Source organism: Lagopus leucura, unplaced genomic scaffold, assembly GCF_019238085.1.
Source record: "Lagopus leucura isolate 7727_CA_CO unplaced genomic scaffold, USGS_WTPT01 Super-Scaffold_100015, whole genome shotgun sequence".
Lineage (NCBI taxonomy): Eukaryota > Metazoa > Chordata > Aves > Galliformes > Phasianidae > Lagopus > Lagopus leucura.
In genome coordinates this window covers 1,564,097-1,778,836 of record NW_024962269.1, presented here as the reverse complement: position 1 = coordinate 1,778,836, position 214,740 = coordinate 1,564,097, and the positions used below count along the sequence as shown (strand labels likewise).

The window sequence follows — 214,740 nt, the reverse complement described above, 5'->3', positions numbered from 1 at the left end:
TAGTCCTATCACCAGTTACACGAGAGAAGAGGTCAACCCCCAGCTCACTACAACCTCCCTTCAGGTAGTTACAGAGAGCAATGAGGTCTCCCCTGAGCCTCCTCCAGATTGAACAATCCCAGCTCCTTCAGCCACTCCTCATAAGGCCTCTCACCAGCTTTGTTGCCCTTCTTTGAACCCGCTCCAGGGCTTCAGAGTCTCTTGCAGTGAGGGGCCCAAAACTGAACACAGTACTCAAGGTGCAGCCTTACCAGAGCTGAGTACAGGGGAGCAATCACTTCCCCGTTCCTGCTGGCAACACTGTTCCTGATGCAAGCCAGGATGCCATTGGCCTTCTTGGCCACCTGGGCACACTGCTGGCTCCTGTTCAGCCGAGCATCCAGGTCCATTTCCTTGCACGGTCTTCCAGCCACTCTGCCCCAAAGCCTGTAGCATTGCCTGGGGTTGTTGTGGCCAAGGGCAGGACCAGGCATCTGGTCATGTTGAACCTCATCCCATTGGCTTCAGCCCAGCTATCCAGCCTGTCCAGATCCCTCTGTAGGGCCTTGCTACCCCCAAGTGCTGCTTCAGAAAGCTGATAAAAACATTGTGGAGACGAATGCAAGGGTGTTTTAAGAAACAACCGCTAAAGGAGCAAGTTTTTGCAAACTGATAAAAGTCTATGAGCAGCTGTAGAAGAGGTGGATCTGAAGGGTTGTGTGTAGTTATCTCCATTGTGCAGGAGGCACGAATGTGAGGTCACCCCTGTATGTATGGATCTGTTAAATCAGCATGTTCAGTAAAGCATACGGCCAGCCCAGAGCAAACGACAGCACAAGAAGATTCCTTATTTAGTGCTGTACCTCAATGTGTGCCACATCTGTACATTGCTAGGATGCTTAAATGCTTAAGTTTTCCACAAGCATTTTTCAACGTTTAAAGCGTGAGGCAGAACATTGCGCCACTAAGACCAAAGTTCAGATCTGCAGTGGTTCCTAAACACTTGATCCATGTTGATCAACAACTTGTTGATCCATGTGATTGGGTGGGAGAAGTTGTATGGCAGAATGCTGGAGACACGTGGAAATTGTGGAAGGGTTCATCAGTGGGAAGTTTCACCCTTGTATACCTGTAGGCACCCACTGGTGAGCACCAAGAGCTCACTGAATGCCTTTTCCCTTGCACTTACTGTGGCAGTTCTTGGACAAGAGCTGTCAGATGCTTTATTAAAATTTATTAATCAAAATCATCTGTGTATGCAGCATTCTGGGCCTTTTGCAAGGCTGGTTAACGCCTGTATGTGGATAAATTTGTTTTAAATTGAGTCATTAGTGCCATTTTTGTTCTTTCAAAGAAGTCTACCTGTGTCAAGCCAGAGGTGATTCCAAGGACCTCCCAACTAAACACGTGATGATATCTGACATGATTACTGTAACAGATGAGATTTTTTGTTAGAGAGTGGCATTCAAGTACCACATTCTTGTGCTATGCTCTGTTTAGCTTCAGACAGGAAGAAAAAATTCTAATTATTTAATTTATAGAAACTACAGAAGGTGACAATTATTTTTGTACTTCTTCCATGCAGTGCTGTCTGTGCAGAGCCATTTGTGCCCTTGGGAAGCATCAGTGCAAGAAAACAAGGTAGGAAATTGTGTGCAGAGCTTCTGCTGTCATTCTGATCGGTAACAAACTTTCATTTGTGATTATTACAATAAAACTTTAAAAGGGCTTTGCTTATTGTGCTTTGTATATATAAACTGTGGCTGAATAACTAAGCTTTGAGCAAAAGCTAATCAGTGACAGCTCATCCTCTTATTGTATATAAATTTAAGAGCAATTGTGCAAATCAGTGGCACTAAATGTTCTCTATAACAATTATATAATATAAACAGGATGATAAAACCATTTTCTTTGCTTCTCGTAACAGCTGTATTGATTTCTGCACAGAAAATTCTGCAGAGATCAGTTTATCACAACTATAAATTGTTGGATAACAGGTGAAAACAGCGTTTACGTGGTCAAATCATTTTCTAATTAACCAAAATGATTTTTGAAAATCATCTTGTTATAGCATGCAGTTGAGTAAATGAAATTTCTGTTGTTGTTTACAAACATGCTTTCCTAACAAACACAAATATGTGGCCTAGTGGATCAAAAATTGCTCCCAAAATAATGTGATTTCACCTGGCACTGAACTCCCAGAAAGCCCAGTCTGTGTCAGGTATCTTGTTTCAGTAAAATCTGCATGTATTTCAAAAGCAAAACAGAAGGAATACAGAGTGGAATTATGAATGGGCAAGCTATGAAGAAGGCAGTTACATAGATATTTTATTGTACTGTAGACATACATGCAGTTTCTTTTAAGCACTGAGATTTCTGAAATAACAGATTCAGAACAGAAACATTGGTGTTTGCTTACCATTCACTGAAAGCACAGATAACGTTCGTTCACTGCAAGGAAGAACCTATGCATTCTGCCCATTTTTTTCTAAATACCAACGTTGAATAGGCATTATTGGTTTGATAAATATGAATAGATTCAGTAGCTTAACTCAGCTGAAAGTCCTCAAAACCATGTTTCTTGTGTACTATGGTAGCACTTCTTATTTCCTAAAAGGAGCCATAAACACAGCACTGTAACACTTAACGTTGTGTTTTACTAATTATATGGCAAGATTTGCTCAGGTCCCTCTGGTAGAACTTCCTGAAGAGCAAAGCTTGAAAGAATGGGAAATCTGCACAGAAAGTATTGGTTTCAATTTTTAGTTTTATGAACAGAAATACACATTGTAACAACAAATTTTTTTTGGTGTTGCCTGTTACAGTCTTGCACACATAAATAAATAAATATCACAGCATAAAACTAATTTGAGGTGGGTACATGGATTGATCACTTAACCCAGTTTTCTTCTCATCTTTTACTGCATTAATATTACAAAATCTCCAGCTCCTACCATCTGACTGTTGGCAAGTGAACAGATGGCAAATTTTATCCACTATACCTCAGAAAACAGAGAGCATGCCTGTTAGCAGTTGGGAAATCAGCCAAGTAATGTAGCATCGGCTCTCCTCATCACAAAGCCTCCAGGGATTAGAGGACTTTGTGATGAGTTAGATCAGGTTGCCAAGAGTCTTGTCCATACAAGTTTTGAAAATGTCCAAAAATGGATACACCAGAGCTTTGCTGAGTATCCTGTTCTTTATCCACCCGAATTCTGAGAGGTTTTTCACTCCTTTTAGGTGCTGAGAATCTCCTGTTAAATAATGTCTTATTGTAGCATTCTCAGAAGACATAACTTTATATTTAAGACATACATAGATTTTAGACTTAATGGATGCAACAAGTCAGTATTGATAATTTTGCCATCCTTCTTTTTCTAAAAGTGGTAATGACAATAATAATAACCCTGGGGAATTAATACTATTTTATGTTGTTGCTGGGTCTATGATTTTTATTTTATACTGTATTTTTCACTGTTTTTAGTCTTTCTTCTAAGTAGTGCACAGGAGATTTTGTTCATAGTGAATGCCTTTACAGAAAATAAGGGAAAACAAAAGATGGCTTAACACTTTTACATCAACTGCTAAAATGAAGGATGAAAACCACCCAAATTGACTTGTATAAACTACATAAAACTGCTAAGTAGTAATATCCTGAGATCAGTGTTGGGAACTCTTGCAATACTTGTTTCAAATACATCAGCAATCACTAAATCAATTGATTTGGACATATTTAGATGGCTGAAACACTAAGGAGATGTCAACATAAAGCAGTAATCTGCTATTCCTTTCCCTTGTGACAGCTGGAGTCTCACAGTTCTCAATGGAGAGCCATGGAGAACTCATATTGATACTGTTTCACTGTGTCTTTTTCCCTCTCTGTGACAGAATAATAAAGTATAAAAGATTTCTAGGCACAGAAAATATAAGAACTAATTGGTAATTAAATGAAAGTGTGTCAGTATATGAAGACAACATTAACTTCATCTGCTACATTAAGGCATAGTCATTTTACAAAGGGAAGAAGTTTGTCCTTAATAATAAAAATAACTTCATCCATCTAGAGAAACCCCAGTTTTGTTTCTCCAGATAATTTAAACTAGATATATTGTCCAAAATCTAGTGCAATTGCTGGATTTATTCCTCTATATAGGATGCCACCTCTGTTTCTGAATAAATAGATATTCTACTTTTCCCATTATTCTCCAGGACAAGCTTCACTTCGACTGTGAATAAGTTTTCAGATAAATCTGGATTAAAAAATGGCATTCCTGCAGACTGTACTTCATTCAAAGCCAAGACTCAAAAATCTTCATAGCTTTCATGTGTTTACTAAAGAACAAATACTGCATAAATACCACATGGTAAGAAATAACACTGTATCTGTACAATCTTACTGTGACAGGTAATTTTCAAGGGAATCATAGAATCATAGAATGGCCTGGATTGAAAAGGATCACAGTGATCATCTGGCTTCAACCCACTGCTTTGTGCAGAGTCACCAACCAGCAGACCAGGCTGCCCAGAGCCACATCCAGCCTGGCCTTGAATGCCTCCAGGGATGGGGCATCCACAGCCTCCTTGGGCAACCTGTTCCAGTGCCTCACCACCCTCTGGGTGAAAAACTTCCTCCTAATATCCAACCTAAACCCCCCCGTCTCAGTGTAAAACCATTCCCCCTTGTCCTATCACTATCCACCCTCATAAATAGTGGTTTCCCTCCTGTTTATATGCCCCTTTCAAATATTGGAAGTCCACAATGAGGCCTCCCTGCAGCCTTCTCTTCTCCAAGCTGAACAAGCCCATTTCCCTCAACCTTTCTTCACAAGAGGTGTTCCAGCCCTCTGATCATCTAAGGGAGTTCAAGGCATCGTTTCCTTTACCAGCTGTATCTTATTTGTGTCTAGGAGATTTCTTATTTAGAACTGCATTTTTGCATGAAATTTCTAAGCCAAAAGGCTTGGTCTCTCTGGTTAGTATTGATCACATGTATGTCATACCAACTGAGATTTGAATTATAAATTACTTCAATATCTTTAAGTTGTAACATGAAATAATCTGACTTAATTTTTTATGAGGACTTTATTTGATAGTATTTCTGGAAATCATAGATTTTTTTCTTCAGTGATGAGCTGTGAAGATGAAAAAGCCACTAGCTATATAAGAAAATTGCTTGATATGAAAATGAACTTGGTTCAGTGGATAAATTGCCTTTGAGTGGGGAAAAAAGAAATAATATTCTAATCTGTATAAGTGTATTTTTATTCACTTGACAGGAATTTTTTACTTATCCATTGTGAAAGCATATGTGAATATCTATTAATCCAAAGCCAAATAATTTAACTTGATAACATTAAATTAACTCCTTGCCCAAGGAGGTTGTGGATGCCCCATCCCTGCAGGCATTCAAGGCCAGGCTGAATGTGGCTCTGGGCAGCCTGGGCTGCTGGTTGGCAACCCTGCACACATCAGGGGGTTGAAAGTGGATGAGCATTGTGGTCCTCTTCAACCCAAGCCATTCTGTGATTCTATGATTCTATGATAAAAATGTCAGTTATTTTCATATTCACTTGGATGTTTTAACAGTTTTCCAGCAAAACTCAAAATGATGATGATAGAATTGTACAAATAAAAATTTATGGGTGGCTTTTTTGGCAAATTACTGACTGATTTTGAAGCGATGGGATGCTGAAAGGTTGCATGTTCACTTATTTATTATCAGCTGAAGTTTGCTTCTTAAATGACTAAGAGAAGAACAGAAGGATGTTGCAGTAATAACACCTATTGTTTACTAAAAATTCCAAATGTCACTTAATATAAACTCAAAAGAGTTTCTTCTCACAGAAGTCTCCCGTCAGACATTGCTGTACTAGACTATTGCTTTTGGTTAAACGAAAGATTTCTCTTAACAACAGGAAGTACAAAATTTTTACTATCACCTACTTTTTACAATGTTTATTTATGAGATATCCTAAGATGTTCAGGATCTTACTTGAGGCTGAAAATATGTGATTCCTTATTTGGTAATGCAATACACCAGTTGGAGGGTCAGACGGAAGTAACAAGCACCGAGGTTAACTGAAAAGTAAGAATTGTGGTTCAGATGCCTGTTTGTTGAATGTTCCCCAGAAAGCTTGGAAATGCAGTCCATGAGACTTATTCATGAAAATATACTGAGCATAGCAACAGTGACAGTCCTAACATGTCTTACTTACCTGAAGGCTTGTAAGCTCTCACAGATGGAAGGGACTTATGGGCATACCAAAACTATGCATTTGTTATTTCTCATTGTATAACATGCATAATTTTGCCAAGATGTCTTAAAAAGTCTGTAAGCAAAAGCCAACTGAAAAAAGAAAAATGGTAGTTAAACGACATAATAAATTGTCAGTTAGGTCATTCTCAATGAAAAGGAGAAGGATACAACCTGATCTCCCATATTTCTATGTTATTATCTAGTTCTAACAACAGGAAATGAAGAACAGGCAAGTCAGAGGCAAGGCAGGGTGGGGGAGCAGAAAAAAATATTTCCTTACAAGGAAGAAGGTCGCCATATCAGTTGTTCCTTTGACAGAAAAAGCAAGAAAAACACAGCTAGAAAACTGCAAAAATATGTGGATTTCAACATAGATGATTTGCTACATCAGTCATTCCAACAGGTTGAGGCACTGGTGCATCAAAGGAGGAATCCTGTCATTAGCTATAGTACTGTTGGTACAAGTAGCACATTTTTGTATATTTATTTTCTTATTTCTTCTGTTATTGCAAATCTACACTGCTTGATGCAAATGTGCTCTTTTTCTCCTTTACTCTTAATCATGATATTGATCCAGGGCTCATCTTGCACACAGTGTGTGTGCACAGTCAGGGTGCTCCGTGGGCTGCAAAAACCTTTATTCAAAGGTGAACTTTGCTAAACTTCTCCCCAGTGGGTCAGAAGACACTGCAAGGGCATACTCAAGACCAGGTAGGCTGCTAATTTTGGATGGGATCTCTACTGTGATCTCTCGTTACAGAAGAACATGGCCTTTATTTTTTTTTTTTCCATTTCAGTGTTGAGACCAAATAGTCATATGAGAAGAAGCCTTTGAGAAGTATTTTGAAAGCCTAGCTGATTTCAGGATTTATAATATTTAAATTTCCATGATGGTAAATATGCTTATCAATCCAATTTTACTGTTTCATATTCCTAATATAGATGTACATTATGCTGTGATTCTCACATAGTAAGTGTGTGTGTATGTGAATAAAAGTGGCAAGTTATCAGGTATTTCGCAAGTGAGGCACTCAGAGGTTAGGTTTCAACCTATAATATTGAAATGCAGTACTCCAATTAAAATATATATATATATCTGCCTTTACCTTCTTTATCTTTTAGTTCTACTTAACTGAGAAGGAGAACTGAGCAGCCCAGGCCCGATTTTGAAAGCAGAGTCTGCCTTTTAACTTTCACTCTTCTATTCATACTTCCCTATCCTACACTATTCACCAAGAATGACGGCTATTTTCCAAAGTCCTGCACAGCCAACATCCCACTGCCAGATTCATATAAGTAATGATAATGATGTAGTGAAATCTAAACTTTATTTATTTTGGTAATTTTAATAATGATAGTTCATAATGTTGTAGATGTCAAGTTTGGCACTTAGATTGTGCTAAATCCAAAGCTTTAAATTCAGTGCTGTAATTTTACTCTGCCAAAAGTGAAGGTAGGGCAGGTGGATTGAGTGTCATGATTTGAAAATTTGTACAATGCTTTTGAGTGCCTGAGCACCTTCGGATAGTGCTGAGTTCAGCTTCTGAAACTCTTCCCTGTTTTTGACATCTGAGAACTAAACTAAAACCAAACTAGAATTCACTGTTTTGTTTTTTTTTTTTTTTTTATGAGGTTATGAAATGAGTAAATTCTGTTGTGATAGAATATAAACGTTGTAACAAATCCAGTTGCAGATAGACACTATTGTATAGAATGGCTTTGCTGTTGAAGCCAAGAATAGTCAATAAGATTAAAAACTGATAAAGTTGTCACGCTCCAGATAAAAGACCTGCTTTGCTTTGTCTTTTGCTCCCCAAAAGCTTGCAGAGTTTATTGTATCTCTGCAGATACTGTTAGCACAACCTTCACCTTTCATCAAACTGTTCTATGACCTCATCCAGAGATCTGTAGCTGCAGTGTGATTAAGTCACGTGCCAGTGTAATGTGACTGAAGGAAGAATCCTGTTTCCTTGTCCTGTGGTTGGGAGAGGAAGCATTTCACTATACAAGAACTGTCAGACATAATAAACTGAGCTACGCAGGTCATACTGAAAGTAATGTCTCCTATTTATTTCCATGGAAACTACAACAGATGCAAAGAGCACAGTAACACTGCTCGATAGAGCAAATTCTCAGTTACAAAACACTGTTTTTCAACAATTTTTCAAGAAGCATGTCAATGGCTGCAATTCTTTTTCCATGTGAAGGAGTTCATTTCCACCTTTTTGCTTCGTCCACACTTCCATGTCAGGTGCCATTCTGTCAGACTGCTCCTCTGCTGCCATCTGTCAACAACAACAAAATGTAACAGAATATTTGTGGGAATGAGTAAGTACTGCCGTTCCACCAACATCTGCCTCTGATGTCAGGGACCAACACAGTAAAATAAGAGGCAATACTTTTTGAGCATCCCTCATACAGTAGCTGAAACTCCATAGAGCTGACTTTTTTTGTACAGGGACTGGAGTAGTAGGTGATCACATACAGAAGTGATTGTGGCAATGTAACTGCAGGCCAAACTCCATAGGAAAGCTTCACTCCAGATTTTGGTAAGGACAGTGAATGATAGGCAGGAGAATGCTGAAGTATGGTAGGCAAAAAGTGCAGAGAAATAGAAATAACAGTTTTTCAGGAAGAGCTGAGATTTGAGCTGTTCCTTGTTATCACCTTAACAGAATATTGAAAGACCCCGCACACAAAAGAATAAATCCTGTGGCAATGATTTTTAGTTACACTGTCAGTTCAAATGTGTATCTCAGAGCTGTACAGTACCAAAATGCAGCAGTGATATGATCAGATAGAGTGCCTGCAGAATTGAACTCTGCTCTATGGAAAATCGTAGAATCTAGCAAATGGAGGCTAGGGAGGAGATTAGGCAGCAGATTCAATGTAAATATCCAAAGAAGTTAATCCTGTGTCACCAGACTGAAATAATTTGCCGCATAGATTTATCAAAAGATCTTGTCATACCAGTTGCTGTCTTTCTTAACTAGCTCCACTGACCAAAAGAATTCAATAGAACTAATTTAAGAAGATTTAGACAGTGCATTTGATACAGTGTCTAGTGGCAAATCACTATTTTTGAAATATTAAGTTCAGTTATTCTTTAAAAAAATTGAATTATTTTAAAATCATTGTATTAAAATAGAGAGGGAAAGAATATGTGTAAGTATCACATGGCTAAAGATGAGATTGTAACAGGTTATCCTCAAAGAAAAATTCTGAATATGGAAAAGGAATCCATCACATGGATTCCTGTTCTTCATGTACTGCTGTTGATGTCTGATATGTTTTGTATTTAAAAATAAGTAGAGCAGAAATCCCAGATCAACCTGAGTTCTTATGAAATGTGCAGATAAAACAACACAGGACAGTATGACCAACAGCACTAATGGCTACTTTATCATTCAGGAAGCATCAGACAGTGTTGTGGTCTGGATAGATTGATGTCCTTTTAATCAGCAATCCTTAAACTGAACAGTCTCATTATTGAGTATACCAGTGTAAACCACAGTACTCATCATTGATCCCAGTGATTGCTATAAGAAAGTATAGTATCCCAAAAGACAGAATCTCCCAGATCTATGCTTCAGTGGTCCCAAAGAGACCAAATAAAGGCACACAGCAGCCTCTGCTTTCCCTCATCAACCACTGGAATCAGTCCACTGTCATAGAAGGAAGTCAGCTGTCATGTTCCTACTTTATTATGTGCCTTCAGATCATCACACCACATCACCAGGGCCAGAGGTAGCACAAGGAAATCACCTGCTCTGTTCCCTTCCTTTGTTGCTCTCAGCAGAGTGGGTCCTTCTTTATTACAGTTCTAAAAATCAATGCCACTTCCTTTTCCTTGCCCTTCATTATGATACAGATAAAAAGCTTTCCATACGAAGACAAAATAAGAAAGAACCGAGTTTCTTTGGCAACATCTGATTCAAGTTTGGGTTTTTTTTTGACAATTCTAGCTGTACTGTAGCCTTCCTGACTGTTTAGCAGATTGCTGTATAGCCTCCTGCATCCTACTTAGGAAGCAGTAACGGCAGCCTGGAATAAACTGGAATAATTATTAATTATTTGTAGGAAATACTAGGAAACACAAACTCTTCTTCTACTATATATTCCACAGCCCTAATCACCAGCATCCAGTAATCAACCTATTTATAGATTTAGCCTTACTTCATAAGTTGGATTTTCTCATGAGACCATTACCCCCTGAACAGTCAGCATACGTGACTTCTTATGGATAAGAATTGTATTGTAAGTTGTTGTACGTATTTTAAGCTGTCCCTTATCAGAAGTGAGTAAAAGCTTTTTAATAATAACATAAAAAGTTACAACATATCGACTCTCTTTTCCAGATATTTTTTTTAGGTGAAAGGTTGTTCTTGGCATATGAGAAAGGAATTAACAGCCTCTGCTAGTTGTGCTTCTACTTTTTTTTTTTTTTGACAGCAGCAAACCATATGTACTTTTTCCTGTTGTTACTTTAACAAAGAAACGCTCTGTTAAATATTAAACACATACATGAATGAAGCACTTGCATGCTGTGCTGCTGGAGACTGTAGAAATCGGTGTGATGATCTAATCTACTTGAATGACAAATCTCCTGACTTGCAGATTTTAAGAATTCAGTGTAGTAATTCTGAACTACAGGCACGCATCAAATGCCCTGTTGTCCTACACTTTATACAAAATCCTTGTCCCGTAGATGAATTAACTGCAGAGGTGCACGGTCCATCTGAATTCCATAGCTGGATTAGGAGCCTCTCATATTCAAACGTTTCACTATTGACATCTCAGTTTAAAAGTCACTTAAAATATCAAACTTAATATTTTTCCTCTAGGTTGAAACCTCTGAAGGAGTACTGTCACACACAGATGTCCTGTCTTCCTCTCCACATTGCATTTGTTTAACTCTCATTCACCTTCGTGTAATGCCAAGTTATGCTCTGGTTAGATACCTATGTATTTTGCCCGAATAAACATTTATTTCTCCTGCAACTCTGAGAATTAGTCAATCACTATAGTTTCAATGTTTTTTTTTTTAATATTTGCTCTCCTCTAAAATACACAAGCTAAATCTGCACTGGATTTAAATTAGACACTGAGTTGTTCTAAAAACGTTTTCCCTGTTAAGTGGGAAGCAACTAGTAATGGTAGAACAGCCAGTCCCCACTGTAAATACTAAGGACTGACAAATGTGGCAGACATCTTATTATCCTCTGAACTGAACTGATTTTTTTATTTGCTTGTACTTTCTCATAGAATAATTGGAGTCAGTGTGAAAACTCAGCCTTTTGGCAAAGTTGAACTCATAAGCTGGCAAACAGCTTCAGGAGACAGTGGACTCCAATTAGAATCAAGGAGTTGGCTGCATGTAAGTAGCATATAATTGGCCATGTAATACACGCTGTCTGTAGTTTATCCACTTTCACTTTATGAGAAGAGAGATGATGGGAGCACTTGCCCTTATGCTAACTAGCAGATCTTATTCTGGTGTAACATACACGCCATAACTGTAGTGTTGGCTTTGTTTAATTTGCAATGAAGTTTAGTCCCTATAGAGTCTGTGGGGCCTCTGAAACTGACAACTGCTATCAGAGTTTTAAAAGTTCTTTACACTATCCTAAACTTCATGTCCACACTATGTGTGTATCTCTGCCATTAAAATAATCAAAACTGAAGATGATGATACTTCTCTTGAGAACAAGAAAAGTATTTAAAATAACTTGAGTCCTAACTTTATAGAACATGATCATTTTGCCCATAAACGCATCACATTTACCTACTTTGGGTGTATACAGTTTAGAGAACTACTGTTTTAAATTGAAACAGTCTTCAAGGTAGAGCTGTCCAGAAGTAGAAAAAAAGGTTCCTTTGGCACTTAGATAGTAAAGGTGGTAGGCACTGAAGCTTCCTGTCACCTGGATCCCTGAACTCTAGCTGACGTTTGCCAACATAGATATCATATGATAGAACTAACATCAGCTGATCTCCAATTTCATTATAACAAGGCAGTCTGTAAGAGCAGACATATTTCTTGCCTAATACCCTCAGTCAGCAGCTTGTACCACTGAGGTAATAGTTATGCAGGAAGGAAAACACTGAGCAGATGGGTATGTTTACTGGGGAGCAAAACTGTGTGCAGAAGCAGAACTTACAATATTTCTGGGAATTAATGTAGTCAGGAAAGGATAAAAGCATATTATAATTAATAACTGCATCCATCAGCTTAATTACAAATTAGGTTGTGAGGCTGTGACTGGGAAACTAAATTTTTTCCATTTTTATCTTTCATAATTAATGCTATTGAACTGTATATAAATGCATTTTTTTATTTATGAGATACTTCTAAAAACATTTCTATGAAGCATGCCAATGAATTTTTGCTACAGCATTACAATCTCTGCAGTTCTTCAAGATGAGCTAAATAAATCTTCTCTTGTAGGCAACGTCTTTTGCTCTGTGAATCCTGGTCAGCTCCAGGTTGCTAAAGTCCTCCATTACAGATAGATCTTTACCATAAGGAAATAACTTCTCTTTCGATCATCTGCTGCAAAATTAACACACAGCAAATCTTCTCTTTGTTGGACACACACTTTGATTACACACTGCACTAACTTTATGATTTCATAAACTAATGAACTAAGCCAATATAACTGGTAACACACTGATCTAATCTCAGTTGCCATTTTGGTTTGATTATAACATTCAGTAGTTGAGCCTATGTAGTGTGCTTCTGTGATGTTAATATTTACCTTTGTATTTAAAATAATAAAATCAGAAAAAGCACACATAACTAGATTATGCCTTCATATTTAATAGCCTTTTACAGATCCCTCATGTAACACAAATGAGGGCTTTAAAAACATATGCCTTTATTAGAAAAAATCACCCCAGAAAAAGATGAATTCAAACTTATCTGCTTGCGTGATCAGAGAACAGGTAAGTGTATCTCCTGCATATTCTACAGGAGAAGAATAAAAGAGCTGGACTTGGGTAGCCAGCAAATTGGAGGGTGATAAAGACACAGCTTTTCTTCATAGATGTCACAAGTGCTATGGAGGCAGGAGAGCTAATGAGGCCATGCTGTCAGCTGTCAAAGGCTGACTGTGGCTGAAGATAAAGGAGCATATTCATTAAAGACTAAGGCTCTAGTCAAAGTTTATAGTAGGTCAAGTCCAAAAAATCTGAAAAGTGGGACTACTCTACAACTGAGATGCAAATTTCTATGTCTGGTATTTCTGAATTTATTAGCAATGCAGGTTTTTTTCGCTATTGATTGTTAGTGTTGTGCACCTGGCGCAGCCATAAATCCCTGGAGATATCAGATAAATTGTCATGCTTTTATATTAACTTGATTCAAAAATTTTAGAAGGCTTGCTCTGTCACCAAGCAAGATTAAAAATTGTTTCTTTTCCCTAGAAGCAGATCAAAGGCTTTTTGAAAGAAAGGGATTATTTCCTGAATGCTTCAAGTGCATAGCAACATGATGTAATTCGTAACATAAATGCAATTCCTGGATGTTCCTCTTATCCAGAAGCTTGACAGGATGTGCAGCTACTATGAATGGAGTAAGTCCTCTTATAAAGATACAGTGTTTTGACTAAACAGTGAATAAGACTTTTTAAGGGCATGACTGATAATAAGTCTTAAAGTAAAATATTTTTACATGTTTTCAGGATAGAAGGATGACCACAAGTGCCAGATATGCTGTTACCTCTAAGAATTTCTACTTGTTTTGGGCCAAGGCTAGCAGGCACAGAGCAGCCATGAAGCATGACAAAAAATGGAATGTAGTAATTGCAGGCAGTCTGCTATCTGATCATCCAGTCATCAGCTAATGCTGAGAACTGTGTGACCCTGACAGTTCCATATAGTTCAGTCTATGGACGTGCTTTGAGAGGTATTGCCTCTGGACAATACAGTTTGAGATAGATTCTTTGGCCCAGTCTCTACAAAGAAAGAATTTTCATGCAGGATCCTCCATTAATTCTACCTCTGCCATACAACCTGATTTATTTTTAAGAGTTTTTCATACAACTTTTTGTTTCATGAGCAATCTTGTGTATACTGTTTCCTCAATGAATGCTGTAGAACTTCTGGCAGCTTTATTACTTTAGATCCATTAGAGGGATTTTTATTAGTTCTTAAGACTTCTTTTTTGGGGCAAGTTAATTCTAAAACCAGAGCTTGTGCTCTTTCTGTGGTTTGAACATTATTTTTGAAGGATGTTTGTTCATTTTGACAAGGCTCCATTTCCTGTTTAGCCGTACACTTTCTTGTGATTTGATCTTTCTGAAAGCATGTTAGACAAGGCTGTACCTTCAAACTTCAGGTAGGAGTTCTTTAAATGCTCCCTGCACAGTCTCAATTAAATTTCCTTTTCTCAAGCCTCCTCATTTGTCTGCAGCTATGTATTAACATAGTAGTTCTGTTTATTCCTCCTATGGCCTTTACTGTGAATCTATTCATTGTTATGGATCTTGTAGAGTGACCTAATGTATATCAGAATTGGCTTGTCATGCTGTGGGTCTCTGACCACTTGAAGAACAAGGCACTTACTCTGTTGTGTCCTTGAAAGGCATTCACTCAATATGTCAGGCAGTTTGAATTTTTCAGTCTCTCACATCTGTTTTCAGTTTATGATCTCTATTCAAGTTTTATGACTGATGTCACTTCAGCTACCTTCCCTTCAAGCACAGTATTCCAATTCATAGGATTTCATTGCTGATATATTTAATATTTTTCTAAAAAGTCAGATTTTATAACACAGAACTAGAGTTTGAAATACGTGGCGTTGACTCATACTCATCTTGCATCTTCATCAGGTTTGTTATGTCCTCTGATTGCCTTTCCTTCACTGCAAGGTCAGGTTTGTCCCTAGGTTTCGGTGCTTTTTATGAAGACCTGTTCTCTGCTGCATTAGGATTGGTGAATGTGCACTTTCCTGGGAGGTACTTATGAGTAACTCTTTTGCTAATGCAAGCAGACTGTCTAGTGGCAGGTGGTTGTTTTTTAGACCCTGATAAACAGAACTGCCTCAACATGAGGCAATTGAGAGAACTATTTTTGGCCTTCAGTAACAATACTCTGTTTCTGTACACTAACACCTAGTCCTAGTTCTGTGCTGTTAGATCTAGGCCAGTACAATACTTGGGGGGAATGTGCCAGATTTCCCAGACCACTACAGAACCAGGGTGTTGGGGAATTTCATGGCTATGCCTTCACAGTTACCTTCCTCCTTTTGGCTCAGCTCTCTGTAATCCCAGGCTCTGTTTTGCATGGCACAGCAGTGTAATCTGGACTCAGGCACATGAGAAAATCACCATGTTTTGAATATGAAAGCTCAGCTAGAGCTGGGCAAGATAAGAAAAGCAAAAGCAGAGGCAGAATTGTTGAAATGGCTGAAGTCAGCAGCTCAGTGATGTAGGAGGAAAATCACTTACCTGGAAAGGTGTGGAGCCCTGAAGAAAAAATCAAGGGTGATAACAAATCTCAGGGTGTGCCTCTGCTAGGGAACAAGGGAAGCCCACAGTCCCCTGCCCTTTCCTGCCTGCTTCCTTTGTCTAAGAACTTGTTAGTCCCAGCCTGTCGTCTTTGTGCATAAGGCAACAAATAATTGCTTTGTACCTTGAAGGTGTATCTATGGTGCTTGTCTGTGTGTGGTAAAAGTTGTCCAAGCCAAGTGACACAGAAAGAGGAGGATACCAATACCACCAGTGTGCCAAAAGCACCAGCATGGAAAGGCTGCCTGATGATATTTCTCTGAATGACAGATAGTTCATATTCAACATGAAAGCAAAAGAGAAAACTGTCGATTCTTTGTGACATAATTTGTCTCTTGATGGAAAAAAGCAAAAGCTGTTCACTTACATTAAATGTTTAAGGGAAAAAAAGGGAAAGCAAAAACACCACTTTGTCACCATTCACATCTATGTACATCTGAATATCAAGCTTTATGGCTTACCACTTAACCAAGGCTGTTGTGCCAGCAAGTTACCCTCTCCTCATAGTTGTCAGCACAAGATATGGAAGCACAGTATAGGAATGCTACTGCAGCAGCCACAAGGTTAAACTGATAGCAACCATTCTGAGGTGTATTTGGTGGCTACAAGCTTGCTTTATTTATAAAGCTCCTTAACTTACTGGTGTAGCTGTGAAAAGTTTGCCACATCTATCCACAAGCCAAAGGGAAATAGGGATTGATGTTTCATGACAGACAGAAGCTGAATCATTGCCTAAAGCAACATAAATCACAGCTCTATAATCTCTCAGTAAATTAGTTCTACCTTTTCACTGCATGAGGAAATGCCAATAGGCTTAGAGACAGGAATCTAAAATAAAGGCACTGGCACAACCATATCATTTCTTTAACATAGGAGGAAATAAAATTCAAGAACTACTAGCAGCTGTAATTTAATCATTTTTCCTTCACTTTTATCCATAATTTAGATTTAAGAAATTTTTAAATGAGCGTGTTACCTGATGTATTCACTGCTAACACCAACAATCTTCAGAAATAATGTGGGAAACTTATGTCCCCGGGAAGACCTGGATGCGTTCTACTGTGATTGAAATCATGCTATAGTTAATACTATTCGTTTGAAATAGCTTGCTTTAGAACTTAACTTTCATGGAATACATTAAAAATATGTATATGTATTCACTTGGAACATTTTATCCTCAAAACTAGTAAACTGTTTTTGCTGCTTGAAAAACTTCCACTATTCTGTTTGTTACCCTGCCTTGACCATTGCTGATGTGGACCCTCCCTAATCTCTCTTGCTTTGATTCTTCTCTCAGTTTGTCTCTCTACTCTGTTCCTCCTCTCTTGTTTTGTCTTCTCTGAATCCAGGTCTTTGAGCTGCTGAATACTTGGCCAGCTCTGCTGGTCCCCCCAGCCACCACCATCATAACAATGTCATCTACAGCTCCTGCAGGGTCTGTCATATCCCACCACTTTCCCAAGACAGCCTAACAGCTTGCTTCCCTTTCCTCAGCCTTCACTCCTCCTTCTTCACATCCATTCAGTCCTAGCAGGAGGATCAGTGCGAGCTCTGAAAAGACAAGCACTGTGCTGGGGCCAGCACAGCTTTGTTGTGGAGTGTCTGACTCTACTTGTACCTGTGAGCTGAGTCATGGCTCTCTCATATGCAGCTTTATAAAAGATAAGAAACTTTAATTCTGTCAAACATGCACAAACCATACAAGAAGTACTGACATTTTAGCAAATAAGATGAAAGTCTGCATGAATCATATGCAAATTACAATTTATCAAGGCTTTCTAGCTTTCATGAGAACATCGAGAGGTCTGGCCCTGTTACAAGACCCTGTTACAGCAATGCTGTATTTGAATCATTTTCCCAAACCCTTGGAGATGAGAGTTAAAAACCAAGATCTTATTCTTAAACTTGATCCTTAGAGAAGGCTGTGCCTTTTGATCAATGTTTCTTGCTAAAATGCAGCCTTGAGGTTAGCATTCAGGCTAGAAAACTTGAGGCCAAACACTTATAAATTGGCAGAGTTACAAATGACTGAAATCCAGCTCTGATGACAGGAAGCGTCAAGCAACGTGAATAACCGGTGTTATGAGATGCACTTGTAATCAGCTTCCTAATGTTTCTGGTATCAGTACATCACCTTTGCAGCTCTGAGGCCGTTTTTCAAGCAAAGTTATAAAAGGAATCTGTTTTCCTAGGTTATATTTATGCATTGTAATCATGGCTGTTTAGAGCATTATACGTTCACTTGGTGAAAGGGCATTAAATGAGCTTCACAAATATTTAATCAAGCTGCAGAATGACTTAAGTTTACTTCTCTCTTTCTGTAGAGAGCTAATAGCCATGCCTGGTGGTTGCTGTAGTTACCACTTACTGGAAAAGCAACTAGGCTGTTCTTCCTTTTGGGTCTGAGATTTCCTGCATGAAGCTTTGTGTCAACTAAAACACTAAATACAGCTTTCTAGAGAGTAAATCTACTCCATTCAGGCCATTTCACTGACAGGTATTTTGCAAAGCTGTTTTGATTTGGTTTGGTGTTTTTTCCTAATGTTACCACAGAGTGCTGAAGTAAATCCATAAAGTTAACATTTATTATCGTATGTAAAACTGAAATGAAAGCTTGCAGACTTTGTGTAATGGGAGATGTGTTTTTCCCTTGTATTTTGTTTTGTGAATTCTGTTAGAGCTGGTCGAAAACAAATTGGAAGAAATTTAAGTACTGCATGTTGTTCCTGAAATAGCTTTCCTGGGTCTTTCCCAGAAATGCTGTGGGTTTTGGTTTTTGTCTGTGTTGTTTTTTTTTAATTTTTTGTTTTGTATTGTTTTGTTTCTAGCAATGACCAAAGAAGGAGGGACGATCAGTTGTTTTTTAGGTTGTAAGGTATCAAGTTTCTCCCCTTGTTCAGCCTTAATTGAACATTGTTGAATATGGCTCTCTGGCTATTTGCATTAGTGTGACTGAAAACGATCTCTCTTCTCCAACAGCTGGTGGTATTTCAGCAGGGAGGCAGTGTTCCACTGAGCAGCACCAGCCCTGTAACGCTGAAGATGTGCCAGACTTGGGCAATAAAAGGGACCTTGTTCTGCTTCAGCTCCAGCCTTGTCCAGCATCATGCAGTGACACTTGGAGATCTTCCAAGAACTTGTGTCAAGGCTCTGCTGGAGCAGAGAACAAAGTAAGCTAACTACTACCCAGCTTTGTGCTGTACCAAAGCTGTTCCCATGTGTGCCAGTTTAGAAAGTTACAACTGAATATAAAAACATTTTAAAGCATCTCTATCCAAAGACATATATGAAATGCAAGCTGCTGGTTTTTTCCACTACAAAATTTAAATGAAGATTCCAAACAGCAGATGAAATTTGGTTTAAGAGAGTACCAAGGAAGGAGGAAAAGGTAAGCAGCACCTAATAGATATGAAATGCTTGTTGAACTGTTTTAAACAGCCACTTTACTTCATTAAGCCTAGCCATATCTGTTCTCATAGATCATTCCAGAAGCTACAGACAGCAACTTCTAAACGAGTCACATGGGGCTGGAGACTCCATTCATTGAACTGTAGCCATGAGACTCCAACTGCAGGGCCATGGCACTACCTGCTGCACAAGTTCTGAAAATAATGAGATAGATAGGTATGTAAAGAATATTCATGGGGCAATAGAGAAAATATGATAAAGTTAGGTATGCAACTCCTTCCACACCAAAAATAGTATAGAGCTCCTCAGCCTGGAAAAAACAACAGATGATAGAATAATCTTTAAAAAATCACAGAAAACAGTGAATAAGGAACTATTGTTCACTGTTTCTTCCAATGCAAGTCCTGCAGATCATCAAATAATGTTAATAGCAAGCTCTAATGAAAGTGAGGCACTTCTTCCATGAAACAATTTGCTACAGGAAACTGTGAATACTGAATGCTTACATCAATTTCAAAAGCCCTGCAACAAATTCATAGAGGAGAAACCTGTTAGGCACTATTAAACACAAGGAAACTGGCTGCAGGTCAGGAAGCCCTGGAGCAGTCTCAGCTGTGTAATCTGTGCCACATCACGTGAGCTGCTCTCACATTCCTTCTTAGCCAGCCCCTATTGCAATATGCTACATCAACACAATACTGTCATAGAAGAGCCTTGGAGTTGGTCAGATGTGGCCATTTCTGTTTCTGGCACAGCAGCTTTGCCTGCACAACCATAACTGTTCATGGGCCACTCGGCTACTTGTGCTGGTAACACAGCAAGAGCACATCATCACCCTGCTGTTGGGCTCCCCGTATGATAGAAACTAGTTTGCACATGCTTTGAGCCCACTATAGCTAAAGAGATGGAGAGACAAGCTGAATCTAACTGCTGTTTATGTTTATTTACAGCAATTTGCTCAAACATGGACTTTCACCATTAAAACGTAACAGCATAAATATGCATATAGTAAATCCCAGTCAAAAAGTAAATTAGCAAGATGCCAGCTACCTTATCTCTCCTCTTCATTTACATCGTGACTTATCGCAGTTGACATTTCAGTAAGCCTGTAGTAGCTGCTCTGAATTTGAACATTCATAAGAAGAAGATGCAATACACTGGCTTTGATGTCAGTAGAATGTCAGTCTCTACCTACTTTGTTCAGTCTGAACTTAATTGCAGGAACTGCATTAATAGTCAACATAAGCCATCTGTTTAAACATGTGTGTTTTGGAAAGAAGTGCCGTGTACAATAAACACACTCACTGTAATGACTCATATATCTGTTTATGTGAAATGAGGATTTGGCAATTTCCCTCACAAAAACATTAAATTACAGGCTAAAAGCAGTTTTATATCAATTTCATTTGTTTACGTGGCAGGTCTGATGGTTTGACAGTTTTGATGCAGTCTGAGAAGTATGTGAGCCATGAGGCTGCTGAACCTCACTGTTTTACCAGCCTTCACTCAAGAACCTGTTTGATAAGTCAGAGCTGCCCCGAGAAATGTCAGCAGTTCATGGAGTTCAGTGGCTGAGAGACACACAGAGGTACATTCACAAAATGTTCTTCAATGCCTTTGGCCAGGGTGCACAGGGAGGAAAGGCACTGCTGTCCAGGTCTGATAGAGTGGTTAACAGCAAAACATCCCAAGTAAGCATGGTGTGACTGGCAGCCTCGCTAGGCAGTGCATGTAACCACTGCAGACCCATGAATGACCTACTTTCATAAGCATTACACTGAAGTTCAATCACTGATTTTGCACGAGGTGAAGCTGTTCCCCTCTCCTTCACAAACTGAAGCTTCCTCAAACAGGGAAAAATCAGAAATATGCCACCTCTCATTTTATCAGACTACCACAGGAAAGCAGGTTTTAATTTCCCTTTTCTTCCTTGTAAATGCATATAAGGTGTTACTGTTAAGAATGAAACAACATGCCATTAGATATCTTTTCTGGTGTCATTTCTAAGTAAGCTTTGTTAAATTAATCATGATGATGCACTGGTGCCTCAGTCTCCTCAGCAGCAGCATAAATCATGAATTGTCTACTTTTATACACACTGATGGAGAGTCTGGCTGCCTGCTTCCCACTCGCTTGTCCAGAGTAGACTTCTGTTACATTTATCACTCACAGACAAACAAAACATACATGGGTGACAGCTTAGAGCAGAGGCTCAGAAACTGCTGGAGAGGAAACATATAGTAAAGGCAAATGGTAAATTAGCAACTATTACCTTTTCTCCCCTGAGAAGTTAGTCTGACATTAGTATAGCCCTGCTTTTTTTCTTTTTTTTTCTGGAATGATTTTAAATTCATGAGAGATACAAGAAGCCCTCATTTTGTTTCCTTAATCTTGCTGTTGCCCAGCCTGCTTGGTCCAATGGGCTGTAGTGTTGCATTAAATGAGATCAGTGATGTTTTAAGATGTACTCTAATATCAGCAGTTTCCTCTTTTGTTTTTCCTACTTTATATATCTGAGGGGATTCTACACAGTAGATAATGTTTATATTTCTGTGACTTTGAAGTGGACATGGTCTCAAGAAACCTGCAGGACTCAGTTTTAAGTAAGATTTTCTTATATCTCCTGTTTTGTGGTTTACAGAATGTTTGGTAGCAGAGGCCTGTATTCATTTAACTGTATTTATGTAGCTAGCAGAAATATCCCACCCTAATCTATGTATGAAACCATTGCCCCCTTTGACTGCTTATTGGCTCCTAACAGTGTTTTATTGAAATTCTGTACCCCACCTTATCCTTTCAACAGACAGTCCTCCCATCACACATACTGAATATTTACACCCATCAGAAGTTCCTAGCATGGAGAAACATGCATCCAACCTGCCCCATATCAGCACTTCAGATGCACTAAGCTCTTAGAGCATCTTGGTGACACATTTATTTTTATGAACAAATTCAGCTCATCACTAGAAACATCTGCGTTCACAGCTTTAAAGATTTTGTATCTGCGAAACACGATCAATCCAAATAGCTTGAGATTTTTGTTGGATTTTCTATACATAATGCAAACAAACATCAACAATCACAAATATACCAAAGAAATGGTGATTTTTTCAGCAGTCATGAAACCTATTCTCAAATTCCTTTATCAGAATGGAAAGCATGGCTGCATTTGTCATTGTTCAGAGGACTGTATTTAGCCAATGTAACAAAATGCATAAAATTATTTGCCACAGCTTGATTTAGCACTGCACAGAGCCCTCTGCTCATGCTGGTTTCAGCCCTGACTGCTGTCTTGGTGCTGAGCAATGGGTGCATACCAAGGGTCAGGCCAAGCCACTTGGCAGGGAACAGCCACCAAAATGGCACAGGGCAGGGAACGCAGGATGCACTGTGCAGGAATGCATGTGGCCCATGGCCCAGAGGTCCAGGACATGTCCAGGTCATCTCCTGAGGTCCCTACCAGCATCAACTATCCTGTGATTATGAAGTTGACCGAAAGTCATGGACCAATGTCCTAACAAGGGCTGATTTTCATTAGAAATAAGAGTTTAAACTGCTACTAAGTTCTTATCAAGAAAAAGTGAACTATGAGTAGTATCTGGTCTTGAAACAGTATTTATTTACAACAAAGAACAATGAGTGGAAATACAAATAAGTGAAGCAGATTAGCTCTGTGTTGATAATCCTAGCTCCACATTTTGTTTTTAAACTTTATCAGTTTCTCCTCCAGTAACTTCTCTCAGATTGTGCTGGATTTTGACCTTTAAAAGGTCCCACAAATCAAGTATCTCTTTTTTTTCTGTTTACATTTGTGCAGTTCCCAAGTTTTCTGCCATCTGGCTGTTCTGTGTTAATGTCCTGTCTTCTGGTCTCAGGTGGTAACCTGCTAGCATGCCGGATCATTCACTGCCATCTGGGACATGCTATTGCCCAGTAACTTCCATCCAGTCCCATTCCTGAGGCAACCTTAGCACATTCATTCCTACAGGTATTTTTAAAGCAGATGGTTAAATGAAACCATCTGCATTTTCAGAACAATACAGAAATGTGCTTCACGTAATCCATTTGGCATGCATTTACTGAATGTGCCCATTCCTTTCCGCTAAAAATGTTCAGGATAAATCTTAGAAGTCTCACTACTGAATTGATTTGTACTCAAGTTTTACACAGATTTGGATCATGTCTAGTGCTTCCAGTGGGAATAGCTCTGTTTTACCAGTATTTTCATATTAATTTTAATGTTTATGTTTAATGTTTAATGTTTTAGATTTCTCTTACAAAGCTGGAGAATAGTTTAGGGAATATTCTAAACGGAAATCAGAAGTTTTGTCTTCATGAGAAAGATGTAAAATGATTTCTCAGCTGCATTGCATCCTCTGTCAGGGCATGGGAATAATCACCCTCTCTGAGAAAATGTTTCTGCAGCCAGTTGTAGCGACTTAGATATTCTTTACATAACCCCACAAGACAACACCTCCACCTGCCATCACAAATGGACTACACGTGGCATGATTCTTCCCCCTGGCTGTGCCAAGTACTTTGTTGTCTTGTTGCTAACATGGTTAGCTATTGCTTCACAGCTCTTTTCCTGGAAGAAGAAACTGGTTACATCTGGGAGAGAGAAGACAAAGAGGTGTTTACGTAGGAACCAGAGAATCTCAGAATGGTTTGGGTTGGAAGGGACTTACAGCCCATCCAGCCTCAGCCATGGGCAGAGTTCCCACCCACCAGATCAGGCTGCCCATGGCCCCATCCAGCCTGGCCATGATTGCCTCCAGGTTATTTGGAAGCACAATTTACACAGTGGTGTGTATATATCCTTTTCCCAATGATTCCACTGCGTGTAGTTTCTCATAACTTAATAATATAGCTAACAATGCAGTTAATAATACAGTTTTGTAATATACTATAGTTAATAATGCAGCTTCCTAACAGTGGTTTTAACTTTAGCCAAACCAGCCTGTGCTATTGAAGAAGTTTAATTTCAAAAAGTCAGTTACACCCTTCATATGAGTTCAGGAAAGCACACTGTTTAGCAGATAACCTTTACACAAAGCAAAAGCAGATACTGGACAAACAGTATATCTCAGAGCCCTGTAAGTGCACCTTGCAACTATGGGTTATATTTAGCTCTAACCTTGTTTTGAGAACAAGGTCAATCAGATCTCATGTTTGGGAAATTCAGGACACAGTTCTTGCAGGTGGCACCGTCTGAGCCCCTCTGAAATGGACACTCACTGCTAGAGCTCACATTCACTTCCACCAGCCCTATGCCCTGAGAGCAGACCAGGGGCATGAGTCCCAGGCGTAACTCACTTATGGCATGTAATGAGGCAGTCTTGCACTGCTCAACTATTAAATGAAGCTCTCCTTATGCTCAGCAAAGAGCAAGAGATCATTATACAGTGAGCTGGTATTACCAGCTGTAGGTTTGTGGCTACAGCCTATGGGGCAGACAGAATATGTCACCATTCTCGTTGCTGATTTGTGTTGCCTGTACACTCCTACATTGATTTGAGACTGCAGAGCTGAATTACTGGCTTGAAGAAGCTTCAACACATGAGGCAAAATAATTAGGGGTGTGAGAGTCATTGTTGATCATAAGCACTATTTCATCACCAGTGACACTGCTCTTACCAACACTCAGGATGAGCCATTTGCCTAGGTGATATCCCTATATAGGTTTCAACTCTAAGTCAGCATCAGCTTCAGCACAGCTTACCAATCCCTAGAGGCTAGGCAGCTGTTCTTGTGAAGCCTGTTTTTAATGTCTAGGCTTTGCCGCTCTGTTTTAAGGATGTCAGAACAGTGCTGGGGTCCCCGCTCTAGCTCTAGCATCCAGCACAGCAAAAGCCAGCTGTGCCCAACTGATCCCCAAAATCTGATGGTTGGATCCCAGCAAAAAGAAAATCTGGCAAATACAGTTCTGCTGTAGGCACTGGACTAAAGCTAATGTGCACTCAACCAGAGTTTCATTTACAATCACAGTTATATAGATCAAATAATCTGCTGAAGTCAGAGAAACATCAGACAAACTTAGGCTGGCTCTGTCATTTCAAGACAGCAGTTATTTTTACTGAAATGATAAATTCAAGTTAATTGCTCACTGGGAGTGGCTACTGGTTAGGACAGGAAGGTTTTGTGCACACACAATGAACAGAGCAAGGATTGAAGTTAAATGGTTAAGTGTGACAACTTAATAAACTGTATTTTGGTAAGGGGAAGATAGAAATAATCACGGGAATTTGAGCAGTGCCACTCAGCCACTGTAGCTCATCCTTGAGATGTGAGAAAGCAAGCATCTTTAGTATGAGGCTTTTATTCAAGTGCTCTTCTCAGTGTGTTTCTTGCCTATTATGTGAAGGCAAAAGGGAACTCTTCAGGCAACTGAGGAACATCATGAGACAAAGCCACACAGCCACGTAAAACCAACAGCAATGAGGAATGTGCAAGCACTGGAGAACTATACTTGTGTGACCTCCTGGACGTCACAGCAGCAGTTTAAACACACAGGCTGTGACCTGTTTCCCTGTACATGGCTCCCCAGCTAAGCAATCTAATGAAGACCCAGAACTTTGGCTGGTTATCTTACTTTAGAAAACAAAAAGGCACTCGATTTCTTTTGTTATCAACCCTGTCACTCACCTTATGGTCTTCCACATGCCTCCTGAGTTTGCTCTGAAAAGGGTGAGAAATGCAAGTAGAAAAGTCATTAAGCTTCAACAGGAAGGAAGTGAACTGGAAAATCTTGTTCAGTGTTTTTCTGTCTAGTACATGCGATGCTTGGCAAGGTCAAGTTCTCACTGTACCACTCAGGACAGATAATTTTGCAACATTGCAACATTTATGACTAGAAATAGAAAAGGAATAACAGAGGGAATTAAAAAAAAATGGAAATCCAAAGACATAGCTGTCTGGTGACCTGTGATGGTATCAAGGCAAAAAGAGGCTGTCATTTCTTATCATCTGTTGTCTTATCATGGTCTTATCATCAGCTGTTTGTTGGATCCTCTTCTCATCTTTGGCACTGTGCTCAATTATCAATTGTTAAACACCACCAGTGGTTTAGCAGTAGCCATTTCTGTTCCTCACAGGAGCAAAGACCCGCTGGAAGCTCTTTTCCTTGTAAATCCCTTAAATACAAAGAAACTGGCGGCATAAAGCATGACTCCCTTAAGTGATGCAAACACAGAGGAAGTAGCTCTTCTTCCCCACTCCACTGTCTGTGTGATGCTGTGCACAGTCCAGGCTGAGAGCTAGTTTCAGGCATCTGAAGTCCACCAATTCCTGCCACCTGCATTTTCTATCAGTCAGTTTTCTGCACAGAAGGTTAGTTCACGGACACTCTGGAACGTTCAACTTCCTTTTACCTTCACTATGAGGAAAGATAATCCAGAAGGATTTTAAAAGAATGAAAGATTGGTTTTCTTCTAACACGCTATTAATAATGTTAATATTTCTAGAGTGCATTTTAGTGGCACTCCTCAGCATTAAGTCTGTATTGAATACCATCTTATTTAAAAATGCATGTGAATTTTACGTGGCTCTGTGCGTGTGTGTTCGGAATACGTGGTAATGGAAGATAGATAGCATTTAATTATGCCATTTGTTTCATCAGCGTAAGGCTACTGTTTGTTTTAACCAAACATCCTGCTACAAAAAGCCATCAATAGATGTGACTCATTACCTTTCCTACCTTGACCAAATATCATGCCCAACAATTCAGCCCCCTGTGCAAGCTGAAGACCTCTAATCTAGATGCAGGACAGGCAGGAGACTGAAGCAGGCAGTAGTTACTGGAGAGCACAAGGATGGCCCAGTGAACACGTGGCCTGTGGCACTCCTAGGGATTTCTCCAGGACAGCTTTCCTGGCCTGAGGCAAATACCCTGGTGTCCCAAATGCAGGTTTTCCACAAATTTGTACATTTGTCTAGCTTTTTGTCCCCCTGCTTTCTGAGTTACGTTCTATCAAATCCAAAGAAATTTTCCCACAACACTTTCAGTTTTCCCCTGCATCCTCTACAGTGGCCATCCTCTTTCAAGAGCTCCTTCCCAGGATGGGCTCAGAGACAACAGGGGTGCCATTTTCAGCACTGCCTTTTCAGAGCTGGTCTGAAAAAATAGGAGCAGCTTGGAACAAGTGGTGCCATAGATGGAATGTGATACTGCAGTAACTGTGTCTCCTAATCCCTGATCTGCACATCTGTGCACTCAGGCTTTTGTAATAGGTATATTATAGGTATATTATAGGTATAAAATAGGTATTTCCTTCCCATGGTGCTATTGCTGATATTTACATGAAAAGTAGCACAGTTACAGGAACTGCATTTTACACTGCATAGTGCTATCTGCACAGGTTTGTTTCTGATCTAATAATCAGGAAAATGGCATCAAAATAGGGAAGTACTTGCTTTTTGCAGTAATGTTTGTCCACAACCATCTGAAGAGGCATGACTAAAATAACTCTGTTTCAAAAGGCCAGCACAATGAGTACATCCAGTGCAGCAGAAACAGACAATGTTTGCGTAGCAAAACAAGAGCATGGGATCTCAGCAGAAAGAACTTATTTTCTCAAATATTTGTCACTGTTTTTAAAGCATGCTGTTACCAGGTGATTCTTTGGCCAGTGAGCACCACTGAGCACCTCTGATCACACTTTTGTTTGAGAGAGCAATGTAGCGTATCACCTTTTCATATATGGCATTTTAAAAGTTAGAAAACTTCTGATCAGGACCTGCTTAACTCTGAGAAGCTGTTTTTGAGTGCTAGCAGGTGGATTTTCTTCTTGCTGTTGACTCACACTAGCACTGAAGCATCACGACTTTTTTCAGGTTGACGTATCCGGTTGCATTCTTGTTTGCTCATGCAGGTGTTTTACGTACAGCCCCAACACAACTGACGCTACTGGAAAGCAGCTGCAGCATAGGCAGCATTGTAGGAATTCACCACTTCAGTCTAGTTCAGCTCTGAGCTCACAAGAAAATAAACCCAAGTCATCCCTTAGCAGGCAAGCCTATCATCAAACTTCTGTAAGAAAACTTGCTCAGGAATAAGTCGTTTTCAAAGAACATTAGAAAGAGCTCAATTCTCTTTCAGCTGACCAGAGGTGAAGGTTTTCCTCTCCAAACACCTGACCACATGAGCCCAGCTGGAAACTTATTTCCCTATTACAGGAATGAAGGACTTTCTCCAAGTACTTCATTCCATCCCTGCGTGATGAAAGATAAAAGTTTACAACCACCTGCCACCTGTTTCTGATGCTAGAAAATACATTATGCCCTTTGGCATGGTGAAGAGAACATGCAGGAAAGATCCCGTAATTGTGTACGAATGGCTGATGGGGAGCAATAAAAGGGACACTGCTCTCAGCAGCATTCGTGCAGTGGAGCCTCCAGAGCAGCTTCCCACCTCAGCTGTTCCACCTTTTTGTCCCCACGGTACAGCAGTGGCACAGCACGGGGACATGCACTGTGGTGTGAGTGAAGTGAACCTCTGACACCACAAATGTTGTCTTCTGTATTACATCAGCCTGCTTCTCCATGTGGGTATACCTGTGAAGGAACTTCAAGTTCCAAGGACTAAAAATGTCATCTGCCTGAGGAAGAAGCACTTGATTTCCTCTGGGGAATTCAATACAAGAAAAGCAGGAAGAAATGGCTCATTTGTAAGCCAGTCTGTCATACAGTGAGTGTTTAAAAAGGCTTTGTTTCTTTTGCAGCTGTACTGATTCTTCCTTGGAGTTCTGCTTCTTAATTTCACTTCTCCCCACTGGCTTTGCGTGTTCTCCAGTAGCCAGTTTGCCCAGACTCAAGGATTCAGGTGTCAGTGTATCACCTCCTGCTGTGCAAATATGTATCAGGACATTTAATTCTCTGCTTTAGCACCAAGGGATTATTATTACATTTGATTTTAATCATCTTCTGGAATATACCCAGCCCTTTCCCTGTGCAAGTTATGCTTTGTACAGAGAGTGTTTTAAGAAGTTTTCACGTGAGATGGACCAAGGGCTAGCACTGAGCACTCACCATCACAATCAACATCTCTTGGGCTTTTTCTGCTATTCCAAGGAAGAAAATCCTTCTTGGGGTAGTTAAGCCCGAAAGAGAATTAAATACTTTGGTGGCCAGGCAGTACCACAGCCTCCCATGAACAGGCCCATGGATTGCACACAGTTGTACTCGTGCCAGAATGGAGCAGGGAGAGGATCTGCTAGAAATCTATTTGAAAGAGCTTTTAAGCTGTAGATTTGGCATAAGCAAAGCCCTGTTTTTACAGTCTCATAATGAACTCTGAAAAAAACCTTTTCCTTTGGCCCCGTTCCTATCTACCTGTAATTTAATCAAGGGGGGGCAGCAGCAGTCCTGGACTTTCAAGACAATTTCTGCCTCCTCGCACTTGCGCAGCCCACCTCAGCAGAGAAAAAAAATGGGAAAAAAAGGGAAGGAGGAGGTGCCTCAAGAATGCAGCTTTAAAGTTCTTATGACATTAAATCCAGCACCTCAGCCACTGGATGTTTGCTGATACAGTACAGAAAAAGGTGATCCTTATTTTATCCTAATGCCTTGAAGAAGGTACACGGCAAGTTTGTAGCTGAAGCAGGGATTCCCTGCAGAGATCCCAAGCCATCTTTTGTCCGTCCAGCATTGATCTGTCTGCCTTAGTTTATGAAGGGATGCAGAAGCTCAGTTGCTGAGAGCTAGAGCTCCAGGGTACATTCCTGATCAAAGCACAATTACGTGGCAGCTTCACCCAGGCAGCTGTGAAATCAACCATGGAAGGGAAGGGTGAATGAAGATGCTAACTGCGCTAACAGCAGTCAGCCTCTCCATAGTGACGCAAAGCAGGAGTCACCTGCATAATGTGACAGCACAGGTCTGTGTGAGAGAGAACTGAGCCTGCACACCGCAGCACGTAGCTGCTGCTCAGCAGAAGCTGATTGCGTTATTCTCAAAACAAGGAAAACTGTTAACACCTGCTTTGGAAATCCAAATCCTCCCCCCACGTTCTGGAAGGGGGAATTACCAAATGAACCATCTCTCTCACTCCCCAAACATAAGGCACATTAAAATGTTCCTTTCTGTAAATATGGGTGCTGTTAAAACGGTCTATTTAACTGATGCATTACCTGGGTGCTGCCAGAGTTTAGTGCCTGCTGCATGCACATGCTGAGTACGGGCTTTAGGGATCAGAGGAGATGAAAAACAACCCTTTTTCCTCCTCAGAACCATAAACTTGGTAACTGCTTAACACTTGATCCTAAGGCAAACCAGCCCTTCTCCTTTCTTCTTCACCTTCACAGGCAGCTCTGCTCCACAGCCACCATGGAATTTAGCAACAAATGCCTTACGGAGCTCAAAGTGTTAAGGCACACTGGCATGAAAACAATACCAAATGACACAGTGTTTTCAAGTATTCTATAAGAAAAAGAAACCAAAACTTTATTTAGTAGAAAACTTTCAGAATACAAAGTGGGTCTGTTTGTAGTATTACAAGGACAACATACTCATTAAAGACAATTCCTGTTCTCCTAAGGTGTAGTCCCGTTTCATGCTGCACCCTTTATTTGTTGCTTTCATCCTCACAGAGTGGCTGAGCAGTTCTTCTTCTGCAATGCCATCAAAAAAGAAGTCCTCATTGAAGATGGGATTCCTGCTTCTCTTTATAACAGTGCTTCTCTGTTTCTGTGTTTTCCCTGGCACCAGGGAGAGGGTAATGCAGCAGTTTATGTTTTTGGGCTCTACAGAGTCATCATATAAACCCTCTGCACTGATCAGACGGATCCTCAGCCTTTCATTTTCTGAGCAGTATTCAGCTGACAGTCTCAACATGCCCCCCTTGTCCATGACTACGGTGCTCTCTCCCACCAGTCTCTGCCGGCCTTGGGCAAAGTCCAGGGGAAAGAGGGGAGAACAAGACACACTGCAGCTCCGTGCAGCGAGCCGCCCCTCCGAGGCCCGCCTGATGGCACTGGGGCTGTTATCAGTGGAGCTGCTCTCTTCTGTAGACAGAGAATTATTCCTGGACATGCCAGATTTGTTCTTGGCCTTCAGTGCTCGGCAGAGCAATCCTTCCTGACTTCGTGCCTTGATCAAGGAGCAGGATCTGGGAGGCGATCTGCTGAGAAGTGGGGAGCTGAAAGGAGAGGAGTCGCTGGAGGAGGCAGTGTCACTGTCACAAGCACCCTGCCTGTGCAGGTGCCTGGGAGGCAGCCTTACCGAAGTGAAGCTGATAGCAATGGGATTGGACGTGTTCCCTTTGCCACCGAACGTGTTAGCTCTGGATCGAGGCAGCGTCAGGCTGGGCAGAGCCCCGCACGTGTCACCGTGGAAGATCGATTCCTTTCTCCTGGTGTGGGGACTCTCCAGCAAGGTGCAGAAGCCGTAGGAAGTGGGAGCTCTGGGGAAGTGAGGCAGGGAGAGCGCGGCTTGGGACTGCGGGTCTGAGTTGGTGCCTTCTTCCTCCAGCGCTGGGAACTCTTCAGCACTTTCCACCTGGATGAAGTGCGGCAAAGAATAACCGGAGCTGTGGTCAGAGGAACTGAGACGTGCATCCTCTGAACCGTGGTGCTGGCGGGAGCCGGGACCCTGAGCAGGAGCAGCGGTGCTCAGCCGGGGGGGGATGCAGAACTCCGGGATTCTGTCCGGGGTGAGCACGTTGGGGAAAGCAGCAGCCCCCAGGCGGGCTTTTTCCAGCAGATGTTGGCCGGGTGGCAGGCCCAGGAAGGAGGCACACGGGAGGTTCCTGCTGCCCTGCGGCGGTCTGATCTTGTCCAAGAACCACATCGCTGCACCCAGACGGGAGGTCCACAAAGGAGAAGAGCCGAGAAGGCAAATCTACCTGTAGACACAGAAATGCAAAACTACATTAACGTGCTTCCCAGGCACGCTGCAACAAGGCAAAGCACTGAGGATGCCGAGAACAGCGGGACCGGCACAAATTTAGTCCGCACGTCCAAACGAGCAGCCTCTGCTCGAAATGCTGCCGTCAGTAAAGTCTCATGGATTTTGCCGCAAGGACAAAATGAAGCCACCAGAAGAGAGGCTCAATGACATCGAGTCGCTACCCTCCCCGAGCGACCCCTCCGTGCTCCCCCGGAGCCGAGCCGATCCCAGGCCCTACCTGCCGGCTTCCAGCGGCGCTCCACTCCGGTGTCTCCGCGGCTGCCGGTCCTTTTCTAGCGGCGCCGGGCGCCTCCCACAGGAAGGGAGGGACGGAGGCAGCGGGGGGGCTGCGGGGCCGGGACGTCCCCTGTGCCACCGCGCTCTGAACCGAACCTGGAACGGTCACAGAACGAGCACGTGGCGAAAAAGCCCTTCTCGATTTGCGCCTGGCGCCCTCGCAGAGCAGCGCCCGGCTGGGGAGGGCTAACCCTGAGCCACAGCCGCCCCTGCGGGAGGAAGCCCCTCGTCCTCACCGTTTCCAGCTGCTTTTCATTCGCGGCCGCTTTCGAGATTATCTATCAAACGCAGTACAAAGGCAGAATTGTCTCGGTGCTTCCTTTCTTCTTGAGAGCCTGGCTGTTTTCCAAACCAAGAGCAGTAGGAAGTGTTGAGCGCGATTTTCCCACCTCATTTGAAAAAGACGTGGCTGCTTTTCTGCATCGGGCTGCGTGTCCCCTCGCCGTGCTATCCACAGAGCGTGAGACAAATAAGCCCCGAGGCAGCACCTGTCAGTAACACAGAGCAACGGTGCAACCAGAATGTGGACGAAATAAGTAGAAAGGGGGCAAAGAAACGCTTTTGCAAGTCACCTTGACAAGGAGCATCTTAAAAATGCAGGCATGCATGTCCCTTATGGGACGTCGCACAGAGCACGGTGGGATCCGTGAGCTTTCCCAGCACAGCTCTGCAATGCAGCAGAACACAAATGGAGCTCTGCACACTTTATGATCGTGCTAAAGGCTGCTAAGAGAAACCTTCACTGCACACCTGTGAAAGGTTAGCTGAAGCTCAGCTGAAGCTGAATGCCTGTAACACAGTGCCAGGAACAATTTTGTCTTTCCTTTCCTCCCTGAAGAGCTAAAGTTCATGTTTACTTGGCTTGAAATAGACTGGATGTGCTCAGAGGAAACAGATCAAGTGGGTTTCAGGGGCAGGGAACATTTTGAACCTGCTGAAAGGTTCAGCTAGGAACACACGTGTCCTGGGGCTCAGCCCTGCCTCACTGCCGCTCATTTTACAAGCTTCACTTTCGTAATCATCCTCTAGGGGGTTAAATAAGACACAATCAAAATGCCCGAAAGCGCTCTGCAAGCTAATGCAGAGGGGTCTGGAGGGGGATCCTGCACCTTCCCCAGCACTTGGGAACACGCTCCTTTGGGCAGCAGAGCTGCACGGCACACACTGCATGGCACACACTACAGCGGCACTGGATGGTAGCACCGCAACCTGTACTGCATAGCACAGAACTTCCACAGAGTAAGGGAGCTTCATCCCATGCCTCTGCCTTTAATATCAAAGAAAGATTGGCCTCTACAAATGGAGAAAAGTGAAGAAACTGGGGGCTTTCTAGTGGGAAGCTTATTATTTCTAGTGACAGTTCACAGATGTTGCCCAGAGCTGGCCATCATGGCACGGTGTGATAAAGCAGTTACCCTGCTTTAGGTGCACCATTTCCATTTGGCCTTCATCTACACTTAGCAAAAAAATCACTAGAGATTCCCCAAATCCCCTCATCTGTCACCCCCCCTCCTTCCAGTGACTGAGGGCAAACAGGTGCCTAATGGTGGGCGCTGTGAACCCCCCTGCCAGCCACGCTGTGGCCACTTACAGACAGCTGCTGTGCTGGCAGCTCAGCGGCCCTGGAGTACTTGTACAGCTCCCTGGGAACAGGCACTCCAGCGCACGATTAGCTGCTTAGCTTCCTGCCTTCAAAAGAATTGCTCTTTTCCTCTAGTAGTTTCAGAGCGTAATTAAAAAGCAAGTAAGCTTCCTGTTGCTATAAAAACGCCTGCAATAAGCCTCTTCTGAACGGGAAGGGCTACAACTCGTGGATGAGGCTTTCCCACCTCCCCATACCAAACATCGGGAGGAACTCCACGACCGGTGCTGGACGAGCCGGGGCAGCGGGAAGCCCCCAGCCGGGTGACGCGGGGCCGGCCGAGCCCAGCCGCTGTTAGGCGACCCCGCGCCGCTTTCGTTCCCGGAGCCGCGGAGCAGCGGCGGCCCACTGGCGCCCCCTGCCGGCCGCGTGCTGCGGCTCCCGGAGCTGCGCCGGCCTCGAGCGTCTCGAGGCTTCATCCACCGGAAGTTCTTGATTCAGGGTTTAGTTTAGAAATGATTTCATTCTCCCGCAAACAAAGCAATGCCCTGCTTATTTGTTAAAGAAACACGGGTAGCTCCACAAGCTGCCGAGCATGAAGATAATATGCATGTACACCCCACACCCAACCCCTGCAAGCTATTTCTGTGATGGAAGGAGAGCATCCTTAGCCTGTACAACTGCACAGCTTGTCCAGTGCAGCTGTTTTGGTAGAAGACATCTCTATTTACACTAATCCAGAGGTGTGCTCCAGTTATTCATCTATCATAGAATGGCTTAGGCCAAAAGATACCTTAAAGCCCACCCACCCGCTGCAGTGGGTTGGCTGTCTCCCAGCAGATCAGGCTGCTCAGGATCCCATCCAACTTGGCTCTGAACACCTCCAGAGATGGGGCGCCCACAGTTTCTCTGGGCATCTGTGCCAGTGCCTCACCACCCTCTGAGTAAAGAACTTCTTCCTGACGTCTAACCTAGATGTCTCCTCTTTCAATTTAAAGCAATTCCCCTTGTCCCATAATTAGCAGGCTGTGTAAAAAGTTGATTGCCTTCCTGTTTGTAACCTTTCTTCAAGTACTGGAAGGCCACAGTGAGGTTTCCCTGCAGCCTTCTCTTCTCCAAGCTGAACAAGCCCAGCTCCCTCAACCTTTCATAATAGGAGAGGTACTCCAGCCCGTTGGTCATTTATGGCAGTGGTTGGCTCAAGGGACTGGAAGGAAACCCAGGGGAAAGCCTTTCACCGTGGGTGACAGTGGTCCTGAGGTGCAGACACACAGCACAGGAGCTCCCCACCCCCAGCTCAGGGCACATCACCTCCCCTAGGGCTTGGCAGTCTCAGAGTCCCCTGGAAGAAGCTCAGACTCTACCCTTCCTGCCTGGGACTTCCAGCCAAGATGAGCGACAGAAAAAGAAAACTTTCTTGGAGTGTCAACTGTATAGGGAGTAATAGGGAACTTGCAAGGAGAGCAGGGATGAGGTGCAAAGACTTCCAACAGTCATTCAGTTGTAGTTTCCTGAAAAAACATCAATAGACTGAGAGGCATTTGGACTTTTTTTTTGTTAGGTATCAATATTGTAAGCAAATATTTAGCACACTGATTCATTCCTGTCATTTGGACAGAGGTCTCATAGCAGCCTGCTCACCACTTCCAGCCTAGATCAGTCATTTGTGTAGCGCGCTCAGTAGTTGCAGAGATCCAGCAAATCTAATCTGAAAACTTTCTTATGCTATTTCATATCGTGTAGCAGCTGGTATTTTATCTCATCAGCAGAGGCCAATTCCTGTGCAATTTTGTAAGTGTACTTGCTCCTCTGAACGAATGAAAGAACTGAAGAATGAATGCTGCTTGGCAGCATGAGCACGTGAGTAGCAGGGCCTTTCAGGCACACTTAGGCTTTATGCAGAGCGTATCAAGTGCCTCTGGCCCACCAGGTTGATCTGAAGAATTCCTTCTTTGAAGTGTATTATATGGTCCTGTGACAAGAAGCTGACACTTGCCATTCAAAACCCAAAGAGATTATGCTGTCCTAATTCCACTGCCACTGAACTCAGCAAAACCAGTCTGGTCTCAGTCTGAAGTATGGTACTGCAGAAGCATCTTGCCATATGTTTCTTTAAATGCTTCTCCATGTTTAAAATGGAGATATACCCAATCCCAGGCAGTATCTCCTTCATATCTATTTCAAACGTGACATTTACAGCATTTATACTATTTCCCCTTCCACACTCACACACTGTCCTCCAAAGAGCACAGACCAGAAACAACCTTAAACAGAAGGAAGGAAAGGTTAGTTCTCTACTGCACCTCAAACACAGGCTGTTGAGCCTTCCTGGCTGGCTGCAGTGTGTCCTGCAGGTACAGTACGTATAAAGCTTAAGTGCACTAGGTGACGTTGCTGTGTTGAAGTAACAACCTGCTAGTACAAACAGCACTCATGGGAATGAATGAGGCAGCAAGCCAAGGCCATTTCAAAAAGGATGATTTACCTTGTCAGAACATGCCATGTCTTAATTCAGATAGTTAAATGTTTTAAAAACAGGTGTGTTGACAGACATCACTTCCCTCCCATGTCAAAGACGGGGGTGTCAGTGAACAAGGAGAGTTTCTTGGCTCACCCATGATAACATTAACTGCAGCTGCCTGCAGGCCACAGTGTTCTGTGAGAGCCTGTGAATCTGACAGCTCCAAGGAGCCAAGTCTCCCCTGCTCAGCTGCACACCATGACAGCAGGCATCAAGGAGCCACTGCCCATTTTGGGAGTTCTGCTGTCAGATAGAGGGCTCCTAATGTGCACATGCAGGAGTGCGTGCCTGAAAAGCTGCCTCCAGGAGCACGTGAGAATGTGCTTCAGAGTCTGCTGGTATAAAAGCTATTGTTGTTACAGAATACTAATTGCATCAGTATTTTGTGCTCTCCAGATATACAGCTAGAGTACTTCTCAAGGACAAACACCAAGTTGGTCATCTATTTAAAACTTGATATAAATGTTTGGTGAGTAGTTAAAAAAAAAATCTACAATGCAGAGCTGATTCCCTCCTCCTCATCACATGGTGAACCCCTATTTGTTTATATCAGCTGATCCCTAGACTCTGTTTGATCTGAGATTTGACTTGGAGATATTCCTGCTTTGCAGTAAGGTAAGGCAGCCACTGCCAGTCCAGGCAGCTCCACTCAGACTCACAAGTATAACATTAAGAAGCAATTTGATGAATCAGAAGAGGATTTCCTACAAGTATTACAATTTAATCGAACGTTTTGTCTTTATAAAGAAAGTGACACACTGATAGGACTGGCTTCAGCATCTTGGTGGATAGGAAAAAAATCATGCAAGCGCAATCCATTTCAGAGTGGCATCGCTAGTCAGCAGCACCTAATAAACAAAAAAGGTTGCTTTTGGTACAGTGCAAAGCTTTGCTTCAAATGACATTTGAAAATCACCATCTACTCCTAGCCCTGACACTTGCTGGTGTTCATCTATATCCTGCCTCCAGATCTGACTGGCCTCTCCCTCATGGAAAATGCCCAAGATAGAAAAATTATGCAAAGATTATACTTGGATTTCTTTCCAAACTGATGGGAATCCAATGCAAGGAGGAATCGAAGTATTTCCTCAGACCTACAGCATGTAGCCCTCCAGATCTAGACTATGATCCTGCTTGCTAACTCTGCATTTTGCAGCAAATGGCCCGTCACCAGAATACTCCTAATTCTAGAAAAGGAGAAGCAGAAAGGTGATACATCCTTGCCATGGAGTGTCTGATGACAAACCCTCATTGTGCTGACAGTATCAGCCCCATCCGAGATCTGTATTGCTTTTGGTTTTCCTTTTCTGTATGGGCTACAGAACATCATCTGGCAGCAAAGGTGAACAGTGAACAACCATTTCACCATGATGTGACCTGGTAGGAAAGAAGAAAATTGTTCATGCAATAGATCTTCAAATCCAACATGACCACCTACAAGCTTCTGAAATGTATTTTACCGTCTGATATGGAACTCCACAGCCTTTGACACAGGTGTACAAAAACTGACTGGCTTAAATTCTTCATCTGATCTGTGGCCTGTCCTTTTGCAGTAGCTGTGTGCCACAGCTTGAAGCTTTAGTCCAGCACAAGCTGTTGATATTTTACCAGAGCTCTATCCTCCTTTGTCTCTAGGTATTTTTCTGTATAATCCTTTTCTTCCCAACCTCTCTACATGAGCAGTTAGACGGAGCCTGGACAAATATTAATTGTTGAAAATACAGCATAAACCAGGCAAACAACACAGATAGCAGAGTTCTGCTCTTTACAGTGTTAACATCCTTTTACAAACTATTTTTTTTCTCCCCATAGCATCTCAACAAGCTTTCTGCCATCTGAGCGAACACGGCACTTGCACAGATTCAGAAGGCTGACAGTTGCTACCAAAACCAGTGCCTTTTTATTTGTTCCCAGTAGATCTGTTGTCTTAAGGGTAAAGTTCTCACTGGCAGATTCCCTGCTCTTTTGGAGACCTTTACAACTCCACCCTCCATCCTCAGACTGTCCTCAGCATTTCCCCGCTCAGGACAGTTCTATTTTAGAAGCACCCAGGTGCATTCAGCAGCTGTACACAAGTTTTCTGTCCACCAAGTTGTTGTGTTTCTGTGCAAGTATTTTTGAAATGAAAGTGTTCTGCGTTTTTCACTTTCTATTTAAAAAGCAGGCACTGTTAAGCTCTTGACCCTGTAAATGTTCATATAGATAATCCATGGTTACCTCACTTATGCCAGAGCTCCTTATGCCTGCAGATTACTTGGAAAACACAGGTCATTTTGAGTATCAATAGTAGGAAAAGAAGCAGCCTATCAGTGAAACTGCTACCAGCATTGATTTCAGGAGATGTTGTGAAGAGCCCTATAGACTTCTGGTGACTTTAGGAATAGGCTTGGGATCTTACAGAAGTGCTACTTATAGTGCTAGGAAATAGAAGGGAACAGATAGTGACAGTTTTGTTACCTGAAAGAAATTGTTTGTCACAAATTTCATTTAAAACAAATTAGACAAAAAGTCACATACTCTGGGACAAAGGAATTTTGCAGCACCCCCTGCTCTCCTCTCAAATCCCAGTGCTGAATATCTGCCATTAATGGTTTACAACCAGAAAAGTAGCAAACTGGGTTAAAAACACATACAGAACAACAGCAGTTCAAAACAGTGAACAGCAAAAGCGTGAGAAAAGCAAGGACTTTCTCTGACAAAATCACTTCCAAGTCAGGGAATCCACTGGCATGAGAAAACAAACAGCTTTACTACTGCTCCCAAACACACAGAGTTTAAACATATGGCTACAAGATATTACTATATAAAGAAAACCAAATTGAAGTGATTGCGGTCATATACACAGTGCTACAGGGAAAAGCAGAAATAGGCTCGTGTGACTGCATGAGATTCCCCGGCACTTTGTAGAAATCGCAACATGGTTAGGAACTTCAGTTAAGAGGGGAGGAGGAAACAAAACCCTTAGTTCTTTAGCTGCCTCAGCCTCTCTTATTCCCTGAAGCGAGCTCCAAGCCTGATCCCAGTCTGAGCCTCCCTCCCCGGCCCCTTGGGGCTGGCAGCCTCCCTGCTGGAGGCTGGGAGCAGCCGATGTGTTACACATGGCACTGGTGTGCTGGGAGCCTTTCCTCTCCACCCCAAATGCTTAAATGGAAATAAGCTACAATCTGCTTGCCATGCATGTTCCACTTGATGTCTTGCACTACCCAAAAGCATGGCAGAATAAAATATGTGAGCACTTGAGATGTGTTTTTTGCTATCCATACAAGGAAATTAAAGGATAATTTCCTCTGCTTTGTAGCACTCAGAGGCATCTCTTGCCACTTTTTCAGTCTGTCAGTAAAAATAACATGCAGTGAAAGCTCTGAAAAATGGCTTCCCAGCACTGGTTTTATAAGAGGCTGCACAGACAAGGTCGTTGAGAAGAAAGATGAGATAGCAGGGAATACCATTTCCATCCTGTAGCTACGGGAAGCACAGCTCTTCCTTTGTGACCAGCAGCACTTGGAGCTGAGCGTGAAACCAGACTGGTGATTGGGAAGGTTTTTGTTTTCCTCCCATCTGAGTAAGTGTTGCAGGAGCCTTCCTGGGCTGTGGCTCTGTACTCTCTTATCTACTCCTAGGTAGACGCTCAGGCATGGATGTGTGTGTGTGAATATAGGGATGGTAGGGCAGCCCCTCCTTGAAGTCTTTGGGACTGGAAAGACTTGGAAGCTGTTGATTCACTGCAAAAGAAGAAAAACCTCTGGCCTTCAGAGTCAGCAGGTGTACAGGCATGGCTCTGGCTTCTGATATTTGTAATGTTGAGCTACATAACAACAGCACTCTCACTCTGTGTTGTTTGCTTTATTTGCTATTTACTCTGATTAGGAAGCACAACTGATCTTTACTAATTAAAATATTATACTCACTGATTCGCTGCTCAACAATTCTCCTACAGTATCAAAGCAGGGGGGTTGGACTCGATGATCTCTGGAGGTCCCTTCCAACCCCTACAATTCTGTGATTCTGTGATTCAACAGCAGATAAAGTGGCAGTCAGGCCAGGGCAGCTTCAGCCCCAACATAGCTGGGTAGCACTGCCCTGCAGAGACCAGCCTTTTCAGGCAATCTGAAGTCATTAACAGCTGCCCCACTTCACCTGTCAGCAACTCAGCCCCCTTGAGTTGTCAAATCCTCTTTAGAACAACCCATCTCAGCTCTTACAATGTCATTAAAATCTCTTCTACTTTCTGTTCGACCAAAGGCCCTCAGAAATCAGATAGAATCCTGTCATTACAGGTCATTACAGAACACTGCTTAGGCCACTGTTCTGAAGAAAAATTGCTAAATAAAATAGAGGCTTGTGGATGTCTTGTTAGCCATACTCCTGATACTCCATTCCACTGACTTCTTAAAGTACTGCACTATTTAACAGGTCCCTTCAAGGACTGTTTCAATGGTAAATAATCCTACTGGACTGTACAAGACCAAATTTCACCCAGTTTGAAATGCTCTTGGGCTTGTGCTATTATACAGGATACTTTGATTTAAGTATTTTTGAGAAGTATCTGCAGAGTGCTGCCCAGTGGAAGTGTGAAAAACCATTTCATAAGTCAGTTTAAGTTAGCAGCACTTCATGTCCTCCAGGCAAAGAAATACTTTATAGTTTATCTACATGATAAAGTATCATTAAAAGAAAGAATTAACGGAAGATTGCTATCAGTGAATGACTGACAACAAGATGAAAGATTGATTTGATCACAGGAAATGCAAACAAATTATACCTCCAGGGGCTCAGTGAAAAATGGGGCAGAAACTGACAGTTTATGTGATTAAAATAAATCACCATCAGTCCTGAAGACGGAGCAGCTGGGAGTCAGCTCTCCCCTCAGTTGTGCTGAGTTTACCTTTGTGTAATGCTTCACAACCTGAGAAGAGAATCACGTGCCAAATGCACGCTGTGCTCCCATCAACCTTCGCAACAGTGACTCCAGAGTGTCCATCAGTAATATTCCTATCCAGCAGGTCATTTTTCCCAGGGCACTGGAGCTTCATGGAAAACAATGCAGCAACATGAGGTTTCTTACCAGCTCTTGTACACAGGAACTGCTGGAATTCTCTGGCTGATTTTATTGTGCATTTCTTTTCAATCAGCATCTCACCAGCAATCTGTAACATCAAAAGCAGCAACAGTTTTCTTTCTTCAGCGCTCCCAAAGTAGAGTGTGTGTCTTTTCCATTTTACTGTATTTTTTCCTATATCAGTCCTTTCACAGAGCACAGTCCCCATGCCACCCTTTTATCTCTCCATCTAGGCCATTGGTGAAACCATTTGTCAAATAGTGGTCCTCATTCACATTTCAATGCCATTGAAAAAAACGTATTAACCAAAGAAGACCAATCTGGTAGGATTAGAGCACTTCATCTCATAAAACATGAAAAAATATTACATAGCATTGCCTTTCCGATCTGTTATGTCTTTTCTCCTGCCTCAGGTTACATTGTACTCAAGCTCCACTTTCTTCTTCCCCTAGAAATTAAGTGCCTGTCAGGTTTCTGCCATTTCCAAATCCAGCTCTGTTTAACATACCAAATCCATTTTCTAAACTCACTCCTAAAGGTTGTGCAGACATTTGATTGCAGAAGAAGCAGCTATGACAATGCCTTCCCTGCAGCATGACCACTCTAGACATCCCTCTAGTGTTACCAGCAACTCTACTGTTGACATTAGAGTTTCTTTGAAGACTATTTATACAGGGCAGATTTGCAGAGTAGGCCATTTTTGGATAAGGAATGCAGAGCTGGAAGGGATCTCCTAGGTTGCTGAACATGATCCCCTGCTATTGCAGACACCACATTATTCAATTCCCCATCATGAACCTACACTGCATTGTGAAAAGTCGGGTTTCAGTACTGTTTCTCCCAGAGGAAAATCATTCCAGAATCCAATCACTGCAGATAAACTTCATGTTCTTTGGGTTTTCTCTTGTGCAAGAGACTAGTCCCATCCTTCCCCGCAGTAGGAGCACTCACTAGGTGTTTTATATCAAAGAAGGAATATTTATTGTATCTATGGGAAATGTACATCCTAATACATGCCTCTTTCACAACCACTTTACACTAACTGCTCATGGTGACTCGTGGTTGACTTATACCTGAACCATTATCCCCAGTGTCTGACCAGTGACATCGTGGAGGGTTTTGTTCTTTCTCCTAACTGCAAGACTACGCATTTTAAAGCTCTGAATTTCCTCCTGTTTCTTTTACTTCATCCCTGTGGACAAGTTCTCTTTCTCTTGTGTTAGAGGAACAAGAATTTCTCCATCTTTGTCAAAATCCTCCCCCACAGGATGTCACACGTAAAGGCTTTCTTTGTTTGAGGGAATAAGCAGAGAATGTTGGTAATCAGAAATCCAAACAAACAATACTTCCTGGACAGAGGCCAAGGGAAAGCTGCAGAGAAATATTCTACTCAGAGTTGAAATGGATTACCATCAGGACTGTTCAGGTGAAAATATATGCTCATTTCACTGCTCCTTCTAAGCGCAGGTGTGAGCAGGCACATGTAGGAGATTCACTGTGTGCAATATAAGCTCCTTAAGAGTACATATCAGTGCTTTGCAATCTGTGGACTATGAGCTCCATGTCACTGTGATGGACTGTCGATCAGTCAGGTTTACTTGCAGTGAACCCTGCAGTGAACATGCAATTATATCAGCAGTATGCTTGGCAGCTATAGCCAGTTCCTCTAGATAGTGACTAGTCAGAAAACAAAAACAACAACATTTCAAGCAAGAAGAATGCATCTAACTGCTCCTAGCTACTCTCTCCTAGGTTACTCTCATCTATAAATGCGGTAATTTCCTGAGGCAAAACTTCCAGTTTCTCACTCTCTTTGCTGTTTGGTAACCAAATAGCAGATGGCTGGACTACAATTAGACATACATACATGGTACCACCTGCTAGATACACTTTTTTATTCACACTGGAACAGCTGTTATTCTCCAATTTTGCAAATTCAGAGTGAAGGAGAAGAGTAATTTTTTAATTTTTTCTTTGGCAGATGCTTTAATTCTCTGCAGGGTATGACAGTACAAACTCAGATTTAAGATTATAGGTGATCATAATGTTTTGCAACAGCTTTGCAAGTCAAACAGTGGATGTTTAGTAAGTTAACTTAAGGAGTCCCATAACCAAACAACATCGAGCCTCAGCCACGTACGTTTTTTTTTTTCCCATAAAGAATCTTCTTCTATGTTTAGTAACACAAACTCAGCTAAGCTATTGAAAGTTTCCTAACACAGTGAATAGGATATTCAGCAATAAAGCCACCGATGCACCAAAAACCTACCAGAAGATAAGATAGAAAGTGTTATCACTTCATCTTTAATGCCTCGTTTAAAAATGAGGGACACAAAGAAATACATACAGTGCATCACTTCCATGTTTTCCAGCTCAATGGTCCATAAGTCAGTCCTTTAACCTATCAATAACACGGCATGATTTTCTCAGAGGCACTGATACAGATGAACTTCATTTTAGCATGGTGTATCAGGCATGGTGGTGATGGGTCAACAGCTGGACTAGATCTTAGAGGTCTTTTCCAGCTTTAATAATTCTGTTAAAAAGCACAGAGCTGATAGATCTTACTGAAGTAATGGCTCTTCCTCCTTGGGAAAACAGGGAGTTTCCAGCTTGACCAACCTCATCTCGTGCTATGACTGAGTGACTCCCTGGTGGATGAGAGAAACACCATGGGCATAGTCTACCTAGGCTTTAGCAAAGCCCAGAGAGCAATGATGAATGGAGTTAAATCCAGCTGCAACCAGTTGCAAGTGGTGTTCCCCAGGAGCCAGCATTGGGGCCCATCCTCTTTAATACCTTTATTGACAGCCTGGATGAGTGCACTCCCAGTAAGTTTGCAGATAACACCAAGCTGGGGGGAAGTGAGGATAGGAAGGTCCTACAGAGGGATCTGGATAGGCTGGATCAATGGCTTCCATGAATATGCAGGCTTACTTGAAAGATATGAGCTGGGCTACAGGTAGCAGAATCTAGTTTACACTGGTGTTAAAGTTGTCACAAAAACTTGCGCTGATCACTGTTAACATGGTTCCCACTCACAGGTACAAACAAAACACGCCTTACTTTGCTGGAGTCGTTATTTTTAGTGATTGCTTTCCCCTCAAAGGCTCCACATTTAAAAACCAAGTCCAAGTGGTCAATCAGCAAGCATCACTACTTTCTTGAAGTGGCTGTACTTCAGTGCTGGGTAGAAGAAAACTTATTGAATTGCTGGGCAGAAGCAGTGTCTAGGAACACAAGAAACATCTGCAAAATCTGACAGAGAGCCAGGAAAGGATTTAGAATTTAGACTGGTAGGCACTGTTGCCATGTAGCCAAGTTCCCTGAGGCAGAATAAATTTCCCCACAGTACTACAAAGCTGTAACTCCCTCCACAGTCACTAATACCTAGTGCCTTGCTAATATCTAATGCCTTGCTCTCTTTCTTTCCCCCACCCCCTTGTCTAGTAGCTTTGTTTTTCAAACCATTTTCAAGCCATTACCAGTTGGCACCTTTAGCCAGCACTCCCTGCCACTGAACACCTCTAGCCACAGATGCACCCTCAGAGCATTTCCACCCAGCAGAGCACCTTGTGACAGGCTGCATGTGTGCCACACTGCTGGGGCCTCCTCACCACGGCAGGATGGATGAGCAGCATAGAGTGAGGGTTTGACCCCTGGGTGCAAGTTCTGTTCTGCTTCAGAAAATTTCCATGGGTGTCCAGCCTTTAGGCTTGCCTGAGCCACACTGAGAGAACAGAAAGAGTCCTGAGCCACATATAAAATATATGATATGGTTAACATATGCAAGTATTGAAACTTATTACAGCATTAAAAAAAAGAGGGCAACAAAAACATAGAACTAGCAGGTTGGACACATGGTTTAGGCCATGATGAGAGGTGCGTGTGCTTGTTGTCAAGGAGGCAAGACATACAGCAGCTGTGTAGTGCCAACGTTGCAGGTGCATTTAAGGATGTAGGCAGATGCATGATTGACTGCTAAGATGTGCCTTGCATTTGTAGCTCAGGTGCTCTTACACTCTGGTGGATATCTACCTGCATTCCCAGGAAGTTGCATGCCTTTGCCAGTTTAGCTCCTTATCAGCAGCTCAGCCATCTGTAAGGCCTACAGGAAAACATACATGGATTTCAGCTGCACGCCATGCCCAAATAACCAGCTGTCCCTTACCAGGGCCACACCTCAAACAACCTCCTATAGCTCTGAGTTCCGTCAGTTATAGAACCATCATTGCTTACTGAAATGATGCCACATCCTAACAAGTCAGTGCTAATTCCAACCACTGACCAGGAAGTAGGAAAAGCCACAAGGTTCCCAGCAGCTACACCTTGGCTCCATTGGTATGCCAACACCACAACCTTCAGCATGTCATCATTCAGTCCTGTGCTTGCACACGTAGCCTCTGGTGACTTGGGAAGAGATTGAAAGGGGCTGTCTCTGTTAAAGCCTGTTACTCTACTACTGTGCCACATCCTGCCCAGAAGCAGAGGGAAGGGCTGATCAGATTTGCAAATGAGAAATGTGACAGTGTCATTTCCCACACATCTCCACCTTAAATTCTAGTCAAGAAATTGATTATTGACATGGAACATCAGAGAGATGAACAAAACTAAAAACTTCGTGGAGAAATTACAAGTTATTCCATTGGTCAATTTTTTTAATTTCCATTAATTTTAATGAAATGTAACATCCTGGAATCCCATTTCCCCTACTAACACTAGTCATACACATTCAGAGTTTCATTCAGAGAAACCTTTTCTTTGAAAATCTGCAAAATCCTGAAGCATTGTAATTTTAACTTTTTTCCCCCTAAGAAAACATATTTCTTCCTCCGCTCAGTTTGTTCTAGAAATTGGACATACAGCTTATTGGCTTTTTTACTTTTTACTTCTTTTGGATAATTGAAAAGCAAGTCCCATTGAAGCCCTGATGTACAGCCTGTTCCTTGGGATGGAGAATGAAGCAGTACATCATCTAAGATGGCCATATGAAAGCACACTACCAACTTCACAGCAAAAAAAGAACAGCAATCCCTTGTTTAATGAGGCAGGCTCCTGGGCTGAGCCCTTGCTGCATTTCCCTCAATTTTCTGGCACTCATTGGAACACTCAGATGAGGACTGTACGTATTCCTTGCTTCCTGAGAGGTGTTTTCTTACTTCAGAATCATTCTCCATTTTCCCAGTACTGCCTCAACGTGAGAGCACCAAGATCATGCAAAAAGGTACATTCCCCAATTCCGTGTTGCTCCTATTAGTTCCCAAGAGCTTGCAGTCTCAGCTTTGGGGAGCTTTTATCTGAGGGGAAGCACAGCTGAAAGTCTGCTCCATAACTGCAGGAGTGAAACTCCCTTTTCCCTACGTAGTTTAGAAATATTTAACCACTTCATTTTTATGACCGTAAATGAATATGAAGTAAAATTCATGTAGAACCATTAGAGTAAATTAATTTTAGAATAAAATTGAATCAAGTAATTGAGGGCTACAAAACACTCCTGTGCAAGCTGCACTTCTAATTTGCATGGTAACCCTGGTTTGGCAATTATGCTGTATTGAAATAATGCTGAAACCAATCCTGAGGCAGAACGGGTACCAGACAGTGCTATTAAATGTAACACCTGTCATATTCCTGCAGCTGCATGATGACATAACAAGGCCAGGCACACCCAGCAGCACACAGCATCACATGGGTTGCAGTCCCCGGCTCTCTAGAAACATGTGCACTAGCAGCTAATTAATCCAGCAAAGTAGCTGTTGCTTCAGCACTGCAACGTCCATTTTTAAGATTCATTAAGTGCAAGTGCTAGGAAAGCAAGGATACAAGGCCCGCAAGCAAGCCATGGCAAGGCCTAATACCCCCCTGGGTGTATCACTGGGTGATATACATCATAAAGAATGGATTTTACAGATACTGAGTGCAGATAGGCAAATCATGCTATTTCCAAAAACAAAGGCCTATCAGGTAAGAACTACCAAAAAAATTATTCCTTATTTTTTAAATGCTTTTTCCAACAAGGAGAAGGTTACCATTATATCAGCCTAGCTGCCCTTACTCTTTTGTTATTGCCACACTAATAGCTGGATTACAATACTATTTCAGACATTCAGCCTTTATTCTAGCTGCTGAATCTGGGTAATTGCATTTTGAATTGAAAAAGAAAAAAAGAAGGAAAGAAGGGCATGATGCCTTATTCAAGTGGTAGAAAAAATACAATGAAAAGAAACGAGAGTCAGGAAAAGGACATGAAAGTGCCAATAGTTACTGCAAACCTGGGAGGGAACACGTGAGCAAGTGGACCTCAGAGTTGTAACAGATCAGTTCAGTACATATTTAATTACATGGATTAGTTATCTGCAGACAGTGAGCATGGAACGTGTAGCACTTGTGTCATTCTCCAAAGAGCAATAGCAATGAAAACTTCTCTTCTGCATGCCAACGTTCTATCCCAAGTCTTCTATTTTTGCATTCTGTAGAGGTGGCTCCATCTAAAATCGTGCAAATAAACTTGGTTTGTGAATCTCTGTTGTATTTAAACAACAAAGAATCTGCAGACTGGACTCCTGCAGAGAAATCCAGATCTCTGGCCAGTCTGAGGCCACAAGAGAGAACACACTTCTATACAAGGGAAGAATATTCCATCAGAGAAAGCCTGGAAGACAGAAGTAGCTGGGTGCGAGCCGCTAAGGAAACTTATCCACTGGATTCAGCAACAATTGGAGACATTACTGCAGTTCTTTCTGGATAGAATTGTGGCAAAGTAAAAACAACACCTCTTAATGAGATTATTCATAGATTATCTTTATCCCACCCTTCCTCCCATGAAAGAGAATTGGCTGCTCCTAGGTCCTTTCACAAAGCCTCACAACTTATGCTTTCTCTACAGCTTGGACAGAATTCTCCTGTATTTCCTCATCTCACCTCTTTTTCTATCTTCAGACTTTGTAACCATTCAGATTGCTGCTCTGCTGGCACAACCAGGTTTTCCCTCAGTTGTTCTACTAATATTTTGTGTTTCATTCCATGTAGTTCCAAATACTTCCAAGACTTGTGTGTCTGCCATAATGATGTAACAGTTCCACTTCAAGGGTTGGCTTTATTTTTTGTTTAAAAAGATCAGATTTGCATAAAATTGCTGGTGAATGATTTTACTTACTTAATTTGGAAGGCTCAGTAAATGCAAGTTGATGACCAGAGCTGGCTCCAGACGTCTTATCAGCATAAAGAAAGTTTCCTGCCTGAGGATGAAGAATCTAGGTTACACTTGAAAATAGCTGCTTCTGTCACAGGCAAGTGACTAGGATGAGAGGCCTGTGTACACCCTGTGTTCCAGAAGTAGCTGCTGTTTTATTCATTCTCATCCTCCCTCCTGGCAGCAGCAGCCGCCAGCCTGGCTTCCAGAGCTCCTCCAACACCCATCTTGGCATCCCCATTGCTGCCTTCTTGTGCCTAGAGCTAGTTCTGCCAAGCACCAGATTAACCACACTCAAAAATAAAAAATTCTGAACAACTCTGCCTATGCTTTCTACCTATAAATATCTGATGAGATGTAGTTATATTCGTGAGTCAAAAAGTCTTGCCTGCAAACTGGAAATAAGAAAATCTGTCCATCTTTATATCCAGTATGAGCCAGGCTCCATCTCACCCGGATTTTAAATCTTACATATAGAACACTATGTTCAAAAATCCTCCACCCGAGCTGCCAAAGTCAGCACTGTTCATCACATTTCCAATAACTAGAGAGGGTAGGCATACACACACACATTTGCACAGATGCTGATCAATTGTAGCAAGGAGTAGAAAAAATACAAACTATGAAGCTAGATATACACAACATAGGGTACAGAATGGTACATAAGGGCTAAAGTCTGTGCCAATTTCCTGTTTGAGCACGTGCCCCAGCAAAGTGTGAGCTCTTGTTTCAACATTAAGGAAGGTTCACTATACTTTAAAGACCCCACAGCATACTTAGGAGCACGAAGCGTGGCAGCACTCCTCTGCTCTTCCTTAAGAGCTCAAGATGAAATAGGTAACAGCATTTCTGTGTGATATATTCAAGCAATGAAAGCACTAGGGATTTAACCACACAGAACTTGCTCAGCTGACATTTTTGCTATCCTCTCATTCCTCTTCCTCCAATGTGAAGGTGGCAGGCACACGTACAGAGCACCCATTCTGGAAGGAATGCAAGGCTGCTCTGAAACTGTAAAATTTGCCCTTGAAAGAATAAATGTGATCAAGGAAGAACAGATCATCACAGAAGTTAATGCAATTGCAAAAAGAAATCCATGTATCTGTTTTCAGCCATTAGGAAAAGCATGTCAGGTCCAACTCTACAAAGCTCTGTCAGCACTGGAAAGGAAAGGGTGGCTTGGCAGAAGTGGTAAAGCTGATTAGGGAATAAGGGAGAACTGCCAAAAACACAAGTCCTGATTACAATTAGTAGATTTAATCGATTTCTCTGCCATGAGATATTTAAAATGAAGATTAGGAACATCCAGCCTTGTTCTAATGCACACAATGTAGTTGTGTCTACACACATTAAATGCTTCATGGCACCCCACTTCATCTGTATTACACAAAACACAGAAAAGGAGTAGAAACAGCTCCTCCAGGGACTAATGAGTGGAGAATGGGCTTCATGTCTGGGACAGGGTTGGCAGCAAGGCTTCCCAAAGCGATACAAGGGACAAGTGTTTAAAACAGTGAGAACGGGAGAAGAATCAATGCCAGCTCAGCCTGTCCAGCAAGAGGTACAGGCATTTGAATGCAACCAGGCCCTGAATGTAACCAAAATGTCCTGAGAAGAACACAAAGGTGTCTTACAGCTAAGCATAGAATAAAGGAAGTCTCACAACTACCCTTCTGTTTCCTGCAGACCTGAGACTTGCCAGAAGAAGTATAGTTCTCATTAACAACTGCTCTTAAATCATTACTGATTTAACAGATCAACAGGAGACCACAACAGTCAAGACGTTTTTTGGTGAAGTCATAGAAAAGGCAGCTTACTTTTGAAGAAGCGGCGCAAAAGAAGGGTGTGTGAGAAACACAAGATGCACTGATCTATTTTTACAAAATTATTCCCATCTAAGTTGTATTTTGTAATAATTATGTGCTGTCAGTGATTTCATATGAAGAGTGAATTTTTCATTTTGTTGAGGGGAGTTCTAATATGCTATTCCTATGGGTGCAAAGCTGATTGTGTATGAATCTGATATTCAGAAATTATTAATTACTTGATTGCAAATGTTAATTTTAAAATCCTGGTTGAGCATGCATCAACAAGAGTAGACATCTCAGGTTAGGAAGCGGCAGAAATAAGTACACTACCACCAGTATCCATTCATTGCATCAGCAGAAAGGAAAATAGCGGAAGATCAAAACACCAAGTAAAATATTAAGTACAGGTCATTCTGTTATGCTCAGAGACGACACAGGTAGAGGTTACTTGCTCAGAACTAATAGGCAGGGACTCCACTTCCACATTTATCCATAGGATATGTTCTGCGTATGTAATGTATAATTATACTTTCCCACTTAGTGTTAGCAACAACTCATTTCTTTCCCACGTGGTCTCTGTAGAAGCTAATCTACTTTAGTTTTGTTTGTTGGGTTTTTTTGTTTGTTTTTAAGTAAGTAACACATTCTTCATCCATTTCAATAGAGCTGGATAAGCATTTAAGACAAGTGTAGAAAAAAGTCTACAAAGAACCTAGCACCCTGCCCTCTTTATAGTAACTCCTTTGTCCCCCTAGGTCACTGACAGTCTAGTTCTATGTAGCCACTTGGCCTCTGGAGTGAAATTCCATCCATCAGTATCTTAAAAAGCTCTTAAGATTACTCAAAGTACTGCACCAGCAGTAACTTTCCCTACCCTTCCACAGCCTCCCACAACATGGAGTATTCCAGGTCAGCAGTACAGCAAGATATTATAAGCAAATACACTAGCAAAATAACCAGTATTTGTATGTAGACAATGCATATCACTAAGAAAAAAAAAAAAGAATACTGTCTAGCCTTTTGTATTTCCTGCTTGAGGTCTCATGGTTTGCCTTGCATAAATAAAAGCACAGGTAAGAAAGCAGATCTGGAGACCTAGATGCAAACAAGATTTCCTCAATATTTTGGGTAGAGCTATTAAGGCCTGCAACCTGATACCACAGAAGTAAGCATCCAGCACAACTCCCTTCTTGTTGTGGAAAAGGCTCTACAAAATATACAAGCCCATGCTCACAGCTCCATGCACATACCCCCTTCCAGTCACTACGCAACCACTGAGGCATGAGGGATAGGAACAAAAACAGAGAATGGAGAAGGGACAGAGGAACAAACATAGGCAACAGCCCATCAACCGAGATGCTGGAGGCCTTCCTGTGCTCTGCCCTGCACTTTACCCTAGAGGTGGCCATCCCTCAGCACAGCTCATTTTCCCATGATTTCATTCCTTGGCTCTCCAGTGGAGCTCTGTAATTGCAGCAGTGCCAACTGCCTGCAGAAGCCTAGGGCCATGCCGTGGGAATCCCTGTGTGGCCATAAAGAAAAGAGTGTAACCGAATGGGAGCTGCAGGAAATAAAGCTTACCTAACACTTCAGTTCCACATGAACCCGCAGTCATGCTAAGAGCAGCGTGTGGCCCCAGCATCCTGGGATGTTTTTCTGCTTGACTAAGAGGTCTGCAAATCAATATTCATTTTGAAGAATGCTATGCTGTTTGTACACACAGAGTTTACCCTGTGGGTCCAGATGTTAGTGCTTTATTAAGCATAAAAATTATAGGAGATTTACAATAAAAAATACTGTGACTGCTGCCAATTTTTCTTTGGCAAATGTCCAGTAGGAAATATTCCTGTGTCAGCTGTAGCTCTCTCCTTTGGTATCACACAGACTCAGACAATGCATTTGTTGGATTCATTTAAGTATCTCCAAGAGCGTTTCATTGTTTTAAAGCATCAAAGAATTTTGCAGCTATAAATCATAACAAATAATCAGTAATCCCAAACAATGAAACCACATGAGAGAAATGAGGTGCAGATGTTGCCAGTCATTGAAGGAGATTGTAAAAAGGAAAGGAAACAGTTGTGTACATTATAGCACTTGTTATGTGAGTGATTCATTTGAAGAAAGAGTTTTAAGGTGAAGACTTTTCCAAAACACTGAATCACTACACTTAAAGAAATACAGCAAAAAACCCTTTCTATTACAGCAGCAAGCTTAATGCACTGTGACATCTGGAGAGCCGTGGAAGTAGCAATCAATTCCCTAAAATATGTGGCATCACTCCAGTGCTTTACCAGCATCTGTGCAGTACAAGCAAATGGAAAAAAAAGACACTAATTGCTGCATGGTATGAATTTCAGACAAAGTAAAAATTCAATATAATTCTATTTTGAAGAAGTACGAGACAAGTAGTATCTGATTTAGGGCTGTGGGGTACTCAAGCTGCTTAGAAGACTAAATCCTATTTGGAAGCTCGTCTAGTATTTCCTGATGTACTTCTCACAGCAAATGTTATGTTCAACCTTTGGCTATGGGAAAGAAAAGCAAAGGGTTGAACTCTGGAAAAATAAGCACTTGTGTAGCTGGTACCTTTAAAAACAACCACAAAGTGTGTATATTTATTCTCCAGAGTATCTGGAGCCCAAACATTGTTATTCACTGTTCACACTGAGAATTATCACTTAGCTGCACATGAGTTTGCAGACAGCAATCACAGCGCATGTTCTCCAACTCTTCCCACAACAGTTCTGAAAACCTGGAAGTGTTCAGCAGATCAGAATGTAGTTCAGCCACAAACACTGATGCTAAAGTGTATTTGTCAGAAGCCGTAGGGAGCTTACAAACAAAAGGCCCTCTGAGGGACAGCGTTACAGAGCATACCACTGCTGTGGCATTTGTTTCTCTGATGGTACAGATGCTGTGCATGAGGGCAGGCAGACTGCTGGGGCACCCATTTGTGACCCTTTCAGTCTGAGTACTATGCAAGATGCAACTCAGAGGGGACCAGCTTTGCTCTCAGTCTCCTGACCTCACACATTGCCAAATCTGTGTCCCATTAACTTCATTGGGACTGACATATTCTGTGGGAACCAGAGCTGAATAACAACCCTATTCTTCATGCTTTTTGAGCTTCTGAAGCTGCTCTTCCCCTTAGATTAGGTACCAAACATGTTCTTTATTTTATGCAGTCTTTGTCTTCAGTATTCCTTGCTAAGGATATTAACTCTGTAAACGAATTCTCTAATTGAGAAGTGGCTGAATTTTTTTTGTTTTATTTTGTGCTTTTTTTGTTGTTTTGGTTTCCCCTAGATATAAGGACAAGTGAAAAGAAAAAACATAAGAAGGGCCATCCCAGATTTTGAAAATTATACATGAAGCAGTAGCAGTACAAACGGGAGTACAGAGAATTAACAGGCTTTTCAGGAATACCTAAGACTTTTGCTGTAGTAAAGGCAGAATGAGATAATAGTTACAAAAGGTATTAAGTTACTGTTACAGTAACCATACAGCCAGAACCACGATTTAATTCGTTACTAATAACAAAAGAAATACAGATAGAAGTCGATTAAATTAGCACTAAGACCTGGACGAAGTCCTTAAAGAAGCCTCCTACTGCAGCTGGTAGAATATCAACACCAGCAGTACGAAGACATTAGCTAAAATCATTAGGACAGGAAATAATGCTACAACAATCTCAAGAAACCTATGCACCTGTATGGGAACGGCTGAATCACAGCCTGAACCCCTCATTGATCACCTGAGGAGAGCAATGAGTCAGCAATGAGGAGCACAGGTGAAGGCAACTCACCTGTGCTGCAGGAAGGATGGAGCCTGGCTGCACCTCTCCTAGAGCCATTTAAGAGCTGACTGCCAGTGGGGAAGGATCTCTTCTGGAGATCTACTTTGCTGGAGTTTTGTAAGCAAGCCCAGGATATAGGTGAGCATCCTATCTTTTCTGCTTTGCTGTAATAACTGTGTAGCTGAGCTCTCTGATATACCTCATAACTATAAAATCTGTACATTCATTGATTGTATAGCACCTTACAGTAGCAGGGTCCCAAAAGTTGTTTTTTTAGGCTTCTTTCAAGCTACCTTTTTTTAAATAGCTGTACAATTAATTACTACCAGAGATGTTATAATGAACGCTTCATGTACCTTTGAAGGAATTTACACAGTCACCTTCATGTGCTTTTAAGAGTCTTCTTCCCAGCAACACTTAAAAATAATCAGTGATGCCTTCATCTACTGACAGATACAAATGAGAGTATGGAAGCCAAACTACTAAGGTACTACTTCTATTCATCTTTCACGCTCCAGAGTACCACTACAGAGTTCAGTAGCAAGCTCTTGAAAGAAAAGACAGTCATTTTACTGTTGGTTAGAAGTCAAATTCAAGCCAAAAACCAAACAATTAAACAATATCAGTACAGCAACACACTTACCACAACAAGGGAGAAACAAAGGTCCTGTAAGCTGGGTTCTACAGGCATTTCTCCTCTAATGATGTTTTTAACAACATGCTGATTTTGGCCGACTCACCAACAGTGAGTTGGACTCCATATAAATGCTGTTGTTTTTCAGCTATTCCTCGTTAGTTCATCTTTCTAAGCCTTCTAATGCAGTTCTTGCTCTGGTCACATCTTAGCCCCAACATCTGCTAGCTGCTTGGCTGGTTAGTGCTGTTATTTATTTTTGCCCAGTCAGTTTATCCTGCAGGGATCATGCTTCCTGAGCCTTGTAAGTGATGTCATTTCCATGGAGGCGCTTGAAGTGTCTTGCTAAGTGGCAGAACGCTCATTTTTAAAATGGAAGATTATTTTATCACTGTCAGTTTTCTCAGTCTGCCACACCACAGTGGAAATGCATATGCTCATTGACATAGTAATACACACACTCTAATTTACATGCTCGAGTATGATTTGTGCTGCATTTTAATGGACGTGTTCTGAGACAGATTTAAAATGTATCTGGGATGGGAGCTTAGGACATTGCTCGCAGCACACAGCAGAGGAAGCCCTGCACGCACACCTAAGCTACGGTGTGCCTGAAGCATCACTGAATTGCTGTCCTCCATGGGCTATTTTAAGTAGTAGAATCCTAAAATATTTTCAATAGAAGGATGAATGCAGGGCTCTGAACAAGCAAGACAGCACTTATAGATGGTTTACGTAGCTGTTTCATTCCTATGGGTTTGAGGGCTGGTTAATGTCTGCCTCCCAGGCTGGATGTATGCCCCTGGCCTTGCTGTCCCACCTCACACTGCTGGAGAACACCCCTGGCACCACTGCCAGTCCCAACCACATCCCAGGAGCACAGCAGGCTGCACTCTCGCTCTGACAAAGCACACTTACCACAAAGGCTCTGCAATTTTGCAGCTAGGGAAATGGAAGAACAAAATGTTGGAATGGTGTTAGAATGTTTCAGTTTTAAAATGTCATCTGGGAAGAAAAAAGAAAAAGTGATTTTTTTCCACCCTGTTACAAACTGAAAAAATTGCCAGTCATGTAACTATGGCCAGATTCAGCCTCAGAGATTACTGTGTCCGCAGATACTCAGGTCTCATAAAGCACAGCTGGCAGAAGGGCCTGATGGTTATAGCTTACGTGTGCTTGTCAGTATATAAGTGGTGATGCCAAGAGGATGGGTGCTTGGGGCTCAGCAACAGGGCAAGGGGCAGTGAGCACAAATTGGAACACAGGAAGTTCTATTTGTATGTGAGAAATACTTTGCTTTTAGGGTTACAGAGCACTAGAACAGGCAGCCCAGAGAGGTGGTGGGGTCTGCTGCTCTGAAGATACTCCAAGCCCACCTGGATGCTTTCCTATGTAACGTGCTGTAGGGAACCTGCTTTGGGGTGGGGTGTGCTCATGGCTGTGTGATTCTGTGCTCCAGGAGCCTGGTAGGAACTGGATAGAACCAAAAGGCCAAAAGATTTGCAGGGAATGCTGAAGAGGTGTTGGATGATACAAGAACCTGGCTGTGAGTCTGTTTGGGTTCATCTATATGGGTGCTGCTCTTTTCCAGAAGAAATGTGTCCACCCGCAAGTTTCAGGGAGCTGAAGTGATGTGAGGCAGCCAGCAATCTGTCTGTGTGTGCTCTGGGTTTGTTGCCACTCAAGTATGGCTGTTTCTCATGGCTCAAATAACAAATACTGGTTCCTGGAAGGGCCAGTTGATAGACCTCTGTTATTGTTACAATATTGTTGTTATATTGGTGTGTGTTATGATGTTCTCATGAATTGCTACAGCACTGTGCAATGCAAACAGAACAAAACCACTCAGCTCGTGCCTCTGAGCAGCTCAGTTTCTTCTGAAGGCCCAACAGCTGCCGGCTGGCTCTTTGCTTTGGTTGCAGAGACAGGTTTGATGCTGTGCTCCAGCTGCACCGCGTTCTGTTACTTGGGTGCGTGATTTTGAAGGGCAGCTGCGCTGGCAGAGCCCTCATCTGCATGCAGGTATTTCACATAAAGGACTTCATTTGCAAAGCCATCCCGTTTCTCCTGTCAATACAGGCGTCTTGGCACGCCAACCACCGGCACAGCAGCGGAGGCACGCTGAGGGACCTCTGGGCTTCGCCGGCTCCCGCAGCAACGCGGCTGGGAGCGGCGGTGCCACGCGCCGGGGCGGTGCGGGCGGGAAGCGCAGAGCCGCGGGCGGGAGGCGCCTCACGGCTCCTGAGGGGAGCGGCGGCGCGCGGGTCTGCCGCCTCCCCGGGCCCGGTTCGGTCCTCGCCGCTCGGTTTTGTTTTTTTCTCGTTCCTCCCGGCCCTTCTCGTTCTCCTTTAGGAGCCGCCGCTCGCCCCCGATAACCGCGGATCCGGACGGGCGCGCGCGAGAGGCGCCGCCGCATCTCCTCGGCGAGGGCCACGCTCAGCCCGCTGTCTCGCGCCCAGGTACGGGCTGGGCCCCGCGCGCTCGGCGGAGGGAACGGCCGCGTTCCGCGGGGGCGAGAGGGAGAGCCGCCCGGGCTGCCCGCGCCGAGAGCCGGGCGGAGGGCGTCGGAGCGGTCCCGGAGTGATGACGCGCTTCCTGTCCTCCCGGCGGGGGTCTGCGCTGGAGTCCGCGGCGGCGGCGGCTGCGGAGCCGGCGGGAGCGGGGGGAAGAAGGGGAGGGAGGAAGGAAGGGAGGAAGGAGACGAGCGGCGGCGGGGCGAGGCGAGGCGAGGCGATGCTGCAGTAACGCCCTTGTCGGTAGGAGCCCCGTCGGACCCCCGTCCTGACCGCTGCGCGGAACGCCGGTCCGCGCTGCGCCGCGGAGACCGGGGGAAGGGGGGGGGGGGGGGGAGAGGTCCGCGCCGTGCCGCCTCCGGCGTGCGGAGCTCGGCCTCTCCAGGCTCGGCGCTGCGGTGCCGGCGGAGCCGCACGGAACGCCGCCCGCACAACAAGTTGGAGCGCCGCGGCTGCCGGGAGAGCCGAGCCCCGGGAGGGAACGAGCGGCTCCGCCTCGCCGGGAGCGGGACCGGGCGCGAGGGAAACGCCGGCTCCTTCAGGATCTTCCCCGCGGCGGGAGGCGCAGCCCCCCATAGCGGGTGGGCGCGCGGAGCCGTCCGCCTCCGTGCGCCGTGATAGAGGAAAATCCTCGCGGTGCGAAGCGGCGACCTCCCAAGGACGGCCGTATCTCGCTGTACGCGCCCGTGTCCGTCGCGGTGCGGCCGCGCGAGTGTGCACGTGCCCGTTCCCGCAGGCCGGGGCGCGGAGGCGGGGCGGGGGCCGCTCCGGCGGGCAGGGGAGCAGGGCGGCCCGGCTCGGGGTGCTGCCCGCCAGAGCTCTGCTCTTGCCCCGCCGGCACGGGCTGTGCGCTGCCCGCCTCGTGCCTGCGCTCCTGCGTGCCCGGGGGGCCTGCTGCCCTCTCTTGCTGCCTCTTCCCCTTCTCCATTCTCCCCCCCCTCTCGCTGCCCCCCTACACCCCTGTAGCCCTTCTATTCGCTTGGTTTGCTCCACGTGGTTTGTTGTGTGTTAAAACCCTGCCGCTGCATAGTGTGTATCTGAGAAGATAATAGGAACGTTCATTCAAAAACTCCGACTTGTTTAAAAGCTTATGTTACAGACCCGTGTCTTAGAGCCAACTCCGAGCCTGTTAAGTTTCAAGCCGGCTCAAAGTTTGAAAGCACGGCACGGTACTTCAGGGCATCGGGAGGTCTGTGTGGTTGAGAGCCCATTAGCTATGGAAAATGTCCGTGTGATTAAATACAAACGCACAACAGGTCTGGCAGATTGCTCTTGCTTAAGTAAAACAACGTTTATTTTCAGTTGTATGGCCATGTGTATGTTCTAAGTACGAGTGAAAGCTCCAGTGTTAGGCAGGAATACCTTACAAATGGCAGGATGTGGAAAGCTTTCTCGTTTGAAGTAATGGTCAGAGGCTCTGCAATCAGTGCAGCTGTTAGCTAGGTTAGCAGTGAATGAAGCTGTCCAAACTACTTCCCCTCTAGCCTTCAATGTATGAAATCTTTGAGGCAGTGCCTTGAGATTGAAGGTTACCACAGAGCTGGGAAAAGGCTTCTTTCCTCTGAGAAGTGCATTTCATGTGAACTTCACGACAGCTTCTTTAACTGCTGACTGCTGAAGGGCTGAATTTTTCTCCCAGCTTATCTGCTGGTAGCAAAATCACTGAGCTGAAGTAAGATAAAAGCACTTGTTTCTGGTTGTCATTGGAGCCTCTGGGTTACTGTGACAAAGTTGGTCAGTATTTAAGTTCTGAATCTTTGTGTAAAACTTGATGAAGAACATGGCAATTTTTAATGGGATACCCATACATTTTATCATCCAAATAGTGGCTCTTTCCCTGGAGTACTTCTGCATAATTGTCCTGTGTGTTCGGAGTGTAACATCTGTTGCGTGATATCATGTAATGGAATGCGGTACGGCTTAATTTAAGTTGATTTGAAATGTTGCCATTGGACTGTAGTAGTGCCTCAGAGGGTGAGAGGTCTTTTGGAGTGCGTGATGGATGCATAGTTGTTCAGCAGTAGAAGATACTGGGAAAGACGAATTTGCATTTGGACTGCAAAGAATTAAGTACTTTAACTCTGAGCTTGGTTTGCTATGCAGTTTTACTTAGACTTCTTTCATCATATGCCAACGCGTTTAATCACCAAATTCTGCTTAGATTAGAAAAGGCATTTGCAGTTAAAAATATAACTGAATAGCATAAAACAGCACTGCAGTCTATTTGATTCTTTTTTTATCTTTATTCTTGGAGAGAGAGATGTGGGCTTGAGAGATGGATCTGGCTGTGGCATCCTGAGATCTCTGTAGTCTTCCTGATGACTTAGTTTTTGCTGTGGAAACTTTTTCTTGTTTGATATGGTTTCTGCAAAAAGTCAACTCAGCATAGCAAGGATGATCTGAAGCATTAGTGTTTGGACTGTGTTAATCTATATGCTTACCTATCCAATATGTATCTATAAAATCTGTGCAAATGCAAGATCTGGGCAGCTTCCAAAAATGCTAGATCTTAATTAGTCATCACAGCTCAACAGTAGTACAGGCAGCCACCTCCGTCCCTTACTGTGGCATTTCAGTGTCAGATAGCTGCTGTGATAGCAGTATTGCATGTTTGTGATAAAGTGCAGGCAGTGCCATTTGCTGCAGCATAGCGTGGAAGCATAGAATGTCCTGAGTTGGGAAGGACCCACGCTGGAGCATCGTTCCAATCCGCTGTGTTAGCATTAAGGTACCAAAGCTGCTGTTGGGAGCAGTTCTCAGCTCCTCGTCTCTCCCAGCCTTGGAGTTTTGAAATTGCCAGCTATGTGGATGTCCTGATGTGTTTAAATAAAGGTTATTTCTTGTGAAGAAGTTCTTATCCAGATGCTGCATTTGCGCTGGAATATAATTAGCAAAGGGAGAGATGTGTGAGAGCTCTGTATTCAGCTTTCAAAAGTTCTTTTTTTTTCCTCTGCTCATGAATCCTGTCAAGATTTGGCAAGTCTGTTTATACATGTTTTTGCAGACAATAGAGAGCTGATGCAAATTGAGAACAGCAAACAGAACAGTTGTGTGTTGTTGGAAATGGAGGGAGGCGGTCCCAGTGTGCAGTGCTTTGCATGTTAGGTTTTGTTTCTGAGTTACAGTATGTTAGTTGGAACAAATGTTACTGCTGTATGGCTGGACATGGCTTCAGATAGCCCTGTGTCTGTACTTGAAGGGGAATGCAGGGTTTTGCTTCTGGGATTTTCTTTTTGACCACACACAGTGATAAGAATGTGAAGTAAATTGAAGAACGTTAAGTGGCAGGGAAATGCAAATGAGATAGAAGAGGGTTTTTTTTGTTTGCTTGTTTTTCCTTTGGACTAACCCAGTTCCTGAGTACAAAGCTATGCGAAGCACAATATCTCAGCCATTGCAACTCTGTGCACATGGTTGTTATGGGTATGAACATCACGTTGCTTTTAAGCTTTTTTTTATTGCTGCCATTAAGTAATGTATTCCTTTCTCAGGAAAAAAAAAAAAAAATAAGAATTGGGGAAAGAAAAAAAAGAGAAAAAATCTGGGTGTGTTGAAAGGAGCCCAAGCCACTGGCAGCTCACGACCTGCAAGGCCCGGGCCAGCCCACATGGTGTTGCAGTCCTGGGTCTGATCAAGAGTTAGAGAATTGTGTCCTTCCATCTCTGTGTGTAATAAGCAGATGCCTTTTGAGTGAGGCTTGGGAATGAGGTGGTGGCCATGAGCCCGTGGTTACGCTTGGTGCCAAACTTGTCACTGTGAACATTGAACGTTCTAGATTGCTGTCCCTGCTAATGCTGCTGAAAACCCGTTTCATGGTTGTGTCAGAGCCGTTTCCCCGGCTGTGCTGTGTGCACACATGCTTATCTTGGAATTGAGTTTGAATTAGCTTGCATACTTGAAGCAATTGTGATAACATTTTGATGTTTTCCACTTCCAGCTGCAAGCTGGGATTCCATCCCCAGAGATCCACCCCCTCGATTCTCAAAGCTCCAGTACTTCTTTTTTTGTTTGTTTTTAGCCAGAAAACACCCTGACTGACTTTACAGGCTGAGGGTGATCGTACAATAATATGGTGCCTTAAAATATCTGTACAGTACTATAATGTTGGCTTCTTACTTAGAGTCCCTTTTCTTGGCAGCAACCAGTTGAATTTGTGCCAGGATGGGTCAGCCTGGCACTTGGAACTGCCTCGCTGGCATTCTCAGTGGGTAGCTCAGCTTTCTGCGTTTGGGCAGCAGGAAGCGATGGGAGCTGAAGGGAATGGCAAATGGACCATGTGTCTTTCTATTTGGCAGCTTTTGCAAGATTGAGATTTTATTTCCATTGAGAAGTGACATTTAACACAGGAAGAAGCCGTGAGGGTCCCACTCTTCTAGACACAGCGAATAACAGTTGAGATGATAAAGAATCAATGGTATTACATGGGCCATTTAGTTTTTCAAGGTGAATAACAATTTACGTTTTTAACAGCTGAGAGAGAGGTGCTTGTTACTGGAGGGTATTCCTGCTGAGTGATGTGAGAGCCTATTACATAACGGGGTTGTCCTCAGTGTAGGAAGGCCTTCTGTGCTGCACAGTGCTTCCCTCAGTGCATGCTTGTATGTCGACAGATTTCTTGCCTTTTCTGGGAGCTGGTATCTGTGAGATGGCGAATCTCCCTTTGTTTCAGGTGGAATCTAGCTGTTGGCAGAGGTGGAAAAGCTGTGGTTTTTTTTTCTGGAGAGTTTGAATGTACATGAAATACGTAAGCATGAAACAGTTTGGAAGACTTACTGGTGCTAAAAATCAGGCTTGAATGTGTACCAGTGAATACCTTAATTGTCCTTAAGGGCACCGGTGGCAGCTACCTCTGACTGTCCAATTAAAATAAGCCAAATACTGCCTAAGGGGAAACAGCGAGGTGGTAATTGGCAGAGGGAAAGAGGAGAATGAATTGATGGCCCCGATGAAGAAAAGACCTGTAGTAATCTCATGGGAAGAATGGCAAGAGGAATGCGATTGTGGTGTGGAATGGAAGCAATAATCTAGACAAGGTAAAAACATTGAAGTAATAGGAAATAATGTAAATTCATGAACAAGGTTGTAAATGAATTTATAAATAAATGAGATCAGGAATCAGAAGTCAGATGCTGCAGTTCCCGGTAGCCTGCAAGTTCTGCAATTCCTTGCGATTTTCCTATTTTTTATTACAAAATTATCTTGTATTAATTAAGTTCACAGTGTAAAGACTCATCTCCCATTAGCAGGAGGTATCTGAGCTATCTGAGGAAGGGATCAAGTGGTCACCGCTGCTGCACAGCAGGACTGCGGGGGCAGAGCAGAAGGAACCAGTGGCAAACTTCCTAAGTTAGGATATCTCTGAAGGCAGTGTTACAGAGAGGGAGAGAGAAATGCCCAGCTTCGTTCTAAAAAGGCAAAGGCTGTGGAAAATGAGATCGCTTTGTTTTGGTGTTTATAGTACACCTGGGAAATGTTACGTGCGTTCGCTGGGGATCTACAGACCCTAAAGGAGAACCCAAGGTCTTCTATGTACCCACCCTCTGGAAAATTGTAGACTTGAACAAGTAACAAGTAAAGTTTTGTTGTTTGCAGTTGGAAGTAATTGTCCAAGTCAGTGTAACTGGAAGTGAATTATGTGCTCAGGGAGATCCTAACCAGATCTAAAAGCAGCTGAAGGGGACCAGAGAAGCGTAACTGAAGAGAAGACTGAAACCTGTGAAGAAAGTGGTAAACTAAATTTTGCATGTGGTATTGGACAGGCCAGACTACAAATTTAGTACTGCAAACCCAGGTATTAAGAGGAGAGGAGGAGAATTGCCGAGTCTAATGGTCCTTATCTGAGGCCATTGCATGAAGAGGATATGGTCATGTATGGGATCGGTTCAGATGGATTAACACGTGCTGTGTTGGTGAGTGATGTTTTTGTCCTTAGAGAGACCTGTTTACCATTCTTAGTTGTCTGTTATCTTGTCTTCCTTGGCTCTATGAGGCATTTACTTCTATCACTGCTGACAGCCTGGTAATGACATGCCAGAGCCCATCTGCATGGATCTAGTTTCTGGGTTTCACTGTCTTGCAGCTAGGTAAGGTCTCTTGCTGATTCTTAATGTCTTCACTTTAGTCTGTAATTCTGGGGGCCTCCTCCTTGCTCTGCATGCTCTACACCTGAACAATGTAGCCCTGTTTTTATTTTTGTCTTACTTATTGTGTGAACCAGATCTGTGTGTTATATGACCGGTTTCCTCACCTGGGAACTGGAGAGCTACCGGTGAGGCCACGAGTGGTGGTGGTGTTTGTATTCAACTGCAGGTGATCAAAGCAGGGCAGGGATTTGAAGTCTGTTTGCTCAGATGTTGAATTGATGCGTTCAGTGTCCTTGAACAACTGTATGTTAGAAAAAAGTTGTCAGTTTTGCCATGATTGTAGCAGTTAACGTGTGTGGATTTTGAAGGAAAACTGAAATCTTCCCTAGTCTCTGTACATGAAATGCATAATAGCACTTCTTGGGGCCAGAGTGGAGCTGGGTTGGGCGAGATGACAGCTACAGAGGGCCCTAAACCACTGGTGCATTTCCCTGGTTAGAATTCCTTGTCTTTGCTGACCTCACATTCCTGTATTTAAAAGGTAGTGTTTGGTAATGTGACCTCTGTGTGTTGTGACAACATTCTAAGTTTAATGAGCACCCCTTTGTGAAGTGTGGCCTCGGGTCACACCAGGTAAACTTGTAGAAATAAGCATTCTTAAGTGATTGTAGTCTTTTGTTTGTTTGTTTTCTTTTGTTTGGGACTTCTAAGAAGCCACAGCAATTCTTATTCAGTTTGTTTAGCAGGCACTACAGTGTAGTTTTCATCCTGAAGCTACAGAACTTCCCTTAAAGATAAATTTCAAGTACCTGCTAAACGTCTGCTATCAGGCTCCAATACTGTCGTGGTACCCACCCAAAAAGTGTATCTCCGTGTACAGCTCTGTTCTGTAGCTGTTATGTGGGTCGTCAGGAATGGAATGCAACTTCAGCCCCTGAAGAGGATGCAGAAACCAGGTGGGATTGTAGATAACGGGCCTTCAGTAAAAAGGGAAGGCTAAATAGGTGGTTTCTTTTTCAGTTGTTTACAAGGAACTTCTTAAAACCAAAGGCAAAATGTAGAATGAGCACAGAAATTACATGGACAAAAGGAAAAATGAGAAGTAGGTTTTTTTACCTGTAGTTACGGCTTTGTAAAGACTGAAGAGTTACAGTAGTGAGATACAGACTGATCTTTTTCTTGACTAAACTCTTAAAAATTCTTGCTCAAGGAGTACCTCATTATTTAAAATAGTGTTGCTGCCTGTGAAGTGGTCTTTGTACTAGCATGGCAAGGCACAGTAAGCACCCATCTCTACGTAGAAGCAGACCTCAAGAAGCTCTGACTATAAGGTTACCAACATTTATTTCTGTGTGGTTTACAGTTAGGTTTTTTTTCTTTTGGAGTGAATTTCCTTTGTAAGAAGTGTCTCCAATTTAGCTTGTCTTGCCTTTATTTGTGATTTTTATCTTTGAGACCTAACTCCTTTTGGGACAGGAATAAATGGCAGGAAGCAGCAATGGGTGCCGCTTTGCATGGCAATGGAGGTGCTGGGGACAAGCTGAGCAACTGAGGCTTTATCTTCTGTGCCTCTGGCAATGAGTAGAGGCCTTGTGCTTGAGGGGGATTTGCTGCTGGAGACTCTAGAGATTCATTTTTAAGGTATCTCCAAGTGGCTTAGAATTGTGGATGCACGTGTGCACACATAGAACAGCTGCTGAAGTTTGTGTTATGATACAGAACTTTGCAAAGTAACTTTATAGAAAGTTTATGAAAACTTTAAAAAACAGTTGGATAGGGAGGCTATGGTATTGATTTGAATGCTCCAGTGTGGCCATTACAAGTCAGTGGCAAGAGGGCTATTATTTGTGCATAAGCTGCTAAAGTGTTCACAAGTGAATTGTGTTCTGGCACTGTTTTTTTGCAGTAAACCTTTACACAGAATTATCACATCCTGTATCAGTGAATTACTGGCATCAATTGTTTCTGTGTTCTCATTCTCTCCCTATGGGAAAAGTAGGGTTGGTAGTTTATCCCCATATGACACTGCATTCTCTTCTTATAGCCTGTAGCCCATCTGTGGGCTCTGGGACTGTTTTGGGGATCAAAGCTGGGGTAGCCATGTGGGCAGCACAGTAGGGTCCTTCAGCACAGTTAAGGTTGAGACTCTTCAGGGAGCAGTTATTTTCCTTGCATTGGATATGTAGTGTTGGCTGAGTGATGACTGTTCTTCCCTTCTCAGGAGCATCATAGATATGTGTTTGTTCTGTCAAAAGTGAAGGCAGAGACTTTGGTGGTTGACAGAGAAGTAATTATGTAATTATGCCATAGCAAATTAGTTTCTAAGCCCAAATATCAGGTATGGATCTGAAATATTGACTCTGAAGGCAGATATTGACCTGTACCTTGAGTTTGAAGCTTTATTAAGCTTGTATGTCCCTAACCCTTTATATATTCACTGAACATAATGACAAGTCTGAATTGCTGTATTCTGATGACATGAGAAGCCTAGAGAACAGATTTTGCTCGTCAGCATTAATTTTAAAACTCTCCTTAATCTGCAGAAGTATGCCTTTTCTCAGGAAACCTAATAGTGCATAAAGAGCCCAACAGTTTCTGGATTGCCCTATCAGGATTTATTGATGGTGGGTGTTACTTTAAGCATATTCAACAAATGGCAAGCCTAATCTTACTGTAGTAGGGAATCTGTTTCCTTTACAGATGGCACTCAGAATCCAGTGCTGTTCAGGGCATCACTGAATAGCAAATAACAAAATCATAATTCAAATGTAGCAACATATTTTCATGAATTTACTGTTTAGCAAGCTAAACAAACAGCATAGGTGAACACGACTATTGTATTAAACACTGGTGTTATATGTGAAGTATGTGAAGTGTTTCCTATTATTGGCTTGGGTTTGGAATGTACTGGCATAATAATCTGAAAACCATTATTTCAAAAACGTATTTTGCTGAAATGCTTTCTGATGATAAATTTTGGTTATTTTTGATAGGGAAGTGCAGCTTTTGACCTTCATAAGTGAGTTACTATTGCTAACAGTGAATATTAAAAATCCACCTTGGTCATACTGAGCTACGTTACACACCTGATGATATTTTGTCTTGATAGCCAGCAGTTCAGGAAAGGTCAGAAGTGTATTCAGGCCATTTTACCTGGGAATACACCTTTTTTTTTAATATATGTTAATAGGAATAAAACTGATCTCATCTTGCAGTGAATTGTAACTACAAGTTTCTTTCAGCTTCCTGAGCATTAATGTCACTTTGACTCAATAACCTAAATGAGGTTTTTTAGCTTCTGGCTTGCTCTCCACTTGTGCCTCATTTAGGATTTTGTATGTTGCTAATTCAGTTTAAAGGTAGGTAAGAAGAACTGCTAAGTGTGTGCTTCTGAGTTTCTTGCTTCTCTTTAGTGGTAAAAAGGAGGAAAATACAAGATTTTGTTGGTTGATTGTCAGTTATTCTTTGTTACTACTTAGCACAACATTCAAAAAGAAATTTCTTGGATTTTGGTGTTTAACTTTGTCCTTAAATACCTGCATCTGTTATTTGTGGAGTTCATGTATGCAGTGTAAATGTGTATGTATGTTTTCCTCTTTTTTTTTTTCCTCTTTCTATTTCTCTGCCTTCCCAAACTGTTCAGCACTGCTGAAATGTTTAGTAGGTTCACGTTGAAGTACAGCTTGTGAAAACAAAGGGGTCATTCCTTGGGAAATGAGTGCCTGCATGCATGCCTGGTGAGCACAACTGAAGTTAGAAACCTGCTTTGGAAAGAGCTAATCCTGCTGCAGTGAAACTTGTGGTGGTTGTGTCTCTTTAGCTAGGTGACAGTTTTAAGACTTGAGATGAAAATCATTGGGAAAACCCACAAAAATTCAGTGTCCAGTTAGCAAGCTTGGAGCACTGAGCTCCATGGAAAGCAGTTCTTTCTTTTGTGAGTTGACCACTCACAGCATGGGTACCTGCTCTTCTTTGGTTCTGCCTTAGCTGTGCTTTCTAGAGAGCATTTGTTTCAATTGCTTGGTGCTGATACTAAAAACTTGTGGCGTTGGTTGAGTATGGTTTGCGATAAATAACTCCTTCCAAATGCTGGTGAGAAATGCTTACTACCAAGCAGCACAGATTGAATAATTGTCACTGATGCAATTTTCGTCTCAGTTTATTATGTTCTGTGTAAGGGTAGGGATTTTATTTGTGGATTGACAGGTATTGAATCACGTAGAGAAGTTGCTATAAATTCTTACTGACGTTTAGGGATGAGTCTTGTTTGCTGCCTGGTGAGCAGTCCCACCTTGGCAGAGTTGAAGATGTGTTTAATCTCGCGCTCCCTTTCTAGGTTGGGCTGGAGACTCCCTTTGAAAGAATGTTCCCAACTACTGAAGCCTGCTTTCTAAAGGACACTTGAAGTCTAACAGAAGTTTCAAATAAACCCAACCAATAAAGAATGTATTCTTTCTTACTGCTGATAAGGAAACTAGTGTTAGTTTTACTACTTTACTCCTCATTTCCATGCCAGATACTTTAGAATTCATTGCGTTTGACATTAAAACAACGCACAGAACCCCAAGTACTGACTTGGTCGCTAGTGTCTTTTAGGTAGTCAGTGTCATTTGTCCTACAAAGTTTATGAATAGCTTATCAAGCTTACTACTTGTTGCCTTGAGGCATTTTGTTTGAAATACGTGTAACTTTTGTTACTTTCTCCCTCTCCAGCAGAAGCTGCTCTGAGAACTGAGTGTTAAATTGGAAATGACCTTACTTGCCTTCAGTTATAAATAGAAGTGAGAAAGAAGGGGATTCCCCTGCAACTCCCTCCCTCATTCATGGCTTTCGTGTTCAAACTCTGTCTTACAGTGCTGTGTGCCTTCCTGCCAACAAGCTGTACTCCAAAACCAGTATACTTTGAGCTGTATATTTGAGCTGGTAAAGTTACTAGCACTCCCCTGATCATGATGCTTGTATCTCTGGATTTTGCAGCGATTAAGTGTTAGTTTGTCGGACGCACTGCCACTGGAATATGAGTCCTAAGTCAGTGATTTCTGGTGCACAGAATGAAAAGCACGAGTCCTGTATTGCAGTGTAAAATGTGTTGTACCAGGTAGGTGGGTAATACAGCAAAATCAGTAACTGCCAGTATTTTGTGCATGGTGTCATTCGGTTTTTGAAGGGAAAATGTGGTTAAGCTCGGTTTCTGGCTGAACTGAAGGGATAATGAAACAAATCTGACAAGTATTTGTTCTGTATCATTTCCCAAATTAAGGTAGTGAAGCTGTGAGAGAAATTAGAATTAGCCTGAAAAAGGTGAGCTGCAAGTAGGCTCTTGCCAGTCCTTCTCTGTCCTTTTATCTTTTCAGAGAAGATGAAATCAGATTTGTCTGATTTGGGCTCTCCATGACTGGCACAATCAGGTCATCGTGAGCAGTGATTGCTTTTGCAGCATCTCCTTCACTTGTGCCCCACCTCTCCACACCCATCCCTTGGGTCATTATATTGTAATTCTCTCTTAGACATTTGAGATTTTGTGATTTTACAGCTTTGGGCTTTCTTATGTTTGCCTTTTAAGTCAAAATGCTGGAGCTAAAACCGCTGCAACAACTAATGATAACTCATCCTTTGGATGTGTTCACTGTTTTATCACTGGTTTCAGTGCTCATTCCTTGTCTGTGCATGCAGAACTATTCCTAGGTGATCACGGTGTCAGTGGTAATAGGCAGAATAATTTTCTCCCCCAAGGTACATTGGCAACAACTTCCTATTCTGCTCCTTCTAGGGGAAAACTCTTGATCCAAATTACTACTTTATTTCAGTTTCAGATGTTGAAAACTGCCTTCTGTCGGAGAGGTTATTCCATCTGTTTAGTAGGCTTAACACTTAATTCTTTCTATGCTATCATGTTAACTAGTGCATAGATCTCGTTTTCCTGATAGTTTTAGAGTACCACTGATGGAATGCCATTTTTCATTATGGTTACACTGTATATTTTTTTCAGAACTGTGTAACCTTTGTTTGTTTGTTTTGTTTTTTTGGTTTTTTTGTGTGTGTGTTTTTCCTCTAATGCTAAAGAGAAGCAATGGACAGAGATTATGGTGCCAGATGTGAGAACATCTATTGTACCCACTGGTAAAGTTACAGAAGCGGCAATGCAGTTTATTTTGATGTGTTTGCTGTTGGTGGGCGAGGTCCCAGCATCAGGCAGTGACAGACAAGCAGTTCTAGTAATGAGTCCAGGGCTTTGGATTAGGATGATTACATGTAGTACTTCTGGTTCCTCTGCCTTCTCCCTTTCCTTTGCTGAAAATGCCCACCTGGGTGAGCTGCTCTGCTTCCCCTGACGCAGGTCACCAATAGAAGATGGAGGTGAGGTCCAGAGTCTGCTCATCTGATTTGTCATCAGATCTAAATTCTCACTTGGAATGTGAGGAAAACACAGACGAATGAGGCTACTTTACTTTGAGTTCAGTTCTGTGGTTATGAACTTCTTTACAGAGACAGCTATTGGTCACAAACTTTGAGATGGCTGAAATATTAAACATAGGGGTTTTGGTTGAATAGCAGCCTTTGTTTTCAAAAAGGATTACAGAAACTTGAATCACCCCCATAGCCTTCAGCACAAAGATTGATATCCAAAACTTTCCCTCAAGACTGACGTCTCCTCTGCTAACTACAGCTCCTGTTTGCATAGATGTTTCCCATTAAGCCATAACTGTTACTTTCATTTGCCACTTCCCGACAGTTATTTGCTAAATGAAACTAATCTCTCTTCTCTTCATACTTCTCCTTAGCCAATTCTTTTCTCTCCCCCATAATATTTTTTTTCTTCATCTTTGCAAGAAAGCATTCTACGTTTTAAAGTTATAAAAGAACCCCTGCACTCATATCTTGTCTGTGGAAAACAAGAAATGGTTAACAGTCATTATCTCCACTTTAATTAAATGCATTTGAATATGGTGCTTCTGTGAAAATTGAAACTGTTGGTTCTCCTGACCATATATTTGGGCATTTCCCTTAACAATGTCTAGCATGTAGAGCTGGTGTTAGTAACAGTGACCACTTGGAGTACTGCAGTCACATGCCTTCCATGCTTACAGAAAGCATGTCTCAGATTTGGAGTATCACCTTTTTCAGTTATACTTCTTGCAGAACAGCATTTCTTCGGGAAATTTTAGTGGGAGTTCTGAAATGGTCAGAGGAAACAAGATTACAGTCCTTAAATCTTAAGTTATAATCAGAATAAGATAGGGGGAAAAGGTACAATGCAACCTTTTATGAGTATGCATGTCTTTCTGATTCTTTGCAGTGCCATGGAAGTTGCTGGTCTCAGTGTGTGTTTGAATATGTGAGCAATTATCTGACAGTCAAGTAGACTAAAAGCATCTGTTATATGCTGTTTGTACGTATGTTTGTGGTATATACGGTGCTTTTTAATGAGGAGTAGGGGTAATCCATTAAGTCTTCAGCTTTGACAAGTTAATAACAAATTTGTATTTTGTAAATGTGAAGCCACTAACAGTTGAAGACCTTTATGCTGTTGCATTCCAGTTTGCTTGCACAAATGTGTGGGGTGGGCCTTCTTTCTGTTCTTCAAACATGGAAACAAAGCCCCTATTTATTGCAGCTAAATGAAGTAGGCTGCAGTAGTTGTATCTGTGGCATTTATCAGGAGCTAAGGCTTAAACGAGAGCTGGGAGGAGGACAAAGCCTGCTATCATTCCAGAGCAGCAGTGTTCCTGGTTTTGCTGTAAGCCAGGCTGTTTCCTTGTGTTCATGAAGGTCTGTGCTGTGTAATTACCTGTGCTAAAACTGATGCTGATGAAGACCTTTGGCACTGATAGTGTCTGAGGCAAGAAGACAGGTTCATATGTTTACAGCGAACCTGCATGTACAGTGCTCCTTTAGCTGTGAGAGAACATCTTGATAAGATGTGAAAAATCCAGTTTTCAGTCACACTCGAGCTACTTCAAAAATTTGAGTTATGTCAACATTGGGAACACTTGGTATCCAGTTCTTTAAGGATGGCATGGTGAATGTTTTGCTGCTGTACACTTTACGTACGTTTCTTTAGCTACCAATATAGAAGGAATCTATTTTCTCTGGTTACATTTCTGCAGCTGAGAAATAGCATACTGTCACACTGTGGAGAATTGTTGTTGGTTACGAATGTAGAAAGTGGAGGCAGCTGTCATATCCAATTTATTAAGAAAACATTTTTTTCCTCCCCACATGTGTCTTGAGGTTTTCCATAAGCATTGCAATGAGTTATCTGACATCCCTTATATAAATTATTCATGAATCCACTTTCATTACATTAAGTCTTACAGTGTAGAAGGCTTGAGCTGAAATCGGTGAAATGAGTGAATTTTGGGAGGAAGAGAGAATTATGATTTGTTTAAAGGAAGAGAGAAACTTGTGCCATTTGCCTTTTGTGGAAGTTTCCATGAATGCTCTTCATAGCTAGGAGTGTGAATGTAACGCTGATTGTGTTGTGAAGCTGTGATGGTGCAGTCAGCTAGGCAGATCTATACGAACCTTTGACAGAAAAAGCTCAATGTAATGTGCAGTACCATGCATGTGAGTTCACCTTTTCCTGTACAGTTGACAGCAGTGAAAGGAATAGCCTAACTTTGAACTTCCTTGTTGATCGTAGGCTTGAATGATGACCATATCTGATAGCAAGAAATGTCTCCAAGTGTTTCTCTATTTCTGGAGCACATTTGCTTGAGTATTTCGTCATTAAAGGCGTAAAGGCTGGGTTAGCACTGTGGGCCTTGTGGGTACCTTGGATACAGCCAGGTGAAGTGAAGGATAGGACTGGGGCAGTGCCAACTGAGGAGAACTGAATCCCCCAGGGAATCTATTCCTCTTCATAGGAGTGCTCTGCTTCTCAAGTGTGGATAGCTGTGTCCTCCAGCATTATGAGCTTCCAGTTCTAACTGGTGAAATGAGTTACTTCTGGAGATGAAATGTGCTGTAGACCTTCAGCTGGGTTCAGGTTACGCAGCTTCACGTTTGTAAAACTGGTATCATCCTGCTCTTCTGTGTGAGTTATTAATCCGATATGTCTCCTTCATTTCAGAAGGAAATAGTTATTTGAGCAGAATTCAGTATACACTGTTCAGTTTCTTCTGTGATTGTTTTAAAACATGTTGTCATATACAATTTAGCACTTGTAGTGGTCAGTTTACTGTTGATGTGTTTCCTGATACTTATTTCTGTCTCTCCTAAAATTTGGTTGAGAGGGGATAGGTTTAAAACAAAAAATCTAGTTGGGTGCTAATACATTGTGGGGAGACTTGTTCTTTCTTAGCCATCCCTGTCTCTTCTTTAAGATGTTTAAAATAATTAACATGTTTTTTTTCCCTGTATATCACTGTTGTTTGTTTTTAATGTATCGTTGTTTCATTTTTGTCTTCTCCTGACTTTCCAATGAACATAGCAAAAGATAGAGGAAAAGAAGGTAAATATGTTTTCTGCTGAAGAAAAGCTTGCTATTTCAAAGGTTAGAAAGCTTTCTTATCCATTTTGTACATTTTGGCCAGTTTCACTAAGAGAAAAACAGCCACCTCTCAAATGTCATCCGTTGCTGTGGGTAAGCCATCTTTCACTGGCTTGCTGACCTACACTGGGTGGTATGGGTGTTGTAACAGTGATGAATGTTCTTGTCACAGCTTATATGAGAAGCAAAGCAAATGATTTTTCAGTAACGGTATCTAAAACCATCTAGATGGCAGACTTTGGAAGCTGTGAGGGCTGTTCTGAGAATGTCTGTGCTTTTTACCTCCATCACGTTGGAGCTGAAGGGAGCAGATGGGAGAAGAAGGTGGGAAGGATGGACTTCAAGCATCCATTTTAAGTGCAGATACAACTGACTCAGCAGTCGTCAGAGTTATGCAGGGCTTTCCACATTCATGGTTTTGACAGAAGTAATTTTTAAATACCATTTGGTGATTTGTTAATTGAGACACTGAGCTGTTACGTTGGCTGAGTTAACCTTTATATGCATAAGGGAAAATGGATATGAAGCAAGCTAAGAACCCTGTGTTTTAAAGACTTTGAGTCATAGCCAAGTCAACGTGAGAAGAATGGTGCAAATGTGGAAATGTTGTGCTATTATGCACTGTAGAGTGAAATTGTCTGCTCCAGAGAGAAGTGAGCAAGATGATGTTGGATCAATTTCCAGAACTGCAGAAGGGTGGGAGAAGAAGCTGCGAGAGAAACAGAGTTAGCATTTACAGAGAGCATTTGAAACCTACCAGTCTTGAATGTTAACTGAGCCTGTAGAAGGAATAGCAGGTCTTGCATTGATTCTGCAGACCTTTCCTCTGGGAGTGTGAAAGATTGGAGTTAGCTTTATTGCTCTTGGGAGTTCCTGGTTGCTTAAAGTTATGCTGCAGAGGAAGATTGTTGTTAATGCACCTACTTCAGGGAACTTGACTTTGAAGACTTGATTCTTTGAATCTTTTTGTGAAGTTTATTCCAAATGTGCTCCTGAAGAGCACGACGATGCTTCTGAAAGGAGCTTCACTGCATGGACTCAGGCTGGTCACTGGCAGGGAAGCTGGCTAAGCATTTTTAAGAACTGTTTAGATGGACTACTCTGTATGCTGCTGGTATTGTTAAGGTACCGATTACAGCTTAGCCTTCTGATTTAGACAGTTTTAGAAATGGTAGTTTAAATATTGATTAAATGACATGATAGTTCTGCACTTAGTTAATTGCGGTTGGCATACTTGGTAGGATCAGCGGATACAGCTTTTACAGCTGGCATAGTGCATCAGAATTGGAAAGGCTGAACACTTCAAGCAACTGTAATTCCAGCCAGCTAGCATTTCTTTTTATCTGAGGTTAGAATTTGTTTGTTTGAGGTTTGTTAGCTCAGCTGATGCTTGTTCATAGGCAGGACGCTCTATTTGACTTAACTTTCTCTCACTTGTATTGTAGAGCCAGACAGGTGTGTAATAACATGGATTGCTGCAATTGCTATGCATTGTACTGCAATTCGTTGGGGCATGCATGCAGATGGACTTTTATTCTGTTGAAATTATTTTAATCAACCAGTGTCCTAATTAAGTTTTCTCAATTGAATGTCCATTAAGCTTTACTTTACATATTTCAGAGAGCCAGTTCTGTGTAAGAGGTCCTAGAATTAATTATCCCTGTTATTTTTATATGCAAGCATACATACTTCTAGCACAAGGCTTAGGTCAGTAAAAGAAACAAACTATGCAGTATTGATCACTACCAGTAAGTACCCTTTCTTTTAACACAAGTAATCCACTGGAGGCTGACATGCTTTATGGGAAGCTTCATTAATGCCAGTACACTTTGAAGTGCATGTTAATAACCCTGCATTCACTGGATGACAGCTTGCCAAGTTGATCCTAAATGTCTGTGTTCATGTAATGAGGGGTGTAAAGGCTTGACTATTTTTCTTGGTATGAACTGCCCAGGTCTGTTGTTATTCTTTGAATCATGGTGGAAAAGTTGAAATGATGGCAGGAAATCTACCTAAAGTATCTCTCAAAGCTTTATGATTTCTAAGAAGTTTTCATTTAGCTCCAAACCTTTCCCAGGCAGTTGTGGTTTTTTTGGTGTTGGTTTTCTTTTTTGGTATTGTGTTCTAACAATGCTGGCTGTGCTTGCTGGCCATGAGATTGCATGTGACTGTCCTAGAAAGTCTTGGAACCACACAGTCAACCCTGTTATACTGATAGAAGGGTATTGTCCAAGTCTGTAGCATACTTGTATTCTGTATTTCAAGGATCGTTGCATCGTGTATGAAATGGCATAATTTTATAGAGTGCTAGACTTCTAGACTTGCTATTAAGATAGATATCTGTCTCTTAATCTCCAAAATGATGTCATGTAGTATGGAAATAATTACTTAGTAATTATAAAAAAAACTTATGTATAGTTTTGCAGACAGAAGTTACATAGTGTATGGGAACTGCTGAGTCCTGGCCTGCCCCACTGATGGAGACCTGTGGGAAGGACCCGGTCAGCCCTGGGAGCACAGGTGAAGGCAATGCAGCTGTGTGAGCAGGAGTGGAGCCTGGCTGCTCCTCTCTCAGACCCCATTGAAGGGCTGACTGCCACTGGGGAAGGATCTCTTCCTGGAGATCCTCCTTGGTGGAGCTTTCCCTTGTGAACCTGGAATCTCCTGGTATGGGTGAGCAATTTTCTTCCCTTCCTTTATAGCACCTTTCTATTGTGCTGATCCTTCTGTCATCACACCTTTTCCTTTGTATTGATCTGCCTGATTTCTACAGGTAGCCAAACACAAGGGGCTGGAAAACAGTGGAAGGTACAAAAGCCAGAATGTATTACACTAAATGAGTAATAAGAATTGGAGGTGGTGAGACTGACCCCTAAGTTACAGGAAGAGATATGGCAGGGGCATCTGGTTTTTGTTAAGGATTGCTGGGAAAGTAGGACAGCTGAAATCTACATCTTTTAGGTAACTGCTCCTGGTTGAGAGAAACTGTGCTGCTACCTGCTTCTTAGAAAGTAAGGTGGAAGGGAAGGATGCAGGGTCAGGAGGAGCTGCAGTGAAGCAGCCACCTACCTGCTGCAGTGCCTGTCTTCAGGTGTGCAGGTGATGTGCTCGCCTGTTACTGGTAAAGCTAAACAATACGCATGTAAATAGCTGAACTTTGTGTGAGTTATGCCTTCAGAAACACTTCAGAACTGCTCGTGATGGTAACTTTAAGAGGGAAACACCGATATGCCATTTTTAACTGTTTTATTTTAGACTTGTGTTTACTGACTAGTGCGAATACAGTACAGAGATTAGACTGAAGATAGGAGTGTGCTGCTGCTGAGTCTAGCTTTTCCTTTTGTGTCAGCTGCTGCTGGATGGAAACATGATCTGAATTCTCCCTCTCCAAGCTGTTTGTAGGGATGCAATCATAAAGCTGTTTTGTGTTTAGCTGGCTAACACTGGTTGTCCAAACAGCATGCTTGGACTAGCTAAGATTTTCATAATGTGAAAGAGTGAAATACATCAATTTTAGGATGTCTCAGTAAGGCATTTGCAAAGACAAATGAAAACTGTGCCTTTTCAGAAGTACAAGCTATTTGCTGTTCATCTATTCAGAAGATGCTGTGGTGAGAAGGTGCTTTGTGTAAGCTTATGCATCTCAGGAGTTTTGAATAGCTCATGGTGATAATTTTACTTGTAATGGATGTATGCAGAGGAAGCAGGGGGAAGTGGTATCAGCAGAAAACAGCTATGATTGCATACTAAGCCCTCTGTTTCCTTCATTTCAATATGAATCAAATGTTTAGATAGCCCTAAAGGAGTCAAGTTTTAATTTTTACCATTCATTTTTAACGTGTCCCCTTCCAAGTTATTCCCTTCTGTAATCATTATTTGTAACACTGGAAACTTATGGGGTATTTCTTTTCTATCTTTTTTTTCCACCACTCTTCTTCCCAAGCTGCACTGCAGAATGTCTTATCTTGAGGTTTAATAACATAGTTCTTTAAAAAAAAAATCCTGGAATTCTTAAACACTGTTATTGATAATGACAGTTTAGTGATGACAACTTAGCAGTTTTTAGCTGTTATTGGAGAAAACGTGACATCTGAAAATTTTCCATTTTTGTATGCCTTTGAAATGGATGATGCTCTTTGAATAATGATCATGCCTTTGGCTTAACGTTTCGTGGCTTTTGGGTGTGTGTGCTGAATATGAAATTATACTATCTGGTAACTTCTGAATCTTTCTAAATGATTTTTTTTTCCCCTCATTATTCATCTTTATGGATCCTAATGAATAAGGAAACAACATTTTCAAGTCAGTTCTGAGAAAACTAAGGGGAGGAAACAAATGTATGGTGTGTTTGGTTGTGATAAAACAGTGAGAGTGTGTTGATAATGACTTATCTGCTGTCGGATGACAAGCAAGCAATATGAGAGTTAAGAGTTGCTTTCTTAGATTGAACTTTTAATACAGTGAGAAAGTTGATCATTTCTCATAGGCTGATACTCACTTCTTTCCTATGCAAGTGATAAAGTGGAAGCCTTCTTATGCCCTTTGTCAAATGACATCTCATGTCCTTAAGGCTGGTAGTACTGGTATTACAAAGTAGCCAAGATAAATTGCAGCAAACCTCTGTTATTAATGTTAAAAGGAAGCTGTTGAAAGTGAACATCTGTCACCTGGTTATGAGGAGTCTGCAGAGTAGTTTTTCCATGCTGAATGATGTTTCTTTCAGATAATTTTCAGCGCTTCCAGGTAGAAGCTTTCATGCTGTTAGTTTCAATAAGTATGCTTACTCAAGTTGATTGATGGCACATTGTGAGTTCACTGATTGAAATAAATGACTCTGCTTCTAGGTGAGATGCTTTTGCTGCTTTACATCGTCAGCCTGGTGGCAGAGGGTATAGAGCTGTGTCTTAGTGCTTGCATGAGTTAAGTAGAGACATGAGGAAGGATGTTTCTGTCTTAAACATCTAAATGATATGTGAGGAAATGATGCCGCTCCATGAGCTGTGTGTTGATCTCTAGTTAGCTTTCCTCTAGCAGACAAATCACATGCAGTTTTCTGTTACAGCTGCAAATGTTTGATTAGTTGATGAGTCAAAGTTTTAGACTTTCTCAATGTCAACCTGTATTTTTTATTTGGAGCCATGGAACAGACAGAACTGGGGGAGAAGGAAATAAAGTAAGGTTTTAGTCTTGTATCAGGAACGGTATGATAGTTCCAGTAAGGATTAAAGGTAAACTAAAAGTTGGCTGTAATATACGTTTGCTTTGAATCCCCAGTTATTTCTGGTGTGCCTTCAGCTTTCTTAACTGAAACTGTTACTGCCCTCATCTGTAAAGACATAAGATGAAATGGCTTTTAGTTCATCCATCTTTGTCTGTGAAGCACCTTCCTCTGCTGAGCCTTAAAACTGAAAGGCCCTTTCAGGTATTATAATCAAAGGGGGAAAGGTAGTATCTTACATTACTTTCTTGGCTTTGCAGGTTACTGTGAGTAGCTCTAGAATAGTGGAATCTGATCCTCTTCTATGTTGGACACTCAGCAATCAGACACTCATGCTGTGAATGACTGCCTTCTGTAATGCCCAGCTTTACTACACAGATGAGCAGCAATTGTAAAGTGAATAGTAATGACGGCTGCTATAGTTTCAAGACAAACAAATGACTTCATTTTAGATCTTTTTGTGAAAAGCTAACCGCTTGTAAAATAATCCTTGGAGCCTCAAACTGTGTGCAGCCTGTTTGTAACTGGGAGTAATGAAGCCAATGAGGAATGAAAGGTACACTGTTATGCATATGTACATGCATATATGTGGTTGCATGTGTATCTGCATCACTGGCTTCTAAGACATTGAAACACTGCAAGTAATCCTTAAAAGCTTAATGTGTTACAAGTTTCAAAGCCCATTATTGATATTAGAAAAGTTCTTTGTTAGACCCATGTAATCTGGATTTCAGCAATGTGAAAGGGAGATGAAGTCCATGAAAAAGCACCTCAGCTGTAGATGTTGCATTTCTCACCAAGTTAACACCACAGCATCAATGCTCAAACACTTGTAGGCTGAAAGTATTTCTTTTCATCGCACTGTGTATTCCTTTAGTGCTCCAGTGTAATTTTTTGCTTAGTTCACTTATGTTAAGTTCTAACCCAAGTCTGTTAATGTCAAATGGCTGAGTTGTGTGAGAGTAAAATATAGCCTTTTAAAAAAGCTTCTAAAATACAGCATTTTTAAATGGTATTCTGTTATGACTTGGCCAAAACATTGTGGATTTTGACTACCTTGAAGTTTATGATCTATCTGTCAGATATCAGCAAGGAAAAATGGCTGGTGTTTAAAGGAAGCTGGATTCACAAACAACTTTGAGGTGCCTGAAGACTTGCAGATTTCCTGTAGTTTATCACAGTCGTATTAAAAATAATGATAATTTGCTTCCCCACAAGCATTGAGTGATATAAATAGTGACACTGCAGATCCTAAAATTACTATCTGTCGAGTTTCCTCCTTCTGTTCTCATCTCCGCTCCCAGGAGCGTTGATCAAACCCTGTCTATTCGCAATTCCTTGTATGTGCTTGGTAGCAGTTGCTGCTGTTAGGTCTCTATCCCTGGTTTGCTAATAATTTATCTTTGAAGAACTAGAGCATGGGTCATTTTACTGCCATATTTCAAGGGTTGTTTTTTTTCCTTTGTTATGTGGCTTGCTGTGCCTGTAACAGAGGCATGTTCCAGAGAGCAATGACATAACTTGCTGTTGCTTTCATTTACCTCCTCATTTAGAATATTTAAAATGGTCTTTTTAGACCATTTTAAGCTGCTTTGTTGGCTTGGTTTATTTTGGGGGGCTGAAAGAGAAGGGGTGATGGTGGTCCCTCCAACAGTGCGGTGCCACTGGATGATGTCAATTCTTGCTCGCTGCTGGACTGTTCTGTTGATCCATTCCAGTATTCTGAGATCTCAGATTGGCTCAAAAGAACCTGTAAGTACTGTGGTATGGGGGAATACTTTGCTTTCACTTAAAGCTCTGCATCCTGTAAGGAAAGGCTGTAGACTTAGCATGTTAAGTTTAAGCTAACTGAATATAGTAGGATGTAATTTGATAATCTGAAGTTACGTGTTATGAATTTTTGTCTCTGGCAGGGTATTGTGTAGTATGCATGATGTTTCACTTCATGCCTATGCACTTAACATGTGTGTTATACAGTGATGCATGATAAAAGCATGGGAGGATTTTGTTTGTAATTTATTTTATTGCAGTTGCCTAGTTTGGAAACAACTCTAGCAGTCCAAGCAGTGTTGTTTCTGAATGACCAAGAAGTGCCACATTAGATGAAATATTTCTGTCAGTATGTCAAGGCTGGCTTCAGAAACTGAAGCGTTGTAGCAGTTGACTTGGTTCCCTCACTGATCTCATGCTCAGCAAGCTCTCTTGCTTTGTTCTTCACTGGTTCCCTTTCTGGACATCTCTGTAGCTGGAGTTTTAGCAGACATTTCAAAGGTCGTTTTAGATTAGGCAGTCAAGTGTGTCATCTCCTGCGTATGTTTGCTTCAGTGAACAGCTGAACGTAATGTTTCATGTCTGTTATTTCAGACAACTTCTTATGGGTCCCTAAAATAAGTAGGAGGCTGTTGGGTCCCCATGACACACCTTTGCTGTTTTACTTTGGTGTGTTGCAAAGTGTAACAACTACATTTGAACACACATTCTGGCAGAAATGGTGCATTACCCATAGGGAAGTGGAGAATTCAAGTAATGGGTGCTAAATTAAATATTCTAGCAAGAATACTGGAAAATAAAGAAGTGTCTCTACTATTATCTTTGGTATTGTCTCTAAGGTGTTCCTTAGTGGGAATGCCATACCAACCACTGCATAGTCTTTCAAACAACAGTCATCCTGCAATATTCAGGTTGTAGAGAAACATTTGAACAAGAAAAAAAGCATTGTTGCAAGAATTTCATACTGTGGCAGTTTAGAAATAGGAAATTCTGGATGATGTTTGCCATTGTAAAGTCAGTAAGTATGCAGAAGTTAGGCTTAGTAAGGTTATCACGGTGGAAAGATAAAAATAAATGAAAATGCTCACCGGTGTTGTAGGCTTGCAGTAAACTCCATAAGGAGCAATCTCCAGAGAGAGATCCCTCCTCAGTGGCAGTCAGTCCTTAAATGGGAATTAGGAGAGGTGCAGCCAGGCTCCATCCCTTCCTGGTAGCACAGGTGAATTGCCTGTGCTATGGCTGGGGCCTCAGGTGGTCAATCTGAGGTTCAGGCTGTGATCGACAGTTCCCATACAGCCATCAATTGTATGATGGCAGGAGGAGGGAACATGAAAGCATTTTAGTCCAAATGTGCTTTGCGTGTGACTGGGAACTGCTGTTCTCCAACTAGTGCTTTCAGAATGTAATCCCTTCACATGAATCTGTCAGTGTCTTCATCCGTTATGCCAATCTGTAAACGGCATTCCTTCATCATCTAACAGTGCTTTGAATTTTCTTTAATGAAGAGTAGTGTTACTAGTGTTTTATTGGAGATTATTTCTGTGCACAACAATATTTGTGTGTGAATGGAACTGTCTCTTATTCTCCACTGTCATTCCTCTCTCCTTTGACATGACTTTGTGTCGGTACAGTTGATTCTTAATATAAGTTTTGCTTATTGTTTTGAATGCTAGCTTGAGTTTGAGGACCAACTTGATTATGAAGTATGACCACTCAGTCTTGTCTGGGATTTGCTCTGCTGAAGATTGCTTCATGTCCTTACTGCTGTACTGATATTTATTGTCTTCTGTCTGTGACTGTTTATGTGCTGATAAGCACCGCTCTTGCAGGGAGCGTTTGGCTGTTCTATACCAGAGCATGGAAGCACATATTCAAAAGTGCTTAATGTTGGACAGTGAAATTTAAAAACAAAAGTGAGTTGGGATTGCAGATCTTGCCTGTTAATGAACTTTGCCATGTTATCCTTTTATTCTGGATAAATGACTATGTCCCATGATGTGTGCACATGTTAAACTCAAAATTCTGGCTCTTACAGAGATTTTATGTAAAGAATGATTTATTTGATTGAAGTTTTCCACAGTTCATTCTGCAGATGGATGCTAAATTATCATCAGGTGTTGATATTTACTGCACAAGTAACTTAAACAGTTTGAGTTTTAAACTGAATTGGACTCATGGATTAAAACTCTTGACTTCTAAATATTCTGAACAGAGGCACTGAGACTTTCCAAAGTTGAAGACAATGAAAATGCTGCAGAGGAATGAAAACGTAATCTTTTATTCTTCTATTTGTAATACATACTACCATTTTTCTTTCTCTTTTTTTTTTTTTTTTTTTTTTTTTTTAAAGCAGCTTTTTGGGGAGCAGATAAGTTATCAAGTGGTGTCTTCTACAGAAGACTGTGGTTCAGACTCCTGTGGCTTAAGATACTCCGTATCTTCAAGTGAGGCTGCCACAAACTGTCTTTTCAAATGTATTATGCGGAAGGAAGAACTGCTGTCAAACTCTTTCCAGTGTCTTTCTCCTTCAGCCTACTGTTTTCTTTTTGGCTTTCAGATCAAATGTGTTACTGGTGCTTGCTGAGGCTGCACATTTCCTGCCTTACCATATCCATAGAATGAATACTGCTGAACCGCTCTGACTTCTGAGCTTTACAGTGTTAGGCTGGGTAAGATTTCTTGGTTTGGGCATACGAAGTGAATACCCGATTCTGATCCTTTCTCTTCTGTGATTTGTGTGGATCATTGTGGATAAAGGACTTGGAAAGAAAGCTGAGCCTGTGAGAGGAGAGTAAGTTATGTCTATTTCTATCTGCCTGTTTTGGAAAGGCTATTCCCCAGTAATGAGGGGAGCTATTCATCTCTTCTAGTCATAAATAGTGAAATTAGTCTGCAAGTACTTTTTGAGAGATGAAAAGTGTGATAAACTAGTTACTGAAGTCCTCCTCTGTAATGCCTAAGCTTTATGTGTACATATGGGTTAACCTAGTCCACACAAACTTTTCCGTAGGGCTTGCATGTTTACTCTTAACAGCTTTATGATCACATGTTGCTTTTAAACTTACGTAGTAGTGTAATCTGAGTTGAGAGCTACAGTACAGCAGCTAAATATATCCTAGAAGCAATGCTGATAAGTTCAGCATTCAGAAATTAACTTTCCAAATAACGATGGCCTCAATCTTCTCACAGCTATGGCAAGAAAGCAGTCATTTTTTGTGAGGTCATGTTATGTGTGCACTCTGATTCTATTCTACTGAAATTCAGTTTGTTCTTGTGCTTGACTGAGACCCTGTTAGGTGCATAACTGTGAGTATGACAGCGTTAATGTGAAGCAAATCAATTTAGAATAACAGTAGTGTTTAGTTTACAGTAGATATGCAAAAGCTTAAGTAATAAGGGGTCAGATGGAGTATAAGTGGTTGTAGGTGGCCAACACGTTATTTGTCATAATACCAATGCAGGCAACAGATGTTTCATCTTGCTTCATTTAATGATAGAGATGGCGGCAGTTGAGTTAAATCTTCCGCAGTGGAATGTGTTAATTGAATGCTAATGTGGAAATGCATGGTGAGTGTGGATTGTGGTATAATTGCTGCATAAAATTTTACCTATTAATTAAGCAGTTCAATTTTGTCTAGTTATAAAACGTGGAATGAGGGAAAAGCCATCTCTTGACATCTCTTGTCTGTGGTGGCAATTGAGTGTCACGGATTGTACAGCGCTATGGAGAGAAGTGCTACTCTTTAGGCTCTACTCTTCATCAGAGTTTTCTCTGTGAACTTCCAACAGTTAATCTGGTACTGTATTCCAGAGCTAGGGTGGTGACTTGTGTTCCTGGCAGCTGAATTACACTCAGATTTTAAACCAGATCAGTTTTCATATAGGAGTCTCCTCAATGACTCTGAGAGCATTAAATGTTGTACTGAGGAGAGAGAGAGAGATAGAAAGTAAGGTAGTTTTGCAATCGGAATTTCACAGGTGAGTCTTTAGGCAGTTACATAGCAACCTCCACATTTCATTGCTTTTCCCTGCATAGCAGATACTTAGATCATGTATTTATGCTGACTGGAAATGGTGTTGTGTATATACAAAAAAGAAAAGTAGGTTTTGTTTTTTTTTTTTTTTGCAATCTTGAATCTTGTTTTCAAATTCCTTTATCACAGGTGGAAGTTTGGGCTGCTGCTGCTGAGTGATGAGTATGTGCCAGCTGCCACCATGATGGCATGGGGCGGGGGGTGGCTGCATGTGGGCCTCTGGTTGGATGTGTCTCTTCAGGAGGTAATGCCCTCAATGATTCGCTTTAGTTTTTGGTTAGCTCTGAAGTTCTCAGGCAACTGGACCAGGTGGTCTTTGTAGGCCCCTTCCAGGTCAAATAAGGCCATCATATTCTAACGCGTGTTAATTGCAAACCAACATTCACAAAATGGACCTGGATGTCAGGCCACTTTCTTGACAGTTGTAGCAAAGTTAGAGATGTTTATATCAAACTGTGGGCTCTTAGAAGTGACCTCGTCTCTGTGAGGCAGCAAATAGGAAATGAACAGGATGCCTGCTGCTTAAAACATTTCAGTCGCTTTTGGTTTTCTGTACAGTAACGGAAGTGTTTCAAGAACTGCTATTTGTAGTCCTCAATATTTATCAGGTAGGTTCAAGTAACCCTCTTCATTTCTATGTCTTTTTAGAAAAGCCACAAGAGTGCTGATGTGGCCTTGAGGTGACTTGGTGTGTAACATGGCAGTTTCTGCTCTGAACAAGTTGACTCTTAAGAGGTGTAAAAAATGTGGTGTTTCTGATGCTTGATATTGCAAATAAGTACAAAGGCTTCCTAGAGTGTGGAGGAGCTGCTTTGCTTTTTAGGACAGCAAAGAACACTTGTGTAGGAACAGTTTCTCCAGCATTTCTCAAAAACTACCTGAAAAACTGTTTCAGTGTAGTGGTAAGAGATGAGCACAAATGTCAGCCTTACTAAATTGTACTGAAGGTTCCTTAAGAGTGCCTGGCTTCTCCTGAGCTCAAACACATGATGCTCAGTCTGATACTTAGCAAATCAAACTAAAATCTTTGGTTAAAACTGATGAAATGAGGATTTCTAATAGCTGTCCAGTGACCTGCTAAGTGAATCTGAATGTATGCTAACTGAGCATGTGTAGTGTATAGAAGATAAAAGGTGCACCTAGCAGTGCAGATCCTTACCAAGTATGCATATAAGCTGATGCATCTTGCTTGATGCATGCAGACTAAATCTTGAGCTAACCTGATTGGTTTTTAGATTATTATTAATTATTATTATTTTTTGCATGAAAGACATTGCTTTCACTGGTGCTTTAAGCACGCCCTTCCCCAAACAGCAAAATCTAAAAGCACTCAAAGCTTTTAGGTCATTGTGTTGACCAGTCTAACATTGTGTATTCTTAAGAAGTAAATGAGAGAAATGCTGTGGTGACTAATTTGTTTAGTAAAAGAAATTACATTTCTGATTATTTTTAGCATGTATTTTATAGCACAGTAAGTACTTAACTGGCAATTTCTACTTTTGTTTTAAAAACTTTATTTTTGTTTGTAAACTTAATTACTTGTTGATTAACATTGTGATGTATTGTCTACAGATCTTGTTTTCAGTTGAAGAAAATCTAGGATAACATCCATTTTGAACATCTTTCAAACTTGCAGTTGTGTGGGAGGAGGAATTCTGTGGGAGACTGGATGATGTTAGTCCACTGAGCTGTTTTGCAAGTTATGTTTCATTTTTGGAGATTTGTTGTTGCTACAGTATTTAATATTGAGCAAGCACCCTTTGAATACTTTCTTTTTTGAGTTAATAGCCACAGAATCATGGATTTCATTCTCTGGGATAATTCAAGTACTGTGTGAACTAGTTTTGCATTACCAACATTTGGTAAACTAAGGTCACAGCTGTAATTTTCACTGTGGCTGAAATGTGCTACAGTTATTGAGGCCTTTTCTCGTTGTTCTCAAACTCTTCCCAGTGTGCCCAGCATCTTCAGTGGGAAAGAAAGGCTCAGGAATTGCAGTGCAAGTTTGTTCTGGAGAACCTGAAATAAAGCAGGGCTTTTGGAACCAAAAAGGAAGATGTGAAAGTAGAATGCAACTTTTCTAAATTTTTGCAGCTGTCATGTAATCACTGTCAGTGTTCAGCTTTATTTTGCAGTGAGTAGTATTGCTTGGTTGTTACTATGCTGTCCTCTTTGAAAGGTAATTTGAGGCCAGGGCATCTCTGTAATTACTGGAGCTTCTTAGGACTGACAGCTTAGTAATAGTAGTCCCCAGAGGGGTCATGTTATGTGACTGTGTGCAGAAATTAGTAAAAAATGGACTGCACGACAGCAGCAACTGCTTATTTCCTGGATCACTGGCAAAGCTGGGTGAGTTTAAGTCCCAGTGGAGAGTAAGGGAGAGTCTTGGAAGATGTAGTGAGTTGGTATTTCAAAGCAGAATCTGGTGGGTGGAACTGGAAAGCAGTTGTGGAGCAGTTCCTGCTGTAAATGAAAGTTAAGGGGAAAACCTCTGCAACTTGAAGAGGAAAAGTTCAGCAAAACTATGTTTCCAGGAGAAGGAGTGCCCAGGTCTCTGGGAGACCGATAAGCTGCCTCACAGCCTGCATCACACTGCCGGGTGCTTCTGTCACCTCTACAGTGGAAAAGCCTAATATTGTTCTGGTTTCTTTTATGCTGTTCTTCTTCTGAGCTCAGCGCATTGCAGGCCTCATTTCCTTCCATCTCTGAAATTCTTTGTTCCTCAGCCCATCTGTGGGTCTCTTTAAGCTACTTTAGGGCTATATTTCATTTGGTTTTCTCTGTTGCCCCTCTTAAATGCAGGCTGCACTTAGGTCAAGGCCACATGCCAGAGGGAAATATGTCAACCAGAGATCTAGTTCTTGCTTCATGGCCCTCCTCAGTCTTGTCACTCAAGAAGCAAGGCTCAGCTTTGATATTCTTGGCTTGAGTTGCTTTTAAAAGCTTGTTGGCCATCTATCTGTACGGCAAAGCACTATCTGACTAGCCAGTAACCCCTGGTGACAGGAGACTTGAGTGCTCATCCTTCATGAGAGCAGCTGGAGTGAAAATCAACTCAGAAAATAATGGTGAATGATGTTAAACTGATGCTGAAGGACGTTCTGCAGCTGTCTTCTGCTTTCAGTAACTTGATAAAATGTAGTTGGTTTTAAGAAACACTGTTGTAGTCTTGTGCTGTCTAGTTTCAAGTCAGACGCTTGAAAACGCTTGCACACTAAATATTGCTTCAGTGACTGTTTTAGTCATAGGCAGGCAATTATCTAATTCCAGTCTCAGTAGTAGCTCAGTTTTGTTGCTGGCTTCTCGCTTTGTCTGCACAGCATCCTTTACTTGGACTGCTCTGAATTTTCCGCCAAGTCAGGGGCTTTGCTTTTAAGCATGATGTGACAGAAGTGGGTTAATCAGGAGCACTTTAAATTTTTCATGACAAAATCCATGTAGGAACTGATGCACAGGGTTAGAAACAGCAGCAGAGATGGAATTTCAGTTCTGACCATGCTGTTTGTCCTGTTGACCTGCTAAATTCTGTCTACCAAAAGATGGTTGCATAACATTGCCATTTCTTCATGGACATGCTCAGCTCCTCTGTTCATTCAAATGATTTATGCCTAGCTTCATGGTAATCATTTACTAAATGTTGGTTCTTACATTCCTGTAGTGTATGGAGAAAGTTAATGTTCCCAAACAGGTATTTTAGTTGTTGTGTTCAACAAAGCCAGTTATATTCTCAGTAGATTACTGTATGTTAACTTTATGGCCTGTGACTTCAGGGAGGGAAAGCCATCTGGGTAAATTCCTGATTTTTTTGCAGCCTGACTGGTGTCTGTGCTCTGATAACTAGGATCAGGCTGGTAGCTGGTGCTGAATCTGCAGCTGTGGAGATTTTGTACATCAGCTTCATTTATCATTAACTTGAGCAGGTCTCTGTGTTGGCTGTTGCACTTGTTTGACTTTAGTTGTGTTTCTGGGGCAGCGAAATCAGTTTTTACCTGTGTGTTACCTTGATATGATAAAGCCATAAAGTGCAGAATTGGGTGCTAGTCATGGTTATCAGATTTTATGCTTACTGCAAATTCTGAATGTAGTGTTTCAGATGCTTGATTAGGAAGCAGTATGTGCAGCAGCTGATGTTCCCAAATATTTTGCACGTATTTGAAGCGAACTGCAATGGAAGTGCTGTTATGTTCCTCTTTCTTATTACATGAATTGTATTGCCCAAGACTTGAATATGAGCTTTTATATACTTGGAAAATTATTGCACAGGAAATGTATTTAATCTGAAGTAAGACTCTGGGATGAAAACCAGAGAGCTTTTAGCAGGGCTTTTAAGACAACCCAGCTGAGTTATAACAGTAATTTCTCCTTTCAAAATCTGGAAGCGATAGGCAGTTCAGATGTGCTTTCAGAATGCAGGGGAATCAATCCCTTGGGCAAATGGTGTATGAACAAATATTGGAATTTGGACAGCAACTGTGTAATATTCTGAAGATGCTGCAATGCTATGGTATACTGGGGAGTAAGAGTGCAATGGTTTTGTCTTTTTCTCTCTTAGGACTAAGTTCTGTGCAGATTGTGAAGGGGTCACAGTGACACATCGACAATTTTCAAGAAGACCAGGCAGTAAATTACTTGGGTTTGGGGTTTTTCCTGTTTTTTATTTTATTTTATTTTTTTTTTTTCCTTTCTGAAACTCTAAGAAAATGAATATAAAAACAGTGGAAATGTTTTTTGGTAGATTTTTTCAGTGGAAATTTTAGGCAAGTTTCAGTCTACTCTTCTGTAGGAACACCTTGACTTGTTGCTGAAATGTAGTTGGTGGGTTCTTGTTGTTGTTCTTTTGCTTGCTTGCTTGTTTGTTTTTCAGCCATGTCACCTTGCTGGAGCGCAGTGGCAGCTGTGTGGTTGCTCACATGGATTGAGACATCTCTGAGTTAAATGACTTGTATGCAATTGGAAGGTTGATTCAGTTCAGGGATCTGAGAAAGATCATTTCAGAGCGGAAGCGTGATGGAGTTATCCATTCTTTGTTACTGAATAAATATAAACTGTGTAAAAAAAGAAAAGCCAAAAAACAAAAACCCCACACAAGCAAAACTTAGAGCATGTAGTTGGAAATAGATAACTCATTCTGAAACGGGTTATAAATGGGTTATTCTGTGTACTCCTACATAGCTTGGACAGTGCCTCAGTCCAGAACTACCTGAGAAAGCTTAGTTCAGTCAAAAGAAGACATCTTTCTTTTACTGCAGTAGTGGAGTGGTAGGGAAGCTCAATTTCTTTTGTGTTTGGTTTCAGTGGAAAGTATAAGCTGCACACATTTCTTGCATAAGTGTTTTCAACATTGCCTCTTCTTCTTCACCCGTTTAAATGGTGATTCCAAATAGTGTCCCCTGGGACACTGTGAGTGCAGCTGTAATGAGCATAAAAATATGATGATGCTAGGGCCTGAAGATGTGCTGTTTTATCTGAAATGTTAACTTATGGTCCTTAAGACTCAGCAGGCCGAAAGAGAAACTTTATGTCAGTCTGATGTGGTGTACAGCAGTTGTGTACACTTCGTACAGCTACTGAGTTCTCAGTCATTGGAGAATTCTGATAACTAGCAGCGATAAAGCTGCTTCTTTCTTTTTCAAGTTATATCAAAAGAATTGTACCTCTTGCAAGAAAATGAGCCCCTAATCTGTTAAATGGCCAGTAAGCTTCTTAACGTGTTTGATGAGACTTTGCTGACTTCAATAAATAGCTGTTATTTGGAGAGGGAGACACATGGAAACTTCTGGAATTTCAGTATGTTACTCTGGTATGTTTCTTACCATCAGGATAGGAAACACGCTGCCTAAGATAAGTGTTAAATAGCTTTATCTGAAAGTAAGGATGCAAAACACTGCTCTTAAGTAGAATGACTTCACTCTAGTGAAAGAGTGAGGAGGGTATAAAAATAAAAATCCGGGTTGTTTATATTGAGAATGAATTTCCAACACATTCTGGAGTTTCTAAAATAATACTGTACTAACCTTCAGGGCGCAAATGTAGAGCAACCCAGCTTTCGAGGAATGTTTGGAAAGTTGGCAAACTCCTCTTTAGCCATGCCAAAGAGATAAATCGTATGCTTTCTTTGCTACGGTGTAGATGGACTGTAGTTTTGTTGGGAGTAGAATTAGCTGGTAAATTCTGTGCTGAACATAGTTTGAGAATGGCACCATGTGAGCAGCAGTTGTCCTGTTGTGGTAACGCACTGTGAGGAAACTATGTAAACACAAACCTCGTAGTATTTTTTTTACCTGCCCTTTGAAGGGTCATTTTTATTGTTTATCCAGCTCAGGCACCAGCCCTGGGCGTAAAGCTGAGATCCTGAAACTGTTGCTGCACGTACTGCTGGTGACTTTTTGTGCAGGCATTTAGCCAAAACTCCGTATGAATTTCACATCACGATTCAATATGGAAGTGGTCACATTGGAGACATCATAACTTCATTATAACCTTGTATTAGCACTTGTAAAAATGAGTTATGTAAGTAAATAGAATATTGGTAATGCAATAAGCTTTATCAGTTTAACGGTCTGTAATTGGAGTCAATCACCTCTATAACTCTTCCTGCAAGGATTTCTGTGGCCCACGCAGTTTGTGTTCATTAACTAGTAATAGCACTACTAACAATAGCAACAGGCTGCAGTTCCATTGCAAACAATAGCAGCAGTGAATGTCTGCTGTCCATGTCTGCAGAAAGATTAAACCTACTTGTTGCTGCCAGTAGGAGGGGAGAAAGACGGATAAAAGCTTTGAAGCTATTTACAGTTTGAATAAAGCCCTGTTTATGGTGGCTCCTTTAGAACTGCTCTGCTCCTCTGCCTAGTTGGTAACTAGAGCTGTAGAACAGAGTCCTGATGAAGGAGAGTGGAACAGAAAAAAGTTAATGATGATGGCATTAAAAACCAGTGCAGCCAGGGGGTCACCACTGAATCTTCTGAATTTCCAACATTTCAGGCCTGAAACTTGAGGATTGCATTTGTTTGTGTCTTAGCTGAGATGCAGCCTTTGTAGATAAGGGCTCAGGTTTTAACTGGATCTGTTACTTTCCACAAGAGCAGACTACAAGTCCTGAAGTCGGTTATCAGGGAGCCGTCACTTTCAGTCTTCAGTGTCTAGAGCTCAGTGCTTGTGTGCATTTCTGAATCTAAATTCATCTCTGCTGTGTCACTACTAATTGGCAATCTGCAGGTGGACAGCAGGTCTCTGAAAACGTACTATTGTAAATAACAGTGAACTATGACTTGGAATTGTTCAAGAATAGTGCTGGCTCTGAAACTTCATGTGATGCTGTTTTTTGCTATCCCTTTTCTTATGTGCACTCTTTATTCATGCATGGGATCCATCCTTAGAAATGTCACCCTTCTGCTTGTCTTTTTAAAAGACTGTGAAGGAAGGTGCATTTTTTTTAACTGTACTTTAGTGCTCTTGTATCTTAGTGTTCCTAACTTAAATGAATTCTCAATGCACATACAGAAAATGAGTGGTGAAACACCTCAATTCTTAAGTTAATATTCATGAAACTTGCAAACTAAGCCTGCTGAAAGGCCTTTGTAGCTTCTGACGTGATATACATGATTAGAAATCTGTTTCAATGAGGTTGATGTCAACCAGACATCAAAATGTACAGCACGTAGAGACATTACATAGCCTGAACTATCTAGACTCAGGATGCAAAAATAGAGCATTGATCGGCATCCATTTTTAAGTTCTGCCTCTGTTTTCTTTCTTCAGGCTGTCTTGACTCCAAGAGCGCTGCTGCCCACTGAGGCTTAAAGTACATATGTACAGACAACAGATTTCCAGCAGTTAGCTCATTTTGAAGCTTAAAGGTGGCTACAGATGCATATGTATTAATTATATAATATACATATATAATAATATAATATGTATAATAGCTTGTGCATCAGTGCTAAATTTAGTTTCAGAAATACACGCTGTTCCTTGTTTTACCTATGCTTTTTAGTGCTTGTTGTCAAGGAATGGGCTGGCCTTGTAGATCTCTCATTCTCACATGCTTGCTTACTAACTTCAAGCAGTTTCAAGCCCATAGTTTGATTTGTCTGTGGGGCTCCAATCTACCATATGTATAGTAGATCAACAGGAAAATTTTAATTATTTCTTCTCAAAAAGTTTAATAAAACCAAAATACAAAAACAATGGAGGTTACAATTGCTGTATAGGATAAATTCCTTTATACCTCAGCTGTAAGAATAGGTTAATATTGGAGGGTTAATAATTGGGTAACTTCTATTCTTGGAGAGGTGGAGTGGGAGAAGAGGTATTTGAAGGGTGAAATGCATGTTTTTTTTGAGGGGAAAGCTTGAATGGAGATTGGGAGCAGAACTTGTTATATCATGCGTTGTTATCCTTCCTCAGATGAGTGCCTTGAAGGGGAATGCAACCTACATTTACCTACTGTACATGTTGCTTATTTAGAAATGTTTGCAGTCTGAATAATTCATGACTTCATAGCACAGGAAGAAGCTGTTCCTGTGTATTTTTTTATAGTAATTACTCATGACAGTTGAATTCATGCTTTTTTTTTTTTTTTTCTTACAAAGACAATGCAAATATACTGTTGCTTACTTATATTGCAGTAGAATTGCTGAGGTTGAGTAGCTTCAGCTGAATCAGCGAGGCTTTATCAGGGGTTGCTGAATAATCGTTATTGTAGTGTGTATCAGCATAATTGGGTAAGAAATCTGAATTCTGACTTATGTCCAGGTACGTATTTGAATATTCTGAGTGTATGGCATCACAGGGTGAGAAGAAAACACACCTTGTACAGAGGTTTTTCATTCTGATACTCTGGGGTTCTACACTGCTCAGGTATCAGAAGCCAGCAGGAAGTGCGCCTGTACTGACACAAGCTACTCCTTATGCTTCCGTGAAAAATAGGTGTAACTTCTTGTTTACAGTTGTTGAACAGTTTGCAGTTTGTCCAGTTGTAAATAAAGGAGAACTTCAGTGCAGACTCCATGTCAGGAAAGATCAGAAGTTACAGTTATTGGGAATGATACCCTGATGTAATGGTAACTGCTGGGTACTCGTGGTTCAAAAGTATGTTATTTCACATCATTTTCTGTCAGTTTCATTTACCAGGTATCATGTTATTGGAAAAAAGTTTAGTTCTGTTATTAAAAGATGATTCTAGCAAACTCCTTGCAGACATAGTGAGCCTGGCTTATGTTGAAGCGGCTGATCACTGCCAGACTCTGAATGTTTTGTAAGGCAGAAGTTGTTCACGTCATGATGGAAGTATAGGTGAGTTTGACAGGTCACACGGTGCTACTGCCTGCCTTCTCAGGAGGGCACTAAAGCATGACTGCCTTATATTTCACATTACTCTGGTGAATCAGTCAAGTCAGACTTTCTGGCATCAAAGGAAGGCATTGCAGTTTGATGCCAGGATGGCATACTGTTCCGGGCACATGCATTTCAAAGAACTTAACAACCGTGACTGAATGTGAGTATTTGCTGGGAGCTTTTTCTAGTAGTAATAATAAAGTGGAAGTAAGTTAACATTTCTAGTTTGGTAAACCTTCTTTGCTCTCCAACTCCCACAGAGATAATTGAACACATTAAATAAGATCTTCTCTTCCTAGCAGGCAACAAAATTAGAGCTAGTTACGTAGAGGGTTCAAATGACAACTCTGAATGTAGTTTGAGGAATAGAAGTTTGGGGAAAGAGAACTTCCCACTACTAAAGAGGAGCGCGGATCCAAAAGAAAGCAGCACTCGCCTGACAAAAGCTTAAAGTTGGTGAAAACAAGGTGTTTCTCTCATTTATTGCAGAAATAAGTTCAGTGTCATCGGGTGAGAGATTGGAGACTTTTGTTATCTTGAAAATGCATCAGAGTGTAGATGGCTTTAAATGGTCAAAACAGGCAGTTTCTTCAACCTTGTATACAGACATACCTTGAGAAGAAATTAATACTGTATTTACCCCTTATGTTGCAAAATTTACTTGTTGAGCCTGTTCAGACCTACTGGAGCTATCCTGTGTTTATAGGATGTGCTAAAGATTGGCAAGTCTTTCAAGCTCAGAGCAACAGTTCAGACCTGAGAGAGCAAAGCTGTAGTTAGAGCCTCTGAGGTTGAGAGCTGGCTTTTAGCAGGTGATTGTGAGGCTGTGTTGGCTCCACCTGTGAGGTATGAAGGAAGAAAACCCAAGATTGAATACTTCACACACTGAAGCACCATTTTCATAAACTTTACATTGTTGAAGTTATTTTAGTTACAAATGTTAAGGGAAGAATTGTATTTGAGAGTATAATTTCAGCTGAGGGATAGTAAAAATTGCCTATGTGCTGAAAACATTTTTTGAGTAGGTGATTTCTGATCATTTATGAGATCTGACAGAGCTGTTAACTACACATTATTAAAGAAGAACAAACAGGAAGTTTGTTTGTAGTATTTTAAACAGATATTACTGGAAGACAAAAAGACACAGATGTTTGGCTTTAGTAAATGCAGAGAAGTGTAAGATTTTGATTAAACTAGAATATTAGTGTTAGTTAATAGAAATTGGCTGTCGAAGTTAAATGACTATTCAAACTTAACACACTGTTTAATAGCACCACTTGAGTTACAAAGAACAAAGCACAGTTAATGTGTTTGGAGTTCAGATAGATCAATAAAAACTCCCAAATTCAAAGTGGGGAGTTACCCGATTTTCTTGATAACCTGGGATTAGCTAGCTTTGCCCACACTGGTAAGGTACAACCACAGAGAAAATATGTGAATGGAAACAACACAGGATGTGGGGAGGCTGGTATCTATCTTTACAGTCTCAGAGGTGCCAATGCAGATACTGCTGAAGTGAAATGCAGTAGCACCAAGAGCTTTGTGAATACAGACTACCTGAACTATCTGTGAGGGGCAAAATCATATGAGGGCAGCTCCTAAGTAATGCCTCCTATTTTATTATGTTGGCCAGCAACATCAGAGGAAGATGAAAGTGGTATGGCAGTAGAGGTTGAACCCTCCAGCCAGTATTTGCTGTGCCACCAATGGCAGCAGAGGGACATTCTGACAGAATGGAGTCTGATGTGGAGGTGTGGATGAATAGAATGGCCCAGGTTGAAAAGGACCACGATGCTCATCCAGTTCCAACCCCCTGCTGTGTGCAGGTTGCCAACCAACAGACCAGGCTGCCCAGAGCCACATCCAGCCTGGCCTTGAATGCCACCAGGGATGGGGCGTCCACAGCCTCCTTGGGCAACCTGTTCCAGTGCCTCACCACCCTCTGGGTGAAAAACTTCCTCCTAATACCTAACCTAAACCTCCCCTGTCTCAGTTTGACCATACTCCCTTGTCCTATCACTATCCATCCTTGTAAACAGCTGTTCTCTTCCTTTTTATATGCTCTCTTCAACTGCTGGAAGGCCACACTGAATTACTCCATGCAGAAAAAAATGGCACCATTGGCATTCAACAGTGCTTGCTTAATATTAATGGAGACCAGTGAGTGCGAGCAGTGGGTGGTGCATTTCAGCAGTGGCAGTGGGTCACCTCTTCTGGTGTGGATTTTTATGAGTGCAGCATGTAGGCTCTTGTTCATTGCTGACGAAAATGAAAAGCTAAGGGTCATGACTGTGTTGAAGAAATAATGTTTCTGTAGCTGAGAATTTGCTCTATCAAACAGTGTTGTTTTGCACATTGTGTCTGTTGTCACTTTCAAAGAAACAAATAAAGGCATGACTTTTGGAGCACATCAATTCGCAGTTCTGGGGGGTTCTGGAATTTAATTTGGAAATAACACTTTCCCTATGCTTTTCTGTTGTACTCAATATTCTTTTTTTCTGTGAATAACATTAGTAGCACTTGAACCAAAATGAATTCATAGTGCTGCAGCTGATTTTAAAAGAAAAAAAGAGTGGGGAGGAGTTAGGCTTGGAATGCTCAGCCCCATTGAGTTCTGTGTAAACTTGTGGAGTTTGGTGCTTGATGAACTCATCACCCCCATTCCACAGCAGGCTAAGAATGCTGGTGAGTGCACTCAGTGATAGCGAATCCAGGCTGCAGCACAGCTCGTTTGCTGACTGGGGTTTTGGGCAGCTGAGTTTCATTTCTGGCTGTGTTCCAGGTGAGGACAATAGACTATATAAGCAGTGATTAATCATCCCAGGCTGTTTAGTTACAATTGTCACTTGGCAAGCTTTTTTTAAAAAAGTATATTGTATCTTGAGCAGCAATTGGCCCACTTGAAAAATGAACATCCTTCCCACAGTCACGTTTGTTCAAGCCAGTCTTAAAATGGAACATAGGGTAAACAATTTATTTAAGACTCTCCCATGTTCATACATTTTCCTTCTGTTAAATATTCATATAATTGAATCTCTTGTTTTAAATGAAGTTGTAATTTGGAAATGTGATATTCTAATCATTAGATTGCTCTAGTAATATGTGCAAATGTGGTGTTTTGTTCCTTCTGTTCTTATAAAACCTTTGAGGGCAGTTCATTCACCTCCATCCGTCATAGTCACATTTAGGGTTAACGTTGGGTAGACCTCCATGGTAAACTAGAGAAAAACCTATTTAGAGTTCTGTCACAGCAGAGAAACTGTAATTTTGTTTTCAGTTTATAACTTGAAAACAAGAGATTGTTTTTCTTTAGCAACAGGAATAAATTCTGTTATAGAATTGCATCTGAAAAGAGCAGGTTTCGTAGCAGCTTCTCAGCCCTGATGAATGAACAGCTTGTATTAAATTGGAAAGCTTGTTTGGGGAACCAGGTGTAACTAGAAAGCAGCAATACTCAGATTCATTTCTCTGCTACTTCTGCTGTTGTTGTCCCATAAATATGATATGTTCTTTAGACACTGGTTTTTGATGCAAGTCTGTTAAGTATCAGCCTCAGTTGAGGACTCTGCAAAGGTGAAATGCTGCTAACCTGAGGTTTGCTGCTCTCACAGCGTAACATCTCTCGTAACATCTCTCATAGCCTCTCTGAAGAGCTATGAAGATGAAGAAAGGTATCAATGTTGAAAGTAATTGAAATACTTTAGAATCACATTTAAAACAAGTAAATAAAAAATATATAATTATGTGCAAGTTTGGAAAAATAAAACCTAGTTTCCTGAGTGACTAACAAATTGATGGGCTGTGCTGAACAGGCCTCTATCATCTTACAATGATAAATAAAATAAGAGTTGCCTTTGTTGAATTATTTGCATGATGACATAGCTTCACATGGGAAGGCATTACATATTCAGCACAACACTGACCTTGCTTTGTCTTCACCTTAAATGTTAGTGGAAAAATCTTTGTAGTGCTCACCAATGGCGTGCCTTATAATTCAGCTCACACATACCTTCTTGGTGTACATTAAAATAACTTGGTCTGCATTGAAAGTTGAACATGTGTGAGGCATCTGGTTATAAAAGCAAACTATTGTAATGCCAGCTTCTGGGCGGATGATCCACTGGATGCTGAAATATCCAAATGCAGACTGTGTTTTGTCTGACCTGTGCCACAGCTAGGAGCTGTTTGGCAATACAGTTATGGTTACTTAAAAGTCCACAGAAAGGAAAACAGAATCACCTTTCTAACCAGCCTTGCCAAGGACAATGCACTGAACTTATTCTCCTGGTAGTGTACTTGCCAGTGTTGGCTGTTTAAATGCTGCAGGTTGTCTTTTGTTGCCATGGACTTCTGTATGGACATATAAGGTTTTTTTTGCAACTTCCTGATCTTTCTGAAGGAATATGTGTTCTAGTTTCAAATTTGGATAGCTGCTCCAAGAGATTTAAAAGTGAGGGTGAAACCTTTCTGTGACTGCAGTCACAAAACATACACATGGAACATACACAGGTTGTTTCTAACAGCAAGCTTTATTTTTGAATTGTAGGGTAGCTTGAGTCGAAAGGAACCTCAAGGATCATCAAGTTCCAATCTCTTTGCTGCAGGCACAGTTGCCAACCACTAGATCAAGTACATGATTAAGTTGCCCACAGCTCAATCTAACCTGGCTTTTTATTTCTTGAGACATATTGCTTTGCCTGGAACAGTGACCAGACAATTTGGTAATCACTGACGTAGATAGAAGGTATTGTTAATTTCGTAATGTTGCATGGAAAAAAATATATATTGCAGTTTATTTTTGTTCCAACTGATTTGCTCATCTGCATGAGTTGTGTATTAAACTTCCATGTTAAGTTATGTTTTGTTTGAATTAAAAACAAAGAACAAGTTCCTCCCCAAAGCCTCACATCAGAGGAATGCAAAGCCTAAAACCAGCCCAAGGAACAAAGCTCACCTTCCCCAAACAGCCAAAACCTTGAAATAGATATATATTTTTTTCCCCTTCTCTTTTTTCTAAAAGGAAAACAGAAACTTTAACTCTGTTTTTCTGCAACCATACTTTCAAAATGAGGTGCACTGTGAAGGGAAGTAGCCCAGAGAGAATTTTGTTTAGGTGTTTACTACACTGAGGTACTTCATGAGGAGACTTTAAGCCGTAGAAAAGCAGTTTTATTGCAAAATAGTACTGTGTGAGAGACTGTGATTGCTTTGTTTGTGTTAGCACTCAGCCTTGTGCTATAGGCTTTTTATCAAGTGACTAGACAATTTGAAGGTGCTTACCTCTATGAATTCGGATCTCATTCGTAATGAACTTTTAATGTGAGTAATTTAGAAGCCTAGTTTGAATTGGATTATCATAGACTATTTTCTTTGGCAATGCATATTCCAGTTCTAAAAGAGAAAAGGAAACTCATAGTTTCCTGAGTTGCTTCCTTTTCAGTGTGCTGGCAGAAGGCACTTTTAATGTTGAAATGAATGGACTGGGGATAAGAAAGTAACTTGTTTGTTTCCTGTGTTACAGACCTGGTTACTGAGAGCATCCTGCATGGTCAGACAGTGCATTGAGACTGCCTTATTTTCTATGAAATGAAGTTTAATTTTGAGGTAAGGTTCTGTTTGCTTTAATTTCTTTATGCAGTGTGACAGAGAATAATTACAGTAATTTAAAACCTTTGTCTGCTGCCTGTGTATGTTGGTAACGTATGAAATATATACAGCTGTGGATGTATGTGTGAAAAGAAATCAAGGTGAAAATCAAATGTGATGCATGAATGTTGAAGCTCCAAGTAAACATTGTGAATAACAGCCAGGAGACTAACCTGACCATTACATCTTCTGCCTATTTTTAAACAGTTTCCAGGGAGACTGGAAGATAATACAAAATAAATGAGTTCTCTAAGCCTCAGAAAGAAGGGCTGTGCCTTTCACTGGTATGAGAACAAATAGCTGAGATGACGACTTGGCTTCATTTTAATACATATGAGAGAGGTAACAGGAGAGAAAAGAAAAATCATTTCTAGACTAAACAGATAAATTATTTCTAGACTATAATGCTATGGGAAGTGGAGGCTGAAGTGGTAAGCCTGGCTTCGGACAAAACGTTGTTAAATCATACTCTGGTTTCTTGATTTGTTGGAGTAATTTTGACCTTGTGCACATTGTTGCTCTAAATGTGTCCCTGGCTCTGATTCCTCATTTGCAAATGGTGCTTGCAATACTGAAATTTTGCTAATGGAATTTTGTCCTGCCCTTCTCCATATTTGAAAAATATCTACAGTGAACTTTTAAAATGGCCTGTGAATGAAGCAGCATTTCAGTTTATTACCAGCTATGTCTAAGGACAAGGTTAAATGAAGTAAAATCATTAAAGAGTAAATAGTTGCTTAAGCTGTTTATTTCATTTTATTTGTAGCTGTTAAGAGAAGACTTGTAGCTCTACTTTGTTCTTATATATCTTATGATATATAAAATATCAATATAAATAATATAAAATATAAAAAATACATTTTTTAGTTGGAATCAAGTATTTATGGGGAATTCTTATGATAAAGACTGCCAAAAAGAACATTGTAACCAGTGTGTATTTATGAATTATCTCTACATTAGGTCCTCTTTTGTAATGCCAATATTTTCCTCATGTCAGTGATACTGTTATTAAATCCCTGTTATCAAATGTTTAATGAAATAGTGTGGCAAATATGTTAATTAGGTTTTGATATAAGAAATTATTTTTTTAAAGCATCTCTTACATTAGTCAGGCTAATTATCTCTGGATGTGTAAGTGACTGAACTGCTTTGATAACTCCTTGCAAATCAGAAATAACAGATGTTTTGGGAATATTCTCAGTATTGGGATTCTTAAGTGTGAAAGAAGATTTTTTCCCCTGGAAATGTTTTCAGTTCGTTCATGTTGACCTGATTCATAAATGAATTGCTCCAAGTCCCTCTTCTCTATCAGTAATATGTCAGTGCTTCTGGATGTTGCATATGTAAGTGAGTGGTAGGAGAACAAACTGCACTTGAATTCAGAGATCTCTTCTCATGGGATCTTGCTTCATTGATGGCTGTAAGTCCTGACTGTGAAATTAATTTAAGATCTTTGGATTTGGAATTTAGTGATTCTGTACAATTCTGAGCTAAAGTAATATTTTGTTAGTGGAAGGAAATAACCACTGTCAGTGGTGGAATCACTGCTGGAAATGAGTTTGGGTAGTAAGAAACATTTCAATTTATTTTTTGCATGCATGTGTTGGATTAAAGGAGAGCAAAAGATAAAATCTCTGGAAATTCTCTTAATCAGGTTTAATGTTGTATGATTGTCATTGCACAAATTCCATTCCTTAGAAGATTTTTCAGGGTTAGTGATAGAAAATGTGTTTACTTGGATTTTACTTAAGGAACCTAATCTTTCCTGTCTTCCAGATTCAGTGTCTGTTTTGTTTTGTTTCTGAATTAAGATACTGATGCAAGGGAAACATAATGTAAGAGAAAATTGACTCCTGTAAGGCTTTCCTCTGATTCCCATCCAAATAGCCCTGTTGAACTGCTTTCTCCATCAGTACTATTGTCCATGAGCTGACATAAGGGAGGTCCTGGTAGGTTATTTTATTCTGGCTTAAGGAACCAAGTTCACTGGAGAGATGGTTTATGCAGAGAATATACTCAGTAATCTTCTTGGACTTTAGATGAGAGTCCTAGCTGGAGTTCAGCACGTCTAAATGTGAATTTGTGCCTGTGTCAAAAGCACTAGCCTGTCTAATATATTTTCAATTGGCTGTGCAAGTGTTTTTTCATAAGTTTCATACAAATATACATGTATATTTAAATGTTTGTGTAAGTGCAGAGTATCTATTCTTACATACAATACTTACATAACATTTTTGAGCAGATAGTTATGAGGCATAAGATTCATCCAGTGTTCCGTCTGCATCTTGAAATAGGCCTTCCTAGAAACAGAATGTGAATTTGGGCTCAGCCATCTGAAGAATCTGCTAATTTGACCATGAACTTTTAAGGAAGATCACTGTCAGGGTCTCTTTATGAGCACATTTGATGAAGGTACAGTTCTGGCCTGAGATTAGCACATAGTTGACTGTGTCTTAGACTAATTATAGCCTACTTGACTTGCACACTGCTAAGCCCTACTAAAAGCCCAGCAATATTTTAAGTTTTTTTCCTTTTTATCCCTGCAGTAGTAGATGCTTTGGAGTTCCATCCTAGTTTCCTCAGAGATGTGGGCTGTCCTCAACCTTGAACCAGTTTCATAAATTTTCATAGAGATTACACCACTCTGTAACGTTATTATCTCCTTTTCCATTAGTTGTGAGCTTTTTACCTTGGGAAATACTTTTAAATCTGGAAATAAATGAAGGCTGAGTTGCTTGCCTGAACCAGTCACTGAGGAATGTTAAATTTCTCATGTGTCTGCTTTTCTATTTTGTTATCAGGAAGGCTGTAACTGTGTCTTTTTCCTGGTTTGGGGGGATGAATTCTCCTAGACTTTAAGAATTCTTTCCTCATTGACTGCAGTAGTCAGACCATGTCCAGTTTTAACAGCTTTCATTGTCAGCATGTATCTCTTATCCTTTCATGTGTAACAATTCTTCAAAGGTGCTTGAATCCTTACAAACCTATTAGAGCTGAAATATAAAAGGATGGTATCCTGTTGCAGTAACACATGGCCTTATCAAGTCTGAAAATCTACCAGATTGAAGTTAGCTAGCGTACAGTAATCTTACGAACGCTTCAAGAATGTTGATTTTGTAAGTGCGAGCATGCTGCCATTGCTCACCTTTTCTGTTTTCATTGATGTCATTGTTGTGGTAGTAACTGAGCCTTCTGCTCTCTACAGTTTATGGGCCTTGTTTCTTTACTGTTGCTCTTCCTTCTGAGTCTCTACGTATTTATTGGCGTTTTCTTTTTCAGTCATTCCGTTTTTTGTTTGTTTTCTGTTGAAAGAGTAGTGTTATTTTTCTTTTTTTTTTCCCCTAAATCTGAATTGTGTTGTAATCAAGATAGAGAAAAGACTGATGTTTCAGCCGGAAATCTGATGTTAGAAAAAATTACAGCTGGTTTTCAGCCCCTGGATTAGCATGAAATTGTGAAGTAGAAAAACACTGTCTTTATCTCCTTTCCTCCTATGCTCTATTCATTTGCTAGCATCAGGAAGTGAAAAGAGTGTGCACTAAGCTCATTCAAACTTGCTGCAGTACTATCTGAAAATCCTCTGGTATTCTAGGTAGTGCAAACTGTGGTTGGGAAGTGCATTCACAGTAAATTTGAAGTGGGTGATGGAGGTTGCAAGACTGGGAAAATCTTTCTCTGGTAACTTTTTGAATGTATTAGGAGATGACATGATCTACTCTTGTTCAGTTTGATATGTTTAATGAACTGTGTGACTTGGCTCATAGATGGTGTGTCAGCTGTGGTGTCGACTTGTCAAGATGGAATGGAAGTATCACCATTCTACATGACTGGTTTTGTAGGGAAGGATGGATGTTGGATTATCATTGCTCTCTTCACAGTATTTTGTTGTGGTTTTTTACTGATTTTCTGTAAACTTTGTCTCTGTGACATGAACATTATTGGAAATATAATTGGTACAGAAATGGTGGTATTGTGTATTGACTCATGTTGTGATTGCCTCAGTATTATTACAGGAAATGGAATCAAGGGCATTTCAAAGGTAGAAACAGAAATGAATTATTAATAAGTTAGGTTCAGGTAGCAATTGGCTTAATGTTGAGTTCTCCAATAAATATTGTAAGGAGAAAAACGTATTTTAAAGACCCATTTGATGAAATTAGCAGCATAACTGCCATACTTCGCGCTGTCTTCCTTCAAGTTCTTCTGAGTTCTTAATTATGTGGAATACTAATTACTAGATAGCACTTAATTCATCCAAATAACATTTTGTGCTTACTGTTTTTTTTTTCTCTGCCTCGCTTGCTGTTTTAGTGATCTATTTAGAATGTATTAACTGACTGTTGGGAGAAATTGATCAAAATTTACTTAAAGCAGCTTCAGTGCCTCTTAAGTGCAGCATTTCAGATCAGCGAGAACAGAGAACTATTCCATATGCAGCCCATCACAGGATTCAGTTTTTGTTTTCCATGTAGCACAGCTGCTTCTGAAGGCAAGTAGTGCCCTCATTCCACTTGAAAAAGAATCAAGGAATGTGGAATAATATTTAGACCTATTAGATGAATCCAGTAGGTCACATCCTGGCTGTGTCACTTAATGACTATATTAGCAACTCTGACAAGTTGGTTTATCGCATTCTACTTTGGGGAGGTCGTCAAGAAGTGGCAGATAAAGCCGGAACTTTGACTTAGAATAAATGCAATAAAACAAAACACTGAAGTGAGTCTGTTCAAAACCACAACCAGACATAAGGCTTAAGAACTTTCTTCAAAATTTCATGGATTTCATCGCTTGAAAGTGGAGTGAATATGCAGAATTCTGCAAGCCTGGATTTAGCAGCCCACTTGGTAGTTCGACCTACTGCCACTGTCAGTGTGATTTAGAATATGTGGATGGAATGCTTGAAACAATTAAATCTGCTGTGGAAAATCAGTTTTGCATTGCTTTAATTCTTCCATAGAGAAAGAAATAATCATTATCTTAATTTATTCTGTCCTTTTAAATTCACTTATGTGCTTTTAAATTCCCAGAAATGTATTCAAAATTAAGCATGTATCTGACTTCAAACAAGTTGTGGCTCTTGTTATGAATGTAGATTAGCGCCTCAAGCAGGCTGTTGTTTGTTTTTTCCTCCTCACTTTAAAAATAAGTGCACATATCTCAGTACTGCATAAGTTATACTGGTAGCATCTGTGAGCATCTTCATTGCTGTCCTACCAGGCGAGGCTTAAAAGTTCTCATGCCTAATGGGGAAGCACTGCATTTATAGAGGAACCTAGCAAAAGGATGCTGCTTCACCTCTTCTGACTTGCAGAAAACTCATACTCTCTTATTTCAGCTTTCTTCTGTGCTGCTCTTGCCAAATAAGAGCAAAGGCCTGGAGGCCCTTTTTAAAGAGTTTAGTTGTTGACTGCTGTGTCAAGGCTTCTAACTCTTGAGACTAAGGACTTCCACACTAGAGCTTGTTTCAGTCAAACATGATCAGTGCCTGCTAATAATTAAAGGCTACTTTTACAGTAGCTTCCTAAGCTTGCCCTCGTTCACCTTTAGCTTACTGTTTTTCAAGTTACCTATTTTTAAGACTTAGTATTGCACACTGCACGTAAGTGTTGTGAGTTTGCTGATATTCTTGAAGGATTTAAATGCAAGCTTGCTTATCAGGACGTGATGTGTGTGTGTATATGGGCCCTATGGTTAAATGGGTCTTTTTTTAGGGGATCTTGCAAAAAAAAGATCTTGCATTTAATTGTCCATGTACGTTTTACAAGCACAGAATAAAGAATGTTCTGTGGAATAGCATTAAGTGACTTTTATGTTATGTGATGGAAGGAAGACCTGTAGTTATTTTGTTTGCTTATTTAAAGACCTCTGACTAGCCAACCCAGACAGCATACAGTGCCTGAGACTTTGTCTACTTTTGATCACTTCTACAGCTGATACCTTTGTACTCATAGAACAGAAGTTAATGTTTACTGTCGTTCCTCTCATCTTTAAGATAATTTGAAGAGAACTGGGACTCTTTTATTTCTGGCTGCCAGAATAGTGTGTACTGCTCCCTTCTAAATTCACCAGTGAAACACTAATTTGACTTTGAGTTCAGCATAGACATGTAAGTTACTTGGATGTAAGTGATAATTCTTCCTGAAGCACCTCTCTACAGTGTTCTCAGGGGAATGCGTTTCCCCCATTTCTCAGGACGAGGGGAAATGGCCTTAAGTTGCAACAGGGTAAGTTTAGGTTGGGTATCAGAAAAACTTCTTTACAGAAAGGGTTGTTAAGCACTGGAATAGGCTGCCCAGGGAGGTGGCTGAGTCACCATCCCTGGATGTGTTTAAAAACAGTTTGGATGTGGTGCTGAGGGACATGATTTAGCAGAGGGTTGTTAGGGCAGTTTGGTTAGGTCGTGGTTGGACTCAGTGATCTAAAAGGTCTTTTTCCATCCTGAGCAATTCTATGAATGGCAAGGCACGACCACAGTATATCAGACAGGTACAATACAGTGATCCTACAGAGAATCTGCCTAGTGTACTAAGAAAATTAACGGCACCTTTGAGAGCAGTTTGGCGGAGCCTGACCTTTTGCAGGATAAGTACAAAAGATGACAACAGTAGCATTGACCAATCTGGTTAAAGTATCATTGAGTTTGTAGTAAAGTTCTGTTAATCTAAACGCCTGCACAACCATCTTCCTGCCTGCCCTGTGGTCCCTCCACTGATTGTGAAAGATGGCACTTTGATTTATGTTTGTAACTTTGGAAATAAGGTAGGTGGTTAATATTACAACAAGGTTTGTGGTTTTGAGTACTTCTTCCTTAAGATCTTAACAGGTACCAACCCACTGAAGAAATGTTCGGTATGTTGCAGTAGAATTAGATGTTCAGCTGTCATGAACAGTTGAAAAGTAACATGTCCTATATTTCTGGTGCCTTGTGCCACCAAGGAAGTGACAAGGGTATTAAGATGAATGGAGAACTTCTGACCCACTGGATTTTCTTAGAAAGTTACTCTATTATAAAAGTGCATGGCTTTGCCTATAGTAATATGTATAAATGTAGGCTTTTAGATTGCGAGTCTTATGACCTAGGTATGTGTTGGTCAAGCTTAAATGAATGAGTTAAGGAACATCTACAGGAAGACAGATTGCTGCAAAATCATAGCAGAGCTTTGTTTTTCACCAACAGCACAGACAGTGCCAGCTTTGCTGATGGGTGTAGTTCATGTTTGACATGTCAATGTTAGTTGTTCCACATTTGCCTATTGAAGAAATGCAGCTAGTTTGACTTGCACTTCACTTAAAACATTCCATTAGCAAGGGTGGGAAATGGAAAGCAAAGGAGTGTTCATATCATCATAACATTAACCAGAGATAGTATTAAAAGTATTAATTCTTATGAAGTAAGAAAATAAATGATCTGTATTTTCTGTTTGCTTACCACTGTAGCTCAAAATATATGTATTTCCTCATCTGCCAGACACCCCAGGCACGGGGGTAGGGATGATACAAATGAAGCGAGGCAGTTGTGTGGATGATCAGGGAATGCAGTATTTGCTAAGTGATTACCCCTGTAAATCTCATTTCTTGTAAATCTCTCATGTATCTCGTAAGCCATCATACGACTGTTTTATTGTATGCTTTTAGCTTGATGATGGTTGATTTTTACTTGAATTACACAATGCAAACTTCTGTTCTTGTCAATATTCATAGGCACAGCCTTTTATCGTGGGTTACATGTCTCTTGAGAGTCCTTGTAAAATGCTTTTTGAGATAATTACGCTTCCCCTTCTGTTTCTTTGCACAGCAGCTGATGGGGTAGTCTTAATGCCACTGCCACCTTCCCTGTCCAGCACAGCTGGGCACTCAGTTGCCATTTAGCTTCTCAGGGAACATGCTGTGGAATTTGTGTATTTGTTACTTGATACCACGAGGGAGAAGCATTTCAAATGCATTTCCAGTAGAAGAAGAGAGTGGGTATGTTTTGACATTGACTTTGTTCTTGTTAATTTGGAGGCATTTCAAGGGGACTTAACAACTATATTTGTTTTTGTTTGACTTGTTGCCTTATGACTTGCTATCCTTCATTACCTTTATGCCTTCTGGCTTATTTTCTATCAGATCACTGAATCAGTAGAACAGCATTTTATGAACTTGTTTCAAGGAAGAAGCTTTTGGGAAAGATAAAGTAGCATTTGCTGAAAATTCAGTTTAGTGCAAATGGAAGCATGGGTGCCTGCTGCAAGTTTTATCCTCCCAAGTTAGTGACTTGCTGGTCTCTTGGGGGCCCAAATGAGACCCAATAAGGGTGATTATCCTTTGGCCACTTGGTGCTCCTGTTCCACTGCTGAAGATGACTAGTGCATTGGATTCTCTGGCAAGGTATGTTAGATAATCACTCCATAACCCAGTTCTGTCAAAACTAAGGAAATGAGTCTTCTTAAATATGATGGCCAATGCAGGAAAAAAAAAAAAAAGTGTCAGAATTGGGTGAATGTGATTGTGCAAACAGAAATGTTGGCAGCTGTTAAATTCTGGAGCTGGAACGCAGCAGGCTGTCATAGCAGTTACCAGTGCTGAACTGCAGCTGGAATGGCAGGCATCCCCACAGCCTGTTACTGCTCTCTGAAGAACTTTAACACTGCCTCACTTGTGGGTCTTTTCAGTGTTTAGCAATATATTTGTTGTTACACTTGAAATAGGTTTGCTTGTTGTCATGGTCTGTCCAAGCTGTCTCTGGGCACAAGGACACCTGCTTATCGTGTTTCAGCCACTAGTTATACTCCTGTTTGGTCAGGACTTCCCAGAGCACAGGCTGTGTGAGGACTCAGCTCCAAGCCTTGGTGTTCAAACTCCAAATACATACTGCTAGAACTGGGTTCAGTCGCTGTGTTTGGAGCTTGTATTACCTCTCCCAGTCCTGTCAGGTCCGTAACTTAAAATTTCTGTCTCCAGCCTTGCAAGCACAGATCAGTCGTGGTCTGATTTAGAAATTGTCTGCTCCTCTGCTTACAGTGTATACAAGGCAAAACATTTATTCCTAACTCAAAAGAATCCTGTAGGTTTTTTTGGTCCATTATTCCTGAAAGTGAGTAATATTGGGGAGGAAAAAGAGGGAGTCCATTATCTGCACCGAGAAATATTTAAATGTGGTGTGAATCAGGGAATACGGAGGGTGGGGTTTTTGTTTTTGTTTTAGATAAAGCAACTCTCCTGTTTGAGCTGTTACCCAGAAGATGGAAACTGTCTCAGCACCTGCTGAAAACCAGGTGGGGATATTTAGAGCTTCAGGGTAACCTGAAGGTGACAGGTGAGAACCTGTCTTTGATTTTTGAGGACACAGTGCTGGAAGAAGCCAATAGGGGTCCCTTCATACTCTTTTCATAATAAAGTATCTTTTGGGACATCCAAAAACAGGAGCATTGAGTTTGAAGGAGACCAGACTGTCAATACATTTTGGTCCTTCCTTCTTTAAGCAGCAGTATTTGAACGAGATATCCGCTCAAGATTTGAGATGCAATACAGGTGGCTTATGAGTCTCACCTTTGGGTGCAATAAAAAAAGCAGAGGAGGAGAGGGGAGCTTTTTGTATTTCTTGTGAACTTCTGTTCGTTCGTGTCAGTTTGTATCTCTTACTCTTTTAAAGAAGAATAGCAAATAGGAGAGGGAGAGTCCAGAGAGAGCTGCATTAAATTCCTCTGCAGACAGAGGAGGGAGCAGTTTTTTCTCCTGCATTTATTTTGTGCTGCTACTATTCTGAATGGTTGAATCTTGAAGTCTTGGACTGTTTTGGAGGGTTTTAAGCATTAGTAGGGAAAGGTCTTCATTTATTTACAGACCTTCACTTAGAATGATTGGCTCAAAATCCAGGTTTTTGTCAGGCAGTCTTGGATTTGGAAAGCACTTCACGTTGCTTCTTGCACATTTCTCTCATTCAGCCCTTTGTTGGGCAGTCTTAGCATCTGATGCAGTCTGGCATTTTGTATTGGTACTGAGTGGTTCTGAAACTAATTAAAAAAATAAAATAGGATGATATTGCTTATCAAGATGCAGATGGATGGGCTGCTCCAGAAATATAGTGGAGAATGACATCTTAGAGCAAAAGTGACTCCTAAATGGTATCAGTAGAAAGAATGATTTGTCTGTTGTTTGTGCCTTGGAGAAGCTCAGTGCTTTGGAGCTCTGTTTTCTTAACATTGTTGAAATGTGAATGGTGGTTCTTTCCCATTTCAGCAAGTGAGAAAGGGCTTTAGCTCTGTAGAGTTCTTGGAGATAGTTACGGAAAGTCCAGTGATGGGAGTGTGGCTTGGAGTGTCATGAGAGCAAGGGAAGACACTTGAGACAAAACCCAGACCATCTATAAAATGAAGCAGAGCGAAAAGCATCTGTAGCTTCCTGTTTCTGTAGACAAATGCTGTCAAATTCAATGATGTTTCTAAAATAGAACTCAAATGAAAAATAACTTCTTGAAGCTTTTGGTAGTTGCACAACTGGGTAAAAAAAATCTAATGGATTTATTTTCTAGAGACTTGAAAAGAACACACAGTATTGCGTACTTGTGAATCTTTTGTTTATGTGATTGCTCTGAGATGTTGGTTGCCAGTTAATCTAAAGTGCTAACAAGAAGGTGAGCTGAGAGAAAAGTCATTTTCATCGTTACAGGAGGCAGTTGATTTTCACATCTGAAAATGCCTTTGTCTTTGGAAAGCAACCTACTCCTTCCTGTTTCCCTTGCCCCCAGGTGTCAGGATCTGAAAAGGAGAAGGAAAAATAACAGTTCTGATTTGAAATTAGCGTATTATCTGAAAAATTGACCAATGATTTGAGTTTGTTATTAAATGTCATACTGAAGATTGAAAAATGAATTCATTAAAAATTATGGAGTTGCTTTTCTCTTAGTAGTAAATATTGGCTTCTGCTGATGAAAAGCAGTAAATGTGAACAGTAAATTCTATTCTTGTGCAGCATTTTGACATATCTTGAACAAAATATTAACCTTTAGGAGTGGATACACACCTTTTCTGAAAGTGAATTTCCAGTATGCGGAGAGAAATATCTGTTTGGGGGGATAGTGGTAGCTTGATGATGCCAGTAGGAGTTCATGTAGAAATGTATTTGAGAACGTATCATTCCAGTGAACTCGTTTAATTCTTAAATGAGAAGTTTGAGAACATTAAGACATGAAGTTGAAATTCTGAGCAATAATGAATGCATCACTGCTCTTTCAGACACTTCAGTAGGGAATTGCAAGTGACTTGACACCATGGTAGCCCTTTCCTTGAAGATCTGCGTCCGCCAATGCAATGTTGTGAAGACGATGCAGTTTGAACCATCCACTGCAGTGTATGATGCCTGTAGAGTTATTCGTGAACGAGTGCCAGAGGCTCAGATGGGGCAAGGTGAGTTCCTAAAAAATAAACAGACTGATTTTTGTTTTAATTTTTTTACAGCCTATTCTTTTTCCATTTATCTTTTAGGTTGGAGGGTTTGTGTTTTTGTTTGAGTAAGACTCTGGATGAAAGGGAAAGATTTTTAAGTTAATAAAGATGTATTTGGTTTTTTTCTTCCTTCTCACTGTGAGACAGAGCTTTTTCTACATTAGGTGTTTTTTTTGTTTTTTCTTTTTGTGAAACATTGACTTTTCACATTAATTGTCTGTCTGAAGGATTGTTTTCTCTGTGCACACACTTCCACCAGCCTTGTCAAATCTCTGTTCTCTGACAGGCAAATGAAAGACAGTTGTGGTAGCATCTTTTTAAAGCAATGTTTGAAGCTGTGCTTTCTAGGAAAATTTAGGTAGACTTGTACTTCAGCAAAGGAAGGGCAGCGTAGAATTACCAAACATGGCTGCTCATCTCCAAAGCCTGCAAAGGAAGATGTTTGAAACTCATTAAATAAAATAGTATTCAGAACACTGATATGTATTACTCAAATCAAATTAGATGAAAATGCACTTTGTTCACTCAGGCAAAAAAAAGTCTGGCTTAAATGTAGCCAAAGTTGTCCAGAAATCCGGATTGTTTGGAATCCTTTGATTCTGTACTGCGTGTAATGCGATCAGAATGTAATCTTCAAAACAGTTTGCTTAGTTTTCTAACTTCTGAGGCTTTTTGAAAACCTTATCTCAACTTGTAGAAACAACTTGCTAGTAACAGATGATATCAGTTTCACTTTGTTATGCTTACCCATTTTAGGAGCCCTTAGGAAGTCTAGTTAGGGCATCAATTTTTCAGATATAGTGCGTACATTTTTCTGTACTGATCTCTCAAGGCAATTCTTTTGAGCAGCTTTTTAATTCAGATGAAACTCAGTAAAAAATATCCCTTAATATCACGAATTACATAGAGAAGCCAAGGAATTCTCTTGAGGTTGTGTGGTAGGGTTTTTTCTTTATACATGTTCGTAGTGCAGTTGCAAACTGGAACACCTTTCTGAAGTTGCAGTGAATAGATACAACATATCCTTTCCTCTTCATTGTGGCTGTTAAAATGTTTCTTTGCCTGTTAGGAAGACTCATGGTGGTACAGTGCAGACTGATGAAGCTTGTACCTTCACAACAGAAAGAGTTATCCTGTGGTTTGACTGTCAGCGTACACATTTCACTTCTCCAGCAAGCATGCACACTGGGACAGAGATGATGACCATGTTATTCACATGCAAGCTAAACAGCCACTGCTATTTCATTACTGAGGTGCATTCCCCAGAAATGAAAATTAGAGCAGTCTATGCTGCCTTGCTAATTCTGTGCTTTGCATAAGGCACTTTGTCTGCTTGTAAAGGTCAGAAGCTATTTATAGGCACAAGATTCTAAAATTTTATATAACTGGTTCTGTGCTGAATTTGTGTCCCTAAAATCTCTGTATGGAGCACTTGGCTTTTCAGTGGGGTTTTTAATTAGGGTTTGTAGGAAAAATTCTTCTCATCGAACTGGGCTCTTCAAAACTTGGTATCTTACAGTTATTCCTTCATTGATTAAGCTCTTGAATATGTGTAAATTATTGTTATACATCACACTGAAGTTGAGACATTGTCCAAAAACTGTGGCTATATTTTACCTGACATTCTGATCAGAGGGTATGATTGTATGGCTGAAAATAAACAAGGCACCATCCCTGCACTGCTGGGACAGAATGTGCACACAGCTGGCCAGCTTTTGTGAAAACAGGCATTAGCTGAAACGTTAGGACCACAACTACAGCAATCTCAGCTGATGAACAGTAGTTTATGCTGTTTGAGACCATGGATTTATTGAATAATGTTCATGTGTCTTTTTAATCAAGAAGAGATAATTAGTAGAGCTGGAGTTGGCAGTCGTGATCTTCAGTTTGAATACCTGAACTTTAGACTTCGATGCCTAAGCCTGAGTTTGGCCTTCTGTGGCTATTAGGATTCTACCATTTACTTGTGATTCCAAAAAAATTGGTTTGGAATATGCTGAGCTTATGATAACTGCAGGCTTATCCTAAGACAGTTGTTATGGATGTGAGTCTAAAAGCATTGCATCTTCTTCAGTGTATAAACCTGGAGCATTTACCAAAAAAGACTTAGAAATTTATCCTAAATTCAATATGTTATGGGTTAAAACAAATCATATTTGGAAATAGAATTGTTGCTTAAAATAGTATACTGTGATTAAATCCCAACTGTTCTTATTTTTGGATCTGCAAGGATATAGGCCCTGTAAGAAGGTTCTATGACCATTCAGAAAAGGTCTTGCTGGAGGGACCTAGCTGTAAATATAATACAAATGGTCCAATTGAAATAAATGCTCTTGCTTAGTGAAGCTATTTTCAAGTCTTCTCTTATACCTGCTCTGTTCTGATATCAGCTGCTAATCTAAATATTTTCTGAAGGACCAAAAAGTATCTCTTTTTAAGTTTGTTAAGAATGGGAGGTAAATGTAATTGAAGTGTAAGTATGAAGCTGAATAGCCTTAACTGAAACTACGTTTGTATTATGAAGTTTGATACTTTTCAATAAGCTGTCCCTTCTGTTCCACAGCCTCTGACTATGGATTGTTCTTGTCGGATGAAGATCCTCGTAAAGGTATATGGCTGGAAGCTGGAAGAACACTGGATTATTACATGCTGAGAAATGGGGTATGGTACAAGTCTGTTTCTCTGATCAGCATGTTTTTAGATAATCTATTTCCCAACTTAGCAACTACCAAACAGTGGAGAAAGATGAGCGGAACAGAAATCAAAGCAACACAGCTCATATGAATGCTGTGGACTGATTTTTCAAGCAAGAAAAATGTTTAGCATTCAGAGGAGTAGGAGAATTTTAAGTCTTTTCCTGATGCTGATGCACCGTGTGCATAAAAAATTGAGAAATCATACTTCAAATATCTACTTTATTGAGCTGATTTTTTTGTTGTGGCTTCCATAAACATGTAGAAACTGTACTGTTTACTTCCTAGGATGTACTGGAGTACAAGAAGAAACAGAGACCTCAGAAAATACGTATGTTGGATGGTTCGGTGAAGACAGTCATGGTGGATGATTCCAAAACTGTTGGTGAATTGCTTGTTACCATTTGCAGCAGGATAGGTAAGATACTGGAACCTACATATTCAAGAATTTCTTTTTTTATTTGTCATTTGGCATGTTAAATACTACATATAAATCCGTGCATGTTCAAAAGCTATTGAAATTTGTTATCAGCTAACACTTACCAAACCCTTTTCAAAGCTATTGTCCAGTTTTTCTTGTGGTAGTCAGTTGAGAATTAGTTATGTCCTTAAACATTGATTTATTTGGTATTTGAGGATGCAGGGTTTTGTGACAGTAGAGTTATGTGCAGCTTCTTACATAAGCTTACTTCTAGGTAGTAGAGAAATAAAACTAAATTTGAACTCAATGTTAATATCATAGAAGCTGTTAATCCTGAAATACACTTGAGTTATAATACAGTACCTTAACCTTAAGTTTAGTCACAGTACTGTAGTGCTTACATAGCTGCATATGGAAACTATCCGAGAAGGAGTTGGACTAAAATGTGTTCTATTGGTTATAATCTGCTTTTACATTTACCTAAGCAGACATTTTGATAAAGTTATTCAAAGATAACTATAAATGTGCATTCAGTACGGAATAGTTTGAATCATGTTACATCCTTGCATAGTTCTCATTTTGAATCAGTGGTTTTAAATTGATTGGGAATAATTTGTCTGCAAAGTGAATTAAGCTGAATCTAAATGTATCTATTTACAATGTTCCTATGCTAAATTCCAGTATATGCAATTAATTCACTATAAAAAGAAATTTGAGTAATTTTCACAATGTAGTCAAATAGGCAAATATTAAACAGAAATGTGCTTTACCAAACAGTGGAGAAAGGTGAGCGGAGCAGAAATCAGAGCAACACAGCTCATATGAATGCTGTGGACTGATTTTTCAATTCATTTTCATGTAGAAGTCACAGGACAAGTCAAGAGTTCTAAAAATCTTTAATTAAGAAATAAATAAATGTATGTACATGTATGTACATTTATTCCTCAGTCTGCTCTTCTAGCTTCTGCACATTGTTGGCAAGCTGAAATTGCTCAGTTCTCAGGAAATGATGGTAGGCATCCATGAAAAGAATTTTACCATGGCGCATCTCCTTTCTGGAATTTACTTGTTTTATGTTCTCTCATGTTCTTAATCTGGCTGTTTCTGACAGTATATTGCAAATACATAAACAGAAGTGATATCTTTCTGAAATTGACAAATGCAGCATACAGAGAAATAATGTACAGTGCCTGGTATTGAAGAACTGTCAATGTAGGAGTTGTAGGTTATTTTTGGGATCCCGTTCCCCATAGCCTGGGTGCTCTGATTTGCATTTTCTCCATAGTGTCTTTCTTATACTTGAAAATGAACCACCAGTGTTTTGATGTATGGAAAATACCTATTCTAAAATGTATTAAATTCTTGTTACAAACACTGGGTTTATTTATAATTCCAGGAATAACAAATTATGAGGAATATTCTTTAATCCAGGAGAGCATTGAAGAAAAGAAAGAAGAGAGTACAGGCACACTTAAGAAAGATAGAACGTTGTTGCGTGATGAAAGAAAAATGGAAAAATTGAAGGCAAAGCTTCATACAGATGATGATTGTGAGTAGTGTGCTCCAGGATGATTCTTGCTCTACTGTTTTTCCACAGAACAGGACAAGAAATGCAACAGGAATGCAATTTAGGCTTCTTCAGTGTGATGCAGTTGATTCCTGCTTGTATTGCATCTGTTCATATATGGTGTCGTCTTCTGCTTTGTACTTTTAAACTGAGTTAAATAGACAAACTGTTGCCACTACCTTTGAGACTTTGACTTTTGAAGTTTTTGTTGTTGTTGTTGCTTTTTGGTTGTGGGCTTAGAATTTAGTTGGGAAGGGAGTATTTTTATTTTCATATTGGCCTTTTTCACACCTTCATTCGAGTAGGATGTCTAACTATTGATGCCTACTGAAAGCCATGTTAAGGTTGTTAAGCCTTTGAAAGTAAACTCATTAAGTGTAAATAGAGTTAGGACTAAGACAATATTTGACTTGTTTTATATGCAAAGTGGTGAGAACATCTTTGTTTTAACATCTGGAGACTAAGATTAACTTTTACTGGGAGGGAGATGTTTCAAAATGTATTCAAGGAAAAGTGAAGTGAGCAAAGAATTGGTTTTGGTGGAACAAATGTGTTGGTGAGCTTTCAAATAATTGCACTGTGCAGATTTGTAGGTCTGAATTTAGTACTGCAACATTGATTTTGCTGTTATTTCTTCAAAGGTATTCATGGTGTTTTGCACTGTAGTAAATTCTAGTTTCACAGCATGGTGTTCTTTCATTAAATTCTCATTTGTAGCAACCGTCAACACTGACTAGAAACATAAATAAAAGCAATATTTTATTTGCTGGATGCCCCCTCCAGTGGAAAGGGCAATTTTCATATTATGTTTGCAATAGCTATCAACACTGGTAACAGGGCATATTAAAGGGTGTGTGTGCCTGATTCTGTTGCAGTAAATTGGCTGGATCATAGCCGAACGTTTAGAGAGCAAGGAGTTGATGAGAACGAAACACTGCTGTTGAGACGGAAGTTCTTTTATTCAGACCAGAACGTAGATTCAAGAGATCCTGTTCAACTGAATTTGCTTTATGTTCAGGTACGCTGTGTGAACCACAAGTTCTAGCTGTGTGGGATGTGCTTTCTCCTGGTTTCCTTAAAACATTCAATAATGCCTTGTGTTTACATCAGCCTTTTAAGTTCTTGGGGCATAGGTCTTCAGATTCTTTATAACAAGGAACATCATTTCAAACATGCAGTCAGCCTTCTGCTTCTTAAACCTTTTTACTCTCTGCCTATCAATGAGAGAACATCTTCCTCATGCTCTTTTCAGTCTGCAGCCTAGACAACACACAGCAGGTGGCTTCCTGCTTGAAGTGGGCTGTATCGTTTATCACAGTGGTAAGCCCACTCAGGTAGTTCCCCAAACTGTTGAAGATGTTTAAACCTTAGCAAAGTTAAGTGCTTTTTTTATAGAGGATGGTTTCTAAGTGCATACTCCAGTGCAGCTGGCTACAGTGCAGTTTGATATCAGTAAAGTTTTAAACGATTTGTTCTGTTTTTTTAATAAATTAATGGTTTTATTTATTTAATTGGATGTTCAGACATTATACTTGCAAGTATAATGTTCAAGTGAGATTGCTCTAAATTACATTTTACAACTCTGTGGCAAGTTGTAAAAATGATATTGCTTGGAAGTCTCCACTAGATTTTCAAGAACTTTAGAGGATTATCACTCTGAACTATTCTCTTGCTCATTACATACTTCTTTCAGTATGTGCACCTACAACAGTGTTCATAGTTACTGTCTTGTCATTTTCTGTACTGATAGATGAGCATTCCATTCTGGAGCTGAATAATCCGTCATCTTCTATGACCATAAATTGTAAATAAAGGGGAGTAAAATGCTGTTTCCCTTCACCTCTTGCTGTTTGTTTTTTCAGTTGTGAGTTGTGCAGTTCATTTTCGCTGCTATTACAGGGTGGTAAGATAAGAGCTTTTAAGCTGTGTATTGTATGCATATCCACATGTATGTATACATATATATATGTATATGGCTATATATATGTATATGTGTGCACATAAGTGTGTATAAATGTAAGTTGTATTTTGTGTGTACATCTTTGAAGGAAATGTATGTCAATCCACTTCTTGATGAAAGATTTTACAGTTGTTATTTCAGGATGCCTCTTTAGATATTAACCAGAAAAGAATCTAGCCCTTTGATTATTATTCCATTGTGGGTGTGTTTATGATTAACATAACAAAGACATTCAGACAGAAAACTGTTGCTGGATTCTTGGCCTGTGCTTAAACTTTTAAGGAATTTCAGAGATGGAATAATTACCTTGAGTGTCCTTGATATGTCTTTCTTTACCTTGTACAGGCTCGTGATGACATTCTGAATGGTTCCCATCCTGTCTCCTTTGAGAAGGCCTGTGAGTTTGGAGGCTTTCAAGCACAGATCCAGTTTGGACCTCATGTAGAACACAAACACAAACCTGGATTTTTAGAGTAAACACTGTTAACTTATAAATTTGGGTGACCTGAAGTGTAGCTATTGTTAGGTTGTCACACTCTAAATGCATTTTAGTATTCCAAGCAGGAGTAGGCAGATCCCATGTGTTTTCTGTGGTAGGAGCCTTACTGGATACATCAGTGCTCCATTTGCTGAGGGGACATTTGGCTGTGGCTTATTAGGCATTACAGGGTGCCAGATTTCCCCAGAATGCCACTTTGCTATGCAGCTGTTTTTCGCAATCTCATGGTGATGTTGGCCATGGAAGCCCTTCCTGCTTTCTTGGAAAGCCAAAGTTAATGTTATTTGGTAGACTCTGTCCTGTTAATGCAACCCCATTCTCACGTCATGTACATTAGACATGTAAGCCCCTTGCATCAGAACTGCTCTGAATTTCTCTGCAGCTCAAGAGCCACAAGTCAACCATCTAGAATTAGATTTAAGAGTACTAAAGCTTTTGTTATGCCAGAGCTAGCGAGTACAGGTTGCCCAAGGAGGCTGTGGATGCCCCATCCCTGGAGGCATTCAAGGCCAGGCTGGATGTGGCTCTGAGCAGCCTGGTCCGGTGGTTGGCGACTGGTTTGAAACCAGATGAACACTGTGGTCCTTTTCAACCCAGGCCATTCTATGATTCTGTGATTATTTCCATTTTTTAAGCATTCTGCTGTCTTTTTAGTTTAAAGACAATGTAGGTATTTTATGTCCAGTTCAGGAAGGTTGGGTGACAGTAGCAGTTAAGGAGTGTGGAAAGCATACCTTCTCAAGAAGGCACTATTAACTATTATAATATTTGTTTGTTTGTTTCCTAGCCTAAAAGAATTCCTACCTAAAGAATATACCAAACAAAGAGGGGCTGAAAAAAGAATATTTCAGGTAATTGCGAGACTGCAAAACTGACTGTTTTTTGTCCTGATTCTTTTTCCTTCACTGGTGACTGGTCAGTGTACTTTGTTGAAAAGGACAGAGAAAATACTTAATAACACCTTTTTCGCAGTTGCATTGAAATGTAAGGATGTATTTTTGTACTAAAGCAGAAGCACATTTAGGAAAACCATTTTCAGTACTTCTGCACAGTCGTTCATGCACTCACTGTTTGAAGTTATGAGCTTCAAGTAATATGGAGTTTTCCAGCTAATACTTTAATCCTGTGATGTACCTGGAAATTACATGGTTGTAAAAGACTCAAAGCAGTTGAGTCTCCAGTTGAGTACTCGAGTACTAATACTGTTGGAATTGTTCTCAAACTTGAGTGCTATAGATGCCCGAAATGTCTGTACTGATTGAAATATGAATTTGGGAGTGTAATCTAATTTGAAAATTCTGAGGTCAGCAGCTGAAATCAAGTCATACAGTTTCTGCAAAGATGTACCAGTGACTTTGCTGTCAAGACTTGCTGTCTTGAAAGAGAAGTAGAAGAGCAGCAGGAGGTCAGATACTTTCCTATATGTCTGTAACACTCATAATGTAGGAATTCCGTAGCTTGGTGAATCTTCAGACTGGAGTTTGTAATACATGCTTGTAAATGAAGGTGCACTTCATTTACATTGAAGGTACACTTTTCTGTATACTTCTAGCTGGTGATGGTGACACTGTAGTTTAAGCAAAGTTTCATTCGTGTCCAAGTGTGGGACTGATAGCAAATTACTTGCCCAGGTCTGAGTAGTTTCAAGAGTGATGTACATCAGTGTATGGATATTAATCAGTGAGGGCTTTGACTCTTGTCAAGCTACAACATTAAGTCAGAGGAACTAGGCTGTCTCTTTGGAAAACATAAACCGTTCTCCTGTGTTATAAAATTTTTGAGTTTGGCAGATGACTTTCTCTAAGTCATCTACAATGTCTATGCTCCATGTTCATCCAGGATCCTAACCATGTGCTATGCTGAATTTGAGAGATCTGATCAGTCAGCATTTTTAGGATGCAAGAAGATTTCTAGAGTTGAAATTGCTCCTCTCAGTGCTCCTCTGTAGAGTTTTAAGGTGGGAACTTAAGCTGGAATAGGGAAATCTTTCCCGTATTGCTGGTGCTCCCCCTGCTGCCATCAATCAGCACGAAGGAGATGGCAACCAGCAGTTCAGAAGATGAAGATGATTGTGAAGGAAGATGGAGTGTTCCAGGGAAACCCACAAATAGTACTTGAATACTGGCAAGTCAAGACTGGATTTTCAGCAGAACTGATTTGGAATAGGAAGGCAGATGTTGGTAGGAGGTTTGAATAGGCTAGTATTGGTAATTGTCATTTCTTGCAGGTAAGGAAATGTAATGAGTAAATTGTTTAAATACTAAATAGAAATGGAGTTATAAGATACCTAGATGAATGTTTCAGGTTGAACTGTTCTGAAAAAACAATCACCTGTAGAATTATTTTCAGTTTGTGATGTAATTGTGATTGTAATTGTGATTTATTACAATTGTGATTGTAATCAAGGTGCAACTGGCAAAGAAAAATGAAAAAACAAAAGCCCACAGGAAACCCATTCAAGAGATGAGAAGTTAGAAGGCATGAATCTCAAGAAACTATGAATCAGAGGTGTAGAGCACAAAGCACAAATAGTCTGTTTCCAGAATAAATTGTGAGTGCTAGAAGTTTTAAATAAGCTTTAAATGATTTGTAGTATAATTAAGGAGACGTTGACAATATGAAACCTAGTGGTGTCAAATAGCAGCAATGCCCATAATTTGAAGTGATTCAGAAGTAGTTTAAATCTGCTTGATTAAGGCACAGGTAGAATAGATGCTGGTCATGGTTATTGTATACTTTGATATCAGAAATTACTGGATACAGTCATTCTTACATTTCTACCTACCATTGTTTCAAGTGTTTTAATTTGGACGATTATTAACTAAGCATAAAAAACGTGTTGCCCGTTATCAGTTTAATTTTGTTTCCAGAAAGAATGTTATTTCTAAATGATACCGAATTCTCATTGCAGGAACATAAAAACTGTGGTGAGATGACTGAAATAGAAGCCAAAGTGAAGTATGTGAAGCTCGCTCGCTCCCTGCGGACCTACGGAGTGTCCTTTTTTCTTGTTAAGGTTGGTTTCTGTTAGCTCTTGCGGACTGTATTATGTGCTTGGTTATATATTACCTCAATTTCTCCACTAAACAAAGGTCAAAGGTTTCTAAACCTTTCTGTAAGCAACATTTGGGAGAAAAAATAAAAAGCTTAAATGACCGTATGGGAGAGGATCACTTCAGTTTCATACTTGTACTGAATTCCAGAAAGAAACTTTAGTCTTGATTTTACTTCTTTAAATGGACATTTCTCCTTTTGTCTTTTGGTTACAAAGTACTTCAATCATAGAAGTCTTCACACACACACACACGCACAAACACACACACACACAAAAAAAACCTCAAAAGCTGCTTCTACTTAATAGCAATATGAATTGCATGCTGAAAGATGCATCCGATGAAGAACTTCATGAGTTGCATGATTAATTTTTCTTAGTTGTTACAATAAGGTGGACTGTGGTCTAAAGGTGGTGAAACAAATTGATACCAAGATTCTAAGGCTTTACTGTTAAAGGTGGACTGAAGCACTAATGTTTCAGTGTCCAGTAACTCCTGACATATAAAGGAAAGAAGACTAAGCATAGGAAAAAGTTCTCACTCTTAGGTTGCCTCAGTCGCAGTGAAGAATCATTGTAGGTAGCTGAATGTCAATACCTTGCCTTTTCCTAGAGTCACCTGTAAATTTTGTGGAAGTGGATAGGTGGAAATAGAATGAAAAAACAAGCAGAGGATTATAATATTCATGGAGTATCCTCTGAAATAATTTTTGCTTCTTTTAAGGAAAAATGTCTTGTTAGTTAATTTTAGTGAAGAAAGTCTCAGCTCTTCAGAGGAGCTGTTGAGCTAGCAACCTGGCTGTGAAATGTCTTTTCAACCCTTTCCAAAGCTGTGTTCATTTTCAGTATCATAGGCCAGTGTCTATTGTACGGAGCATAGGTACCTCATTAGGCATCTTGGAGTACTTGCTGTTTATTATGAATCATCAAATTACTATTTTATTGTAGATTTTTTAGCAAATTGTTGTTTGTGTTCTATGTTCTGTTACCTTAAAAAACTGAAGAGGTGGAATGCCCAGTAAATTAAGACAGAGAAACTTGTAGCATGCTGATTAATTCTGGCCCCTTCCCTGTCATGCTGGCGTGAGTTAGGATGCTCTTGTGGATTGAAAAGAACTAAAATTTTAAATCCAGAATGTAACAAATTATGGCTAATCTCGTTTTACTTACAGCCCAAGTAAATCCCAGTCACCCTTCCTGGTTTTTTTGACTCTCCAGATATTTTGTAGAGAAGTGGAGAGGCTGAGAGCGAAAATTGATGGTAATTCAGCTTCTCAGTCTTCTAGTTTCCCATTCAGCTTCTCTAATATGGTTTCTCTTGTGAAGGCTTCTTTCTAGAAAGGCTTCTGTCATGTTTTTTTTCCAGTGACTTCCAAAGATTTCCTCCTTAAAATGCTTCTATTTACTAGGAGACAGAAAATGGAGTGTATTCTGATCTGCTTGGTAAAAATGAAGTAAAGACAAGAACTTGTTGATGTTAGTGCATTGCTTGAAATTTCACTTTCTGTGGCTGGAAAAAATTGGAGCTTGGTAGCTCAAATTTTTTTCATCTGCATGCTTCTCTTTTTCAGTGTATTCATCGTGATTTTTTCTTTCCTTTCTTCTCTGGCATGCTGCAGTTTAATGAAAACAATCTTTTACACTCTGGTTTAGGAAAAAATGAAAGGTAAAAACAAGCTGGTTCCTCGTTTGCTGGGTGTCACTAAGGACTCAGTGATGCGTGTGGATGAGAAGACCAAAGAAGTGTTGCAGGAATGGCCACTGACAACTGTGAAACGCTGGGCTGCCTCACCTAAAAGCTTTACTCTGGTAATCTTTCTGTGCATCCTCAAAATGGAGAAGAATCTATGTGGCATAGGGAAAGGAAGATAGACTTGCAATCTCAATTTATTTAATATAATTTTTAATATCTGAAATTCTCTAGAATTAAGTAGAGCCACAGAGTCCTATAGTAATAAGTTGGCCCATCTTGGAGCCTAGGGTCAGCCTGTATTCTGATGTTTTACATGGATCAGTTTCCCAAAAAGCACTCTTTCAATCTGTTCTGTGACTAACAACAATACTGTTATGAGAAACATTGTTAACCCCTGCTTAACCCCTTATGGAGATTACCATTAAAAATGCAATTTGTGGCTTTCAGGTTGTGAACATAAATTATAAAGAATTCTAATGGACATGATTTCCATTGGCATGGGTGATATACTTTGGAATACAGTTCTCAGGTTTCCTCTTCCATTCAGTGACTGACAAAGTCAGACTAAATATCTACTGCTCTTGTGCTATTTGGATTTGAGAATCTTATTTTAAGTACTAATAAAAAACATCCTTCTCTCCTTCTTCCTCTGTATATAGTCTTGGAGTGGTTTTTTTTAATCTACTGTTAGATATAACCAAGTGTCCATATAAGCCATTTTAAAATTGGAATTATCTCACATTTGATACTGTTTATTAATTTATCCACCATTTTCAAAGAGTTGTTTTTTTTTTTTTTTTCCAGGATTTTGGTGAATATCAGGAAAGCTATTACTCAGTACAGACCACTGAAGGGGAGCAGATCTCTCAGTTAATTGCTGGTTATATTGATATCATCCTGAAGAAGGTATAATATTAGGATGATGTCTAGGAAAAATGCTGTAAAATCACTGTATAGCAGTGCCAAAGCTTGAATGAATGCAAACTGCAGTTTTTCTCAGTCAGAAGTCAGTACTATCCAGTGTTTTGGCATTATTTACTTTTACGTTTAAGTATGATAAGCTATTTCAGTTCACTGTATGTGGTTGTTTCTGGAAGATATCAAGATTGTTAACTGTAGTGGTAATATGGGTCAGAGTCAATACAACACACCTGGGCTTGGGTTCAGCTTCATATGGAAGGTGAACTTCTGTTTATGGGTGTATATCCAGGGAACTGTTTAAAAAAAAAAGTCCTTTTAAGCTCGCTCTTTCACGCTATGGACCGAAGCAATGAATTAAGTTGGAAGAAATGATCAGCATTAAAAACTGTGTTAAAGACTGTGTAATAATTGTCTTGTCTGTTGCATATATTGCATCAAAGCCAAGCAAGTATTTTGGCAAAAATGAGTAAATAAGTCATTTTTTGACATACTGCAAATCAAATACTGGGGTCAGTAAAGCAAAGATATAAATTTCCTTTCTGCAGAGAGAGGGAGGAAATTGATGTCTGTGAAGAGTGCCTTGAAATTTATTTTTGTGAAGTGTGCCTGGTAAGAGAGGAGAGGTTGATTTGAACCTCCAGAATTAATATTCACACGTAGATAATGTTGTGCTCTGAAGTACTTCAGTTAGCACTGTTTACTCCTTGCAGAGTTTTTACTTGATGCAGTTTGGCTGAACCTTAATGATTTGCTTTAGCAGATTTTTAATAGCCAAGGAGTGACAGAAAACAAGGTAGCTTAGGGGAATTTGTTGCCCTTGTTCACGTGGTGTGGGATGTAACATCAGGTGTTATGAAATCAGAGTTTGAGGAGGGTTGTTGGATACCAAAATGTGTTTTCTTTGGGATTGTCAATCTCAGACTTAATACGTTAAATAAACAGCAAACTTCTACAGACTGTTTAATACTCAATTCTCACTCTCTTAAACTTCACATGTAGCTTTGCTCTTTAATTTCAAACAAAAGCAGTCTCTGATAGAGCAGATGTGCATGTTTCTACTCGTTTCCAGTCTTTGATTTCTTCTTTGCAGTCTGCTGACAAAGCCAGTTTAAAAATGGATAAAGTTGGAACAGATTAAGCAGTAAATACCTATGATGCTTCATGGTGCACATGAGAAGCATGCAGTTTCCAGTTGTTGAGCCATCTTGCATCATTGATGCGTATTATGAAGTATGGTTCATCTCTCAGATGCATAATGTTAATGATTCTTGGCATCTTTAGGACTATTTCAGCTCATATATTCTGATGTGGATTGGTAACATTTTTTTCCTCCTGAACTATTGCTCCTTTAAAAAAAATAAATGGCACAAACTCTTATACTGCAGCTTTAGTGATAAATTGTTTTTCACAAGTTGACAAAGAATCCTAAACCTGAGTAGCTTTTACTTGGTTTCTAATCTTTTTTTTTTTTTTTTTTTTTTTAATTTAATTTTTTTTTTTTTTTATTTCTTGCTAATCTGGAAGCAAGATATCATATTAAATAGAAGTACAGTGTTTCATGCATAAATTGAAACTTAAACAGTAAGGACTTTTCAGAAGAAAGGTTGAGCATGCACGTATGTGGATATGCATGAAGAGTTCCTCTTAAATGTATTTAAGAATCCTAAAGCTTCTAAATTAGGGAGTATTTCCCTCTTGCCTTCTGAATATTTGGAGTGCAAGTCATTTAACGAGTTAGAAAGAAAGCTGTGTATTTGCACTAGGTTACCAGTGGGAACAGACTGCTTTTTACAAGGCTATGCTTTTGTAACTTTTTATAGTTTCCTGTTTGTTTTCTAGAGGCTTAGACTAAGTTAATGCTTTTGTGTACTTTTACCTCCTTTTTGACATTATAAAATTAAAACAAACAAACAAACAAAACCTAGCCCTTCCTCAAAGTCAGATCTTGAGATTGTCCAGGTATATGAAGTAACTGTGGTGAAAGAGCTTGGTACCCTGTTAAATACAGCTTTCCTATGGGTGTGTGTTTCCTAGTGGTAGGTAGCACCATATAATGACATTTCAGGATTCTTAAGGTAGTTTGTAGCTGAGTTCTGGTTGGCTGATCCTGAGTCAAAAGATGACACGGCTTTTTCGCTTCGTACACTTGGTCTTCCAGGACTTAGAACTTGGTCTCTTAGATGCTGAAGGACAATTTAACCTCTTCCAAGGTGGAAGCTATATTGGCACATTCTTTCAAAAATGAGAAATCCTAACAACCATATTTTCAGCACTGGACAAGACTGCAATTTATTTGACTAGATTTCTGATAAATGGCAAGAAAATACTGGAGAGATAGCAGCCAAGAAGCTACTTATATTGTTTAACTTTGTGGGTTTTTTTTTTTCCCTCTAGAAACAAAGTAAAGATAGATTTGGTCTTGAAGGTGATGAGGAATCAACCATGTTGGAAGAGTCTGTTTCACCGAAGAAGTGAGTGTGTACAACAGGAGTAAATATTTGCACTGCATCCATTAGTAATGGCAACTTTTTTCATCAGTCAAAATACAGTATAGTTATTACACTTCAGAAACTGTTTACAGAGTAGCTCAACAGAAGCGAGAACTGCCTCCAGGCAATTCTGCAGTCTAGCTTCACGATAGGATTGTGTAGGGTAGGTTTTTCTGTAGTAAAAATGCTTGTTAAGGCAACAAGCAGTGGTACCAATTTATGGTAAGTTGATTCTTGAACAATGGAGCTCAGGCTCTAAGTCATAGAATGGCTTGGTTTGAAAAGGACCTCAAGGATCAACCACCCTGTCACAGGTGGGGTTGCCACCCACTAAATCAAGCACTAGATCAGGTTGCCCATGGCCCCATCCAACTTGCCTTGAGTACCTCCAGTTATGGGGCATCCCTGGCTTCTCTGGGCAGCCTGTGCCAGTACTTTACCACTCTCTCAGTGAAAATTTTCCCCCGATATCTAATGTAAATCTCCCCTTGTTTAGTTTAAAACCATCGCCCCTTGTCCTATCACTGTCTGCCTGTGTAAAAAGATGACTTCCTTGCTGTTTAAAAGTTCTCTAAGTTTTGGAAGGCTGCAGTGAGGTCTCCCTGGAGTCTTCTCTTCCCTAAGCCAAAAAAGCCCAGCTCCCTCAGCCTGTCTTCATAGCGAGGGTGCTCTCTGAGCATCTTCGTGGCCCTCCTCTGGACTCTCTCCAACAACTCTGCATCTTTGTTGTGCTGGGAGCCCCAGACCTGGACTCCAGATGGGGCCTCACGAGGGTAGAGTAATAATCTGGACTTCCAGATTATTGGCAAGTACTGTGTGCATATGTGTGTGAAGAAGGGAGTTATGTTAGTTTTTATCCTAAATGTAGAGGTTGCTCACAAAAACCTTCTCCAAAGCATTTGTGATTCCTTTGATCAGCCTCTGACACAGTTGAAACAGAACAGTCTGTTATACTATAAACCTTGTTCTGATTCTGCCTGTGAAACATCTTAGGTAAAGCTTTTGTTCCATGTACACCAGAAGTGTGCGTTACTTTCTTTCCTTGCTGCTTGCTCATTAGTGCTATTAATATTTGATCTGCTGAAAGCTACAGATGTATTTTTCTAAAGTATTAGAAAATGGTTGGAAGAAAAGACTGACATTTTTTAGCTTCTCCAAATGATGTGAAATGCAGTTTAAAATCCTAAAGGAAGAACATCTGGCAGGACTTACAGGAGATGAGTAATTCCTTATTGCAGTTTTCTATTTTATTTATTTATTTTCTTGTCCATCTAGCTGTCTGTTTATTTATTCACTCATACATTTTCTTTTAGGTCTACCATCTTACAGCAACAGTTCAACCGAACAGGGAAGGTAGAGCATGGCTCTGTAGCACTACCAGCTGTTATGCGTTCAGGGTCCAGTGGCCCAGAAACGTTCAATGTTGGCATCATGCCTTCTCCTCAGCAGCAGGTCACGATTGGTCAGATGCACAGAGGACATATGCCCCCTCTTGTGAGCAATCTTCTTGTTCTGTATCTGCATTTGAATCCTGTTGGTTTTGCAAGTAGCTAGAAACAGGATGTTATCCATGTCGTGAAGAGCAGGGGGGTGGTGTAGAGTGTGATGTACTGGCTGTCTTACTGAATATGTATTTTGAGCAACCCTGAAGTATTTAGATACATTTTGAATGACTTCTTCATTTGTCTTAAAACTAGCTTTTCTAGCCTTTTCTTTACTTCCAAGTAGTTAATACAGTATTCAGGAGCTTTAAAAAAGCATTTTAAAGACTGTCAAAAGTAAACAGTTTTAGGAAAAAATGCTCATATGCAGCTTGTCAGTAGTCTACCAATTTAAAATTTAATAGGAGGCTTGATGCTGAGTTTTCTCATTTAAATTAAGAATATCGAAAAGCTTAAGTAGGCTAAGAGAGTATACTCAATACTTAAGCTCATGATTTACTACTGAAGGGTAGTATGTGTAGCTGTTTGACCTCGGTGGCTGCAAGTTTAATGTTTTATAAATGCGTGCAAGTACAGAGGAGTGTCAGTGTAAAATGGTTTAGGCAGGATCAGGGCTGTGAGTGGAGTTTTGGTGAACTTTAACTCCTCCTCTGCATCTTAGCTTAGTATTGTCGCTCTGTCTTTTAATGGCTATGTAACACCTGCTTGAAGTATCCTCTGGAACATGGCATAGCTATTTTCCTTGTTCTGCCTTTCAGACTTCAGCTCAGCAGGCCCTGATGGGGACTATCAATACCAGCATGCATGCTGTTCAACAAGCTCAAGCTGACCTCAGTGAGGTTGATAACCTACCACCTCTAGGGCAGGACATGGTGAGTTTTTCTAGTCTCCATAGAAATAGATGTTAATGCTTGAAGTGTTTACAGACCGGTTTAGTAATTATCCCTAGAGATAAAATGATATCTCTGAAGCTTTTAAATGTTTTGTGCTGTAAGGAATAAACGTACACTGCTCCAACTCACTTTTAGTCTTCTGAGATTGGCTGTAGCAGCCATCCTTGCATAACTTTGTGGTTCTGTTTGTTTCATGTGCATATATACAAATAAAGGCAAACTATTAACAATACTTGTGGTGAGTGCAACCATCTCCTAGACCTTGAAAAATATGACCGAATGAAAAAGAATAATATATGATTCTGTAACTTTTGATCCAGGCTAACTCAGGAGGTCAGATCAAGAAGCTGCAATTCATAGGAGACTGTCAGTAAAGAGTCATAATCTTTCATGGATACACTGTTTATGGTGCTCACCGTAAAAGTAGAGCTGTTGAGTTGATGGGAATTCTGTGGTTAGAGATTTAGCAATACAAAGTGTTTACTTCCATTTTTCTCCTTAAAGGCTTGGTATTTGTCCTCTGTTTCACATTTAAAGATTTGTGAAGGAATGGGAGATTAACTCAGGATTTCATGTTGCAGCCTTACTGCAGTCCTTCATTCTTGGTTTTTGTTCTTGCTCTTCAGGCATCAAGAGTATGGGTTCAGAACAAAGTTGATGAATCAAAACATGAAATACACTCTCAGGTTGATGCTATCACTGCAGGAACTGCATCTGTTGTTAACCTTACAGCAGGTAAATTTCAAAGGGAAGGACTTGCTTGCAGTCTCCAAATTATTTATCAATCCAATTCAAGTTTTATAGGGACTGACTGCGAGGGAGCTTGTGAGAAGTTTTCTTCAAAATAGTCCAATACTGTGTGCATTGACATGCAAAACAAGCTACCTACCCAATTTTCTGATTTTTGTTTTGTCATTGTTAATGCTGAGAGTACTGCACTGGTGAAAATAAAGCGTAGCTTGCTTATTCAGCAGAGCACTCTGCAATGTTCTACAAAAAAGCATTGCTTGTTTAACACTTGTTAGAGATTGTAGATATTTATTGACAATATTTTTGCTTCAGCAAATTACAAATTGAAGGAGCTGAGTGATTTAAGGGGGTTAATACTGGGTTATTGTCAGTTCTTTGAAGGTTGAAATTGAAAAGACAGCTGAAACCATGGACTTTTCGGCAAATAATGTTGGATGAAGAGTAGTTCTATTTAAGAGACATATAGAGATTGGAAAAACAATAGCAGGCCTTAGTTTTTAAATGACACTAAAATTATTTAGTAGGCATTGTTTGGCCATCTTCACATCTATCTGCTGTCTCTCACCAGATCACAGCACAGGGTGGCTGCCTCACTTTCCTTTGTAACCACTGAAGCATTCTTCTCATGAAAAATATTTGCTCTACAGGTGACCCTGTTGACACTGACTACACTGCTGTGGGATGTGCAATTACAACCATCTCTTCCAACCTCACCGAGATGTCTAAAGGTGTGAAACTGCTTGCTGCTCTCATGGATGATGAAGTTGGAAGTGGGGAGGACCTCCTGAAAGCCGCTCGAACATTGGCCATTGCTGTCTCAGACTTGCTGAAGGCTGTTCAGCCTACTTCAGGAGAGGTGAGTGTGCTGTGCCTGGAACTCCCCTTCTTCTTCATAGACCTTGGTGCCTGCAGGGTCATGTCTCTACATTTTCCCACTCCCCTCTTCCAGCTGTTGTTGTGCAGCACTTCTCCACTTTCTAGAATTATGTTACCACAGAGGCATGGCCAATGTAAATCATTGGCTCAGGATTGGCTATCACAGAGTCCATTTTGAGGCCAGCTGGAAATGAAGAGATGCTCTTTTCTGATCTATTTCTTTACTATGTTTGTTATCTTTGACAAATAAAATGAGAGGTTAACCTCTGGTAGTTTTCCAGAAATGAAAGTAGTACTAACCTGGATAGGATATCTGGATCAGTTTGTTGTCAGTTCAAATCTGAAGCTAGTTCGCTTTTAGTCTCTTCAGGCATTTGTTCTGAAGAAATGTGAAATCTGCTTTAAGATCAGCTGGCAAATTGTCTGTCCATCCTTATTTTTCTGAGGAGTTATTACAGTAGTCACTATTCAAAATCTCCCAAGTTCATCTCACATTCTGCAGATGAAACTCCCAAAATAAACCAGCTGTGTATAGGGAAAAATGAAGATTTTTCCAAAGAATTATTGGTATAATTTTTCTTAGTTATGTTGATTGCATGCTAATGCAGATATTCCTTGAGGAAATCCAAGGTTTTAAGTGAAGCTCATTTTCTTTCAAGTAATTCATTTCACCATTCTTTTTCCAGCCTCGACAGACAGTTTTGACTGCAGCTGGAAGCATTGGGCAAGCCAGTGGAGAGCTACTGAGACAGATTGGAGAGAATGAAACAGATGAAAGGTTCCAGGTAAAGAAGGGATTGCTTGTTACTGTCAGAACTACATAGCTTTATTACAAGGTGATTAAAATTATTGATTGTCGAAGGATAATGCCTGTTTAATCACATAGTTAGCAGTTTGAAGTTGTTCTCCTTAGATGCATCATTAAAAACTTTTTTTTCCCCACTCAATGCCAACAACAGGTTTGATTGAGAAATGAGAGGAAGTATTCTACAGCAAAAGATAGACCTCTGGAGGGTATTTTATGCAAAATAAAACTTACAGGCCATTTTAAACCCTTGATGCGCTAATAAATCTGTCTGCAGCTTTCATCAGATTTATCATCTGTACTGCTAGTTTTATATATATTCCTACCCTCTGCTTTCTTCTTTGGGTAAATGAAGGAATTGTAGATGGGTAAGGAGAGGGGTGGTTTATGATGCCTTCATGTCTTAAAATGAAAATCCGTTTTTTTTTCAGTTTCTGAAATTAAAATCCATTTCTGCTCCCACATGAAAACTGCACATCAGTGTATCTGTAGTGTCTCTTCACAGCTCCATACAAAACAAACAAACAAGAAGTATATGAAATGTAGCATTTTAAATGGGAAAACAGGAAGAAATTTTCTGAACTATTTCTGCAGTGTTTGTGTTTTAATTTTTCATCTTCAAGAAACTAACCTATTATTATACAAGGGGAAAAATGTTCTGGGATTAAGACCTGTTACATGTATTTTTGATCAGCAATATTTTTACTTTGTAAATTATGAAATAATTTGGTTGGAAATGGCATCTTCCAAAATGGAGTTCTACTGTTAACCACAATTAAGTACTCAAATTTAATACTAATTTCAAGTACTGTCTGTCTTGAGTTAGCAGTTTGCTCCTTGAGGTTTTCATCTTTTTACCACATTTAGCACGTTTAATGCTAAACTCCAGATGTTTCTGTCCTGGTAGTGTATTCTCCAGAGATGAAGATGAACAGCTCCATGTCCCAAACTGTTACATGTTCTTTGTGGGCTCCTAGCTGTTTTCAAGTTTGATGGTTCATACTTGCCCAGTAATTTGATGATGAAAATAAAGCTATGATTGTTTTGTTCAGTTTTCTAAGAAATAGCTACGTTTGCTGCCTTTCTTGAAGTGATTATTTTGTTTTAATGCATTTTTTTTTTGTTTACCTTGAGATGACTTGATCTTACATTAGCAAAGCACATACTTATGTTTATAAGACTGAGTTTTCCCTTTATTTTTCTAGGATGTTCTGATGAGTCTGGCCAAAGCTGTTGCAAATGCTGCTGCTATGTTAGTGTTGAAGGCCAAGAATGTAGCACAGGTTGCTGAAGATACAGTCCTGCAGAACAGAGTGATTGCTGCTGCTACACAGTGTGCACTCTCTACTTCCCAGCTTGTGGCTTGTGCCAAGGTGAGGTTAGCAGTGTTAATGATGTGGCAAAGCATCTGTCTGGGTGCATCCTTCTGTACATTCCTGGTAGTCTCAGGCAATATACAGAGTTGTAAACTTGGTTGGTATCGGACTTGCTGATAAATAAATAGTCTCCCCTAAGTGTAGCTAAGAGTGGCCCAGAGGATGCGAGGTGCTGCCATAATTGCCAAAGAAGGTTCCATAAATAATATAGCTCATCTCTTCAATTGATGGTAATGAGCAAAGGACAAACCTCAGAAGTATTAGTATAAGAAATAAGACTTCCTGGGGAGGCTGTGCAAGTTTTCTGTTGAAGCCTAAAATTTCAATGAATTCACATAATCTAAAACTTAATGAAAATCAAGTTAGTGATGCTGATTTCAAATGTATTTACTGTGTTTTGCAGTAGCTCAATTGTTTTAATAGAGCTATTGCTTTTGGCCAACAATTGCTTCCCATTAAAAATTAAAGCAATTCACAGTTCTTATTTTAGAAACTGCTTGTGAAATCTGCAGGTTCTGCTTCTGTAGGATTGTGTTGGTAAATGGGTATTCAGCTGTTCTGAAACATCCAGGTGGCTCATAATAAAATTAATGGCCCATTTTAACTATTATATTTTCAATATTTTCACCTTGTTGCTTTGGCTGTGGGATCTTTTTAATGAATATGTATGAATTTTCATTATTTGGACTCGGCATTGTTACTGCCTATAAATTTCTTCAGCACAGAATAAGATAGGCAGCGGCATACTGTTTTTCCTCAGAAGATATACACAGTTTTGCCATTGCTAGAAGTTGTCTAGGTATGCCTGAATGAAATAAGGATTGTTTCCAGTAGATTACAGAATTTATTACCTGTCTTTGTAACTTCATGAGTAGAATGCTGTTTGGTCTGTGCCAAGTATTCTCCTGTAACAAACAAACAAGAGGCTGGTATCAGAAGGCTTTACAAATCAATTCCAATTAAACTTCCATTTTCTTGGAAACTGCAGAGTACGGAAGTGTGTCAGATGTACATTTAGTTTGGAGGAGCTCAGTGCTTGCCTATCACCCAGAACCACTGTGTCATGTTTGCTGAAGTCAATGGCTGCTGAAGATGTAGAATGAAGTGGCAGCCAGCCTCCTTTCTTGACACCTAAATGAAAATGAATTTCCAGGGCCTAGATTCCTGATTTAGATGTCTGAAATCACTTGTTTAAATACTAACTTCAGGGTTTTCTATCTGAGGCAAACAGTAATGTAATAGATGTTTTGTTCACTGGCAATTGGAAAACTTGCAAATAAGGTGTTTTCTGAATGCTTTGTCTCCCTCCCACATGCAGGTTGTGAGTCCTACCATCAGCTCTCCAGTATGCCAGGAACAGCTGATCGAGGCAGGAAAACTGGTGGACCGTTCAGTGGAGAACTGTGTGAGGGCCTGCCAGGCTGCCACAGATGACACTGAGTTACTGAAGCAGGTCAGTGCAGCTGCCAGCATTGTCAGCCAAGCCCTGAATGACCTCTTGCAGCATGTCCGCCAGTTTGCAAGCAGGGGAGAGCCTATTGGACGCTATGATCAGGCCACAGATACCATCATGTGTGTCACGGAGAGTATTTTCAGTTCAATGGGGGATGCTGGTAAGTCTCTCTCATGGATAGTAGCTTTTCATGATTCAGAGATGTGCACGTTTCAAATAGAGTACTGTACTTCTAGGTAGGTGTTCAACCCATGACGTTATGTCAGTGAAATGCACATAGCTGTGCTAGATAGAATGAATATTCTTCAACACCAGTGAAAGCTGTGCTAACCAGTCACTTCAGTACTCCACCTGTTTTCTTTTACTGCTTCACTTAACAAAACTGTGCAGCAAGTTCTCATCTCTGAATAGGTAGACAGATACCCGAGTGCTTATTCTAACGATGTTTCTAAAATGTGCAGCTGCTAGAACCAGCAGCCTTGAGATGTGCAACATTTAAATGACCCAATATGACCTTCTACTAAGGAAGTAAGAAATTAAATTGAAACCTCAATAGTTAAAAATGGGATAATTGTCAATAAGAAGGGACAGTGTTATTTGATATCTATACAACTCATGCAATATTTAAAACTGGCATCAATTTTAAAAAGCAGTTGTGGTATCTCTTGGGATTTTTATGGTTTTTGTCTGCTTTTTCTTTTGTGTTATCTGAACACAAGGCTGGGAAATTAAGTATTTCACTATCAGAGTTTTTTATTTGTAGTACTGCCAGTATGAGGCAATTAAAAATTAAACGTCCTGTAAATTCAGATTATTTCCCGTGTTTATTTCAAGGAACTCATTTCAGCTGCACAACTCTCTCCTAGCGGAACTCGTGCAGGGAAGTAATTTCAGTTCTCAGTGTATTTTGCCCCTAGAAGCAGCTTTGAGAAATCTGATTAAGATTTTTGAAAGATGCATTGCTTACTAAACTGTTCCTAATCTTCCCATTGAAATTGATAGAACTGATTGTAATGTTCTGTAGTTATCCTAAGGAATCTAATTAGTAGATACGTGTGATGAAGCGTGTTAAGTTTTATGTCATTTATAAACCACTCAGCTTCTGTACAGAAGGATGCAATGAAGGATAATCTTGGTAATGTTTCCTTTCACAGTCAAGTATCTTGTTATGCTTGCTGTACTTGGATTTTAGTAAAAGCCATTCAGATTTCAGGTGGTGTTTCCAATTACTCATAGCCTTACAATCATGATCTGGATGGTTTGGCTTGGGACTGCTATATCACTACCAATCAGATTATTCCCTAAGTTTGATTTGCTGGCCTTGATTTTGCTGTAGCAAAAAGCATTTAAAGGGAATGTTAACTGCAGAAAATGTGGAGTAGGAGTTGAGTTAGACGTTTGGATAAAACATTGATTGCAAAAGTAGACACTGGGAAATACCTGGTAACAGCTACTACACTTTCATTTTCTACATTTAATGCTGTAGCCTTACATGTTAGCTTTGCACCTGAAAAAAATATGGCTTTGGTTTTCGTTCTAATTTTTTTTTTTTAATTTGAAAAGAATTGGACCTTTGACCTGAACACCCCTTGTTGTTTTGGCTGGAAACACCTTATTAATGTTGAATCCTTCCTGAAAGAGCTCTTAGTCTAGTTTATGTTGTTAGATAGAAGATAATTTCCCAAAAGGAATGCCCTAAAAGAATAGGCAAGAGGGGGTAATTTTTATTATAGGAGTGAAATCTAGGCTGTAATTTGAGAGTATTATTGTTAATCTTCACTGTGCCAGGAGTCTGCCTGAGCTTGACATACTCTATTTTGCTTTTTGTCTAGTTATCTAATATAAATACTGCATTTCTTCTGCATGTCCCCTGTAGCAGTTTCCATCACATGCATTGTCATCAAGACTTTGTGAAGCTCCTAGGTTGTGAACTACTTACCTGTCCTTTTTGAAATGAAAAGAATACTTCAGCAAATGTTACGTTATGTTCATCTTGTTGACTTCTCAAACCGAAGCTCAAATGCAAAGAGTAGGGCAGTAAAAACATATTTGCATATCATAGGTGAAATGGTACGGCAGGCCAGGGTGCTGGCTCAAGCAACTTCAGATCTCGTCAATGCAATGAGGTCAGATGCTGAAGCAGAAATTGACATGGAAAACTCAAAAAAGCTCCTGGCAGCTGCGAAGCTCCTTGCAGATTCTACAGCCCGCATGGTGGAAGCTGCAAAGGTATGGGGAAATTGAAGCAGTTGTCAGCCTAAAATGGTGTAGTTAGGCACAAAGAGGAGAAGGCATGTAGTATGTTGTAGTATAAACTGGTTTTTTTTTGTCCTGTAGGTGTTTTGCATTTAATGGCATATCCAAAAGTTTGTATAAATTATCTGCTTGGTAGTTACCTGCTTCTAAAAACTCTTGTTCTGCTTTGCTGATTTGTGTTCAGGGTTGTCATGACCCAAGCTAGTTTGAGCTGTTTCCACCAGTCATGGCCACTGCGATGCAAATTCCTTTACCAGTCTTCCAGCTCAAATAGAACAAGAAACTACAATAATCTCTGCCAACGGGCAGAAGCCATAACAGTGCTGCTTTGCCTCTGTTTCTTTCAGGAACAGTTTCCTCTCTCTAGGGAGTGTTGTATGTGTTGTATCCTGTGTGCACCTCCCCAGCCCCTACTCCATGTCTGCTCTCATGGGACAGGCACATATTTAGACTCTTCTGTCCTTTCTGTGCTAGAAACTTATTTAAATTCACAAGGTGGGTTTGTTTGTTGAATTGAGTCCCAGATCCTGTACTCAAAAGGTGTTTACAAATCAGGGCTAGCCATTCTCCTAGGCCTCTAGAAGACCTATATGCCAAGCTACAACCATAGCTTGACTTTCCAGCACTTTCTCAGACTTCAGATGGACAAAACCTCCATTGTTTTTCATTTTTTCATATAATGTGTTTTACAGATCACAGAAGCATCCTTTTATATAACAACTTTTTCCCCAGACATCTGAAGTAGCACATGATGCAAAAAGTAGTATACAAAGCAGATGTTCCACTTCCTTGAAGTACTGAAGTATCAGTAAACAACAGTAACAACATTTCATAACAAATTTTCTGCTTAGACTGTTTTGTGGTTTAGTGCTCTTCCCATAGTCTAATGTTCTAGTTTTGGATAAGGCAATACAAAGAAAATAAAGGCCAATGTAGCAGACTGTAACTGAAGATTCTATATTCACCTCTTCAAGTTCAGCTTATGTGGCTGATGTATTTTGCTCTGAAATTTTGTGCAGGGAGCTGCAGCCAATCCTGAAAATGAGGATCAGCAGCAGCGTCTGCGAGAAGCAGCGGAGGGACTGCGGGTTGCTACGAATGCTGCTGCACAGAATGCCATCAAGAAGAAGATTGTCAACAGATTAGAGGTTGGAAACACGTACTGCTGAATTTTCAGTTCATTTCAATAAACCTCTAGATAAGTATTAAGGAAGTAATTAGAAAGGCATACTTCAGGAAAAATACTAAGCACTGTAAGATCAGTTCTGGAATCAAGGCCTGAAATTTAAAATGCTAGCATATGATACCATAGTCTGATATGGAAAATTGAAGAGCTTTTATCACTGATGGAGTAAAAGTGGTGTAAGCATTTGATTCAGAAAATAATTGATGGTGGCTTAGCCATATAATCAGAAAAGTTTAGTTCTCAAATAGCTGAGCTAAAACTCCTTCATTACTGTTTCAATTATCTATATGATCTGTCATTGACACAGAATATCCTTTGGTGCTTTTTATCAGTACATGTGCCAGAGTTTCATGTGAAGTTCCTTATGAAGTCATGTCGAAATGCACCATATCCAAATGAAATGTTAAGTCACTCACAGAATCCAAAGAAACAGAAATAAAACTGAGAAGATGCATAGTAACTGATGGCAGAGACAAGGCGAAAAAGGCACTGTAAGATGAAATTTATCCATAGTTTGGTTTTTAGGCCAGGTTTTATCTTCCTGTTCTCAGCTGAAATGTAGAAAAGACAGATTAAAAAAAAAAATCTTTCATAGTATCTATTTAAAAATGTTATCTAACTAAATAAGTTTTTCATAAGCGTATTTAAGCTGCTTTCTGTAGAATAAAAAATCAGAAATATTTCCGGAAATAAATCGTGCCTCAAATTTGCCAACTGAATTCAAGGAAACTGTATGGAGAAGGTGGTTGTTATAATGCCCTGATAATACATAACTCCTTACATAGGAATGAAGTGTGTGATGGTGAGGATGAACTTGCAAACGTGGTTTTATGTAGTGGGCCAGTGAAAGAGGAGTGTTGCATAATTTGTTGGAACATCTTGGGTAAATTGTTGGAATTTGTAATTTTGCAAGAGGGGAAGGTTGATAACAAAAATTGCAGGCATTTGAAGAAGATTTCTCAGTGTTTTTAGAGTACTTCATACTCTGAATTTCTCAGTCTTAACTACTAAGTTTTTAACTGTTTCCTTTCATCCTTAGATTGCAGCTAAACAAGCGGCAGCTGCTGCTACTCAGACTATTGCAGCTTCTCAGAATGCAGCTGTTTCAAATAAGAACACTGCAGCCCATCAGCAACTTGTGCAGAGCTGTAAGGTAAACCTGTCACAATTCAATGCCAAATGCCCGAAGTCAAGTGTGTTGTTATGGTTCCGAGTGAAAATTCAGAGTCCTTGTGTCAAGAAGCTGTTCTGTTTTGGTTTTATGCCACAAGTTACGGCTTACTTTCTAACCAGTGCTAGACAAATGTTACTTTGCAGTTTTTAATGAAATTGTATTTAAAAAAAAAAAAGTAAAAGTTGAAAAGAGGACAATAGAAGGCAAAATCATATTCTTCTTAAGAGCAGTTGTGCAGGGAATGAGAACCAAACCACGAAAGAAACAAATCAGATAGTAAAAAAAAAAAAAAAAAATCAAGTATGTGTCAAGATTGTGTTTCAGGAAGCTATTTTAGCATGAATAATTAAAAAGAAGGAAGAAGCTGATTCACTACATACATTACAATTTATTCTAAATTGATCCTGATTACAATTTATTAGATAGGGGAGGCTACTTTGGTATGTTGGGGGGGGGGGAATTCAGTATTGCACTGCCAAGGTAAGATTAATGTGAAGTGGACAGACAAGGAGTTATGTGAGTGTGAGTTTGGGCACTCTGGGAATAATGTTTTGACAGTACACATTTCAGAATGCTACAGCTGTACTGTAATTAAGATTGCCAAGGAAAAGTAGGCTGAGGTGCTCAATTTTGTTTTTCTTAAAGCAAGATGCTCATTTGAAAACCTGCGAACATTTATACATGCAAACAAAGTCATTCTGAATGCTGTGTAAGCACATAACTAATCAGAAGAATCTTGGCTGTCTTGTAGGATCTTTAAACTGAGTAACATAAACAAATATTTCTAAATAAGAGTGGAATGTTTCTGAGAAATCCTGTTATGTATTAATTCAGTTTTGTGGACTCCTAAGCAGATTTTGTGAAGGCATAAGGCATTGTATCTGTGAATTTTACCAGTCATCCTGAAAGAGTTTGTTTTATGTCAAGGGGTTTGTTCATATTGATATGCTGAAAGTTTCTCCCTTTGTTTACTATAGAATGTTGCAGACCACATTCCTCAGTTGGTGCAAGGCGTGAGAGGAAGTCAGGCTCAGGCAGAAGACCTCAGTGCACAGCTTGCTCTGATAAATTCCAGCCAGAACTTCCTTCAGGTGAAGTAAACCACTGTAGTAGATTCTGTTAGAACAAATGGCGCTTCTCTTTGTTTTTATTCGTGACAAGTAAGCAGTAAACAGATAAGAACAACGTAAGGAAGTTCATCACAGATGGGGAGCCATGGCTAGGGAGAGCTTAGTTTGTCAGGTCAGATAGCTGAAGCATGTTGAACCTGAGGAGAATGAAAACTGCCAAAGTTTTGAATATAAGTAACAAAAAAACTGACGTATACAGACAGGAAGCATTCATTTGAATGGCATTTGCTTTTTCAGAACGAGTTTAATGAACAAGGTGGTGATAATTCAGCATCTTTCTAAGCACAGGTCTGAATGTAACAGGTGCTGTCGTAACCATTTGTAATGAAGCCAGAGTTGGGGTGCTGCAGCAGCAATCTCCAGAATTCTTCAAAAATGGGAGAGAGACAGGAAATATTACCATGGGTTTAGATATTAGCCTGCAGATGTAGCAGATCTTGATTTCTGCTCAAAGCATGCATTCTGAGTCTGATTCTTATAAAATGAAAAAGGAGAGAGAAAGGATGTTGGTAACACTATTGGGTATGTTGTTGACAGTACAGGAAACAAACAGAAGAAACCAGTTGTCTGTGTAATAACTATCATTAATTGGCATCAGCCATACCTTTAAAAGTGAAGTGAAAATAAACCCTTTGATTGAATGCTATTAGCAGGTTCTTTATGGTCCTATGTAGTAGAGATATAACAGTACTGTCACTCTTTGTATTTTGCTGCGTGGTTAACTTTGGAGTCATTAAAATGATCTGTCTCCTCTGTGCCTGTATTTGTGAACCACAGCGATGATATGAATCAGGAAAGTACATTAATTGTGTTAGCAGCCAACCCTGTGGAGTCATTGTTGTATTACTTGTTTCATGGGTGAAATTTTGAAAGAATTTAATATTTGGAAACATTGAAAGAGGTTTGCCATTTGTCCTCTGTGGGCACTTAGATGTCACTTAGATGCTGAACAGCAACACTGCAAATTCAAGTGTTTTTACACAGTCTGCACAAGTACTTAAAGGCCACAGGAAGACACTGGCTACTACAAAGTGGCAGATGTCCCACCAAGGCATGAATGGTTCCTGCTGCAGCAGACACTGCAGTGTAGAGTTATGATGTGAATGGAAGACTGCAGCCTAGGAGCTGCATGGTTAAGGAGCAGTGCATGAAGTGGTCGTTACAGAAGATTTAGAAACCTCACTGTTGTGTAAAAGGAGGAAACAGCATGTTCTTTAAATACTAAGTCTCACATCAAGTAAATTAGCTTGTAAAATTTGTGTTCCTGACTCTTCTTTGGACAGCCTGGAAGTAAAATGGTGGCATCTGCTAAAGCTGCAGTACCTACTGTGACTGACCAAGCGGCAGCCATGCAGCTAAGTCAGTGTGCAAAGAACCTTGCGACCAGCTTAGCTGAGCTGCGGACTGCCTCCCAGAAGGTAGGTCGTAGTAGTTCTAATTAGCTAAAGCAAGATGGCCTAAGGAGTGGTCAGGAGTTCACTCCATCTTGGCTCACTGTCTTCCTCCTGCACCCAACAGGAAATGGCTCATGTTTATGCTTCAGTGTTGTTCTTGGTCAACAGTTGTCTCTGAGTTCCATGTAGGTCCTGTGTCGTAATAGAGAAGGCAGCAATAACTGACAAGATAACTGAAAAGTTCGTGTTACCATTGCTGAACTTGCAAGATGGTAGGAGGGCACACACAGAGCAGCCCCGTTGATGCAGATTTCCAAGGTTCATGTAGTGATTTGAAGAAGAAAATAAAAAAAAGGAATCAAAACGCTTTAGGGAAAGCGAGGATATACTGGGTGCATTGCATTTTGTGGTGGCTTTCAACAGCATGTCAGTCTATTCACAGACTAAGGGTATTGTGCAGTAGTTTGGAAGGGGCCCCCTGAAGTCATGAAACTGATAGATACGCTGGAAGGATTGTATATTTACTATTTCTGGTAATGGCTTACATGTGCTAACAGTGCTGTTGATCTGATTTCTGAATAGGCTCATGAAGCATGTGGCCCAATGGAAATTGATTCTGCTTTAAATACGGTCCAGACCCTCAAAAGTGAACTGCAAGATGCAAAGATGGCAGCTGTGGATGGACAGTTAAAGCCTCTTCCTGGAGAAACTGTAATTAATAAAGGATGTCCTTCATTTAAAAACAAAGTTAGCTGTTAGCATTTTAAATGTTTGAGACAGAACATGTCCTGAGACATTGGATAATGATCATGCTGGCAGGTTTTTACACTGATTCTCGTTTTAAGAGTATATATTCTTATTACATTGAATATTTGTTAGCAGAAATACAGGAGTGTAGGTCCTCCTCCTGTATTGAGCAAAATACAGTTTAGCAGTAGTCGTGTTGTAGTCCTTTCAAAAAGATATTGTTTTCAATGGGGACAAAGATGAGAACTTAGAAGTTGATCTTCTGGTAGGCTTATGAAATGTTTTATTTGGTAAAAGCACCATTCTCACCAAAAACTTAGTAACTTATTTCACTTGCTAATTATGAGATATTTCAATTCTAGTTTTATTGTTTATAAGACCTATATGTAATTTTATTTCAACATGAACTGAGAAAACATGCTAATAAGTCTTCAGACTAACCACACGTGCCCTGTAGCTGAGACAAGTTTTGGAGAGAGAGGAATTTTTTAATACTGCTTAGAAAGCAAATGTGTTTCAGATATTCTTAAGCAAAGAATTCTGTCCTTCACCATTTTTTTTACAGCTTGAGAAATGTGCTCAGGATCTGGGAAGCACATCCAAAGCAGTTGGTTCATCGATGGCCCAGTTGCTAACTTGTGCTGCTCAAGGCAACGAGCACTACACAGGTACTGTTTTACTTATAATATCTGAAAGCTCTGCTTCCCATAAGATGCTTGTTAGAGGGCTTTCTCATCACAAACTGCTGAAGTTAAGGAATTGCTCACCTCTTCATGCTGATAGTGAATTTTGGCAGGTTACAGCGGATTGCTAATGTAAATAATGTGCTTCATAAAGAAGTGTTGCAGTCTGCTATGTGTACGTAATCAGAATAGCTGGAGACATCTGTTGTTTTCAAAAATATATTACAAACTGCTTCCAAAGAACAGAATTAAAATATAGTGCAATTTAAATGTCAGCACCACTGAAATGTTTCTGTTTCCTTTCAGAAGACTGTGAAAGGGTCTTTGGATGTGTTTTGAAATATAAGATGACACAAGATGTGAACATACTTGAGATGGTTTGGTGATGTCTAAGACAGTTTGTGTCTTACTAGATGTTGCCATCTCCCATGTGTAATGCAACCTGTCTTTCTGACTCATTAATATAACTTCTGCATAGTCTGGGGAAAAGCCAGTGGGGAATGCTGACACGTGCTACGATCTGTTCTCTTCAGTATCTGCCCCAGTTTATGTACTTGCAGTTTTAGGAACTGAAAACAACTTACTAAGAGGAATGTTTCTCACATAGGGGAAAAAAAGGGTTTATACTGAAATGATATGATGTTCCATTTCCTTCGTTGTGTTAATTTTTCATTGTGTTATTAATGCAAATACTACAGTAGAATGTTCTTAATACTGACACAGAATTCATTAGGACAATTAAGATTTCATTGATTGTTAATGCATCAGAGCTATGTAACTTGTATTTGCTTTCATTTGAAGCACATTAATTGGATTAAGATGGCTTGTTTCTGTTCCATAGTTAAGTGAAAGTTAGTACTGGATATCTGATAAGGAATACAGGTATTTGCAGCTGATATCCAATAGCTGAATCTAGCTCTCAACATCAAGCTATGACAATGGTTCAGCTGGGATTTTTTTTTATTATATAGTGTTTTGTTATGTTAAAGGTTCTTTGCACTGAAAAGAGCACAGTGTTTTTTAATGTTACAGTGTATTCTCCTGTTTATCAGTGATAGAAGGCCTTTACAGCTTACCTCCACTATTTAAGCATTCCTTCTTGCTTACAGCTGTGATAGTAAGTTTCTTTTCATTGCATATTGAAAGTAATTACATGACATTTTCTGACTGAACTTCTTTTTGTAGGTGTGTATTCATACTGGGATTATGTTGCATCAGGTTGCCTCATCCTTAATAATCTCACTTTATTTAGCTTTTAATTCCTTGAAATTTAGCCATTTTTCTCTCTATTCTCTAAAATCCCAAAGTCATGTTTTGCAAAGTGACAGAGATGCTGCAGCTTCAAAGTGATCAATCACTTTCTCCCCTAGCTTACAGTAGGACTCTTATTTCCAATTTTTTGCTTTTTCTTCTTTACCTCTGCTTCACTGGGATTTGGCCACTGATTTATAGCTGCCTCAGAACGTCCTCTTTGGGGCATAATATTGACTTCGTGGTTTCACTGCAGGCATTTTTCTCAGCAAATGATGCTGTATACTTCAAATATGTTCACATTTGAAAGTTGTCTTTTAAACTGTATTTAGAATATTGTGTTGTAATGGAATAATAGCCTCCAAATTTAGCTGTGATGAAATACAAGAATTGCCTTTAAAGTACTAATAGATTCCTCAATGAAATCTGAATGTAGGAGTTGCTGCCAGAGAAACTGCTCAGGCTTTGAAGACATTGGCTCAGGCAGCACGTGGGGTTGCAGCATCAACTACTGACCCTGTAGCAGCACATGCAATGTTGGATTCAGCAAGGGATGTCATGGAAGGCTCTGCTATGCTTATTCAGGAGGCAAAGCAGGCCCTTGCTGCACCAGGAGACGCAGACAGTCAGCAGAGATTGGCCCAGGTGAGTTGTGACTTCAGCAGTTAGGTGAATTGTGAACAATCCACTGAAATTCCAGATAGAATACAGCACTAAACAGTAAGAGAAAAACTGTAGAACAGCAGGCTGTGAGAAATATCAGAGCTGGCTGGTACTTCTAGCAGCTTTCAATGTCTTGCATCAAACAATGTAGTTGGTGCTAAAGTGTATTTTAGTCATCTTTCAAAAACAAAGGAGACAAAAGTACAGTTAAGTGTAAGACAAAACACCTATTAAACCCATTAATAAAAGGATCTGTATTCATGTTATACTCAAAAAGTAAGCACATCTCCATGAGTGCTGCAACTGCTTTTGAAGACTGATCAGTATGTGGTTAACTTCTGGGGCTTTCCTGTAACTGGGGTGGTGAAGCCTTTATTCCTGGTGCTGCTCTGCCAACACAATCCTATCAAATGAGTATGCATAGTTTGTGATCGCTAGACTACAGGTGTGCAACCCAAGAGCTTGTAAGCCTCAAAAATGACCTTGAAGTCAGAACTGTAAAAGTTGGCTATAGATTATTGGTTGGTAAGCTAAATGATTGCTTAGGCCTTTCTCAGTGCGATTGTGTTTACTTGTGTTGTAGGTGGCAAAAGCAGTGTCTCACTCATTGAATAACTGTGTGAATTGTCTACCTGGGCAAAAGGATGTGGACGTGGCTTTGAAGAGTATTGGGGAGTCTAGCAAGAAGCTCCTTGTTGATTTGGTGAGAAGTCTTTTACCATAAAAATAAATTTCAGAAGAGCTGATCTGGGCTCCCCACGTATCAAATTATTATGTAGCAAATGTGCCTGAAGTACTTCATGTATGTTTTGTTTATTATGCAGTTTTAAGATGTCTGTTCTCTTAATTCATTATCAGGCATGGGCAGAGAGGGGTCGCAAAAAGAAAAACAAAACATTTGAATACTGCTGATTTGTGGAAAGGTTATGTGATTTGAGCAACGCAGTCTCATCTATCAGTGATCCTGCTTGCTACCCTGTGGATGAAGAAGGAATTTTATGTTAGTGTTTGTGCAATGCTGCTTGGTCAGATCAAGTCAAGGCTAAACTTAGTCACTGAAGAACTGCTGATACTTGCTTGTTGTTCTGGAAGTCTTGTTTGTGGAAGTAAGCAATGACATGGAGAACAAAACTTCTCCGACTTTTTTCACTGAGTTCAACACTTGGAATTTTCCAGTTAGATAACTGACATCTTATCTGTCCTTTTAAAAGCTTGCTTAATGGTCTGTCCCTTGAAAGAAGCAGCTCACTGTCTAGATTCCTTGTTGATGACTATCCCGTAGTTGGATATTTTGCCTTTAGAACTGAATCAGCAGACGTTCAGATGCAGTACTCCATTGTAGTTTGTGGCACTTAGTGCTGTTTGCATTTCGTATTCTTGAATTGTGTTGAACTTTGCAGTCAAAAAGAGCTGGTGTGATTTGGTGGACGGTAATACAGCTCTCAATCTCTTACAGCTACCTCCAAGTTCTAAGTCATTTCAAGAAGCTCAGAGTGAGCTGAATCAGGCAGCAGCAGATTTGAATCAGTCAGCGGGAGAAGTTGTCCATGCTACACGGGGCCAAAGTGGGGAACTGGCTGCAGCATCTGGAAAATTCAGTGATGATTTCGATGAATTTCTTGATGCTGGTATTGAAATGGCTGGCCAAGCTCAAGTAAGTTTTTTTTTTTTTCTGTTTTTTTTTTTTTTTTTTTAATCTTGCTAATGGGGAACAAGGCTGTCCTGGGAACGCAGTACGATGTGCTAATGTAAGCGTGTCCAAATGTGACAGATGATAGGTTATGCAGCAGTCATCCAGGGTGAAGTGAACTCAACATTTGTATATTTGTTTCTGTGGCCAGTCAGAAGTGTGACTTAATGTTCACCTGTCTGGTTTGGTCTGTTTGCTAACTGATTTATGACCTGCATATCTGGAGATACAAAGGCCTGCTGAACTTCTCAAAGGTTATGGAAATAGTTGCCTCTATTTTGGTAGAACTACTTTGGAATGTTTTTTATGTAATCTTTGTCCAACATTTGACACCTTTCTATGCTACAGTTCAAATGCTTTAGGTGGAAGGACAGAAAGATGTGTTTAAAATCCAGGCTTGTACTGCTTTATCTTATGTGCCACTGCAGTCCTACTACAGCATGGAATGAGTGGATGAGGAGCAGAAGTGCCATGCATGTGACAGCAGCACCTGCACTTCTGTTTAGTGATTAAAAATCTGGAAGAGTGCTGTTCTGGTAAACTCGGTAGCATTGAGGGATGTTGTTACGTTATCTCGTTTGTACCTAGTCATCTGGGTTCTCATTTGAAGTTGAGGATGTTTCTTGCATTATCTTACTGAGTTTAGGCATACTGAACAATGCTAGTTGGTCTTTTGGAGATGCTTTAACATAACAAATGCCAGCATATGAGGAAGTCATGTATTACGTGACCAGGGAGGATGTAGTAAAACGAATTAGTAGGCTATTTTGCCCTAGTTAGTAAGCAGAACCTGAAGACCTAAAAATTGTTTCTGAAAGAAACACTAGCTTGAGTGTGCTGGTCCTTCAAAGCCACCTATGAAGTGCCTTTATAAAGCAGGTGCGTTTCAGGTAATGCTGAGTAGAGATCAGGCAGTGACTGTTGGTTATTCTTCATCAAACTTAGTAACTGGGTTCACATTTGCGAAGTGAGGTAGATAGTGAATACCAGCTGATTCTCTGAAATTTAATCTCCAGTGAATCTCATTAAGTTTTAGAATGTTTTATCCGAGGCAGTTCAGTGCAGGCAAAGGTGGAAAGAATGATGCAAACTGCTTCTTGAAAGGAGAATTCCAGGTGATATTGTGGACCTTCAGGGTTTGCCTGTCATGCTGTCACAGTGAATTAAATTGATCTTAGCAATTAGTGACAGATCTTTCAATAGAGAATGCTTTCTGTCTGTGTCTAGTTATTTGGCCTGTACAGAAGTACTACAGATGAGAGTAGGGAGCAGAGTAGAATGTAAATATAGATGAAAAACTATTCACATCAACTGAGTAATAGAGTAATAATAACAATAACTGAGTAACAGCTTCTTTAAGCCTTAAACAGACTACTGGAACAAATTCACTTCTACTGATGACTAAAGGAAGAATCTAATTATCGCTATTTGCTGTGATTTTGCAGTACTCCCTGTGATTGTATGCATGTGAAGGTTTCATTTCTGAACAGTGGCACAAAGTGAATGGGTAATAGTAAGCATTCTGAATTGGATGGTCTGAAGGAGGCTTATTTGAATTTAGTTTCTTGTAACTGAGGACATTCTGGAGGGATTTTCTGTGTAAGTAATCCCAGTTGGATGCAAGAGAGCTTGTGGTTTACACGGGATGTTAGAATACAGACAGTACACACTGATGGAGTAATGTGGATCAGCTGTGCCAGGCAGAGATGTGTGAGAATCTTGACAATGAAAGCTGTGTTCAACAAGTAGTAAAGTTTCTCCGCTGCTCCTTTTTGAATACTGCCATTGTTAGAAATGAAGCTATTTGTTACATGGGTTTCTTGTTCTGTTATGTGAATGGAGCTAGAGGCACCTGTCTGGATGAACAAAGGCTTTGCTCCATGTCTTCCTCTGGACTATGGCCCTTTGCGTGTCAGTGGTTTCAGGTGGATAAACAAAATAGGTTTCCACATAATGTTTTTGCATCCTCTGTATTGCAATCTAGGCACTTAATGTTATGCTGCTATGGCTTTTCAGACAAAAGAAGACCAGATTCAAGTAATAGGTAACCTCAAGAGCATCTCTATGGCTTCCAGCAAGCTTTTACTGGCTGCCAAGTCTCTGTCTGTTGATCCTGGAGCTCCTAATGCCAAGAATCTATTAGCGGCAGCAGCCAGGTAAGAGTGCTTTGCTTTTTTAGGCTTTGCTTAAGGTATTTGCTTTCCTCTTCTCTTTTAATATGCTCTTCTGATACTGTCAGTTTACTGAGTGGTTGGAACCTGCAGTTCTGTTGAAATGAATGCAGGTCCTACGAAAATTGCTCATTCTGTGGTAGTTCCTTATCTGGCATGGCTTGTTAGCACTGATGGAGATAATCACTAGTTGAAGAGTTGGCCTGTTTTTTTAAAGGAACTAATGTGTTTTACTTTTCTTTGCATCTGTGTTCTGGCAAGATGCTGGTGATAGTAGATCTCTCAGCCCTTAAGAAAGAAAGGAACAGAATCTGTGTCCTTATATAAGCTGTACGTAAAAATCAGGGTGGCTATCTATAACCAGGAGTGCATATGATCAAGAGGACCTGAAAGGATTGGAAGATATGATAGATTTATTTGGCCAAAGATAACCTTACTTTAAAGATTTTTAACCATGCTTTGAATTTTGTCTCTAAGACCCCATTTTTGGTCATGGTTCTCAGTGCTTATTTGAAAAATAACACTGCTTTTTAGTGTTTCTGGATGGATAATCACTTTTCACTTACTTTTTTCCCAAATTTTTTTCATGACTTTTTTATCAAATGAACTTACTTTGCTATGAAGTCTTTTAATTGAATGTTCAAAAATAAAACTGGAAGAAGACTGCTGAAGCACTTTTTCTTAGAAGTGTCAGTATTGTATCAGATCGATGTCTGAAATGAAATTTGTATGTTGCTCTTAGTATTACTGCCTTCCAAAATATTTACTCCCTCAAAGATTAGTGTAGAGAGGAAGTGATTAAGATAGGGCTGTTGCTTTCTTAAGGAAAAGGAGGCTGATATTTGTCCTGGACCCTGGAATCATCACACTTCAATGTCAAATAATTAAAAAAAAAAAAAAAAATCCACTCTTTTAATACTTTGAGAAGTAAGGTGTGCTGTTTTATTGTTATGTTCTTGACAAAAACATTCTGCTATCCATCTTGGCTCCCAGAAATACGTAGGCTTCTAGGCAAGCTGTAGGTAATCAAAGGTACACTGCTTAAAATGAAGAAGTTGCATGAGGCTGTGTTTATGGCACAGCATTAGACTGCTATGGATTTCTGCGTTGGAGTTGGAGTATTCCTATTTCTTTGGAGTACAAATGCGGTTAGTGTCTCCAGTGAAGCCCACCTATTTATCAGGTTCTGCCAGACTGATATTCCCTCTGTAGAAACATTCAAAAAAAAAGGGGAGGACGAGCAGTACAGTCTTTAGATGGTCTCTTTTGCCGTGGTGTTTGTGTGTGAAGGTATGTCTGCATTCTTAAGGACACTAAACAGCAACAAAATGCAATAGGATTGCATTCAATCCAATTTAGGCACTGTGTTTCCCTTCTCAGATCTTTGCAAATGCAGCAGTTGTGACAAAGTTTGCTAGGGCTCTTTTCTTTGCTGTTGTGATACGGCCAGGTCAACTATTTTTGCTTTCTCTTCTCTGTGAAAATCATGAAAATGAACAAACAAGGCACAACTTCTTTACTTCCCACCAACTTGCCTTATTTTTGCTCTCATCTTTTATAGTGCTATGATTAACTTTCTTGTATTTTTTTCTGTTCTTCCCTTTTGACCTAGTTCTAATTGATAATCCTACCCTTTTCAGTGGCTTTTCTTCCCTCTTGGAGCCATTTCTCTTGACTTCCTCAGACAATTAGAACTGTGGCAGGGGCTGAGAGCCATGCAGGATCCAAATATTGATATGATGTATTGAAAGAGATTTGAGGTATTTGGTGCCAGCAGCCTATTTGCTAGGCTCAGCTGTTTGCTCCAGTAGGTCCGCATGGTGTGAGCTGGAACCTCAATGCCATGGACACACAAAGTAAATGTCACTGAAATTAAGCTTCTGTTTCTTCTGGACTAACATCTAAGTTGTTTGCAATTGCCTCATATGTTGGTTGCTATCAAATGCCTTAGTGAGAGTCTTTTTGCATTATGAAGCTTGTTAAAGCAGAGGTCTTTAGGTGGGTTACTTTAATACAGGTTTATTCCCCAGACTGTGGGAAGAAAAATAGTAGCAAAACATGAAAGCTTGAAAGTATTGTAATATGCAGTTATTGAAATAAAAGCTTCAGTAAGAAGAATAGTTCAACTTGAAAATATATCTTTTCCCTTCTACTTTCCCTAGAGCTGTGACTGAGAGCATAAACCAGCTCATCACGCTGTGCACCCAGCAGGCTCCCGGGCAGAAGGAATGTGACAATGCACTCAGAGAACTGGAGGTATTACTACATTCCAGAAAGTTCTATTGAAGAACAGTGGGCCCCAAATGTTTGTTTTTCCCCTGTTTACTTTGATTGGCTGCTGTCACTGTCTTCTCACTTGATATCTGTGGCAGAGGTTTTAATTGCATACAAGGTAAGCATAGAACCTCTCTGAACCTCTTACAGTTTTGGCCAGGGTGAAATTTGCTGATGCGTCTCCTTCTCCCTCTTCTCTGCTTCCCAGAAAGTACAGTTTTTAGTCAAGATTATTCATAATTACTGTGAATTAAAAAGGAGTCACAGCGGGTTGGACATTCTCAGGACCAGCAGTGCACTGAAGGGGGGAGCTGCAGTTCTATGATTTTATGCTTTTAGCAGGTTGTTACTTCCAGTGCTACTTAGATGCTTAGTGTATTTCAGCTTGGACTTGATAGTTGTCAGCACGTTTTGTGGTCTTTCCTGGAGATTCTGAAATAATGTCTTGAGAGGACCTCACTGTATGGCCTCCATGGAGCCAATAAGTTTCTTTCAGAATTTCAGCTGGAAGGTTCACAGGATTATAGAGAATGCAAAGGTGTTGGATCAATCTCAAATACATGTTACCTGTCAGCATGAAGTTGTGCTGACTTGTTCTGCTGTTGTTTCCTCATGTTCTGAGGGCTTCTGTTTCTGTAGTGGTGCAAATATTGCATGAAGTAGCTTACTTCCCAGCCTGTTGTGTAAGGACGAGGCACAGCAATGAGGAATCGCTGTGAGAACTGGAATTGTTTTCTACATATGACCTCTTCTTCACATCACCTTGTTCTCACAGTTCAATTGCTGTAAGACTTTAAAGACTGCTAAGCTATAACTTAGAAAAAGAGGGCTGTGCCTTTAAAAATGTTGTAGGTATGTTTTAATTTTAGGAGTTGAATTCTGGTACGGATCTAATGGCTTAAATTTATGCCCTGATTTCCTTCATGTGCAAGGTGAATATCATAATATATAGATAATAGGATCTTTTGAATGTACTGACTTCACTTTCTTCAGAAAGGTTGCTAAGTCATTTTTGCCCAGTGTTTGGAGAGGTTTTCTCCTTTCTAACTTGGAAAGAAGCACCTTGCAGATTTTTCAAGCATAAGAGAGTTATTGTCTTCTGTTGCTTGCAGCTTTTTACAAGTTTATGTAAATAAATTTTCTAAGTGAAGATATGACTAATTTTTACTTTTTTATTTCTAGATTTCAGATTCATTTCAGGAAAAAAAAAAATTAAATCTCACACTTGCAGTTTTTGACAGAGGGAACTATACTTTGGGTCCTTTTAACTATAGGAGGAGGCCAGCAGGTGATTAAGTTGCAATTTAGTTTGATAGCCCTTTTTGTATCTTGGCAGCACTTTAATGATATCTTGTTCTCCCTGTCACTTAGCCTTTTAATTCCAGTTATTAGATGTTAAAATATTACTGAAAACATTTATTAGTCTGTTCAGAACAGACACAAAACCAGGTTGCCTGATGTCAGCCAAGTGTAATTTGCTATAGGTCAGTCATAACAAATGCAGGCTAATTTACATAAGGTTATACTTTCAGCAGATTTGTAGTGCAAAAATGAGTTTGTACCACAGTGCAGTTGATGTGGGGTAGCATTTAAGGTGTCATTTGTACATCTGTATTTGAACTCTCCATGGCTGTAGTTTGATTTGCTTGCTGGAGACAAAGTTGTGGCCACACTGACATCAGAAGGGTGGTTGTGATGGTGTATGTTTTTCTCAGCTTACTATTTCAGACTATGTCACTAAGCCAAAGCTTCTTCTCTTTTTTTAGACAGTGAAGGGAATGCTGGATAACCCCAATGAGCCTGTGAGCGACCTCTCGTATTTTGATTGTATTGAGGGTGTAATGGAGAACTCAAAGGTAACTTCCTTTTCCTATCTCTGTGACAATTGTAAGGTGTATTATCATACATTTCCACATACATGGTAAACATGCTGGAAACATAGCACAGTCTATTCTAAAATGTATGTTGCTTTCCTTGGTAAAACTTAGCCTGAGATCAGGCTATGAGAGAGGTCATTTCATTTTCTTTGTCGCTCCAAAGGCTTTTAACCTTGGTAATGTTTTTAACTATGTGATTGGCATGCAATGCTGGTACAGCTTCCCCCTCTCCTCCTGTTTGTTATATTATACAGCATGTCATACATCATGATATGTTTTGACTGCAGCTATTGGAAATGCCCAGAGCATAAATGGGAGCCTTGGTAATGAGATACCATTGTACTGTTCTGTGTGAAACAGCTTAGAGAAATTTCTGAGCACTCCAGATATGCCAGTACACCAGAAGATCTTTCTGGAATCTCATAAGTTATTTTTAAGCATACTATGTCATATCATACATCTTGCTCAGAAACTTTGCTTTTGGTGTTTTTATTACTTAATCATTGGGATTGTTTTGAATTCTTTGTTCTCTAAAAGAAAAAGAGAATACTTAAAGGATTGGGGCTATGTCTGTCATTCCTATTCTGTTGTGGTCAAATCTTACTTTGAATTTTAAAAGGAGATGAACTGAAATTGGTGACATGCTTTAAGAGTTAGTGTGCATTCTGACATCCAGATGGTCCCAGTAGATTAGATGCAATCCCATCTTCAGGGAGTTTCAGTGAGTTTAGGGGCAAAGAAGATTCAGAATGTGTTGAAAGCAGTTGCTGGTGTGGTTGTCATGTTCTGAAATCTGTGAAACCTACTTAGAGCCAGGCTAGCTGTAATGATTATTGTATGATAGAAAAATTGAGGGTTATTTCTGTATCCTCATAGTCACCAGAGCTCTAACAGTGTAAGTTCTTGGCACTGTAAATACAGTGTTAATCTGCATATCGTTATTCCTTACACCACACAAAGGAATGTCCTCAAATCCATGAGCTTATTAACTAGCTAACGTTTCTAGAAGCTGAGTCAAGCAGGTCTGTGGGGCAAGAGCTGGTTCAGGACCAGAAATCACTTGCCTTTTACTGGTAAGGAGACATATTGAGAAGCTTACTTTGTTTTCTTAATTTCTGAGGCTCTTGGAGAATCTATGGCAGGCATTTCCCAGAATGCAAAAACCGGGGATCTTTTGGTCTTTGGAGAATGTGTTGGAGTTGCATCCAAAGCTCTTTGCGGCCTCACAGAGGCAGCAGCTCAGGTAAGCTGTTGAAGCCTGTAAAATAGAAGTCTGCAAAGCAAATGTATGCTTTTTTTTGTTTTTGTTTTTAAGAAAGTGGATGTTATGCATGTGTAAATTTGAGATTTACTTCATTTGGGCTAAGCAGATGCTTTCTGAATAACCAAAGAGTCAAGAGATGGTCACTGTGGTTGGACCTTATACAGGAAGGCTTTGTAATTGGTCTTGGAGTTGAGGAATATGTGCTGCTTCTTAATTAGAAGAAGTGTTTTGTGCTGCAGTCCTGACTTCAATAGCAGCTGCAAGAGTATTTAGGGGACATCCACAGACCTAATTAGAGTTATAATTGCTTCTTGCTCTCTTGAGATCCTCTTCCTTATCTTAAAGCAGGTACAGCCTTGTAAATAAAGCATCAGGCTGTGGGAAATCATGCTATGCATCTGGAAACTGCTTTTTTATTTCCACAGATACAGAATGTCTCATTATGGACTTCATCTAACCCTAGATTCTTTACGAAATATGAAAGTAGGTAGTATATTATCTATAACGTAAGCTGATTAAAAGTGATCTTCAAAGACTGTTTTGACAGTCCAGACAATTCCTCCTTGTTGAGAGGCATGAAACGATCTCAAGTTAAGAAAGAAAGTAAATCTGGCTGTAAGGCATGTTGAGCTGCAGTGTGATGACCACCCCCACAGATGTGATGGTCAGTTACTTAGCAGCCACATTTGTTGTGGTGTCCTGGCTTTGGCTGGTGAGAAGGAATGCAGGGAGGTGTTTGTTGGCTTTACATATGAAAAAATAGTGAAGAAAAGTAAAACTGACTTTCTGCTCAGGCTTCATCAAAACCCTTTCCATCACCAGCTGTGGCAAATCCAGTAAGTCACTAGGGAGTGTTTATGATTGTTAAAGCTTTTCCATTGACTGTCCAAGTGCAAAACAACTTTTCCAGGGAGACCAGCTGCCTAAGTAAACAGGATGGTTTTGTTTTCACTAGTCAAATTTTGGAAGTGTAGTGGCTGAGATGTCCTGTTTTCATCAGATTCTGGAGATGTATTGCTGAAGGCAGTGTTCATAGTATTTTTCAGTATAATTTTTGAATAAACTCCGTTTGCAATCACATGTCAAACTTAGCAGAAAGACAAGATAAATTTAGCATTGTTTCATAGATTTTTTTTCTTCCTTTCTTGATTTCTAGGCTGCTTACCTGGTTGGCATTTCAGATCCCAACAGTCAGGCAGGTCAGCAAGGTCTTGTTGACCCAATTCAATTTGCCAGAGCCAATCAAGCAATCCAGATGGCTTGCCAGAATTTGGTAGATCCAGCAAGCAGCCCATCGCAGGTAATTCCAGAGGATTGTGGTGAGACTGTCACTGTTAGGTTATGCATTTTGTTTGTGACCAAGCAAAGGAGTTCTGCTTTGAACTGTAGCTTTGCAGAGCTAGAGTATAGTAACTGTTATGCTGTTCTGACGGTCTGTTTGTTTTGTGCCATCTACTTTGACAGGTATTGTCAGCTGCCACAATTGTGGCCAAACATACTTCTGCTCTGTGCAATGCTTGTCGCATTGCTTCATCAAAGACAGCAAATCCTGTTGCCAAGAGACACTTTGTGCAATCTGCCAAGGAAGTTGCAAACAGCACCGCTAACCTGGTTAAGACTATCAAGGTACAAGTGCTGCTTAGTCACGCTGCATTTTTTCTTCAGAATCAGAACAGTTATCAGTATCGTTTAACCTGTGATCTGGGTGTTTTAAGAAGTGTTTAATTACACTTTTGAAGGTCTGATGTGAAAACTGTGACGGGGTATAGCTGTGTCACACAGAATCACCCGGGTTGGAAGGGACCCCAAGGATCATGTAGTTCCAACCCCCCTGCCTAGCAGGGCCACCAAACATACACATTCAGATCAGGTTGCCCAGGACCCCGTCCAACCTGGCCTTAAACACATCCAAGGACGGGGCATCCACAACCTCCCTGGGCAGCCCGTTCCAGGGCCTAACCACTCTCCTAGTAAAGAACTTCCCCCTAACATCCAACCTAAATCTTCCCTCCTTCAACTTAAAACCATTTCCTCTAGTCCTGCTGTTATCAGCCCTTTTGAAGAGTTTACTCCCCTCCTGGGTGTAGGTTCCCTTCAGGTATTGATAGGCTGCAATGAGGTCGCCCCGCAGCCTTCTCCTCCAGGCTGAACAAGCCCAACTCCCTCAGCCTGTCCTCATAGGGGAGGTGCTCCAGCCCCCTGATCATCTTAGTTGCCCTTCTCTGGACCCTTTCCAAAATCTCCATGTCTTTCTTGTACTGAGGGCTCCACACCTGGACACAGTATTCCAGTCATAGTGTCATAGTCAAAATGGGAAGAACTGGACAATATTAGCAGAAAGGCAGCTGGCCTTTATGAGGCCGTTATGAGATGGAATACTTGTGTGTTGATGTGCAGAATGAGCTGGCACCATCAGAATAGTGTGCAAACAACCAAATGTGAAGGTTTATAGTGGTGCTGTGTTGCTTAATATCCGGAGTAGTTTATGTTACTGCTGTTTAATAGTCTTCTGTTAATGGTCATGTATTTTCCAGATACCTGCCTGTGTTGTGGCAGGGGGTTGTTTTGCCTCTTCTAAGCAAAAAATAATACTTTCTAAGGTATAGAGAACTGATGAATCTGAATCCATTAGCTGATCCACAACTGAAATTCTGGTGAAAACAGTTTTGCTTCTAAGCCTGGAAGGTAACACGGAAGGTCCTTCATACTGAAGTATTTCTGAGATTATGAAAGAAATTAGGTCATTTGTGTGAAAATGATAACAATAAATTAATGGTTTGCTTTAAAACAAAAAAGAATAGTTCAAGAAAGAGCCAAATTGTTTGCCATTTCCACACATTAGAGCATGAGGTGTACTGAGACATGATTTCTGAGAAAAATCAGATCAATGATTTAAAGCACTTGTTCAGTCTTATGAAGTAAAGCAGCTGTGTTGACTTTAGGGTCATTAATAATCTAAGTTTAAAACAAACAAACAAAAACAGAGTTAAACTATCGCATTCTTCACATCAGAGTTGTTTCTGTGGGAAGTTTTGAATTTCAAATGGCATTAGCACAACAGTTTGAACTCATAGGAATTAAACTATCATATTTGATTTTGCAAATAAACCCATTCACGTGGAGCTCAAACCGTGCTTTAACTTCTAGGCCCTGGATGGTGATTTCTCTGAAGAGAACCGCAACAAGTGTAGAATTGCTACCGCACCATTGATAGAGGCTGTGGAAAACCTGACAGCATTTGCTTCAAATCCAGAATTTGTCAGCATCCCAGCACAGATCAGCACTGAGGTAGGTAGGATGTGGCAGTTTGATCCTGGAAAACATTGATTTCATTGTCTGTTAGGAGACAGAGAGTGTAGAGACTTTGCCCTGAAACATGTCTCCATCTTCCTAGGGCATTTTGCAGTCTTTTGCTTAACCTTCAGTGTTGAATTTTGCACCAGTAAAATAAAAATAGTATGTTCCAGTAAAAAATAGTATGTTCCAGTAAGCACTGGCAGCTTTCTGTTAGTGAAGTAACATGGGAAGGGTGAGTTCCTTGTCTTGTTAGCTGGATGGCTCCGTGCAATGAAGTAATAAACCTCCTTTTTTCCCTCAAGAATAATTAGTTCTGCAAAGGACTGAATGGATGTCACTGTGCTTTCTTCCTTCCAAAAACGATGCAAAGTCATGATGACAAAAAACCAGGCATTTTGCAAAGGGAAACTTCTTATAGGCCATCTGTATTTTTGAGAGTTCTGTCCTCAACCCTGTAACTAGAACAGATTAGTATCTAGCCGAACTAGTTAAAGTTTTTTTGTTAAGTGGAAAAAAATCCTTCAAGCTTATAAAAGCATTGGTAAAAGTAAAGATCATGTATTATTACTGAGTTTACAACTTCTGCTTCCTGCTGTTGGAAACCACAGAACTAGCTGGAAATATTAGATGGTACAGTAACTGTTGCAATCTAAATGTTGTGGGACTCTAATCTTATCCTGCCTTCTAGTCCTGTGATCCTTGAGTTTACCAGGTCACTGGAGATAAAATAGTTGTGAAAATGATGACTCAATAAGAGTATTCTAGTCAAAGTAATTCCTGTGAAAAGAATATGCTTGCTTGGATCTTGCAAGTTCTGTGACAAAAAGTCAGTTAAATGATCTCTGTAGTCTACAATTAGTGACGTGTTTCTACTTTGTCCTGTTTATCAGCTGGATGGTGTCTTTGTAAACTTAAAAAGTAGTTTTTGAAGTATGGTGCAGAGGAAACAGTTGAGCTGCATTCACAACCACTATTTGTATGTTGTTTATCAGTAAATATTGTAGTACAGCAGAAGAAATGATCATGTTATTTCGCTGATGCCAGTTAAACCTTTTATTTTTTTTTAGTATCAGAACGTGTGGACAAACTCAATGATATAAATGTTCTTTGTGGTCTTTTGCCTTTTGATCACAGGGATCACGAGCACAGGAGCCAATTCTAGTTTCTGCTAAAACAATGTTAGAGAGCTCTTCTTTATTGATCAAAACAGCTCGTTCTCTGGCAATCAATCCAAAAGACCCTCCTACATGGTCAGTGCTAGCTGGGCATTCCCATACTGTCTCAGATTCTATTAAGAGTCTTATCACCTCTATCAGGTATGTCTTCCATAGAAAATGCTTTTATGTCAAGATTTAAGCTGTTCAAATAAAGGAAAAATGAAGTATGATATTCTATGGCCTGTGGTGCTGTGATATTCTTCACTAATGGAAATAACTTGTTGTGTGATGTGTGCTGCTTAATTGTTATCAGTGATTACAGCATTCAGAGTAGAGTTGATTTTGTGTTCTGTTGTTTTTCACCTGTTCCACCTCTGATCCAGTTAAACACAGGAGGGCATGCTGTGGAATAACAAGATTAGCTAATGTGATTTCCATCCAGACTGCTTAACAGCATAGAGTGTGTGGTAAAGGGTAGTTTTGGTGAGTGGGTGAGATGGTACTTGTATATAGTGGATTTCTGTTACCCATCTGATACTGCAATCTTCTTGGCTTTCTTGCAAGTATGCTGTTAGAAAGTGTGAACAATGTTTTATGTTTGGACTAAACCTGTATATCCATTTCTTATTGAAAACTTTTAAACTCGTCTTTTAAACTCCATCTTTTGCCTTTCAATATCAATTCAGTATCAAAATTGTCAGAGCATAGTGCACTAAGGAGTTATGCACTTGATAATGATAATGAATTTGCTGAAATAGCAAACTGTGTGTCATGAGAAACTATCTGGAAACTAATCTTCATTAACAGATACCAGGGAATTGGGTGTAAAAGATAACACCAAAGGAGTTGTTTTCTGGATCCGTCAGTTGCACAGAAATGTTTTCTCCTGTTGTCTGTTGCCTTTTCATGTTGACATTTTCTATAGAGCTAATTACCTGACTAGCCTGAGGAGATTTCTTCCACGTGTGTGGAGTACTCAGTACATAAGTCCAAGTCTTGCCAATGCAACAAAGCTAACTTAAGCATTGTTGCCCTCCTCCCACATGCTTTATGTATCACTAGTTAATGAAGAGCACCAGTATACAGTCAGGACAGGGCCTGTCTCCTTCCTAGCATGATCAAATTTACCACTGGTGTCTTTCAGGGATAAGGCCCCAGGGCAGAGAGAATGTGATTACTCTATAGATGGGATCAACAGATGCATCAGAGACATTGAGCAGGCCTCACTTGCAGCTGTCAGTCAGAGTCTGGCCACAAGGGATGACATCTCAGTTGAGGTAAGGGAGGCGGTGTAGTAACATAGGAACGCTGCTCAGTCTCGTTCATCCTGCAGCATCTGTGTGTTTGAACATGTAAACCCAAGCAGTTAGCAGAATCTATGCCTGAGGGGAGAATTTGTCATTAAAGTCTTTCTGGGTAAAATCACATGATGGCCAAAGCGTGTTGCTTCTGGAAAGGTGATAGAGTCACTGGCCAAAAGCAGTGGTGAAAGCAGTTATTTTTGAAGACCACCACTGTATTACTTTGGTTTCCTTTGCTGATGTGACTGACTGATAATTAATGTTTTCCTGACAACTGAATGGGAGCTAGAATGTTTTTGAAATGCATTTATTACTAGAAGACCAGTGATTTAAATTACAATGTCTTTCTTTATTAATGCAATAAATTATTTTTTTTCTTTCTCCACTGCTGAATTTCTGCTGTTGGTTTCACAGTCTACAGCAGAGCTCTTGTGCTGTATTGTCTACTTTGAGAAATATCTCTTCACATTTAAATAGGAGCTCCAGCCGGTTCCTCTAAGTGCAGTGATACTGACCCCTAGGCAGGGCAAGAACAGGTGTTATATTTGTTTGTTGTGTTTCCTTGTTTGTTGTGTTTTTCTGTTGGTTTTGTGTTTGGGGGGTGGGGGCTGCCATATTGCAATGACATAAGGCAGCTGCTCCTGAATTTCCTGCCATCAGCTGGAGGGAGCCACCTTTTCCCTTGTTCCCCAAACCTGCCGTATCGCTGCTGTTTACAGCAGCAGGCCCTACCTCAATGTTCTTGTAGTTGAAGTTAGATAAAGGAGAAGAAATGATCATGGAAATCAGATGGGCAGCATGGATGTTTGTATCATGGTGCAGTGGGCCATTTAACTGTTTGGAGTATTTTAGACTGTCAAAGTCTGATTTCTATGGTGTGGTGTAACTTGATTACAGCTGTAACTGACAACTTCTCTTTTTATTAGGCTCTACAGGAGCAGCTGACATCAGTCGTTCAGGAAATTGGCCATCTTATTGATCCAATAGCAACCGCAGCTCGGGGAGAGGCAGCACAGCTTGGGCACAAGGTGCAGTCCTAACAAAGTCTTGAGCAGTTTGACAAAAGGGGAGACCACAACAAAGCAGTGCTTCTCACTTCATTTGAAAGAGAAAAGGAATGTACTTGGAAAGAAGGAAGATCTGGGATTTCTCAATATTTGGGGCTGAGACCAACTAAAGCCATAAGCAAGGCACATCCACTGAAGTTTTTGGTGTGAGAGAGATTAGTGGAGAAAGGACAAGTTAAGAAAGGGGAGGGAAAGGCAAAGATGGAGGCTTAGACTGGTTTCTAAGGAGCGTGAAGTGCTTGCTTTCCACTTTCTGAGGGAGACTATTTCCACTGACTAGACATGGCTAAAGGTAACAGGTAGCTATGGAGTCACATTCCTTCTCTCACTCATTTGATAAATGTTTACCAAAGTGCATATAAGCAGTTTACTCTAGTTTTACCCACCCAGTGCAGAATGTATGGCTCCTGCTGTTCACCTGGGTGCATTTTGAAAGACCTTATGTTTGTGAAATATGTGCTTTCTGATCTTAGCATTTTTGTTGTTTTCCTCTGGAACGTGCAGCTACTAAATTCATCATGTTATTTGAATTGTTGTTTAGCCAAAAGCAGATGTTTCCTCATACCAGTGTAAATTGGGTCAGAAAGGAGAAAAAAAGATGCTGAGTTCACACATTTCTGAAGAGTCAATTGCCTCAACAGAAGTTGCTTGCATAGCGAAGTGTCTTTCAGTATTTTAAACAAAGTATTGAACCCAAGTAGTTCACTCAGCACATGGCCAGTGCCTGGCATGTAATCTCTGTAGTGTGCCCTGTCAGCAGGCACTCAACCACCCATCTCCTTAGCAGTAAGGACAATTGGGGCATGTGGCTGCCTTGTACAACAGTTAATGCATGAGAAGTGATGACCTGTGTCTAGAGGAAATGGTAGAGCTTCTGCCTGTTATGGCATCTTATTTATAAGAGAACCCTCCAAGTCTGTATGATAATCCAGTGCAGGTTAGGTTAGGGCTTGAAGGACGTGAATCTCAACCGTCCTTGATGTGAACAGAGCCGTCCAAATCCAGTGCAGTGCCACTGATGACCTGTTGTGTGTAATTGAAGGCTGAGCTGTTCTGATCTTGCACAGGGCTGACTTGTTTTCTTTGCACTGCTAAGGATTGTGCAACTTAGAATCATTGAATCATAGAATATCCTGAGCTGGAAGGAACCCAAAAGGATATCGAGTCAGTGTTGAAAGTGATTTCAGCTGATACAGACCCTCAACTGTGTGCTTCCGAGGGGAGAAACACTGCATTATTGCAGCACTGAAAACTCATGACTCACAAAATCACCCTGGCATGTATTACAAACTAAATGGGCAGCTCTTAGGCATTACAGTAGTGTGCTACTTTAGCTAATCTGAGTTGAATTAGAGAGTAGCATTCTTCATCTCAGTTCTGAAATAGCCTTAACAGACTGTTGATTAAGTTGTTTTGGCTTTCCTAGGTTACACAGCTTGCAAGTTACTTTGAACCCTTGGTGTTAGCTGCAGTTGGTGTAGCATCCAAAACTCTGGATCATCAGCAACAAATGACAGTGTTGGACCAGAGCAAGACGTTAGCAGAGTCTGCCTTACAGATGTTGTATGCAGCCAAAGAAGGAGGAGGAAATCCCAAGGTATAGTCACTGCATAATAATGACAAGTCGGAGGGTAAAATGCATCTTCCAGTGCACATAGTACCAAAATTGAGGTAAGGTGTTAAACAAGACTTGGAAAACAGTTGGACAGTGGTGGAATAAATGGCAGAGGGCACAAGTCTGCCCATCAGCACTTGGAGGTATGAGCATTCCTGCTCAGTAAGGGGTGATGGTGTGTCCAGAGCCTTGAGGTGCTCCTGCACCTACTGGACAAGGACAGGCGCAGCATGCACAGTATCTTGAGGAACAACTGTGTGATGCAGCACCTACTCTTTAGTTTGTCTGCAGGTGTTGCAGTAGATTTTTTTCTTCAATTTTTGTGTCTTTGCTTAAAGAAGTTTTGTTTTTTACAACCTTCTTTATTACAGACTTAGGGTTAAGACAAGGCTTTAAAATCTTTTTTCTTTTTTTGACAGAATGTTTTTTGGTTTAATTTTTTATCTCATTTTTCTCTCTGTTTCAGGCATCGCATACTCATGATGCAATTACTGAGGCAGCTCAACTGATGAAAGAGGCTGTGGATGATATCATGGTTACCTTGAATGAAGCTGCTAGCGAAGTAGGCATGGTTGGAGGAATGGTAGATTCAATAACAGAGGCAATGAGCAAGGTGAGCAGAGAAGAACAGAGCATGATTTTCCTTGGCACCAGATCTGCAGTGCAGGAGATACTGTTAATTCATTTCAGTATGTGGCAATTGACATGGAAAAACAGGCAATCCAGGGATTGTTTCAGAAGTAATGCAAATTGTGAAACCAACATCAGCATAGGATGGTGTTCATAGTTCTGAACTGGCAGCAAGTGGTGGTTAGAGTGAGTTGGGAATGTTTTAGTCTGGTACCATACTGGTAGTGAAAGAAAGTCATAGTTATAGGTCATCTAAATTTCTAATTGCTATCCTTTTTCCTGTTCCTATTTATGTTAGTGTGTTAAGTGATCAGCTGGTTTGCCTTGAAGTGATCAGCCTGGTTAGTGCCAATGGGAAAGCAGCAAAGCCTAAGCAGTTTTTCTACCTTTTGAAAGGAGCCATATTGGAATGTTGCAGTTGTAAAGTATAAATGAGCTGAAACAAATAATTCATCTTTTCACTTTTCTTTTTGTTGGGATGTTTTTTGTGTGGATGTGTGTTCTAAAGGCATGCAGAACATAGCTGTTAACTCATAAGGGGATCTTACTTATTTTTTTCTCAGGGTTAATTCTGCCTGTAGCTTGCATTTTCATTTCTACGTTTGTTGAGAACAGTAAGAGTTGATATGAACTTTCCATGCAAGTCGGCCTTGCACTCAAAGACTCTAAGTTTAAAAAAAAAAAAAAAAAAAAAAGCTATCTGGGTTCTATTTCACAGTCATGAAATAATGTAAAGCATTTTTTAGAGTTCCATATATATATCTCGTGGTGCATTTAGTCCAAGGAAGAGTATTAAAATGAATACATAATTTCAGTGTCATGCGGAAAGTTTGTTATTTATTACGAAGTTTGTTTTTTTTCCATAATTTTCCCACATTTCTGCAGCTGGATGAAAGTACACCTGCAGATCCCAAGGGAACATTTGTTGATTATCAGACCACTGTGGTGAAATACTCTAAAGCCATTGCTATTACAGCACAGGAAATGGTAAGAATTTTGTCTAAACCTGACTAAAAGCTCTTCTGTGTACTTAAGAACCATGGAATGCTTTACACACTGATGTGTAACTCGTTGTCATGCTGATTTCCTATAGCTTTATCTATTTAGGAGCAATTAAATAAAAGAAATGATTTTGTGAAATACGCTCACGTAACCTTAGAGGTGTGCTGATGGGGGTGTTCTCTAGGAGCACTGGGTCTCTGGGTTGTTTTGTGGCTCTTCTACAAAAATGTGTTTTATTTACTTGTTTTGTGTTAGAAATGCAAAGGAAATGTTTTACCTAAATAACTTTTGGTCAGTCTGTTTACTTGTCACCAAAATACTGCCATACATTCATTGATGACTTCAGGTTGACCTTTCACAGTGTGTGCTGTTATTTAATTTAGCCCATGAAATAACATCAATTTCTTCAGATCCCTATAGTGTTTATGAATGAATACAGATTAAGATATTATAGTATTTTTTCATGCACTTTGGAGCTTATCTGAGTTTAAAAACAACAAAGGAAAAAAATATATTTTTTAATTGAACCAGTGTTATTCTGTGTAACAGAATGAAGTGTTTGAGTTTTGAAGAACACTTTTTGTTTTCAGGAGGGATGGAGGATTATTTGTGTATGCTAGATGAAAAATGTCCTGTGGAGAGATGACCTTTAAGGAATTATTCAGTTCTGCAGTCCGTATTACTGCTCTCTATGACATGAGTGTTTATTTGCAAATAGTAAGAATTTGTTTAATGCTAGTTGTGCCCCTGTGGAAGGAATCTCATGCCTTTTGCTAACATAAGCTGGACAAAGAAGAAATATTTTTGTCTAAAAAGTAGATATTTTCCAGAAAGATGCTCGGTTATGTATACCAAGGTATACTTTATCCTTCTTCTCATATTTTAGAAATGTCTTGCACTGATCCTGGGACTTTCTCAATTGTTATGCTCCTATGCCACAGCAGCCGAGACTGACACAGGCTGGCTCACCTTTGACATCATAAGGTGGCTCTGAAAGATAAATCCCACCTCATCATCCAATGAGAATAACTGTGCAGCTGGCCTATTGCTCCACTGGGTCAAAGAGTGAACTGCGAGATCTAACTGCTGCTCTTTGATTATCCCAGATGTTCTGCAAGTGCCTGATTATCATGACTCTAATAAAGCATGTTTGCCTGAGTTTCCTCACAGAATTCTTACTGGAGAACACCTCCCTTACACTTTAGGCGTTTTTCCTCACTTCATCAGTGTGACCAAATAAAAGTGTGTGCATCTAAACTGGTGTGTATTAACAGATTATTCTCATGCCTGTCATTTTTCTCTTGCCTGTGTTCTTTTTTCAGATGACTAAGTCGGTTACTAACCCGGAAGAGTTGGGAGGACTTGCATCACAAATGACCAATGACTATGGGCATTTGGCTCTCCAGGGCCGAATGGCTGCAGCTACTGCTGAACCAGAGGAGGTCTGCAGCTTTTAGACCTCTTTATTCTGTGCATACAGTGGCACCACCATGGGTATTCCTTTACTATAGTGAATAAAATACATATAGAGCAAAATAACAGGAGGTAATGGCGTCACTCAGTTGCAGTAATATGGGAGCAGCTGTTGCTGATTCTGACAGTGATGGTGAAAGGTCTAGAGGATAGGATATATGAGGAGTGGCTGAGGTCCCTGTGTTTGTTCAGCCCAAAGCAGTGGAGCTGAGGTGAGGCCTCACAGTGGCTGCAGCTCCTCACAGAGCAGAGGAGCAGCACTGAGCTCTGCCCTCTGGGACAGCAGCAGGGTCTGAGGTCCTGAATCTAACGAAATGATGTCTTTTCAAGACTGCATGGAACCTTAAAGCATCAACATTTAGCTACAGACAAGTGTCATAAGTACTGCTTATAATTTATGAAGAGATCTGATTTGTGTTTGATACCACTCTGTATGTTGAGCCTTTGTTTGCCTTACATTGTGGCTTTGTAGGCTACAGCTGATCTGTGCATTGTGCTACAGAGAGCATTTTTAGTACAGCACATCTCAGCCTTCACATTACTCGTGTGAGTGTAGTGGAATAGGAAGTAGGAGTTACTGTGAAACATTTTTGTTGATCATTGGAAATTTTAACCTGTCTTAGCTTCTGGTTCTTTTAAGTCCTTTTGATGCACAGAAAATGCCTATGGAACAAGTTTCCTACTAGGAATCCACAGATTTTTAACAATCGTTAGGGATTATGCAAAAAGAGCAGCATTTTACTTTTTTCATGCTTTCATGCCTTCTTGTATTTGATGAAATTACTTGATCAAATAATAAAAATCACCAGTCAAAACCCCTCCATCTAGCTTCAAAAATAAACAGCTCACAATAATAGACAGCAATGTAGACTGGGACGGATTCCTCCAGGTAACTTAGAAACAACTTGCAAACACAAAGAAAGCTCTTCATCTCATGGGATCTAATGAATATTCTGGGATTTTTTTTGTTTTTGTTTGTTTGTTTTTTTGCTGTAAGGGATTTCAAGTCTAACTTCCTGTTCTGAAAGTGGGGTATGGGCAAACAGTAGGAACGCAGTTGTCTTTGTCTGCCAGGGCATCTTTCATACCATAGAATGAGAATGTCACGTGGGAGAAAGGGCTTCTTTACATGGCATTATGCTTTTTGTGCTTATGGTTTGCCTCCATGGCATGACCGGCCATATTAGGTGCTGCATATTCTGTGAGCAAAAAATAAATCCCTTGTGCTTTCTTCTTTTCATTGAATTCCTCTGATTATGGAGCATAGAAAGCCTTGGTTCAGATCTGGTAAGATGGTATCACCGTCACCAGATATATTGGATTGTCTAGACAAAGGACCTACTTAGAGATTGTGATTTGGTAATTTTACCACTGATAGACTACAGTGCTCCACGCTCAGTAGCTAAACAGGAAGCAATAGCTTGCATTTCTCTTTGTATTGATGAACATTGGTGCACATTACTTTCAGCCTGAAGTAGGAATAATTTTTCGTGATACTGATAACTGTGAGTTCTGCTTAATTATTAATCTGAATACAAAATTATATGCCTCAGTACATACAGGTACTAAAACTAGCATGAATTTCCAAACAGGGATATTCCATACATTTTAACATAAGATTATTAATGAATTGGAAGCAGTGAGGGCAGGATTTTCCAGATTTCAATATGTACATCATATGTATGTATGTACATTGCATATGTATGTGGTCAGTTTTAGTGTTGAGAATATGTACTTGACTCAAAAATAAATGAAAGAATACATGTATTATTCAACCTGGTTTCAGCAGTGTAGAGCAGGCATTTACTTTTTACTCATCATGAATACCTTTAAGACATCTCATGCTGACAGTAACTTTTCTGCTTTAAGATTCTGGGAAAATTAACTTATTCAAATGCATGCAACCTTTTTGGTGAAGTTGTGTGTGCTTGAATTAAGTAGTCTTGACTTGGATAAATGTGTTATGCTAACCATGTTAGGCTTGCAGATGTGTTCTTGTCCCCTGGACCAGTTCACTAGCACTCCAGTTTTATAAGTAGGTCTTTTCCAGGGTTCTACTATGGGAACAGATGATATTAAATCTACCCAATCTCTGCAGAAAATACATTGATGGGCAGAATTTTTGTAATAAAGAATCACCGGAGTGACTATATTTCTATTTGTGTTGACACAGTGCACTAGTGTGACATTTACTTACTTTGCTCCCTTCTACCCTTTACCTCCTTTATCATCTAGATAGGGTTCCAGATCAAGACTCGGGTGCAAGAACTTGGTCACGGCTGTATCTTTCTCGTGCAAAAAGCTGGAGCTCTCCAGATTTGCCCTACAGACAGTTACACCAAAAGGGAACTGATAGAATGCGCTCGTGCTGTGACTGAAAAGGTAGGACATCCTTTGTATTAACCCAAGGAGTCAGTCAGTCTGGTTGTGTAGGCACCGGTTATTTTATATATAAAACTTACCATTATACTAGAATATTGACTGAATTGAAGTTTACTTTGTTCCTTTTCTTTCAAATATTCACTGCACTGTGTGTACTAAATTAGTACTAATCCTGTTTTAAAACTTCATCCTTGTACCAGAGGGAGTCTGGTTGTAAGGCAGCAGACGGTGCTTGTCTTATGAGACACTTCCCCTGGAAACACTGAAGTCCATGTAGATGGCCACAGATAACACAGTGAGGCTGTCTGAAGTCACTTTCTTTCTGTATCAGCATTCTCTCTGCTCTCTGGGCCATCCTGATGTGCTTAGAATTGCATCTTCAGCCTGACTTGGTTTTCTTGGTCTTTGGATGTGTGTGATATGTAGTTTGCTTTTGGGGGGAGATGAAAGCGGAGAATTAAATGTCAGCTTCATTTAGATTTCATGGAACATCACTTGCTCAGCCTGTGTTAGTATGCTCTCAGCTGTACAGCTTCTCTACTGTGTTGTACCCCAGGTTATCAGCAATTCTAAATTTGAGCAAAGGCAGTTTCTTGTAAGGAGAGTTACAGTTATAGATGACATTAATAGTGAATCACAGGAACCTGTTCAGGGGGAAAGTTTGTACAGAACCTCGTGAGGGACTGTACTATTAGAGGTTAGTATAAATATCCCTGGATGAGGATTCCAGGAAGACCCGATAGTGGCCTTTCAATACCTAAAGGGGAAGGCATAAAAAAGAGTCTGTCCCATTCTTTAGCAGGATCTGCTGTGATAGGACAAGGGAAATGGTTTCAAAGTAAAAGAGGGGAGATCTAGATTGGTTATAAGGAAGAACTTAAGGGCAGTAAGGCACTGAAACAGGTTGCTCAGAGAAGAGGTGGATGCCCTGTCCGTGGAGACATTCAAGGTCAGGCTGGACGAGGCTCTGAGCAACTTGATCTATCTATAGGTGTCCCTGTTCACTGCAAGGTGTTAGACTAGATGGTCTTAAGGGTCCCTTCCAATTCAAGTGATTCTACTACAAAAGCAGCATTTGGGGGAAGAAGGGGAAGGATGTAGGATTGTGTTTGTTCAGTCCTAAGTATTGTTTGGATGCAGATGTTTGTTGCCAGATAGTGGTTGTTTTTAGGTGAGTGTTTCTTTGAAGGCAAACCAGAGTGGCAGAGGCATCTTAACACTATAGCACTGCACTGTGTTTATGAACAGTACAGGATATTGACTCTGAGCTGTGATTTTCCTCACATCTTGTACAAAGTGTGTATTTATTAACAGCAGGGAGGAGGGATCTCACCTCAGCAACAGCAGTTAGATAGCATCAGCCAGCAGAGGTGTACCTCCTCTACTATTGTTTGTAGGACAACACAGACTCACAAGGCAAGTTCTTCAGCCTTGTGGTCACATTACCAAGCAGGTACCGGAGATGATGGAAAAGCGATTTTGACTCTGAAGTAAATGTATTGCTTTTTGACAATACAAAGCTTTGCAAGATAACTTGAATTCTTGTTTATTGTAGCAGGGAAACCTTTCCTTTCTTACAGATAGTAAGGAAGATGTATGCTTGTAGTATTGATTGCCAAATGTTATTCTTTATACTTAAAGCTGATGTTGATAAGGCCTTTCTGATCTCATTTATTGTATATATAATGCCAATTGTATTTATTGTATATATAAGTGCCCAATCAAATCTGTCTTTGTATGAATGACAAAGGCCAGTAATGGGCTTCCACTGTTAAAAGCTAGCTTGACTCAGTATCAGATAATGAGGCTTTGTTTGAATTACAACCTTATTCCTTTATGTTGTTTCCAGGTCTCCTTAGTTTTATCTGCCCTTCAAGCAGGAAACAAAGGCACGCAAGCTTGTATTACTGCAGCCAGTGCTGTGTCTGGGATAATTGCAGATCTAGACACCACTATCATGTTTGCTACTGCTGGAACCCTTAATGCTGAAAACAACGAATCATTTGCAGACCACAGGTCAGTATAAATGAAAACAAATAGTGCATGCAAAGGGAAAGAATGAAACTGGCAGAAGCAAAAGGCGCATGGAGATAAATATTTACTTGACTAGATTCCCAGGAATGCAGTCAAATGAAGCAGAAGAATGTGAATAGAAGTGGGAAAAATAGGATATGTGTAGAGGACAGCAAACTTCACTTTGTTATTTCTGCAAGGAAAGAATTTTAAACAGATGGAGGACATCTACTAAGAGCACTTCCAATGGATAACCACAATTGTAACTCTATTTTGTCCTTTTTGCTTTTAATTAAGCTTCATCAGTGTATAAGCTAGCATTCGCTGTCATTCCGTTAGGGTGAATCAGTGATCCAAGACACTGAAGAAGAATCTTCTCTATACATTTTTTCCAACAGCTGTTTCTGACTGCTAGTTTGTCTTGCTAAATGCTTTATATGGTTAATGTTTGTAAGCAGCAGTGATGCATAGGGCACAGCTATGCCACGTTTTCCCTTTGGGGGAGATAAGCCAGTTTTTCCTTCTAGTAGCGTCTGGCATATAATAATGTCACTGCATTTTTCAGCATGCTAAGAGATTTATGCCATCTGACTGACTTCCTCTGCTGCAAAACTCTAGGTTTCACAGCCACAATTTATTAACTGAATAATTACATAGCAACCTATTTGGCCAGCACAGCAGTTGCATAGTCAGCATTTATTTCCCACCTTGTTATAGGAGTTGCTCAGGAAAGAGGCAAGACGCAGTGGTGTGTAAGTTGCTGCTGCTCTACAGAGTGATGTCAGGGCTCATTTTCTTAAGTTCACAGGACTAATGCTTGCTTTATTGGTTTATGGGTAGGTACTGAAGACTGGCCTCAATTTCCTCTTAAAGAATATTTATGAATTAAAACGGTCTGTGAGCACATTTAATTTAAAACATAGCGCTTCTTCATCTATAATAAAACAGAAATTACAGTGGTTTTAAACAGTGTTTAAAGCTTTTTCTTTTAGTGCAGTTTTGGCTTATATGGAGTAAATCTGGCATTCTTCTTGTTCCAGAAAGTTTTCATATTGTATAGTGGATGTTATTCTTTTTCTTCAACGCAGATTATTTATTTAGAAAGGAGATGGATGAGCAAACTCAGGAAGTGTCATGTAAAAGTCATGTTAAAGAGCAGGATTTAACTCCTTTAGACTGAAGAATAATGATGTTTTTAGGTATTACTTCTAAATTCCTTTGAGCATGAGGTGCACATACAAGTGCTGAGTGTTCCCTATCCATGTTCCTGGAATGTTATTTTTTTTTTTTTTAAGTGGAAGAGGGGTGGCAGTGACTCATTTCTCAGTTTAGATAACTGAAAGTTGAGTGAAGACTAAAATGGTTGTCTTACACCAATCTTTTAGTTTTTTAATGTGTGTTACTTAAGGTGGCAGTACTGGAATTTAATGCTTAGCTGAAGCATACCCTACAACAACAGTCTGTCCCTCTGCTATGCTGAGTGACGTAGAAGATATTAGTCACTGGCTTTTTGTGCAATTAATTTCCAGACTGACATTTTACCTGAATGCACTTAAAGCTCTCAGTTAACTTGTCTTGTACATGAAGCATATTCTCAAAATGGTTTCTTCTTTTTCTCCAGATGTGCTTTGGATCTATATGGTGGTGGCAGCAGGGGGGAGCACTAAATCAGTCACATTCCTCCTTTTGCCATTCTAGCTACTGTGTCTCTCCCTCCTTAATTATTTTCATTTCTTTATTGTGTGCTGTTTAAAGCGGGGGGTTGACAAATAGTTTCTTTGCAGCCTGACCAGATTTGATTCCAGAGTTAAAATGGAGCGATCTATCGTGCTGTTAACCCTATCTCACTTCTTATTGAGACTGAGTAACTTCACTGACTGCCTTGCATCAAACTATAATGCTATCATTTTAACACTTGTCATTTTTTGCTTTTTTAATTGCCATCTGGCTTGTGATACATTGTCATGAGCGGACACTGGCACAGTGACTTATATCAGCTCTTCCACGTAGCTGTTAGTGGGCATAATGTTGAAAACATGTTTTTTACATTTTCCACTCCCTTGTCTGCTTCCTTCTTTTTGCTGCAGGGAAAATATCCTGAAAACAGCAAAAGCCTTAGTTGAAGATACAAAATTGTTGGTTTCCGGTGCTGCTTCAAGTCAGGACAAACTGGCTCAGGCGGCTCAGTCATCAGCTAACACCATCACCCAGCTCGCTGAGGTAGTAAAATTGGGAGCAGCTAGCTTGGGATCAGATGATCCTGAAACACAGGTGAGATGCTCTTGATTCTTCTGATACTCTTACAGAAATCAAAGGAATTTACAGAAGTTGAAAAAGAGGGTAGAGAAGGTTTTTGTTTGGTAAGACCTTGTGAGAGTAGTACTTGAAGTCAAAGATGAAGGGTTCATCTCTTTGGGGGCGTTTTTGGATCAGGCATTGCTCATTTTTTAGAATACAGCCAACACCCTGGAACACGGAGCAGAAATAGGAAAGCTTCTGTGTAACTTATTTGCTTTTCTTTCATTGATGTCTTTGTGCTCAGATACTTTTCATGAAGTGTTTGTCTTAGTTTTATTATATTGTGATGGGAATCCTGACTTACCTCATTTTGTTGTAGATAGATATGCATCGCTTCAAGGTTCTTTATTGATCTGGCAGCTGGGATGGGCACTGTATGCTACTTGCATAGGCTAACAAGCTTTCAGTATTCTGTAGCTGTGTCTGTGTTGTTTTTAATATAATGCAATAACTTTAGCCTTGAGTGTGGATTATCTCAAATAAGGCTCTGGAAGGGTTGTGCGTTCAGTTTTGACCTCCATAATGGAGTAAACTTCCAAGATTTTCCTGTCCAGAAAAAGTCTGCTGGAAATACTTGTTTTTAACAGAAGAATTTCCTTAAAAAAACTTTTACAGATACAGAAGTTTTATCTCACATTGTTTTTCTATAGCTGAGGATGCAGTACTTAGAATGAACTGCTATTACTTACAAATAGATATTTTTTGGAGCAATTTTATATTACCAACTGGAAATTGTCCTAAATGGAGCATTTCTAATAATGTAGAACCCAATGCCATTACAGCATTTTTCTATAAAGGCAAAGCTGACTTTACCTGACACGATAGTTTCAGTTGTCTTACAGTGCTAGTAGTGCTAGTTGCTGTACAGCCTAGTCAGTGGGAAACAGCAAATCACACTGACATGTCTTATGTCAGGGGTTCTTTCCATATTTCCTTGGCCATAAAGCATCTGCGCTGCCAAAAGCTGATAAACTTCTCAGGAATATCAAGGACTTCATTTATATACAAATCACAGTGAACAAAATCAGGCAAAAATGAAGCTGTATTCTTATGTACTGCTACAAAAAGTTGAGAAGTGTTTGTTCCACTTTTTTTTCCCCGAGCTTTTTTACTTTTCTTTCATGTGTTATTTTTTCTTGAAGTGAACAACTGCTCTGAAGTCTAAAAAAATACTTAGAACATCTGATTTTATGTTGGTGAAAAGGACGAATTTGGAGGAGTTATTGAAATAGTACCCTAAAATAATAGGCAAGGCTGTTGTAGTGTCTGTGTATTGTCTGGGAAGTCTTCATCTTACTTGAATCCATTTCTTGAATGAGCCTTATGTCTGTTTCTCGTTCCTATAGGTTGTCCTGATCAATGCGATCAAGGATGTTGCAAAGGCCCTTTCTGACCTCATTGGTGCTACAAAAGGAGCTGCCAGCAAGCCAGCAGATGACCCATCCATGTACCAGCTGAAGGGGGCTGCCAAGGTATGAAAGCTTGTTCTTACTTTTTATTTGCAAGTATCAGGTCCAGTCATGCTTCCTAGACAGCTTGACTTTGGATTTCAGCAATTTCTGGTTCCTTGAGGTGTTTCAGTAGCATTCTGGGATGTATATGAAAATAAGAAGATGCTACTGAGTTACCATGTCAGTTTTTGTGGGTTGTCAGATGACTTTTGTATTTTTGATGGAAGAACTGTAATCTTTCTAAACAGAAACATCTTTTGCAACCCCAAAAGGGCCAGTTTTCATACCACTACAGACTACAATTTATCCAGTAAAATCTGTTACTTAAGTCCTGGAATCTGAATGATGATATATGCTCAAGATGTGAGCATGTTACCCTCCTTGTTTAGGCCTTGCAGCTTTGAGGGATGGGGAGCACAACACCAAAAACCCTGTGGTGAGGCTTTATGCTTATGAAGACTAATGATCCATCTCTCTAGATGTTTCCAGGAAGTACATGGATGTAAAAGCTCAAAAAGCTCTCAGATTCCACCATGTCTGATATTTCTGTGCTATGTTTTCCTTGCATCTGAGATATATTTTGACATTTGCCTCAAAAAGATCTTAAAACTGTCTTACAAAATATTTCCAGATGTGGAGATTGAGACGATATTACATCTGCTTCCGTATTATGGGAGTGTTTTGGTAGCTTTTTGCTTTGCTATGCAATCTTCACTCTCCTGTCTTTACCTGTGAGACCTGTGCCTCTGTTCCTTTTAAAGGAGAGCAGTATACTGTAGAGGCACAACTTGAAAATGACCCATCTAGTCTAGAAGAGTGGTTTCTTGGCTCTTCCTGCTCAGAAAAGCTATCCACGTTTTAAATTCCTGTTGTCAAAAAGCTGGCCTTTCTGCTTCGTCTTAATTCCCAAGAATTCAGATGTGTTAGTTAGATATCATTTGTATGTCAGCGTACTGGGGTTTAGGAAAGACAATGACTACTAGGTTATTCTCTGTATTATGACTGTTGAGTTTCTCCTGGGAACAACCAATGCAGTATTGTTCTGTAGTAAGACGTTTCTGCGACTTACAGGGAGCTCTCGTAAGCTGGCCAACAGAAGAGTCAATACTTATTCCCATAATAATTACAGTTCATGATGTTTTTTTGGCTACATCAGAAGTAATAAGACAACTATATTATTTTGCCTTGATTCATAACATGCCATCTCTGTAATATGGGAGGGATGAATTGTGCATTTTTTCTTCACCTCTGTTTTTCAGGTGATGGTAACAAATGTCACATCACTTTTGAAGACTGTTAAAGCAGTAGAAGATGAAGCAACTCGAGGGACAAGAGCTCTTGAGGCCACAATTGAGTACATCAAACAGGAACTCACGGTAAAGAATAAAATGACCATGCATAGCAGCTTTTGAAACTAAACTCTTAACATCAGACTAGGCTGCATGAGGAGTCCTCAAGCTCTGCAGTGAATTGGATGCAGTTTCATTACCTCCATCCATTGTATGTCATCTCTGAAAATCCAATTACATGCTTCTTCAGCCTGTCTACTTTGAGATAGTAATGGTTTCCACTGAGAGATTTGAGATGCTAGTGTCACATAAAAAATCTGGAAGCAACTTTGTTGTTTAGACATTAAGCTTTCACTGCAGACTTTATTTTCTAAGTCAAATGTTGTTTGCTTTTTATTGATCTTGGCTTTCAGAATGTCTCTTTACCATCAAAGCCTGCTGTTTAATCTTATTTCCGTCTTTCCTTTATTTAGAAATGATATTACCAGTGATAAATAGCTTGGTTTCTCATATTTTATCAGAGAAGGAATTGACAGTACCTTCCAAATTAGGTGCTAGATCAATGACAATTAGTTTCCTTCCTCTTTAAGATATGATAGTTTAACCAGTAGCTGCATCTTTCAGTTACTCTTCCACTAGTACACTGATCAGTGACGTAAATTAATACTTGCTTGTTTGTGAATAAGGCTCTTCTTTCCCTCTTTCCTTGGCTAAAATCCATTTTAAAAATATCTATAAACATACCTGTCTATAAAAAACATCTATAGACAATGTCTTCATTGGGAAATACTTCATTGTATGTTGTGTGTGCATTAAAATACTTAAGAGTGTAACTGCACCTGGAATAGTATTGTCTTTTCAGAGGCGCTCCAGAAAGCATTTGTTTTTCATGGTGAGAACGGTGCTCTTTTGAGCAAGAAATTAGTGTTTAATGGGGAAGAAGGGAAATGAAAAAAAGAAACTTAACATTTTGTATACCTGTTGGGAATTCAGATATTTTCAGCAGGTGGCAAAAGCTCGTGGCTTAGTATCTGATCTGGAATGTACAATTTCAATAATTAACCAGCAGTCCTGGCTAACCAGAGAGGAACCTTGACTGGAGGTTAGTGAATTTGTCTGCAATCTGCACAAAGGGCAGGAAGGATAACTCGGGGATTGCAGAAGAATCAGTCTGATAGCAGGGCATTTTATGGAGCAAGTCATCTTGAATGTCATCACATGGCATAAGTGGGACAATGGAGTGATCAGATGCAGCCAGCATGGGTTTATGAAAAGCAGGTTGTTGTATCAGAAATGATGTGACCAGCAGGACCAGGGAAGTAATTGTCCCTCTGTACTTGGCACTTATGAGACCACGCCTCAAATGCTGTGTTCAGTTTTAAGCCTTCCACTACAAGGATATTGAGTTGCCCAGCCATGTGCAGAGAAGAGCAACAGTGCTGATGAAGGGACTAGAAAGCAAGACTTATGAGAAGTAACTGAGGGAATGGGGGTTGTTTAGTCTGGAGAAAAGGAGACTGAGAGGAGACGTTATTGCTCTCTACAACTACCTGAGAGAAGGTTGCAACCAGGAGAGGGTGTTGGTATATTTTTTCAAGTGATGTGTGATAGGATGCAAGAAAATAGTCTGAAGTTGTGCCAGGGGAGATTTAGATTGGATAGTAGGAAGAATTTCTTCACAGAGAGCAGTTAAGCTGACTATGTGGGAGTTGGAGTCTCATTCCCTGGAAGTATTTAAGAGATGTGTGGATGCGGCTGTAATGGCCCTGGTTTAGTGTTAGGACTCAGTAGATCAGGTTGATGGTTGAACTTGATCTCAAGGAGCAATTCTAATCTAGGTGATCTGTGGTTTCTAGTGCGTGCCGCTGTCACGTATCCTTATGAAAATCTGGATGACTAAAAACAAACGTCATTCCTTTGCATAAATTCTAAAATGTGTCAGGTCTATGTTTGAAACGTTATTGTGTGTGTTTTCTCAATCTAGTTGCTATCTCTTTGAAATATTCCTCCTCCTTTCCCTTTTGTCAGTTTTGCTAAGCAATGGGCCTGTGGTAGAGCTGCTGTCATCTCTTCTGTGGGGAGAAAAGCAGGGTGCTGGGTTGGTGTAGAGAAGAAGCAAGAATGGCAGATATGAGCTTAGGAAGGTGTTTCAAACTTGACCTGGAACTCCAGGGACTGAATTTGAACAACACTGAGTAATATCATCCACGTATTAGACTGTTTTTTAACATTGCTTCCATTTCTGAAGAGAGACAGTGAAAAGTTGATTGATCAGGAGCATGGGATAGACCAGGCCAAATGGCTGTCAAGACATCTGGGTTCTGTAGCCGCTAGCATGCTAAGGATGAAGAGGTACCCCCAAAGCATTGTTTGTAATGCATGTAGTACAGAAAACATCTCCTGATGGCTGCATTGCTGCTGCAGAGTGAAAGAATGGCAAGCAAATTGATTAAAACTTGGAAATGTGAAATATGAGCTCAAAGTAAGGTTTCCTATCTTGTATTATCTACATCTTAAAACTGTTAATGTGGTCTTCCATTCATAAATGTTGTGTGTTGTCAGAATTTAAACTGTTTTCATGCAAGTCCTTATGAAAAATGGGATCTCTATGATTCTAATGGAGACTAAATGTAGAATAAGAGAAAATACGATTTTTCGTTCCTCCTCCTCCATTTTTTTAAGAGACATCTGCATATTTTAGCGATGTTCTTTGGCTATCCTGCACTATGCTGGTTTTGGCAACAGGGGCTCAGTAGTTGTTTCTCTGTTGTCTGTAGGTAAGCAGGCTTATCAGGACCAGGCTCACAACGAATGAGAATGATACTGAAGTACTCTGAATATGTTTCTCATTTCCTGCTAATGGAAGTCTGCATCCAGTTGCTGTCTCTTTTTCTCGGTTTGAGTTGTTCTGTTTTGACTTGATGGGTGGGTATCAAGCTTTCCTCCTGCTTTCACTTGAAGGTGTTTCAGTCAAATGAGGTTCCAGAAAAGACATCATCACCTGAAGAATCAATCCGGATGACGAAAGGAATCACCATGGCAACAGCCAAAGCTGTGGCAGCTGGGAACTCATGCAGACAGGAGGATGTGATTGCTACAGCAAATCTCAGCCGCAAAGCAGTAGCTGACATGCTAACAGCTTGTAAGGTAAAGAATTGCTTCCATGTCTAAGACTGATATATATATTTTTTCCCCTCTGTATTTTATTTTTCTCCTTCTCTGTAATCATCTCTTTCACTTACAGATTCTGTTCGGTTTTCTTTTTGTTAGTGTTTTACTTTCTAGATGAGAAAGTTAATGGTTATAATAATTATAAGGTGATGTAACATTTCTAGCAGAGGATTTTTCTGTGCTTAAAAAAAAACAAACAACACTAATGATCACTGTTTTGTTTTTAAGAAACCGAGAGGTTGTAAATGACCTGAATTTTCATTGTTTTCAGTCTTTTTATTTAACTGGAAGACAAGCGGTGAATACAGATAGAATAAAAGAATAATGCTGTGGTCACAAGTATGATTTCAGTACTTCTAGGAATCCACCAGTGGAAGGAGCCATTCAGGTCTATTTCCTTCTTTCTCCTCTTACTAAACTAGCAGTTTGCTCAGTTTCTGTAGTGGTTTACAAAAACGTGTTTTGCATTTGCAATGAAAATAGTGATACCCTGTTTTCTAAACTTGAACTAGAGAACTTTCAGAAGCAGATCTGCGAAACTTGGAGGAGAAGAGGCCATGGCTATGTTGTATAAATGACATAATAGTCATTTATCTTTTCTCTGATCATAAAAAGGATCGAAGCATAAATTTAAAATGTTGGGATTACGAAGACCTTACAAAGCCATTCCTTTTAGCCTACAGAAATAAATGTCTTTGTCTGTAAATTCTATTTATTTGCTTTGCCTTTACATGTATGGAAGCTGGCAGGAAAATGATAGTGCTCTCTGACGTGTGGGAATTTTATTTCATCACATCCCTGCCAAAGTCAGTCCCAGATTACTCATAGCTTAATTCTGGCCACATGGAAGGGTTTATTGTGTTGTGGGTTATTTAAAGATCATCATATAAAAGTGCAAGTTATATAAGAACTTAAATCTGAATTTATACAAACTACCGAATGAAATTTTCTTATTTGACTTCATTTTGTTAGAGTTCTTAGTGTCTGACAGTTCTTGAATACATTTCAGGCTTCAGATTTTGATTTTGCCCTCTCGACATGCAAACCTCAGAAGCTTAACACAACTAATTTTCACAGTAAATTTTAACAACAGTGCTAATTACATGAGAACTATTCCGTATTATGTCTTAGGCAGAATCCAGTTGACTGAAACTTCTAGAAGAATGTGTAGCAGGAGGATAAAACACAGCAGTAAAAAACTGAAAGTTAAGAGAAGTTCCACCTATGTTTCACTGGTAATTAGTCATTGGAACAAAAATCTGATTTCTATCCTAATTTCCAACTTTTCCATCTTTTTGGAGGTTCCCAAGACCCAACTAAGACAAGATCTAAGCAGTCTGGTCTGAATTTAATAAAGATCCTGCAAAAGGAGGTTGGGCTGAATGTATTCCCAGCATTCCTTCCAACAGCCATGATTTTTTGTTTCTGTCAATCTTTTGGTACATTTTACTCCAGAGGTGCTGATAGTCTAGGAGTCGTGGAATGAGAGGTAGTGCTGTCTCAATGTTTTGAAAGCATATATAGAGAAAATAAGGGTTGTTAGCAGAGAGAAGCCTTGCCATAAGGAAATATGTTTCCTACATCTTTGGAAACATTTCTCAGTTGAAGATGGCAGGCTTGGTGTGCATGTCTGGGAAAGTAAAAATTCCTGTTACAAGTCCTAACTGATCTAGTGAGATTTCTATTAGTACATCTCTAGATTCCAAAAATGTCATCAGACTATTGCAAAGTAAATGGTTTAAGATTCAGCGAATCTCAAAAATGCTTCCAGAAGTACTCTGATATCAGACTTGGTTATGTATGCAAAGCACAATTTAAGGTGTTTACAGTTTCTTCATAAGGTACACTGGAGAAGTCTTCTGCTCCATTTTGGAAATAAAGAGTAAACTGTACTGGATTTTTTATTTAAATTACCTTTGCAGTGTGTTTGAAGGATGCTGAAGGTGGGGAGAATCCCATCTTGTTAACTCCTTTGCCTTCGTATTGCTTATTGGCAAGATGAGGAGTTGATGGTGACAAATCATCTGTTGTGTGTGCTGTGCTCTGCTGATCTTGAACTTCCCAGCAGAGGGTGCCCGCAGACAAGTTGCAGGTCCAGCTCACGAGAGCACTTGTTCTGAATGTGGAGGGTTTGCAGAGAATACTCAGAATACACAAGCAATGAGATAATCTGCAGTCCTAATCAAAGACAGAAAGCTGCACGGGTGGATGGGGCTGTTCTGTGAGAGGAGATGCTCATTTTTAGTTAATCTTGGAAGTTTTACTTGTCGACAGTCAGCACTTACCTTCAGTCAAAAGGTCCCCAGTGACATAGAATTGTATTTATAAAATGTAAGGCTTTTAGAAAACTCTTGGCTGGTACTTGAACTCTGATTGGTACAAAGTGGTCTGGATCCAGTGCTTTTGAGTCTGAACCAGATGACTATTTCTGTTTTATTTCCTTCAAGACTGACTGCATAGCCTTAAAATAAAATAGAGTTTTAGCACATTTCTAACCTGAAAGATGTAAATATCCATCATTTTTGAGTTGCAAAATGCACTTAGGATTTTGATTTTTGTTGATACTAGATGGGAAAAGCCACAGTAGCACAAACTTGCACTGTAGAACAGTGTGTGTCCAACCTGAGAGCCCATTCCAGTCCCAAGATATTTTCCAAGATAAATATTTTCATTAAAATGCATCATAAATTCTCCTCTGTTTTCAGAGTGCTCTTCAGAGGGTTCTCTATTTCTTTTTCACTGATAAAAGAAGCTGTATTACTGCTGAGAAAGCCTAAAGAAGAACTAATAAGAAATGTATTTTCAGTGGTGTTCTCAGAACTGGAGCTGTGCTCCTTTTTGAGCCCAGTTTGCTTGACTGTTTATGATAGAAATGGCTGGCTCTCAAGTTCAAATGTCTTCTGCATTTTAGGAGAAATCTCTTCCCTTCTCTTTCCCTAACCTCCTTGGGGCACTTTTGGAGCACTGATGTTGCTTTTCCTCCTCAGCAAGCATCATATCACCAGGAGGTGAGTCAAGAAGTTCGAGAGAGAGCCCTGCGCTTTGGAACAGAATGTACGCTGGGATACCTGGAACTCTTGGAACATGTCCTCCTGGTAAGCAGGAGCCTGCATGCACGTGCTGGACCCTTCCAAAAAGAAGAATCTCTCTTTCTGTAGTGGCTGTTAGTAACATATTTTATGAACGGTTTTGTTATTCAGGAGAAACAATCTAGAGCAAACTCAGCACTTCAGCTCAAACCACGAGACAGAAGGGTGTCTCGAAGATCTGAGTGGGATGAATTCTGAAGCAGTTGTGGAGGTTGTAAGGGTGCTGATCTAAAAGTGGTTCCCAAAAAAGAAATTAAAGCAAGATATTTCAGTGGTCTTTTAAGCCCACTCTAAGCATTAGATGTATTAAACAAACAAAGTCTACTTCTCTAGACCAAAGACGTTATGAGAACATTATGAAAGCACTTTTGCATGCCTTTTGCAGATTCCAGGAAAATAAGAGGCATTTACCAATGTCATCCCAAAACCCCAAGTTAGCACCATTTCACAGAGCTTTCCAATTCATACCAGATGTGATGCACCCAAAGTTCTGAGAAAAAAAAAAAAGCCACTTAAATCCAAACACATGCATCCTGTATTCATTTGTTTTTTCTTGGCAATAAGTAATTATCAAATAACACATTGCTCTTCAGTTGCTATTACAACTATGGAAAGCAATAATCTGTGTCAGAACAAAGATTTTTGAGATATTGAAGTTTCTGGAGGTAATTTGAATCAGCTTTATGAACTGCTAGAGATTTCTTTTAAATGACTTTAAGCAGACATATTGAAATATATGAAACTGAAATTTGCAACTTGGATTAGCAAATCCAAGTCTGGCTTACTGCTGAGAATGTCATGTCTAATCGATTACATCAACTTGTTCAAGTATGCAGAGCATAGACATGAAGCCACAGTTATGTTTGTGCTTGCCACTAGCAATGAAAGACTGAATTTATTAATGTGATTCCTAGAGCTGCATAGCAGTATGTAATTTCACGTTAGATATGTCATATATTTTTAGTTTTTAAGTACTTTAAGGAATTGTTCAGATTTGGTCTTCTGTTGGTTACAGCAGTGTTTCAGATTGAATACCAGAATAGGACAAGGACTTCTGTCAATTTTTGCTAACTTTATTCTTCTTTATTTTCCACTTTCTGCTTTGTTCTACAAGAGAAACAGGCCTTTCTTATCTTAAGTCTCTTTACTTTCTTTAGAGTAAAACTCAGAATGTTGTCCCCTCCCAAACTCTTGCAATCTTAGGAAAGTGACCTTGATCCAAATTACAACCAAAATTGAAGAGAACAGTGTGTGTTGGGGAAAAAAAAAATGGGTAGAATGGTAACTTCATTTGACTATTTGCATGAATTTGAATACAATTAGTCATAAACACACATAATGCATCCATGATTATCTTCATAAATGAAGTAGGACCTGCAATGTATGTGAAAAGAAAAAAAACCTTTTTCATTGGAGCCTCAAACCAAGTAAATTACCAGATTTTAGATCTAGGGACTTTTGCCTTCTTTCCCCTGAGTTCTAACTCTTGGACTTGTGACAAAGATGCAGCCTGGATGCGATCCAGGTGGTTTACAGTGATTCACTGTAAAAAGAGTATCGTGTTTTAGAATCATAGAATCCTTAGAGTTTGAAGGGACCACTGAAGGCCATCTAGTCCAACTCTCCTGCAATTTTTGGGAACATTCCAGTGTTCCTGGAACCTTACTATTATTAAATATTATGTTTTATCTTTTTCTTTAGATCCTTCAAAAACCAACACCAGAGCTAAAGCATCAGTTGGCTGCTTTCTCCAAGCGGGTTGCCAGTGCTGTTACAGAGCTTATTCAGTCAGCAGAAGCTATGAAGGGTGAGTTGGATAGCCTGGTTACTGGCACAATGTGCTTTTTGCTCCAGAAATGATCTTTTTTTCTTTTTTTCTTTTTTTTTTTAAACTTTAGACCAAAACCCAAAGTTAACAAAGCCCCTTTTAAATCTGTTCTATGTGTCTGGGTAGCATATTTCTCTGCCAGTATTCACATGAGTACAAGTCAGTAACATCATTAATATGATCTTAGTGATGATACTTCCATGTTAGTTTACAGTTAGAGAAGGCAGTAATTTTTTGTACATGTGTAGCAAGGAACAAATTTATTGAAGTTCAGAGTATGCATGATGTACATACCCTGCCAGTAAAGTTTTAATGATTAATTTGCATTTCTTGTGTAGCTTGTAGTATTATAATCTGTGCAAAAATATCCACAGTGTTTGTAATGGCAGTTTGACCCTGCTTCATTTCATACACTTTGTTCTAAATCGTCTGTAAAGCATGTGGCCTTTGAAGGTAGAACCATCAAGTATAGCACTCAAGAACCACAGTAGCAGAAAACAAAATTTAATAGAATTTTTACTGAACTGGGAGTTGGGCTGTAGTTGAACGGCTGGTTCCTCTCCCTACACTCTTATTTGTTCTCACACTATACGTCCTTTGTGGTGATAACTGCTTCACAGCTTCAAATAAAAGGGGATGTCATCATCTGGCTGAATTAATACTCAGCTTCTAGTAATGACAAACTTGTGGTATGTTGTGCATATGGCCCTCTGTGTGGGTCCTGTTCTGGCAAAGTTTGCTACTCAAACAATGAGACTTCAGAAATCCTGGTCTGGATGATTTCCTGAACTCTTCAGGATTGAGCAACTTGCAGACAAGCTTAAATTCAGCACTCAGTGTAGGGAATTCCATTGCTTAGTCGAAGTTTGCTGTTCTTAGATTTGTGGTATTTTCTCAAATACCAAGAAAATGATGTGTGCAAACTCATAGGATAACAATTCTAACATTTTTCATTTTAAATAAGATGAATTACATTTTCAGAGAAGTAATCATAAAAAGGTAGGGAAATGCATATTATATATATATGCATGCAAATTAGACTGTTACTGTTAAAGCGTATCTAAATACAAGATTAACAGGAATCTTCGCTCTAAGCAAGCATTCACAGCCATCAAAAGGTATACAAGCATTCTAATCTCATTGTTTGTTGACTGTTAAAGAAAAATACTTTGAATGAAAAAGTGTAATCACGTTTTTTCAGTCCTGCTTTTCCAAAAAGGTTTATAGTAAATTCATACAATCATTCTTTCCTAAGATAGATCAGAGAATCTTAGGGCTGCTCAGATGATCAGAGGGCTGGAGCACCTCTCCTATGAGGAATGGTTGAGGGAACTGGGATTGTTTAGCTTAGAGAAGAGAAGGCTCCAGGGAGACCTCACTGTGGCCTTCCAGTACTTGAAGGGAGCGTATAAACAGGAGGGGGGGAACAGCTGTTCACACGAGGGTGGATAGTGATAGGACAAGGGGGGATGTATAAACTGAGATGGGAGGTTTTGGTTAGATATGAGGAGGAAGTTTTTCACACAGAGGGCAGTGATGCACAGGTTGCCCAAGGAGGCTGTGGATGCCCCATCCCTGCAGGCATTCAAGGCCAGGCTGGATGTGGCTCTGGGCAGCCTGGGCTGCTGGTTGGTGACCTGCACACAGCAGGGGGTTGGAGCTAGATGAGCATTGTGCTCCTTTTCTACCCAGGCCGTTCTGTGATTTCATGATTCTATGAATGCTGTAATCATTTATCTCATATTCTCTGCAGTATATACCGTGTGATTTCCTCAGTTAACTCTGGCTTGAATCAATAGACGTTCCTTGGAATGTGATACTTGTCATAAGAAATAAATTATTAATTCCCACCTATGTTTTATTATTCCTCTAGGTCTTAATTATGTGTGTTTTTTTTTTTTACTCTATTTCATGTAACAGTCCCTTTCATTATGCTTTCTTCCTCTCCAGGTAAATTTATTGAACACTTCACCCTTTTTGTTCTGCATCTTTTCATATGTTTGGAAATTTCCTTTTTCATTTACTAATAAGCCAAGCCAATATCAGAGTTTTCCAATTCTCCAACTGGTTTTAAGAGGGGAGACATCTATAGCCAGTAATTTCTGTATCTTTAATTCATATTCATTAAAATCAAACTACGCTTGTTCTTTTTTTTTTTAATTCCTTTTTTACATTTTGCCTATAGGGATTTTTTTCTTTATTAGTTTCTTCATTTAAAGTAAGATGGTTTTTGGCTATTACTAGGTTTATTGACACGTGATAGAATTATCTCCTAACTGATTTTGATTGTTAATGTTTTCACCTTTGTTGCTAAAGGTGGGTTTTTTTTGTTTTGTTTTTTGAGAGAGGAATTCCTACGTTTTGCAAGTTTGGATTTGTCTGTATTTCTGTATGCTGCTGTTATTTTTTTCCCTGCTTTTGTGGCCAAAGTTAGGGTGTAATAAAGAATTCCTTCATCTTGTACACCAATTAAGCAGAGAAATTGTCTCAGGTAATGTTCTGGTGTTTCATATTTTATATGTATGTGTATTTATATTTATGTATGTATATCCAGAGGGGAGAGACAGAGAGAATACTAGCCACATGAGACATAGCTCCCTGGAATTACAAAGCCATGTATTTTAAATTTCTGCCAGCACATCATAAGTCAGAACAGGACATTTTGTGGTCCCCTGTGATTCAGTCATCCATAGTCGAAACTGCCTTCTTTTATACTCAGTGTGAACCCATAAGCATTCAGGTTTTTTTGTATTTTTTCTTGTGTTCCATGAATCAGAAATAGGTTATGCTATTCTTGATGCAAAGTGCCAATGTCTTCCTATCCATTCTTCTTTAGTAGTGTTTACTGTTTTAGTTGATATTTTATTGTAAGGTTCTCTCAAACTTGTATCAAATTTCAGTATTACAAGTCCTTATGAGATTGAAAAAATAAAGCAAACGTTGTAGCTCAGTCTTCCTTTGTCTTTTGTATACTTCTTCCCATTCTTTTTCATAGAAACCAGTTTGGGTTGGAAGGGATTTAAGATTATGTAGTTCTAACCCCCCTGCTATAGGCAGGGACACCTCCCTCTAGCCCAGGTCGCTCAAAGCCCCATCCAGCCAGCCTGGCCTTGAATGCTTCCAGGGAGGAGGCATTCACAATCTGTTCTGGTGTCTCACCACCTTCACAGTAAAGAATTTCTTCTTATCTAGTCTAAATCTCCTAGTTTAAAACTGTTGTCCCTAGTCCTGTTGCAACATGCCCTTGTAAAATGTCTCTCCTTAGCTTCCCTGTAGGCCCCCTTGAGGCACTGGAAGGCCTGTGATGCCACTTTCTCCCCTTGCTGTTTTTGGTCTCAGAAGTTTTCTTCCTGCTTTTCTTCTCTTCCCCCAAGCTGATGTTACTTTTGACTTTCATTGCTTCCCTCAGTCAAGAACATGGATGCTTTCTATATCTTGTCATTGGAGAATAATGTTATGAAATTGAAAGTAAGGGTGCACTGATAATTTGTAAATATTTAAGATGATCTCCAGCCAAGCATTCACTCTGTAGGCCTACAAAATGTCTTTTAGCTGAGAGTAATGGCAAAAACTCAACTACAGCAAAGACGACCTTTGATTGCGTTACAGAACCTGGTATTGGCCGTTTCTCCAATGCATTACAAACACATTGTCAAAACCCACACTGTCTTCATTCAATACCAGCTTCACCTCTAACCAGTGCCAAAAAAGAGACTCTGAAGCGTGCTGTGCCTGATTGGCTGTTGTCTGTAACGTGTCATCTTTACTGCTCTCTTAGATTTCTCACTCTACCTCACAGATTTGGTCAAGGACTTAGTAAGAGCCCAGCTATCTGAAAACTGAGTGATAGTTTTGTTCCCAGCTGCTTTGATTATGCAGTTCTTAAATTACTTTCTTAACAGAATATTCCTGCTAAATACCTTTTTGTGAACAATATTACACTCAGCGTAAATTACAGCATTTTGTTCCATTGTGTTATTTAAAAGGAGCATTCTACAGAATGCATTCTGTATTTGACACTTGAAATGCGATTGTAAATCACCCAGTTTGAATGGCAGGCTTGGAGGCACTGAAGTTATTGTCTTCCTTTCCATTAATTTCAGGGACAGAGTGGGTGGATCCAGAAGACCCAACAGTCATTGCAGAGACAGAGCTATTGGGAGCTGCAGCATCAATTGAGGCTGCAGCAAAGAAGTTAGAGCAGCTGAAACCAAGAGCCAAGCCAAAGGTGAGTGTCTGTCCCAATTGTTTCTTTGGAGGTAATAAGGTAGATAATGCATGTAGCCTATATGTTGACTTGCTGTTTGTTACTGTCCATGACCATCAGAAATTTGCATCTGTCTCAGTACCACTAGATACAGCACAAGGTAGGACTTACCTCTGAAGGAAAAGGTTAAAAAGATGCTTTTAGGGAGCAAGTCAAGTACAAGACATGAGCAAGCAAAGAAAGAAAAGCCAAGGATTACAAATGCTTGTGTTACTGTATAATTACTATTGATTACTTAGCTTTGTTTCCAAACTTATTTTACTGTTATGAAGTCATTCTCACTTGCTCCCCTGTGAGGAGCTTTTGTTCTCATCTGAACATGTGCAACATAATGGGATAAAGCAGCAGCAGAAACAACACAGAAAGGATTGAACAGAATGCAAGAGCTTCAGAATTTTCTATGTTTAAAAGCATAATGTTTTATTCCATGCTAAAAGAGTAAATGCTTTGGTATCAAATCACATATGTCGTATCACCCTTTTTCTTCAGTTTTCCTGAAGAAAAATGAATTACAGTTCTCTATGATAGCAGGTAGTGTTGCATCTTGCCAGGTTAATTCCAAACCTGTCTGAATATATTACATAAAATAAAGTCAACTGCCTTCATGAGTGATACAGTGGGAATGTATGACACAGCTGTTACTTCTGTCTGTTTGCATGGTTCACCTGACTGGATCACCAAGAATTGCTACCTCTTGCCAGTGTGGAATCAGGGACAGGCATTAGAAGAAATAACTGTTGAATATAATTCTATCTTTAAAATGAAATTACACTTTAGCTTTGTATAATTTAATTCAGGAAGGACTACATCTACTTTCCCGCTTAAGCTGCTTTGTAGGTATAAAACTGTTTTCTAAAGCTAATGAAAAATCTTTCTAAAAAGCAGGTTCTCAAGAATTGTTTGGAATTTTTGTTTTCAGCACAGAGTGGTGTCCTGCCATTCAGGCTCATGAGATGAAATAATTCTTTGAGGACCTTTTTTTCCCCATTTGGTGACAGGAACAAATTAGTTCATGAAAAAGAAGTGCTCTTTGTCTGCGTTTTTTAACAAGTGCATCCATTTTGTTTACAAAGAAAAAATGGTTCCTTATAATGAGATTCTGCAGAGCAGAGGACACGGGCAGTTGGAGGAGAGGAAGAGTCCTCCATCACCTTTTCTATACACTGACTGCACAATAGCATGTGTGTGTTGCCTGGTTACCATGGAGCAGTTTCTTTCCAATATCTAAGCCACTTCAGGGTCATTGTAATTTTCTAGTGAATACAGATCCCACACCTGCTCCTCATTTAATATGTTAATTTGAGCATCCAGCCTCTCTGTGATTCATTGGTCTGCTTATTTGTCATTTTCGTAAAATAAAATTCATACTTTGCTTAATTTGGAAATCTAACAACCTTCCAGTCTGTACTTTGGTGTTTAATCTCTTTCACAATATGAGTTGTAATGTACATCAAAGATACGAGAAGATTGCAGAGCAGCTCAAATATCAGTTTTCCTGTTGAAGAGTTAAATTTTGGACAAGACTGGTGTTATCTAGTGTCTTCTGAGAGCAGGATTGCCTGCATTGAACAGCCTCTGTCTTTTTGATGCTCAAGTCTTTGACAACACACATGGTGTTGCAGTGTGAATACCTAAGCTAGGTAATAGGGTTGATAGAACAGATTTTACTTATGCTTAGTGCAAGAAATGCAGCAGTAGTAGCTATCTTCTACAATGGAACAGATAGCTGGCCCAGCTAGTCCACTATCTTCCTTTGGTTAGTAATAATCATCATTAGGTAGACTGGCAGAGAAGTCCTTTGTTGATTATTTTGGAATAACCTGCCTGCAGGAAACCCACCATCTTCTTCCTTGTTAATTGGTGGCTGATTCTCTATTTTTGGGTGAGCTTCTTTTAGACTTGAAATTTTCATCTTTGTTTTTTCCAGTTTGTCTGTTATCTCTAAAGAGAACTTCATTGGTTGAACATAGGGTTGTTTTTTTTCTAATTTGTTCCACTATCTTAAATTTTTTTGTACTTTTATATTTTTTAATTATTTTTTTCCTGTTTCCTCTTAATATTTTTGTACCAATTGTCCCATGCAGCCACCTCTTGCCCCTCATTCTGTAAATACGAACCTGGCTGCAAAATAAGACTCCTAAAATTTCTGATGCTTTGCAGGACAAAAAAAAAAAAAAAAAAGATTATGTAATCAAAACAATATGCTTTGTTAATACTGAAAAAAGAATACTAAGGAAAGTGGTGCTGTAGACAAGATACAACAGCAGAGAGCATTGCAGTATGCACACTGTTCTGTTGGTGTGCTCTTCATGCTTCTGTGTAGGCATATGCCTTCAAACACAAGAGTCTTTAGTAGTCAATAAGAGTTCCCTGCTGCTAGCTTTCAGCAGTTTATCCTTTTTTTCCCCAAGATGAATCAAATCTGGATGTCTTTTTCTGCAGGACTCTGTGTGATATGTTTGATATATTAGGTTGTTATTTAATCCAACTATATATCAAACATATTCCTACAGTGTCCTGCCCTGTCTCCGGGGGTTTTAACATAGTAGAAGGCAATGTGAAGGAGTACATTCACTCTCAAGCAGGCTTAGAAGACTTATTGCAGACTTATAATCAAATTTGATTTTAAATATATCTACAAAGTGCTCCTCTATCATTATGAGCTCCTCTTTGAGGAACTTATAAGTTGTGTAAGGCCTTTCATGGTAGCAAGGAGCAGCTATGCCAAGAGCTGACTTTCTCTGAAATGGTTATTGTGTTTTTCATGGCTCAGTGCACTAACTTATCCATATAGATTTCCTCTTTATGGAATAGAAGGTGAGAGCTACTTGGAAAGAAAATGGTTTGTCTTTCGTAATTTTTTTTAATGTTTAGCAGAGACATTGGGGTTTATTTGTTATTAACCCTGACTTTATTTATGCCCCCCCTAATAAAGGAGATTAGTAGAAAACAGGTCAAAAAAAAGTACAGAAACAAATTATATTCTTTTTAATGGCATAATCAACGTTTTTATACTGCAAACTTTGTAGCTAGCCTAACAGTTTTGGCTTGTCTGTTCTGGTGACCTCATCTTCCAATTCACTTTACACCCATGCGTTGTCAGTAATAGCTTATTAGCTTAAACTTACGGAAGAAGCAGCGCTGTCTTTTGATGGTTATCTGAAGAAGGAGAGATTAATCACTGGTCTCACAGGTCTGATTTTCTAAAGAAATAACAAATAGCTCTCTAACGTAACTCAAAATATTACAACATAAACTTTTCTGCTGTCGCATCATTTGTTTGTGACTTTGTTCATAAAGGCTGTGAAGTGACACAAGCTGTGAAAGCACTGTTGATGAGCATGAACCTACCTTGACACAGTCTTTAATAATGAGACTAAGCAGAAAAATGACATTTCTTGTAGGGCTCTTTACTGTGTGCTTAGTCTTGGACTTCTACATGTCCCTATAGCTGAGGAAAGTTTTTAGGTAGTTACAGGAAAGTAAACACAGCTATGGTGCTGTCTAAGCATTCCTTCTACTCCATCTCAGGCATACATGTCCACTCCTTAGGTGTCATACTTGAAAATGCTGCAGGGAAGGACTAGAAAATAAGGCGTTCTTAGAGAAAATGAAAACTCATCAGAAATACTACAGTTTGAGTATAGTTAAAGCCAGTTCAAAAATAAACTCTTCACATGGTAGATCAAATGTGAATAGTTTTTTTTTCCTTTTTTCTCTAAGTAGAAGGAGTTGTGCAAAGACAGGAAATGTAGGTATTGGAGGTTTGAGAAGGTCAGTGTCGTTGCTGTTTAGATATAAGTGTTTGTGATTTTACATTTGCAGACAAGAATTTAGATGGAATGTGAGTTGTTCATTTTATGAAGACATGCACTGCAGTTGATGTGATTAGCCCAACAGCAAGACAAATCTTTTTCTTTGCACTAGGTGGCTCTTCCTAATAAGAAATAAAGTGCCAAGCAATTTCATCTCTGCGTCAGTTTTTAATTTTCAGATTTTATGCTGTTCATGGACACTACAGTTTCGTCTCCTGTATTTTAGTTTGTATGGTAGCAATGATATGAAATGCTGTAGGATTGAGCATTGCTTTATGCTATTTTGTAAATAATTATAATTATTTGGTTTTTTTAATGACTATTATTTAATCAGATGGTAGCAACCGGAGGACAAATCTTGCCTTAAAAGCAGATGTGTGCATTTAGCCTTGCAAATGCAGTGCCCAATTTTCTAACTCAGACACATTGCTCATATTCCTAAAGTTATTGCATGACACAAGAATGTGGTGGCTGCGTAAGTTGGAAAAAAAAACAAAACAAAACTGTACTTCAGAAGCCTCGTGTGTCCCAAGGTGGTCTGTTATGGTAAAGGCTAAATGCATTCAGAATTCATTCTGAATTCTCAAGGATGCATTAAGGATTGATACATATATAAATATATATATAAAAAATAGGTTACTTATCTATCTATTTTGTTAACTGTTTAGAAACTAGTGTGCATGCTTAAATGGATAAACAATTTTTGTATATGCCTAAATGGTTAGAAAGTCAAGTAAGTTGTTTTTATGGCACATGAGATTTGTCTTTAACAAGTTAGAAACCTCATTAGGAAGGTTTGATATACTTACACCTGCTTGTGGAAAGACACGTTTGGATGATTTAAGCATTCCAGACAGATCTTTGGAACTTTGTATCTTCAAGACCACTGAACCAGACTGCTGCACCGTGCTGCTCTCTGTGTAATATCAGCTCTTACCAAAAGCTGCTGAACCCATTCATTTGCTTGGTGTCTGCGTAACATTTCTTTGTACAGGCGTATGAGACAATATACACCTACCACTGTTCTTTTTTAATGTCTTATGTCTTTAAATATTTAGAAAACACTCCATCTGATTTAGTGATTCTGGAAGCTAGTATTGTAGTGCTGTAAAGATAATTTTGATGTGTGAAGGCATAGAAAAGTCTTTTCAGACTTTTCTGAATGGAATTTTGAGTATGCCCAGTGGAGCGTAGTTTATTAGAAAGTTGAGGACAATTCTTGATTTATCTTGTGTGATCTTCAATTTCACATGGATCAACCACAGCTGCACCTTAGTATTTAAGTTCACTTATGTTAATTCTTAGCTGTGGACCATGTGAAATTCCTTTGCAGAAAATGTTGCACTTTTTTTGAATCCTGTGTTTCGAGATTTTGTCACCACTTGCATATGTTCTTGATCTTGCAGATGCAACTGTTTTCTCGTGGATAATGTGTGACATTGGTTTTTTCTTGGTTATAGCAAGTAGATGAGACTCTGGATTTTGAAGAACAGATCTTGGAAGCAGCCAAATCCATTGCAGCTGCTACCAGCGCCCTTGTGAAGTCAGCTTCAGCAGCACAGAGAGAACTGGTGGCACAGGGAAAGGTGGGTAAAAAGGACAAATTGCAACAGGGAAAGCATCAAAATGGCATCTGAATATATAGCTGCTTTGTTCTATTCCTTATTATTCTGTAGAGGCTGAAAGGTCACAAATTTTTGCAGTGAATGGCTTTAAATGTTAGCTGCCTGCCTCCATGGGGAATCTGTTCTCTTGTGCCAGTGAATGCGGCTAGGATGTGTAAAGGAAGAAATTAGCCCCAACTAAAATGAAAACGTAATGGGGAAAAAAAACCCAAAAACTTCAGAATTGTTTGTGCAAGTTCCTCTCATTATGATTCACAAATAAATAAGGCCATTAAGGTAATTCTGATACAGTGAAGCCCAACATCACGTTCTTTCTCTCGTCTCGGTCTTTACTGATTATTAGTTTTTAGATAATTGTCACTTTTGGGTATCCTCAGACACCTGTGGTGGCCTGTACCTCCATAGAAGTACAGCCAGGTGTACAGGAAGTGATTCCTTCTGCAATGATTGACCAAATTCTTGCCCGTAGTGAATGGCTTCAGTGTGTCAGGTGGGAGGATTTCATTGTTGGTACTGGGGGATGCATTTTGCTTTTGCAAGAAACTTTCTGAGGCGTGTGGACTCCAGTATGTAGGAGGAAGGACAAATTTGATCTGCTGCATATCTAGTGCTTCAGTACTGAACAGTAGGTGGTAATTACTGTTGGCTTAGATTTCTCACTGACCTTTTGACTGGTCTGGAAGTGGTGGGATATATGGATAGCTGTGAACCAGGCACATTCTTGTCCCACATAAATTTCCTACTTGCTGGTAAGAATGTTTTTATTTCACCTGAAGTGGAAAGAAAATTGTTTCTTGATTGTTGCCAGTACTGCTGATGCCATGGACTCTTCAATAATTAAACTAAGAAGAAAAATGGGATGCTTTCCTCAAATATCACTATTAAACATGAAGGCAGTTAGAGGGCATCCATATGGATCCACATTCTATTTTGTACCTTTCCTAATGCTAGGATCAGAAGAGATTCAGAAATAATGTAAATGTGTGGTAGAGACAGAAATAACTTGTATTAAAGGTCACTAATTGTGATCCACTGTACAGTGTTGCTTATGCCAAAGATTGCAATGCAACAGATATTACTCTGGGATTTCTAAATGTGAATCAGGGATGGGACAGTTCAAGCTGAAAGCACGTTTGCTGACTACTAACTTTCAGGTGGACTTTGTGTTATGTACTGTGCACAGTCACAGCTCCAGGTTCTCCTTTTTCCACTATGTGTTGCATGCCTAAATCTAAGACAAAACAGTTGTATTTTCTGTTTCACTGTAAGTCATCTCTGAACTGTTGTTGCAGGTTGGAGCAATCCCTGCGAATGCAGCTGATGATGGACAGTGGTCTCAGGGACTTATTTCCGCTGTAAGTAACTACTTCTCTTTTATGTTGGACTTCAAAGTATTAGTGAAGGTACCACCCTCTCTAAAGAAACCAAATCCTGTGACAATACGCAGTGACTTTCTTTACCAACTCCTAGGCCCGAATGGTGGCAGCTGCAACCAGCAATCTTTGTGAAGCAGCGAATGCTTCAGTACAAGGCCACGCTAGTGAGGAGAAGCTCATCTCATCTGCAAAACAAGTCGCAGCTTCGACAGCACAATTGCTTGTGGCTTGCAAAGTGAAGGCTGATCATGACTCTGAAGCCATGAGGAGGCTACAGGTACTTGTTTCTTTATTACCAAACCCCATAGTAGAGCACTGTACACACTTTTAATATTGCATGGACAAATCCAAAATGTTAGGAAGTTTTCTGTGTTTTCAGACTTCAGTCCAATTTTTCTTCTTTGTAGGATTCTAGGGGAAACTACCGTTCATCAAAGATCAAGTGATGGTGCATTTGGCATTATTCGGCAGGAGCTGAAACTCAGTTCACTGCTTGTTTTATTCTTCATTTTTGAATGCTGAGAAATGCAAGTAGTTACTAGTCTGTGCCTTGCCCTGGTTTAGATGCAGTATCAATAGGCTCATCCTCAAGGTCAATCTCAGGAATACACCAGCTGAGAATGTTTACTGTGTGCATTTTTGTGGCAACTGAATATAGTGAGTTTTTCTGCAGCTGTTCTGTACTCAGACTCCTTGCAAACAGCCTGCAAACTGTTAAGCATGCTTAAGTCAGTTGCACAAGTATATTTTCTGACTTCTGCAAGATTATACGTATATGTTCAACAAAGTAATCACTTCTGTGCTGCCAGCTAGGCTTGTGGTTAGTTTTCTTTTGAAAAAGAGGCAAGCAGCATCAATTATAAGCAGAATGTTTCTAAGATGGTGAATCATCATCAGACCAAAAAAAAAAAAGGAAATAAAGAAAAAGAATCACTGAAGCGATATCTCAACTATCGCCTATCGTAACATTTTTGAATGAAAATTGTTTCCTTTTGCATTACGCGTCACTTCATGCTGAGTTTGTATGAACTTCTACTGAATTAGCACTGAGTTACGAGGAATAAAGTCTACTGTTTTAAGGGTATTCATTTTAAAAACAGCTGCAGCCTTTTCTGAGTTCAGTCTTGCAGGTTCAGTTTGGGATGTAAGAAGTACTTCAGCTCCTTTTTTTCACATCATCAGCATAGAGAAACTTTGGTGATAGTGGAATTTCCCCTTTTTTGTTATTTCCAGAGGTGTTACTAATGGACACTCACTATAACAGTTGGTGTATGGACAGACTGAATCAAGTCTCATAGAAATACATGTAATTGAGTATCTGAGCAACGGAAACTAACGTCTTGGGGTGGGTTAAGTACTTTGGAGTAGAAAATGTAGGAATATATGAAATGTTTGTTTTTGGAGACAGTAGTGGCATCTTAATGTTAACCTTGGAGATGAGGTGGTTTAGTTTAGATGATGAGATTTAGTGCTATAAAGTGAATTCATATGGATTGACTTGTCATGAGTCTTTGGTGGGAGGTATCAGAGCTGGTAGGTAGTTCTGACTGTAATTCAATCCTCATTTTTATATCCAAACTTTGAGATAAGTCTGAATGAATTTTAAATGCAGAACAAAGAGAACAAAGAAGAACAAAATCATGTACTAGAGACCATGTTTTCTCAGCTCTGTCAGGAAATTCAGGGTACTCAGTCACTGTAGGCAAATATTATTAAATAGACATGGAATGTGAAACGTTGGAAGGGAATATGGAAAGAAGCCCAAGCACTGACTGAAATTGAACTTTGCCACTTTAGCAAGTGTTGCATTTGTCCCAAAATGAATAATGAAGGGAAAAGCAGTTTGTGCTTGGAAACAGGGTCCTTTATCATAGCTAAACCATTTAGTTGAGATATCTCAGATATTTTTACTGGTGGATTTGCCAGATCTACTATGATTTTTCAGCCAGCTTTGCCCTTAGCACAGGTATTTTCATATAGTCTAGTCAATGGGTTTGGTTTGAGTGTATTACGTTTTTCTTTCCTACCCCTACAAACAACAGCAAGGTTTGTGAGCAGACATTTGAACTGCATTTCCCACGAATGCTGATTTGGCCCATTGCTACAGGAGCCTAGGTAACATGTTCCTTCTGGTATCTCTACTAAATTCTTCACAGTTGTTTCTTCTGCTCAGGAGGTGGAAATATCTTTGAATGGTGGCCTATCCCATTCTGTGAAGTTGTTTCTTTCCTTGAAATACATTTATTGATCCACTTTTCAGTATTTTTATGTACAACTGAGTAGAACACATAGCTCAGTCTCTCAGGGAGTCTCTCAGAATGAGTAATCCATGATACCTCTCAGCTCTAAATCCTCATCAGGCGAGAGATTTCTTGCCTCTGTTCAATTACTGATGATGGAGAGGTGGGAAGAAGGATTCCAGTAAGAACCAAGGAGGTGGGACAGGTCAAATCTTTGAAATACAAAATATTGAAATATAAAATGTGACTTATGGGGGCAGTTTAAATAACTGCCAGTGGTATATGGCAGATTTAATTTACACTTCCATGTGCAACTCCACTTTTTAGCTCTATTAAGGAAGATGGATTTTGACCAAAGCACCGATTTTTGAAGATTAGTTTGCTTTTCACGGAAACAAAGAAAAAGGAAGGACAACCAGTTCTTGCATAGTTAAGCAAAGATGTTTCAGTTTTGGTGGTCAGAAGAACTGATGTTACAATCAACGCCTTTTTTATTATTACTAAATTTCTTTTGTCTTTTCCCAAGGCTGCAGGGAATGCTGTCAAGAGAGCATCAGACAATCTTGTCAGGGCAGCCCAAAAAGCAGCTTTTGGAAAAGCAGAAGATGACGACGTTGTGGTCAAAACAAAATTTGTGGGTGGCATTGCTCAGGTTGGTACAATTGTGAAAAACTGTAGCAGAGAAAAACTGTCTCATGGAGAAGCAGCAGTGTTACAATGTCCATATGCTGTATTGCAAACTAGACAAAGCTGCCTAGAAATCTGTGAGTTGCTTGATGACTCACTGTAGGTAACCACTGACAGCAGCAAAGTGAAATAATATAGCATGACTGCATCTCTTCACTGAGCTTTTACCATAAAAGCAGCTGTACAGCAGCAGTACAATGTCTTTTTTTTTTTTTTCCAAATTAAATTAATGGTTCTTTTCAAGCCTCTACAAGGCGCTTGAAATATCCCATAGTCTTACTGAAACACCAGTTTTGCATATGTGTCATCATCAAAGGCAAAGATAGTAAGAGATAAGAATTGATGGGAATTTCATTATCCTAAGCTTAATATGAGAAAATAATAGATTCCAAGGGTCTGAGGTTATACTAGCTTCTGAATTCGATGCTGTGAATTTGGATCAGCATGTGCTGTTGTTACCATTTAAAATGTACTGAAACTTGTTATTTCTGTGTGTCCATGGTACTGTCTTTTCTTTTCTTACATTTCAAGATGCAGAAAAGTACTATGAATACCTGGAAAAATGAATATCCAATTTTTGCTAACCCCTCGTTCAGGGCTGTGGAGAAGCATAGCACTGTAAAATCGAACATGGGTGTATGGTAAAACTGCTGGAAGAGTCTACTTTTTAAGTTCTCTGTAAGAAACAAGAGGGAATAAAGTACCCTTCTTGTTGGAACCTGGAAAGCATTCAAGCAGTTCCTACTGAAGTCGTTGAAACTACTCTGGAAAATGCTTACAGCCAGTGTGAAACTAGTGTCATAGAAAAGTTGTTTTACAGACTGCATTCATGTCTGTCATAATCAATGCTTCTTTTTCTAGATCATTGCAGCCCAAGAAGAAATGTTGAAGAAGGAAAGAGAGCTGGAAGAGGCAAGGAAAAAACTTGCTCAGATCCGCCAACAGCAATACAAATTTCTCCCCACAGAGCTGAGAGAAGATGAGGGTTAGCCTGCTGAGATTTTCTTCTTGCCTTCTTTCCTTTATTCCTCTTTTTAAAAAATTTCCTTTTAAAGAAATAAGCTAAGGGGGGACAGTATAGTGAGAACTGATCTGACAACTTCTGGTATGTCAAGCACTTACCTAAATAAACTGCCTATCACAGCTTTGGATGAACAGAGAGCAATAACCACTTGTTCTTTGTCATCTGGGAGTGCATTCTGTGATGATCAAGTAATGGTACAGTATTATGTTCATTCCTGTTCCTTCCTGGACTTACATCTCAGAAGAGAATCTTTCTCTTTTTACTGAATATTTTAAATCAGTATTATTGTCACTTTCTTGATGCTTGACACATTTATTGTTCCTTGACTTGATATAAAATGTTCATATTATTAGTAGGAAATCAGTCAAGAAATCATGCCTGTGATAAATACCACATGAGCTGGTGGCTCTCCCCCACCCACCCTTGTAATAAGAAGACCAAGACAGAAAAGGATGTATGTCTGAGTGGGAAAGATGCACATGTGTGGTTTTGAAGAAAATGCCTGGCCTGTCTGTTATGTAACTAGTTCATCCCAAAACTGGAGGAATTCTCTGCACCTGTTTGCACTAGTATTATTACTCCTTACCTGATAGCAACAAGCTTCTGCTTGTGCAGTATGTGCGGTTCACAAAATGTGGCAATGCCATTCTTTAAAGAGCGCAGAAAACAAAGAAATGGAAACCTTGTCACTGCCTCAATAATAGCAGGTTCATGAAGGAAAATGCTGTTCCAATTATATACCTCTAATGTGTGACTACTTTTACAGTATTATACACACATACACATGCTCTCACATTGGACTGAGTAGTTTGTGTTTTGTTTTCTAGTTTAAATTATCTGGTTTGTACTGTGGGATTTCTGTTAGAATGTATGCTAGTTAAAAAAGGGAAATACCCCAGTACAACAGAAGGCTATCACAACTCTTGGTATTCTAATAATTTCATTTGTAATTATTTTGTTTTGAAACCTGTGGGTATTGTAGGAGAAAAGAATAAGTGATTTACAAGTAGACCTTTCTTGTAATATAAAAAATAAAATTTTGGACTCTAGGGAGTTTATTTTCATACTTGGAATTGATGAAAATGTACTCACCAAAGAATTGCAGAGAAGGAATAGCAGCAGTCTAAGCAGCTGCAGAAAGGTACTGTATGTTTTCAATATCTCTGTTGTGACCTAAGCAGTAGCAACATGGGTAGAGTGAGTAAAAACATTTTATCCTCTCAGAGAAAGAACACAAACTACAGCGACTTTTAGTAATAAAAGCTGAACTATTTGAGTAACTACAGAACCATCATTTTTCCTAACTACAATTTCCAGTGTACCTCTGTTCAAGCCCTCTTAAAAAAAAAAAAAAGAAAAGTCAAGTCTCTTTAGGTCAAAGATGTTGCTGCTACAGTGCTTCTGAAGGCTGTGCTGTCTTTAGATACCTGTTACATACCTCCAACTGAGCCTATTATGTTATGAGCATACCCAGCTAGTCAGTATTGCAGAAATACTTGTCTTGTAGACTCAGAAGTAACTCCTAGTGATATGTTTATGGGTTTAGATAGTGCTAACTTTTCATTTAAGTTACTTGCATGACATATAATTACCAAGAATTTTGTCACACTAGTGTTAAATATATAGGAAACATGATTACAGAATTAATAAGTATTAGTGTGTTTGAAGGTTTTCTTTTTTTGGCAGAGTTTCTTCTCTGGTACTGAAATATTTCAGATTCAATTGAATTGTTGGATAATCTACACTGAGAAGGGGATAAAAAAGGTAGATCCCAGATAGAACTGCTGGCATTGACAGATGTGCTGTGAAGTGTAGGCTTGTGTCCATACACAAACCCTTACTATCAAATGCAGGCAATTCTGAGCTCTGCAATTTCCAATTCAGCACAATTGATATTTTTTCTTTCAGCTGTTACACAGTGAATTCAGTGAGTAGTGTCACAATCTTAGGTAGAAAGGTAAGTCAGTTTTATTTTTCTAAGGCCTAAATAAAGACAGCTCCAGGTGACAGATTTTCTGCTGCTGCTGGTAGGTCAAGCTTCTTTGCAGTTTTTTTCTTCTTTTAAATTCAGGTAGCCTCACATTCCCATCTCTAATTTTTGATAGATCTTCCAGACAGATTTGTTACTGCTCCTCTTTCAAGCTGTGTTTGACCTATTTAGTCCCATCAAAGCAAGATGACGCTGTTTTTAGTACCATGACAGTATTTTACTGTAGGTATATATAATGTTGTAATATATGATCAGAATGGTATTTGCCAGTTTGAAAGAAGCCAAAATCCTGGTCAAATGCAACTGTTTGTGGGAATTGCATGGCTAGGATATTTTATCATACTATAGATGGGAAGGGCATGCTCTAGTTGTGTACCAGATAAAGGTGTTTGGAAAGTCCATTTCAGCGCAGTTGTTTTGAGGCCTATCTGTTTCAGATTTAGTACTCCCTCTTATCAGACAAGGAAGTATTATTCTTTTTTCTCCTTAGCTATGTGCTCCACAGAGGAAACACAGTCAGCTAAGTAGCTGAACTTGAACAGCTCAGTGAGGTTTTTTTTATTGTGAACTTTAAGTCTTGATCTGGGAAACATTCAGAGAACATAAACTTATCTGAAAGCTTTCTATTTCAATTTATTCTTGCTGTTATAATTTGCAGTACCACTGAAGTCCAGATGTGCACATCTGTGGAGTTTGGAACTAGTCCGTGCATTTGTTTGGCATGGAAGCTTGGAGCAGGAAGTGACAAGTTGGGGTAAGGGATGAAGGTTAGTTAATAAGGAAGGCAGATGTTTACTTTGTGCTGTTAACTTGTGAAACGATAAATGGGCTCTGTTGTATCTCACCCTTCTTCATGTGGATTTCACTTTAAGAAATTGTATGCAAATTAAAAGCAAAATGCCTCAAAGTTGTTTGTGTACAAATAGTCCAGTGTTGTTTTCCCCAAGTGCCCAGGAAATAATTTGAATGGAACATTTTATCGTGTCTAAGCTTTTCCTTTTCTACGTCAGAAGCTTCGAGGTAAGAGAAGATTTAAAACAAAAATTGATGGCTGGACTCTTGTTTCATCTGTTCCTTCCCCTTTGACTTTCTGCATCTTCATTACTTAATTCCTAATGAGAGAATGCATAAATGTTCTAGAAACCTTTTCACTTAAAATACATATTGCTTGCATTTCACATTTCACTTTTAATTGGACCAAACTGATAAAACGTTTACACCAGAAGTATGGCTCATGCCATCACTAAATCTACCTTCCCTAATTTTTCTAAATCTACAGGTTTAAATGTTTTTATGCTTTGTACTGCAAATCTTTTGTCCTGTGACTGCATAATGATTACCAAATTATTTGCCTGTATTTGAAGCGACTCCTGTAAGCTACTTTTCAGTACTCACAGCAGTGTAAGTTAAACATGTTGTAGTTGTTCCTGCTTATGGAACAACACATTTCTGTGGCACGAAGGTTGATGCCAAGTGCAGAAGCTGTTAGGTCAGTTGAGATGCTAGTCTGCTGCAGATGGCTAATTTGACTGCCCTTAGTGTCTTAGTGAAGTCTGATGAATTGCCTCAGAAGTGACAGATGCACAGGCTGCATCTGGCTCATGAGCTACATTTCATTTAACGTGTGAACTCTGTCGTTGGGCACAGAGCATCACTGAATGAAGAACACTACAGAGATCCTTGAGCAAATGTCACCAAGTGCATGCAGCACAGGGTAGTCACACGGGGATATTTCAGACCCAGAGGCAACATCCCTACCCTCGTCAGGGTGGTGGAGGGATGCACCTCCAAACTCAGGCCACTCTGTTCTGTATCATGCAGGAAGACCTGGTACTGAGGCACAACAGCATTCATTTCTTTAGTAGCTGGTAGTTCTAGTATTGACAGAGTATGGCCTAATTCAGCTGCTGGGTGTCAGATCAGGGCTCTTACCAGTTGGTTGTAGTCAACAAACTGTTGGACTTAGTGTAATAGCTGTTTACAGCTTTATGTGAGCTATAGAGAGGTCTCCAGAAGGCATGATAAAGGTGGTGCTAAGCTGTGCGTGTTGAGGAGCCCCTGCATGAAGCAGATACTGCGGGGGAGTTCCTGGGACACGGTGTTTCAGCACCAGAGAAATGTAATAACAGGATTGATCAGATGTAGCCAAGCTCAATGAGCAGGCAGAAGCAGCCATGTCTTGAACAGTGGGAATGATAAATGCCATGACAGTTATATCTGACAGCATGAGTCATTTTACCTGAAGATTATTATTTCACTTATTGAGCTACAAGTACTTGACATTTTGTCATGCTTTTTAAAAGCTAATAAAGCAGCAGAGACTGCTGTTTCGTCTCAAATTAGTATGCTTTGTTGCAGTGGAAGAACCTCCGGCATCTTTGTAAGTATATATCAGAATAGTGAACTCTCACTTTAACATCACCCAAGAAAGGTACAGAGGAGTTCACAGTCACATTGTTGCACCATTATGTGTAGTTCTTATCTGGACACAAAATTAAATAATACATTGTGTTTTTGTCTGCACCAACAAGAATGTCTAAATAATGCACTGTATTTTGTCTACACCAGCAAAAATGTATAAATAATATATTGCATTTTTGTCTATGCCAAAAATAAGCCCTTGAAGGAATTCCTCTTCTGTTGTTTTGGTTTTGTATGAAAGTATTTGTGACTTATGTTGCACTTGTTGTCATGCAAAGGATTGTTTTACTACTTCACTGAAATAAGGCAGAAGTATCTTTCTGCAGTGTGGGGAAAAGGCAGAATTCCCACCTGACAGAAGTTCTATGTACAGCTCTTCTGCACAGACATAAATATGAATGCCTGCTTCATAGGCCAGAAACCCTTCAGTATCTTTAAAGCACGTTAACTACACGTATATATAAAAGACAAATGCCAGTTATTCAAAGGTGCCTGATGTTTGGTTCTGTTGCCATGTTCCTTAGTTATTGTGGAGGGAAGCCTGACGTTGCTTTTATGTACATTATGGTTTCTGTATTATTCAGCATCTTTTCACATCACGTGCAACTCTGTGTGTACATATGGATTACTTCATCTGCTACGTGATATCTATTCCAGAATTCTGATTAGTTGTGTTACTGGATGTCTGACACTGCTGTTGGCGGGGTGGCTGGTTTTGATACTACTGCACTCATTGGGATCTTTTTTGCATTGTGAGTGCCATCAGTTGGGTCCATCACCAGATGTGTGAGCCTTGTTGCTGAGGATATGGTGACTTTCTTCCCTGTGGTCTCCATGATGGAAACAAGACTGAAGATGCTCTTATTTCAGGGCTGGTTAGCTTAGTAACGAAATGGCAGACACAGAGGCACTGTGCGTGTTTTAGGCTAAATTCTTTAAAAATACCTTTTTAAAGTACTAAACATTTGTGACAATTTCAATTACTAGAAAAAGCATTTGGGGAATTTACTGTCCTTATTTTCTGTGCAGCATGATTTCAGTATGTGTTGAAACAACTTCAGAGGTGCTAGGGAAGTTAATTCTTTGTGCTTGCACAGTAATGCCTGAAGACTGTAAGACTAAACTGTGGGTTTTTTGGTGTTTTGTTTTGTTTGTTTTTTTTTTCCAGGATTCTTATCCACAATGATACGTAGGGTTTGCCCACTGCTAGTTTGGATAACATAAGGTTTATATATCAGATGTTACAATTCTTTACCTGTTATTTTCTTTAAGTATGTTATTTTAAAAACTGATAGGAGGAGATGGTGATTTCTCAGCATCCTAAAATGTCCACTGTGAGAGTTTATCCTATGTGAAGAGGTTTTCTTTTGTCATTACCTGTAATTTATGTTCCATAAAGTCAAAATCTCTTTATTGAAAGTGTTAGGTAGAACTTCAAGCTCAGAAATCCAGAACTTTGCAAGATGAAAATTCGTTTGCAGTACAGAATTAAATGTTGATTTAGCAGTTTCAGAAGGGTTCTGAAGTTTGGAAAAGATGCTGCGTAAAGATAGTAAAATAAAAATATATTGTTTTCTTAATACAGTTCTTGCTTTTAAAGTGCAGGACTTCATAATGTTAATTGAAATCTGTGATCCTGCACAGATCAGTATTCAATACTTTCCAGGCTGTTCATATAATCCTTTTGTTTTGAAATACACACAGGTAGCATGCTTCATCTTCTCTGAATACAGTATGCAATCTTTTTCAGGACTGGATGTAAGGTGCAATTAATCAAGTGAAAAGATCAGTGCATTGTTTGTTCCAGCATTATAGTTGACAGTCTTTCAATTGAAACTGCATATCTTATTTTTAAGTTATTGAATAAAATGCTTACTTGAACATAAGCAGATCAACAGTATGTTTACTTAAGTCTTGAAAGATTGGTCAGATTCTGGGGCAGTGGATATATTATAAATGTTTGCACTGTGCTGTAACTTCTCCAGTTTGACAGCAAATGAATTGCAGTTCATTATGAATGTACTGTCAGATGATAGTTTCATATGCTTTGTTTGTGAAGCAGAAGAGATACTTATGTTCCAGTTCAGGAAATGTTATGGCACATATTTCTGTTGCTGAAAAAGAAGCAGCTCCTTCATATTTTTCTCCTATATGGTTATTTTTAACTTCAATGTGATTTAAGCTCATTCTCATGGGATTTCCCAAATTATGGTGTTTCAGACACTCAGAACCCCTAAGCTTTACTGCATGCTGCTAGCCAGCACAGTCTTCTCCATTATATCCAGCCCAATATTACTGTTGTGGTTTTCAAGAATTAGTAGGAATACTCTGCTCTTAGAGAAGATTCTTTTTTTTTTTATTTGTGGACTAAAAAAAAAACTATGAATGAGTAGCTCTTGTTTTGATAAGAGCAAATTCTGCTGTATTTTACATAAAAGTGAAATTACGTTGCAGGAGAGGAGGTGGTTTGTTCGGGTCCGCTGAGCAGGTTGCACCAAATGAAATAACAAGTTACTTACTGTGAGCCAAGAACAAGATAGACCAGCAGAGGCCTTGTCAAGGAGCAGGTTAATATTTATATACCATCTAGTTGCTAACTGGTCTACGTTATTTTTTGCATTAAAGGTTTGGTACTATGTTAGCTCCACAGAAATCAGATGCATTCTTTCCCTGTAACTATATAGCAGAGGGACTTAAACAGTGATTGTGATTGGTGCCAAGAACAACTCTGTCTTTCACTGCCAATGCTTTAGATAAACATCCTGTCTTCCAGAGCTGAAATTAATCTGCAGGAATCCGTGCACAGTGCTATGGCTTTGCCTCATGCAACTACTCCTGTTAAGGCACTAGCCTCAGTTCTCCAGTTTTATTTCATGCTTCATTTTTCTGTCATTTTCTACCAAGACAAGTGACAGCTGTAATAAATTGGACAGAGTTCTTGCAGGTTATTTAAATCAGCCTCCTGTTTTATTTTGCTGCCCACAAAATTTGATGAAAATCCTGAGGCATTGAAGCCTTCTACTGCAACACTTTTAGCAACAGAACCAGTTTTGAAGTTCAGTTACAGATACCTTTAGTAATCCGTGTGAGAATTAGACATCAGCAGCACCGCAGCAATGACTCCTGTCTGTCTGCAGTTACTTTTTGCCTTGGCTATATGAGAACCTTGTCTCTTCTAAATATCCATCCTTTGTTTATATTTTTAACAGTAAAAACATGAAATTAAACTATATTTCTAATATGCTAGTGCAGTTTTTCTAGATCCAGTCGGAGGATTGTATCTAGTTCTGTTTTTCTATGAAAATTATTGGCTGTATTAAAAAAAAAAAAAAAAAAAAAAAAAACCAACCCACAACATGGTATGTACTGTAATGCTATGTACTGTAATGCTGGTGTGAGACATCTAGTAGCTCAAATGCACGTTAAGTGCTTATACTTGTGATATTTCTGTATCTTTTACTGGGGGGGAAGTTCATTACTAACAATTTAATGATTAAGGGACTTGAAATTTGGAGTTGAGTTAATCCAGTCACTGTGGGAATATTTGGGTTATGACTTAAGACAGAGGCTTATTAGGAAACTAAATGAGTGTGTTCTGCAAGCCAGAACTGAACTTTTGTCCCATAAAATCATTGGAGATTTCAGATAAATGTTTATTTCTCTTCTGTATGGGTGTTTTTTTTGTTTTGTTTCATTGTTTTGGTTGGCTGGTTGGCTGTGTGTGTGTGATTTTGTTTCCTATTGGTTGTTTTTTGTTTTGTTTCCTTTTGTAATTGGTTTTGCCTGCTTTTATCTACTCGTGATTGGCTTTTGTTCCTTGAAAGTCAGCATGTTTCAGTGCATGGAGTGTTCATCACAGTTGTTTCTTTCTGGGGAGAAACCAGGGCTCTTAGCGATTCATTACCAAAATCAGGAACAGTACATCTGAAGTTAGGGCAAATCCTCCAGTGGCATTTATCAACTGCTGTTAGTGATATGACACTCAATCCCTAACTTCATGAAACTGCGTCACAGGAACAAAATTTGACCCTTCGGGTATGGTCAGTGAATGGAATAGATGAACAGAATTTGAAATTAGAATGAATAGATTTGAAATTGTGTGAATCTAAGCAGTGCCGTCATTGTAGGAATATCTGTGTTACAACTTAAGACGGAGGAATAGCAGGCAACAAATTGGATATACTTTTCAAGACAAGCCTGAAATTTTGCTTCGTGAAATCAGTAGTGATTTCAGTTAAATGTTTGTGGGCCAGCATAACTTGAAGCACGTTTCTTTTTGCCTCGGGAAAATGAAAAGGAATGAGAACTCTGGCATGAACATGTTGCTGATATCTCTTATGTACTGCTGATCTCTTCTGATCTAGAACTGAGTGTTATTGAGATCATCTTTTCAGATACCAAAATTGTGGGGAAAGAAAATAGGCAGTTTCAAACAGAAGATCACAGAAGAACAGCTTCAAAGTCATTCTGTTGTGTTTGGCTTACATTCCCACTGCTATTCTCTATCATTTGGTGATATTAAGGCTATTTAGGGTAATTCTCTTGCCAAACCACTGCTATGATGTCTGTGATACTTCCAGATCCTGTTGACCCCATCAATTCAAGCCACAGAGAGAATTTTCTGGTAAATCTGACTGTTCAGGAGTCACCTCTGATCTCTTCAAAGTCATGTGAGTAGCTCCTTATTACACGACCAGATCAGTCATATTTTGGTTTGTCCAAGATTTTGTTATCTAAAAAGAGCCTGGATGCAAAACTTCCTCTCAAGGAGTTTCCTGTTCCACTAGAAAAACTGTAAATATGCTGAGCACCTTCTAGACTAAATGATTTGTGAGGCAATATAGGCTGCTAGTGCTCTTGTACCAGAAGAGGTCAGAGTCTTTTTGGATCTTCTTCCCTTTCCTAAGGGTAGCAGTCACTAAAAAAGAGGATCTTCAACATGTAGCCCTTTTTTGAAAGTGCTAACAGCAGAGTTCACTCTTTGGTCCTCAGGTAGATTTATAATGAGTAAATTCATTATGTCAGTAGATAAACACAACAAATATTCACTTGTATTCGGTTGTTTCACACTCTTCTTTTTCCATGCTTAACATGTTGAGTGGGTTTAAATGTATTAATTGCCTTTTGAGTGGAGGGAGGGATACTGGCAGCGCTGGGTTTTGCAGAGGTACCTGCACTGCAGTGGTATCAAGGTGCCAGCAAAGATTTGGATATGTGTGAATGTATACTGGAAATGTGGCTAGAAAGATGCCAGACATCACTCCACAGAAAAGTCTGACTCCTGTGGTAGAGAAAAGAACTTCACTGAGCAAGAGCAAGGTGTAAATCATTAGATAACAAGTTCTGATTTTTTTACTGACACTATGAAAGATACTGGTGCAAAAAGGAAAACAATGAAAGTTACGGTCGATACACTCAGATTTTCCTGAAAGGTAAATGCTGGCACAAATCTCAGGGTCAGGAAATGCTGTGCTACTTTTAAATTCCTAGAGAAACTCTGAAAATACATAAATTAAGAGAACAATCTCAAAGTATTTGAGGTTTGATTTAGTTTTTTGTTTCCAAGCCAAGACTACAATATCTGTAGTTGTTCCCTGCTAGTAAAAGTTAACCACAAAATTCATACAGCAAAAGCCACTGTCAGCTGAATACTAGTGTTCTGTGATGCTGGGATGGCCTTGCTCTGCAAACAAGTTTCCCTAAGCGTTGGAAGAGGTAAGTCACACTGCAGTGATGCTATTGGTTATGATAGGGCTCACTGAATTACAGGATTACATTTAAAATAAGGTATGCTCAGTTGTTGCTTTGGTCCCTTCTGATCTTGCAGATACGTAGATGGTGGCCTTTGAGACATCTGTGTATTTCTGAGAAGCAAGGCCACCTTCAGAGTTGAAACATAAACACGTGCTGTAACCAGAGCATGTTGAAAGCTGTGACTTCATTTCTTGGAACTTTAACAGCTGTATAGCTCAAAGACAAATAACTCATCCCTGGCTGGTCCATTTCATATCACAGACATCCAGAAAATGTCTGGCTTTTTTCTTTTTTTTTCCACTACTTGGCATCAAGTTCTTCTGATTTTGTTCCCTTCTAGACTAAGAACATATATAGTCTGTTTTGAGGAGTAATCTAGCTTTTAGAAGGTTTGTTTCCACAAGCGTTACATGGCCCCTGGAAAATTCTAATGATTTAGCAGTACTCGTCCAGTTTCAAGTGCCACCTCTTCCATTGGCAGCATTTTCTGTCGTTTCGTTTGGATTTTTGAAGAAAAAGACATCTATTTTCTCAAAATTCTGTTGGCAGCTTTTCAGCCCAAACACTTCCACGGTGCCCCAGTGAGCTCTGTAACAAAGCTAGTTCCCCTAGAACTAATTCTAGGTGTCAGTGCTGAATGCGCTGAATAATGCTGAACAAAATTATTTATTTTTATTTTTTCCTGCAGAAATCCCTGTGATCAGAAATCTTGAGCTGGCAAACCACAGCATTTCTAAGGGTGTAAATTCTGATATTGAAAGGAGAGGGAAATGTCATGGGAGCAAGGTGGAGATTTTTTTGCTAGAGAGTCTGAGAGAGGATATGAATCTGTTGCATAAGAACAGCAAGAAGGTAAGTACAGAGTTGGGAAACAGCTATTTAAATTCAGAACAGTTAGCATAAGAAGAATTGATATGTACTGGTTGTGAATGAGTTTACATAAGATGATATTTCATGGCCATCAGAGCAGGAAACACTGGACTTGTCTTTGTATGGTTAGAGCGGAGTAGCAGTCAACCTTCGTTTGACATCACAGCTGAGAAACAGGTTTAGGCAGTCAGGGCCCTTCTGCTTCTTTCTCTTACGAATTGACACTGAAATGTGTGATGGCAAGCCAATGCTAGTTTCACAGGTTAATCAGCCTGAAATCTAAACAATTTCCCCATTACTGGGAGCTGTGAAAACTTAACTGAGCTCCTGGGGAATAGTGTTCCAGCATGATGCTGTGCTTTCTCCGTCCAGTGGGACTATTTCATGGTGACATGGTTCTCATACACATGACATGTGAAGCAATCTGTTCTGTAAGATCAGATACAACTACGCTCTACATGGCTGAAGTTAGTGTTCAAGCCACTTCTGCTGACTGATGTGATCTTAAAAGCAGTGTGGACTTCAGGACACCCTGCTTGTGCCTGCAGTCAAGGCAAACTATGGACAATTGCATTAGTGCATTTTGTTCATCTCTCTGCAAGTACCCCTCACTGAACTTTTTCAGATTCCTTCATTCAATCTTCTGTTTTTAATGGACTTTCCAATGCTTTCCTGGAGGTTCCTGCAGGCTCTGTTGGGAGTTGGTTTAACCAACTAGACAAGAAAAAACAAGAAGATGCAAATTACTGCAAAGGATATCTCGCAGGATTCTTCTCATGCAGTCCTGGATTTTATAAGCTGCCCTTCACTTCCTCACAGTTAGGCCGGAGTTGAAATCTTTACCCTTCTTCTCACAGCCTGGCCTACTCCTACGAACGTTTTTCCATCTTATTCTTTCACTTACATTATTGCCAAAATCAAGCATGGAGTCTTGAAGCTGAGAACTAGACAGAAAGGAAGATTACCTGAGAGCCTGTAGGCAGTGTGTTTCTAAGTGGGTGCTTCTCTGCTGCTGCTGCTCTGCTTCAATGCTTTTAAGTCTACTGTTTTTCTTAAAGGGACACTTTCTAACAAAGCCTGAACTATTGTTGAAAGTTGCATTTCCTGCCACACAGAGCTCTCAACCAAAACATAAATCAAAACAAGAGCAAACTCAGTGTGGACTCTGGCAAAGATTACCCTCTCTTCATATATAGAAGGGAAGCATTTAGCCTGACCTCATAAAAGAGAGAACTTAAAGGACTGTTCTGTGCTTTGAAATCTTACCCTCGATAGATTGGAAATAAAATGCTGACATGGGAATTTCAGCAGTTCATTTCACATTCTGCTCAGCCCACTGTACTTCCTGAACATGAACTGGCCATTGCCTCATCCCACGAAAATGAAGGTTTTCATGGGGTCACTGGTTGCTTAGTAAGGAATTTCTCAAGGGTATAGAACAGTGCCCAGAATAACATTTAACAAGGTCTGGAAAATGATGACTGCTACAAGCAGAGAGCTCTTAAAAGTTTTCAGAAGCACACAGCTCTACAGAAAATCTTTTAGAAAATCTGCTTCTAAGTTCCATGGAGAGAAATAGCCGAGGGAGAGTCTAGATGACGTTGCTTGTAGCTTAGTAACTTAACGTATCACATGAGCCTGTGCTGTATGGGGAAGAATCGTGTCAAGGTTCTCTTGATCCTATTTGCTTCCAGAATGTGTCAGGCAAACTTGTCATATGCAGCCAATGCCTCTACATGCAAACTGTACCCTTGAGTGCAGGTATGGCTGAAGTGTCATGGAGAACACAACTGCCTCTTCCTTGAAAATTCTCTATATGTGCTGCAAATAACTCTTTTCTTCTAAGGAAAGAGTAGTATGTGTTTCCTCTGGATTGCTCACCCAACTATAAAGGATAATTCAATGTCTTTGTTCCCCAAATTGTAGAATGCACCATTTCACCATGGAATACAGCCTGGGATAACAGGCAATGTCCCACCAGCTGGGCAAATAAGATTCAACTAACTAGTGTAGAGAAGAGCTCGCACTGTAGAAACTCAAACCTGTTTTACTAAGGCTCTCTCTCCACTTAACTCTGGTGATGATTTGACTGTGAACTTGGAGGCTTGCCCTGAGCTCTTCAGCAAAGCCTCTCTCCTCTCACCCATGCCTACTAGTGCTGACAGTTCTTGTATGCCTGAGTGAATGACCCACTTCTGTTGTCTTTTGCATCCACTCACTGAGGGAGTGTTTTACTTGAACACATTTCCTGCCCATGTCGATCTGTTCACGCTCTCTCTTTGCCCTCAGGAGGGAGGAAGTCATTGTTTCAGGAAGTCATTTTGGGTGAAGATTGCCTGTTTCGTTTCCTATTTGTTGCTTGCCCTTGGACTGAACATAAGAGAAAAACAAATGCAAGCTCTATAAATCCTAAGCAGCGCTTCTGGGATACTGGTGCTTGAAACCACTTGGCTTTGCTTGAAAGAAGCTGCAAGACTGAAGGAAAGGAAAAAGCAAGGAGGAAGTAGAGAAACTTCATTAGATTTGTTAATGTTGCTCTGGGTTCCCTGCTTCCTCTCAGAGCTGATTTGATTTGTTAGCACCACTGTGTGGGCAGCAAGGTGGTCTGAAACCTGCAGTCTTCCAAGCAGGGCTTGGACAATGGCAGAACACATACCTAGGAATTTCATCTTGTGTATGGAGAGCAGAGGCTGACAGGCTGCCCAGCTAACTCATGGCCACAGATGCTATCTGTGCTGTCCAACTGTTAGGGGTGTGCAGTACAGCAGCGCCAGTATTCCTTTTCTCCATGGGGCAATTCTGACTTCTCCCATTTCTGTCTTGCAAAGCGAGCTGGTCCTAGCAGCTACAAGAGCTGCTTCTTGTGCTACTTCATTTGATTCTACAAGCACGACTGCTATTCATCTCTTTTTCAGCAAGCAATACTGAACTGCCAGTTTTTCTCCAGGAAAAGTGTAAGTCTGCAAATATACTAGTGACCACAGTTCCACTTAGTGCCCATCTACTTGTAGATAGATGAAAGGTCCATAGACAGGCAAAATGAGTAAAGCCTGAAGATATTTGTGGATATAATTTTTGGCCAACAAGAACATTTTTATAATGGGTAACATGAGAACAAAAAGCACAGGGCAGCATAGACCTTGGAAAGCTGGAACTTAACACAAAATTATATATTGCATGTTTTTTTAAATAAATGTAAGTAGTGTTTAACTATGATTAGAAGAAATCTAAAACATCTGCAAGAGCTCTTAAATCATGGAAAATGGGAAGAATTCGGCTAATGCTGGGAAACAAAAGAACAAAGAACTGGGTGGAATTTATGCCTCTGCCTTCATATGCCAAACATGCCCCTCTACTTGTTATCTCTAGTGCTAAGCAGAAATGGCTATGTCACTGTGCAAAATTTCTGTTAGTAACTTAAAGCCCCCAAGCCTGAGAGCTGAATTTCTTTCACTATGGAGCTGAATGGTTCTTGGAAATTTCCTATTTTCTTATGGAGTACAGACAATGGCACTCATTTTTTTTAGCAGAGTGAGACATTAAGGTTAATGATACACGTAGGTAGAGAGTAAAATGGGCCTCACATCTAAACTGCTCTTTAAAAAAAAAAAAAAAAGGCTGCATAATCATTTGAGAAATTGAATAAATGTTAATGCTAATTTTGGTTCTTAAATTATTTTCTAACTTACATTGCTTTCTCTTCATTTACATCCCCATAAGATATTTTGGGTGAAGTAGGCCAACCAGTGAACATTGCATTCTTTTAACATACCTTGGAATAGTTCAGCATAATTCTTATCCAGGCTGCTCAGCATCACAGCTGTGTTCCACTCCTGCCCCCTCCCTGTGATACCCAGGAAATGAAGCAACGGATAGCTTCTTCCCTCTCCCACATTTGAATTAAACCCCTCTTATTTCTGCTGTTCAGCTCAGAATCAGCTGCTCTTATCATGGGAAGGACACAAACAAGAGGGGTTTCTCAGCTGTGGTAACCTACAGCATTAACCATGGTAAAGAGATGAGAAGGCCTTCCTCAGAAGCATTTTGTTTTTCATATGACTACATCTGGTGTCCAGTCTCCCATTTAGGACTTGAGTATCTCCGGACTGTGCTGCTGTGAGAAATCCAGCTGTGCAAATAGAGGAAGCTAACACTAAGTCTGCACTTTCTTCCATGTCACAGCTGACTCATCGAGGTACAAATCATTGCCATGATAAGAAAGGCAGAGATTCATTTTGTACACGAATTGATATCACCCTTTTCTCCATTGTAAGACTGATCTGGATGTCATTCTCACACATCTCTGTCCCTATTCTAAATTATCTGCCCTGTCCGCATTGAAAGACTGACCATTACCAATGCTATTCAGCTGCTAATTTGAAAACCAGCAGTTGTCATCTTGCAGCAGCAGATAGCTCTGCACAAGCTGTGAAAGCCTTCCAAAAGCAGAGCTGTGCAGACTTGCTTCTTTGCATGTGCCAACATACTGACCCTCTGGCAGGGGCTCAGTTGCTTCAGTACTGAAGACATGTCTAGCTATCACACTGCATCCGTCCAAGCTACTAACTTTATTTTCCTTAAAGGAGGGAGGAGACAGGGTTAGGTACAACTATTGGTAATCTGAGTGGTAAAAATGCAGAGGGAAGAGCTGCAGTTGTAAATGTTCTCTGTTAAAATCTTTTTGTGTGTGTGTGTGATGAGGTGAACGTACTGCTACTCAGACACATGCAACTCCCGAGGCATTTTGAGATGCTGAAGCAATACCATATTTGGCTGCTTCTCTTCACAGTCCTTCTCTAGCTTAGAGAAGGCTTATGAACATGCTAGCATTCCTGGGTTGCTGCTTGACATCCATTAGAGAGATCTGCTTTCCATCTTCAAAGCTGTCAAGCAGCTTTTAAGAGATACTGACTGATTTAAAAACGAAACAGAAAAATGACTTTCAGTACGACGTAAGTCGGTCCCTGTGCATTTCTCCCTCACTTAAGTAATATTTTCTCTCAGTTTCCAGTTTTGAACTTTTATCGTATTTTCTTGCATTTTAGGGGCTACTCCAAGTGACAGTAGTGCATAGTAATCTCTGAATGATGTAAGTCTGAGACTCTGCAACTTAACTGTATTTGAGTGTTATAATTTCCTTCCATAATCGATCAGGGAGTTTTGACTTTCTTCCTAGAGAAATATGGTGTGTAAGGAAAAGAGGGAGTCGTATAACAAGAGCAGGGAAAAGCCTGGAATAGCAGTATGTCACATTTTATGGTTTTAAGGAAACTTCTTTTGCTACAAAATAGAACATCATATTGTGGACCTGAAGTGCTTAGTAAGGAAGGGAAAGAATTTGGAATGTAACTCCAGTAGCCTTAAAGCTCTTTATGCTGAAGAGTGAGTGATGGAATCAGGTTGGAGAATAGTAAGCGGCAAGTGTATAAATCTACTTCTTTGCTCCTAAAGTGTAACAGAAAACATGGCTGGAGACCAGGAAAGTCTCACAGGTTTTTTGTGTTTAATAGATCCCAAACCCTTGGTAATTTCGTGAGATGCCTCTTTAAAAGTGATATTTGGCTTTAGAAATTAATGTCTACTTGCATGTATTGATACCAGCCCCATCTCTAGAAGCTGGCTGTTCTTTATTGCTTGCTGTAGTTCCTGGGGCCCTGGTTGGCTTTTTCTCAGTGGAGAAAGAATCAAACCTCTATTTTGTACAGTGAGTGTTTTTCTTGAAAGAATGGAAGAGATTTTGACCACAAAGGATTATGTCTTAATTCTCTTGCTGCAGGGGAATGGAATCCCTGTCTGAGACCATACTCCCATTACGATGCAAACCCTTCTCAGTCCTCTGGAGCTAGACACCCCAATGAGGCCTGAGGCCAGTGCACCTTGAGCAGCAGTCAATTCCACGTTTCCAAGGGAGGGTGAAGAAATTTTTAGGTGATTTCTCAGTGAGCTAAGCATTGTAAGTAAGCATTTCTGAAGATGGCTGAGTCAAAATGAAAAGAAGGCATTTGTGTAAGGGGAACTTATTAATGTTTTTAAACATCTTAAGTGTGGGAGTCAAGGGGACATGGCCATCCTCTTTTCAGCGGTCTGTGGGGACAGGACAAGGGGAAACAGCCATAAACTTGAGCATAGGAAGTTCCACACTAATATGCTAAGGATATCTGTGACTTCTTCACAGTGAGGGTGACGGAGCCCAGGGAGGTTGTGGAGTCTCCTCTGGAGATATTCAAAACCCATCTGGACACCTACCTGTGTAGCCTGTTGAAGGGAGCCTGCTTTGCTCTAGTTCTGTGATTCTGTAACTTCGGGGGTTATGTCTGGACATTTTTTACCTTCATAAGAACCACACATTTGGAAAGGCTAATGAAATTTCTTTGCCTTTGTACCACAGGATTTTTTGAAAGACTCTTGCTTCTAGTACAGGATATTGATGTGTGTACACTACATAACAACTTCCCACAAAGATTCTATGCTTCTAACAAGTTAAAAATATTTACTGGGCCTATAAAAATAATTTTGAAG

General features: G+C 40.0%; 2 protein-coding genes across 3 annotated transcripts; one reads left to right on the top strand and one right to left on the bottom strand.

Moving 5' to 3' along the window:
* Positions 1–30,555: 30,555 nt before the first annotated feature.
* Positions 30,556–32,370, bottom strand: LOC122182726 (C2 calcium-dependent domain-containing protein 4C-like). The gene is made up of 2 exons (XM_042876243.1): positions 32,273–32,370; positions 30,556–31,990 (listed from the first exon to the last, which is right to left on the bottom strand). The coding sequence occupies exon 2, from the start codon at positions 31,933–31,935 to the stop codon at positions 30,640–30,642; it is 1,296 nt and encodes a 431-aa protein (XP_042732177.1). The 5' UTR covers positions 31,936–31,990; positions 32,273–32,370; the 3' UTR covers positions 30,556–30,639.
* Positions 32,371–57,597: 25,227 nt separating this feature from the next.
* Positions 57,598–200,083, top strand: TLN2 (talin 2). 2 transcript variants are annotated; one of them, XM_042875741.1, is made up of 58 exons: positions 57,598–57,676; positions 98,889–98,971; positions 110,230–110,400; positions 113,003–113,100; positions 113,421–113,550; positions 114,950–115,102; positions 115,996–116,138; positions 117,426–117,553; positions 118,367–118,430; positions 120,491–120,595; positions 122,285–122,440; positions 123,129–123,230; positions 125,640–125,716; positions 127,048–127,228; positions 127,935–128,048; positions 128,696–128,804; positions 129,467–129,675; positions 130,382–130,480; positions 131,706–131,873; positions 133,195–133,489; positions 135,392–135,558; positions 136,605–136,733; positions 137,811–137,924; positions 138,923–139,036; positions 140,359–140,493; positions 141,052–141,180; positions 141,782–141,884; positions 143,587–143,795; positions 144,397–144,516; positions 145,270–145,467; positions 147,520–147,659; positions 149,837–149,930; positions 151,715–151,804; positions 152,946–153,068; positions 154,246–154,389; positions 154,554–154,715; positions 156,237–156,377; positions 157,521–157,702; positions 158,688–158,820; positions 159,771–159,872; positions 161,338–161,508; positions 161,993–162,139; positions 163,042–163,143; positions 164,481–164,600; positions 166,867–167,013; positions 168,863–169,029; positions 171,114–171,297; positions 172,671–172,796; positions 174,035–174,151; positions 177,026–177,211; positions 180,223–180,330; positions 182,026–182,131; positions 186,256–186,380; positions 191,695–191,820; positions 193,152–193,214; positions 193,330–193,512; positions 196,002–196,127; positions 197,024–200,083. In XM_042875741.1, exons 3-58 carry the CDS (start codon positions 110,265–110,267, stop codon positions 197,150–197,152), a joined length of 7,629 nt encoding a protein of 2,542 aa, XP_042731675.1. In that variant the 5' UTR covers positions 57,598–57,676; positions 98,889–98,971; positions 110,230–110,264; the 3' UTR covers positions 197,153–200,083. The 2 variants fall into 2 exon arrangements, with proteins under 2 accessions (XP_042731675.1, XP_042731676.1); XM_042875742.1 differs by lacking the exon at positions 164,481–164,600.
* Positions 200,084–214,740: the final 14,657 nt, after the last annotated feature.

Bases quoted from the DNA above. Each gene is read 5' to 3' on its own strand.
- LOC122182726 (XM_042876243.1), bottom strand. From the start codon at position 31,935: ATGTGGTTCTTGGACAAGATCAGACCGCCGCAGGGCAGCAGGAACCTC.
- TLN2 (XM_042875741.1), top strand. From the start codon at position 110,265: ATGGTAGCCCTTTCCTTGAAGATCTGCGTCCGCCAATGCAATGTTGTG. The intron at 128,805-129,466 runs GTAAATTTCAAA...TTTGCTCTACAG, and splicing joins TGTTGTTAACCTTACAGCAG to GTGACCCTGTTGACACTGAC. The intron at 154,716-156,236 runs GTACAAGTGCTG...TTTAACTTCTAG, and splicing joins ACCTGGTTAAGACTATCAAG to GCCCTGGATGGTGATTTCTC.